This window comes from Talpa europaea (genome assembly GCF_964194135.1).
Source record: "Talpa europaea genome assembly, chromosome: 12".
NCBI lineage: Eukaryota > Metazoa > Chordata > Mammalia > Eulipotyphla > Talpidae > Talpa > Talpa europaea.
The window spans coordinates 58,922,374-59,210,731 of NC_140079.1; positions in this window are offsets into that span (position 1 = coordinate 58,922,374).

Sequence of the window (288,358 nt, forward strand, 5' to 3'; positions counted from 1 at the left end):
TCCCCATATCTGAGGAAGTCCCAATCTGGCTAGGGAGAGGGGAACCCATAAAGAGAAATAACTACCTCAAGGCATAGTGAAGGGTCAGAATGTAGGAATCAGTTGTGTGGTTTGGGGAAGGGAGAGGTCACTCTGGGGTGCCCCATCAAGCTCTGCAGAAGAGATGATACAGAGGCCTTTGCCAACCAGAGAAGAGAAAGGGGGCATCCCAGGTAGAAGGAACAGCATATGCAAAGGCTCAGACAGGACGTGTGGGAAGGGAACCGAGAAATGTGTTGTAGCTGGAACACAGGTCACTGAGTCATGCTGGTGGGTGGTGAGAACGCAGGGAGATGATACTGAAGAAGAAGATTAGAATTTGGCTCTTCTTCTCAGGATACCCGTAGGGAGAATTACCAACTTCTTGGCTGCTATTAGCATGAAATCTTAGGCTATGTTGTAAGAGAAAAGCCTCTTTCATCAAAGAACTAAAGACACAGTCTAACTGAATTTTATGCATCACTGAGATATTTTCTGTTTATCATATCTTTACTGTAAATTCTGCAAACTAGAGATGGTGATGGGGCCAAGGGGCTTAGGGTGGATCGGACCTCTGGATCCCTCGCCTCTCAGAGAATATTGGGGGACACTCTCTGTTCTCATTTTAAAAGCAGTCAGCCAGTTCTCCGTCACCCATGCTGTTTTCTCTACATCTTGCGGTAAAAAATGACACCACTCTGATTGCTTAATACAGAGGTTAAAGGCGAGATTGTTCAGTGAGAATGAGAGTCAGAGAATAAATGAGAGAAAAGCCCAGACACCAGAAACCTTGAATGCTTGTTCTGTTTCCTTTAACCATGGCTTGTTTAAGAAAATTGTCTGTATTGTTTCTCCAACTCCTTTTCTGGAGAGAGGATGTGGCTGGGAGGCTCGCAGGCCAGGGCTCCACTCTGGGCAAGCACTTCCTTATTGATCTGTGTGTCAGCAATTCAAATGGGGGTATTTATACTGTGGCTGAGCACCTAATAAAATCAAAATTATCATTAAAAAAAAAAAACGGAAGGGAGGAAAAAACTCGTCTAGGAACAACTTCCTAAGGAAAGTTAAAAAAATAACAAAAGCCCAGTGATGCACACACACACACACACACACACACACACACAATTTGAGGGCCTCAGGAAGTCAACCAGATTGTAAGTTTCACCGAGATGAATTTAGATGAGTCCAGGCCTTTGCATTTCTCCTTAGAAATGCATCTGCTCCCAGTACCTCCCAGTACCTCCAAGCTCTGCAGCTCTGACTTTAGACCCTGCCTCCATCACTCATTAACTGTGGGACTTGGCAATTGACAGACATTTCTCCCTGAATCTGCCTGTTGTATAAATGGGCAGAAACAACATCTCCATTGGTATGACATAGGCAAAGCTCCTGGAGATGAATCCAGCATGGAGTGGGTGCTCACAAATATTTCATTTCTAACTCCCTTTCCTATATTCAGGATCCTATATTCATATTTTTCTTTAAAAGCCATGCCTGTTGACCTATTAAAATCTGATTACAGCCTGGTATTGTCTTACTTGAAAGACTAAGCCATTAAATCACACCCATGTATGGATGACTGATAATGAATTAATAGTTTAGATGGTGGCACTTACAGAAAGCAGAAGGGAGAGTGGAAGGAAGCTCTAATAGTAGGACATCAGAACCCAGTTACAGGCCCTTGCAGGAATATTGTGGATGACAGGGCTTTTGTAGCATCCTTAAATCTTGCTTATTAGGTGACAGTGTCTAATCACCTGAAAGCACAGGTGATGAACAGGCCAGGAGAGCAGAGGGTGTCTCTTAAACTTCAATAACAGTATCAGAGAGCTCACCCCCACCCCACTATATCCTTGCCCTTGACAGTGCCCTTAACTGCACCTTCTCCAAAGTCCTGACCTCAAGTTTCCCATCTCTGGCTATTTCCTCTTTTTCTTTCTTTTTGGTTCTAATGTTCCAGTTCCTGCAATTACAGCATTGCATTGACATCTCCAAACCCTTGACCCTGCCTCTTTGCTATATCCATGGTCTTACTTTACTAGACTTAGATCCTATCTGATGAATTCTTGACTCATTAATCCCTTGCAAAAACCTCTCTGGACTTCTTGCCCTGCACTCATCTGGCAAAACACCAACCTGGTTAAACCCAACAATTGGCTGTGCTTACATCTCAACTGCTACAAGTTGTGGGAGATAAAGAAGTAGCTGTGCTGACTACTGTCACTTTACAATTACCATCATAGATCTCAAGGGCACACTGGGAACAGTTTGGCAATTCTACTCCACTTCCCTTTTAAGTTTACTTTTCCACTCTCTGAAATGGCAATTCTACATTTCCTTTCTCCAGCAACTGCCTACCCTGCCTTTTTAAAATCTTCCAGCTGATAGCTTTATTTGGTGGTTCATAGTTAGGCACTCCCTTGTCTTCCTGCCGTGCCCTCCACACCCTTTTCTGTCCCTGTGCCTATTGATCCTTCTTCATGGGTGCCATGCTCTGTGCTGGGATAGCCATCCTCCCTCCATGCCCTGGACCCCATGCTTCCTGAGGACTTGGTCCTGCAATCATCACACGCCTCTCTTGAACCTTCAATTTCCCCCTCACTGCTTGTTTTCCTGTAAACATGTAAATGTGCTCTGTTATCTCCTGCCTTGGAAAGATATAAAAAACTCCCCTGACTCTACTCTCCTGGTTTGCATTGCATTTCTGTTCTCACCTATAGCAAAACTTACTGAAAACGTCCCTATCCCCAATTGTCACTTCCACTCTCTCTTTAGATTTCCCACCAGATTCCATCCTCAGTGTTCCATGGAGACTGCGGTAGGCCTTTGTGTTGCCAAATCTCATGGCAATTTTTCTGTTGCTTTCATACTTGACTCGCAACATCAGTGGGAAGTAATTCCTTTCCTTAAGCCACTATCTTTCCTGACTTTGATAACATACACTTCTTAGGTTCTCCTTGTTGGTGTGTTTCAGTACTCAAACTCTAAAGGTTATAGATGCCAGGATTCAATTGTGGGTCTCTTTTTCTTGTCTTCTTTCACTTTCACCTCAGTGGTGCCCAACCTGTCCCTGCTTTTAGCTCTGACAGCTCTCTGGAACCCAACTAAGAGAAACCCAATATACCTGGTATATCTACATTGATACTTAATAAGTTCTTAATGTGTCCAAAGAGAATTCTTGATTCATTGATGTTCCAAACTTGTTCTTCTTTTAGCTTTCTCTTTTGGGTATAAGGTATTACATCAACCTAATTGCTCGAGTGAAAAAAAAAAGTAGATGTCATTAATTCCTCCATTCCCTCACTTACCACTCCATATTCAACCCATCAGTAACTTGATTCTACTTCTAAGCCACTTTTCAAATCCTTCCTCTACAACTAACACCTACAGGGCTCACTTGGATATTGCAAAAGCTCCAACTCTTATTCCCTATTCTGCTCTTTCCCTGGAACCAATCTATACCTAAAGTGACCTATTGAAAATTTAAATCAGATTATGTTCCTTCCTTTCTTGAAATCCTCCAACAATTTCCTTCAGTTAAATAACATTCAAATCTCTTAACCTGATCAGTGAACTTCTACTTGAGCTAAACCTACATAACAATTTGAGCTCCATCTCTCTCTCTCTGTCTACTATTCACTCTGTTCCACTCTTACTGGCTTATCAAAAATGCCAATCTCAGCAACTCAGGACTTTCATATTATCTGTTTCCTAGAATTTAGAGAAACTTTAGGAAGCAGTTAATTCAACTATCTCATTGTGGAGACAATGAGACTAGGAATTTATAGAAGGGAAATCCTACAGCCAATGCTGAAGCCAGATCCAGTTTTCTAGATCACTAGCAGGGAGTTCTTCCCACTAGAGCATATTGGATGGTTGCAGTACTCTGAATGTTTCCTTAGTGTCTCATCTCATCAGTTATAAAACACTTTGCCTTAGTAGAAACACAGATCTAGGATTTGGTTCATTCTTGATTATGATTGTAAGCAAGTTGGTTGACCTTAAGCCCCGTTTGGAAATTTTTGTCTTCAATAGTTACTTATGGAGAGCTATGTAAAGCTCTCATAGTTCTAAAATTTCTGGGCAATATATGACTCCTTGGAAAAAGAATCACCAATTTTTTTGACCCTACATGGGCTGTTTATTAGAAAACAAGGTCAAGTTTGTCAAGGTCACTAGAGTTCTTTTGTTATTTCTTAAGCAGATCACTTATTACAGCCTGACCCCTTTCTCTGGAGTTGTCCTTGGGCAGTCCAGCAGAGAAGCTCTTCACTTCAGTGAAGCATACATCTGTGGCCTCTTTGCGCCCCTGTTTTTGCTTGACTGTCACTCCTTACATGCCACATTGGAGCTCATTCAAGCTGATTTCCCCAGTTCCGCCTCCTCCCACCTCTTTGTTGATTTGCCTATAATCAAGGGTTATTTGTATATCAGATTTCCTTCACTGGAAAACAGCCATCACTTTGAAGGATTTCATATCACACCATCATGTAAATCATTTTAGAGAAAAAGAATGTTTTTTTTTTTAAATAGCCAGCCTCTGTTAGAATTTGTGATCACATTTTCCTTTCTGTTTTTCCTCTTCCATTCTGTATCATTGGCCTGACTTTGGATTTTGAAAGTCTTCCTCTCAAGTGCAGATCTTGCCTAAGCATTTGCTGACCTACTAGCAACAAAAATGGTGTTTGCTCAGACAGAGAGCACTTTCTGTTTTGTATATGTCCTTTCCCTGAGCACGGGTAGGGCGGATAGGATGGTCTTCCTTGTACAGATTGTATGAACCACACTAACCCTTATTTTACTGCATGTTCTTTAACAGATGTGGCAGTGTTATTTTGCTTTCATGTTGAAGTTCAGGTCCAAACTATAGAAAACCTCTCCAATCAAAATTTAACGAACAATACTAAATAGCAATAACCTGGACTTCATTCTACACTTTCAAAGATTCCACCCATTGTATTGCTACTGTTTATTTCTCATCTTCTGCAGCCCTGAAGTATGTAACATGGAGTGGATGCTCATATCATTCGTTTTTGTAAGGATCAGCTGGCTGGTATTGGTTTGGTCGCTAATTGCCTCAAAGAGCAATCTTTGAGATGTTGTTGAAGAATGGCGTTTTAGCCTATCCAACAGCACTAGTAACATTATATGTTCTTTGCTCATCACATTTACTATCATTTAAATAATCCATTTCCTGCTTCATTTACTTGCCTGTGCAATGAAAGAAGTACTGGAATTTCGGGGAATCTCCTAAACACTTTAAGCTTCTTGCCTTTTTTGCATTGTGTTATGTACTTAGTGTGGCAGATACTTTCTCCCATCACTCTACTTCCTTTTCCATCACACAGTTATAAACACATTCAAAAGCATGCAGGAAGAGAAACATGCTTCAGGAACTGTCCCTGGTTCTGAATGTCCAGAGCAATGAAGACTTCTGAACTCATGAAGCACATAACCCAGGGGAGGCTTACAAAAGACCCATAGCCAAGTTCTGTTTACTTTATCTCCTTACATCTGCCCCTTTCGCTCTATCTTTAACCTTCTGGCACTTTATTAAAACTATCTTCATCTTTCTCTCCCACAAGTCAAACCAACCCCTCTTTAACCTCCCCACAACCTATTTTGCCTTCTTCCATTCTCTATACATTAGGCAGTGATCCCATCAATATGTATATCTGATCATGTCACTTCCTACATAATCCCTTCCAGCACTTCCCATCAATGTGGGATGTTCACTTAGAAAACAAACAAAAAATCCTTAACAAAACTGTGCCTAGTACAGCCCCCAATTCTCTCTCTAGCCTTGCTCTTTCTCCCTCTCTGGGACCCAGACACAATGGATAACTTTCAGAGTTCCCAAGCTCCCTAGGCTCTGCTCTGCGCTATGCTCTTCCCTCTTTAGCTCCCCCTTTCCTTCACCCCACCCCTCCGCACTTTCCTTCCTCTGCCGAAGTCGTCTTCACCTGTGAATCTCAATTCAGATGCCCCTTCCTCCAGGAAGCCATCCTGGGCCCCAGACAGGGCAGGTGCCCTGGTTATATGTGCTCATGGAAACTTGCATGTTTCTCTTTATCAATTAAAAATGTTAGTTGTGGGCCTCCCCGGTGGCACAGCGGTTGAGCGCTGGGTTGCGAAGCTGCCCACAGCCTCTGCGGTGCCGGTTCGATCCCCGGCTGCTCCCTGGCCACCAGAGGAGGGTCCCACATGGTGCGCAGACCTCTCCTGCCGCCCGCTGCTCCCCTCAGCAGTGTACTTCGGTCCTTCTGCCTGCTCTGCTCCCCGCTCTGGCTCTGGTGAATTCTCTCACCCTCCCGTGCTTCTGACTGTACCCAGTGCATGTATAAACAAAATAAACAAACAAATAAAATAAATAAATAAAACATGCCTCTATAAAAATAAAAAAAAAATAAAAATGTTAGTGTAAAATGTCACATATCCACAGGAATGTATATAAAAACCTAAACATCAAATTTCATCAATAGTAATTATTCTGTTCCCTGTAACCACTCTTCAGGTCAAGGAATAGATCATTCCAGGACCCAAAAATCCCTGTACATCTCTTCCTTAGCTCATACTCCTCCATTCAGCAGAGGTGATTGCTTTAACTGCTTTCCTGGCCTTGTGGTCTTACTTTCCTTAATTTTAGTGGATCTAGAATTTATTAGCACATATAATACCTATTAAATTTTCTCAAGTTATATCAAAAAGTTAAAAATATCTAATTTCATATAAACATCAAATTTATATATGTATACATACAGTTGTCTGTTCAGAAATATATATGTAGTATGCACACACAGAAGGTTACTTAATTGATATCCAGCTTTCCAGTAGAAGGTTAGCTCCAAAGGATCAGGGGTGGTCTCTGTTTGTTTACCTTTGTCTTTGCAGGATCTTTCCCAGTCCTTGCTACACAGTAATTCTTCAGTGCATAGTTGGACACTAGGTGAGTGGGGATGACTCTGAACTCCAGATAAAGGCTGAACTATTATGAAGTTCCTTATGGAGACTGATTTTCCAAAAGAGGGAACCAGCAAACTGAGGTTCAGTGTATCCACACATTGAGGAATTTGTTCAACAATGTTTGTCACTATCCTGTGAGAAACTAAATAAATAGGAAAGGTGATTGGATAAGCTATAAAGGGAAATAATTATGTCCATCTGTCTATTTGTGCAACTATTTATTTATCTAACTATCCATTTATATCTATCTCTCCAGCCATGCGCTGAAATACAAATGCACACTGATAAAACTATCCCAGAAAAATAGAGTTCCGTACAAGAACAGGATGAGAAAAAAATGGCAATTGTCTCATCCACAGGCATAAGTATTGGCCTCCCTTCCTGACCTACAGGAATAAACCCTGTCCCTGTCAGCAATTCAGACCAGGAGATGGTGAGAAAATAAACTGTGTCTCGGGGATTTGATTCATGAGGGAGAAAAAAACCGTGGCAGGATCATGGAAACACATGAATTATTCACAATTCAAAGTGGGTAAGGTAAAAGAGGAGGAGGGAGTGACCAGGAAACACATATCAAGAAAATGAAGCTCTCCATGGCCAGGGCTAGGGAGAGCCCAGGAGGGGGGCAGCCTAACACCAGAGCCAAAACCAGGAGTGACAGGGCGAAGAAAATCAACTTGTCTTTTGGACAGGTGAGCCCAGAACACCTGGTGGGAATGAGGGCGGCCTTACGGTCCTGGCTAGGTAAACTGAAGGAGTGTCTTTACTTCTGAAAGCAGCCAGTTATGGCTGGAGTAGCAGTCTGGGACTCAAGATTAAGTTAAAAATGAATCCTGCTACCAGGTTCACTGCTGTCCTATGGGAAAGGCACGTCTGATTTTGTGGCAGCCTGGAATTCTGGAGCAGGGGGTGTGCTAGTGGGCTAAGAGTGGAGGTACAGAGGGTAAGGGGGAGGGGCGCTGCCCTCTGGGAAGCACTGCTCTGTTGTGTGTATTGTGAGTGTGTAACAAGGGTGGGGAGCTAGGGAAAAAAGACAAGGCTTGTTCCCCAGCATTAAAGAGAGAGTGAAGATACCAATTTGAGGGGAGTCCACTGTGAGGAAAAGATTAGAAGGGGAAGGTGAAGCTAGAAGGCAGGAGCTGAACAAATGCAGGAAGGGATGAAATCAGAGTCCAAGGAAACTTTGGTAACAGGACTACAGTTAAATTGCCTCAGGTGAGAGTCAAGTGATAGGTGGCCAGGTGGTGTGTGGGCAGATCTACCTGGTTTAAGGACCTGGATGGAAAAACCTAGCCAGTGCATGTTGTGTTATCAACTAAGAGCATGACTTGGTGTGTCCACAAGTATTAATTGAGCACTTACTCTGTGTCAGGCTGCATACGCAGACATAAGTCTGCTCTCAAAACACTTACATTCTAACTCCAAGAGAGAGATAATACACATGTAAACAAATACACAAATAAGATTATTTTAGATATTGAAAAGTTCTGTAAGAACAAGGATATGGGATGATATATAGGAAACTATTGGGCATGTTTGGAAATAGAGGGGGCTGCTTTCGTGCAGGTGGTCAGGAAAACCTTCCCTCCTCTCCTTCCCCCCCCCCACCCCACAAGGTGACATTTTAGTTAAGTCCTGAGACATGTGAACCATGAGCGTGTCTGGGCAAAGCAAGGCCTTCAGATCGTAGCTGAGCTGTGACGACAAGTGCATTGAGAAGAAGCTCAAAATCTGGGTCATGTACACTCCAAGTATTGGTTTCCTCCATCTGTAAAATGAGAGGGTTGGACTAGCTCAGTCCAGCTCGGGGTGGGTTACTATCTCAGGAAGGCTTCACAGAAAAGGCAAGACTTGACCTGGATCTTGAAGCAAGAACCTCAAAGCATAGTGAGGTCATGGAACCCAGCACCAAAGGCAGAGAATTTTCTAAAACCTTTAGTGAGAAGAGACTGGAAATACCTGCTTTCTCCTGCCTGGAGCCTGGTTCTCTTTCCCCCACAGGGCAGGAAACCTTTGTAGAGTCCATGCTCTAATCCACCGCCTCTGGGATCTTTGTTGCAAACAAAAATCTATTACTTTTACTTCCCATTGCAAAATAGCTCTATTTGATCGCTTGTCTCATTATACCTTTGGAAACAGTTAATAAAGCTACCAGCCTATATATACTTCTACTTCCTTTATTTATTTGCAACTGCATGTTAGTGTCTGTACCCTGAGCACAGGGCCAGAGTGAGGAAGGTGTCTTGGGGAGGGTGAAGGGCTGAATGAATTGTGGCTGGATGGGGATATTAGTCTGCCCTGACAAAATACATGGACTGAAGCTTAAACAACAGGAGTTTCTGTCTCATAGCTTTGGAGACTGCAAACCCCAGACTCTGTTCCTGGACTTTCTTCCTCGCTGGGAGAGAGCTACCTTTCTGCAGTGTTCTCACATAGCAGACACATACACACAGAGAGAAAGAGGGACTGTTCACTCTCTCTTTTCCTCTTCTTTTAAGAACATGGATCCTGCCCTTATGACCTCATTCAACCACCCTATCACATCCATAATCATAGGTGAGGTTGTGAGTGTGTGAAAAAGCTCTAGAAACAATCCATATCTCCCTCTTTGGGCTGAAGTGTGTTGCTCATTGGGTTAGTCTTGGGAAAATCTCAGGGAAGCCAGGCCCTTGCCTCCACAACAACTCTACCCTCTTGTCCAGGCTGGACTTCTTCAGCTCTATCTTTTTCCTGTGACCATGTGGAGTGAGAAGACTTCAGAGGAAAACACTTGGCTTCATGGGGCCTAGCCTGGGGAAAGTCAGGAACACCAGTTCTTGCCTGAGCACTGGTTTTGACAATGGGCGGATATTGGTTGAGCAGGAGGGAAGGGACAAGTGGGGATAATAAAGGAGAAATTGGGCCTCCCCGGTGGTGCAGCGGTTGAGCGCTTGGTTGCGAAGCTGCCTGTAGCCTCTGCAGCTCCGGTTTGATCCCCGGCCGCTAGGTGAGGGTCCCACATGGAGCGCAGACCTCTCCTGCCGCCCGCTGCTCCCCTCAGCAGTGTACTTTGTCAGTCTGCCTGTTCTGCTCCCCGCTCTGGCTCTGGTAAATTCTCTCACCCTCCCGTGCTGTACCCAGTGCTTGTATAAATAAATAAATAAATCTTTAAAAAAAAATAAAGGAGAAATTGATCTGTCTGCCAGTAGGGTCTTTGGGGATATTCATTCCCCTCTCAGCTTTGCTAATGAGGGCTGCTGGGAATTGCACATCTTTTCTGCAAGGCTGTAGTCGTGCGAGCTGGGCAGCCAGGGGCCAGATGAGAACAACAGTGAAATGAGTGAACACTTGAAGGCATACTTCATCCTAGGAATTTCTAAGCTTTCCACTTTTTAGCTTGTTGTCTCCTATTATCTGTGTCATAATGGTGGTAAAACTATGCCAAGTAAAGTAACCTGGCATAGTAACCTGGTAATTAAAAGCTGTGAATCTCACATTTTAACTTTGCAGATAAGACCCTAGCCATTGCACCACCCTGCCCCAGACTGAAATTCACCCATCTGCATGCTCACCAGATGGAGTGCCACAGCAGGGTCTCAGAACATATGCTAAGCAGTGGTAGCCTGGTCATTTTAGATCATGCCTTAACTCCCTGACACACCCCTGACTGTAGCCTGGGAGGAAGGCCACAGCCTAGACAGAGCTGCCACTTCTTTGAGGCATAGGGACATGGGGCAGGTGTACTGGTATCTTACCCCAATGCTCCCCTTTTGGGCTTTTACTCTCACAAGTTTCTGTTAGATGGGGGTCAAAGTGTAGAGAGCAAGGGGCTGGAAGACAATGGAGAGAAAGGCAAAAGGGAGAGAAAGGAGAAAGAAATGAGACCACAGAAAGGCTGGGTGGCCTCCAGTGAGAAACAACGGCAGTCTCTTGTGACCTCCTTATCTTTAACCAGGCAGGTTGTAGCTATCAAAAGGAGGGACAAGTTCATGTTGCTGAGAGCAAATTCAGAGAATCCCTAGGTCAGGAATATTCCTCTTACACAGCACCCTAAGGTAGTGATGAAACTAGAACTCTGGGCTCTGTTACAGGTATGATGGCTCCTTCCTGAAGAAGCACTGAATGTACTCCAAAGACCTGAATTCCAGACCTGCCTTGACCATGAATGAGCCATGCAATCTTGGACAAATCAGAATCTCCCTGGGCTTCCATTAAAATGAATGTGATGGATCCCTCAGGTCCTTCTAACTCTTACAAGGTTCTGGGTTTAACTGGCCCATCGGGGTGCTGGAGTCTCAGTTGATCAACTTATTCAGGATGCAATGAGAGTGTAATAGACACATCAAGGGGAGAAGTTGCCAAGTTGCTAAGTCATCTCAGCTCTCTGAACTGCCCAGTCTTGCAAAATGGCCCCAGATGACCAGCACCATGTGTTCTGCTGGCTCCACTCCTTGATTTTGGCCATAACCGTAGGTACCTTGTTCCCCATCCTGGCCTCCAATTCCTCCTCTTCCAGGGGGCAATGGCAGCCCTTGCTGCCTGCCTTGGTCTCGGGGGTTTTATGGGATGAATAGGATAATGTTTTCTAATTACTTAGTGCTCCTTGAAGCGCAAGTGCTGTGAGTCAGGATAAAAGACCCTTCTAATCTAGTTGCTTTCAGAGATTATTCATCCAGAAACATAAATGAGTATTTAAATGAGTGTGGAGGCTGAGGAACACAGGCCAGGGAAAGCCAGGGTAGAGGGGTGGCTGGGGAGGGGTGGGGGGATTCCTAGCTCTACCTGGTGTTTTGTTTCACCATGGTCTCAGACTCCTGCAGCTCCAGCTTTCTTTGCTCCAGAATTTCTCTAAACTCATCCCCTCCACCCCCACCCCCTTGCAAAATACAGCTTAGCAACTCATTAGATGACTGTCTCAGAAGGCACAATATGCTACCCACTGACCGTATGAGACTTTGGTACAGTAAGTCTCTTTTTTTTAAAGATTTATTTATTTATGTATACAAGAACTGGGGTACAGGCCAGAGATGCAGGGGTTGAGCAGATTCACCAGAGACAGAGTGAGGAGCAGAACATGTGGATCTACTGAAATACGCTGCTGAGGGGAGCAGCGGGAAAGGCAGGAGAGGTCTGCTGCGCCATGTGGGTGGCTCCCTGGCCATCCAGGGATTGAACTTGTGCTGCAGAAGCTGTGAATAGCTTCATAGTGCTGTGCTTAACTCCTTGTGCCACCAGGGAGGCCCTGGTACAGTAAGTCTTAACATTATCATAGGTTCTTGGAAACTGCAACTTTAAGCAAAGTGACAGTGATAAAGCCAATTTTCCCATAGGCCAATTGATAGGAATAAGAGTTAGCTTCCTACAACATACTTCTGGCAACAAAAACATCATCAAACCTCTAAAGAATGACCCCAAATAAATAATATGAAATGCCCATTTGCTTTTACTCAATCACTTATTTTTATTTTCTAACCAGCATCTCAAGGGGCTGGAACCACCCTGGTGGCAGCTCAGAGTCAAGGCAGGAGCCTTGGACAGGCAGCCCTCACATGCCAGCACCTCACACACAGCCCTGCAAATGAATTATCCCTGTGAGACAATTAAGATAGACCATGACTCTCATGTGCACATCTTAGAACATGGGAGAATATGGGAGTCACCCCAAGAAACTGCACACAGACATGGGAGAAGGTGCAGATTCCACACGATAGTGGCCTGGCTGGAAATTGATGTTTGTTTTCTCATCAGCATTATAACAGAGCAACGTTGAATGAAACAATTTTATTCCAGGACATACTGTACTTAAAAGGCAGAATCTTCTGCCAGGTATTACAGAGGGTTGCAGACCCTTAGCCCAAGGTCCAGGCTTGTCCTTGGAGGACTAGCTCTGAGAAAGCCCACTGAGGAAGCTGGTTTTCCTGATTATGCAGATCACCATGATGAGAGGACACAAAATTGATTTCCTCTGGGAGTGTGTGTGCGTGTGTGTGTGTGTGTGCGTGCGCATTCACCCACGAGACCAGTCTGCATGACAACAATGAAACCATAATGTCCATGCTCTTGCCTTTGACAACTGATCAAAGGGATGTGGTTTACATGTTGCATATCACAGCCAGGGGCTGAACCCTTGGCATGCTTGGCAAGAATGTAGGAGGTGCTGGGCCCATGACCTCAGGTGCCACACTGTAGTGGATTAATTTTCTAATTTGGAATTATTTTTTAGGAAAGGAAAAAGGTTTATGATAAAAATCCAAATATTTCTCTGTTCAATATGCACTTATTACATAGTTAATTGGTCCCAGTCACTATTAAGCAACATGAAGGGCAAAAAAGTCTAAGCTTACTACAATAATGATTAATGGCACTTCCATGAAATAGATAGGAATCACAATTCCAACGTGCAGATCAGGAAACTGAGATTTTAAATAATCTAGCCCAAGTTTTATTCATGAGGTATCAGACTTAGCTTTTCTGGCTGCAAGTCAGACATTCCCAGGAATGGTGTTGCTCATTCAAGGGGGTGACTATTTATTTATGTATGCATAAATAAATCTTTAAAACAAGAACTGGGGTTCAGGCCAGAGGTACAGGGGGTGAGAGGATTCACCAGAGACAGAGTGGGGAGCAGAACAGGCGGATCTACTGAAATACACTGCTGAGGGGAGCAGCGGGCGAGTCAGGAGAGGTCTGCTGTGCCATATTGGCCACCTCCCTGGCCAGGGATCAAACTCAAGCTACAGTGGCTGCAGATAGCCTTGGAGTGCTGAGTCTCAACCTCTTGCACCACCAGAGAGACCCCAAAAATAAATCATTAAAATAATAATAATTAACAATAAAAATAACAATAACAACAAAAACAACAACAATAATAATAATAATAATCAGTCAAGAATGTCCACCCAGAGATGTATGAGTGTAAAACTCAGAGAAGAAATAGGAATGGACAATCTTGAGAATTCACCTCTGTAGAAGTGGTGGTTGAGGCTGAGGGAGTATATGTGATTGAAGAAAGAGTGAGAGAGAACAGAGTGCTCAGTGGAAACACCCTCCTTTGGGAGGCAGAAGGACAAAGAGAAGCTTAGAAGCAATTCCTAAATGGAGAATTGTTCCATTTGCATTAGCCAGTGTCTGGGTGGGGTGGGGTGATGGGCAACAGAGTCATTTTTCATGGACCTGGCTGCCTACACCTAGGAAATTGATCAGCTGAGTCAATAGCTCCGTGCTCAGACTCACAGCCTGGCGGTGCAGAAGTGGGGCAGAGCTGGCCAGCAATCCCCCACCAGAAACAGCCTGCTCAGATTCATTTTGTCACCACCATTTGCCTCTAAGTCCCAGAAATCAACTATAGGGACACAAGGGTTATGAATTCACCCACCACAAAGAAGTCCTTTATTCTTTTTTTTTTTTTTTTAGAGGCATGCTTTATTTATTTGTTTGCTGGTTTGTTTGTTTGTTTTGTTTATACAAGCACTGGGTACAGTCAGAAGCGCGGGAGGGTGAGAGAATTCACCAGAGCCAGAGCGGGGAGCAGAGCAGGCAGAAGGACCGAAGTACACTGCTGAGGGGAGCAGCAGGTGGCAGAAGAGGTCTGCGCGCCATGTGGGACCCGCCTCCGGTGGCCGGGGAGCAGCCAGGGATCAAACCGGCGCCGCAGAGGCCGCGCGCAGTTTCGCAACCCAGCGCTCAACCGCTGCGCCACCGGGGAGGCCCAAGAAGTCCTTTATTCTGAGCCAAAGGTGAATTCACATTTTTCCTGGGGGAGACAATCTATTGGTCCTTGCTATTTTAAAAGGACCCCATGAGAACATCCCAGCATTGTCCTATGGGGCCACCTGAGTCCCCCAGAGGGACACTGAAGATTCCCTGAGACCTGTCCTTTGAGATACCCAAGATGGAAGAACCTTGGCAGCAATACTGAGGAAGGCAACTAGTAGGAACTTTAGGCAACAGGACCCCCAGATAGCCTGTTGTGTTGCGGGAGACGGAGGATAAAACTCAGTTTACCTGCCTTTGAAAAGAGCGGAGGTAGTGGAGGAAATGAGAGATGACATTATGAAGTAAGAAAGAACATTTTAGGGTCTATGGGACCCTCATAACCTGAAAAGAGTTGGGTAAAACTTTATGGGCATCTAAAGACAAGAGGGGCCCTGGGATGAGTGCTGAGAATACTTGTCTGACACTGGCCCAGCTTAGCAAACCCAAGTCTGTATTTTAAGGCAATTCCCTCATCTTTTAACGTGCGCATCTTGTTAAGAACAGAATCTGATTCAGCACATCTGTGCTGGGGCTTGAGCTTCTACATGACTAACAGTTCCCAGGGGATGCTGAAGCCACTGGTCCCCACACTATACCTTGGGTAGAATGAGTTGAGAGGCAGTTGCAAGGGAGAGTACTGAAGGGTTGACCTTGAGTCCAACCCTGACCTCATCACTGTGCTGGGACCCCTTCCCTTTGGGGACTGCTTGCCCCACTCCTAGGCAGGGTAGGGGGCCTAAGAAGGGGGTGTCAGGAAGGTGGCTCCTCCCAGGCTGAGTCACAGACCCAGGCTGATCGTCACCATCATGCGTGTTACCCAGTGTCTGGCTGTCTTAGCATATTGGCTCCCAAGGCTCCTGGCTCAGGCAGAGTAATTACAGATGAGGCCCTGATGAATTGGGGGCCAGTAATTAAAGTGCCTATTGATTTTCTACTTAGGAGTTCCCTGTAGCTGCAAACAAAAGTGGGGAGGGGAGAGAGATAAGGTATTTGGAAACAGGATTGTTCAGTGTGCATTAGCTGTGCCTGGCAGTCACTGACGAGGGGCTGTGGGGTAATCGTTTATCACTGGCCCATCTATCTAGAATTTGAGAATCGATCAGCTAGTCAATATGTTTCTGGGGCTAGTGCCAGCAGAGCAGGGGAAGGAGAACGATCTCCTGCAAAGGTTCATCCTTAGATCTCCAAACCATGAATCTGTCTTGTTTTCCTGTTTCATTTGGCTTATTTTAATTATGAATTGAAGCAATTGTCTCATTTATATCAGTTGCCTTCACCGGGCAACAATGGGCTTCGCATTGCTGGAAATTTGGCTTCTGGTGCTTCTGAGCCAGAGATGGGAAACATGGTCTTGGGAGAGAGGCATGAGGGGAAGGAGAAGGTCCCAGAAGGAGAAGGGCTAAGAGTAAAATTTGAGGGAGCTGGACTTAGAGTGTATTCCAAGAGGGTCTGAGATGTTGACCTGGGATGGAGGGTGGGAGGGATGTCAAAAGGAGGGCAAAGTCATCACAGAGAAGAAACTCTATAAGCACAGGGTGTGGCAGAATCTGGAGAATGGAAGCAGAAAATGGGACAAAAGAGGCAGAGAGAAAAGAAGACAAAGAAAGTAGCAGAGAGAGAGAGACAGAGACAGAGACATACAGAGGGACAGAGAGAGATTTGAAACAGCAAGAGAGTTGTTTTTGGTGGAAACACAAAGAGCATTTAAGACTTATTTAAAGATTGCTTAAGTTATTTTGGTGCATTTAACTCTTAATTCATCTTCCTTTCACTGAGCTAATGTGAAGTGTGAAAGAAAAACTAATGAGAAGAAGGCCTAACTGGCAATTTTATTTTAGTCAGCTCCAGAGCTCGCTCTTCCTCGCTCACGCGGGGTCACATGATCAGAGATGAGTCTTTTGTTTCACAGAGAAATGTCGCTCTTCTCCCCAGCCTTTCCCTTTGCCTGTTTTCACTGCTGCAGCTGGTTTGGCTGCTTAATGATGATGAAGTTAGATTAGGATCTGGGTTTTGAAAATGATTGAAGCTGGGCAAAGAGAATGTTTTAGCACAATGCGTGTTGAAACACAATGACCTATTATCCCAGTCACGGCAGACAATAGGGGTGGCGGGGAGTAGTGAGTTGTGGAGGAGTAAGTAGGCAGCCTCTTGTTATAAGTTGGATTTTTTAACAGTCTATAGAAACTCTGAATGGGTTTATTCAGCTTATTCAACCTAATTGCACAATGTGCTTGCATTGGAAGGAAATCTTCTGCAAGTTTGCCCAGTAAATGGCAAAAACTGGGGTGGGGTGAAAGTGTGGCTTATTATGTTAAGTAGTTTCTATGTGTAGATGGTTGTGCAGTGCACACAGGAAACCTAGGTCCTGCCCTTGCAAAGCTTAAAGTACTACAAAGCTTGGTTCTTACGTGTAACCACATTTATCTGACTCAAATCTTAATGGCTTCCTAGCCTGTAAAGCAAAGTTAAGCTCCTAAAACTTACAAAGAAGGCTTGTGTGGTTATTCCCATCAGAACCGAGTCATCCCCCGCTTCTTCATGTGTCCCACTTGCACCAGCTAGAGGTACCACCCTGCACCCAGTTGACCTGTCAAGGAGTCCATTGAACATCGTGGATATTTGCCCTATTCCCCCAGTTCTGTGAGTCCCCTTGTCATGCCTACCCTGTTGTTCTTAGGCCCCATACCCTCCACCCCATCACTGCAACCCAGCCTGAGCTCAGGCCCACCTCTCTTGTTACCTGGACTCTTGGGTTATGCACTGATGGCCTTATTGCTCTTACACCATCCTCTTCTAACTTCTTTGTTATCTTCTGAATGTTTTATCCAATATGAATATCTCACAGTGTTATTCTTAATTTTTTTTTACAGATTTATTTATTCATGCATACAAGAACTGGGGTACAGGCCAGATGTGTGGGGGGTGAGAGGACTTGCCAGAGACAGAGCAGGGAACAGAACAGGCAGACTGACTGAAATACACTGCTGAGGGGAGCAGCAGGTGAGACCGGAGATGTCTGCTGCACCATGTGGGTTTCTCCCTGGCTGGGGATCGAACTCGCGCTTCAGAGGCTGCGGACAGCTTCATAGCACAGCGCTCAACCGGCTGCACCACCGGGGAGACCCTTAATTTTTATAACATCTCACCACCTGCAGATCAAGTTCTTTGCTGTTGTGGGAATTTGGGAAGATATGCAAGTTCTCTATTCTCATCTCATTCCTCACCTGTAAGATGGACATGTTAATGGGGATCATTAACATGAGCAAGGATTTAGCACTATGCCTGGCACATCGAAATGCCCAAGAGTGGGCTGGAGAGATGATGAGGTTGGTAAGAGGAGAGGTTGGTTTTATTCTTATTAGAGATGAAAGTGGTTATGATCTGAACCCAAATTTGATTGTACAGCTCCCACCTTTCCCCTGAGCTCCATGTGTGTGCACATGAGAATGTAACTGGCCATACACTACATTTTTCACTTGGATGGCTAATGGACATCACAACTTTAACAAGCTCAAACTGAACTCCTGTTCTGCTCTCCAACATGCTCTACCCTCAGATTTTCCCTTCTCAGTACATGGCAATTCCTTCCTTGTAGTAGCTCAGAACACCTTGGTTACTCTCCTCCTCCATCGCCAACCCATCTGTAAATTCTGCTGTCTACACAGCAAGTCATTTCATTTAACATTAATAAGGTCATTTCATTCAACATTATTTTGTTCTGACCTTGATGGCAAGAAGTCCAGTCCTGGCCCATGTGAACAAGATGAGGCCACTGAGGATCTGCTCTCCATTATACATCGTCTTGTTTGGGGCCTCCCCAGTGGCGCAGCGGTTGAGCGCTGGGTTGCGAAGCTGCCTGCAGCCTCTGCGGCGCCGGTTCGATCCCCGGATGCTTCCCGGCCACTGGAGGAGGGTCCCACATGGCGCGCAGACCTCTCCTGCCGCCCGCTGCTCCCCTCAGCAGTGTGCTTCGGTCCTTCTGCCTGCTCTGCTCCCCGCTCTGGCTCTGGTGAATTCTCTCACCCTCCCGCGCTTCTGACTGTGCCCAGTGCTTGTATAAACAAAACAAACAAACAAATAAATAAATAAAAGCATGCCTCTATAAAAAAAAAGAGTCTTATACATCGTCTTGTTTAACATACGAGCTTCCATTAACTGAGGTCTTCCTGTATCATCAAGATCTACCCCAAATCCAGCCCTATGCACTGTCTTTACTGTTCAGACCCTGATTCAACCATCATTGATCTTCTTACCTGGACACTGTAATAACCTTCCCCACCCCCAGCCTCCCTGCATCCTTCCCCCTTCTGCTCCATGATACAGTCTCTTCACAGAAGCTAGAAGATTGCTTTAACAACAGAAGTCAAATCATTTCTCTGCCCCCAAGCCTTCCAAGGGACTTCTCGCTTTGACTTCCTACCTGGTGACTCTGACCTCCTCTTCTATTGCCCCAGTCCTTGCTTGCTCTGCTGCAGCCAACTGGCCTCCCTCTTCCTCTCATTTCTTGAATGTGTCAGGCCTTTGCACTGGCTGTTCCCTTTGCCTAAAATGCTCTTTTCCCAAATAGGTACACACCTCACATTCTCATCTTCTGCAAGTTTTGTTCAAGTGGCCTTTCTCCATGATACCTGTGTAAAACTTATTTGAAGCTGCAAATCCATCACTCCCAATCCTCCTTCCTTGCTTCTCTTATCCACACAGCACTTGTCACCTTCTAACATAGTTATGATCTATTTATCACATTTTCTATAGCCTTCCTACACAGTGGAAGTTCCAGAAAGCACTGATTTTTGTCAGATTTGTCCACTGTTTTTACAGCCTATAGAATAGTGCCCAGCATACAGTAGATGCTCAAGTTGTCTTATTGAATGAATCCTTTGCCATTCATAGTCCTCCCCAGGTATTCAGTTCCAAAGAGTCCTCTTTTGTGCACAGCAGTTCCTTTGTGTGTGTGTGTGTGTGTGTGTGTATTTCTCTATAAGACTGCAAATTCCATTTCCCCTCCAGAGATAGCTCCCAGTGCTGGATAGATATTTGTATAATATTGTTGATATATTGACTATAAGTAACTGTACAATTAGAGGTGACAATAATTTTCTTTCACACAATTCCTTCAGAATGGACGGAGGTTCTATTTATCTGAAATGGTTGGCTGGCAATTGAAATGCTTCCCTCTTAAGGGCTGAAGTATACGCCCCTTAAACTCCCCTCCAAGTCCATGGTTCATCGTCTGTTAGCATCCCTGCAATGGATCTTGAAGCCAGGCAGATTGAGGGACCTACTATAGTCAAACTATTATTTATAGGGCTGTGTAACTGACAGGTCTTAGGAAGGCTGTCTGGAGGGCTCTATACGAAAGTCTCTTCATTCATCACTCTGCATACTCTCTCTGGATGATCTCAGTTATTCCATGACTTCAGCCCTACTGCCATATCTCCCAGATTTGTAACACCAGTTTCTGACCCATGTCCATTTCCTATGTAGCTCCCCTGGGAGACCTCCCAGGGTCTCAGGATCAGAATGTAGAACTGAGATCACCATTCTATCCCATCTGCCCTTTGACTCAAGAAAGTCTTCACTGTCCAGCAATGCCTTCCTCCCCATCTTCACTCACTCACTAAGTCCTGCCAATCATTCTTTGTATTCCTATACAATTTATCTGCTTCTTTCTCCTTTCTGCCACTATTTCAAGCCTGACAACCATTCTCTCTTTCTAGGCAATTGCAGTAACCTCCCTCATATGTGATCTTCCAGGGGCTACTCTTACTATCCTCTGATTTATTCACTGTGGTGAAGTTATATTTGTTTACTTTTAATGTAACCTGGGTGATTTTTTAATAATGCAAACATAGTCATATAATTTTTTCTAACAAAATGCACTAATATTTTCACAATGTCCTTTGTATAATCCACTGAATCCTTGACATGGTTTCAAAATCTTCTCATTATAGTCTCAACCCACATCTGTCTCTTCTTCATTTTGTACAATATGAGTTGTGGGGATGTTGCTGTCACCTTATAGCCTTTGAGCTTTGAAAGTCTCAAGTCATGTCTGAACACCAAGAAAAATACCTGGTCTCCAGGGGTTTATTAGTTGGGGTCCTACAAAACCAATAAGACATATATCTCAGCCAGCTAGCTGTCTACCCATCCAATCATCTGTCTGTCTATCCATCCATCCAATCTTTCTTTTTTTTTTAAAGATTTATTTATTTATTCATACAAACACTGGGTACAGTCAGAAGCGCAGGAGGGTGAGAGAATTCACCAGAGCCAGAGTGGGGAGCAGAGCAGGCAGAAGGACCGAAGTACACTGCTGAGGGGAGCAGCGGGCAGCAGGAGAGGTCCGCGCACCATGCGGGACCCTCCTCTGGTGGCCGTGGAGCAGCCGGGGATCAAACCGGTGCCTAGGAGGCTGCGGGCAGCTTCGCAACCCAGTGCTCAACCGCTGCGCCACCAGGGAGGCCCCATCCAATCTTTCTATATGGTATTTACTTAGGGTATATGGTCAGATAAAACTTCAACCCTTGTTGGCAAAATTTCCTTCTTTCTACAAATGTGCTTACTTTCTTGCCTCTAGAAACTGTACTAATTACAGAAAACTAGTTAATAAATGAAGGATTTTAAGGTCGTTTGAAATTCCATCATCTATGTAGCACAGGTAGAGGATATACCCTGGATGGAATCAATTCCTGATTTCTCCTTGGAGGTAAGAGGGGGTGTTTATGTGCATGAATATGAGGAGTGGGGCGTTTGATTTTAACTGTGTTACAATGGAACTACATGACTTTGAAGCCCTTCACTCTATCCCCAGAAATGACTCATGCAAGGTTACAAATGTCCTTGCTTACGTCATTGAAAATGTTTGCTGCACCAATATCATGGGTTGCCATGTGGATTGCATATGAAAATATGCATGAAAGACCCCCAAATCTGGATGCCTGGTACATGGTAGCTGCTCACTTCCTGTTCCAGGGGTAGGAATCCAAAAATGTTTACACACATATGTGTATATGGGAGGGGGAGGGGACATAAAGGGATCAGACATGCACTTGCAGGTTGCAGATGTACAATGAAAGAAATCAGTTATTTTTCTTGTTCTTAAAAATCAGAAGATTTGCATTAAGAAACTAAGAGCACTACAAAAAATAGTCATTAAAGGCGTTAGTTAACCCAGATTTTACTTTTTATCATTTCTCTCCTCCTAATTATAACTGGGGAGTGTGGGAGTTTGGGGCAAAGAAGGAAGCTGTAGGTGGCTGATCATTAGCTTTTCCTTGTAGCCTGGGAAAGTACCAGGAAGATGTTGCCTGTCCTTCTGCTATCCTTTCAGCCTCAAGGCCAAAGCCGCTCTCACGGTGAGCCCAGGGCAGGGGCCTGTGGCTATAGCTCTACCTGAAATGGGCTTTGCATGCTGCTGACTCTCGGTAAATGGAAAATAATAAGTTATGCTGTGCTAACATTTTCCTAGCTGTATTCAACAAGATGGAAAATTATACCTAGTTTCCCACAGACAAACAAACAAACAAAAACCACGCAGGGTTCTTTGTACTTGTTCTTGGTCATTAAAAATGTGTTTCTGAAGTGCTGAATTTATAGTTAATTGCACAGTTAATTCATTATATAGCACAATTTTTTTCTTTGTAAAACACCAAACTATAGCGGACCCAACCAATTACTCTGAGTCGCAGAGATATCACAAAAGGAATGACTTAATTTAGTAAATAATTTTAACTTAAGTAATTATTTACTGAAAGAGTTTGCTGAGTGCCTCCAGAGACTGCTTGCTATTAGCCTCATAATAAACCTTCCATGTAATTCTTGATTAATTACTTACACAAGCAACATTTTGTTTACTTTGAACAAGTTGGGTTTTAAAAAGAGGTTATAAAATATCAATGAAAAGACCCTAGGAGCACTTCTTGGTGTTTTTCAGGCCTGTGAACAAAAGTGGGGGGTCTCTTTCTAAAGTCTGTCATCCAAACTCTCCTGTATCTCAGTGTTTATTTTTGTTCCTTACCAGGGAATGGACACACTCATTCCCTGCTTTGGGGATTTGTTCTTGTTTGCTACAGGCTTTGAGATGTCACACAGAATGCAGGTCCTCAAATAAATATCAGATAAGTAAAATTATATGGTAATACCTACAGCATTTTTTAAATTTACATATATATATACGCATATATATGTATACACACATATATACATACATGTATATATCTATATCATCTGAGGTCTGGATATATACATGCATATATCACATATAAACTAGGAATCAATAGCATACAATGGATGTTTCCTAAGGGAAGATAATTAAATTATTTAGAAATTAGAAGTAAAATGACTCAATGAGCCAATGATTTTCAGCTTGTTTGGAATTGCAACCTGGAATTTAATTATTTTTAATTGAAGTAACATTGGTTTCTTATACTCTGTAAGTTTCTGGTGTATAGAATTATAAATCAATACCTGTATGTATTACCTTATGTTCTCCACTAAAGTCTAGTTTCTATCCATGATCATACATTTGAAGCCCTTCAATTGTACCTACCTTGCTTTTATCTACCTACCTTGCCTTTCTTTGCTTCTGGTAGCAACTCTCTTGTTCTTATAATCTAAATGCTCATTTTTGTTTTGTTTTGTTAGCTCATTTGTTGTCTCTTTGTCTTCTCCATGAATGAAATGACATGGTGTTTGCCTTTCTCCATCTGAATTCTTTCACTTGGCTTGTCCATCCATGTTGTTGCAAATGGCTAGCCTTCATCTTTTTGATAGCTATGTAGCATTCTATTGCGCATATATTTCACATCTTCTTTTTCAATCATCTGTCAGTGAGCACTCAGGTTGTTTTAAGCTCTTATCTATTCTGAGTGGTGTTTCTATGAACACAGGGGTTCATATACTTCTTCAAATTGGTGTTTTCATCATCTTTGGATAAAGATCCACATCATATGGAGATGCTATTATTAAGATTTTGAGGAATCTCCACATTATTTTCTATAATGATTGTACCAATTTACATTCCTACCAACGATGTACAAGGGTCTTCTTCTCTCTACATTCTCTCCATCACTTGGTATTTCTTGTCTTTTGGATAAAAACGGTTTTCACAATGTACAGTAATATCTTGTGGCATGGTTTGCATGTCCCTAATAATAAGAGATGCTGAACATTTTCTCATGTGCCATGTGTAACAACCTGAAATTTTGATAATGTTCCTACAATTCTATATGGCATACATTTACTGTGAATGTATAAATATACTTTTATTTTAAAAGTAACTTAAGTTAAAAGAGTGTTCAAAAATTTTGGGTAGACCAGAAATACACTGATGTATCAAAAAGTTACATTTAGGCATAATTTCATTATATTAGTTTCCAATATTTAATATCTGATGGTGCCTCCCTGATGGTGCAGGAGGTTAAGCACCACACTATGAAACAATCTGCAGCCTCTGAAGCACAAGTTCGATCCCCTGCCAGCCAGGGAGCAACCCACATGGTGAGGCAGACCTCCTCTGGCTCATCCGCTGTTTCCCTCAGCAGTATATTTCAGTCAATCTGCCTGTTCTGCTCCCCACTCTGTCTCTGGTGAATCCTCTTACCCCCCACACCTCTGGCCTATACCCCAACTCTTGTATGCATAAATAAATAAATCTTTTTTTAAAAAACCAGTAAGGTTAAAACCAACACAAGCATCTTCCTCTTGATGCTTTCTTATGAAACATGCAAGAAGAAAAGGATGACAATGGAGGTTTCTTGTCTGGGATAGACAATTTCCTGATGTTGAAGGGAAGATAGCCAAGTAACAATCATCATAGTTAATCTTTCAAAACAGCTTAGTTTTACCTGGAAAGCTTTCTTGGAGAAGACTATTTTCTAGACTTATTTAAAAGGTTATTTATGTAGAAGAGGGATTAAAATGGACTCTGTGGCCCCACAAAACCTAAAGAACCTAAAGCAGTGAGTGGAAGACTCATAAAGAATGAGATATCCATTCTGGGTGAGGAAGAAATTTCTAATTAACTGGAAATGGTTTGTTCCTAGGCTAACATGTCCAGGTAAGAACCTTCATCCACACTGCAGCTATGCTGTGAAAGAGCTAAGCCAGATGTGGTTGGGGTGATGATGAGATTTTCAGGGGTTGGGATGGCTAGAGGAGACTTCTGGTCTTTATATACCCTTTAACGTGTCTCAGCACCATTTCCCCCTCTTCCTGGGTGCTCTCTGCTTGTTCATGTCCTTCTTTTTTTTTTTTTTTTAAAGATTTATTTATTTGTGCATACAAGAGCTGGGGTACAGGCCGGAGATGCAGAGGATGACAAGATTCACCAGAGACAGAACAGGGAGACAGAATAGGGGAGCAGAACAGGCAGGCTGACCAAAGTACACCGCTGAGGGGAGCAGTGGGCGAGACAGGAGAGGTCTGCTGAGCCATGTGGGTTGCTTCCTGGCCAGCTGGGGATCAAGCTCGTGCTGCAGAGGCTGTGGATTGCTTCATAGTGCGGTGCTTAACCCCTTGTGCCACCAGGGAGGCCCATGTTCATGTCTTTCTTAATGGAAGGTGCCCAGTACTGAACACGTTCCTGCAAGTACAGGGTGGGGTTTGGATTATGACAATGTAGTCCTCCGATTTGGACCCCATCTTATATTAATATAGCTTAGTCCATATCATGTCCTCTTTTATACTGACATGAACTCTGCCATTCTGACACTGCCATAGTGAATTTATGACATTGAATTTAAAGTCAACCTGATCTCTGTGATGTCTTTATTTGAACTGCAACCAACATCCCCTGTTATGCTGACCTGATAGGATAGATTTTCAAAAATCAGAATTTCATATTTCTAGATGTCATCACATTAGTTTCAACTATGATATTACTGACTTGGGAGGGGAAGTGAGTAACTTTGACTGCTAAGTCTGTCCTGTGAGGCAATAGAAATTCCTCTCCATGTCTTCTCTGGCCTTATAAGCACATCTCTTACATTTTCATCCATGTTAAGATAGGTCTTAACAATCCTTGGGAAATATTCCATGGGATCTTCCTCCCAGTAAAACAAGCAGACTGAAGTGGTGGAGAAGACCTTAGTGGATGTCCAATTCAATGTCTTTATTTTATGGATAAAGAAACCTGGATTTACAAAATAAATGACCTTGAGACAACATTGCTTGGTCATTCACAAATCAACCTACCTTTCTCCAATCAGCCATCTTTCTTCATTTTGTCTTTGAAACATTATTAAAAATCTTGCTGATTCTTCAGACACATACACACATGAATGCGCGCACACACACACACACACACACACACAGAGGCTTATTATTCTGACTTGCATGGATCAAGTTTTTCTTTCCAAAGGCTCCAAGTCATCTCTTTATCCTTCTACAATTTAGATCAGCCTTCAGTTTACAAAATACTTTCACATTCAATTTCATAAATTCTGGAAAACAATGTACTATCAAGATCAAAGAGGTTCTGTAATTACTTAGCAATATTTTTGGCAAAAAAAAAACAACTCTGAAATTCAATTCAAAATATGTTTAAAATGCTGTCCTACCATTTGTGCATCTACAATACTGGAATTCAAGGCTTTACTTTGTCTCCTTAAATTTCCCAAAGCCAATGTGTCCTTTTCTAGATAGGCTTTCTCTCTCCCAAAAAGTGGCCACCATATTAGGCTGTACTGAGCAATGGGTGGCAAAAACCTTGAAACATGGAAATTATGATGGAAGTAATGATGGGAAGTTGCTAAGTTTGTAGAGTAGTGTGGTCCTTATCTATTTCAAGCCTGAATGAACTCTGCCCTGAATGATCAGCTATTGAGACCCTCCTACCCTCATTCCAGCCAGAGGAGACACTGGACACTTCTCTATCCCCACCCCCATGACACTCTGTAATTTTGTCTTCACCTTGTTAAGGAAATAAAATGCCCTCCCATTCCCTCACCTTCCTCCCTAGCCCAGATACACTGCATGGGAACCTAAAGGAAATTATCCCCCCCAAAGAAGGGAGCCGTTGATAAGCCTCTGTGGGCGTCTGTGAAGGCACACATCATCTGAATGACAGGTTTGCATGTAAACAGCCGCAACTCATGAAAATAGTTTTTAATCTACTTGAAAGGCATATTCTCAGAAGGAAATCAAGTTCCCTCCAGGTGCGTGGAAGCTCTTTGAAAGAGGAGCTGCTGCAGCAAAAATGCAAGCTATTATGAGATTCTACTTTTTATGACCCTTTTCTTTTCTTCCTTCCACCTCCCTCCGCCTCCTTCTGCCCCTCCCCATTTGTGAACTTCTCTCTGGAGGGCTTTTGACTGGAGAAAGAGGGAGCAGAGAGTTGGGGAATTAGGTTCTCTCTTTCCTGGCAGATCAAGACCAAGTTCCATCAGCCAGGTACTGCTTGATTTGCCGCTGACTACCTTTCTTATTTTGTTTCGCAGCTTGTTTTCAAGATTTTTCCTTCTCTAGGCAGACCAGTCCCCTCACTGCCCCTCCTTTTTGAAGTGCCTGTGCTGCTCACCAACTCCCCCCTCCCATCTGCCCAAAGCCTGTATAAAGGCTCCACGCTGCACTCTGTGGCACAAAGTAATCTTTTTCTAGAGCCTTCCTGTTGTTTCATGTTGTTGTAAGAGGGCTTTTTAAATTAAATTAAAATTTTTATTGTGGTAAAATAGAGGTAATATAAAATGCACTATTTTAACCATTTTTAAGAGGGTAGCTCTGTGACATTATTGCATTCGCAGTGCTTGGCAGCATCACCATTATCTGTTCCCAGAATGTTTTTGTCATCCTAAACTGTACTAATTAAACAATAAGTCCTTCTTCCCTAAATTTTAATTATTTGAATAATGGAGGAATATATTATTAAAAATAAAAACAGTTGACCCTTGAACAACTTGTGGGTTGGAACATCAACCCACAGCCAATGGCAAATCCAAGTTTAACTTTTAATCCCCCCTCAAACCCTAACTATTGATAGTCTGCTCTTGACCAGAAGCCTTACCTCTACAATAAGCAGTAGATTAGCATGCATGTTGGATTTTTTTTTTGTATTACATACTATGTTCTTAAAATAAAGTGAGCTAGAGGAAAAGCTTTTAATAAGAAAATCGTAAGTGGGGTCCTCGCTGGGGGCTCAGTGGGTTGAGTGCACCGCTTTGAAGCTGTCCGCAGCCTCTGCAGCCAGGGTTCAATCCCGGCTGGCCAGGGAGATTCCCACATGGCGCGGCAGACCTCTCCTATCTCGCCCGCTGCTCCCCTCAGCAGAGTTTTCGGTCCGTCTGCCTGTTCTGCTCCCCGCTCTGTCTCTGGTGAATTCTCTCACCCTCCCGTGCCTCTGGCCTGTACCCCAGTTCTTGTAAAAATAAAATAATTCTTAAAAAAGGAAAATCATAAGTGGATCACATAATGGACTTTAGCCTCACAGTCTGAGGAAGAGGAAGTATGGAGGTTAAAAAACTGGTACATAAGGGGACCCTGGATGTCAAAACTGTGATGTTCAAGGGCCAACGTGGATGCAAATATGGTAAAGTCCTCTTTGACTACCACATCAAACTCCACTACCTCCCTTAGGGTAAGCTACTGCACTGATGCAATTTTCTGTGTAGCTCTGGCACAGATACTACCTACGTAACTATACCAGCTATCATATCGTAAGTGTCGTTTACAATGACATACTATCATGATGCTCATACCTGCAATTCTCACTCAGCCAAATAAGCGACTTGGAGATCATTCTATGTCAGTGCCTAGAAATCTCCCTCATTATTTTTAAGGGCTGCATAGTATTCTTACTTACACCACTTGAGCTGTTTCCTTATTGAACAGTTTCCAGGTACTTACATCTCAAGCTGCAGTGAACATGAGAATAAAACAAATACATGTTTCTCAAGGGCATATACTCAGAAACAGCCACAGGGTCATTAGGCACACATATTTTAATTTTATTAATTTTATTTCATTTTGACTGGGGTAACATTGGTTTACAGCACTGTGTATGACTCAGAGGTGGAAGATTGCACTTCTTCAGATGTATGATACTGTATCACTCATACCACCCAGGCACCCTTAAATTTAACACAAGTCACTGGATTATCTTTCAAGTGACTGTACTCATTCATACTCCCAGCAACAGTATATGCAAGTATCTGCTTCTCCACATTCTTGACACTTGCAACCAGTAATAGACACATTTATCAAGTGACTAGTTTTTTTTTTTTTGCCAGGGAGTGTTATGAGTGCTTATGGATTTGAAGTCAGTTAATGCTCACAACAACCCAGTGAGGTAGGTATTAATGTTATTACCCTTATGGGACCAAGGATTTGGATCCTGATAGCTTGACGTCAGAGCCCAGGCCTTTACCCAGTGTACCATGCTAGCTGATGGACCAGCCTTGGTTTTCTCCATGCTGTCATCTGCATTTCCTTGGTGGCTAGTTAAGGAGAGCATCTTCTCATGTGTTACTGGCCATCCGTATTTCCTTTTTCATGTGTGTATTGCCTGTTCCTATCTTTTTCTTTTTCTTTTTCTATTGGGTAGTTTATTGATTTGTAGTTTAAGAAATGATTCTGTTCTGACTGCTTTGGCAAAGGATTATTATTCATGCTTTAATTTAAACGATACATGCAGCCAGGTATTAACTGAGTCTAGACTGTATCCTAGAGGAGGTAGAATATATGAAATTTAAATATTCTTGTAGACACTCAAGAAATTTCCATACAAGTATGAACATTCTTTCCTTTCTGCATTCAATCATTGAATAATCTGTTTTAATTGAATGATACCTCTGAACCAAGCACCGTGTCAACGAACATCACCGATGGGAAGGGCTAGTAGAGATCTTATTTAAAACAAAGGGCTATTAACCTTAACAATAAATTGACCTATAATGAATGCATTTACTAATTGTTTTCACCTGCTTTTGCCAATAGCTCTCTATTAAAAATAGGGAGATTATCAATTAACCAACATAAGAATCTGCCAATGTAAATATTTTTTAAGTTTATCTATTATTAGCCTTTCGGTGAGGGAAATACTCTCAAAGAATATTTATTTTAATCCTTCTTCTCTCCCTTCTATCCTTCTCTTTATTTAAAAATTTTTCCTGGAACATTGAAATATGGTGCTCTGTACTGAGCAGATGCTGAGAATTATAGATGGATATTTTGGATTACTATATTTGAGCAGGAAACTGTCTGTGGTAGCAAACTGAAAACTTCAGGAATAATTGTGCTTTTTAAATGAAAGCAGATCCAAAGGGTTTTATGTGTTTCAAGCACATTTTTATCCTGAGCCGAAAGAAGAAATCTACATCCTCATTTGGTATTTATCCAGAACAACCCTGAAATGCAGAGCATTTAACAACTCCAGATGTTTTTCTCTGTGTCTTGGGCAGGTGCATCCAAATCAATCCCAAATCTCAGGGAACTATGGTGAAGACCCTTCCTTTCAGACAATACATGTTCTTTATCGAAGCTCTTCTTTTTTATTGGTAACCACTCTGCCAGTACACACACCTGCTCCCCTGGACGTAGGATTGTTGAGTGTGAATTTCCAGCCCTTTACTGAATTTTAGACATGCTCCCTCCTCCAGATGTGTTTCCTGTCCCCCATCTACCAAGAGGCTGAATCCATGTTGCCTGGTCTTTTGCCAAACATGCTTTCTTCCTGTTTGTGGGCCTGGAAGAAGAAGGTGCTCATGGATCCTAAAATCAATGTTTCTAGGGACTCTCATTCTTCAGATGACAAAGAATGCTGGCTGGGTGACAACCCAGAGGCAGCATGTCAGTCTAAGAATAGCTTGGGGTATTGTGCGGGTGACTCAGGGGTGGGGAGCTGGGGAGAGAGCCTGAGCAGCGACTGTATTTACTTGCTTGACCTCATCAAGTGCATGCTTGTGACCTGCCCCATGGGGTCCCAGTGTGTGGCCATTCAGCAGGAGAGGAAGATGCCACAGCCATCAAGTGTGGCTGGGAGCCGGCCTGCGCCTGTGAGTGTCTTCCTTTGAAAATCTTCCTGGAAAATGAGCAATGTAACTTGCCATTTAGAGAAGACAAAAATAATGAAGGGACAGGACTATGTAATCAGTCTGTCAGTAAATGAAATTGACTTAGCATCTATTGTGTTACAAAAGGATCCTTGTATTCTGCTATACATTGATGGCCAAGTATCTGTTCTGGAGCCTCTAATCTGGGTCTTGAAATCAGTTTCTTGGAGTTGGGAGGCATGGCTGGGTTCTCTGGATTGTTGAGTCTTATAATGTAATGGGTATGGGAATCATACCCAGGCAAAGGGGCAACTCATGACTGCTGTTCTGAGGAAGCACTCAGATCCAGCATTTATAGCAAATTCCCTGCCGACCCCTCTGCTGCTGCTCCTCTACTAGTGCTCTATTGTTGAGAGCTGTGATCTCACCCCTTGGACAGTTTTCTTAATCAGAAGCACTGTTGATATAAACATTCATGTGCTTCATAATGGAATTTTGGCCAATGATGGACGGGGTTCCTATAGCCTAGGTGGAGTAGGCTGTGCCATCTAGGGTGAGTATGCCCATGACATTCACACAACCATGCAATCTCCCAACGATGCGTTTCTCAGAATGTACGCTTACCATTAAATGAGGCATGACTGTAGTTGAACGAATATTAGATTGACTGTCCCTCTAGACCAGGTTCTAACTCTGCCGCTCATTAACCAGAAAACTTGAGGGAGTCAGCTTAGTCTCCTTGCTCCAAACTCTATTATTGCTCCAACTCTAACCTCATCTCTTATCTCAAAAACCCTCCTCTTGGGCGTGCATTGCCTGGTGTCTGCGGAGTTCAGCTGGGGGCGGGTAGCAGGACTTGTTGACTAAGGTTTTGCTCTAAATGGCCCCGCTGGTGGAGGGAGTGTTTTGTTTGTAGTTTTGTAGGGGAATACAGTTTTGAGAGTTACGCACTGGGATCTTATTGAAGGCCAAAGTGAAAGTGGTTGGGGTGGGGTAAGAGGATCTGGGGAAGAGAGGAAAGTGGAGATGAAAGCCATGAGAGCAGGCGAGGGACCGAGAGTGCTGTGGGAGGGAAGGAAAGAGGAGGCGAAAAACAAATGGCAAAACCAGAAGGCATAGGCTGTGCTCACTGAGGGCAGTAACTGGAGCATGAGCCAATGTTTGGCTGCAAATATGAAAGTACAGGGACAGACTTGAGAGAAATCTCACAAATGACATGTCAGGCCTTATCGAACGACATGGCGTGAAAGGAATTACTAAGAGAAGGAGAAATCAAAGATGTCTTTTATGGTGAAGATGTAAACTGCTGGCCTAAAGGTGGTGTTTACTTGGGTGGGAGGTCTGAGAAATCAGGTTGGGGGAGAGTGACACCTTTGAGGTAAAGTTTTGTGATGGCTGAATTGTCAGGGATCCGTGAGTAGGAAATAGGGGATAGAGAATTGGGAGTGATGTAAAGATTGCCAAATGGACAAGAGGAAATAACCCCTTTGTGTCGACAAAGAGCCTGGTGATATGGGCAGAGGAGTGATGAGTGAGGTAGGAGACAGTAGCTCTACCTCCACAGTCAGCTGACTGATGCATGGACTACTTTCCCTTAACACTCAGTTCTTACAAACTGGATGCTTGTGCCCATTTTAGCAGTGACAGCAGGGCACAAGCTTGGCAGGGAGAACACCCTACCCGAGGGCACAGAACACCCTCCTGACCCCACCCCCCGGTACCCCCACCTATGTGGGTAGGGCCACTGAGAACACAGCCAACCAAGCAGCCATGCTTTGCCCACCTGCTTCTCTCATGAAAGTCACAGCATCCCGATCTTGGCAAGGGTATAAATGATACAGGATAATGAGTTTAAAAGCAGCGCTTTTGCTCCTGAGCTTGGACCTGCAGCTGGAGTAGTGTGGTGCCCAGGACAATGCTTGTCGTAAAATCCCAACTGTAGGCAGCATGATTGCCCAGGGCCCCAGATGATGCATTCTGGAATTCACTGGGTATTAGCTTAGCCCCCACTTTTGGAAGGGGACAGCCAGTGATCCAGGGATGCTGAGGCAGATCCGCTCCTGGAGGACAGGGACTTTCACAGATGCTTTCAGTTAAAGGCCTCTCGACAATCTTGCCTGCTTTATTTTTTTTTTTTCTCTAGTGAGGTAGCTTTGGTTTACAACACTGTATATGATGTAGGGGACTAGGTTCCTACCTCCACAGGTGTATGTCACGACCCCATCTACACCTCAAAGCACCCAGAGTCCTTTACCTTAGACCACAGTTCCTACCCACACTTTACCTCCCCTACTAGTAGCCTCCATTAAATTTTCATTAGATGGCACAGCTATCTAGCTTTTGCCCCACCTACCCTGTCCCACCCCCATCTCTTTCCTTCACTGGGGATCAGCCTTGCTTGCTGGTTGGACAGTTCTCCCAGTGTACCCACTTTCTCCCACCCTCTCTCCCATAGACATCAGCCTTAATGAAATGCTTGTGTGTTTAATCCTGTGACTTCTGCTTCGCAGAAAGCCCAGAATAACACAAGCGGGGGACAAACAAGAGCAGAGCAAATGAGCCAGCTTTGCACAAGTTGATGATGTCAACGATAGAAAGAGAAAGGATTTGGGGGAAAACACGTTTAAAAGATGGAGGTGAGCATGGAAAGATGATTCAGGAGTCACCTATTTCCCATACCCATTCCCTTGAATCTCATGGTTGATGTTGACTTCTAATCCAGAATCTCTGTGTAAGCCTCTAGTTGCTCAGCACTGCCTCCTGGCTATTCAGCCCACTTCCTCTAGCACCCCACCCATCCAAAATGCACAACCCCTTGATCCTGCCTGCCGCCTTGCCACTGTCCCTCACTCGCTCTTCCCTTGATCCCCAGCTCATCCTCTCAGGCTGCACTAACCTTCATTATCATCCCTCCCAAGATGGAACTCAACTCCTTTGCCCATCTTACCTTCCACTGTAATGACCAGCACATCCTCAGTGTTGGTTAAATTCAATTCTCCACTTTATCCACACTTATGTAAATATAACGTAAAATGGCAAGGAATAAAGCCCCAGCAAAGTCCAGTCATGATGTTGAGTTAAATTGATGTCTGCAAACCTCAGGTTGTCTCGCAGCTCGGCCAAGAATTCTTACCCCATTTTACCAGTTCATTTACCATCCTCCTCCAACATGACTATTTCTTTTTTTTTTTTTAAGACTTATGAATTTATTTATACAAGAACCGGGGTACAGGTCAGATGCATGGGAGGTTGAGAGGATTCACCAGAGGCAGAGCGGGGAACAGAACAGGCAGATGACAAAAATAACACTGCTTGAGGGGAGCAGCGGGTGTGACAGGAGAAGTCTGCCGTGCCATATGGGACCCTCGCTGGATGGCCAGGATTGAACCGGTGCTGCAAATGCTGCAAACAGCTTCACAGCATGGCGCTCTACCACTTGCACCACCAGGGGAGGCCTCAACATGACTATTTCTATCTTCTTTCTACTCAAACCTCTTTACTAGATCTGATTCTCCTCCTTTCAAAGTCCTCTCTCTCTGCAACAATTCTATTCTTTCAGTTACATAGCCAAAACCTTGAAGTCATCCTTAATTTTGGTCTGTGTCACATCCTACATTCAAGACATTAGCAAACTGTTGGCTCTACCTTCTAGATATCTCCAAAATCTAACCGCTAGTCATCCACCTTCCCTCTCTAGTCAGCCTGGATGGCTGCAGCAGCTCCTGGTAGGTCTTCCTGCTTCTGAACTGTATCCCCACCCCCAGTTTATTCTTAAGATAGCACTAAAGTGAGCAAGTCAGATCACGTTGTTCTTCTGTTGACAACCCTGCAATAGCTTCCTAGCTCACGCGGAAAGAAGACCAACCACAGAAAGCCCTCAGGCTCTCCGCCTTGTGTCACTGACTTCATCTCTAGCTCCTGGCCAATTTGCTTGTGCCATGCTAGCCTCACCTGTCACTCTGCCTTGACTCTTCACCTCTGAGCACTCTGGCCTCCTTTCTGTTCCTCAGACACACAAGAACTTCAGCACCTTTGCAGTTCCTGTTCTTTCCACTTATACTCCTCATCCCCCAAACTAAATTCCTCATTCCTTTCAGCATGCTCTTAGGTATCACCTTCAATGAGTCTTCCCTAATATTCCAATATGGAAGGGCAAGCCCCTCTTCCCTCACTCTTCCCACTGTGTAGACCCAGCTTAAACGTCTTACCAACTGACAGATCTATGTGCTCATTTGCTCTGTTTTCCTTAACGAGCATGTAAGCTCCACCAGAGTAGTTTCACTGCTCTGCAAAGGAAGTGGTCAATAAATAGTTGCTAAATTAAAGAATTAATGGAAGTGAAAGAGGTAATGGAATCCAGTTGATGAGAGAAATTCAAGAGGAGTAGATTTAGACCACAAAGGAATATGCTCCAGGAATATTTTGATGAGGAAAGAAAAGGAACATGAAGGCCAAGAGTCAGAGAATGAGACAGAGCCTGTGTTGGAATGAGGGCTGGCATGTGGTGGGTATTCACAGGGGCCAGCAAGGCCAAGTCTCCCTGGTCTGCTGCAAAGTGGAATAGACACAGAATGTCAGCTACCACCTATTGCTTGTAAATCAGTGAAATTATGGATGGGTCCCCAAGGTGGAGAAGGGTGCAGGATTTGAAATCATTGTAGCAGAGAATGAGAAAAGGTGTGGGGTGGGGGCTGGGGAGTGGTAGTAAAGGGTAAAGGTGTGGGGGTGAAGGGAGGTGTCAGGCACACTGGGCCCAATGAGGTCTGGGCTGGGTTTGTCCTCAGTCTGCAGCCAGTAAAGAAACAACTTAAGGAGGAACAAGTGAGGATGCATTTCTGTATTCAGAACACTGACATTGCTCCAGAAAGAAATGAGAGGAGATTATGCAGGAGGGGAATTGAGTCTGTCAGGAGCTTCAAGAAAGAAAGAAAAAAAAAAGATGTAGAAAGGAGCTGTTTGTTGCTCTTTCTTTGTTCAGGTTTTTTATCTCAAGAGTCTGTTTATAAAAATGTTCTCTCACCATCCAGCTTCTTTCACTCCTGCCTGGCTGCTCTTCCCTCCTCCTCAACCCCTACCCCCTTCCACCCCCTCCTCTTGTTTGAGTTAAAGCTCTTTCCCTGATTAAATAATGAATAAAAGCTCTTCCCAAGTCTGGCTTTCTTGGTCCTAGGGAGAAATTACAGATATATGTACATACATATACATGCAAAATAGCCTGAGATAAAGAGGCTCAAGATAAACAGGTTTGTGGATTATTTTTCTTTTCAAGAAATGTCATTCATAAACTACACTTACAAATAATACAAATTCAAGCTCAGGTCATCTAGTCTAAGTGTGGCTGAATAGTTTGATTAATAAAGTCTTTGGGTTTAAAATCATGATATTGGTTTTAAAAAATGGGTTGAGGCTTTTCCGTGTGAGGTCATTGTATCTGCCCCACATTGTTGTCTATTCAAGGAGGGATTATCCAATTCATAGCCAAGGCAGCTCCTTGGCCTTTTCACTCAAAGCTCATCAATTTCAGCAGAAGTGTTTGTATTACACCCTCAGCACAGCTGCTATGTCTTTAGTCTAGAAGAACTGGCTTTGCATGCTCCTCCTCCACCCTGAACCTCTTTAATCTTTAATCATGTCCCATAGCTTTGAAGGGGAGGTATGACATTCACCCAGCGGCCCCCTTTTTGCCTGCAGGGGCCTCTCCTTTTGGCCTGTTCCAGATTTAGAAGAGAATCCCTTTCCTCCTCTCACTCATAAACAGTGACACATGATGAAAAATTGAAGAGAAAGCTTACAAAGACTCTAAAAGAAGGCAAATTGTATTTTAATGGCACAGAGTGATCCACAACGTATAGATTCTGAGCCTGAGTTGACTCCTGGAGCTGCTTGTGTTTGTAGGTTCACAGAGTGTCCTGTAACCAGGAGAGTTAACAGCAGAAGCATTCTAATATATAAGGCTTGTTCCTTTAGAGGCTAACATGGGAAACCTCTGTCTGTCCATCTGTCCTTCAAACTATTTGTTGACTAAATACATAAAACTGAGGACACAGAGGGGAACAAATAGCACTATCTCTGCTCTCACAGAGCTGGTGGTCCAGTGGGAAAGACAGATATTAGTTCAATAATCACTCTAATGAACAAATAATAATAAGTAAGGAAAGTGTTCTGGAGGAGGAGGGCCTCCCTGGTGGCACAAGGGGTTAAGCACAGCACTGTGAAGCTATCTGAATCCTCTGCAGCACAAGTTCGATCCCCGGTCAGGCAGGGAGCTACCCACATGGTGCAGCAGACCTTTCCTGTCTCGCCTGCTGCTCCCCTCAGCAGTGTATTTCAGTAGATCTGCCTATCTGCTCCCCACTTTGTCTCTGGTGAATCCTCTCAACCCCTGCATCTCTTACATGTACCCCAGTGTTCTTGTATGCATAAATAAATAAATATTTTTTTTAAAAAAGAAAAAGAAAGTATTGTGGAGGAAAGGAATGCTGTTTAATGAGAGCCTATTTCCAGACAAGGGTCAAGAAAGATTTCCCTGGGCCTCCCAAGTGGTGCAAGGGATTAAGAAGCAACCTATGAAGCTGTCTGCAGCCACTGCAGCATGAGTTCGATCCCCAGCCAGGGAGCTTCCCACATGGCGCAGCAGACCTCTCCTGGCTAACCCGCTGCTCCCCTCAGCAGTGTATTTCAGTCAGTTTGCCTATTTTGCTCCCCACTCTGCCTATGGTGAATCCTCTCACCCCCCACACCTCTGGCCTGTACCCCAGCTCTTGTATGCATAAATAAATAAATCTTTAAAAAAAATAAAGATTTCCCTGAGAAATGAGTGCTTGAAATGTAATCAAAAGAATGAGTGAGATTCAAATGAGGAAACATGTAGGGGTGCATTCCAGAGAGAGGAACTTGGGGAGCATAGAGATTTGGAGGGCTAGTTAGAAAGCCTCTGGGACTGGAGCTCAGAGAGTAGAGAATGAGAAGAGGCATGCCAATAAGAGTAGTTCAAACCAAGTTATTTAATACTACATACCAAAATACCTGAAAGCTTAGCATCTTAAAACACCATTCATTTTCTCACAATTTCTGTGAGTCAGAAATTCAGGAGCAGCTTAGCTGAGTGGTCTGGTTTAAAGTCTCTCATGAAGTCTCAGTCAAGACAGTGGTGAGAGCCACAGTCACCTGGAGGTCTCCGTGGGACCACAGAGTCTGCTGGCAAGACAGCTCACTTACATGGCTGTTGGCAGGAGGCCTGTCCTCACATATGACCTCTCCATAGGGCTTCCTGAGAGTCAACACCAGACAGCTGGCTTCCCCTCGAGCAGTAATCCAAGAGAAAGAGAGCAAGAAGAAACCATAACACCTTTTATGTCCTAATCTTGGAAACCAGACACTGTTGTTTCCAGCTCATTCTATTTGTTAGATGAAAGTCACTAAGTACTGTCTACAACTAGGTCTCATCCTTTGAAGGGAGAAGTGTCAACAAATTTGTGGACATTTATTTATTTATTTATTTATTTATTTATTTATTTATTTATTTATACAAGCACTAGATACAGTCAGAAGCGTGGGAGGGTGAGAGAATTCACCAGAGCCAGAGCAGGGAGCAGAACAGGTAGACTGATGAAGTACACTGCTGAGGGGAGCAGCGGGCGGCAGGAGAGGTCTGCGTGCCTTGTGGGACCCTTGCTGGTGGCCGGGGATTGAACCAGCGCTGCAGAGGCTGCGGGCAGCTTTGCAGCCCAGCGCTCAACTGCTGTGCCACTGGGGAGGCCCTCTGGGCATATTTTAAAACCACCCTCCAAGTCATGGAAATCTTAGTAGCTCATTCTATTTAGATGCGTTCATTTGCTCTGGTGGCCATAACAAAGACTGTAGACTGTGTGGTTTAAATAATAGAAATTTATCTTCTCATGGGAATAGAGGCTATAAGCCTAAGATCAAGGTGTTGAAAGGGTTGGTTTCTGCTGATATCTCTTTTGATTTTACAGGTGGCCTTCTCTGCATCTTCACCTGGTCTTCTCTCTGCCTGTCTATGTCACATTTCATCTTCTTATAAGGACACCAATCATGTTGGCTGAGGTCCCAATGACCTCATTTGAATGGAATTACCTCTTTCATGACCCACTCTCTAAATGCAGTCACCTTCTGAGGTACTAGATGTCAACATTTGAATCATGTTGGCTGAGGTCCCAATGACCTCATTTGAATGGAATTACCTCTTTCATGACCCACTCTCTAAATGCAGTCACCTTCTGAGGTACTAGATGTCAACATTTGAATTTAGAGGATGTAATTTAGCCTATAACATAAAATTTGGGTATCCATAGAGCAGCAGGAAACTATTGAACTAAATGTAAACTTGGGAGTTGGTGACTCTGATTTACATTTAGAAATTCCTGAGGTTGCCATTTAGTGGTCTGATTAGAGAGGGAGTCAAGAGTTGACTGGGAATTTAATGTGGCCCAAGTGAGAGACAGTGGGTGTTGGGATTCAGGTGGTAGTAGCAGAGACAAAAGGAAGTTGGTAGATTCAAGAGACATTTTGGAGAAACATTTGTTAGGACTGTGGAGAGACTGAACTTGAGGGCAGAACAAGGGATGGTCCGTGATGATGCTTGGACTTCTAGCTTATATCTTGGATAGTGGTGATGCTGTTGCAGAGATAAGGAGTGATGGAAGAGGTCCAAGCTTGGAGGTAGTGGTAAGTAAGTTATAAGTGTTCTGGTTGTGTGGTGTTGAGGAACCTTGCAGTGAGCCAAGTGGAAATATCCCTTTAGATTTTGTGGGTATTCAGTTCTAAGGGTCAGAGAAGTATAGACAGCAAGTGGAAGTCTGTGAGCCACTCGCAAAGGGTAGGTTTCGAAGGAAAGGACTTGGGGAGACTAGACAGAAATAAGATATGGGTGAGAAGAGAAAGGGGACTAGGACCTCAAAGAACTATGGAGCATGTAACAATGGATTTTTAAAAATTTATTGTGCATAGAAGAACTGGGGTGTAGGCCAGAGGTCTGGGGAGTGAGAGGATTCACCAGAAACAGAGTGGGGAGCAGAACAGGCAGATCCACTAAAATACACTGCTAAGGGGAGAAGCAGGCAAGACAGGAGAGGGTTGCTGCACCATATGTGGTTTTGCTCCCTGGCTGGGGATCAAACTCATGCCTTAGTAGTGATAGCAACTTGGGCAATCAGGGAGGCCCATAACAATGGATTTTTAAGGCTTATTCTATTTTCCATAAAAGTATGGTTTAGACATAAAAACATAGCTTGGAATTTGATAAAATTTTTAGGTTCTGGGGCCCAATTGCAATGTGAGGGGTAGTTTTTCCCCATGCCACCACCAACCAATGCTTGATGTCAATTCAATTCAATTCTGATACTGTCTTCCTGGAAGTCACATGCTATCACAGGCACCTAGTATCTCAGGGTAAGGGCTCAGTTCCACGCATTGCCTTCAAGCCCAAATTTCAGGTGCCCATTGTAAAATCACGTGATCACCTGTGATTCTGACCTACAGGGTGGAGAATCTCACAGGTCCTTCCTTGGACTTTGGGTGCCAGTCAAAAGCAAAGATTATTATCTGTACTTCCTATCAACTGGCTATGAATCAGTGGTTCCCATGTCCTCCTCCTTGACTTTAATTAATTTGCTAGAGTGACTCACAGAACTCAGAGAAATGTTTTACTTACTATATTACTGGTTTATTATAAAAGGATATAATTCAAGAACAGCCAGATGGAGGCAATGCATAAGATAAAAGAAGGGGGAGAGGCACAGGCACTTCCACACCCTCTCCAGGTACACCCCTTTCCAGGTACACCTCTCTCCAGGTATATCCCTCTCCAGGTACACCCCTCTCCAGGTACATCCCTCTGCAGGTACACCTCTCTCCAGGTATACCCCTCTCCAGGTACACCTCTCTCCAGGTACACCTCTCTCCAGGTACACCTCTCTCCAGGTACACCCCTCTCCATGTGCACCTCTCTCCAGGTACACCCCTCTCCAGGTACACCCCTCTTCCTGATTCTCCACATGTTCACCAATTCAGAAGTTCTCTGAGCTCAGTGCTTTTTGGGTTTTTATGAAGACTTCCTAGACCTCCATAGGCATGATAATCACATAGGCACAATTGATTAAATCATTGATTATTGGCTGTTGACTCCACCTTTAGCCCTTTCCTTCCAGGAAACTCAGGAGGTAGAACTGAAAGTTCCAACCCTTGAATTACTTAGTTGGCTCCATTGACAACCAGCCTCCATCCTTAGGTAATTCCAAAAGTCACCTCATTAACATAACAAAAGGCATCACTACTGGTTTTTTGTTTAAAAATTCCCAAAGTTTTCAGGAGCTCTGTGCCAGCAACACCTGCAGACCAAATATTTCTCACAATAACTCACACCATCACAGCAATACATAAGATAGTAAGTCCCAATGCACTTCCAGGGTCTTATTACACAAGAACATTTCTGCCCCTCTTCCCCAGTGCAGTGCCTGGGAGGGATGCTGGCTTCACCATTTCAGGCATAAAAGATGAAATCGAAAGATTACTGACCTTCTATATGACAGGTTTTAGTCACCTGTGGCACATAGGTAAGGATACAGTGTTTGACTTGTTCCCGCTTCTGTCTTGGGTCAGGCCTGACCTGAGAGCAGAAGTCTACAGATGATGGTAGAGTCAGGACTTCTGGGAGACCTAAAGGAGAGAGGAAGAGAAATCAATCATCATAATAGAATGAACGTTTCCTCTTTTCTCTTCTAATTAGAACAACTCTCCTTGAATAACCACATTTCCTGTGGGTCACAGGGGATGATGATCTGTGGAAAAGGGACTCTGGGATTAACATATCATCTCAGATGAGGATTTCTGACAGGGGATAGAAATCATGTTCTCAAACTGGGATAACGAATTCAATGTCACACATGTGATTGAGCAGTTTCTCTGTGTCCCCTGTGGGTGTAGTACAAGTGATGGGGACATGAGGCACAATACTCAATGGAAAAAGAGAGAAGTAAGAATGGGGCAACTCTTATCTGTGATTCCTGATGAGATAATAGAGACCAAACCCATTCTATACACGATAATGCAGTATTCACGAGGATAGTGTGTACCATAGGAAAGATCATCTATTTGAAGGACTTAACTCTCTTCACCTCTAGCATCTCACATATTTCACCGTTTATTGTGTTTGTAGCTTATTGTCTGAGTCCCCTCACTTTAACACGGGTCTGTGTCTGTTTTGCTCAGTGATGTATTGTCAGCACCTGGAATGGTCCCTGTGTATAAAAATAGATGTTCAATAAAGGTCAGTTGAATGACTACATGAGCATTTTTCAGAATTTCATGAAGCAGGACTGGAAGGTATCTCCTGCATGTGATGGTGGTGGTTCTACAGGACCTCCCCTGAGCACAAAGCCACGTGGAATAAGAACTCTCTCTTTATTCTATTTGTCTCTATACTTTGGAGGAAAGCATGGACTATCCTGGACCTTGTGATATTCACGACACCTCATCCCTTGTCCCACACTGACGTTTTTGTGAGTTCTTCCTGTCCTCACCCCTATGGATGACCCCATTCAGGGCACTATTTTCTCAGGTCAATTTCATGCTGCTTACACCTGCTAAGTCCTCAGTATGACTGACCTTCTCCCACTGTGCTCTCTCAACTGTGCTCTTGGAAATGAGCCCACTTATTTATAATTGTAAAATTAAAGTATTATTCTTCAAGTGTGCACATTTCATATTCTATGCTGATGGGAAGCTTGGTGAAGGGAAGTTGTAGCATGGAATGTGGAACACTCTTAAATCATAGGGATCACTGCTAGACTGCTAGGGCAGGGTCCATGTGCAGATGTATTTGGTCTATTTCAGATGGATGTGACAAGAGCCAGGTTGGAAGGGATGCCACAGTCGGGCTCACTTCCCAGATGGCCCTATTCCTCTTCCCTGCAGGATTGGCCAGGGCCATGTCTAGCTGCCCAAGATCATGTTCCAAGCATCACCTGTGGCAAAAAGCTGGGTCTTTTCCAAACCAAGATTGACCCCACCCAGCCCATGGTTGCACTGGCCCCTTCCTCTAGGCTCTCCCTGGTGCCCCTGGCTCTTGCATGATCCTGCCCCAAGGGTAATTGAAATCTGTGATCATTTTTTCTTTCCTTGCTCCTTTTGTGACACATAGGGATACATTCCCCTCCCTTCACTGTGATTTTCACCTCTAGTAATACCATTTTTGACTGTCAAGAATGTCACAGGGAACTGGACTACTGTACCAGTAGGACGTGCCCAATTGAGCCTAACTAGAAATGAAAATTAATTATATGTGAAACAATTTCTGAGGGACTGAAAATGGAAATGAATGTAGGGACCTGTCTCAGGAAGCCCCCTTAGAGGAGGGGAAAGTTACATGAGGTCTCAAGAATGGATCAGGAGCAGTTTGGGATGGCCAGGGAAGACCCAGGTATGTCATGACATCTTCAGCCGTTGGTGAGAGGCAGAGCTACAGGAAAAGGTGTCTTTGTTGGAGAACAGAGCAAAATAGGAAACCTGATTATTCCCTACAGCTGCAGCCTGCTTGTCTGTCAGCCAAGCTTGCAGGTTTCTCCTGATCTGAGCATTGAAGCCGACAAAAAGATTAATAAACCAAGTTCAGGGCTGAAAAGGGACAGGACCGCCAGGGAACTCAGTCAGGATTGTTTGAGGCTCAGAAGCTAAATTGCAGGGCCTGGAAAGAAGGAACTTGGCATTACTTATTCCATGAAGGCAAGGGTTAGAAAGACCAGCAATTATACTTTAACATAACTTCTCTGTACCTCAGTGGTCTCCTCTGTAAATGGGGACAACAACATTTCATTCTTTATGCTGTTTCTAATTCTTCTTCTCCTCCTTTTTCCTTCCCCTTCTCTTTCTACCAGATCCACCTTCCCCTCTTCCTGTTATTATCATTATTTTGAAATCTTTTTATTTCTTTGCCTGCTGGACATCATATTCTTTAGGCTATCTTTGGAGCCTTCTGACTCTCCTTCTCAATGTTTTTTTCATCTTCTCTCCCTCTGAATGTTAAATTGTGGCAGGGATAGTGCTGGACTCCTTCCTCTCTTTAGTCATATTCTCTATAGTAATATCCAACTACTTACTATATGGAGGTTTAATTAATAGCCAAAGCTTAAAATGGCCCAAACAAAACTCTTGACATCCAGCCCCAGATCCCCCAACCAATTTCTCAACCCCCCCCCCATTTCAAGAAGTGTCACTACAATTCACCAAGTTACTCAGTTCCAAACCCAGGAGACTATGGAATTTTTTCTCTCCCTTACACCAGTATCCAATCCATCAGTTGAATATACCCATTTATCCAGGTTATGTTCACTTCTCCCAGCTCACAGAGATGCCATCCCTCCCTGAGCTGTCATCACAGTAGCCTCCTAACTCCACTGCTTTCTCTTGTTCCCCTCGAACACCATTGTCTCTACACAAAGTCAGAGGGGACTTTAAATCATTATATTGGAAAAAATCTGGCAACCACGCTGTGAGGCAGTCTGCAGCCTCTGCAGCATGAATTCGATCCCCAGCTGGCCAGGAAGCTACCCACATGGCACAGCAGACCCCTCCTGGCTCGCCCCTGCTCCCCTCAGCAGTGTATTGCAGTAGATCCACCTGTTCTGTTCCCCACTCTGTCTCTGGTGAGTCTGCTCACCCCGGCATCTCTGGCTTGTACCCCAGCTCTTGTATGCATTAATAAATAAATCTTTAAAAAAAAGTCTGGCAACCTATTATCATGATCAAAATACAAAGGGCTTCCTCTGGCTCATAAGCCAAGAGGATCCAGCCTGCCTCTGCCTCCTTGTCTGCCCCCTCCCCTGCTCCCCCGTGGTCCTTCAGCTGCATGGTCTTCTTGTCTTTCCTTAAATCCACCCAGCTCACTTTCCCACGGACCCACTAGCTATGTTCCCTGACGGTCACGGGCAGGCTCCTTCTTGCTTTTCAAGTCTCTGTGAATATTATCTCCACGGGGACTGCCAGGAAAAGTAGCGACTTTCACATCAGCCTATTTTAACTCCCTATACACACTCATCACCAGGTATATTTTCTTCTGTTGTATTTGTATATTGTCTTAAGGTGTCCAGACACTGGATCACCTTAGGCTTACAGAGGATACAGAAGTCTTAGTCAATTCTGTATCCTCAGCCTATAACTGTACCTGGCCCTGTGTAGGTACTCAATCAATATTTATTATATTTTATTAAATGTGTAAAATCATACAAGTATGATTGAATAAATGCACTTAGTAGTTGGGTCCAGACATAAGCTAAAACCTTGGTTCTTATTTCTGTGTGATCTTGGTATGCTGCCTAGAACCCTAGTTACAGCTGTGTGACTTTGAGCTCCTTCTTAACTACTCTGATCTTTGATTCATTCACCTGGTAAATAGAAATACCAGTAATCTTGCTGACTTTTGAGATGCTCATGTGAGATAATAAGATCATGTAAAGCAGTGTGCCCTGACTACTATGAATCCCCAACAAAATTACCTGCTAATATTAACATTGAACCTCTGGGTAGCAATGAAATCTGAAGCCTCAGGTAACAGAAAGAAAAAGCCCTCTGCCCCCACATGGAGTAAAAGCAGAGTGAGGCATAGAAAACCCTGCCTGCAGCTTTCCTTCCCTCCCCCTGCCTGGCTACCCTGTTGTAATGCTGCTGTTGGCAGTGTCATTAAAATGTACATAAATATTGGTGCATTCTAATGGGACTGGATCGAGGCTGATAAAGGCAATGAGAGGCAAGGTTATTGATGTCTGTCTGAGGGCCTCCGCGGGACCCAAGCCAGGGCTGTAACAAGGATCCAGAAGTTGCATCAAGCCAATTGATTCTCTATCACCCCAGGAAGACACGCATTCAGGGGAGCTGGCAGCCTGGCAAGCCATAGCCAGCTTTAATGAAAGCATGCAAATGGCCCTGTTCCAGTGTAGCTTCCCTCCCTGGCAGCCTGCGGGCCTCCAATCTAAGAGGTATTTGGCACCTTGGATTTATATTGATGGAAACAATGGAGAAAAAACCCAGGTGGGCAAAGATATTTGGCCACACGTTCCACACGGTGGAAACAGGAGCTCTGTGTGATGTGTTTTCAACAGAGGCGAGGTAAGGGATCAGCACTGGAGCACTGTCCCTGGGCAGTCTGGGTGGCCAAGCAGCTTCATCACCTGGTAGAGATCAAGGGCCTTAGATGGGAGCCAAGAGAAGGTCCCTGGGGACCTTAGTAGTTGGGTCTCTGAGCCAACTACCTTAGTAGTTGGCCCCACTCAGGTCTCTGGTCCTGTTGGCTTCATACTCACTGTGCCAAGGAACTTGATGTGGCCATCAAGGCACAGAGGCCCACAGGGGACCAGAACTGGATTGACTTGTTTGCTGGCAGTGTCCCTACTCAACTGTGTTCCCTTCATTTCTGGATCTGCAGAACCCAGTACAGAGCCAGGCACACAGGGCTCATTTGTTGTTTATTGAGTGAATGTGTAGACTTTGACAGCACTATCTCTTGACCCATCACAGAAGATGCAGCCTTGGCCTGGTAGCTTGGACACAACTCTCTCTCTGAGAGGGACTGAAGGGGAGCAGGCTGAGGCCTCAGAGAGAACCGACATGTGGGTGGGGAGTTACTAGGGCAAACTAACAGGAACCTCAGGCCCTCTCCCCACTCTGACTTCACAAAACAGCAACTACACACCCTCCCTTGCTGTTCATATTCTGTTCAAGTCAGCTAGTTTTGGGTATCGCTTGTGGCAAAGGCAAGGCCTCCCAGCTCACCCTGTGGCCTTGCCATTTCCTCCCCTTTGATGGGTCCTGTCATCCTCTCCTTGGTGAAAAATAAAAACAAAAAAACTTTAGTCTGCAGAATACAAAGACACTTAGGGTCTCCACCAGATCCTCCCATGCTCCTACTCATTTGTTCACTCATTTGTCTACTCAGCCAGTGTTCATTTAGCATCTACCTTGCTCCCTGCCCAGAGAGTTCCCCAGGTAGGGACACAAATGTGGAAGAAGCTCCATGGTAGTGAGCTGCCAGGTTACTTCTCCCAAGCAGGGCCACAGAAGTGCTCCTTCTGGAAGGATGAGGCTCCCCTCCAGTGGGAAGCACCGGAGGTGCCAGTGTGCTTATTTGTTAGTCACCCCAGGATGGAGGGAGTCAGGGTGCTTCCCTGCATCAGCCCCGGAGGCCAGGACCTCAGCACACAGCAGAATGAAAGGCTCATCTGACAAAGCATCCAGTGGCCTAGTTACTGAAATATCAAGAGGCGTTCATGGGAAGCCAGTCTTCTCCCCCTGAGATGGCTGTTTGACCATCCTGATTACTGCAGTGTGTGGAGGGGGGTGTCTCAGCACTCTGGCCTCTCTAATTTAATTTATAACTTATGTCACAGCAGCAATTAGTATGTATTGTTTACATTCCTTCTTAACACTTTCCCCAAATCCCTAGTGTTTGAGATGGCTGGTGTATTCACGCCTGACTTGTTGGAAGATTGGAGCGTGTTCTGGGGGAGGGGAGGTGTGTGTGTGGGGGGGACTGACAGCAGAAGATGGGGGGGCCAGGGCGTCTTCAGCTCAAGCCATATGGGCCGCGTCTTGCTTGAAGCCTGGGCTCCTGACAGCAGCATCTGCCTTGCGTTCTCGGTAGCTCCGTTTTCTTGGTGCTGGGGAGCAGGGGACCTGCTCATGGATTCAGTCCCCACTATTGTCTTCTGGAAAGAAAAGAAGGGACACAAGAGATTTGCCAGCAAATGAGAAATCTTAGCCCATCACAACTCTTGTACATTTTTGGGGGGGATCTGCCAATTTAGAAAGATTCAGAAATGGGGAAAGAGTCAAGAGGGAGGTTGCCTGGGAAAAAGAAAGGAAAATAAAAGAAAAGGAAGGGAAGGAACAGGCTGCTTTATTTTTGAGAGCTATGTTCTTTCTATTCTAGCGGGCTCCTTTCTGTGGGTGTAAAGAATTGACAGGGCTAATGTAGACTGAGCTTTTGGAAAAATAATTGTTTGTAACAAGACAGTAATGAAAGATGGAAGGCAGGGTGGTGGAGGACAGAGTGGGCAGAGGGTTCTGAACCACTTGAGGCCCCTCCAAATGGGGCTGGAGGAGGCAGGAAAAAGCTACAGTGGAGAGAAGCGGGAGGGAGAGGGATGAGGCAGGCAGATCCGGGACTGCCCGTCTCTCCCACCCACTCTGGGGAAAGAATTAAGAGTCGTGCTTTGCAAACTAAGGTTGGTTAAGAACTCTTTGTGCCTGTGTGCAGTCCTTCAAATTAGTGACTGGTGAAAGTGTCGGTAGTCTTCTCTATGATCCTTCTTAATGACTCTGTAGGGAGAGTATTATTTGTCTTATATTTTAAATATTCCCAGGTGTGCACTGGGAAAGCTGGAGTTTCCGTGAACATAATTCCCCAAGTGATTCCATGAAAACGGAGATGGACAGAAAAATCAACTTCTGAGATTTTTCTTCCTATGGAAGAGCACTGTGTGTGTGTGTGTGTGTGTGCATGTGTGCACATACACATTTGTGGTATGGGGGCAGGGAGTAATTTTGTGCAGGCAAAATTTAGACTTAGCCACAATCTGTTGGCGGAAAGTTCATTGCGAAGGAACCAAGGCCTGATAACCCCACTGCTGAGCAGTGAATGTTTTAAAAGGCCGCTTGTCTCATTTCTACAGGTCCAAATGAAATCTCTGAGCAACACATGAATCACAGTGCTAGGGGGAATACAGAAATGACAGTTAATAGAAAAAACATTTGGTTTGTTTGAGTAAAAAGGAATAAAAGACACAAGATAGCTATTTCCTGATGAAATAATTATGGGATTCTGCAGCAGGGGGATGGCTTCAGAAATGACTAGGAGCCTGGGAGAAGTAGGATGGTTGATGTAGGAGGAGCTAGCATCACTTGGACATACTTATCATGAGGATGTCTCCAGTCCTAGGGAACTGAGTGCTATTTTCTTTTTTTTTTGGTTCAGAAGACACACATTGAACCAAGCCAGTCACACTTTCTTATCCTATCCCCTTCACACCTAAGAATATACATTCGGGGGATTATTAACCAAGGTTTGAGGACATGGATGAGATGAAATAAATGGACCCCAAAAAAGTCAAAACCATGAAGTTAAACTTGTTCCCACAATTCTTTAACCTATGGAATCAAGGAGGCAGAGATGACTGGGGAGGGGGCCCTGTCATATACCTGTACATCAGTGTCCAATGAGTATTTTATTGTTTAAATAGATGAGTTAACTGTTAGCTGGGGAGGCAAGTCATGGTGGAGAAACGCCACAGGTCAGTTATTGGATTTGTAATTAATGCATAAGGTGGTGATGCCAACACTTTCTTTGACTATCTAGGAAAAAGCAAGCTTGAAGTAAATTGGAGAACAATTTCAGTGTGGTAGGGATAGAAAGAAATGAGAAGTCCTCAAAAGCGAGTCAGGAGAAGCAAAGTGAAAACATTCAACAGAATGGAGAGCACTGCAATTCCAGGGAAAAGGGGGATCCAGAAATACAGAGAATATTGGGGAGCTGGAAGAAAATGAAGATTCTGATCTGGAGAAAAAGAAGCAAGACTCAGATGAAAAAAATTCAGCAGGGAATGCCAGCAAGAAAGGGTCAGATGTTTAAAATGTGTAGAACTCTAATCTAGGTTCCACAAAGTTCTGAGGAATACCAGCATGTGGAATTAAGAGGTGTTCCATAAATAAGAGGGTGTCCGTGGTCAGAGCAGCATGGTGGGCATGGGGTCAGACAATGGCAGTTCTTTCCTTCTGATCTCACAGTCTTTAGTCCAACCATATGGACTGTCCACCTCCATCAGGAAGATACAGTGCTGGCGAGTTCCAAACTTTGTTGACAATAGAATCCTTTTCTTCCTGGAGAATGGACATTCAGGGGACATACTTTAGGACTTGTTGAATATACTTCATTCATTCAGGTCTCTGGATGGTGGCAGGTGGTGTGCAGCACAGGTGTTTAAAGGGGAGTGGAAGTTCTAGTCCTGCCCTTGCCACATGGCCTGTGGACCTTATGCAGCTTCTGCAACCCTCTGGATTTCACATTCCTCAGCTGTCACATTATGTTGAGCTAGATGATAATGAAACTCATCCTGTTCTAGCTTTACCATTCTAATTGGTTTCCTTTGAATATTCAGAACCATGTGCAAATTGTGGATGGGTGGAATGCATTCAGTTCTTAATTAATTTTTGGTCTTCTTCACTACTCCTTACGTTTCCACTGTAAATTCTAGGAGAGCAGGGTCTGAACCTGTTTTATCTGCACCTTTGTAACTTAATGCCTGAAACAGAAGTTTGATACATTTCATTAAATGAATGAATGAATGAATGAATGAGTGGTTCCATATTTGATGAGATATCATGGCATTCCTGCCAGAAGGATCTAGATGCTAACATATGCCACCTTCAATCTCTCCCAGTGGCTGAGTTAATCTGACAAATACAGAAAGCCAGAGGAGCTGGCCAGGCACTGGGGTCCATAAGAATCCTGTACTACGGTCCCTGAGTCCCACAGAGACTGAGACAGGCTCTAGAAGGAGTTAACGGCTATCTCCTACCATGGGGAGCAGGGTGGCTCCTTCCCCACCGTGGGCTGATGCCCACAATCACTCTCCTATTTGTGCTTGAGTACAAAACTCACAAATTGCCCTCTCACAGGACCGAGCTGCCTGGACACATAGCTGACTGCTTCATTGTCAGCTTCTGCAGACTTGGTGGCTGGCAGTGAAAATCTATTTTCCCTCACTAAATTAATCACTGTTGGAAGCCGATCTCCTGGGGTTTACCCAAACCACTCCAGCCCACACTCTCACACCACTTTCCTCACTCTGTCCTTTAGTGCCCCCTCACACCTCCCACAATTTTCCTCCCAGCTCTCAGACCTTCCCTGTCATGGCAGGTATTTGGGCTGAGGTGGGAGACAGGTGCTGAATGAAAATCACCCAGGTGTCCATGTGAATATCCAGGAGATGAGACCCCACAGCCCACCTCATGTTGGAGAAGGAACTCAGAAATCTTACCTGCCAGTTTGCCCTTGGCCAGGTTAGGTTCTGTTTCAGAGTATTTTCTGGAAAAGGGTGGTGAAAGCAGAAATCACAGATTTCTTGAAGAAATCTGTTCTAGTAAAAGCAGCTCTGACTTGTGGGGTTGTGCACGTTTAAATTCCATCAGTATTAGTAACACATTGCCATTTAATAACTGTAAGGAGCTAGGTATTAACCTAATTTTTCTGGGACAAAATTTTATTATCTTTCTCTATTAGACCCTGGTGTGCTCCATACTCTCTTTAGGGAATTGTGTGTGTATGTGTGTTTGTGGTGTGTGTGTGTGTGTGTGTGTGTGTGAAAGAGAGAGAGAGCAAGAGAGAGCGAGAGAGAGCAGAGAGACAGAGAGATTATAAGGAGAGAACGGAATGGAAACTCCTGGAGAGGTGATTAGGTCATGATGGTGGAGCCCTCATGAATGGGATTAGTGCCCTTATGAAAGGGACTCCAGAGAGCTCCTTCCCCACCTCCACCATGTGAGGGCACAGTGAGACAATGGCCATCTGTGAATGAGGAGGTGAGTCCTTTCTAGACACCAAATCTGCCAGCACCTTGATATTGGACTTCTAGCCTCAGAGTCAGGAGAAACAAGTTTGTTGTTCAGAAGCCACCCAAGCTATGGTCTTCTGTTCCAGCAATCTGAGTGGACTAAAACACATATTTAAGGCTCCTTTGTGTACCATGTGGACACAGATAGAGAACTAGACAGACAAAGGCGAAGCAGGATCAGCTGTCACAGGCCACAGACCCCTGCCCATTTGGTGGCCAAACCTCACCTTCAAACCTACCCTCATTTCTGGGAACAGCAATTTGAGTCCTGTTGCAAACAGAGAAATGATGTTCCTCCTGTTTTGTGGTTTTCCAATGTCTCTAGCTGGACATGAAATGCTACCTGGAGTGGTGAGGCCTTAAGCTTTTGGACAGTTAGAAGAGAGAAGCGCCAGCCTAGCTTTTGGGTTCTTCCTGCCTCACCCCCAATCCATCCATTCCTCAGAAATCCCTGTCTCTTTCCATCACCCCCAGAAAGAGAGAGATTGTGTCTGTGTGTGTGTGGCAGGGGGGAGCAGTCTCCAGAAACAAGGGGCACCAGGCACCTGTGCCCCTGCCATTGGAGTTTGCAAGGTGACCCCTGGTGCATCCCTCTGCTGCTCCCCGTCAGAAGTCTAAGCCACCCATAAGGGTGGGCAGGAGGGAGGAGAGCCAACGGCATCTCTGGACAGGTGTCTTTGCGAAGAACCTTCCTCTCTGCCAGTGTTCTAGGATCACATCTGATTCCTAAGAACTGTCTTAACTGAGCTCACCACTCCATCTACCAGGTAGGGGGTGGTGGTGGTGAGGGGGGCAGTAGAAGACATCAGTTGGTGGGGGAAGGCTGCCACTCAGTGAAATCGAATTTCAATAGAATCTGAGATGAAAGGAAATCCACATTCCTTAAGGAAACCTGAGGTAGCTTTAGATGTGGAGAGAGTGGAGTTTGCACAGTCACTCTGGGTGTGCGTTTCTCACCTCTCTGAGCCTGTGTCTTTGTCTCGAACACAGGAATCCTAATCCCTGTTCTGTAGGGGTGTTGTGAGGATTTAGAAGCTTATGGGCATAAACACCTGGGCCCCTGGGAGGCTTGCAGTAAGTGATAGCTATGATTATAATATTCATAACCACAAATGAACACTGGCAGTAATTAATATGTTTTAACTTTTTCAACATGTCCTTATGTTTCTTGCTCCAGGCTCAATTCCAGCACTAAGAGTCTGGTTTAAGAAATGCAGTTTTAAGATACTGGGTTCCTGCATTTTTTTTAGAAGATGAAAACCATCCTTTTGCTGCTAGGGGGTTAGGGGTAGGGGTCCTGATCGCCTGCTTCAGGAATCATCCCTGGTGACAAATTTATTTGGAGAGGAGCATATACCAAGCATGCAAAGACTGGCCTCCAGGGTGGCTGGGTCAGGGAGGATGGAGGGAGAGAAATGTCCATCCTCAGCTTCCTGTCCTAGAGTTTGCAAGGTGGCCCCTGGAGCACCCTGCACCCCAACCCCATCACCCCAACGTAGTGAAAGACAGTCTCCAGCGTGCATGTGTTGGGGTGGGATGAGCAGGGACTGCAATAGAATAAGCTTCCAGTTTCTTTCCTCCTTTCTCCAGAAAAAGTTCAAGTCTGTGATTTGCTTCTATCCAATGACCTCTCTGCACCTGGCCTAGCAGGTGCACAGTTCCCATAGGTGTGCAGGTGGCTGCCTCAGGGACAGGAAGTCATTTCTAAAGTCTCACATCCCGTTAGGAAGGAAGCACCCTGCTGCCAGCTGTCAGTAGGCAGGAGCATGTGTGTGGGCGGTGGCATATTTAATCTAACTCCCCTTCCTGGGCTTTATGAAGGATCAACAGGTCTCCCACAGATGGCATTTAACGCTCACTCTGCACCCCGCCCCGCCAGCTCCCTCTGCTGCAAGGGCAGTTTGCAGGAGAGCCCATCTGCCCAAGATTCTCCGCCCTTGACTCCCAGCAACATGCTCCCCTTTATGGCCCAGGTCTCTCCTTGACTTGCTCTGTTGACCCAAATTTGCCGGGAGCCTCACTTTCCTCCACAGACCATTGCTCACAGTAGTGTGTCCACCCCCAAACAATAAATGTGTGAATAAAGGGTATGTCTGTCCTTCACCTTTGCTTCTCCCTGCACCATCCCACCCTTCTTGTCCCCTTTTGTCTGTCTGCACCTGCAATCCCCTGAAGGTCTTCCTTATTATCTTCTAGAAAACTCTTCAACCTTTGTGACAACCTGATGAGGTAGCATTAACATTATTTGAACCAAGGAGAAACTGAGATCAGATGGGTTCCCTAACTTGCTGAAGGTCACACTATGAGAAATTGGCAGCAACAGAATTCAAACCCAGACAGCCTTGCTCTGGAGGCCATGCTCCTACTGCTGCAAGAGTGTGTCTTCACACAAGACGACACTAGGAAGGCTCGGTTCTCTATTGTTTTTAGACACAGGTTGGGATTTCTCCTTACACTCAGACTTCAGGCCCTCACACTGTCCCTTTATCTCTCCCTGTTCTCCCTGTGCCAGGCCCCTCCTCTGTCCCTCGCTGCTCTCTGACTCCTGGCCCTCCCTGGCCCTCTCGCCTTGCCGCAGCCCCAGCACTTCTTCTCAAGCTGTCTGCCTTTGTATTTTTCTCCTATAATTCCCCTGTCTCTCTTTCCCGGCCTTGGCATGGATTTCCCATCTGTAATTCTGCCAGCATCTCTTCTCTATGCCTCTGTCAATATCTCTTTTCTCTGCCCCCTTCCCGTCTTGCGCCCTCCACCCTCTCGCCCCCTCTCTGCCATGCTTCTCTTTTGTCACCCTCTCTTGTTCATTTAGTGGCCCCATTTATTACATTGGGGTACAACCAAGAGCGTCTCTGTCTATGTCCCTGCTCCCCCGCCCTCTGCCTTCACTGAGACTCTCAGCTGTAGACGGAACCATGTTCAATCCAAACCCTGTTCCCTGCCAAAGAATAACAGTGAGCCCAAGAGCCACGTAGACACAAGACAGAACAGCTCTGTATTTCAGGAGACATCCTGGTCTCTTGGGACAAAATGGCCTCTCTTGGTTTATTTATAAAGTCTGGGGCTGGGGACTTCCTCAGTCAGTTGCAGATGGAGCAACTGACTGGTGACTGGGTTCAGCTGGGGGCCTACATGGTTCTCGGCCAGCATCTCCTCCCACTGTCAAGGCAAGAGGTGTTTAGATAGAGGTAGTGCAGTCACAGGGCAGCTCTGTCTTCTCTTGGGGTCCTTGGGCAGACATGGTTTTGGCAGATCTGTGGGTCTTGGAGGGCTGGGACCATAGACCTCTTGTCACTTACATGCACACAATCCATGCAGATGAACCCCGAAGCCAGAATCAAGAAATGACTGGTGTGGGAAGAAGAATCCAGGTCTTCTCTCTCCTCTGCAGGGTCCTCTGGGTCTCCAGGCTGCCTTCTGGCATGGGGCTGACAGCAGGGAGTCATATAACCTCCTGGTCCTCGCTGTGGCCTCCATATGGAGAGTTGCAATGGGATTCTTCACAGTTCCTCACTCCAGCCTAGCTTTTGATTCTTCCTGTTTCACCCCAATCCCTCCTTTCCTCAGAACCCCCTCAGGTAGACCTCTCTTTGATTAGTCTTGGTGACAATGGACAGTGATATCAGCTTCATAGCTGAGGACAGTATCTCATGAAAGTCCGGGCTTGTCACTGGGCATCTGCCAACCCCACTAAACTATAGCTATTCTGATGAAGGGGACCGTGTCTCCTGTTCAGGCTGCCCCTCCCCTTCTCTAGCAGTTAGTCTAGCACTGAGCACCCAGTGGGAGTCTAGCAGATAGGGCTGATGGTCTAGAGGGCCCACACCTGCTGGAAACGTGGAGACCTCTTTCTTACCAGCGCCCTAGCTCTCAGGCCTGGCAGCCTGTCCCAGGGTGTAGTGAGGATGCATGATGCCCAGCAAGCTTCAGGGAAGGGGCTGCAGCCTACTAAGGGCTGCAGCTTTGTTACCAGATATCAGCACTGTAGGCAGGGACCTGCCAGCCTGGATGGCAAAAAGCCCTCCCTTGTTTTACCCTGCTGCTAAGAGGAAATTTTGTCCATGACAAAACATACAGACTACCTACAAAGTTCTCTTTTCTGGATTCCCTGCAAGTCACAATATGTGTTGTGGGAACAGTTTTACTCAGTTCTGGCAGCAGAAATGTGCCTACCCCACCTCCATCCTGCAAAAAATTATCTGGGAGCAGACATGGTTGAGGGAGAAAGGAGACACCCTGTTATTTTCTGAAGATGGAGTGGGATGGGGTTGGGGGCAGCACAACAGCCACCCCCCATGACATTTGTGTGGATCGTCTTACCTGAATGAATCCAGAGGCCCCCTGGGGACTCACTCTCTAGTCCTTCAACCCTCACTACTATGGTCTCCTGTTGGTCTTCCTGGGTCTGCCAAGTCCTCTCATTTTAAGCCTGATTGTTTGATTTAGTTGGCTGTGCTGCTTTGGCCATTGGACACAGTCTTTGAGCACCGCCTTTGCCCAAGATCCAGCAGCTGCAAGTTGGATCCCCTCCTAGATGATACTCCAAATATGTGTCTGCATCAGGAGAGGAACACAGGCCATGAGGAAGCAGACGGGAAAGGGTGAGCCAATAGGAAGCAGGATGGTCCTAGCATGGTGTCCTCCACAGGGACCCCTCTTTGGGAGTGGAGGGACAGCAGAAAGATAGCAAGCCTGCAGAGTGCTCTCGTGGCTGGGGGAACAGACCACGGAGCTTTCAAGCCTAGCCATGCTTAAGAACACCAGGGGTGTGCTGGAAAAATACAGATGCCAGGGCCCTGCCATAGAGGTTTCAATTTAGTAGGCCCAGGGAGAGGCAAGAGAACCCATGTGATTAAAATGTTGCCCCCCCCTCTGCATTACCCCAACCTCAGACCTCAGACCTGGGCCTCAGTCTCGGTAGCACAGAATTATTCAACCCTAGCCCAGCTCACCTCCCTCGGGAGGTGTCTCTGCTTCTTCCTCATTTCTACCTCCTTCATCCTTATTACTGTCCTTTCTAGAATGGCTCAGAGTACGAAAAAGGAGATTTTGTGTACCAGGCTGGAGCTGGGAAAATAATTGAAAGAATCACTATGATATCTACCAATCACAGATGCCACAAGCAAACTCTTAAGTCTTATAATTGATGCCCATTAGGAATAGCTTTCTCTTTATGATCTTCTAGAAAAGAATGAACATTTGAAGGTGCCTAATGCATTTCTCTGTGGGAGAATATTCATTCCCCCTGGCACTTACTCCCAGCCCCCTGGCTTCTCCCTCCTCTTTCTCTGTCACTCTTGATCTTCCTTATTCTACTTAATAAAAAATACCTTTCATTTCTGTAGTCCTTTACAGCTTTCAAACCTCTTTCCCATGTATTATTTCTTCCCAACTAGAATCTAGTGAGGCGTGCAGAGATTTGTAATTCCAGTTAATAGATGAAGTTCAAAAGCGTTCAATGACTCCGCTAAGGTCACTTTAGCAGGAAGAAGCACATTCAGGCTTTGTTCTCCTAGCCAGAGGCTCTGCCCACTGCTGGGTCAGCCTTCGCTGGACCTCAAGCTCCTTTCCCGCCCTGCCTGCCTCCGCTTTTCCTTCAGGATAAAGTTGTCAGACAAGCAATTGTGAAGAGGTTTTCTGCTTCCAAAAAGGCCTGTGAAAGGGCTGAGCCCGGGAGGCTGAGTTGGAAGGGAGGAGAGGTAGGCTGTGACACGCCATCCTCTCAAGGGCATGCGTTTTTCCTTCTGCTGTTGTTGCTGCAAGAACTAAAGTCACAATAATAAAAACTCTTGGCCTGTCCAGTTAGGGAGGGACAGGGCTTCCCCAGAGCAGCAGCATGAGGGCCACTGGAGGGAACACAAACCAAGGCCCTAGCAGCCAAGGGGAGGCAGAAGAAGACCTTGGAGTAGGCTTGTTGAGTGTACCCGGCCATCTTTCCATCTCCCTCCCCGACTTGGCCTTCTGGGTCCATGTGCCCACAGGCAACTGACGCATTTCAGAACCATGACATTCCTGCCCATTGATGAACTCTTCACACCCCTCTTTGCCAATGTCTACAACATGGTGTGGGAAGTGGGGAGTCCTGCCCTGGAATCCACAGGCCTGACCTCAATCCTGTCTCTGCTGCTTGGGCTTGAGGGATCTCCCACATAACTGGCCACTTGCCTGCAGAGCCTCCTTTCCTGGAAAGCGGGGAGAGTGGTTGCTCCTCCCAGAGATCCCATGGGGTTAAGTGAAACCCAGTGTGGAGGAGCCTGTGCTCCTTTGAGATCTGGGGACCCAGGTCGTACCTGGGGCTCCATGTCTCCAGGCGCAGGAGAGGTCAAGGTTCTTTTTGACGTTAGAATTTAACAGCCCAAGAGAGCGCCTGGGAATGTAAATGCCCATACAAATATAAGGGATGAATAATACATGCTAGAAGACAAGGGAAGGAGAGAGGATCCTTTCAATTCTAAGCTGCTTTTCTGCCTTTTCAGCTTTTAGTTTGTTGTCGATGCCTTCTCTGGTCGTTCCAGCTGTGATTTACATCATCAGTCTCCTTTCTAGTCTTATCAGGAGACCTATTTTTTGTTTCAGTTGGAAAGGAAGTGGTCCTGCCAGTTGTCCAAACTCCTGCTCACAGCCAGGTCTGAGTGACCCCAGGTTGGAGTGGCCTGGCATTTACCACAGTACTTGTGAGAGCCCCCATAGCAGAGTTTAAGGGGGAAGGGGGAGAGGGGAGTTTTGCCCTATTGAAGGAACAGAAGTTCAAGAGGCTGGTTTTCCCTTTTCTGAGACAAAATCAACCTGCTGCCCACCCATCTCCCAGGTTTGTGCTGGGGATTAAGGCAGACAAATGGTAGCTGAGCCCGTGGTGAGATATCAAGTACCTGGGAACAGCTAAATCACAGCTTTCTTGTCCTAATCTTATCACCTGCCATTAAAGATCAGAATATGAAAGGCTCACATTTGTAAAGCTCAGCACAGTGCTGCCACTGAGCTGCAACAACAGGGAGAAACTCAAAATAGTTCTCCTTTGCCAGCAGTTACTATGGCACCATGCGTATCAGGGATTAATATTCCCCCCACACCACCCCCATTGAAAGTTAACCCTGACACTGAGCCTTCCCCTCTGCTACCACCACAGTCAGGTGCAATTTGACAGCTTCATGTTTCCAGGACACCTTTCAGGGTGGACACTGCTCACTTAAGGACCCAGCCCAGTGTCCTCCCACAGGCCCCCCTCTCCACTCCTGTGCGTGGGGGCACTGTTCAGAATGAAAGTGACATCTGTCTAGCAGCTACAGCCCCTGCTATGGGGGACGCAGGTGCTCAGCCCTCACAAATACAGTGGTGTGTTCCTGTTCAGTTAGCCGCAGGCCTGGCAGGCAGGAGACAGGTCTCTGGTGCAGACAGAACAGTCGCCCCTTTCATCTACCTGCAGGGGGCGCTCCGCCCCCCTGAGAGTCTGAGGCTGTACAGCTGCCTTTGCATAGCAGCTCCAGCTATTCCATCTGTGTCTTAGGTGCGTGTGCCCGCATCTTCACTGAGCAGCCCGTGGTGATAGCTGTGTACACATGGGGACATGTGGCTGCTGCAATGAGACATGGCATGGTTGTGTGGGAGTCACAGAGAATGTGATATTTGTGTTTCAATTGCTATCTGCATGACATTGAGGGTCCAGGAGGGAGAAGGGCCCCCCCAGCCCTGGTTGGCAGTGCCAAGCCGTGCTACTCTCTGTGAGGCAGGTTCAGTAAGGAGGCTTGTGACACTCAGCACTTATTGCCACAGCTTAGAGGCTCCACAAAGCCCCGTTTGCTCAACCCTGGCTAACAAGCAGGCAGTGACAACCCATGGGCACAAGGGGACTGAGAAAAGAGACTTCGAGAGAAGCCCTTGTCCGCCAGGCTGCTCTGTGTGCCAACCTTTGGCTTCTCCCTGGCAGACTGGATGCGACTGCCCTGGCCCTGAAGAAAAACAAGCTCACTAGTCTTTTCCTCCTCTAACCAGCCCCCCAACCCTAACCCCACTCCCCCCTTTAGCTTTCCCTTCTTTCTCTCTTCCTGAGCATCCACTGAATTAAATTAGTCACATTCTTAATTAACTGTGTTGGTAAGAGCTCTATTAGGTATTAAATGTTTGTCACAATCCAATTAAAAAATCCATCACAGCAGGACAGGTTCTCTGAGGTCCCAGCAGATTGATACCGGGGGGCCTGGTGATTTTCTCTCTGCTAAGGAATGGGTGAGGGGAGCAAGTCCCAGAGAGACCAGAGGCACAAGTGGTGCTTGGGGTGGGGCTGCTGGGGGGACCCTCTGGCCTGCCATTAGGATGTTACAATCCTTACTCCGAGGTCACTTACTAACCTAAATAGCCACTGTTGCCCAGGACAGTCCAAAGTGTGGTGGAAGATGATTGGTCACCTCATTTACATTGTCAAGACTTCTCCTTGCCCCATAGAGCAATGGGGTAAGGCCATTGTGCGTGTGTGAAAGAAAGAGAGAGAGAGAGGGCGAGAGAGAGAAGGAAAGGGAGAGATCAGGCAAGAGAGCATGTGGGCCCACATTTGGGGTTTGGGTGTGCTGGGATGGGGAAGGGCGAAATTGATGAACTCAGCCTGATGGAAGCTTTGGGGCTCAAGTATATAGGATGAAATTTGGTAGAGTTGGGTTTTGCTTTCCAGGGCTCCAGCTGTAGCCTAGTGCTGTCACTCAGAAAACATCTCTCTATTCCATTTTTTTGAAAGATTTATTTATTTTATTTATACAAGCACTGGGTACAGTCAGAAGTGCAGGGGGGTGAGAGAATTCACCAGAGCCAGAGTGGGGAGCAGAACAGGCAGAGTGATGAAGTACACTGCTGAGGGGAGCAGCGGGCGACAGGAAAGGTCTATGCGCCATGTGGGACCCTCGCTGGTGGCCGGGTATCGAACCCTCGCTGCAGAGGCTGCGGGCAGCTTCGCAGTCCAGCGCTCAACCACTGTGCCACCAGGGGAGGCCCTCTGTATTCCATTTTAAGGAGACTTACTCAGGAGAGGAGCTATCTCTGCTGAAAGGAGAAAAGAACATGAACATTCATCCCTGGATCCCAGGACTTTTCTCCTTTTACTTTAAACTTTTTTCCAGCCCCTCTTTCCAGGTAGGGTGGACACACAGGTGTTGGCTCCTCATGGGCTGCATGGACACTTGTCTTCCCTTCCTCTGCTCCTGCACACCCCATCACCTCCCTCCCATCACTTCTACGGTCTCATGTGAATTGCCTTGTCTGGGATAGTTTAGAAATCCCTGAAAGGCAGGACCCTTGTCTGTTTGCTCTGCATGAGGCATGGAGTCATGCTGATTCTCTGAACAAGTGAACATCCTTGGTCCCTTCATTCTCCATATGTTCCCCATGCCCATCAAGGGCGTTCTCCTGGGCCAGCTCAGGCTCATGGACAGGAACCTTCTCCTTTTTCCACAGATGCAGATATCTGTGCTTTAGAGACTCAGAGACAGGTGAGGGCCCCTGGTTCCAAGCATAGAGGACACTTCGGCTCTGTGGATGTGGGCTCTGTGGATGTGGATGTGGGGCAGTGCTATGCAGGCTGTTGATTCCAGGCTGAGGAAAGAGCATGAGATGGGCAGGCTTGGAATCAGAAGTAAGCGTGCTGATTGCAGCCAAAGAGGAGACCAGCCTAGTGGGAGGCAGCATTTATGAGCTGAAAGGGGAATATGAATGGAAGCTGATGACCATGAAAACTCAGACCCACACCCTGCAGGATGTACCTGCTTTCTCCTTCGAAAACCTTGAGCATTTGGGAGCCCAGAGACTTGGCCAGAGAGAGTTTAGAAGGCTCTCCAGGGCTGCCAGCCAAAGGAATTGCAGGGTTGGGGGAGGACTCCCTGGTTAGAATCCATCTTACTGAATTCTCAGTGTTTTGGCCCAGATACAAGTTGGCTTCCCAGAGAAGGCCTGCAGAAACTGCCTTTGGGAGTGGGGGTGCCGAGCTGTCAGTCAATGGATGTTAAATGACAATGATAATTATCCTTGATCAAGAAGAAGAGCAACATGTAGGACACAGACTGCTTCCTTCATTAGCCCCTGAGAGCTGTCACAGCTGAAGGGGGATAACAATGACACTGGTATCTAACCTTATTCACAGCACTAAAAAAGCAAAATCAAATGATAGAAGTCAGCATCTCTATCTATCACAGCACCAGGTCCTGAGTTGTCCCAACTCACAGACCAAAGTCAGGGTGGTTACTGAAAATGTCATACCCACGAGAATCTTCTTCTTGCCCAAGCTGGGTCCTAGCAGAGCTGGAGGCAAGGCCAGCAAGGAGCTTTTGTTGAGTGACTGCCCTTGACACTTTGCTGGAATTATTTCATGGGGTCTTCCAAATTAGTCTGCAAGAAGGTTTTTCTTATTTCCATTTGACTAGTGAGGATATGAAAGCGGTGAGATAAGTCACTTCCCCGACGTCATAATATGGATCCATAATATGGATCTGAAGCTATTCATCCATGTCTTTATTCAAATATTTATTGAGGGGTCTACCAGGAGTCATTTCTGTGCTAGACCACTGCGGAAGATCAATATCCCCTGTCACATGCACAGAGGTTCAGTTCTCAGGCTTCTGTGGACAAGAAGAGCACAGGACTGTGTCTGCAGATCTGCCCAGGGCTGCCCTGAGTACTTTCCTGCTGCTAACACAAGCGTAACATAAGTAAATTTCTGGGCCTTGTAGGATCAGGACCTGGGGTTTGGGCCTGCTTCACTCCCTTACAGGGGTGCCAGACTTAGCAAATGAAAATACTCATGCTTAAAAAAAAAAGTGTTGCTAATCTGCAACCTTATCCTCTTACCCATTACTACCACCCTGCAGAGTGAAGGGTGGCATCTCCATCCACTTGGGAGGACAGGCAAGGCCCTCCACAGCTTCTGCCAACCCAGAAGGAGTCAGGGAGGTTCCCATAGCTTCACTCTTAGGTCATCAATGCTTTTCGACATGGCCAGCTTTTCTGTAAGTCAGGAAGTGTGCCGGGCACCTACCTGGGGTTCTGCTCCTGTTTCTTTTCTTTTCTTTTTTTAAGATTTATTCATTTACACAAGAACCGGGGTACAGGCCAGATGTGCAGGAGGGTGAGAGGATTCACCAGAGACAAAGCGGGGAACAGAACAGGCAGACTGACAAAATACACTGCTGAGGGGAGTAGCGGGCATGACAGGAGAGGTCTGCCATGCCATGTGGGACCCTCACCGGCCGGCCGGGATTGAACTGGCGCTGCAGAGGCTGCGGACAGCTTCACAGCTTGGCGCTCTGCTGCCTGCGCCACCAGGGGAGGCCCTGCTCCTGTATCTTGTGGGTCTAGAGAGCTGGATATGCAGTGGGAAGTGGGGGCTCAATGGGCACCTCCACCTGTGGGGCCACAGACCCCTCTGCTGCAAAACTAACATATCTCAAACTGACCTACCATCTTTTCTTCAAACCTGTGCCTCTTGCCTTATTTCTTCTACTAGTGAAGGGTTTACCCAACCTAGAATCATAAGCCATTCTCTTTCTAGATATCTTCTCCCAACCTGCCCACAACAGCCAGAAAGCATGTGCTGTTTTCATCTTTTCCTCCTGTCCTCACCTCCAAGTCAGAACCTGCCTGCCAGCCACCATCATTGGTCATGGAATCATTTGCATAGCTTTAAGCTCATTCGCCTTCCAGTCCACCTCCCATGGAACGCTCTCTCAAGGCAATTTTTTCCGAAGTGTAAATCTGATTCTACACTTGCCCATATTCAGATAGTCATTGACTCCCTATTAAATAGCATTAAAATCACTAGCATACACTGCTTTAATGATTTGTGCCCCCTCTTGCCTCTAGATTCATTCCATCCCTTTCCCGTCTCTGTCCTTCTCTCTCCACCCGAAACTGTCTTACTTCCCCCAAACACCCCGCTCTTTCCTAACATTGTCCTTCAAAGTTCAGCTTCGTTGGCCTCTCTTCCCGGAAGCCTTTCCTGGCTCAGAAGTGATGTAGATGTTCCTCTGGGTTCCCCCAGCCCCCTGCCCCCTCAATCGCTTATCACGCTGTATTGATGTCAAGTTCCTCTGGGGAGCACTGTATCTATACTTTGTGGTTACTCAACACAGAACAGCTGAATAAGCAAGTGAATAAAGAATTACAAGACTGAAAACATTTTACTCACCAACTCCCTGAGTTCATAAAATGCCAACTCAGAATCATACCACTTTCTTTTCCTCTGGTGCTCAGTTACAGCCCCTCTCCCCTTAATTGTACCTCCTCCCTGTATAAGGCCTGTATAAGCAATGCCAGGAGCTCACCGGATTCCTCAAACCAGGATTCCTGGATGTGAGACTCTCAGAGCCTGGCTGGCTAGATCCTAATGTTACTGCCATCCCCTATGGCTTTGACAGCTCTCAGGGGTTAATGAAGTAAGCAGCCTGTGCCCTGGAGATAGGAAAAATCGCAAAGGACGCTGTCACATTACAAACGAAATGAAGTTCATGTCCTCAATCCCGTGCCTGTGCAGATTTTCCCATATTCCAGCAAAGTCAAGTGACCTCTCGCTGTTGTTTGTGCCCAAGAGAGAGGAGAGGAAAAAGGGGGAGGGAGTGGGGCTTGGGTCGTGTTGGAAGAGCCAGGAGGTATGGTGCAGGGTGAGCATTCGACAAATGCAGGAGAATCAAGGGCTAGATTATCCCCCTATGGAGCACTGGAAGCTAGATGCTGGTAGAGCCCCCGCCCTGGGTTGGACATGCTCAGACACAAGGAGGACAACAGGTGAAGGGGTCATTTATTGAAGCATAAACCAATTACTCCAATTAGAGTCATTAGGAAACCAGCCCTGCCTCTTTCCTTGCCTACCACCTAGGCACACTCCCCACAGTCAGCTCGAAGGCGTCAGGGCAAAGGGCTTGGAGGTCTTGTAGGGGCAGGAAGACCACAGTGCAGGTTTTCTATGATCTAGCAGACCGGGTAAAGGAGGAGTCAGAGTCCTCAGTGGCTTTTGCAGGCTTTTATTGGGGTTTTCCAGGTACACAGCAGGCAGGGGTACTGGGGGGCCTGGAGGCTGGCAGCCTCCCAGCACCCAGCAATCCTTCACTCGATCTGGGCTCTCCAGTGTTCTCTCTCTTGGCTTCTGCTGCTTCTTTCTCGGCTTCTCTTTCGGCTTCTGCTGGCATCCCCGTGACGCTGCCCTTAAAAGCCCAGTCTTAGCCCAGGTGAATCCCATCTACCTATGCCCACACCCTACTCCAGGTGCCCGCCATCAGGCATGCATTCAGGACCACAGGGTTCCGTCATCTATCCTAATGGTGGGAGGGCAGAAAAGCCTGATACCTTTTTCCTTACCCTATAGTCCACCCCCTCAGGGTTTTCTGCCATACAATCTACATATATACATTTCTTAGCAAACAAACAATGCAGCCATGGCCCACAAAAGCAAATACATCACAATATAACAACAAAATACAACAGAACACAAATAAGTCCAGGCAGGGCACCAACCTAGTGGCAAAAGAAAATTGGCACCAGCAGACCAGCCACCAAATCTGCTGCGAAAGCACTGCTCATACGAGGGAGGGGAAATCACTCAGGGCATCTACTGTAACACACCAGGAGCTGTCAGGCTTCCTGACCTTCTCTGGCTGTAGTCTCGGCTACAAGCCACACACCACATCCACCCCCAGGACGCACTCACTCTGTGACTGGTGATTCAATTCTGTTGGGGGTAATCGCCAACCCTCAGGGCTTCTGCAGTCGCTCCAACATTCGGCTTTCATAGCCACCAATGCAACTCGCAGACCCCTGCACTCAGGCCAACCCACTGCACAAGCACATGGGTCGGGGATCCTTGGATACAAACTCTACATTCAGCTTGGGCTCTACCCCAAGCCACGTTCCCCACCTGTCCCCCAAGGACAGGCTCCTCACTCGAGAACGAGCAGGGCATCACCCACAGGTGATTTTACGAGACTCACTGGCCTTCCTCAGCTTTACTGAGTGCTTAGCAGCCACTCAGGGCTTCCCAAACTTAGCATCAGCACCAGCTTTTACCTTCTTAGTTGGCTTTTCTCCTCCACCTGGCTGCTGGGCATATACAGGCTGCTTTTGGCCATCAAGGCCCACTGGCCACCCCAGATTCCCATGTCCCGGGGTGTACAATAGCATCCTCTCCCAGGGTCCCCAAAACTTAACTTGCCAAAGTTCCTCCGCCTTCTGGGGGATTGTCAGTCCAAGTCCATCAGTCCAAGTCCATTAGTCCAAGTACGTTAGCCTCTCCCTGCATCAGCACCGGCGAGCTCCGAATCGTGGTCCTCTTTTCCGACAATTCTTGCTGCCTTAGGGGTCATTGGCTGGTCCTCTCGGGCATCTCCTCCTCCAGCTGAGGTCTCGTCCGCAGCTCCCGGAACTTGTCCCTCTCCTGTGCCGCCGTGGAGCCTCCAGTGTCGTCACAGGCAAACAGTCTGTTACTCCTTAGTCCCTCCACGTCTTCGGAGGGCTCCATACCCGTCTGCATGGATCATCTTGCCGACTTACGCCAATTGTAGGGGCGGGAAGACCACAGTGCAGGTTTTCTATGATCCCGCAGACCAGGTAAAGGAGGATTCAGAGTCCTCAGTGGCTTTTGCAGGCTTTTATTGGGGTTTACCAGGCACACAGCAGGCAGGGGTACTGGGGGGCCGGGAGGCTGGCAGGCCTCCCAGCACCCAGCAAGCCTTCACTCTATCTGAGCTCTCTGGCGTTCTGCTTCTCTCTCAGCTGCTGCTGCTTCTTTCTCGGCTTCTCATTTGGCTTCTGCTGGCATCCCCATGACGCCGCCCTTAAAAGCCCAGTCTTAGCCCAGGTGAATCCCATCTACCTCTGCTCACACCCTACTCCAGGTGCCCGCCATCAGGCATGCATTCAGGACCTCAGGGTTCTGTCATCTATCCTGATGTCGGGAGGGCAGAAAAGCCTGATACCTTTTACCTTACCCTACAGGTCTCCTCACATCCCACCTACTATGCCCTTCTGGAAAACCTGGCTTAGCTGGTGGTTGTTATCTTTAATACTCTACTGGATTCTCACTTTTTGTTTTTGAAATTTAGTTTGAAGTTTACTAGGAAAAAAATCTACCTGGGTAATTACGTGCCCTATGACTGGGCACTTACATTTTTACAAAACAATGATTAACTGTTTTATTCCTGTAATGGCAGCAGTGTACTTTGTAGAGGGGTGGGAAAAGTGGGAGAAAGTCACCCCACATTGTTGACTGCCACTTTATGACCCTATTTTATGTGTGGTAATAGAGTATGCATTTGGAGGGCAACTAGGGGTGGGAGTAGACCAGTTATGGGGTTTTCATTCACTTGTACTTCATCCACCAACCAGAGTGCCAGGCACTGAGCTTGGCAATGGACCTTTCCAGGGAATTTTTCTGCTCTTGATTACAGGGAACACAGGAGTTCCAGCTGAAGCAGTAATTACAATGGTTACTGCATTTTATCATTCAAGTGCTTTACTGTCATTATCTCTTTAGCACTTATAGCCTCTGGTGAGATAATTAATTATCACTTACTGCTGCCTCTGGGAAAGTGTGGGGAAACTGAGGCTGAGGCGGATGTGCTGGTTTCTGACTGAGGCTGAGGGCCGTGAGAGGCGTTGGCAAGCCCCTGCAAGGGACTGGCTCCCTGTACGGGTCTCATGCAGCACTGGGAGCCACCTCCCTGGTAGAGACACAACATCTGGAGACTGGGTGAGGAGCTCTGTCATGCCAGGGAGACCAGGCACATTGGCTTGGAGGCTAGGGCGGTACAAAGACTGCAGGCTTTGGAGTCAGAGGGTCTGAGTTCCAGTTTCTGCCCGTCTCTTGCAACTTGTGCAAGCTTATATAAGCCACTTTCTTTCTGTCTCAGTTGCTCACTTTAGAAAGAGAGGCTATTCAGTTTTCTTTCTACAGCTGTTGTGATCATTACAGAGAATGTGTGTAATATTAACCTGGGGCCAGTCATGGTAGGTGTTCAATAAATCGATTACTATGCGTATTACAGCTGGGGCCACGTTCCCTGGCTCTTTTGGAGAAGCCAGGTGGCAGCATCTGTGGCTGCCTACTAGACTACTTCTACCCTTATTCCAGTTTCGGGTAGTCAAATCTCTGCTAGGATGGATTGGATACCAGTCCGCAGTGGGGGAGTCTCAAACCTGCTGCAGTCAGGTCCAACCACTTTTCCTGCAGGGGCACAGCAGTAACAGGAAACAGACTTGGGTACTGACAGACACACCAGACCGCTCTCCTCAAGCAACTAACGTGGAAGTCACTTGACCATTCAATCTGAGGTCTAGCAAACAGGGGGAGGCATCTCCTGCCTCCCGTGTGCCTCTCATCCTAACTTCTTTTCTTTGGTTAAATGCTCTATATGTTAATTTCGCGGGTGTAAACGTACTGGATAGACAGTCCACAAGACGAGATGCCCCCAGCTCATCCTTCCTTGGACCATAAGCTGTTTCTAGGAAGACTGATCAGAAAGTATGGATTGGATCAGAGTTTTTCAAATGTGAATAATATGCATGTGAATTATCTGGGGTTCTTGATAAAAATGCATCTTCTGGATTCCCTAATCCTGGGTGAGGCCTGAGAACCCGCATTTCTCACAAACTCCCTCTATTGCTGATCCATAGCCACACTTTGAGTAGCCAGGGATGGGTGCCTCCCCTTGCCCCCCCAATTCCTTTCTTCTTCTCCCTCCATCCCTTCCTTCTTATGAATTGCTGCATGGGTATTTACCTTTTTTTAGAAGTAGAAGTAACATTGGTTTTATAACATTATTTCAGGTAGGTTTCAGGCATACAGAGTCATAAATCAACATCTGCATATATTACATTATGCTTGTCACTAAAAATCTGGTTTCCATCCATCCCCATATGGTTGACCCTTTTCCCAGTTTATCCCCTTCCCCATTCTCTTCTGTGATAAAGATTATATTTTACTCTTTTTTTTTTTTTTGAGATTTATTTATTTATTTATACGAACACTGGGTATAGTCAGAAGCTCGGGAGGGTGAGAGAATTCACCAGAGCCAGAGCGGAGAGCAGAACGGGCAGAAGGACCGAGGTACACTGCTGAGGGGAGCAGCGGGCGGCAGGAGAGGTCTGTGCGCCATGTGGGACCCTCACCGGCGGCCAGATATTGAACCTGTGCCGCAGAGGCTGCGGGCAGCTTCGCAACCCAGTGCTCAACCGCTGCGCCACCGGGGAGGCCCAAGACTATTTTGCTCTTATAAAGTTTATTTTTGTTTTATTTTTTCGTTTTGTTTTCTTATCTTCCACATATGAATGATTTCATACAGTGTTTGTCTTTCTCTGACTTATTTCACTTAGCATAATGACCTTGGGTCCATTCATGTGGCAATTGGCAGGATTACGTCTTATAGCTTAGTAGCACTATATGTCTATTGTTCATGTAGACCACATCTTCTTTATTCAGCTGTATGTCAGCGCAGCCCCTATTTGACAGGCATCCCAGTGACCAGGCCAGCTTCTCTTGAGGCCTTTCTGGCCACCCCACACATGGGGGAAGTCCTGGTCTAGGCTTTTGCCCAAAGGAAGGCTGGCTGCATCTGCTTGGGGTGGGGGTGGGAATGAAAAAATATGACTCTTCAATAATAACTACTGAGGATTTGACGGACCTCTCAGGCTGCACAGCCAACTCCCTTCTAACACGGCCTCCCCCAGCAAGGTCCAGAATCTGCCATGCACCTCCAGCAGCGCCTGCTACTTTCCCCAAAGGCTCACCCTCAGGTAATGCTAAATACTGGTGAACTCACCTTATTTTGGACAGGAGTCCCTTCCATGTAGACACTCCTTCCGCAAATCATTTTATTTTCTGGGATCCCACAGAGAAGTGAAATTCCTCTCTTGGGACATTACTTAATATGCATCCCCTTTTACTACCAGTCTCCAGTTCTGAAGACTCTTAAATGTTTTTATTCTTTCAGCTGGTCACAGGCAGTCATAGCTCCCAATCCTCTGCCATCCTGGGCACCCTCTTCTGAGCATACCTACTGTCTGCCCTGTCATTTAAAGGGTGGGATCCAGGCTTGAGTAGTGTAGACCTGTTACCCCCCTTCTTCATGTCACTACATGATATCGTTTGATCTAGAACCCCTGTCGTTTGGTTGTTTTACTCTTTATGTGTATAAGACTTTTTGCCATCCCTTCACGTCACTGGTTCATAGTGAACTTAGAGTTGATGAAAACCCTGATGTTTTTTCTGTATGTGCTGCTGACAAGCCATTCCTCCCTCATCCTCTACTTAAACAGTTTGCTTTCTTATATTGCTAGAAATTTGGCAATCCAGGGCAGACTTTTGCTTCTCAATGCACTACAAGAGGCCCCTTCATCCTGCTCCTTAAGTTAGTTTTCTCTTCTTCTCCACACTTCCTTGGGACAAGTGCTTGCTCTGACCTGATCTCGTGGGTACCAGAGTCCCACTTGCAACTCTTTAAGAGGTAAGTGCCCTGAGTGAGGGCCCAGGTGGAGCACAGCCCATCTAGGTAGGAGCCCATGGAGTTTAGTATATATTTTTTTAAATTTTTTAAAGATGTATTTATTTATGCATAGAAGAACTGGGGTACAGGCCAGAGGTGGGGGGCAGTGAGAGGATTCACCAGAGACAGAGTGGGGAACAGAACAGGCAGATTGACCTAAGTACAGTGCTGAGGGGAGCAGTGGGCGAGTCAGGAGAGGTCTGCTGCGCCATGTGGATTGCTTCCTGGCTGCCCGGGGATCAAGCTCGTGCTGCAGTGGCTGCGGATAGTTTCATAGGTTGTGTCTTTACCCCTTGCACCACCAGGGAGGCCCAGTTTAGTATCTTCTTAACAAGAAGAGTCTAGTGACTTCAAAGAATATTCATAATTTTTTTGAGCATTTGCCAAGGGCCAGGCACAGTAGTCCCCTATTATTTGCAGACAAGGGTTGATTGAATATATGCTCTATGACCCCTACTGGATGTCTGAAACCACAGATAGTACTAAACTCTATATATACTATGTTTCCCTTAAGCATGCCTGCCGATATGTTTAATTTATAAATTAGTCAAGTAAGAGATCAATGACAATAAAATAGAATAATTATATTCTATAATAAAAGTTGTATGAATGTTCTCTCTCAACATATCTTATTGTTTGTAATATTTTCACAGTGAACAGTAACTGGGACTGTAACTGTAACTGGATAAATGGGACCTCAGAAAAGAAAATATTGGATAAGGGGGGAGACTACCCTACCATCTTAACGATTTAATATAAATGATCTCCTTTAATCCTTTTAACAAATCAGTAAGGTAGAAATTAATCCTACTTCACAGATGAGAAAAACGAGGCTTGAAGATAATGCTATATTCAAGACTCGATTTGAACATAATTTTGTCTGAATCCAAAGCTCAAATCTTAGTCATTCTGTCAGGAGCAATTAGTGTTCACTATTTAGATATCACTTCTATTCCAGACTGCCAAGCAGGTGAGTCCCTGAGTGCAAGCATGGAGGATGCCCACCACAAGCCCCCTTGGCTTCCTCTGGTCAGAGCAACTAGGGGGAGACACTACACCAGGGAAACAAGACACATTAAGAGTGCTTTGATATATATAAAGGATGATGTCATTAGCACAGGTGTGATTAGATATCAGGTTACATTCTCCTGGTTTTTCTTACCCAAATCAGGATCTCTAACAAGGACCATAATGTTCTCATGAGCCTGAATCCATCTTCCCTGCTTGCTCACCTATGGTTTTTGGTTCTAAGCCCCACGCTCCAATCCTGGCCTCTTCCTGCTAACGTGTAGGGAGGGCAAGTGTCATCTTGAGAGTCTTAGGCACTGGCTGGTCTCAGGCACTTGGGGGGTGGAAGCAGGAATGTCTCCCTGGGCGCTTGTCAAAAGAGCAGTTTTGTCTGGTCCGACACTTATAAATGGCCAGCGCGTCCCCTCAAGGCCAGAGAGCTGCCTTGGAGAGAAGGTCCCTGTTGCAGGTGAAATGTTGACATGGGAATAGGCTGAGAGGAGAGAGAGGGGGGAGGGTGCTAAGGGCTGGAGACTGGACAGAGGAAGACTTGGTAGATGTAGAGGGGGACGAAACAGAAAACTAAAGTCAGTGGGACAGAAAGGTCCAGCAGGGGGAGGGGACAGGAGATGTGTGCAGCACCATAGCTCCCTTAATCTCTTTAAATTTTTCCTCATTGATTAAGGATTTGCAGCAAAATCCCTCGCTATGGGAAGACATTTGCTTTATTCCGCTCAGCTGTCAGAGGCAGGCCTCTCCTGGAGTGGGGCTGGCTATGCAGTGCAGAGGATGAAGAAAGGTCTTGGAACCCTTCTTCTGCCTTAAAACCCAACGCAAATGCCCTAGTCAGAGAAATTTCCTTGATGTCCCTGATAAGGGGTCCTCCAGTGCCTCCACTTTTGCTCTGAGGTCCCATTTCTTTACCTGTTATACTAGAATGTAGCTTACTTAGCACAGGGACTCTTTGATCATGTCTCACACATCCCAGTGTCAGGAATTCAGGCAGTGATGGTGGGAAATGCTTGTCTCAGTTCCACAGGAGGTCAGCTGGGGCTGGAAGGCCCAAGATGCTTTTACATGAAGACGCTACTGGGTCACGTTTTGTGACCTCTTTTCTCCTGCCAACTGCTTCCCTGTTTCTCCATGGAGTCTGCTGGATAGCAGGGATCTCACAGGGCTCCATGAGCCACATGGCACTGTGTTGTCTGGCTTCTTGGTCACCCACTTCAAACTCCCTCCCTCATGTCTGTGATAAGACTGGGCATCTTTTGAGATTCCCACATACACTGAATGAACAGAAACTTAGCATCGGGGGAAGGTTTGTGACTTTTACTTTTTTTTTTTTTCTTTTTTAAAGAGGCATGTATTTTATTCATTCGTTTGTTTGTTTGTTTGTTTGTTTGTTTGTTTATACATGCACTGGGCACAGTCAGAAGTGCGGGAGGGTGAGAGAATTCACCAGAGCCAGAGCGGGGAGCAGAGCAGGCAGAAGGACCGAAGTACACTGCTGAGGGGAGCAGCGGGCGGCAGGAGAGGTCTGCGCGCCATGTGGGACCCTCCTCCGGTGGCCGGGGAGCAGCTGGGGATTGAACCGGCGCCGCAGAGGCCGCGGGCAGCTTCGCAACCCAGCGCTCAACCGCTGCGCCACCAGGGAGGCCCGGTTTGGGACTTTTAAAGGACATTTTTATGATCATCCCCCCTTATCCTTCTTGATCCAAGTCTGAGAGGCAGTCAGGGCATTGCATTGCATCAGTAGATGGAGAGACTGAGGCACACAGAAAAGGGATTTATTTGAGGTCACATGATACTAGAGAGATCAATCCTGGTAAAATTATCTTTAGGCTGTTGGGAAGGTGACCTTCCCACCAGGCCTGGATGATCGAAGTCTTCAGGGACTGTGCCCCTGGCTGTTCCAATTCATGATGCTGACTGGGCGCCCCCGGCACTGATTAGCCTCTCAAGCCCAAATAGCAGAGTTACTGATTTGTTTCAGGTGTCCCTGCCTTTGAGTACCAGCTGGATGTGAGGTCTTATTCGCATCTCATAGAGACCTTCCTCAGAGCTTCCGCTAGTTCAACCTCCTCTATTAAAGGTGGGGAAACTGAGTTCAGGGAGGGGGTGAGACTGGTTCCAAGTGACTGAGGGTGTTGGTGTCAGTGTTAGGAGAAAAAGCCAAGTCTCATGAGCAGACTGTGTCTCTGGACCAGGAGTCACCAACTTTCTAGCCTTCCTTCTTAGTAAGATGTGACTCCAGACCCACCTCCAAAATTTGTATTCAGGAAAAAAAAAAGGGTGAAAGAAAAATTAAGAGCAGCAATGACAGCAAAAAAACCAAAAAACCAAAAAAAAAAAACAAAAAAAAACCTGCTCTATGGATCCAGGTTATTTCTTTCTAGCACCCCTACCTCTGCCCTCATCCTTCCTGAAGTTATTACCCAGTCACCTGATGGTGTGTGGTGTGGTTTTTCTAGCTGTAGTCTGCGTGGCCTTTGGGTCTTTATGAGAAACAAAATCCCTTCCCCATGAGCATCCTTTAGATTTCATAGACAGTGACACATTTGACCCTCAACAAAATCGATGAGAGAGTCCGGGCAGGGGCCACTGTTTCCTTGAGATGTTTGGGGAGACTGAGGAGCAGGGATTGACAAAAACCAAGGCCTCCTGGGTCTCAACTGGACTTCTTGATTTCTCATAATGGGATTCTCCTGAGGGTGAAGAGGGAGTTGAGAGGGAGGCAAGAGTGAAGTGAGACCCAGAGACAGCCTGCCTGGTCCCCTGAGTGCTGCATCTAGACATGATCTCTTCCCGGTTCTCTCAGGGGCACCGAGGGGAGGCAGTTGGTTTGCACTTACTTCTATTTCTCCTGTCCCGTCATTAACCCGGGACTTTAATGGGGACCTCAAAACACCCATCTGGCAAGGAGCATTCAAGTCTGCTTCTGAGAAAGGGCAGGCCCTTTTCCTTCCTTCTCATCGCTCCACTTTCTCTTCTGTCTTCCCTGCTCCACCTTACCTCCTGCATTTTCCTCCTTCTCACCTGCTTCCTCAAAATATTCTCTCTCTGTCTCACTCTTGCTCTCATAGTGCACAGGGCATACTGTGGACACACAACTGCATACGTACACCCTCACGGACAAGCGCATTAATGCATGACCACCTCTGATTCTGCTACGTACAACCACATGCATGCACACACAAGCTGCTCAAGTGGCCTCGCTCACAAATGCCCCCAGCCCACAGTCCCCTTCTCTCTTCCTCTGCCAGCTCCAGAGCAAGGCTGACATTTGTGCTCTGATCAGCTGTCATGCTGTGGGGAAGACACTTCTCCAGTGACACCCACCCCCAGCCTCAGCTAATTGGGACAGGAGGGAGCACAGTCAACAGAGCAAGGCAGCTCCAAGCCAATCCAGGTTTCTATCTGAACAGAGCTCCTCAGAAACACAGCATCTCCAACTAATGGCTCTGATTTCAGGACTAAACTGTAACCAGTGGCTGGGCTCCTGGGCAGCTGAGTTAATGGAGTTGGGAAACTTTTCAGTGAGAGGTCACTGGTTCAGACCCAGCTCTGGCCAGCAGGAGCTGAGATATTTTTATCTGACAGCTCATGGCCACCATTAGCTAGAGGAGGGTCTCCTGCCCACCCCACCATGCAAAAGAGGTCATCGCTGGGCTGGCACAGAGCTTGGTGAACTAATGGAGATGTGGGACAAATTAGGAACACACACATACACACACACTTCCTCCCTTCTCTCTGCAAGGACATATTTTCCAAAGTACCCTGTCTGAGCAGATGGATTCATGGCTTGGTGCTTCAGTGTGATTCTAATTCTTTCTCTGGAGGTCACCATCTTGAACAGCACACACAGCTAAGTGAACAGAGCACTGGCAGGGTTCCAGCACTCTCGATCCCAGGGCCGGAGCACAGATTGCATAACCACACAAGGCAGCCCTGAACAGACAGCACACCCATCTCCCCATGGGCGCTGAGGAGTCTCCTCCAGGTGCTTTTTAATGACAGACTCCTCCTCGACCTCTTTGTCACTTCCCCTCCTAGGTGAGGGCACTGGTGTGATGCCTGAGTGTCCCTCCTCAGGGAATGACCAGAGCAATTCACTGCTATAAGATCACAGCTGGTTCCTTGCTAACAGCAGTGGGAGAAGCAGCAATAATAACACTCATTATAATCACTCAATTGCAAATAATCCTTCACAGTTTCCTGAGAGGAACTGTGATGAGGAGAACCCTGAGGCACTCCCTGGCATTCCTCTATTTTGAGGTGCAGCCCAGGGTGGGGATCAGAGAATGGAGCTGAGAACCAGGTTGATCTGGATTTGAACCCAGCTCTTGCCTAGTACTACATCAGTAACAGTTTTATAGACTCTCTAAGGCTCAGTTCATTTGCAAAATGGGGGTAATAGGACTTGTCTTATAGGCATATTGGGAAAATTAAATGATTATTTATCCTAGGATTAGATACAGGGTAAAAAATAAGAAAAGTGATGGAGCCCTAATAAAGGATTAACTTTTTGGAAGGAGCCAAGATATAGCAGGTGGGTTTAGAAGAGACTGAATTGTGCTTCTGGTTTACTTCATTTGCAGGGTGCACTGCAATGGGTAGATTGCCAATCAGGTATTCAGGGAGCATGGGCTGCGAGTGGGCAAGCCTCCATCTCTGCCCCACAGGGACTTGGAAAGGTCAGTTCCTATGCACCATGACCTAAGTCAGCCATCAGCTGCAAAAGGCATGGAACCAAAGGAAGAAGGACTTATTGAGATAAATCTTACAAGGGGTTGACAGATGGAGACCGGCAGGTGGAAAGAGGTAGCACTCCAAGAAGAGGGAAGAACTTCAAACAGACACCAAATGTGGAAGAGTGAACGTGTCCACTTTCACGAGACCTAGGAATATGAACAGCATGTTAGGGGTGGGTTTCGGTGCAGTGACTTGGAAGTTGTGAGTCCCCAGAGATCTTGAATGGGAGAAAGATGCTCAATCCTCAGGTCGGCATCAAAGGGCAACTTTCTAATCTCTTCTCTTCAAGATAGTGTGGGGCTCAGCTTTTTCTGCATTTCTACATTCTTTGTATTATCCATGGCAAATATCAATTTTAGATGCTTTTCCAAACTCCTTGAACATTCTGAAGCTAAAACCAGCACCATGCTCTTGAAAAGCCCCATTTAAAAAGACATGTACACACCACAGAGGAACTGGTTACCTCGGGACCATGACAAGCAATAAACAGGAAGCATTTGGAGAAATTTGCAGTAATGCTCTGGAACAAGGAAGGAACAAAAGGACTATCTGTATGTGTTGGGGGCATCAAACCATGTGCCTTAGGATAACACTCTCTTGGGGTGGGGATGAATTGTATCCTGTGTTTTACATACTGTAGTAAAGAGGAAACTATTCTCTTAGAGAGAAAAATATTCTCAAGAACTCAAATATTTAAATCACTTTATTATATTGAACTTCAATTTATGCAAACATAAAGCTAAGTATATATTCTTCATATATATGCTTGAAAACCTTATGCAATTATAAAGGTAAATTTATAAATTAAGTCCAAATTTAAAAAAAAACCCACATTGAAATTAATCACATCAATTTAATAAATGATGCTGTTGTTTTGCTCATAATGAACCTTTGCTTATTAAGTAAAGAGCAAGTCTGACTACTGAGTTATACAGTGCTACTTCCTTGACATCAAGATATCTGTATATGTTACATAATAACCCAGTGTTTCTACCACTTGTCTTTTTCCCATAAATAGAAAAATGAATTAATTACACCCCTTAAATCATGGCAAGCTGTCATAATTTGTCATTACAAGGCCCCTCTCTTGTATTATTCCATTTTATTCTTCTCCTTCATTGTTCCTGCCTTTCCAATTCACTCCCATCCCCATAAACGCCCACCTGAATGTGTCTAATTTGTGTCCTTGGACATTTGAGGATATTGTTTGTTCATTTGTAAAATATATATAGTGTTGTTTTGTGATTCGGTTATAATTGATGTGATATTGAGCAATATACTTCATTGTCTTTCTTATTCCCCCCCCCCCATTTGTTGCCATGTGAGCTACCCACGTTGTTGAGTGAACTTCTAAATATTGCTTCTAGCTGTGCCTAGTGTCATGCTGGGCACTCATATATTTTTATTGGCAGATTTCATAGGGATGAACACCTAGGTCTCCTCCAATTTCCAGCTGCCACAAATACAGCTCTGGCCAATCTGCTTGTGCATTTGTGTGAAGTCTTTTTCTAGCAACTGTCTCCAGGATTGAACCTGGTGGCTACTACATACTTCTGCATAGATAATTTCAGGAAGATTATTTTCCAAAGTCATTGTGCTGGGCTAGACTTCCAGTAGGAGTACATTAGGTATCTCTTCTTACTTCCCTGTCAACCCTGACAGTGTTTACCAACTTGATACACATAAAGGATTATCATTATTTTCATTGGTGTTTCTCCCCTAATTAATGGTGATTTGAACATTTTCATGTATTTGTTAGCCAGGTTGCTCCCCCCTGCTGTGAACTGTCTACACTTCACTTATGCCCGCTTTTCTTTTCTGTTCATTGTAGATTTTTACATCATAGATACTCATTTCTTCCAGGTTTTATACTTTGGAACATTACCTCCAAGTTGGTGGTTTATCTGTTAATTTTGTCTGCATGGCCACCATTGAATAGAATTATGTAACTGTGATGTAGATGAATTTATTATTTTTTTACTTTGTTGTTTGTGCTTCTCAATTCATTTAAAAAGTGCTTTTCCAACTCAAAGTGACAAATAAGTTGTCATTTTTAAAAAATCTATGAGTAAAAAAGTATGAAGTTTGCTCTGGCTTTTATCAGAGCAAAGTGTATTCCCTTTATCAGGTTGAGAAAGTTCTATTTAGTTTTTGAAGTTATTTTGAAATCATATATAGATTTATACTTCATTTAATGTTTTCTCCTGACTATATTAAAACAAGAATATAATTGCTACATGGCTATAATGATTGGGAATAAGTTTCGCATGTTGAACTACCATTTCTTTCCTAAGATAAATCTTAGTTGATTACAATCTTTAATTGTTCCAATTCACTGTTGTATTTAGTTAGGTAATATTTTATCTAGAATTTTTGTTTTTATGTACAACAGTGAAATGAAATTATAATTTTTGTCTTTGTACTTTTTTAAAACCAGTTTTAGGCTCACAATAGCATGAAATGAATTGGGCCTCTTTCTTATTCCATTTTCTGGAACAATTTGAACAAAGTTAAGATTATTGCTTGAGTATAAGACTATTGCTTATATGGAATATAGCTATATAAATGACCGGTGTCTGCACCTGTACAAATGCCTCTTTGGAAGGAGTTCCCCAATGACCTTTGCAATATCTGTAATAAACACTGTATTTTATGGTTTATCCATTTTACATAGTTTTGTCAACTCTATTGAAACATAGCTACTCACAAAATTTATATTATTTTTATTTTTTATTCTTTTATTTATTTACACAAGAATTGGGGTATAGTCAGGGGCGTGGGAGGGTGAGAGAATTCACCAGAAACAGAGCAGGGAGTAGAACAGGCAGACGGACCAAGGACACTGTTGAGGGGAGCATTGGATGAGACAGGAGAGGTCTGCTCAGCATGTGGGACTCTCCCTGGCTGGGGGAGAATCGAACCAGCATGCAGAGGCTGCCAACAGCTTCACCGCACAGCGCTCAACCCGATGTGCCATCAGGGAGGCCCTATATTATTTTTAAAAAATCTCTACTGTGCCTGCATTTCCCTACTTTAAATTATTTATTTCTTTGTTTATCCATTCATTCATTTGGCTTAGGACAAAAAGCCTCTATATTCTTTTTGGTGTTTGACCACCCCATTTGCCACCCATCATTTCCCTTGCTCCAAGGTCACCTCCCCTTCAGAGGACACACTGACCACTCTGCCTGGGCCGGGGTCTTTCCAACAGCAGTCTTTTGGTTCCAGTAGTATAGCGCTGGTGTTTGCAAGTGTGGTGCAAAAGGATTTAGTGCCAAGGTGGGGGAGGAGCTAGTTATGAGGGGAGGGAGGTTAGTAATGAGGTGGGGGAGGGGCGGGTTATGCTTCTATTAACTACTTTTAAATGATTGAAATTAAAATGAAAATACAACATTTAAAAATCCATTAAGATTCAGTTGATTGCAGTTTGAGAAACACTGTTTTGAAGGAATTCTACTTACCTGGATGCTTTGTTCCATTTATTTTAAATATTAATCTTTTATAATCTCAGCACAATTTAACATGAAGAAATCACAATATTCTACCAGTTTTTCTTTTTTTAAAAAAAGATCATCCAGGGCCTCCCCGGTGGCGCAGCGGTTGAGCGCTGGGTTGCGAAGCAGCCCGCAGCCTCTGCAGCGCTGGTTTGATCCCCGGCCTCTGGGTGAGGGTCCCACATGGCGCGCAGACCTCTCCTGCAGCCTGCTGCTCCCCTCAGCAGTGTACTTCGGTCCTTCTACTGTTCTGCTCCCCGCTCTGGCTCTGGTGAATTCTCTCACCCTCCTGCACTTCTGGCTGTACCCAGTGCTTGCATAAATAAATAAATCTTCACAAAATAAATAAATAAATAAATAACAAATAAATAAGGATCATCCAGGCAGAGCAAAGGATAGTTGCCAAGACATAAAGGTAGATGAAGGTAGGGGTGATATGAGGTACAAATAGGGCTAAAAACCCCCCACACAGGAAGGGGACGTAAGGGTGGAAAAGCAGAGCTGTAAATGAAGGAAGCCTCCTGGAGAGGCGGAGAACCATGAGCCTTCAAGCTCACCAGCTTGCCCTTTAGGAGGAGTTTCAGGAGAGTGTGGGGGCCAGAATTGAAGGTGGGGTGGTGGAGAGGTGACCTTGGGGTAAAAAGCTCACATCAAAACCAGGTAGGGAAGAACACAAGGGACTGTGGTGATGGTGCACAGGTGAACTGGTGATGAAAATTCTATGGGCACTACACCTAAGAAAAGAAAGCAAACATTATTAAAAAAAAAAAGAAAAAAGAAAAAATATGTAAAATATATATAAATGATATTTTTTTTTAATAAAGGTCACATCCAGGAGACATTCTTATAGGGTCCCTTTCACCTTGCTGGGCCTCATGCTAAGTGCTGGGTCTGCATCAAGGAAGATGATGTCCTCATATAGTTTATGGCTTGATATGGGGGATGAACTTGGCATAGTAAACAGCATAGTGACATCATATTTTCCAATCTTGGACAACAAGTACTGAGCCCTGAGCAGAAAATCACCAAGGATGTGGCGAAAAGGAACTAGGCAGAGGTCCTCTAAACAGCGGGTCAAGGAGGCTGCTTTGAGAATGTTTTAAGCCGGAACCTAAGATTTTATTTATTTATTTATTTATTTATTTTTTACCGTTAAAAATAATGAAATCATTTTATTTATTTATTTTTTGTTTCTATTTTATTTTATTTTATTTTTTATTTTATTTTATTTTTTTATAAATTTTATTGTTATATTCCCCATACAATTACAGCCCCCCCATTCTGACCCCAATCCCTCCCCTCCCGCCCCCGCCCCCCTAAAAGTGTCTCCTGTTCATAGTTTTTTGTTGATTTTGATTTTCACTTTCTTATAGTTATTCATTTTCCTGGTCCCTTATTTAAGTTTTCTAGATTCCTGCTATGAGTGAGACCATCCGGTATTTTTCTTTTTCTTTTTGGCTTATTTCGCTGAGCATGATCCCTTCCAGCGCCATCCATGTTGCTGCAAATTGCATGTGTTTATCTTTTTTGAATGCTGAGTAATATTCCATGGTATATATGGACCACATCTTCTTGATCCAGTCATCTATTTTTGGGCATTTGGGTTGTTTCCAAAGCTTAGCTATTGTAAACAGTGCTGCTATAAAAAGGGGTGCAGGTGCTCTTTGGAATTGATGTTTCTGTGTCCTTTGGGTAAATACCTAGGAGTGGAATTGCTGGATCATATGGAAGCTCTATGTTTAGTAGGTCCAGAAATCTCCACACAGCTCTCCATAGTGGTTGGACCAGTTTGCACTCCCACCAACAGTGCAGGAGAGTTCCTTTTTCTCCACAACCTCGCCAACATTTGTTGTTGCTAGTTTTTTTAATATGTGCCATTCTCACTGGTGTAAGATGGTATCTCATGGTAGTTTTGATTTGCATTTCCCTGATGACAAGTGATGTTGAACATTTTTTCATATGCCTGTTGGCCATTTGCATTTCCTCTTCAGAGAAGTTTCTTTTTAGCTCTTCTGCCCATTTTTTGACGGGATTATTTTCTTTGTTGTTGTTGAGTCTCATCAGCTCTTTGCAGATTTTTGTGATCAGTCCCTTATCATTAGTGTTGGGTGCAAAAATGTTCTCCCAGTTAGTGGGGTTTCTCTTTGTTTTTGTTATTGTCTCTTTTGCAGTGCAGAAGCTCTTTAATTTGATGTAGTCCCAGCTGTTTATCTTTGCCTTCACTATCACTGCTTTGGGTGATGTGTCTGTAAAGATGTCTTTGATGTCTTTACGGAACCTAAGATTTTAAGCTGGAGAGAAAAGGCAGAGATGGAGTGCTTGGAAAAGGGCTTTTTGAGACAGAAGGAGCAGGGGAATCGCTGAGATGGAGGGTTGATCGGTGCCCAGGGAAAACCAAGCAGAGAGGGAGGAGAAGGGGCAGGAGTCATCCTGGCGTAGTAGGGAGCCAGCGGAGACCTCAAGCAGGGAGCAGCACCCTAAGCATGCTCTGTGGTGTGCTGGCTGTGGAAAGGAATGGCGGCATGGGGTCAGAGTAACAGTAGGGGTCCAGACATGAGGTGGGGGCACAGAGTATGCACATCGGGAAGGTGTTCTGAAGGCATTGCTGACAAGGACAGACAGCCTTGGGACTTGGATGGAGTGTGAGGGGAGGGAAGGAGAAACTAAGGCTGTCTCCTGAGGTTTTTGGGGAGCCACAGGGTAGATGGTGTTGACTGAAATAAAAGTCGCAGTGATAGAGGTTATTAGATCATCAAAGCAAGAGTTTTGTTTTGCTTTGTTTTTTAAGATTTATTTATTTATACAAGAACTGGGGTATAGGCCAGATGCGTGGGAGGGTGAGAGGATTCTCCAGAGACAGAGCAGGGAGCAGAACAGGAAAGGGTGACTGAAATACACTGCTGAGGGGAGCAGCGGGCCAGACAGGAGAGGTCTGCTGCGCCATGTGGGATTCTCGCCAGCTGGCCGGGATCCAGCCCGCACTGCAGAGGCTGTGGACAGCTTCACAGTGCGCGCTCAACCACCTGTACCACCGGGGAGGCCTAGCAAGGGTTCGGTTTTACTCTATGAGAGCTGTTCCAACAACCACAAATTGGAGTTCAGTTTTTATACCTTCTTAGAGATTCAGAAGAGAAAGGATCAGTGAGTCATATATGTCAGGTTGTAATTATTCTTGATAGGGGCTTCTGAGTTTTGGCTATAGGATTAGATCTTTTGATTTCCTAAATTATCTTGACCTAAAGAGATGTGCAGAGGAGGGCAAATGCTAAGGTTTAATCACTTCTCTGATTTCTGAAGAATGCATTGTGGAGATGCAAAGGTGGTCCTCATTGTCAAAGTCTTCTTGGTCTGACTGCTTGGTCCCCTAGTGGGATTGAAAAGGTTGATTTGCCCACAGCCAGCAAGTCCTATCTGGTGGCTTCACAGAACAAGACAGAGCCTCTTCTGACCTGAAGTCTTTGCAGTTGGCTCTGCTCTCTTGCCTGCTAGCCCAGGAAGAGGGATCTCAGAACATTTATAATATGTTCACAATAGGGACACATTTCCTGCAGCACAGGCTAAGGTGGCACAGGCTGGGCCTCTGGTGAGCAGAAGTGCTCTGCTAAGTAGGAACGAAAGGAAGGTGACTTTAAGGAAGGGGGAACTTATTTTACTAGGGGAGAAGACTGAGTTATCTTGCAAATGAAAGAGAAAAGTCAAGTTGAATGTGGGGATGGATGACCCTACTTAGGAGTGATACTTCAGGAAGAGAGGGACTCTCCCTTCTCAGCAATGGAGAAAGAAAGGGAAAACATTTGCAATGGTGAAAACTAAAATTGTGCCAGCTTGGTCTTCTAAGGATGCCAAGTCATCTGCTGCCATGTTGGAGTGGAGAGAGGTATGAGGATGAGGTTGCCCCTTTAAGTTGTTTAAGACAGATTAACATGGGGCATGAACTTGGCCATATTCCCACTATTTACTTATATTTTATCTGGCTGGTCTCACACAGATCCTTTTCATTCCAGCAAAGCAGTTCGTTTTTTTTTTTTTTTTTTTTTACTTTTTTTTAAAAAAGATTTATTTATTGGGGTCTCCCCTGGTGGCGCAGCAGTTGAGCGCTTGGCTGCGAGGCTGCCCGCAGCCTCTGCAGCGCCGGTTGTTTCCCCGGCCGCCAGCGAGGGTCTCACACACACACACACACACACACACACACACAAAAGATTTATTTATTTATACAAGAACTGGGGTACAGGTCAGAGGGGCAGGAAGGTGAGAGGATTCACCAGAGACAGAGCAGGGAGCAGAACAGGCAGATGGACCAAAAACACTGCTGAGGGGAGCAGCGGGCGAGACAGGAGAGGTCTGCCGCGCCATGTGGGTTTCTCCCTGGCTGGCCAGGAATCGAACCCACACTGCAGAGGCTGCAGACAGATTCACGGTATGGTGCTCAACCTGCTGCGCCTCCAGGGAGGCCCAAAGCAGTTCATTTTTAAAAAGTGGAGCGCTCTATTCATTAAACATTTATCAAGTGCTTACTATAGACAAAACCCTGAAAGGTTTGAGGGTACAAACATAGTGAGGCATTGTTCCCAGTTTTCAGGCATTCACAATCTAGTGAGGGATGTGGACAGCTAAACTAGAACTATAATACCAGGCAGAACAAAGTGCTGGGAAGGAATTGCAGGCAACAGCTAGCAGGAGAGGAAATAAAATTTAGTTCTAGTGGATGGAGGGCACCTTGGGTCAGGGAGGGCTTCATGGAGAAGAACATTTAAAGGATGGCTGGCAAATTGCAGAAAAGTAGAGGAGAGCAGGTGAGGGTCAAGGTGAGCCGGAGCTGATTACTCATGCCCTCTGCCTGGCATACACCTGTGGAAGAAGATCTGCCAGGGACAGAAATGGAAAAAGTTACAAAGCCTTCTGCCTTCGAGAAAAAGCCACACCAATTAGCATTGCAACAGAGGGATAAAGGTGGCTCTTTCTTTTGGGTTCTACCTTGGGGACTCTCATTCCTGACACACGCCCCCGGAATGTACAGCTCATAAGTGAGGAAGGCCTCATGGCCCCAGAGGAGCTCATGACTTTTAGAACTTGAGGCTTTCCAAAGCACAGTGAGCACTGCTGTGAGGACTATTTTCATTATTGTTACCATCGTGATTGGCATTTTGCACACTGCCTGTTATCTCCTTCTGGTGTTTAGCAGCTTGGAAATGTTCTGCCTGCGTTTTTTTTTCATTTAGGCAGAACCATTTATTTCACTTCCCCTCCTCCCTTCACTTTGCTTCTTTCTCCTAAAAGGGAGCTAGAGCCACAAACTTTTTTAAAGGCATGAAATACTGATGAGAGTGTTTTCAAAGATTCTAAAGAGAAAAGCTGTATGTGATTGAAAGAAAAGCTCTTAAAGAATTAAATAAAACCTTACATTCCCAAATTTTAAATCTGTCCCTCCCTAGAATATGCACTTGAGCAGTTTTTTTTGTGTATTTGTAGAGTGAACAATTCTAATTGTTCATGGGTTAGGATGAGCTTTCAAGAAAACACAATGCTCCCTTTTTTGCATATGCCAAACATTTTCACCCAGGGCAAAATCAGCTGCTATTTTAAACAAATTGATTTTTCTGGAGGATGCTGTAAAATATTATTGCATACAGAGCCAGCCTGGGGTAAAACTGTGTGAGCCATGTGAAACATTTTTGACTCCTCTTCCTTGTTTGGGGGCTGGCCTCCTTTATACCTATTCACCCTTCTTCCTGAGGGCTTAGATCTTCCATGGAGAGAACTAGGAGACTCGGTCATCTCTGGCTCGTCACTAATCCGATGTCTCTTCCCTTCTGTGGGACATAACATGAGCACATTGGTTTATACAGGGTTAAAAACTCAAATTGTAGGATGCGGCAGGTCATGTAAATGGGTGAATAGGACTGGCAGATGATAGAGAGTGGTGGGGATTGTGGCAGAATGGAGGAAGCCTACAGTGACTGAGGAGGGGCTAGTCTGATCTAGCTGATTGTTACATGAGTAGTGTAGTCTGGTATTGCAAGAACTTCTAATTTTTTTTTATGATAGCCAAAAAATTTGAAATTGATGTGAAAATTTCATATTTCAACTCTCTAGCCCACCCAAACATGTGTAGGTAGTAAGCTTGTGATCTCTGCATTGGGTTATATCTATAACCCATCTGATTTTATCAGCAGGTGGTAGAAGATTAAAACTCTATGGTCTCTTATTTTAACAGCATCTGCATAAGATAGGAAGCCTGAACAGTGGGTTTCAGTGGTGGATCCAGACACTTTATGATAGACCATTGAAAAAGTTATTTGCAGCAAGAATCTACCTGGTCCTGAGCCTGGTCTCCCAGTGAATTATGCCACCACAGCACTTGGTTCTTTACCTATACACAAGACCAGCACTGTGAATGTGGCTTCTTTCCAGTAAAAAGTGACCCCGTCGGTAAAGTCAAATCCACATGAAGAATTGATCTATGTCCTGGGTAATGTTTCAACACTATGACTACCTGAGTCAGATAGGATACCTCCCCTTTGTGGTCATGGAATGGGAGGTTTGATGGGGACTGAATTATGAGGGAGGAGGGGAAAATTGAGGGGCAAGTCTTTGAAGACACTGTTCTACTCATTATGTTAGGGGGAAAAGGATGTCCTAAAGCTAATTCCATGCAGGCTTTGTGGACTCCACCCCCACACCAGACCAAAGCCAAAAGACATTGGGCAAGACAAACCCCATCACCACCAAAGGGAAGGTTGCTGGAACCTGAGGGTGGGGTTAAGCAGGTTATACCAGGTTTGGTATAAAACCAGACACGTGGGCTTTGGGGGATTCCCCTTTTTGGCTCCCCGCCAGCTCGCAGGCTGGGCCAACTCTGAGAGTGCCTTTGGGTTTCCAGGTCGGCGGATCGGGTAGGATGCATTAAAGATTTTATTTCCCTATTTTCTCCCTGAGTTGTACATATCCTCATTTCTCTTTCCTTTGTAAATAAACCTTTTATTAACCTTTTGTGTGTGCCTGTAGTGGAGTATTAAAAGTCCCTTTTAAGCGTGTGGGTGAGGACCCACAGCCAGGCAACCCGTTTTATATTGGGGCTGCTCCGTAACAGTTATCTTTATTTTATATCCATGGGCTAAACACATTCACCCTTTAATGTACAAATCAAAACCCACCTTCTTGCCTTGGCATCCAGGAATTAATTAAGAAACACATGGTCCTGCTGAGGCCCTTCTTGCGGCCCTAAGTCCAGGCAAATATAACCGTCAAGTTTCTTAACTTTCATGACAAAATATCAGCTTTGTCATGTCTGTAAGATCTACATCTAAAATATCAATCTAAAGCACATGACCCTCTCTTCTTTCAGCATTCTATTATTTACCACTATTCAGTACTAAAATTACTGCACTCTAGTTCTAGACAAAAACTTGGTTGAAATAACTGATACATTTTAAGTAGATGCCAATCATTTATTGCTGAAAGTTTATTAAATTCTTTCCCTGACTCTTGTTGTATTGTCCAGAAAGTTGAATTCCTGGACTATATTAATTTCACTCCCTGCAGAAATATTTTCACTGACTCATGTTGGTTACCATGCCCATGACTTTTATGGAAGGCCATTTTAAGAATCAGTCAAATGAAGAATATTTCCCCATTTTCTCTAAAAACTGTTGTGGAAGCTATTGTCCATTATGTTGTTCAATGTTCCTGATACAATGATCCACATTATAAATTTCACTCAGAATTTAATATCAGGAAAATTTATGCTTCTCTTGGCAAGGAGAATACTTCCTAGGTAGGGATTACAAAGACTCCCAATCTTTATTACCTTGGCTACTGGGATTCTGAAAGTCTGTCTTCATGCTGCTGACAGCAGCACCTATTACCAAATGAGGAGTACAATTATCTTTCTGTTTCATTTTCTTAGTGTTGGCCTGTTTTAATTTAAATTATCTTCTGTATTTCTGCATACATGTATTTTATCACATCTTAAAATAGCTTTGGAAGGAGTACATAAAATTTGTTATCATTTCTAAACATATGCCATTTTATTACTGTTAGCAAATTATTTCATCTATATTTCCTTAATCTCTTCACACAGGATTATAATCTTTAAAGATCTTTCCATTGTACTTAACACAGAGTTTACACTTAGTTAGCATTCAATAAATACTTGCTAATTTGTTCACTTCAACACTGAGTAATGGCTCATTCCCAAGACACTGGTAAAAGGAAAAGAGCTTCAAGCACGCAAAGAATGAAAGTTTATTCATAGATATAAAGTAAGAGAATAGATAGGTTTCACTCAGTTTCACCCTCTATCAATGAATATGATTTCTGAGACAAAAAGCAGAAGTATAATTTACTCTGTGATTCTTGGATCCAAGGACATTCTAAAACCAGATCAGGCCCTCAACTTTGTTTTAAGATTTCTTGCACTTAACAAACACACACTGAGTGTTAATGATGTGCCTGGTACCATGCCTGCGAGGGGGGTAGAGATGAAAGGGAATGATCTAGTCTGGGAGTGGCAAAAAAAGAAGACAGACCAAGAAGCACAATTCACAAAATTGCCCCAAGATACTGCATTAGAGTCATGTCTTCTTTGGAGTTGCCTGACTTTGTGGAACTGGGCCAGTGGGACGGAGACAGGATGACCATGAAGAATCAGCTACTGGTTGACTTTATAGTGTACGTCCTCACATAAATTAGTCTCTCTTCATCTTCCAATTCTTGGTCCAGTAAGGCCAATACCATTGTGTTGCTGACCCTTCTGCCAACAGCCATGATGTGGCTGAGCTGAGGTGTGATACAGCTCACACCAGGGATTAAAAAAAAAATGCTTACTGTCTTGCAGCTGGTCATTATAATGAGGTGATGCTGATTAGCTCTGCAATTTATGTGACCAGCTACCCCAAAACTAAACAGTCTTAGGAAGGGTGTATTGTTGAGCAATGTGTCTGTTGGTGCATGTTTACATAAACTGTTTACAGACCCTTTAGGGTAACGAGTTAGTAGCATGCGTACTAACTCACTTGACTATGCATATTGCTGTATTTTGACTGTTTTTTAGTAATAATATTCTTGGGAAAATAGCAAATGATGGTCACAATTTATTTCAAAGTGTGTTTAGTAATTTAGCATGCATCTGTGAAATGTTACTTAATCCTGGGTGGTCTGTGTGCATAATTATGTTTTAATTTGCACATGATTGCTGACTCTCCTATCACTTAAACAATCAGGATGCATCAAATGACTGGATGTTGTCTTATAACATTTTGTTTTCCCCTTTGGAACTATTGGAAAGAGACCATCACATCCCACAACCATCTGCAATACTGCATGTGTATTGCTGAATACTGAATAGATATTATGAGTATTGAATTTGGCAGCACTTCTGTGGTCATATTTCTATGTATTTTTCATTGCCTACTGAAAAGAAAATGAAAAGAAGGAGGGAAATGATTAAAAAGTTCTCTAGGCTCTGCAGAATTGCCCTTGCATTTCTAGATCCCTCTCTTTCCTTCCCTTGTTTTGTTTTCCTCTCCTGTAATAATAACAGTATCTTGCCTTGACAGAGCACACATATTTTCAAAGCATGGTCCAAAAGTACTGTGTCTGGCTGTTAGGTTGACTCTTGAGATGAGGGACAGACCAGTCAAATATCCACTGCACATGTGAGAAAACTGAGGCATAGAGCTGATGACTTGTGGTGACTAATATCCTGATTATTCAATGTTAGTTTAGTAGAGGCTAGGAACTCTTGATTCCTACTTCTAAGCATTGCTTCTCAATACACTGCCTTTTAACTGTAGACTGATGCAGTGGGAGAGAATCCCTATCACAACTCAGAGCACATCTTAAGGATGTTGAAAGTGGCTATGGAGTTGGGCATAAGAGGCCCACATCTATCTAAAAAGTGACCCTCTTATAGATGAAGAACCTAGAATATGCATGTGCTCTTTCTGGGTTCACTTAGTTCATCATCATCCATCGGTAACGGGAGATACATCTTGGTTTCCCTTCCCCCATCGCTCCCCCTGAAAGATTACCAAGTTCTAATAACGTTTCCTCTAAGGATTCTCGAAACTGTTCTTTCCCCCTTTTTCCAAATGTCTTTTTCCTATTTCAAGAATGCAAATGTGGTCATGTCTACTTTAGTGATTCCTTGTTGCTTACAGAAAAAGTTCAAGTTCCTTTTATTTAGCCTCTCAGTGCTTCTCCAGATACTACTCCTACAACTCCCTGACTCTTACCTCAAGTTTCAGTGATAAACCAATTTACTTGCTTCCTCGCTTCTGTGGGAGCTTTTCTCTAGGTTTACAGAATCATCCCACTCCAGCACTCATCCCACAAACACATCTGTGTCACATGTACACACGTGCACACAATGACCAGGTGGCTGGCTGTTGTGGATTGGGGGCAGGGTGATAGAATATTCTTCAAGATGCAATTCAGAGATTATCCCTCTGGGTGGCCATTTCTCACTCCTCTAAGCTAAGTTAGAGGCCCCTTCACGTTGCTGCCAGAGCAGTCTTAAGACTTGGCAATGCTCTGGGTAGAGATGATTGAATCTACCTCTCTGTTTTCTCTAATTATGACCTTGACTTGGTTGCAGGATAGCAGGACAAGTTTTTTTTTTTTTTTCTTTTCTTTATCATATTCACTTAACAGTACCTCGTACATATTAGGTTCTCAATAAATGTCTACTTAACTGAGCGGCAGTAAATTTGTCATGGAAGTTCCATTTTCTTCTGGTGGTGATAGAGCCCAACACCTAGGAGAGCTCATTTCTTTAAGTTGTGCTATGAGAGTTTTTGGCCCAATAATCTACTAACACATCATTCTCTGTTTAATACAAAGGATTCTCAACACAGTTTAAGAACCCAGTGCAAGCCCATGAAAAAGGGCCACAATAGTAAAGCTAGTTTTTTATTCCAGTGTCAGATGTGAGGAAGATTTTGTTTTTTAATTCTATCTGAAAGACAAAAATATATAAGAAGGATCACTAAACTGCTGAGCATCTTCCCTCTCCTATCCCTGGGGTAAATTCTCCTTAACCCTTATATGATTCTGCCCCTTTGTACCTTTTTCACAGTGAATGATGGAAGATGCTTTTGTCTCTATTAACTCTTTATTAGTGTGTTCTACCTACAAGGACACTTAGGTGAGTTTATTCAATATTGTTACCAGATACTTCTCCTGGATGATTCATTTAGTTTTAAGCTTATGGAGAATGCAAATCATAAATTGATTTTGTTTTTATCTTGAGCTCTATGAATTTTTGAAATCAAACTTCTGGTTATCCTGCTGTTACTATACACAACCTCAAAGATAAATTTTTTAGTGTTAAGCTCATTTCCAGATGTTTCTCTTTCCCTACATTATTTTATTTTGAGCCATTTTTCTAAATTTCATGAATTGTATTTACTCTATAGTATATGTCTTTATCAGCTACACTGAATTCTTTGGTTATCAAGTATATCAATAAATAGACATCACAATATGTGAATTACACATTAAAATAGGAGCACATAAAATATAGAAAACAGAATGATATGGAAGTTCTACATCAAACTAGGCTGCCATTACATGGATCTCAAACAAAGCACCTCTCCCTGGTAGGAAAAGGGATTACATGTTTAATTTTCTGAAGTCAAATTAGTTTATCCTTTGTTTTGCAACAGTTTATGGTATTAACCCACTACCCTACTTACAAATACAAATATTCATTGGTTATAACATACTGTTGATTTAGGTGAAATAGTTGAAGCAATATCTTTCCTTGGACCTTTAAAAGATGACTGAGAAGGTTGTCTTGCAAAGGTGTGTATATGCACACATAATTTGAGATCTCCTATGAGCCCAGGGGAAATCTAAGGGGATGACAGAAACCTGACTGTGGGTACTTCCACATAGTGAAGAACCACTAAACATGAGCACTTATTAAAATCTCTTGAGGGGGCCTCCCCGATGGCACAGCAGGTTGAGCGCAGCACTGTGAAGCTGTCTGCAGCTTCTGCAGTGGTGGTTTGATTCCCAGCCAGCCAGGGAGGTACCCAGATGGAGCAGCAGACCTCTCCTGTCTCACCTGCTACTCCCCTCAGCAGTGTTTTTGGTCCATCAGCCTGTTCTGTTCCCCACTCTGGTGAATCCTCTCACCCTCTTGTACCTCTGGCCTGTACCCCAGCTCTTGTATAAAGATAAATAATAAATCTTAAAAAAAAATCTCTTGAGGAAGGCAGAGCAAAGTCACCTTTGAGAATGAGAGTTTTCAATTTGATGGACAATCTTTGATCAAATATCTGATAAAAATCACACAAAGTAAAGGACAAGCACATCATAGTGACCTACAGGACTTTTTATGATCTTGTTCCAGTGATCAGTTCAAGTACTTAGACAGCTGCTTGGGAGGGAGAATTTTATGGGGACTTGGTTGAGAAGTCATTTGCTGGCACTATTACCCTCAACACAAATGTTAGTCAAGATTTTAGTGACATATGATTTGGGATTTAAAAGAGTTCATGCCGGCAGCCATACAGAGAATGGACTATAATGAGACTAGGGTCGAAACAGGGTTGTCAGTTTCCCTGAGATCTACTGAGGGCCAAGGCCAGAGTGGGGTGCAGTGGAGGTGGAAGAATGAGCAGGTGCTAGATATATTTTGAAGGTAAAGTTGGTAGAATTTATTAATGGATGAGATGTAGGTGTTGAGAGAGAGGAGACAGAAAGAAAATACTTCATTTAATAAAACTTTGTGTTTGAACAGAAAGAGTAGGTGTTAAATGATGAACAAAGCAGTGGAAATTGATACTCCTATTTGGAAAAGCAATATTATGGAAAGGATATTCTGGATGGGTCTAATGTAACTTGATTTGTTGGACGACGGACTTGGCCACTAGTTGTCTGATAGAGTCATCTAATCAATTAATCAAGAGAGGGATTAAGCTAAAACATGGGAGATTCTGTGATATTGTAATCTTACTTGGAAGACTTTGGTACACTTTCACTTTTCTCAATATTCCAGTGTATGGGCCTCTGTGATCTGCAACCAGTGAGTTCAATACCAGTTTTGCCTCCTTTTATGTTAAAGTAAGTTTCATCCCACTGTCTCTTCTCCAGTTGGGGAAGATCTCAGCCTCAGGGTCTTAGGGATATTACTAGAAGGTCTGCACCCCCTGGTCAATAAAGGACCAGGCTGCATGAGATGGGCCTCCCAGAGTGGGCAATGATGGTTATATACAGACTGATAAGTAATGGAGAAACTGTGGGGGTCTATGAGTCTCTGTCAAGCTTCATTGGGCCTGGGAGAAAGCAACATCTGGAGATGCTGCTCCCATCCCTCTCAGATTCAGTATCTCCTTCTTTGTAGAGCAGTGTCTGATGGTGACCATGAGGTCCTATGTATAGATAAGAAGGCCGAGCAAAGAGTTCTAATCTGAAGTCACAGCTGAGACACGCTTTAGACAATGAAAAGGATTCTAGACGACATTAGATTTGACATTTCCTCCTCAGTAGAAGATTTCTTCTTGGAGTCACATAGAAGTTCATCCAGCACTTAATTATCCAGGCACTGATTAGCTGATACCTGGCTTATTTTGGCCCCTAAAGATGGACCTATCATGAAAATATAAATGTATTACCTCTCACTCATTGTCACCCAGGCATGATTAATCAGGCTGTGGATTATCCAGGGCTTTTCTATTTTTTTTTTTCTTTTGCTACTCTCTGGCTTTTAATAATTTTACAAATCAGGCTTATCTCCCTCTGCCATAGAATGGGTATGAGTAGACAGAAGAGGTACAGCTCAAGATAGTCTATGTATTTGTACATTAAGAGAAAGGATTTGGTGTGGGAGAAACTAAATGGCTTAAAAATGATATTGGATTCTCTTTAGGTTTTAATTATCCATGTTATCTCTGCTTCATTATTATGAATCCCTGGACGTCTGTAGTAACCGCTGCAAGGTGACAGCCGCAGCATGTAATAACAACGTCTGCTCTGTAATCATATTCCAGCATGCCGTATATCAGGGACCATTAGAACTCAGGATGCTGAGGAGCAGCGGAAATAAACAGAAGACAAGCCCAGACTGCTGTTTGGAATGTCCCTGCCATCTTTCACTAACTAGCACTTACTTTTTTAAACATTGATTCATTTGGACTAAGTCCATACCTTCTGCTAAATTTTCAGAATCGAATCTGAAAGATCCATGGTACAACCACACTATCATTCTTTTTGTTATTGGCATAAATCAAGTTCACTTTAAACCACTCCAAATGCATGTTAGCTATGGGGTTCCCACAAGGAGCTCTCTGTTGAGCAATCTTGGCATCTCATGATATTTTTCCAGACTCTGACCTGAGGCATCCAGTTCACGCCCCGCATGAGACATATCCCAATCAAGTGTGGGTTTTTTGGGGGAATAGATGAGGTTTAGTGTCCAAACAGAGAGGCCACCTCAGCCAAGAGCCACACAGCATAGATCCCAGCAGATCAAAGGGCAGGGAATGGAATGCCAGCACACAGAGGGGTTTTGCAAATCAGGCAAAGACAATACAATCATTACCTGGGAATCTGGTTCATGGGTGACTGGTCCTGGTCCTCAAATTAGAGTTCAAAGCTCTAATCCTATAAGGTGTTCTGGAAATAGTAAAAGAAAGTGGTAATCAACAAAATATCAAAGGTGTAGCCAGTCTGGGACCTGGGGCCTGGGAAAGCAGGCAGGGAGCTCTCAGGGATGGTGCATGACTCAGCTGTTAGTGGAAGACCTTCAATGCTCTTGTAAGTGTAAAGTGCTTAGAACACTGCCTAGAGCAGAGCTAAGCATAACCTGTTATTATTAACCATTATTATGTCCGTGTGGCCATCCCAGAAATGCCATCTCCCTATTCTGCCGAGAGGAGGCAGTGGTTAATTGTGGGCACCAGGATCTCAGCCCAGAAAGGTGACAGTGCTTAGCCCAGCAGTTGTAGGTAAGACTAGATGCTGCCTCTCATCTCTCTAGCTGGATCTGGGGATTGGAGTAAGGATCCATCAGGTAGAGGGACAGAGTTCTGGTTTTGGGGACCTAGAGAGAGAGCACATGATATGTGGGTCTGCTAGCAGCCTGAGAATAGCCTATATAGTTGACTCCACGGCAGTAACATATAATAAATAGCTCTCAAAAACTGAGCTTGCCTGATTTTGGTGTGGGGAAACATAAATCCTCTTGGATTGAAATTGATTTTTTGTATTTCTAAAATAAACACTCAGGAATCCAAATGTGAATATTGCTAACCCTCTTCTCAGCAATCTACTGGTCTCTATGGACTATAATAGCCCGAGATGAATAAGATCCATTATTTGACTGACAGCTTTTTGTAGTCAAGGGTGAGCACAGCATTGTACACAAGCGTGGGCACTGGAATGGCTCCTGAGGACTCCTCTAATAATTCAGTCTCTATAGAGTTAATTCAGTCTGAAGCACACACTACCAATTCCATCTGAATCAGTGCAACTGGATTTGGGGGGAGTTTTTATTAAAAATTCTCAAATCAGTTCAATACAAGAGAATTACCTCCTTGCCACTCCATATCTCCTGCCAAGTACTTGATAAAATGTGTTCTACAAATGTAGATGTAGAGTCATGATAAGAAAATTCACTCTTTCTGAATATTGGAATCAGCTTTTGCAGGCAAATATTAAAACCAGGACAAATCCCATCTGGAGACTTTCCAAATTGCTAGAGCTCATCCATTACCCTGGAGCAAAGCTGGAAGGGGAAAATGTGAGACCAAGTTCATGTACAGGTCAAGGGACATATTCAAGATGGCACGGGGACAGTGTTCCAAGTCTAGAACTTTCAGATAGGACCAGGTCTAGCCATGCTTCTAAGTCAGCTCTGACCTCCGGGTCAGATCCATCACATGTGAGCATAAGCTTCCTGCAGGGTCATGTGCCTGTACGTGTTGAAGTTCAGGCCCCATGTAGATAAGCCGCAGACCTCTTGTTTTTCACAGATGCATCTTTACTGTCTAAGGAAGCAGGACTCCCATTCCTGGTACCCACACAGCCTCACCAACACCCAAGCAGGGGCAGAAGTGGGTGGGGGAGGGGTTGGCATAGGAGCACCTGCCATCAGACCAAGGAGCACTGGGGCAACCTACACTAGCCATGGCAATCTTGCTCTCTGCGGCTTTTTGTAGTAAATAATAACATATAAGATTATAACTTGTGAATAATGAAAATGAAAAAGCAGGGGCTTATCACAAAAAGAGCATTCACCAAGAAGGAATTCAGGATTGAATTCTGGTAGGAATCACATATGAGCAGACACATTTTCCATTTCTGTGCCTTGGTCTCCATATTTGTAACTGAGAATGGTGGAGGCAGGAAGGACCAGGGATGTGTGAAGACCCCGTATTTCAAATCCTTGAATCTTGTCTTTTGCTCCCAAATCCCGAGTCCCAATCAGCACTCACATTTTCACTTCACTAAAGACCTTACTTTCCCTCTGATAGATTCTGCTCTTCACACACACTTAGGCTATTGAGATAAAACACATGCGTGAGATGTGAGATGGGTGGGCTATCATTTAAGCCTAGAAAACAAAATGTAAAAGAAGATGAAAGCTCATCAGCAGAACAGATGGCACCACAGACAAGGCAGAGAGACCCACAGGTGAGAGAGAGGGCAGGGCTGATGGGAAGTAGGATAAGAGGTGGCTGGCTGGCTGGGGGAAGGAGGCCGGCGGTGACAAGCGGAGCAAGCGTATCATCAGCACTCGCATCATCTTACACAGTGAGACAATCATTCAAGGGAATTGAAACGCAGGAGTCAGGAGCTTAGAGCTCTGCCCTCCTCCCCAACTTCCTCCCTGGCCCCAATTTAAACAGCAAGTGGTTTTCAAAATCGAAGTAGAGAATTGACAATCACTGAGTGGACCATGGCCGTTCACCGTGTCGAGTGGTTTATGTATATTGACTTCTTTTATCGGCACGGTGACCTCATGAGTGGCTGTGTTTCCATTATTGTTACTCTAGGTATATGAAGGAGAAAAATAAAGTCAGAAATGTTCATTCAGCTAGTAACTGCCAGTGCTGGGTGCCCCTGGGTTTGCCTGACTCTTGAGAACATCCTTTTTCTCTGTCTAGCCCTGGGGCCGAACCCCTCTGGTTTATGGCACATTCTTTTGGGCATATTCTTTTAGTCCATTTCCCTAATTGTATTCTTCTCCTCTACCCCTTCCCCTCACTCCAAGACAAAGGCCCCAGCAGACTGAAGCATAAATAGGCATTTGCTTTACTCTTCCTCTCTCGGTCTACTCTCCTCCCTTTTCCGGCTGTGCATTCCATTTATAACAGGGCATGTGCTAAGAAGCCATCCATTCACCACTTCCTTAATTTTTATGGCATTTGTGATTAAATCAACTCAGAGGCTGTGGGAAGCTTTGGTAATTAAATAATTTGGGTAACAGAATATTTAATTAATTGTAATTACATATGCCATCCTGAAAGCCATTTCTATTTTAATTTTAGCACAGGCTGCATTGTACAAAACATGGTTTTTCTTTGCCACCAAAACCTCTTCTCTCTTTCTTTCCCTTTCTCTCATCAGTTCTCCATCTTTAGTTCCTTTTCCCTTGTATTCAGAGGCGCAAACTGTCAGAGGGTGCCAGTCACACCTAGTACTCTGTGATAGGGATAATAATAATAAAAAAAAAGAATAGAAGACAAAGCATTAGTCTACAGGGTCTACTTGAGGTGACAATCCATAAACACCTTAAAATATGAATAGTAAAAAAACTCCACAGGTGATTGTTATCTACCTAGTACACTGATGGGGATGGATGTGGGTTTGAACCAGGTGTGAAATATGTGTAACTTTTGTATGGATAAGGAGAAATACAAGCAAGCTCCTAGGAAGAGAAGATTGGGGTTGATAAAGGTTATTTTCATTTCTTTTCTCTAATCTGAGTCTTCATTCATTCATTCATCCACTCAATGAAGAATTTTGAGTACCTGGGAATGCCAGGCAGTGGCCACTAAAACATCTATTCAGGACCTAAGGAAACTCCCTGCTATATGCTGTGCTTTCCAGCTGAGCTCTGGGAGGACAGAGAGTCATTCCTTGTTCCCCAGGGGCACTGAATGGCCCCAGCACCTCAGAGTCAGCTACACCTTGGAAAGCTGAGTGTGTCCACTGCTGGCAGTGATAGTCCCGGCTGCATCCTCACTTGGCCCAGGCAGGACTCTGCCTATAGGAAGAGGGCTTCAATCACAGAAGTATGGGGGACACAAGAAGGAAAGCCCACATAATGGGTTCCCACTCAGCATCCCTGGAGCTCTGCCATTTCAGGTCAATGTGAAATTGTCTTTTCCTGAGATGTTCGTACACGATGTTTTATGTCGGCGGGCATGAGAGTTGTCTCAAAGCTGGACTCGGAATCCACCCTTGAGGCCTGATATTTTCTGACTTTTCTAGTTTTTATTCTTTAAATCCTCCCATAAGGAACAATTCTTATTTCACAAAGGAGACCTAGGAGTGATGGCTATTCATTAATTTCTGTTTGATTAATTCATTCATTTGTTCACAAAACGTGACATGAGCAGCCTCTGGGTGTCCGGCTCTGTGTTAGGTTCTATGGGACATAAATGAACACATATTCTGTTCTCAAAATCCTTGTAGACAAATGGGATTCACCAGATGAAAAAATTTTCAACTCAAGGTAAGCTAAGTTTTACAATAGAAGAAGATGGAAGATATGTTTAACTCAGCTTGTAGAGTTGAGCCAAGACTTGAGAGGATAATAGATCATTGTAAAGGAGGACAGTTTGTGCAAAGATGTGGAGAGGAGGTGCTTGGGGAACGATGCAGTTATAAGTAGTTATATGGTCAGGAACTATAACCAAGACTATAGACTCCTTTGAAAGGGTCATTATAACCTTGTAGATGAAAGCAGTGTGGTATGGTGGTATGAGAAGTTCTAGATTTGAGTTGTGGATACCAGATGCCCTGGGTATGAATTCCAGTTTTTCTAGATGGACAAGGCAGGTTGCAAATTTCCCATCTCTTTCTTGTGATTGCTGGAGTTGTCACAATAAAACCTTGGGACACTATTGTCAAATTAGAGGGGGTAAGGTACATGGGGCTGAATAGGCATTTTATGGAGGTTTATATTAATATTACTTTAATTTTTAACTCCCCAAATTTTGTGCCTTTTGTGCCATGTATAGATGCTTTGCAAGTATTAAGAATTGCATCATCTCAGCAGGATCTAGTGAAATGTCAACCCTCACAGTTGACGGTTCATTGTTACCAATATTTTTAGAGCTCAGAGAGCTTTATTGTTTGGTTTCCTCTAATCCTACAGACCCTATTTTCCAAGTGAAATTGAATCAGCTGAAATTAAAATATGAGTTCTTATTAAAGCAGAAATGTCAACAGAGATCATGTAGTAAGAGCCTGGAGGTCCCCTCTTTTGACTCCCGTAGAAGGATGTCTGATAGAGCCCTCAGCAAACTGGGGATCTGGGGGAATTTAGAAACCAGCTCTGTTCACACATCTATGATATCAGATTTGCTAACCACTTTTTCCAAAGTTGCTTTTGCTTTGTTTATGAAGTTTATTGAATGGAGTGACTCTACTGGTGATGGAGCTGCAGGAGTGAGCTCCCTGCACAGCCTGCTCTGCGGGGGTCTGTGTGAGCTGAGGAGTTTTCATGCAGCCCAGATTCCCTCACAGGGTCCTTAGGCACTTTGGGGCTACTGACCTCAACCCACTTATCTCCTCTAGAGAAAAATTGTGTTAGTGAGTGTTGCATGTAGCTATCGTTGGCTACGCTGGATGATAATGGCTTTCATGCCTCCTCATTTTTCTAACAGGTTTAAACAGGATTTTACATTTTAATTTTCAATCAAAGACATTCTATGCTTTTTATCATATGTTAGATAGTGTAAATATGCAAGTGTATAAAGGGCTAAAATCCTCGTGATCCCTCTAATTCCACTCAACTGGGATGATGGAGGGCCACAGTTTGGGGCATGCATCCTTCCAGAAATTTTTCTATGTGCGCACACACACATGTAATACACAGAGAGAACACCATACACACACACACTACATATACCATAGCATACACACACACACACACACACACACACGGACCTCAGACCACACCACACATACTTTCCTATTTGTTTGATTTAGCAAATGGTTTCATTCACAACACATTATCCTATAATTTGCCCCAATCCTCAAAACTTATATGGAACTCATAAACCTATATATACACATATCTATTCCATCATAAAGATTCATAGCAAGGGATTACTGATCAGGTTTGTACAGTTTTAATTTTATTAGAACATTCCGTGTCATATTTAACAAAGACTGCACATTCAACATTTGAGACTATCCATTGCCCCACATCCTTCCCAGTTCAGGATGATTTCAGTCCTTTTGATTCTTGCAAATCAGAAATTAATCTCCTTGTCCTGTTGCCCTCCCTCCAGAGTAGCCAGATGACCATAGTCTGAGTGCCAATAGTTCACACAGAGGGCTGGCGGGGCCTTGTCCTGACCCTCTTGGTGGATGAGAATTCAGCCCGTTACTTGCAAGCTGTTCAGCTTACCTTTGTTTTGCCAGCAGAGCTCAGCTGAGGCCTCAGGTAGAGTTAGGAGCACAAGTAAATTTAGTGTGAAATAGCCCTGACAGCTCTAAAAGGTTGTGTTTTATTCATTAAAAGGAGGCTAACAGTGAAGCTAAATACCATGGTAGGAAAGGGATTCCCTAAACACCTGAGGAGGTATATTTGAAACAGAGGCCAAAACCTTCTTAGCTGCCAAACCCTCCTGTTTGCTAAAGATGAAAGGGAAAGAGAGGAAGGCCGGGCACAGGAAGGAGAGAAAATCAGCCCAGAGCCTTGTCCTTGTGCTAGTTGGGTGTGCAGGACAAGCAGAGGTCATCACTGTGTTGAGCCCCACCCCTGCTACCTGGTAAACACTCAACAGATTGATGGCTGCCCTTATCAAATAATAAAAACAATATACTCTATATCAGTTTGTGACTGGCCTCGGATAGACACTTTCTCAATAACTATGATTTCAGGAAAGTTTCTGTGACAAGGCTTTATAGATGTGTAGTCTGCAGACAAAGGACAAGCATCCTTCTCCTCTGTGTGCCTGAGCCAAAGACTCTTTTCCATAAAGCAGAGCAGGGTCTTGCCCCTATTCAGACTCCTTGGACTCCAGGGATGGAGGAGGTAACTCCCAGATTTTCACTCCCTATTTTTCTTTTTTTGAGGCAACATTGCTTTTAATAGTATATGTGATTCAGAGGTAAAGGATCACCCCCCTTCAGATGCATGTCTCCACACCACCCCCAACCCCAAGGCATACACCACCCTCCACTGAGTCCACTCTGCACTTTGCTCTCCACTTTGCTCTCCACCCTCCCATTTTGGCAGCCTCAGTTCTACAGAAAGATTTTTAGGGTTTGTTATTGCTTTGCTTTGGACTGGCCCTTTGTTTTGTTTCTCTATATTCCATGTATAAGTGAAACCATGGGGTACCTGATTATTTTTTTTAGTCATGGCCTCTGTCCTCAGAGCCTTCCAACTGCTAGGCACTTGCTCCACTCAGAGCATGCAGCCTAGTAAGGCTGCATCCAGGTCTTGGAGGGCTTTGTATATGGAGGTTGCCATGGGGAATGACCTTTGGTAAAGGTGGTCTGCAAAGTCTTTTCTCTGGACTTAGTCTGTATCTGAAGTTCACCTAAGAGCTGGTTATCACTTGCTTATACAACGAGGAATGGTGTGCTCAGATATTGCCACTTTTATTTTCAATATACATATTCTGCATGTATTCTGGTTCCCTTACCCAACTGCTGATTGCATCTGCCCTACTTCAGCTCACTAAGGATCGTGCAAGAATAAAGGTGAGCTTCCAGCACCCCAAGGCTATTTTTTAACAGTCACCTGGCTCTCATCTCTAACTCTACTTCCAACCTATAAAATTGCTTGGCTTCCTAATTTGGCTGTTGGACCATAGTGTTGGCTTTGGGCTCTCAGGGCTGCCCCTCAGGTTCCTGCAGCCCCTTAGCTCCATCCCTCTGATACTCAGCAAGGGAGGAGGGGGAAGCCACCCACCTCGTGACTGCCAAGACCTTCTCGAGGCCAGTCCCACCTGTTCCCACCGTCTGTCACCTCCGTCTCTCTAAGGCAAAGAAAATTGTTCTCAGTAATAAAATGCATTGGCTGTTTCACTACATTTTCATCTCTGCAGTCCTTCCTCTACATTTCCGCATTTCTCTTGTGCTTAGGCTGCTTGCCAGGAGTCCTTTACAGCCACCAGCTCTGCTGACGTTCCCGCCTGCTCCTAGAGGCACAGGATTAGGGCTGTGAGCCTGGCATCCCTTCCAGTCAGTGGTTAGAAACTTTAAAACAACCCAGTTCCCCCTGGAAACCTGTAACAGAAACATCTGCGCCCTGATCTGTAGGATGTTTCCAGTGCCTCAGTCCAGCTGACCATATGTTAAAGCAAAGGGACGACAGGATCATTGCTGAGATGGAGAGGAGAGGAATTATCACCACTCTGGGTCCCTGAGCATGGCAGACAGCGGGCGGGATGTGCCTGCCACGTGGGAGCTAGCCAGCGCTATCGCAAATCCAATCTGATCCACTCCAACTGGGCTATTACACCCCAGCTCTGATAGGATCACATTCTCTGAGCACAGGGTAAAATTAAATTTGTGAGAAAATGGGATTTCTTTTGTTTTCCTCAGAGTCCCATAGATAAGTCTCTCTACGACTTGACCTTGATGACCACAGGAAACCCCAATGCAGGCGCACAGGGATCTGATAGATAAATTGATGAATTGCCTATTCTTTCGCTTTCTTGCTCAGCATTACCATTGGGGACCTCTTCCATCTCCCTTCAAGCAGTATTAGGCAAAATTGCAAAGCATTGTAGAGGAAGTTTGTCCCCAGCCCCTATCCATCCCTTCTGTGCCTGCAGCTCTCCCTCCCTCCTCTGTCCTGCTCTTTAGCTACCAAATGGCAGCAGACAAGCTTCAAGGGTAGTGTCCCTGGGTTTCAATGATTCTCAGCTAGAACCCACAAAACCAGCTCTTTTGAGCTAAAGGCTTAAAAGTGTCACAAAAACTGATTAACTCCTTACCTCTTCCACATAAGTCCTTATACGTGACCTTCAAGCCAAATAATATCTAAGCCACAGATTTCAGAGATTTTGACAAGGTTTAAGGAACCTGTTAGAAAGCTTCCACCACCCCAAATTCCAGCACTTGAGCCCACTCCCCTGGAGAGAAAGATAAACCCTGAAAACTTGCTTCCTTGCTGGTTGATGGCAACATTTTGGGCTAAGTGCATCAAAATCACCTGACATGCTGGGAAAGTACATGTATATTTTTAAAGATTTATTTATTTATGCATGCAAGAGCTGGGTGTAGGCCAGAGGTAGGGGGAGGTGAGAGGATTCACCAGAGACATAGTGGGGAGCAAAACAGACAGATTGAAATACAAGAGGGGCACAGTGGGCAAAACAGGAGAGGACTGCTTCGCCAAGTGGGTTAGCGCCCTAGCCGGGGTTCGAACTTGTGTTACAGTGACTGAAGATAGATTTATAATGCTGAGTCTTAACCAGGGAGGCCTGAAAGTACTTATTTTTAGGTCCCTGCCCAGAATGGCTAAAGCAGAATCTCTCCCATGGCATCCAAGAAAGTGGCTGGCCTTTTTAATCTGCCTTCCACGAGACCCCAAGGCATATTGTGAGAGCTGTTGGCTATGGATTTGGAGGTTTTTCTCCCAGTGGTCTTGGCTCCCTCCAACCATCCCCTGTCTGACAGGTGATCTCTGATGGGGTGACAGAGACAGCTGGCTCCTTTGGCCCTTACAGACCTGTCCCTCCCAGTGGGTATCATAGTAAGGGCCAGGCGCTTCTCAAAAATCTGGGCCCTCCTCTCGGTCAGTCACCTTAGCATCTCTCCAACAGGAAACACTGAGTCTTTCCAAGGAACATGCTGGACATGGAAAGATGTCAGGGCAGCTTCAGGTAAATTTGAATAAAGGAGCCATCTGTACTTATAGGTGGGCAGTGATGATGATAATCATAATTACAACTGCTATTTATTGAAGGCCTCTCAAGTTCTAGGCCAGGTATACAGACTATTCATTTAATCCTTAGAATGTTCTTACTTGGTGAATATTGCTTTTTACAGATGAGAGAATGGGGACTGAAAATGATTAGTAACTGATGCAGTTGTAGAACTTGAACCCAATTCTGAGTCTGGGGGCTCCTTCCATGAACCTGCAAATTACAGTCATGTCTTTCCCCACACACTATTCTCTTTTGAGTCTTACCAACCTTGTGAGACAGACAGAACAAGTTTCATAAATGAAGGATTAGAGGGAGGAGTCATCCCAGGCCAGTTGCAGTTTAAGCACAGGGCATTTGACTCTCCATCCGGGCTTTACCTTTCATGACAGCCTGCTACGTCCTCCTGCACACACTCCCCAGTAACATCCAAGAGACTGTGATGCTATTGCTTTCATGAGCAAGGGTGGAGTTTCCTAGGGCTGTTGTAACAAATCACCACAAACTCTGTGGCTTAAAGTAATAGAAGTTATTTTTTTACAGTTCTGGAAGCTGCAGGTCCAAAAGTAAAGTTAGCAGGACCTGGCTTCTTCCAAAAGCTCTAAGGGAGAATCCTTGTCTCTTCCAGTTCACAGAGCCTCTGGGCACTCCTTCTCCTTTGTGTGTGTCCCCTATAAGTATATTTGTCATTAGTTTAGGGTCCACCTGATAATCCAGGATGGTCTCATTTTGGGATTCTTAACTTAATGGCATCTACAAAATAGCATCTACCCTTTTTCTAAATAAGGTCGCATTTATAGATTCCAGGGCTTAGGCCATGGGCATATGGTTTAGAGGTCACCATCCAACCCACTATGAATTACTAGTATTTTAAGACATAAACCCTTCAGGAAACATAAATACACTAAGTTGATTAGAAAACACATAAGGGGCCTTCCTGGTGGTGCAGGGGTTAAAGACACAGTGCTATCAAGCTACTGCAGCACAAGTTCAATTTCTGGCCAAGGAGCTAACCCACATGTTGCAGCAGACCTCTCCTGTCTTGCCCACCGCTCCCTCAGCAGTGTATCTCAGTAGATCTGCCTGTTCTGCTCCCCACTCTGTCTCTGGTGAATCCTCTCACTCCTTCACCTCTGGCCAACACCCCACCTCTTGTATGCATAAATAAATAAATCTTTAAAAATAAAAGAAAACACATACAGATCTTAATTTCAATCGAACTTCCTATTGTTTTCCTCCCAAGTATAAAGTGAGGATTGCCATAGGGAATGATTTGGCATAAGATTAGGAACAGGAGGGGATTCTTTTAGACAAATTAATCTGAAGGGTAGAGGAAACTAGGTAGGTGGCTTTGAAAGTCATGGCACAACCAGAAGGCAGATGAGAGAAGATGGCATGTGAGCACTGAGGGGGCATAGGAAGGGAGCTGGAGGTGAATGGTAAAGTTCTGACAGCCACTAGTGTCATAGCCATGGCCTGCTGGGTGAGATTTGGGGGAGTCCTTGAAAGCCATTTCTAGTTTGGGAGAGTAGAATGGTACGAGGGAGAGTAGTATGAAGAGAAGACAAACCTCACCATCTTTACTCTCATTCTGGTTTCACTTGACCTCAGCCCATGGGGAGATGTGGAGGGTCTGGGGTGGGGGGTATTGACTAGAAGCCCAAAAGGTCCAGAAGCCAAGCTGACCAATAGAACCAGACTCTGCAGAAGCTGGAGTAGCCAGCTGCGAGCTGCTCTGTGACCCACTCTGGTGGAGGGGGGCTGGAAGGAGTGGGGAGACCTTTACTAGCAGCAGAAACATCCTCTAGGGGAAGAGAAGGATTGCGATGATTCCCTGGGGGAAGCTCCACTCAGAGTTGCTCCCACTTTCTACAGCAACTGCAGAACACATGGGCCTGCTGGCCTAGTGCAGCACTGAGGCCTTTGGGGATCCCCCGCCCCTGGGCTCTTTCAAGAAGGGGGGTAGCCAGCATGCCAGAAAACCTTTGTCCCCAGATGCTGCTGGCAGACCCAGTGTCAATAGTGCCAGACAATCTCCTGCACTCCACAGCAGAACTGTGATTCCGCCACCGCCGGTTCCCTTCTTCAGCACCTACACATTCCCACTGCTTTCCATTTGAAGACATCGAACCGCCATTTCTGATACAATCCTGCCCTCCATGATATTCTGTTTATCTGGCATTTGGAAAAGGATGTTTTACAGACAGAATGGCCACAAAAATCACTGTTGTTTTTCATAGGTGTGGATTATTTGACAAGCAATAACAACAACAAAAATTATTAAAAGGATTATCGAAGCTGTTGTGGGCTCATGGAAGTCACATTTGTGGCTACTGAAGGCTTTGGGGAGCTTCCCCTTGTAAACAGAGGTCTCTGCTCCCCACAGTTCTCAGGTTGCAAAGGATGGTTAACTCCTCGGTGTCAGAGCATCAATCCCCCTGGTCGCATTTAACATGAGACTCTAGAGGGTCCCCTGAGCTTCTCCCATCAAAGCAGTTTCCCAGAAAGCAGGGGTCAGCCAGGAGGCAGGAAGTATTCAGCTGAAGGCCGTTTTCCCTTAGGACTAAAGAAGGGGGCTCCAGATGGTAATTGTCAAGTAGAACACAGTGTCTTGGGAGCTCTATTTTTTTAATATACTTTTCCCCATGTACCTCTTGGTGGTTCCATTCCCCATCCCCACCCCAAGGGAGCCTGCTGTTCCTTTAGTCTTCAGTATAAGTGTCCCGTGACTGATGTCACAAAAACCCAGCCCCTGCTTACCCACTGGTCATACTGATGCTTACGTAATTCACCTCAGCTCAGATGAGCGCTGACAAATCACCTGCCCCAGTCATGCACTGCTACCAAGGAGTTTTTGTGGGAAGAGTCAAAAAGCACGTGAGAACTTGCAGACTTTGCTGCTTAAAGTGATCCTTCCAGATTCAAAGCCTCTGAGACACATCTATTCTCCAAATCTTTATTTAGTGTTCCAAGTATCATCTCAGGTATGTATGATGCAGAAAAGTACAATAGCAATAATACTAAACACTCACCCAACACATATTTATGTACAAAGTTCTGTGCTTAGTGTATTACATGGATTATCTCATTTAATGCTCTTAATAACCCCTTGGACTGAATAACATTATTATCTATTTCACAGAGAAGGAATCCAAGACATAAGAGGATAAATAACTTGCCCAAAGTGTTTCAGCCAAAAAGCTGTAGAGCTGGGATTCGAACCAGGGTAGACTCAACCCAGGGTCATCCCTTCAACCTCTGTGTAATATAAGATGTATCTCCAATATGCTTGTAATCTAGTAGGAAGGGTAACCCAACCATAACACAAAGCATTGTGAGTGTTTCTAAATGTACAGAGAAAGGATTAGGTGTATATAAGAATATTTTTGGGGGGCCTCCCTGGTAGCACAGGCAGTTGAGCACAGTGCTGCGAAGCTGTCTGCAGTCTCTGCAGCATGGGTTTGATCCCAGCCAGCCTGGGAGATACCCACATGGTGTGACAGACCTCTCCTGACTCACCCGCTGCTCCCCTCAGCAGTGTATTTCAGTCAGTCTGCCTGTTCTGTTCCCCACTCTGTCTCTGATGAATCCTCTCCTCCCCCACACATCTGGCCTGTACCCCAGTTCTTGTATGCATGAATAAATAAATCTTTAAAAAAAAGAATTTTTTTTTTAATAATAAATTTTATTTTTATATTCCCCATACAATTGCAGCCCCCCCATTCTGACCCCAATCCCTCCCCTCCCGCCCCTCACCCCCCAAAAAGTGTCTCTGGTTCATAGTTTTTTGTTGATTTTGATTTTCACTTTCTTATAGTTATTCATTTTCCTGGTCCCTTATTTAAGTTTTCTAGATTCCTGCTATGAGTGAGACCATCCGGTATTTTTCTTTTTCTTTTTGGCTTATTTCGCTGAGCATGATCCCTTCCAGCGCCATCCATGTTGCTGCAAATTGCATGTGTTTATCTTTTTAAAAAAAAGAATTTTTTTTTTTTTAGTAATGGTGATTTATAACATTATATAGGTTTCAGGTGTACAGCTTTCAAAATTAGCAGATGCTATATATACTACATTAAGTTTGCCACCAATTGCCAAATTTCTAAAATTTACCATACCAATTGCCCTTACTACCCAAATTACCCACTCCCTCCTCCCCTCTTTCCTTCTGGAAACCACTATTTTATTCGTACAGCCTACGATTTTTTTTGTTTTATTGTTCATCAGTTTTCTCTATCGTCCACATATGATATTTGTCTCTCTCTGCCTGACTTACTTCACTTTAACTTAATACTTTCTAAGTCCATCCATTCATGTTGTTGCAAATGGCAGGATTTATTTATTTTTGGTAGCAGAGCAGTTTTCCATTATGTATCTATACTACATCCTTCTTAGTCAATTATTTGTCATTGGGCACTTAGGTTATTTCCAACTCCTGACAATTGTAAGTAAAGCTGTGATGAATATGAGGGTACACACATCTCTCTGAATTAGGGGTTTTGTATTCTGGTAAATACCCAGAAGTGGGATAACTGGTTCATACAGTTTCCATTTTTAACGTTAGGAAGGAAAATTTTAAATAAGTTCAAACTTGAACTGGATGTTGAAGAGTAGGTAGTTAGACATATTAACAAGAGCTTATCAAATACTGTGTGTATCAAATATTTTGCCAGTGCAGCAACCCCATGAGGAAAGACTATTGTTGATTCATTGAACATATTTGGAAATTGAAGGCTTAGAAAACTTGCATAAACTCTAGATGGGTGGAAGTAAAGCTAATGTCCAGAAAAGGGGATAACATCCCCATTTGCAAAGAAGTGGCACCCTCTGGTTGAGTCCCACTTATAAAACAAGTTGCAGCTTAAGGAAAGATTTTGTTTTACTCATGGAAACTCATTTGAGATGCATTTCCATAGAAGGACATTTCACTCACCTGCCTGCGCCTCTGAGAGGTCCATGCCTTGTGTGTTGGACACCAGAAGCCAAACTAGGAACGGTGAGACAGCTGTGGCTAAATTTCACAGGCACCTCCATTTCATTAATCTTTGAACCAACTAGTCACCAAATCTGTTTCAAAGTCAGCTCTTCTGCTTCTTTCCTCCTGCTGCCCACCTTTGGGCTGTGTTTCTGTTTGTTAGCAGCTTAGCCCTGCCTCAGTGGGGCAGGAAGAGCTCCAGGACTCAGACTAGTTTCTTTGGCTCATCGTTACTGGCTCTGATGAAAGCCAGGTTGGAGAAGGGGGCTGGGGAAGAGTGAGGTTACTATGTCAAATTCTTTCCCATTGTGACACCAGCATGAGTATTATATGTCCTCTACTCAGTTCTCTCTGCCTACACCAATTCTATGAGGCTGCAGAGAGCCTCGTTCGCACTTAGTAGAGGCTGTCTAACTGCAGAGCATGATGAAGCCACACACGCTGCTCTGAGCTCCCTACCCTAGACGCTTTACACTACTTATCACTCTGATAAGGCAAAAGGGAAAGACTTTTATGCCAGAACTTGTGCCTCAAGTCACTTTTTGGTCATCCTTGGCTATAGAGCCAAAGTGAGAGCTGCTAGATACAAAACTGACTCAGTTTTAAGTGAAACTACCCATTCTAACATTTATACAGCACTTCATTTTCCACTTATTCCCACCCTCCTCTTCCCTTTAATTGATGGGTTTTATTATTCCCATTTTATAGGTGGGTAAGTTTCAGTAATGACGTATACAAGAAGCTAGTTTCCTAATGTAGGAATGAATTGGCGTGAACTTTTGTCATCCTAAAGCCGCTTTGTTTCCCTTCCAGCACACAATCTCTGTGTCTGAACTGTTTTAGTAGTGATTGGCTTTGTTCACTATCTTTTTTATCAAAAGGAAGATGTGTGTTTCATTACTACCAGCTTCCAAGCATTGCAAAATTGGGTCTTCCGTTCTAGGAAAGGCGAGACCTTGGCTCTCACAGGTGTGGGGCTGTTTCCTCACCTGTGAAATAATGGGTTTGGATTGAATAATTTCCCAATTTGCTTCAAGTTCTGAATTCTCTGCTTCCATGCTAGTCTTGGCTCACTCCTTTTTTAGGTCCAAAGTTAGCTGTGGGGGATACTTGTTTTCTTCCCAACCGGGCCTGTGCTTGATAGACTGATGAACCGTTTAGTTTTTCTCTATCCCATACTTCAGATGAGTTGTCTCTGTGACTTTTCTGTGCTCTTGAGGCTAACACAGTCCTGCAGTGAAATGACTCCATGATGTCCTTGGCAACCTGGGCAAGCCCTGGGAGGTCATTCCTGGCATGGGGCATCGAACAAGTGCTTCAGGCTGGTGGAGGTTTGACAAATACTAGATGCTTCCTTTGACCTTTGGGCAATGCTGGACAATGGGCTCAAGAGCACTGGCTGCCAGCGGGATACCCTGGCCGTTGAGTGTTGCGTCTGTCATCCGCTAGCAAGCTGGACAGCTTTAGATGGGCCAGGAGGGATTTAGCAGGTTGGACCTAGTGGAAGAGGATGGTTCCTCAGTCCCTGAGACCCTCCAGTGTCCCAGGCACCAGGTCTCTGCATGGAGGTCATTTCCTCTCCAGTTACAGGAGAAGTTGCCCTCCCAGCTGGACCCAGCGAGGCACAGCTGCGCACTAATAAATAGGCAGATGGCAACCAAATAGCCATGGCAGTGCCCAACTGTATCTCCCCAGTCCTTAAAAGGAATCATAACCCATGTGCCGGGCACTCTTGGGAAGAGGCAAGGGCAGTTTTGACAAGTAGCATTGCTCATAGTGGAGTTTCAAGTAATCCTTGCACCCAAGTCAGATGCACCCTTCACCAAACCTGGGAGTACATTCCTGGAGGTGATAAGCAGGCTTAGGCTCCTAGGCAGATTTCAAAGTAGGTGTATTCAGTATAACCTAGTTTGGAGGTCTTCCCAATGTAAGAATAATCCTGTGGCTTTCTGGAAGACTCCCCAAAGGCAGAGCAGCACCCTGCTGCTGCAGAGAATGGTGTCAGTGGGCAGAATGGGCAGAAGCTAACAAATGGTTTCCTCTTAGCCAGCTGGGACAGAGACTCCCCATGTGAAACAGAGCTGCAGTTTAATGGCACGGAACAAAAGCAGCTAAGCGGCTGCCAATAGGCATCCAGTTGAGTCCCAGAACCACAGTAAAAAACGAGGGGGAGAAGGGGAAATAACCAGCCCTGCCTGGTTGATTTGTGGTGTCTGCATTGACGCTGCATTTGTATTCGTGGTTGCTCTGAAGAGGAGGTGGGCTCTAATGATATCGCTTTCCATCTCAAGGCCAGAGATATAATCGCCTGCCATTACTCCTTAATTACATGGTAACTACTATGCCATTACTTTCTAACTCCAGTCTAATTGCAACTTGCTTCTGATTAGTGGGCAATAAACATTCACAAACAGGGTCCAGAAATCTATTTCCATAAAGCTTACTCACAGTCTAAGAGAAGGAATGCAAACATACAAATTGGGTGACAGCAGAGAGCCCACCCCAGTAATTACCATAAGGAACAATTGCTTGAGCTTGAATGACCCTCCTGGTTTTAAAGAAGTGACTTGGGGGGTGCGGAGATTGTAGGTTCCTGTATGCTCTGCAGGCATAATCCAGGGAGCTGAGCTGCTGTGCCCAGAATCCTGAACTAAGGTCTTAATTCTTTTATTTACTGGTTGTAATGTCCTTTGATAGTAAAAGAAATACAACTCTTTTACAACTTCTCAATACAACTGTTATTGAGAAGACTTTAGCCAGCTCAGACCTTCATGTGCACATGAATCCTTGGGGATCTTAGGATCTAGCTCAGTAGGTGTGGGTGGTGCTGAAACTGATGCTGATGCTGGTCCACAGACCACAGTGTGGGTGGCTTTGGGTCGTGCTGCATCACAGAGGCAGCTGTGGTTCAGGAGAAGGGTGGGCAGGATGATCATGTTGCCCCAGGTGGGAGCCACACCCAAGTCGACTCCTGTCCAGGGACAGTGGACAAACAATACAGAACAAAGTTACCCACATCTGACCCAGGGTCAGGACCCTGCATCTGAAAGGATAAATTTCCACAGAGAGAGGACACCAGGAAAGTTCTGAAGAAAAGATATTTTCTTTGACAATGGCAGAGATGTTCTAGTATCAGAAAGTATCAGCAGAGCAGATAGCATAGGGGCCCTGGATTCTGCTCTATCCTCAGAATCCAGCATGGACCACAGACAGGGCTCGGTAATTATTCAATAGAAGGAAGAGAACAAGGATGTGAGGAGGAAAAACAGTAGGGGGAGGGAAGGACAGAAGAGAAGAATGGATTTATTTTGGGGGAGGTGGGAAGAATAGACACCACTGGCTTCACATTGTTGTTAATGGCTGCACTGAAAAGCGCAGAATTATAGATGGCTGAAGCTGGAAGGCATATTTGAAGTCATCTTTTATAGCCTCTCATTTCACAGTCCAGGAAACTGAGACTAAGTTTCTTTTCTGCAGTTACACAGGGAGATTCTGGCAGGGCTCGGACTAGACCCCAGTTTTCCCAGCCTCCCACCCTGCCTTATTTCCCAGGCTCTCAAACCATGTAGGGGAAACTCTTTGGTCCTTACATGCCAAGAATTCAGAAGGAATAGAGGCAGGCTCTGGGGATACCAAGAACCATGCCTCTCCTTGACTCCGCTGAGCTCTTGGTACTTCAGCTATTTACACCAGCTACTTGATTCTCTAGGGAAGGCATGTGTTTCTTCTGTTCCCATCCTACAGCTGGGGGAAGCCAGCTGTCCCAGAGCCCCGAACCTCAAAGTTCTGATTCAGAGTGGTGGTTCCTTTCACAAGCCTAGACCACAGCCCACCTAGCCAGGAGGTGTGGGCACCTAGGGAGGGATAAGGGGCACTGCCACTAGCTCAGAGGGCATCCCTGAGACATGTCCTCGGGCATACCTGAAATGTTATAGGACAGTTCAAGGCAGTTGTGCCAGGTCGGTGGGGCCTCAAGGCAGGACTAGTAGAGAAATGCTGTGGCAGTGAAGATGAGGGACTGGTAAGAGTAAAGGCAGAGTGGCCTGACCTGACAGGCCACTCAGACAGGCTGCTCTGTCCACCTCTCAGACAGAGAAAGATCGCCTAACCCCACAGTCAAGAATTCAACATTTATTTCTTGCTTTCTTCAAAGTGCCATTAAACGTGATCATACATTCATAGGCATAAACTGGAAGGGGAAAGTGAGGGGCTGATGCTTCTCCTACCCCCAGCCCGACATCCCTGAAGACCTGTATTACCCACTTCTTGGAGGAAGGACAACATTTGTCCTTCCTCTTGGTTCTTCACAAGAGGGGTTGAAAAAAATAAGAGAGAGAAAAGAATAGCTTTTCATACTGAATATACTCTAGATCCAAAATCTTAATACAACACAATATAGACTGCATGACATTAAAAAACAAAACTGTACCTCTCAGAGAACCCTTCTGAGCAGAAACCTTGGAATCTGGAAATGTCTTTCTTGCTGGCATGGGAAAGGTGACTGAGCTGGAAGCCCCTTTGGCCCATTGTAACAAGGTGGTCCCAGGGAAAGGGGCGGTTCCAGGTTCCCTGGTCCACCCAAGGAAGCGTGGAGCTGAGCAGGGAGGAGGGAAAGCTGGATAGGAGACTGGAAGAAGGAAGGAGGATGGATGGAGGACAAGGAGACCTGGAGGAGGCACATGGAGTGGAGAGACATGTAAAGAAGCTGCACTTGCTTCTTCGTCTTGGACTGGTTGGAACAATGTGGGTGAGAGACCCTTGGGGAAGTTAACAATGGCAGCTTTTGTGTTGATTTTCATATTGTCCTTCAGTCCCAAATGTGCAGGGGCCTTCTGCCCCTTTCCTATGTGTCCCCACCAGGAGGTGCCTTAGACTTGTGGCAGTCTTTTGGGCCTCAGTGGCCCTGTTTTGGGCCAACCTGTTTGGCTGGGCATTTGCCCACATGGGGATGGGTAACTTTTGGTCCTTGATTTGGAAACTATTTAATTTATTCTTTCCCTTCTCTTCTCTTTATTGCATACTGATTGTATTGAAGTTCCTTTCCATTAAAGGTCTCATGCACTAGAGTATTGTGTTTTGATGCAACAGATGGCAGAACCTATTTAGATCAGGCAGACTTGGAAGTTCTGGGGTGCCCCTCACCCTTCCTGGTAATGCCATACCATGACTCCTGGTCAGTTCTCTTTCCCACAGAGGAAGAGTTAGCCACTTTCTGCTAGAGCTGAGCATATCACTAGCCAGGGGTCAAGTCAGCTTTATAAACACGCTGACTCTGCAGCCTATAATATGTACACCAGGTGAGCACATTGAATAGAAGCTCACACCATCATGTTGCAACTTTACTTAGGAAGCTCCTAGCAGTGAGCAAGGAAAGCCATTAAATATCCTTTTAGCAAAGACTTTAGTGAGACTCCTACCTACTAAGTAAAATAAAATCTAAATACACATGAATGTGGGATATTCTAGAAACCTAATTGAAGGATACATACTATGTTCATGACATAGAATGTAAAAACAAGTGTTTAAAGTTTCAGATATTTTCTTACCTCTATTTAGTTTTAAACCTGTCATTGCTGGGAGGATCTGCTCCTTATCTCCCTGCTCTGCTCTATACACCAACTTCATCAGCTCTTTAGGCAGGAAGATGGTGAAGTCCAAAGAGCTCAGAAGATCACTCACACCCCTTTGGGTTTACATCAGCACAGACCCGGACACAGGTGTGGACCACAGAACTCAACCCCTCCAGGCCTGGGATCCCAGCCTGGTGCCCGCTGTGACAGCCTTCAGACACAAACTGACCCTTCCCATCCCAAGTTCCAGGCTTCAAACCATATCATCTCAAAAAGGAACTCTCCTGCATTGTTGGTGGGAGTGCAAACTGGTCCAACCACTATGGAGAGCTGTGTGGAGATTTCTTGACCTAAAGACAGGAGCTTCCATATGATCCAGCAATTCCACTCCTAGGTATTTACCCAAAGGACACAGAAACATCAAATCCAAAGAGCACCTGCACCCCTATGTTTATAGCAGCACTATTTACAATAGCTAAGCTTTGGAAACAACCCAAATGCCCAAAAATAGATGACTGGATCAAGAAGATGTGGCACATATACACCATGGAATATTATTCAGCATTCAACAAAGATAAACACATGCAATTTGCAGCAACATGGATAGAGCTGGAAGGGATCATGCTCAGCAAAATAAGCCAGAAAAGAAAAAGAAAAATACTGGATGGTCTCACTCATAGCAGGAATCTAGAAAACTTAAATAAGGGACCAGGAAAAAGAATAACTATAAGAAAGAAAATATCAAAATCAACAAACAACTATGAACCAGAGACACTCTGTGGGGGGTGGGGGGTGGGGAAAGGAGGGCTTGGGGTCAAAATAAGGGGGTTGTAATTGTATGGGGAATATAAAAATAAAATTTAAATAAAAAAAAATATCATCTCAGTAAGGGGGACTTAGGGGAGAGGATGTTACTGTCTATACATCTGCCCTGTCCTGAAATCCAGAAGTCCACAGAGCAAACTTGAGGGAAGCAAGAAGTTCCCAGAGGCTCTTTCCTTCTTTGACTGGGAGACATACACCAGACGCCAATAGAATTTGATTGTAGTCTAGTTAGGTCTGGATTCTAAGATGAAACATTCACAATTGTGTTAGCTGTGCTCCCAGCCCTCATCGTACCCCTCCACTGTCCTCTCTGTGTATCCACTAATGTAATTAAGTTATTTCCTTTTCTTTGTCCCCTTCAACCTCAGGAAGGAGGCCTTTCTCACCAGCCCCTGGTTAGGTGGCAGGCTTCCCTGGTGAGCCCAGATGGTTTTCTAGAAGCTACCCTCCAGGTCATCCACTAAGGAAGGGAGCCCCGGGGCCCAATAATTTTGCTCATTGTTTCCTCTGTACCATACACATAACCCACAGCTCAGCAACAGAACTTGAGTGCTGAGGACCTCTGCATGCTCAAACATTGGCTGAGGGGAAGCTGGAGACCGGATTTAGCCTGAGGGGCCCTCATGAAAGATACCCTTTCTAAGAAGCAGAAAATACCAAGCAGGAGTATTCAGAGTGAGACTTAGTAGGGAAAGCCCTGGGGACAGAATGTTACCATAGAAGCTACTCCAGGTCCTTGCCTGTAGGGAGTTTCAACAGCATGTGCTAGAAATAGCAGGATTGGGGACTCTCAGGGAAGGAGACAATGGAAGGAGTGACTTTAAGTGTTCCAACTTTTAAAAACTAATCTGAGATGATGATGATAATGATGATAAGTTCCTGGAAAGGATGGTAGAAATAAAACACAAAATCATAGAGAAACAGATTCCCCGGAAGTAGTACAAAACCAAAGCTTCAACCAGGAAGATATGGCCAGGAGACCATGCCTGGGAGAGGAAGGGAGGAACCCCCATTTCTTCTTGGCCTGGGTGTCAGGTGTGCTCACAGTCTGCTTCTTAACATCAGCTAGTCTCACTGTCCTTCCAGACATGCTTCCTATCATATTTGGGCCTCATATTCTTTTCTCCACTCTCCTCCCCACCAACAGAGTATACAACTGTGCATTGTTAAACAACATTTTGGCCAACTCTGTATGGACCATGTATCCTCGGTGGTCCAAATAGGCCATGCCGTATATTCTAAGTAGCGGGCTAGACCAGCTAGTAGTCTGTGTAGTACACTCTGACATTTGCACAACAAAATCACCTAATGACGCATTTCTCAGAGTGTATCTCTGCTTGTCCTTAAGCTCTGTGTGACTACACTCGTTTCTTTAGCAATGAGCACTTAAGCAAGATGCAGCAGTGAGCGCCTGAGTGTCTGCGTGTACATCATCTCTGTGATAGAAGTTGTGCAAGGTAATCCTAGTATCTCCATTTACAAACAAGGAGACAGATTTGAAAAGGTTAAAAAACTTGCCCAAGACAACACAGCTAGATTTGATTTGCCCATGATTCTCCAGAGCACGTGCTTCTTCCATGTGATGTGGGAGATGTGGATTTAAATTGTCATTGCTCCTGGGGACATCACAGTCGTGTTCATCTTTATTGGAGGTATTTAATAAGGATTTGATAGAGATTGAATATGCAGGAGAACAGATTCTGATTCAGTCTCCCTTAGCTTTGTCAACAATGTTTCTTCCAAAAAAGGAGAGAGGAGGCGCTTGATTAGAGAGCATTGGCCTGGATGGAAATTATTAAGTGGAGGTAAGAAGACCACATGACCAGGAGGTAAATGTAGTAGTAATAACAAACAGCAACAAGACAAACAAATGGGCAGAGGAATAGACCTCTGGCATCAGAGGACAGAGAGGCAGACCCAGGATAGGTCCCATGGTGATAGTGACATCAGCTGCAAGCTGAGGTCTGCAGAAGAGCCCAGCAGGGTGAGCTGGTGGACCGGCACTGGGTCAGGGCTGGGAGCAGGACATATGTGTGCTGACTCCCAGGATTTGCCAGTATCCATGGTGTGAATTTTTCCACCATGCTCAATTCAAACTACTAAAATGTGTCAACTGGCTCACAAAATTCTTCAAAATTTGGCAATTGGCTTTTCCCACTGGAACCAGGAAGATACTAAAAGGTAGGGTTTAGATGCTAGGTAGCAAAATAGGACCTAAATACAGAGACTTAGAGGCCTGGAGAGGATCAGAGGGTGTTGAAAGGATCATGCCCTTGCATTGGAAAAACTTTGTAGAAAGATCGCTTAAGCTTAAGCACTGTCCAGGGGAGACTCCCTGCAAAGTCTCTCCTGACAGCCATTTCTCTGTTTTCCAACTCACATACACTTCAGCTCTAGATGTCTGAACTGAATAGCTCAAGTCACAAATTACTTATTAGCCCATTCATTTATCAAAAACTTTTTAAAGACTCCCAAAGTTCTAGACACTATTGGACCCATAAATTCTCTGCCCCTCCTGAACCTACACATCTTTATAAAGGGGTTTTGCTAATCCATGAGCACACAGCAGTATCAGTCATGTTTGTATATTTGCCGAGCAAATGACTGTAATCAAGCGGTACGGACAGAGGAGAGATTTTCCTAGTTCTCTAGATCTTTCTCAGGCTGGCTGAGTAATCAAAATAATGTCAGACAGATTAGTAGGAAAAAAATTTAAATGTGTATGAGAATTTACATGGCCATAAATTTGAGAGGAAGTGGGACAGACGAAGGTTTTTTCTCCTTAAGCTAATGAATGGGATACGGGTTTGGGGCATTAAGGAGGAGGAGGGGGTCTCACAAGATGAGGAGAAAGGGACTCATAAAAACCAGATGCTCTCTTAGGTATCCATTTGCCAAGTCAAAAAAGGGGTTTTTCTGGAAGAAGGCTTTCTACAGATGACCTTATTTATCTGGGTAATCTTTACTCTTCTAGTTAGTCACTATGTGGTGAAAAGTTTCCCTTGAAGCTCACAGGGCCTCACTTGGCCTTAGGGGCACATGCCAAGGTGATATGTCTTGTAAAAGCCCATTCTAGACATTTTGGGGAAACTTATCCTTCAAACTCATGAATGGGAAAAATATTTTAAAGTAAACAACACATTTTCAGGGACCTGGGAAGCGTTTCCATCCCCACATATTCTCTGACTTTCCTTTCTTTCTCTGTCTTTCTCTCATCTCATAAGAGGTTTGGGATTTTTAAGACATTACAGAAAGATTAAGGGTACATTTGTCAAAGTTAGAAGGTCCTTAATTCATTTGTAAAACAGTTGCATTATTTTATGTGTTCAGAGAGGTGAGCTTTTTTTTTCCTAATTGAAAAAATATCTAAAAGTGCCAGCACTTAGCGCTCAGGATGGAAAACCCTTGTTTAACACTGCCTGGGGAATCTAGCGTCTAGCATCTTTAAATAACAGCAGAGACGGGATCCTTTGACTGGTATCTGTCCCTGCAGGGCATTCCTGAAAGAGAAGGCTATTGCCCAGAATTCCAATTTCCTAAGCACTCAAGTGGAGTTCCTATAAAACTCACCAGATGCCTGAAAGAGAGACTCAGGACTCCTGACCAAAACTACAGTCATTGAGAACCCCGAGGAGTCCTCATTAGCTCAAGGCAGTACATAGAAAGTGAAGGTAGGATTGGGCTCAATGTGAGTTTCCCCCCATCTTTCTGAAACCTACTGGGGAAAGAGTAAAGGGAGGCACTCTTAGGGACTGTAAAGAGACAAGGGTGAATGGTGAGAAAATCCAGGTTAGAGGGCCTCCCTGGTAGCACAGGCAGTTGAGCGCTGCACTGTGAAGCTGTCCGCAGCCTCTGCAGCACCTGTTCGATCCCAGCTGACTGGCGAGGGTCCTGCATGGTGAGGCAGACCTCTCCTGTTTTACCCGTTGCTCCCCTCAGCAGTGTATTTTATCAATCTGCCTGCTCTGTTCCCCGCTGTCTCTGGTGGATCCTCTCACCCTTCCATGCATCTGGCCTCTACCTCAGTTCTTGTATAAATAAATAAACTCTTAAAGAAAAAAAGAAAATCCAGGTTAGAGCTCCCCCGATATGCCCACTCTACCTCAAAACCCAAATTGTGGGCTGCCTCTTCAAAATTAAAATTGGGTAGGTTTTCTAGTTCCTCCCTGGGACTCTGTAGTTGCTGCCAAATAGAAAGAACTATATTACTTAGTCTGTGACCTGTAAGGAAGAAATCATGGAAAAGGCCCCAAGGAAGCTTAGGTGTTAGATTTAAAACATGAAACACTTGCAATTGCTACTTGTCTGCTCTTTGTCATCCCTCCCTGCATTGATTTAAACTCAATATACAGCACTTTATTATTTTTTTCATGTCTCTATTACAGGTTTAATCGTGTTGTGCTATATCACTTTATGCGTCTGTCTCTTCTGTTTTTCTGGGAGCCTCTCAGAGGCAGGAACTGTGCGTCTGTGGGTTCCAATAGATGGAACAACCCTTGAGATATAAGTAGTGATCTCTATAGCTTGTGCAGTTAGTGAACCCATTAGCTCATGTGTTCATGGGTCAGGACCAGGAGAAAGACCAGGGTAGGATCCTAAATAGTAAAATACATTACACCTTAGAGAAGAGCAGGGGTGGACATCACTGCACAAGGACACAACAGAATGAAGAATAATTCCCAGATGATCACAAGGCTCTGGGCATCAAAAGCTACACTGCTTTCTTCCCAAATGAAGGACCAGGTTTAGTTACTCTGCAACTTTAGTTTAAAAAATGCATCCATAAAGAGCCAAGCAAAGGGAAAAGTGAGTTTTCAACAGAAACATCAAAGGATGACCTTTAAAGTAGGACTGGGCAAAAGCATCTGCATGGCCAGGTTTCCAGGCCAACCAGGAAGATCAGGTAGCTTCGGTAATGAGCTGATGTAGTAGCCCCACAAAAAGGAAAACTCCACGTAGGTGGTTGAGACCCAGGGGGTAGTCTGAATCTCCAGCTTTCTCCCTCGCTCCCTTCATTCCTGCTGTACTTAGAAGGTACTTGGTCTCAGTGGTGAGGTCTCTGAGGCACTCAGACGCAGCCGAGGATGGTCTACGAGGTGCATAAAGTTAAAAATATCCATTCTTGGGCTTCCCTCGTGGCGCAGGGGTTAAAGACAGTGGTATCAAGCTATCACCAGACACTGCAGCATGAGTTCAGTCCCCGACTGGCCAGGGAGATACCCACATGTCACAGTAGCCCTCTCCTGCCTCGCCCACTGCTCCCCTCAGCAGTGTATTTCAGTCAGTCTGCCTGTTCTGTTCCCCACTCTGTCTCTGGTAAATCCTCTCACCCCCCCATACCTCTGCCTTACACCCCAGTTCTTGTATTCATAAATAAATATATCTTAAAAAAATCCTTAATAAAGAAAGGCTTTATCAGGAAGGATTATTTCAAGGGTGGGGAAATGAGCAATTGTAATAGAAAGATGGCTGGCTCCACAGATCCACAGTCATCCCAAGAGTCAGGCAAAGGAGTTTTTTCTTTTATAGGCAGGAGTGAGAAAGGCCTGAAAGAACCAGGTGTGGCCCTGATGGAACAGGAGAGTGTCTCATTTTCTGGCAGGGCTTTTATGGACTTGTGAGTGCTGGCCATACTCAGGGAACTGGAGGAAGGAGACCAGTGGAACTAAAGTTTGGTTAGCAATTTTTTTAAAGATTTATTTATTTATGCATACAAGAACTGGGTACGGGCCAGAGGTGTGGGGGGTGAGAGGCTTCAACAGAGACAGAGTAGGGAGCAGAACAGGTGGATATACTGAAATATACTGCTGAGGGGAGCAGCAGGTGAGCAGGAGAGTTCTGATGCACCATGTGGGTAGCTCCCTGGCTGGGGATCAAACTCTTGCTGCAGTGGCTACAGGTAGCTTCATCGGTTGCATCTTAACCCCTTGCACCACCAGGGAGGCCCTGGTTAGCACTTTTGTTCCAATCAATTGGTGGGGACAAGCAGTTCAGCTAATCACTTCTGAGGCAAAAAAAAAAAACAAAAAAAAAACCGGTAATTAAAAAAAGCCCTATGTGGTTTTGTCTGAAGTAGACAACAGGGAAGGAGAGGCTAAGTCTTTCCCAGAAAGGATCCTGTTTTTCAGGATCACAAGGTTGTGGGTAAACATCTGCATTTCCAGGTGTGAGAAACCTTCTTTACATTTAATCCTTGGTCTGCAGAGATCAGGGCAGTTCTACCCTAAAAGATATATTTTCCTAAAGTGGTTGGTTTTGCTCTTTGCCTGGAATCAAACTTCTGCTTATGTTCAAAGGTGCTTAGGTCCCCATCATTATCTTTATTTATTGGTTGTATTTATTAGGTACTTATGTATCCAAATCCCAATGCATATATATTCTTGGCAGTATGTTTTTTTCTTTTTTAAAAAAAATATTTTATTTTATTTATTTATGCATACAAGTGCTAGGGTATAGGCCAGAGGTGGGTGGGGGGGGGTGGCAGTGGTGAGAGGACTCACCAGAGACAGAGCGGGGACAGAACAGGCAGACAGACTGAAGTACACTGTTGAAGGGAGCAGAAGGTGAGTCAGGAGAGGTCTGCTGCGCCATGTGGGCAGCTCCCCAGCTCGGGATCAAACTCATCCTGTAGAGGCTGTGGATAGCTTCATAGTACTGAGATTTAACCCCTTGCGCCACCAGGGAGGCCCATTCTTGGTAGTATGTTTCTGATAATAAGACCATCCCCTGTCATGGGAGCATCCATCTTCCTCTCTCAGTCTGTATAAGATCATTTAAATTCCTTTTACTTTATCTCTGTCTCCTCAAAGAAACCTTCTGATTATGATTTGACTTCTCTTGTAGTTTGACTACAGGGAGAAAATGTTCTAATCATGCAGCATTTCGTGTTCTCGTTGTACGGTAATTACTTCTCATTGTAACCATTGGCCTCTGACATCTATTTCTGTCTCATGCATCGCAGTTAACACAGGTTGGTCCCCAGAGCCTACTGTCCCTGACCAATGGCAGACACTATCTCCATGCCTTCAAAGTAAAAGTCAAGCCCAAGAGCGTGGGGCCATCTGCAAGGAACCCCCAAGGAAGACATCTCAGATGACTCCACTAATATACCATCTTCTAACTAGCCTCTTCAACCAAAGACCCTTCCCTCCCCTGCAAATCATTTCAACTTCAATAGCTACTGAAAAAGGAGAGAGAACACGGACCCCACTCCTAATGTTAATTTTCCCTTCTTTTTATTTATTTTTTATTTATTTATTTTTTTTTTAGAGGCATGTTTTATTTATTTATTTATTTGTTTGTTTGTTTTTTTGTTTATACATGCACTGGGTACAGTCAGAAGCGCGGGAGGGTGAGAGAATGCACCAGAGCCAGAGCAGGGAGCAGAGCAGGCAGAAGGACCGAAGTACACTGCTGAGGGGAGCAGCGGGAGAGACAGGAGAGGTCTGCGCGCCATGTGGGACCCTCCTCCGGTGGCCAGGGAGCAGCCGGGGATCGAACCAGCGCCGCAGAGGCCGCGGGCAGCTTCGCAACCCAGCGCTCAACCGCTGTGCCACTGGGGAGGCCCCCCTTCTTTTTATTGATCTGTTAGTGCCTTTTCTCCTCATTCCCCACCCCGTTCTCCCATCCCCATAAGCAATGATTCTAATGAGTTTGATGAAAGTATAAATTCTTACAAATTATAGGTATTATTGATTTGTGTTTTATATTTATGTAGGTCAAATTGGGTTGTAGATATTCAAATTTTTAGCTTATTTGCATTGTACTGTGCTTGAAAGCTGCAGCTGTGCTATTAAATGTTTACACAGTCTATAGTTCCCTCCTGCTTCAGAGTGCCCTAGGCACATGCACCTTAGACTTATTCATGCTCTCAGGAGGGAAACAAAGGGAACCAATGCTGTGCTGTGAGAAGGAGCTTAGCCATGCATCTCTGTGGACCAGTGTGTGTGAGGGGCAAGGGATGGAGGGGGGAGCTCTTCACTACATAAGGCCAGGAGTAGATTTGCTGGACCCCAGGTTGTGTATGTGCTCCTGTTGGCTGTGATCCACTGGGTTGCTCTCCACAATGGCTGCACCAAATTACACTCCACCTGCAGGTCATGAAGGTTTCTATAGCCCATATCATTGCCAACACTTGGCATCATCTACCTTTCTAATCTTTGCCAATCCTACAGTTTTAAATAAGGGTGTTTCATTGTTTCATTCTGCACACTTCTAATTACTGATATTCTGCACACTTCTAATTACTGAGTAGCTCTTCCTGTGCTTATTACATTTTGAGAATTGGTCTTCTTTTTACTTCCTATGCTTACCCTTTTCCCACTTTTCTGTTAGACTTTCTGCCTTTTTGGTGGTGATTTATAGGTACTCCTTATATATTCTATTTATCAGTCTTGTCAGTTTTAGACATTGCTTATATTTCCTCCCAATATCATCTGTCAACCTTATCCACATTGTCCCTATCCTTTTTAATTATTCAACCATTTTTGCCTTACGCTTTAGGCTTCTGGAGTTTGGTTTAGGTCTCCCCCTGCGCCAAGGTCACAAAGCAATTCTCTTATATTTCCTTCTATTTACCTTCTACTAATTGTTGCATTTAGTTCTTTCATCAGTTCATAATTCTTCCTTTGTGTGTGCTATTCATTTAAATGAATCTAGTTCTGTTTTTCTCCAGAATGATATCTGTAGCAAATGTGTAAAGCAAATAAGTTCACGAGGTCTGCTAGTGTCTCAGCATCATTTTCCAAGATGCCTTGTAGTGCCATCTCCCCTCTGGTCCGTGATGCCAACTTTACCATCTATTAAATTGCCATAGCAATGTGCATGATCACACAGTTTACTGACTGAATTCACTTACCAGAGCCCTGAGAAGATTTCTTGAAATAGACATGATAAAGACCTCTAACACCCTGTAGTACTTCCAGGGTGAGTTGCAGTTGAAGGAAAGATTTGTGCAGACAGCAAAGCTCCTTGACACTTGTTAGTGAGGCACAGCGGCTCTGACCTGAGAGCCTGCTGTCCTTTCTTTGCCCTTAATAGCAGCCACTATCAGTCCATTGGCTACAGTGTGCTTCATAATTCCATTGTGATGCCTTTGAATCTACCACCTGACCCTTTGAAAAACCTCATGAAGTAGGTAAGTATCATCTTAGTTTTACAGATGAAAAAATCTTGGATGCAATGAGTTTAAATGAACTTACACCACTCTGCCCAGCAGACAAGGTGCAGAGCCAGACTTGACCTGAGGTTCACTAACTCCATTACTGAGAACACTTCTACTCAATTATTCTGCTCTTCATATCCATTTTATTCTTTCAAACAAAGTTTACTGAGTTCTGACTACTGTAAGAGGTTGTGCTTGGTGCCAAAGATTTCATCATTCCAGGCTAGCATGGAAGATAAGATGTGCCCACAAATAGGTACAATATGAGCCGTTCTCAGAAGAAAGCTGAGATTTGTTGCCATTTAGAATTGGGGTCAATGTCTCCAGTCTTTACCTTTTTCCAAGAAGCACCCTTCCCATTAAACATCTATGTATATGTTGTAGGCACAAGTTTGGATGTTGTCACTGAGTTGCCAAAATACTTAGCAAGATTGCAACGCCAGAGTCCATGTAAGCTATAAGGAATTGAAATCTCTATCTTGTAGGTAACTTCTTTTTCACTTGGGCCATTTGCAAGTTTAACATTTGTCCTATAATCTCAAGGTCATTCACTCTCAATGATTCTCCATTACTGACCAAAAGAATAGCTAGAATATTGGTAATACAGAAAAGAAGGAACAGAAAGAAAATGGGTAAGTGGATGTTTTAGAAGAACAAGCTCTATTAACCTTTCATATTTGAAAGGTGTCGTAGGTTAGTTTTTCCTGAAGGAGATCCCCAAACAAGGATCTATCTGAAAGTTGCTCCGTGGACACTTGCAGGAGAGAGTGGAAAGCTGGAAAAGCAAGGGGAAAAAGCCAAGCAAAGGTGATATTTCAGGCAGTGTTCCAGTCTCAGAAAATAAATGAACACACTGACATTTTTTAAGGGCCAATATTGACCAAAGCACAACGCTAGATATTTTGACCTCCTTGAGTCACATAAATCTCTAAATGAGCTAGATATGATCATAGTCATTTTGTAGTCTTAGCCGGCTCCTCAGAGAGCTGTGAGTGTGCAGGCTATCTCAGAGTTTGTTTAGACTTACGTCTTTGGACTCCCACATGCACCAAGCACTGGCTGAGAGTCAGAGGGGGATGAGGTGTTGAAAGGTAAATTACGGGTAATTCTGGGCAGAGGGCTGACCTCAGAAGACAACTAGGCATAGAGAAGTAGGGGCTCACAGAGGCTGGAGCAAGTGTGGGGTCTGGGTAGATCATCAACAGGGACACTGTGAACAACACATCTGTAAGTCAAGTTCAGGAATTCTGCCACCTAATATCTTTTCCTGGGGATGCTAGGAGTGTCCCCTTTGTTTACACAAGAAAACTGAGACACAGAAAGAGTAAAGCATAAAGTCATGTACATCGATTTGCAAAAGAACTATAATTTGGGGGCTACTAAATTCACATTTGAGGTCTTTTTCCCTTATAGCTCACTACCTCACTTCCCTGAGGTGACCACAGTACTTCAAACTGTGCCAACACAGTAAACCATCTTTTTCATTTTATGTACATCATTCTCGGCCTGGAGTGTGGCTTCTTCTAGGCCCAGCATCCATCCTTGCGGACCCAGGCGGGCCCACGGAGCCCTGCTTGGCAGTCAGTAGAAAACAAACATTCCCTTGACAGAGGAGCCGACAGTCATCGAAGACTTATCTGGGTAGTTAAGGAAACCTTGGCGCCTGAAGAAGGCACTCAGAAGATGACAGGTCTGAATAGTCTGACAAATTTTTATTGCCCCAAAATATCCAGTCTTGTAAGTCGTGAAATAAATCTCAGCCCACATCAAATAAATTATTGTCTGTTTAAGAACGAAAGAGTGGATGAAGCAAAGAGCAGGCAATCTGCTTCTGCCTCTTCCTTCCTTCAGCTCAATATTGGGGATTTTTCCATCCAGACCTTGGTCTAACCCTTTCCAACACAAAATCTCTCCCTGTCAAGCCCTCCACCTGCCATGGGCCAAAGAGCAGAGAGCAATCAAGGGGTTAAGCCTCCTATTGAACAATGATGAGAACAACCTGGCAAGGAGGCAAGAAACTCTGAAAGATGAGAACGCTGTCATGCTTGCTGGTTGGGCAGATGAGTGACCAGAAATTCCTTAGAGCACTAAAGATTTATCAACAAAAGGAAAAAAATCAATTTGGCCACACCTAATCTTACAAGAGAAAAAATAATACGAGTGACCGAGGAGATGGGGATAGAAATATTAAGAATGAAAAAAGGTTGTCTTCTCTGGTCTCCCCCAGCACACTCTGTACCTCCTTCATCCTTGCAGTTAGCAGACTGAATTCTATTTGTCCATCTGCTTATCTGTTTCCCTGGCCACAATGCCATGTTCACGGTGACAAGGACTCTTGTCTGTTTCAGTCACCTTGATGTATGCCAGGCCTAGCGCAATGTCTAGTACGTAGCAGATGCTTGTTATATATTTGTTCAATGACTAAGAAAATACATGAACGCACTGACATTTTTTAAGGGCCAATATTGACCAAAGCACAACGCTAGACATTTTGACCTCCTTGAGTCACATAAATCTCTAAATGAGCTAGATATGATCATAGTCATTTTGTAGATAAGAAAATTGAAATTCAGACAGGTTAAATAACTTTCCTAGGGCCAGACAGCTAGTAAATGGAAGAGCTGGAATTCAAAGCAAGGTCCATCTAACGCCGAAGTCTATGATTTTTGTTGGATCAACCATTTATTTATAGACAATTCTTTATGATGTGAGGTCTGGCTGCCAGGTCTGAGAATGAGCTATGAGCCTCCATCCCTATGCTGCCCGCCATTTTGTCATTCCACCCTTAGCCCACACCTCTGTTCAGTACCTTGGAGAAGGAAAAAAGATGAAATCCAAGCAGACCCATTAACACACTTTGTCAGACTCTGCTCTCTGGGTGTTTTATTTGATTATGGTTTCTTCTCCTCTCTAGGCTGTAAACTCCTTGGGGTCAAATGCCACACTTTATGTGTCCTCCCCCAGGCACTTACAGATATGATGCAGGTCCCAAGCGGTCATGTCACCCTGGTTGACGCCACAGCAGAGGGCAACAGAATGAGGGCACCGAGCACTCTGGGGGTTGTGGTACATCAGTGGGGCATACACAGGAACTGACTCTGAAAGCCCCACCAAAACCAGAATAAATCCATCAGTTGTACACAAAATAAGCTGGTTTTCAAAGGACAAATGGGATTTAATCACAGGGAGAGGAGGGATGAGGCAGCATAAACACAGGTTCTCAAGAAGTTGGAGCACAGTGGAGTCTGCTGGTCTGTTTCTAGCTTCCCTCCCTTTCTCTCTGGGCAACCAGATAGCATCGGCTGGGAGAGTTTTTTCATTACTCCCCACCTTCCCACTGAGATCTGGGATGACCTTCCCAGCCTGAGTCTTCCCACCTGTAAAAAGAGGGGTGAGGCCAGTACACTTCTGCTGGAACCTTAGCTCAGACCTTTGTTGTAACTGTTACCTCTCAGGGCTAGTCATGTGCTGGATGGGGAAGGAGCTCTTGGAAGGCACAAGAAATGCTGAATTAAGCTTATTACTAAGCCCCACTAAACATTAGCTAGCTGTAGGGCCATCCATCTTGGCCAGGCTGAGGGGATGGAGGGAGATTAATGCAGCTGCCTAGGAGGCTGGCCCGCCTCTTCCCATCTCCTGCTCTGGGTACTGTTTGAAGAATTCATTAGGAGAGGGTGGCTGGGGGAGGGGAGGGTGACATTGTCCTAATCTCTCCATCTCTGACCCCTTCAGTTTGGCTCTTCAACCAAGATGGTCAAGGTTGTTCAGGGTTCAACAGATTACAGTGGGAACAAGGGATAATCAGTACAGGTATATGGCTCCCAACCCCCATAGCCGGATTAAAAGCATTCGAATCCTCCTTTATTTTTTTTAAAAGATTTATTTATTTATACATACAAGAACTGGGGTACAGGCCAGAGGTTTGGGGTGTGAGAGGATTCACCAGAGACAGAGTGGGGAATAGAACAGGGGGAATAGAACAGTGAAATACACTGCTGAGGGGAGCAGTGAGTAAGTCAGGAGAGGTTTGCTGCATGATGTGGGTAGCTCTCTGGCCAGGGATCAAACTTGTGCTGCAGTGGCTGCAGATAGCTTCATAGGCTGCGTCTTAACCCATTGCACCACCACCCCGTGGGAGGCCCTCAAATCCTCCTTTAAAGTACTCACTTGAAAATAAAATAACAAAAATAAAAGGGGGCTTTTTTCTCTGAGCTGACCCTTCTGGAACATTATCTGACTGTCCCTTGAGGTCGTCTCCAGTCCAGCCACATGGACATGGGAACAGATGACTTCAATACAGTGTGTTAGGTACATGGCACAGGGCATGGTGGGAGACCAGATGAAGGGCTCACCCACTTGGCCTCCCTGAAGATGTGCAGGGTCAGAGGGTTTCCACACTTTACCATTCACAGATGTTAAGTCCCAAATGATCCAAACAGACCACCCCTGCTTGAGCCCCTGAGGAGTGGGTTACATGAGCAATGGCTGTTACTTAACCATTAGAATCACTTTTCGTCACTACTATGAGCCTGAATTCATTGAAGTGTCATTTTTAGCATTCTGTACAAATCTAACACTTCTTGCACCTGCTGGTGTCAATTTAATAATTACCACAGTGACTGTCGAGAAGTGGGAGGAATTATCAACCCTCTCCCAACTCGAAAAAATTCTTTATTAATGATTCAGACGGTCTCCTCAAGTTTTGATAAATTCTTGCTGACCTCTTCCTATTTCCTATGGGAGTGAGAGAATGACGGGACTTGAGGCAAACTCATTTTATTGATTTCTCAGGTTGGATAACTTGACACCAAACACCAAGGCAGGAGCCCAGTTATCTCAATGCTTTATGTACAGGAAGCAGGAAAGACTAGAAAAAAGTCTCTGTTGCTGGAGCAAGAAGATTTATACCTTAGTGCCAGGTCTACAGCATATAGCTGGTGGATCTTGGGTAAATCACTTTTGTTACCTACCACACTAAAGCAGACAAACAACACGCATTTACTGACACCAACTTCTATTACAGCCCTATTTCTTGTCCCCACAGAACTGGTGCACATAATTTTCACCATTTCTTTATTTCATTATTTATGTATTTATTTATTCTCTCCTCTGTCTAGGAAGGATTTGAGAAAGCTTAACAGGGAAAACGAGATAGGAAAAAAATATATGACAGGGAAAATTAGTCCCCTAAAATATGTGCCAGAAGGTTCTGCCTGTTTATTAGAAATAGGCTTTCTGTTGGTCTCAGAGCTTTCTAGTGGAAAATGAAGTCATGTAACCTGAAAAGGGAAAGTACCCCAGTCATTCTGGAAAAACTGTTTTTCTGCTTCTGAGAACTAATTTCTTTGCTGCATCCTAATAAGAAGACATTGGGAGATACAACTGCTGACATTCTCAACTTCTTTACGAGTGAAAATGCCAGTAATTTCTTCAGGCTGTTGTTTGCATTATTCCTCAACACAAGAGGACATAGGGTCATCTAGGATTTGAGTCAAAGATAGCCTGTAATTTGAAAATCAAAACAATGTGCCCTAAGTATGCACCTCTGTTTTAGACTTGATCTGTGATATTATTCAGACCAGTTGTTCTCCCAAGTATAGGCCTCAAATGACAACATCAGCATCACATGGGAACTTTCTAAAAATGCAAATTTCCCAGCTCTGCCCATATTTACTAAATCAAAAGCTCTGGGGGCTGGACCAGGGTATCTATGTTTCAGAAAACCCTGACACAATCTGAGAGCCAGTGACACAAAAGAGGACGAGCAGAAAGTACAGCCTCCTGGCAATTACCACAAAACTATTTCTTGCCTTGATCCTTTGAGTTGGGGAACAGGTAGCTTTAGGATTTTGACTGACTGATTAATTGATTGGTAGATTGGCAAAAGAGCAAATATTTGTATTATTACAGGACAAGGAGAAGGGACACCCCAAAACCCCTAAGCCTGCCTGCTCTAAACAGTTTCTGCCATCCTCTGCATCAAGACAAAACATATAAGACCTTTAATGGGAAGAAACTTTAATACAATTTAATACAATACAGAAAAGACAAAGAATATAGTTTCTAAATCAAGCACCCAAAATTATCCATCCTCTCATGGGTAAAAGTCCAGCCAAACAGGATTGACCCAAAGCAAGGCCCAAAAGCCTGACGTAAGTCTAAAGCACCTTCTGGCGGGGACCCACAGAAGAGGGTCAGAAAAAGTCAGACATGTCTGGGAGGAAAGAGCAAAATCTAAACCAAGATAAAAACTGCCTTTGTTAACCTCCCCACGGGTCTCTCACCCACATCTGTTTCAAACAGTCCACGACCAGGAAGCAAGCACAGTTTCTTCACATGTCTCTCTGCTCCATGTGCCTCCTCCGGGTCTCCTTCTGGCTCTCCATCCGCTTCCTTCCCACTCCCGTCTCCTATCTAGCTTCTTCTTCTCCCAACTCAGCTCCAACCTCCCTTGGGTGGGGCAGGGTACCTTGAACCCTCCTTTTCCTGGGGACCACCCAGTTACCGTATTATCAATTAACAGCAGATCTATACATTTTCAAAACTATTCAGAGGGAGGTCTGATAGGTATACCCCCTCCTCTACATGCCAAATATCCGCAGTGGTCCTCGACTCTGTGCAGAGGCTGCCGAGAGATCTGGCAGGTGGGCATAGGGTTTCCTCCCAATAGACCTTCACTTCGTTGTGTGAGTTTCTTCCTGCCTTTTCTTGAACTATTCTCATGTGCTTTGCATGTATATTTGTTCTTTCTTCTCCACTGTCCCTGCCAGCTCTAAAATTCTTTGATTATTGCATTAGATAAGAATAGAATTAAAAAAATAGCCCTAAAGCTGAAAAGGACTATAGAGATAATGTAATACAACCTCCTCATTTCACAGATCATAAGCAAATTGAGAATAATTTCCCTGTGTGTGTTGCTTAGCTCAATACCTGGCACATAGCAGGTTCTTGATGACCCTTAGTTGAATCTGTTTGTTGATTGTTTGTAGAGTTCCATTATTTGCATGTGCTTTGTAGCATTTTATCCCCACTAACACTCAGGGAGATCAATTATCCTGAGTATCAGACCAGAAGCTGGGTAGCTGGATGTTTACCAAAGTTTCACAGCTTTTATGGAGTGCAGGACCATTAACTTTTGCCCCTTTTACCTCCTGCCATAAGATTATGTCCCACAAGTGCCTAGAAAGAGCTCTTGCTAGTCACAGAGAGATACAAGCATATCTTGAAATGAATGGCTCAGTCTCTAAATAGTGGCTGCGATCAGCTCCAGTTAGCTCTTGAAGACAAAGGCAGCAACCTTGGTTTTTCCAGTTTTTCCAGCTAACAACCACCTCCCCAGACCTGTGCCTGTGAGTAAGTATGGGCAGCGTGATCTTACTAAAACTCCACTCTGCAGAGCAAATTCCTGACATGGTGGTTCTTTCCAGATTTTTCTGAGAGGGGAAGCTACTAGACTTTCCAAATCAGCTAAACACAGACTGATTCTAAAGGGGGATAAAGGCATTTCTGCATCTTTACGTTTCCTCATTTGCAGACATACTTGTGCGCACATAAAAATATGGGTAAGGATGTGGTGACTGCATGGCATTTCCAATGTAGGCAAGATGATTTGATCACATCAACATTAATCCAATGCTCCATAAGATAACAGAAAGAGGATGAGAGACATCAGATTGAGAAAATACAAGAAATTCAGATGACAAAAACAAACTCAGAGGATTCCTTGCTGGATGTTTTTCATCCAGTATCTGCATCTTAATGAAATGTCTTTCCCTCCTCCCCTTTTTGTTTTCTGGTCTAGGTTTGTATTTCTTGTGACCTTTCCAAATAGGTCACAAGGTTGCTGAAAGTCCAAAGGTTATCTTTGTGAAAATTAAGGAAAGGTATTTCTTCCAGTCTGACTGAGCCCATCAAGGAAACAGTTTAGAGAGTAGAACAGAGATTAAATTCAACTTGTACTCAGCTGTGGGCCAGCCGCTCTGGTACAGGACGCAGCCAACTCAACCTTAAATGGCAACCCTGTCTTTATGCCCAAGCCCTGTGAATGCTATTGTTATGGGACCATTCAACTCAATGAGGTCAGCATCAGAGGATGCAGCTTACCTATAGCAAAATAAAGCCTTGCTTTCTGCTAAGCCAAATCACCTTTACAGCAAATAGATATTGGGAGCCAAGAATGACATATAAACCGATGTTTACAGAGCTATCCCACATATCGTAGAAGGTCGTTTTTCCTAACTCTCTTATTTGATAAGACATCTCATTATGCAAATCCAGACTGATATTAATGATACTAGTATATAGTAACAACTAGCATGTATTTAATGCTTAATATATGCCAAGCAAATATCATGTGTATTCACTCATGCAATCCTTATAACAACTTCCCAGTTCTTGTATACATAAATAAATAAAAAAATAAATCTTTAAGAAAAAAAAAGCAAGATCTTTTAAAAAAAAGGGGTGAGGTGGGGAGGTAGTTTCTATTATTAACTCCATTATACAGATGCAGGACTTTTCTGAAACACAGAAAAGTTAAGTAGCCTCTCAAGGTCACAGATAATAAATGAGAAAGCTGGGATTGCAAGCCAAGTCTAGTTCAGAGTCTGATGTTAAGCATTCCCATGGCTCTGTAAAATGCTACTACATAAAGGATTACAGGATAGGCAGAAATGGAGATAAATGAGCGGAGAGGAGGTGGGACTAGAACAAAACCTCCAACTCCACCCCAGGGCACTTTCCTTGATGGGAGGGAATCCTGAAGGGCTGGCTGCAGGAAATATTCCAGGAAATATGTGGCAGCCTGTGGGATGAGCGGGGAGTGAGGGAATTTTTTAGAACTTGGCCATCTCTAGGCCCACCAGCGTCATTGCTCCTCCCAAGAGATTCTATTATATTCTCTGACCCAGCCTTCTACTGTCCTACAGAACCAGTCCCAGTGCCCCAGCCTGTGTCAATCTGTCCTGGCTAAGGGGTGCCTTCTTCATGGGTTGCCAAGAATCCAAATTCCCTTTGCTATCTCTAGTTTCAAGTAGGATAGCAAAGGGTGGTGTGACCGGCAGGAGGTGGAGGCAGGGAACTGCCAACCAGGACTGAAAAGGAAGCCTGATCTGTTTGCAGACACACACACCACTCCTCTTCTCCAGGCCCCTAGGAGGAGCCACAGGTCCCCCAGTTAAGCAAGCGTCACCTGCACTTGCTCCTGTCTTACACAGGCAGGCAGGGGAGAGGGGGGCGTTATCGTTAATGCGCGACATTGGCACCGCCCTGCGCAGGTGAGACCCCATTAATCCCCTGCAGCTGCTCAGCTGCACATGTGAATTATAGACCCCCAAGTCCTCACATTTCCCGATAATGCTCTAATGGCCTGCTTCCGTTGCCATGGCAACACCAACACTGCTTGCAGAGCCCTCTAAGTACCTGAGGTGAAAGCAAAAGGGGCCTGTTGGCCTCGGAGGGTCATGATGTTGTTTCCCTATTGGCCGTGTTGTGTGTTGGCTGTTGTGACTTCGGGGTCCAGAAAGGAAGGAGAAATGACTCTGGTGGGATTGGAGATGGCCAAGTTCTGAAAAATTCCCTCGCTCCCCTCTCATCCCCAAGCTGCCACCTATTTCCTGGGGCTGCAGCCAGCCCTTCAGGATTCCCTCCCAACAAGGAAAGTGCCCTGGGGTGGAGTTGGAGGTGCTGTTCCAGTCCCACCTCCTCTCCGCTCAGTGGCTGGGTCACCTCCCCAAGCCCAGTTGTTCCTCTAGAGCTGAAGATGGGAGCCTAACAGTGCTTTAGGCCTAAGGACATTCCCTCTCTGCTCAACAATACTCCCTGGACCTGTGTGTCTGCCTTTCTAGAGCAGAGCATTCCAGAGAATATAAAGATTTGGGGGTCTTGAGATTTGTTGCAGAATGACAGGTTGATTCGCATATGCCACCAAGAGTTTGGTTGCTTGTATCAATGGGGTCTTAGTCCTTGGTTGTTTGAGAGAATGACACACGCATATTTTACTAAAATCTCTGGACCAGCGTCACAGAGCACCTATATTTTGTCCTTGCATAGCTGACCTAGAAACTAAAAACAGAGTCCATGCTTCTTAAAAATAATGTATCTTTATTCATTCTCGCCTATAGTTTTAGACCCTCACGATCTTTTTAAATTCCACTTCTAATTGTCCCCATACCTCACCTCTATCTCCCATTTATATAATCTCAGTGTTTTTTGTTTTCAATCGTTTTATTGAAATACCATTGGTTTACATCACTGCTAGTATTTGGAAGTATGAGATCTCTGATAAGCGTGTTGTTTATGCTCATATCCAGGGCCCAGAAGACATAGAAATTGTGCTTACTAAAAACCATAACTGTATTTCATTAGCATGAATTCACACTGTGCTTAATATAACCTTTATTTGTTCCTATGAAAAATAGCAATATTAATTCTGGGGAGTTGATTTGTTCTTATTTTTTCAATGGCATAAATAATGATGTGATCTTGACTAAGTCACTTATCCTGCTTGGCTTTCAGTTTTGATAGATTCTCTATAAATAATAGTTATATTGAACTGAAAGAAGGAATTGAATTAAATGAGCTCTATAGTCAAATCATCAACAAGAAAACACCTTGCATTTGCCTGATGATTGTTACTTCCTGAGAGATATTCACATGCTTAGTCTCTGGAGAGTTTACTTTTGTTCTTAAGTACATGACCTGTTCATTCAGAATAAGAATGGTGTATGGTTGTATGCAGTTGACCATTGAAGAACATGGGTTTGAACTGAGAGTCCAATTATATGCTGATTATCTTTCTATCAGCGGGTTTTGAATCCTGAGATTCAATCAACCCTATGGACAGAGAACTGGCAATAAGTTATACATGGATTTTCAACTGTGTGTGGGTGGGCACCCCTGACCCCCCACATTAGTCAAGGGTCAACTGTACTATCTAGTATTTTTCTCCACATTCTCAGTGGACAACATTGTATTCCTGTGTTGTAGACCTGTGACAGACCCAAAAATGTTCACATAGACTTTTCCCAAGATGTCCAGAGCATCCTTTTCCCAATATTTGTCACCTTGGTGTGTTAAAGCCTTATGGGATTCAAGAGAAACTGTTATTCTTGCCTTAAAGAATGACAATTACAGGGCCTCCCCTGGTGGCGAAGTGGTTGAGCACTGGGTTGCGAGGCTGCCCACAGCCTCTGCAGCACCAGTTCGATCCCCGGCCACTGGTGAGGGTCCCACAAAAAAAAAAAAAAAAAAAAAAGAATGACAATTACACAGAATTAGTCTAATCTCCAGAAATAACCTTTTTAAGGCAGAGCAAACATCTGGAGCATCTGGTTTTGTCATATGAAGTCATACCCACTTAGTTCTGTGAAGACCCCCTCCTTCCTAGTCCCAAGTCCCTATTTTACTCAGGATATAAACCTGTTACAGGATAACCCCCAATGTGAAATGGGTTGGCCTGACTGTGGGTCCTCACCCGCACACTTCAAAGGGACTTCAAATGAAATTCAACTGCTGACACACACAGGAGATAAATTGGTGAATGCATCCTACCAGTTCCTCTGAGCTGGATCCCCAGTAGCACTATGAAAGCCAACCACCCTCAAGGCCCACATATCTGGTTATATACCAAGCCTGACTGCTTAACTCCACCCTCAGTTCCCAGCAGTCCTCCCTTCGGTGGTGATGACATTATGGGATTTGTAGTCCTTGGTGTCTTAGATCGCCGGTCTGGGGTGGGAGTAGGGCCCATAAAACCTATTTGTGAAGTTCATTCAGGACATCCTTTCCCCCCAACAAACCCTTAGTTTGTCCCATTTACTCTAAAATGTACAGCCATCTAAATTCTCCATGCATATGTAATTAAATTTGTTCTTTTTCTCCTACTAATCTGTTTTCTGTTAATTTGTTTGCCTGACCACGTTGAGAAGAACCCAAAAGGGTGGAGAAGTGTTTTCCCATTAAGAATTACTTTTTGATGGTAAAGATGAGGGTCAAAAATGATGACCAAAGATGATTTGGTTACTTGAAAACTCCTTGAGGAGTGGTCTGCTTAGTTTTTACCAACCCTTCTATCTGTCTCCAGTGAGGGCATTTAGAGTGGAAATGGTGAATGCTGAGCCCAAAATCATTCAAAAAGGCTGAGCTTTATAGATTCAAATTTAGTTGGTCTTTAGTCCCCACTGAGATAAATGGAGCAGTGTTAAATCTGAAAGGGGAAAATTGGTTTGGCAAGGTTCTAATGTTAGTACAAAGGAGTCAGTAGTTTCCATTTTTACTAAAATTCATTCTTCATACTCCTTCCCCACACCCTCACTGCCATCCACTTTCCTTCTGGGCCAGTCAGTTGCCCTGGAGATCAATATCAATGCTAATTTATGATTAACCCAGGCAATGACTTCCTCCCCTTTCCACATACGCACATTGCCAATACGGTGCGCGTATCCCAAACAAGTCTCTTCCCCCAATCTAAAGTCATCACCAGGTATAACTATTCCACTAGCACATTTAAACATGGGTCCCCAGCATCTCCAAAGTAAAGGAAAACCTCTCCAAATTCAGCTCTTGGGTACAATCTGAACACGAGCCTAACCAAGTGCAGCTGGATGTCTTGAGACTAAAGTGGCATTCATGCATTGCGCAGTATTCCCTGAATGCCTCCTCTGTCCAAACATCTTCCAGATGGGAGAACTCAAACATGGCCCCCCTTTGGATAAACCTCCGGAGGCTGTGCCAGGACACATGGGGAACAAAGTCACTCCTGACAGCCCCTATGAGGTACTGTTCCTCATGGGAGACGCCATCCTGCATTCTGTAGACCAGAACTCCATTTCCAGCCCAGTGGGGACAAACCCCAGGATTATAGGTTGCTCTTCTCACCCTAGCACCCCCAGGGAACATTGTACCTCAGGGATAATCTCTCTTGTCTTTACCTCTCGCACAGGGAGGTTGAGAGGATTTAATGAGATAATGTTTGTGAAGCTTTTTGAGCTCCTCAGAAGAATGAATGGTGCTATATAAATGCAAAGCATCTTTATTACAGTGATCACAGAAGCATTCATTCTAGTTAAAGGCAAGGGGGAGGAACCCCATTCCATTATAATCTCCTATTTCTGAGAGAGATAACACCCTGAAATATGCGTCCCTTTTTCCAACTAAAATTCTCTCCCTTTTGATTCTCTCAGAGGTGAAATGTTTGGGGAAAATTTTAGAAATGTCTCTTTAGTCTCTTGAGAAGGAAGAAACAAACGTTAAATAAGCACACTTTGCCTGCTTACAAAAGAGCTGTTTTGACCAAAATCATTCAAAAAGGCTGAGCTTTATGACTTCAAATTTAGTTGGTCTTTAGTCCCCACCGAGATAAATGGAGCAGTGTTAAATCTGAAAGGGGAAAATTGGCTTGGCAAGGTTCTAATGTTTGAAACTTCCATTCAAGAGTTGCCGAACAGAGGCAGATTTTTCCACGTAACGAAATTGTTTCTTTCTAGAGAAATTATTCCAGTGATTTTTCCCACACTGGAAAATGAGGTTGTTATTTTGACAGTACTTCATCCTTCCAATTTAGAAAGATCATTGATTCTCAAAAGACTCTCAAAGTCCTTTTTCTGTTGTAGAATCAATCCACGGTATTGAAGACCACTGTAGAACAGGTAGGTATCTCAAACTAAAGTGATTCTGAGGACCAGGCAATAGAAGAAGGGAGCCAGATCAGACAACATGAGTACTGGCCATAGCCTCTGAAGGGGAGTGATAGAGCCAAAGAGTAGAAAATTTAGGATGGAGGCATCACAAGACCAGAAACTGGAGGGTGGGGGTAGAAATTATTAACATAGTTCTAAAACCAGTTAAGAATGAAAAATTGTAGGTGTCAAAGTCTATAGTAAGTATCAGTGCTATGGGAAGTATCTGGAGGAGCACACCAGAGGTAGGGTACGGAAATGAAGGGCCACTGTAGAGAATCAGTGTCCCTTACAAATCAACCTAGTCACACCCTGGAAGTAATTAATTTAACAGTAGATAAACAATTACACAAAGGAAATCACCCCTCTCAAAAGCAACACTTTACAGTATAGTTCCTGCCCTGGCAAAAGGCACCTTTCCTGCCTGCCTGTTTCCCTTTTTTTTTTTTTTGAGATTTATTTATTTATGCATACAAGAACTGGGGTACAGGCCAGAGGTGTGAGGGGTGAGAGGATTCTCCAGAGACAGAGTAGTGAACAGTGCAGGTAAACTGACTGAAATACACTGCTGACGGGAGCAGCGGGCCAGTCAGGAGAGGTCTGCTGCACCATGTGGGTACCTCCCTGGTTGGGGATTGAACTCATGATGCAGTGGCTGTGGACAGCTTCATACATAGGTTGTGTATTACCCTTTGTGCCACCAGGGAGGCCCCTGCCTGCCTGTTTCAATGCAGGCATCTCTTTTAACAAACCTGTCCCTTTCACAGGCAGCTCTTTCTGCCCTCTTGAGTCTGTGCAAGTGTCCTTTCCTTCCCTTTCCTTCTTTTAATATAGTAAACCTGCCCTTTTGGATACAACTAAACATCGCTGCCTCATGGGGGAAACTCACCATGTGTCACTGAAAGGGGAACTCCGGTGAAACTTTTCTCTGAACACACCTCGCCAAAAGAAATCAGAAGTAAAACTTTTTATTTATTTATTTATTTTTTTGGCCTTCCTAGATTCTAGGCTGGGATCCTGCAAATTAGACAAGCACATTAACATCACTTTGGTCAGATGTGTGGGAAGACTCAGTGATGTGTGACTCAAAGGAGTGGTTAGAATTTGGGACTTGGATAGCATCATCAGGAAGAACAATGGTATTGCAGAAGAGTGACTCAGCAAAGGGAGGAGAGTTAGGCTTTTAGGGACAACAAACTGGGATGGCGATCATGGAGAAAGGAATAGAAGATAAGGGATAGTTAGCAAGTAAGCAGTGTTTTTGTAGACTGTTCCTCAATGTTGACTAGTCTCTGGTCATAAGGTGTTCTATGCTGGTATGGAATGTGGTCGGGGGTAGGGATGTGTGGACACATCATAAGGGCCATTCAGGCAGCTGGGGAAGGGCAGAGACATCCCCACTCCCCCTGTGTCTGCTGTTTCAGTTACTTTCAGCTCAAAATCTTCCTTTTGTCAGAGTGGCATTTGGGGGTGTGGCTCCATATTGGGGAATGGTAGGAAGTGGAGGGGGTTGTGGGGAGTGAAGAAGCTGCCAGAATAAACTACCACAACTCCCCTCCAGTTACCTCTTGCTGCACAGAAAGTCTCAGGATTTCTTCTGGTTGTTTAAGGGAAACTCTGAAAGGGAAGCCCAGAATAATTCTGTATAAAATCTCCCAATTTTAAATATTAACCACAATTTTATTTTTAACACAGTGTAGCCAAACCAAATATTTGACCCTTGGGATATTGTTTTCAACCTTAGATTTAAACTAATGTGGAATTTTCAATGAAATGATTGTGAAAGAAAAATGAATTTTTCCCTATAAACCCATCAAGTCTAAAATAACAGAAGAATCATAGACTCCTGACAGCTTCTCTTTCTTACACCTTGGTATTTCCCCCTCACATACACACACACACACAGAAATTACTTAATTTATCTCTCTGCTCCTCAGTCTCCTCTTTTATAAAATCAGTATAATAAGAACACTTACTTCACAGGGATGCTGTGAGTAATAAATGAGAGAATACGTATAAGATGATAATATGCCGACCTGTGATAAGCTCTCAAGAACCCTATTCATTACTATTGCTGGTTCATTTTTTAAAACTAGTCCATGACCTGGGAATCAACTCCACTGTCCTTCTCTTCTGTAACAAATACTGTCTCTATTGCTTAATTTACTTGCACTCAATTTAACCTAATAATTTATAGGGCCACTCTCAGTCTTAAGACAAAGAAAATGGAATAGACTTTAAAAAGACAGCTCTCCCAAGAGTTGGACAATGGGGAATAATTACAAACCAACTAAGTTAATGCAAAAGTACTGTTTACAGGACATGGAGAAGGACACCCCAGGCCCTGCAAACCTGCCTGCTCTAAATAGATTCTGCCATCTTCTGCATCAACACAAAACAAATGAGACTTTAATGAGAAAGAACTTTTTTTTTTGTTGTTTTTTTTATAATAAATTTTATTTTTATATTCCCCATACAATTGCAACCCCCCCATTCTGACCCCAATCCCTCCCCTCCCGCCCCCCACCCCCCAAAAAGTGTCTCTGGTTCATAGTTTTTTGTTGATTTTGATTTTCACTTTCTTATAGTTATTCATTTTCCTGGTCCCTTATTTAAGTTTTCTAGATTCCTGCTATGAGTGAGACCATCCGGTATTTTTCTTTTTCTTTCTGGCTTATTTTGCTGAGCATGATCCCTTCCAGCGCCATCCATGTTGCTGCAAATTGCATGTGTTTATCTTTTTTGAATGCTGAGTAATATTCCATGGTGTATATGTACCACATCTTCTTGATCCAGTCATCTATTTTTGGGCATTTGGGCTGTTTCCAAAGCTTAGCTATTGTAAACAGTGCTGCTATAAACATAGGGGTGCCATTGTTCTTTGGAATTGATGTTTCTGTGTCCTTTGGGTAAATACCTAGGAGTGGAATTGCTGATCATATGGAAGCTCTATGTTTAGTAGGTCCAGAAATCTCCACACAGCTCTCCATAGTGGTTGGACCAGTTTGCACTCCCACCAACAGTGCAGAGGAGTTCCTTTTTCTCCACACCCTCGCCAACATTTGTTGTTGCTAGTTTTTTTAATATGTGCCATTCTCACTGGTGTAAGATGGTATCTCATGGTAGTTTTGATTTGCATTTCCCTGATGACAAGTGATGTTGAACATTTTTTCATATGCCTGTTGGCCATTTGCATTTCCTCTTCAGAGAAGTTTCTTTTTAGCTCTTCTGCCCATTTTTTGACTGGGTTATTTTTCTTTGTTGTTGTTGAGTCTCATCAGCTCTTTGCAGATTTTTGTGATCAGTCCTTTATCATTAGTGTTGGGTGCAAAAATGTTCTCCCAGTCGGTGGGGTTTCTCTTTGTTTTTGTTATTGTCTCTTTTGCTGTGCAGAAACTCTTTAATTTGATGTAGTCCCAGCTGTTTATCTTTGCCTTCACTATCACTGCTTTGGGTGATGTATCTGTAAAGATGTCTTTGATGTGCAAATCACGTAGTGTTTCGCCTATATTTCCTTCTATATATTTTATGGTTTCAGGTCTTATGTCTAGTTCTTTAATCCATTTTGAGTTCATTTTCGTGTATGGTGTGAGGTAGTGGTCAAGCTTCATTCTTTTGCATGTAGCGACCCAGTTTTCCCAGCACCATTTATTGAACAAACTTTCTTTGCTCCAATGCATAGTCTTTGCTCCTTTGTCAAAGATTAGTTGACCATAAATCTGTGGGTTTATTTCTGGATTTTCTATTCGATTCCATTGGTCTGTATGTCTGTTCTTGTTCCCATACCATGCAGTTTTGATGATTATGGCTTTGTAGTATAGTTTGAAGTCTGGGAGTGTGATGCCTCCATTCCCTTCTTTCTTTTTCAGGAGAGCTTTGGCAATTCGGGGTTTTTTGTGATTCCATATGAATTTCATCAATAATTGTTCTATTTCTTTGAAGAATGACATTGAAATTTTCATTGGAATAGCATTGAATCTGTATATTGCTTTTGGTAGGATGGCCATTTTAGTAATGTTTATTCCTCCAATCCATGAGCAGGGGATGTCTTTCCATTTCTTTGTGTCTTCTTCTATTTCTTTTAACAGTGTTTTATAGTTTTCTTTGTATAGGTCCTTTACCTCTTTTGTTAGATTTATTCCCAAATATTTGATTTTTTTTGTTTCAATAAAAAAAGGGATGGTTTTTTTGATTTCTTCTTCTTCAGATTTATTGTTTGTGTATAGGAAGGCTACTGACTTTTGTGTGTTGATTTTGTATCCTGCCACTTTACTGAACTGATTGATGAGTTGAATTAGTTTTTCTGTGGAGTTTTTGGGGTTCTCTATGTATATTAACATATCATCTGCAAATAGTGATAGTTTGACTTCTTCTTTTCCTATTTGGATTCCTTGGATGTCTTTCTCTTGTCTTATTGCTCTGGCTAGGACTTCCAGTATTATATTGAAAAGCAGTGGTGAGAGTGGGCATCCTTGTCTTGTTCCAGATCTTAATGGAATTGCTTTCAGCTTTTCACCATTGAGAATGATACTGGCTGCTGGCTTCTCATAGATGGCCTTTATGATGTTGAGGTATGTTCCTTGTATCCCAAGAATTTCAAGGGCTTTTATCATGAATGGGTGTTGCATCTTGTTGAAAGCTTTCTCAGCATCTATTGATATTATCATATGGTTTTTATATTTCTTTTTGTTGATGTGTTGGATAATGTTGATTGATTTTCGGATGTTAAACCATCCTTGTGTCCCTGGAATGAATCCTACTTGGTCGTGGTGAATTATCTTATGGATACATTGTTGGATTCTGATAGCTAAAATTTTGTTGAGGATTTTTGCATCAGTGTTCATTAGGGAGATTGGCCTGAGTTTTCCTTTTTTTGAGTTGTCCTTATTCTGTTTTGGTATTAGTGTAATGTTGGCTTCATAGAATGTGTTTGGTATTGTCTCTTCCTTCTCAATTTTTTGGAAGAGTTTGTGAAGGATAGGCACCAATTCATCTCTGAATGTTTGGTAGAATTCATTTGTAAATCCATCAGGTCCTGGGCTTTTGTTTTTGGGGAGGTTTTTGATTACCATTTCAATTTCGCTAATTGTAATTGGTCTGTTTAGGTGTTCTATTTCTTCTTTATCTAGCTTTGGGTGATTGTAGAGTTGTAGGAATTTGTCCATCTCCTCTAGATTGTTGAACTTGTTTCCATACAACTCTTCATAGTAGTTACTGATTATTCTTTTTATTTCTGCTGTGTCTGTTGTGATTTCTCCTCTTTCATTTCTGATCCTGTTTATTTGTGCTTTCTCCCTTTTTTTCTTTGTGAGCCTGGCTAGGGGTTTGTCTATTTTATTGATTTTTTCGAAGAACCAGCTCTTGGTTTCATTAATCTTTTGGATTGTTTTTTTAGTTTCAATTTCATTTATTTCTGCTTTGGTTTTTATTATTTCTTTTTTTCTACTGGTTTTGGGGTTTTTTTGTTGTTCTTTTTCTAGATCTTTGAGCTTCGAGATTAGGTTGTTTCTTTGAGTTCTTTCTTGTTTCTTGATGTGAGCTTCTATTGCTATATATTTTCCTCTTATTACTGCTTTTGCTGCGTCCCATACATTTAGGATATTGGTGTCCTCCTTGTCATTCAATTCAAAGAATTTTTTAATTTCCTCTTTGATCTCCTCATTAGTCCAGTGGTCTTCCAGTAGTGTGGATTTTAGTTTCCATGAGGTAGGAAAGTTCCTTGCCTTCTTTTTATGGTTTATTTCTAGCTTGATGCCTTCATGGTCAGAAAAGATGGTTGGTATGATTTCAATCTTGGTGTATCTGCTGATGTTTGTCTTGTGCCCCAGTATGTGATCGATCCTGGAGAATGATCCACGTGCGCTTGAGAAAAATGTGTACTCCCTTTTTTTTTGGGTTTAGTGTTCTATAGATGTCTGTTAAGCCCAAATGCTCTAGGTCCTTATTTAGAGATTTAGTTTCTTTACTTATTTTTTGTCTTGTTGATCTATCCATTGTTGATAGTGGTGTGTTGAAGTCTCCCACTACATATGTGTTTTCTCTGATGTCTGTTTTCAGAGATGACAACAGTTGTCTGATATATTTTGGTGCTCCTTCGTTTGGTGAGTATATGTTAATTAGTGTTATTTCTTCTTGAAGTATTGTCCCTTTGATCATAATGTAGTGACCGTTGGGATCCCTTTTTATTTTTTTGAGTTTGAAATCTGTTTTATCTGATATAAGTATAGCTGTTCCTGCTTTCTTTTTTGGTCCATTTGCTTGTAGGATTGTTTTCCATCCTTTAACTTTGAGTCTATTTTTATCTTTTGTAGCTAAATGTGTTTCCTGGAGACAGCAAAAGGTTGGGTTTTGTTTCTTAATCCAGGCTGCAACTCTGTGTCTTTTTATTGAAGAGTTTAGTCCATTTACATTTAGGGTTAATATTGATATGTTAGCATTTGTATTTGCCATTGTGTTTGTCTTTCCTTTGAATTTATTTATTCTTTTAATATCTTTTTTTTTCCTTGCCTTCTTTCGTTGTTATTCGTCCCTCTGAGGTTCTGGCTTTAGAATTCTTTGTAGTATTTTTTGGAGTGGGGGTTTATTGGTAATGAAGTTCCATAGTTTCTGTTTGTCTGGGAAGGTCTTTATTCTTTCTTCATAGAGGAAGGAAAGCTTTGTGGGATAGAGTATTCTTGGTTGACATCTGTTTTCTTGGAGTCTGTTGACTATGTCCTTCCACTCTCTCCTTGCCCGTAGTGTTTCTTCAGAGAAGTCTGATGTCAGCCTGATTGGTTTTCCTTTGAATGTTATTTGTTTCTTCCCTCTTGTCAGCTTCATTATTTTTTCCTTGTCCTGGATTCTTGGGAGCTTCACTATTATGTGTCTTGCTGTATTTTTCCTTTCGTCATGGAAGTTTGGTGTTCTTCTTGCTTCTTGTATATCAATTTTCAGCTCCTTCTTCACATTTGGGATGTTCTCTTCAGTTATCTCCTGGAATATTTTCTCTGTTCCTACATCTCTCTCCTCTCCTTCTGGTATTCCTATAACTCTTATATTTCCTTTCCTCATGGTGTCCGATAGTTCCCGAAGTCTTTTTTCTTTCTTTTTCCTTCGTACTTTTCTTTCCTTTCCTGTTTTGGTTCTTTTTATTTCTGTGTCTTCAAGAGAACTTATTCATTCTTCCATTTCATCTATTCTGCTTTCATTGCTTTTCCCAGAATTCTTTAGTTCTTCCATTAATTCTTTGACCTCCTGCATTTCTTTTACTTCCCTCTTTAGGGACTCAATTTCATTCTTCTGATCATTGATTATTTTTCCCTTATCATTGTTTTCCTTTATGTGTTCTGTCATTTTTTTAATCAAGGCAATTTTAAATTCTCTTTCTGGAAGGCTCAGAAGTTCTTCCAAGTTACTGTCGTTGCAATCTGGGGGCTGGTTTTCTTTTTGTGGTGTGCTTCTTCCCTGAGGAGTTGCTATGTTGCATGTGGTTCTTCTACTCCCTACTGTCTGTTTTCTAATTTGCTGTATGTGTTGGGACACTGTGTTGCTGGGACTGGCCGGCATCTTGGGTGAGCTTCTCTGCTCCCCTCTGGCTCTTCCGGGAGCCATCTGTCAGTTTCAAGCAGTCTTTACTGAAGAAAGGTCCCTGTTCTAAAATGCCGATGTGGGGACACACTCCCCTGTGCTCCTGGTCTGCCCCGGTGGTGGGTTCCCTCTCCCCCTCTGGGCTTGGACTGCAGGCCAGAGGTGTTCTGGTGTGGGCGAACTTCCCCGGCTCACCTCTGGCTCCTGAGGGAGCCTTTTGCAGGCAGTCTTTACTGAAGAAATGTCCCTGTTCTAAAATGGCGATGCGGGACACACTCCCTGCGTGTCCAGTCTCAGGCACACTCTTCTGCGTGCCTGGTCTGCCCCGGCTTTGGATACTCGCTCCCCCTGTGAGCTCAGACTACTGGTCAGCAGGGACCCGGCGTGGGCTAACTTCCCAGCTGGCCACTGGCTCCTCCAGGAGCCTCTGCTGGTTTCAAGTCGCTAGGTGGCACCAGAGATCTCTCCTAGAGCCCTTGGGGAGCTTTTTTTTTTTATTTTTTCACCCTGTGGGACAGGAAACAGAGCGGGAATGGTAGGGTAAACCTCAACGGCTTTGGGGTGCTGTGTCTGCCTTGTGCCCCACCGTCATGGAGAACCCATGCCCCGAATTTTGTGCTCCGGATCTCAGTTCCAAAGCCCTCAGGTCTAGGACGCGGGCTGTAGCCCAGTTCAGTGTCCACAGAATGGCGTCTTTTGCACCCCACTCTCGTGCCTGGGTGCCTGGTTCCTGGATACTCAGTGAGGGACTTTCACCCCAGTGAGGGTCTTCGCGTGCGTCTCCCTGCAAGCCTAGGTCGCAGGCGCGGGGACCTGGGCAGCCGCAATCCCAATCCACGTTTGCTTTTCAACCGCGCTGCTTTTCCGCGCTATCCCTATCCCGATCCGTGTTTGCTTTTCCAGCGCGCTGCTTTTCTGCGCAAGCTTACCGGGCAGCCCGGGGCTGTGTGCTGGTCCTGGCCTCCTCCTCGGGGGCAGGGTCTCTGTTTAATGGCGCCCGAAGCTCACCTCTGCGGCGAATCCTGCAGGGTTCTCCGCAGCTCCCGTTCACGGGGTGTGGTGGCTGCAATTAGTTCCTTTCCACTCACAGTCCCGCTTGCTGCGTAGTTTGTTCTTGTTGGTCGTTTTAGTGTGTTGTTTTCCTCCTCTCTGCTGGTCGGAGAGTGCCGACTCTGAGAGTGCCGACTCTGTGGGTGGGGGAGGAGAGCAGGGTTCTGCGCTTTCCTCCCTTCTAGTCCTCTTTTATGGCAACTTTCTTCTTCGGGTAGTTTGCTGGAGTCACCCGTTTATCTTCCATGTCCCAGTTCTCACTGGGACCTGCCGCTTTTCCTCCCTATTAACTTTCTTTAATGGGAGATCTTACTCTCAGCGTCTCCTCGCCGCCATGTTGCTCCGCCCTCTTCAGAAAGAACTTTTTTTTAAAGATTTATTTATTTATGCATACAAAAGCTGGGGTATAGGTCAGAGATATGGGGTGGGGAGAGGATTCACCAGAGACAGGTCGGGGAACAGAACAGGCAGACTGACTGAAATACACTGCTGAAGGGAGCAGCGGGTGTGACAGGAGAAGTCTGCTGTGCCATGTGGGTTGCTCCCCGGCCAGCCAAAGATTGAACTCATGCTGCAGAGGCTACGGATTGCTTCATAGTGCAGTACTCAACCCCTTGCACCACCAGGGAGGCCCCAGTGAGAAAGAACTTTAATACAATTAGTAAACAATACAGGAAAGACAAAGAATATAGTTTCTAAATCAAGCACCCAATGTTACCCATCCCCTCGTGGGTAAAAGTCCACCCAAACAGGATTGGTCCAGAGCAAGGCCCAAAAGCCTATGACAGTCTAAAGAACTTTTCAGTGGGGACCCACAGAAAAGGATCAGAAGCAACCAGACAAGTCTGGGAGGAAAAGAGCAAAATCAAAATCAAGATTAAAACTGCCGTTATTATCCTCCCCACGGGTCTCTCACCCACATCTGTGTCACCCAGTCCATGACCAAATAGCAAGTGCAGTTTCTTCACATGTCTCTCTGTTCGATATGCCTCCTTCTGGCTCTCCATCCTGCTTCCTTCCTCCCTCAGTCTCTTCTGCAGCTTCCTCTCTTCTCCTTAGCTCCACCCTCCCTTGGGTGGGACAGGACAGGGAACCTGGAACCTCCCCTTTTCCTGGGGACCATCCTGTTACAGTACCCCAAAGTTTACCATCTCAGTCATCTTCTGAGGAACTGCGAAATTTAGCTTCTTCAGCTTCAGAATGTAATCTTTGATGATAAATACCAGCCAGGTCTGATAATTTATAGATTCAAGTAGTAGGACAAAGTAGACTACCTATGTTAATTGATGTTCTTACAAAGAAAAATACGTATGTGCTTGAAACATCTTCCTTGCTATAGTAGAGAGTAAAATAAGGACCATTTGCTGCTTTTCTGGTTATAACGAAGAAAAAGAGTAACAACAAAAGAATTTCAATGAAATTGGAGGCATAGGATAGAGCAGAAAGCTCAGAAAAGGGCTCAGTTTGGGGTTTGACTTGGGCATGCAAAAAGCTCTTTTAGCATTTGCTTTTGCATCCTATTTATAAAATGATGGAATTGACCTAGACAACCTCTAAGACCTGTGTAATTCTATTTTTTTTAACATCTAGTAAAACTCAATTTCTGCCCTTTGTAGTTGACATTTTTGTTTTAATTCTGAGTCTGCATCTTCTCTTTGCATTTTATTCCATGTGGCACATTCTCTACCAATGCCAGGGAATCCAAATACCTATTGTCACTAATAATTCCTAGTTTAACAGAGTTTGTATATTGCTTGTGAGAATACTATTATATAATTGAAACATATATTAATAGAAGCTAATGCATGATTAAGTACAACAGTAACTACATAGTACCTTAGAAAGTGATGCATAACTTAGACTAATAGTTATGAAGGAAAAATCGAATAAATGAGTGGATCCCTAATGGTCACGAATAGGAGAGGAAAGGGGAAGGCATTCTCGGTGAAAGTAACAGCAAGAGAAAAAGCTAAGAGATGGGGAAAGTATTCTTAAATGTTCAAGAAGCCTTTGCTTTTTCTCTATAAAAATTCAGAGGAGCAAAAAAATTAAACAGGCCTAATCTGTACAATTCCCACACCATTCTCAATTCCCATTAGATATACTCTGGAAAGTGACCTTAATTTCACTGGTAGACTCAGTGTTTCTCTGTTTCTTTAGAAAGTGTTCATGGACTCAAAGAACTCTGGGAAGATACAAAAATTCAAACCAGAAAACAAGAGCCTCTTAGGAGAGATGCTAAAGCAATACGGGTGGGAGAGATGTGAGAAAACAGAGACCACTCTATGTTGGAGCCTCCAAGATGGACCATGTGGCTTTATTGGTGAATAGTTACTATGGAAATAAAGCCTAGTTAAAGAAATTCAGCACTGCTGCCAGTCGCTGATGCTGAAATATCCTGTGTACTTCATTGATTTGGGAGGGTGCTTGGTGCCATAGAGGGGACCCAGGGTATGCTACAGAGAAAACAAATGATCCCGGGTCCTACTCACCATCTAGAAGGTGCCCACACACATCTATTCTGCAGAGACAGAAGAAAGGAAGTGAAGGCTGGTGAGGACACTGGGCTTGCCACAGACAGGATCTCTTTTCAAGAGGGACCAGCTCTTTTCAAATGTAATTTAGTGATTTTCTTTCAATCAGTAAATGAAACTAAAACTGATAGAGATTTGAGAGGTCAAACAATGCTAGTTGATGAAACTTACAACTCCTAGAGTTTGGGCTGCTAGGGGTCTTCCCTCCTGGGGATTATTTGCCCTTAAACTCACTTGGTAAAAGAGTGGGGCCTGACATATGGAAGGTGGGTCTCTATTTTCTTCCTCCTTTTGGAGGTACAAACTGTTGACTTGGGTTGGGCCTGACTGGCATTTCCACATTCTGTTTGACTCGCCTATTTCTCCATCACCTGGTTCAACAAGAGCTTGATATGCAAGGACAGTGTAAACAGTGTGTGAAGGGCTAGACTGGGGGCAGAGGACTGGAGATCTCCCATAACCTCTGTCAGCATCTTCCACCACCCATCACAAGTGAACACACTAATGGATGCTTCTGCTATAAAGACTTCCAATATTGAGATGAACCTCCTAAACCTGCTGCCATCGTATGACATTGCTTTCCTTAATTCCCTCCTTTAGAGAAATTCTGTCACTCTTGATAGTCTTTTTTTTTTTAAGATTTATTTATTTATTTATACAAGCACTGGGTACAGTCAGAAGCATGGGAAGATGAGAGAATTCACCAGAGCCAGAGTGGGGAACAGAACAGGCACACTGATGAAATACACTGCTGAGGGGAGCAGTGGGCGCAGCAGGAGAGGTCTGTTGTGCCATGTGGGACCTTTGCCAGCGGCCAGGGATTGAACTGGCATTGCAGAGGCTGCGGGCACCTTTGCAGCCCAGCACTCAACCGCTGCACCACCAGGGGAGGCCCTCTTAATAGTCTTTGGAGGAGATTCAGTAGGTGGTGTCAAAGGGGAATCCCTGGTTGGAGAGGTACAATGGATAAATGCTCTTATCCACCAAGAACAACATGATCTATCTGCTAGGTACCCCCTAAACAGCAGCCAGAAGCTCTCAGAAGAAACATAACCCCTGAAGAAATGATTTATTTGGGCTTTAATGAGGAGCAGGCAGGAGGGGAGGAGCAGGTGGACTTTTAAAAGCAAACCCTTTCCAATATTTTAAAGTAAATAAAATCACATTCAACCTGAAACTAACGGGAATATACATACATATATATATATATATATATATATATATATATATATAGAGAGAGAGAGAGAGAGAGAGAGAGAGAGAGAGAGAGAGAGAGATCTGACCATTCTCAAGCTCCAGCCCTGAGCCGTGACCTTGAGGGAGTCACTTAGCCTCTGTGAACTTCAACTGCCTTGTCTGTAGCACACATAAAGCTCTCTACTGTATGATGGTTAATAGCAAAGGGAAATAGTGATGTAAAGGGCAAAAGTGATTGACCCTCAGGAAAGTACTGCCCAGATGAGCGATGGGGAGAGAGAGAAAAGACTGGAGTGGAAAGACTGCCCACACAGCCCTGGCAGGACCAGCACAGAGCCGCCGGCTTCCCCCCACCAGGCTTCCTCAGTCAGGTTCCCATGGGGTGCAGCTATCTGCATGGAGAGTTAGCGCGTGCCATTAATCATCACACTGACAACAGGCACACACTGGCACTGCCAGACAGCCGGAGACATGGGAGTTGCGTGGTTATCTGTCACTGTGAACAGGAGAGGGAAGTACTGGCTGCCTTGAGTCACTGAGGCGCCCTGACCCTGGGGGAGAACTCCCTTGGAGGGACACTGGGAACAGGTCACGAGCATCCCTGCAGGCCGGGGCCTTGTCTGGTGTGTAGAGGTGCCTAGCCACACCCAGGGAAGGCCCCTCTACAGGGTGCACCCTACTTCAACCTTGTTCACTGACTCATCATCACATCCCAGCAGAAGTTAGAGAAACCCCCAATGGGCACAGCCTTGCCCACTTTGTTGCTCTTCTGCTCTTTTCCCAGGTGATGGAGAAAACTCAAACCTCTGAGTTTTCTCTCTTAACTGAGTCTCAGGGCTTGTGATAGATGCTTTACTGTCCTACATATCAAGGGACACAAAGGGAAGTACAAATAAAAATCCTCTGCCTTCGGGTTTCAAACACCATAATTGGGAATGGAGGGTGAAGTTAAGGAACACGGGATATATAACTTGGGAATCTGAAATAATCATACATATGGAAATTCATATACTACAGCAAATGTCACATGCTTTGGGGCCGTCAGATTTCAGAGGAGGGAGCCTTAGAGAAAGAGAGACTCCCATAGAACCTTCCATGTCGGTGAGGTCTGGGGAGGGGAAGACAGGTGGAGAGGACAGCACCAGGCAAAGACCAGGAGGCCACCTCAGCTCCGGGCCTACATGTCCTGAGAGAAGGAAATTTAAGTGCATTTCTCTCTTTCTCTATTTAGCATCTGCCTTATTTACGCAAACACATTTCCCCTTTATAGACTTTAATGAGTTGAGAAAAAAAGAATAAACAAAAGAAAAATATTTCCCCACACAGCTCTCCCCTTTTGTTATACTGCTTTATTTTCTATTTTTGTTTTTGCTAAAGGAAAAGGGGGAGGGAGTTTTCTTTCATAGTCGCCTCTTAGTGCATTACAAGAACTCTTGATTTTGAAGAACATTAAGGGATTTTACACCAAGCTGGCGGGGAAGCTGAGATAACAGGTGTCTTCCTTTAGGTCTTCCCTGAGTGGAAGTGCTGGACTGGCCAGGGGAGGGTCAGCATCCTCATTACTGAGTCCAATTTGCCTCTAAGGGGTAATGTGGTTCTGGACTTGAGTTTCTGAATCTGAAAAAGACAAGGGCTTAGACTGAGGTAAGTTTTAATAACATTCCCAGCATTCAGGGTCAATGACTGTGATGCCATTCATTCATCCATTCATTCAATATCCAACAGGTATTTTCTGAGCACTTACTGCATGGCAAGCTTTGAAGCTACAAGGTTGAACAAGTTACAGTTTTTTCACATATGCTGCGACCGATATCAGGCAAAAGACAATTGCAAGTGCAGAAAGGCGTGTATTCTGGGAAACAAAGCAAAGATGGGGCAGCCTAAGCTTGTTAAGGGATCAGCAGCCAGGGTCAGTGCCCAGCCATGGAGAGACCAGAGTGGGACAAGGACTCTGTGTTCAGGTGGTCATTATAGCTGGAAGGTGGCAGGACCCCAGCAGGTTTCAGGGGTCAGAGTCCCCAGCTATGCATGTGGGTGAATTCGATGTGAGCATTAGCTACTAAAAAATGTTACTAAGGCAGGCCTCAGACACTGGAAATGCCATGAGAATCCAGTTACCATTTTTGGGGTACAGCACAGGGGAGGGCCAGGGCTCCAGGCAGAGGCCTAGTGATTAGAACTTAATCACTAGCACAGAGGGCAGATCATCTTGGGAGCGACAACTTTGTACCACCTCTGGGTGGCTGGATCAGAGTAACTTCAAAGGACTGAACAGCTCCAGGACTTCTGCCTCTTTTGGACCTGGTCTTACAATCTGAGATTAGGGCTCAGTCGACGCATGCTTCTGTGTGGGATGGAGAAGAGCCACAGAAATCGGGGACAGCAAATGATTTGAGAAGAGAAGTGTAAGGGCCAACGTGATAATAGTACAACAAATAATAACCACCTAAGCTCACGATGATTGAGCACTCGTAATGGGTTGAATATTAAGTAATCATTTTTCTTAATTTATCTCTTATCTTGTAATAGCTCTAGACAATAAATATGATTATCTCCAGTCTGCAAATAAGGAAACTGAGCCTTTGAGAGCTAGAGTGACCAAACTTTGAGTAGATCAGGATCACCTATATTATACTGTAGCAACAAAAATCTCCCAAATTACAAGGAAGAGAATACGGTGAATTTCGCATAACTCTCAAAGCCCCCACTTTCACATCATTTCCTCTCACACTTATGGTCATATGGTCACACCTGACTCCTAAGGGGAGAGGGGCAGAAAGTACAATTCTAACTTGTGCCAGTGACACAGTAGGGGTATATATCAACAGCCCTATTATTGGCTACCCAGTAGATGGGGAAACCATTTAACACCCTATTGGCTGACTCCAGAGCCTGTGTTTCTCCTTACACTGTCCTAGAAGCGAAGTCCAGCCCTCTCGGACTGTCTTTTGCCTCCTTCATTTCCTATCCTGCTTTTCCCCTTGCAGAGTCTCTTCTTTTCTCTTTCCTGGCCGTGGGCTAAGAAACAGGCATCCAGTGATTGATGGCTCCTAGCGATCATCCGGGAGAGATTATCTAACAGCATGTACTGAAGGAGCCATGGCTGGGAGCCTGCTCATAATAGCAGTTGAAGCGCTGGTTTCTGCGGGGATTGGAATGCCAGGGTCTCAAGGGTTTATTAATCCCTCAGCAGTCCTGGGAGGGGCTCGTTGCGGCCGTTATTTATACCTTTTGCTGTGCTCATCCAGCAAGGAGAGTCAGCTGGGATTTTTTCCAGGGACACAGAGCCCTGGCTGTCTTCCAGGGTAGGGCTTGCTGTGGGCTCCTCCCTCTCAGCCGGCTCTAGGCAGCATTCACAAAGAGGCTGTTCAGTCCTGGAGATGCAGATATGCATTGGAGAGGAGGTGGTCCAGTCTATGTAAACTCTTGGAATTTTGCTAGCACCCTTGGTACAAAATTTCAAGTTCTCTGTAATCTGCCTTCCCCAGTCCAGCACTACTGACTGTGCCTTCCTTGGAACCACTGTCCCTTTAGTCTGTCCCCGACCCCCTTGTTAGTTACCTAGTTTTATTGTTTCTTCTTCTATATGACATATTCTGCCTGCTGTAATTTAAGTGAGTTCCTTAAAACACAGATTATGACTAATGCTTTATGGGGACACTCATAGCACAGAGCACTTGCAAGGGGTTCAATCAGTGTTAGCAGCCGCTGGCTCCTGCCTACCTGTAGGAGCTCACCTTCTGTCATCCCCTCCTACGCCTTCACTTTGCACTCCTGCCAGTTGGAATGAATAGCGCATCTTGCCATCACACCCCTCCTTGCCTGAGTGCATGCTTTCCTTCATTCTGAAACACTCTTCTCCTCCTTATTGCCAAATACCCATCTCAACAAAGTGGATCCCCCCCTCCTTTGTGTCAATACTCACCCTTGCACACATTTCTATTACAGAAATAATTAAACTTCAATTAGTTGCTTACATGTCTGTCTTTTCCTTTAATCTGAGAACTCCTTGAGAATAGAGTCTTATTTATTTTTTTTATATCCTTCTGCCTTTATCAGTGTCTGGACACGACCAGAACTACTGGGATATAAGTAAAATATTTTTCCTGGCAGTGGGGTTGGGGAGATTGGAAAAAAACCTTAGGGGGGGGGGGGCGTGTCAAAAAATTAGCAATCAAAATAAATAGGATATAATGCAATAGTTTCAAAGCTCAGAATGAATGCAAAGGAATTCATGATGAACAAAACATCAAAATTTTAAATAAAGATGGAATCAATGAGTCTCACGCCGAGTCTTGCCATGTGAGCCCTAGTGGAGCCTGAGGCAAGAGGGAAAATCAGAAATATTGATTGTGTCTTTATGTAGAATTTTGATAATTTGTTCATCTCAGATACTTTTGCATTCACTTTGTTTCTAATAATATTGCCTAGAGTGTGATAGGTGCTTTACCAAAATCTGTTGAATAAGTGAATCAGTGAATAAGTATATGAGTGAATTGCAGGAAACATTTGCAGATTAAACCTCCAATTGTCTAGTTTCAGCATTTTCTTTTGGGATTGTCCACATGTCCTTACAACTCCTTTTTTCATTCTATTCCCTGTCTTTTGGCACAGGTTCTCTATACCCAAGTTTGGAGACAAGGACGAAAAACAATGTCCAAATTCAAGTCCATTAAATTGCTTTGCTTAATTTTAGTTGGAACATTTTGCCATGGAGCCAAGATTGGAGATCCCATCTGTGTGAGCCAGTTGCTTGATTTGGATTAAAGACAAAATACCACCTTTCCCCTCCCTAAGTCTATGCAAATAGAACATCACTATGCAAATAGAAATTCTTGGTCAGGAGACATTGATTAAGAAATTAGCTGTTAGAGCAAATCTAGCAACACAGAATGGGCACCCTTAGGGAAAAGATTCATACTTCTTTATCAACGTGAGTTCTTGGGTCTTTTATGCATCATTGCTGTCATTAATAAATGTCCATGAACTGAACATACAGTTCTTGGGTTGTGTCTGGAGACATTCTGGTGGACTGTTAAAGGCTATTGTGGATTAGTGAGGCCCTGGGCTCAGGAGTGAAGGGCCTGGGTCACTAGCTCTATGACCCTGACCAAGTTACTTAGCTGCGCTGAGCTCCAGTGTATTCATGTGTAAAAAGAGAGGGCTGGTCTATGAAATTATGGTTTCCATACATAATACTATGGAACCTGAGGGCCATGAGCATGTCTTTTAGGGACCACTGATAGAATCATCACAGAGATAGAAATAGGCACCTTAGTTCCTCCAGAGCAACCCACTCTTATCATTTATTAGATTCCTATGTGGCAATTTTTTAAGCAGGGGTTTGATTGCACTGCTTAAAATAAATGACAAGAAACACTGGTCTAGATGATTTTAATAACCCCACTAGCTATGCTATGTAATGAATCTATGAGCTTTTGGCTACAGCTTTCAGGAGCACCAAGCTGTGTCTGAAGGATATGTACACTTAGGCCTGTGGACTAGGAGGATCCAAGGTCTAGAGGGAATGACAGTTTGAATTTTTTTCAATCCTTTCACTGTGCAAATGTCTTTGTCCCAAGAAATCACTAAAAATTAATTACACAGCTATCCCCACAAAGTGCTGAGAAAGAACTAAGAACTAATCCAACTGCTGGTTCTATGAAGAATTCCCCTCTTCACCATTCTTATCAAATGGTGATAAAATCTCTTCCTGAATTCCCCCAGTAAACTCACCACCTTGGGTCATACCTGAACCCCTGGTATATAGAGCTTGATTTCTTCAGACCATACAAGACCATCCCAAATCCTCCTCTCAGAATTACCCTTCAAGTAATCAAAGAGATGACCATTGGCTCCTCCTCATCTTCAGTTGAGCAAGTTAATCTCTTCTACCCTTGAGCGTTTCTTTCTTATAGCACAGGCTTAACTCCCTCCACCATGCCAGGGGTCCTCCTGAAGACCACCTGTTGGAAATGTAACAGGATGCACAGGACGATCAGAGCAGAGTAGAGCGGAGACATTTTCTTTGTCTAGTCCAGTGATTTTAGCTCTTCTATGCATTAGAATCACCTGGACAACTTTTAAAAATATTGTTTTCCAGGATCCATCCCTGAGCAATTAAATCAGAAATTCTGAGGGTGGTGTTTAACTATGACATTAAAAAAATTCCAAGTAATTCTTCATTGTAGTCAGAACTAAAAATACTGATTATTTTTTTTTTTTTTAGATTCACTGATCTTGATGCTAGTACAGAAATCCTTGAGTTTAGCTCTGGCTGGCCAGTGACTTGGTCTATATTGCACAACTTGGTTGGAAAGTGACTGAGGGAAAGAAGGAAGAGAACTATTGTTGGACTATCTTTGATAGACAAGTACTGAGTTAGACACTTAGGTACATTATTATAATAAATTTTATTTTTTATATTCCCCATACAGTTGCAACCCCCTTATTATTGTACTTAACTTCATCCATAACTCAGGTAACTCAGGTCATTCAGCTAGAGAAGCAGCAAAACTGGGTGATTTCAGGATAGATCTATCTGAGTCCAAAGCCCACCTTCCTTTCATCATGTCCCTTTGCTTCCCTTAATTCAATTAATATAACAATTATTTATTAAGAATCAGGACCTACCATAAACATGTTCTAGGTCAGCAGCCATTGTGAGCTGGAGTTTTTGCAGTAATCTACCAAGCTGAGCTAGGACAGAGATCATTTCCTTTTTTTCATTCAATGTTTTGTTTATGGGTATGTTTTCTTGAAGGAAAAATCATGTCAACGTAATGCAAGCTTTGTAGAGAAATAAGTCTTTGGTATTTGGTTGTAAAATAAATGTCAGAATAAAATGTTTGAGAAAATAAAGAGCTATATATGAAATCACTTCCCACAGAGCCATAGAATACTGATGGACTATGGCTGGTGCTTCACTATTTAAGGCAAATTTGGGATGTGAGGAAGGAGAAGCTATTGGTTCTTAGAGCTGTGTTTCTCCTTGCCAAGCATGACTGCAGTGCATCTTCATAGCACTTTAGCCACAAGATTTGTTCAAGCCTTTAAAGACCATCCCAATCCCATGATTAGCAACACCTGCCTTCTCACCAGAATTTTTGGAAAATAACCTATAAATATGGTCATGACTTTTTTCACCCTAATTAAGTAGCATCATTCATGGGGTCTACTTATAGGCTGAAAGTACCAGTCAGGTAGGAATAGCAAGGGAAGTGGAAGAAAGGTGATGCAGGTTAAGAGGAAGAGATCAAAGAAACAGAAATGAAGTAGAGAACAAAAGTAAATGAGAGATAGAAACAAAAGTAAAATTCTATAATGTAATTTTTAAAAAAAAATTTATTTGTTTATTTATTTATTTATTTGTTTATACAAGCACTGGAGGGTGAGAGAATCCACCAGAGCCAGAGTGGGGAGCAGAGCAGGCAGAAGGACCTAAGTACGCTGCTGAGGGGAGCAGCGGGCGGCAGGAGAGGTCTGCGCGCCATGTGGGACCCTCCTCTGGTGGCCGGGGAGCAGCCGGGGATCGAACCGGTGCTGCAGAGGCTGCGGGCAGCTTCGCAACCCAGAGCTCAACCGCTGCGCCACCGGGGAGGCCCTCTATAATGTAATTTTTATTTTTATTTATTTTTTTAGATTTATTTATTTTTATACAAGAGTTGGGGTACAGGCCAGATGCACGGGAGGGTGAGAGAATTCACCAGAGACAGGGCAGGGAGCAGAACAGGCAGAAGGACCAAAGTACACTGCTGAGGGGAGCAGCCCTCGAGACAGGAGACCATTTGCACGCCATATGGGAATCTCCCTGGTGGGCCAAGAATTGAACTCGCGCTGCAGAGGCTACGAACAGCTTCACAGCACTGCTCTCAACCTGCTGCACCACCAGGGAGGCCCAGAAAGTTGTATTTTGAATCCCAGCTCTGAGACATAATCAGCAGGATCTCACTCAGCTCTTACTTCTCTACATCTCAGTGTCCTCATCCATAAAGTGGAAATATTAATAGAGTTTTTAGGCTATTATGAAAATTAATGATATAATGCATTTGTGGTACTCTTTGGCACATGGTAGACCAAATGTTACTCAACATTTTCCTACGATTTTCAAAATTTTGTTGCAGAACCACTGAATGCCCACCTTGTCAGCAGATGACAGTTAACATGGCTTAATGCTTACATGTGAATAGTTGAATTCAAGTCCAAGTTCTTTATTTACTAGTTATATGACCTCAGGCAAGCTACTTATCCTTCTGTCAGTTTCTAGATCCTTGGTTTTTATCTGTAAAATGTGGATAACTACACTTAATTTACCAGTGTTTGATGAGATTAAATGAGTTGTCAGGAGTAGTTGTGTACAGAACAAGCCTACACATCATAAATACTCGTGTTTGTGTTGGTTCATATCAACATTACCCAGTAGGAGGCTGCTCAAGGTAACCAGAGAACAAATATCACAGGCAGGGTGTGGCAATTGTGCATTGTGGAAGAAATAGGAAGACATTCAACACTTTAATATGCACTGACAGGTGGGAAATGTAGGAAAGTTCATTTGCAGTTAGCATATATTCAGCTATACTAATTAGTATAAACCCCAAAGCCTAAAATAAATTAAGTTGATCTTAAACAAAAATGTCTTACATAGTAAGAATGTTGAGCACTTCTTACTGTTCTAATTGTTAATGAGAGTGAAAATATAATTATAAACTAAGATTGTCTGTAAAGCAGAGGATTCTGGGTCCCTGTGTCCAAGGTCAGAAAGGATTTGGGCATAAGCTAGCAAGCACTGACCAGTTTAGAATCTCCCAGACACTTCCCAATCATATACTGAAACATTGCAAACCAGTCTCTTCATCTGCTGAAACCAAATACCAAAATTCTGGGTGATTCTAAGCAACAGGAATTTATTGTTTCACACTTCTGAAAGGCAGAAGTTCAAAGTCAGGATGTCAGCATGTCCATGTTTTCCTGGGGAAAATCCTTCTTTGCCTCTTCTAGTGACTGGTATTTGGCGGCAATCCTTGACCTTAGAAGCAATCCTCTTGTGCCATGGCCATCTTCTCAATATGTCTCTTATTATCTTCTGTGTGTGTGTGTGTGTGTGTGTGTGTGTGTCTGTCTGTCTCTGTACACGTTTTCCCTTTTTATAAGACTGCTCCATTGGCTTAGGACTTACCCTAAAGAACTTAACCTCTCTAAAGACATTTCTAAATGAAGTTTCTTTCCATGGGGCTCAGCACTTACATATAATGTAAGTGCTAAGAGGAAATTCCCCCTCACCCCTCTGGATTATTCTGGAGCTATTCTTCTGGAGCAATCAAATTAACATCAGTCATGAGTAAGAAAGAAGAACAAATATAATTACATATGTTATAGGGAATCTATAAGGAAGTAGTTTCTAAAGTAAATGGGGAGAGGGGGCGGAGCAACATGGCGGCGAGGAGACGCTGCGAGTAAGATCTCCCATTAAAAAAAGTTAATAGGGAGGAAAAGCGGCAGGTCCCAGTGAGAACTGGGACACGGAAGATAAATGGACGACTCCAGCAAACTGCCCAAAGAAGAAAGTTGCCATAAAAGAGGACCAGAAGGGAGGGAAGCGCAGAACCCTGCTCCCCTCCCCCGCCCACGAAATGCAAATGGCCAACAGGCATATGAAAAAATGTTCAACATCACTTGTCATCAGGGAAATGCAAATCAAAACTACCATGAGATACCATCTTACACCAGTGAGAATGGCACATATTAAAAAAACTAGCAACAACAAATGTTGGCGAGGTTGTGGAGAAAAAGGAACTCTTCTGCACTGTTGGTGGGAGTGCAAACTGGTCCAACCACTGTGGAAAGCTGTGTGGAGATTTCTGGACCTACTAAACATAGAGCTTCCATATGATCCAGCAATTCCACTCCTAGGTATTTACCCAAAGGACACAGAAACATCAATTCCAAACAACACCTGCACCCCTATGTTTATAGCAGCACTGTTTACAATAGCTAAGCTTTGGAAACAACCCAAATGCCCAAAAATAGATGACTGGATCAAGAAGATGTGGTACATATATACCATGGAATATTACTCAGCATTCAAAAAAGATAAACACATGCAATTTGCAGCAACATGGATGGCGCTGGAAGGGATCATGCTCAGCGAAATAAGCCAAAAAGAAAAAGAAAAATACCGGATGGTCTCACTCATAGCAGGAATCTAGAAAACTTAAATAAGGGACCAGGAAAATGAATAACTATAAGAAAGTGAAAATCAAAATCAACAAAAAACTATGAACCAGAGACACTTTTAGGGGGGCAGGGGCGGGAGGGGAGGGATTGGGGTCAGAATGGGGGGGGCTGCAATTGTATGGGGAATATAACAATAAAATTTATAAAAAAAATATTATAAAGAGATATTTAAGTTTTCCAAAAAAAAAAAATAAAGTAAATGGGGCAAAACAAGGGTCTTTATTCATAGCTAGGAAATAGGATAGTGGACTGGGGCTTAAAGGAGAAAACATGGGACTCAACATAAGGAAGAGAGACGGACTTTGATGAAGAAAACCAGATGCTCTATAATTATATGTTTGCCCTGCCATATAGATATGTTTCTTTAATACAAAGGTTATTAATGGCAAATGTCATAATATTGGGTAAGACCTCCAGTTTTCATTCCTTTAGGTAGTTAAGGAGGTGGTGATTTTTTTTTAAAGATTGATTTATTTATGTATACAAGAGCTGGTGTAGAGGCCAGAGGTTTGGGGGGTGAGAGGATTCACCAGAGACAGAGTGGGGAACAGAACAGGCAGACTGTCTGAAATATACCACTGAGGGGAGCAGCGGCAAGTCAGGAGAGGTCTGCTGTGTCATGTGGGTAGCTCCCTGGCTAACCAGGGATTGAACTCTTGCTGCAGAGGCTGCGGATTGCTTCATAATGCTATGCTTAACCCCTTGTGCCACCAGGGAGACCCAAAGGGGTGGTGATTTTCTTGAGAACCTGCAGGGCATTGGTTGACCTCAGATCAAAGACATGCTAATGTGACATGTGTTGGGGAAGCTGGTTCTAAATATCTCAGGGAGACCTCTCCTTCACTCCCCACATCCCAATCATGTACTTTTAATTCCATAATCAACACCACATGTGCATGTAGATGCATTAGCACAAGATACTCCACAACCAGAACATGATGGAATGTAGCACGCTGTCTCCGAGTTACCACTCTTCTTCCTATTCTAGCCTCCCACCGACACTATAAAATTGATCTTCTTGTCCACACTCTGTCATCTTACATATGTAGAAATGAACCCTAGAAAGGGAGGAATAGGAAAGGGAAGAACACTTGCCCTAAATATTCCAAAACTTCATTGGAATGACATGAGGGCAGGGAGTCCTGGGTACAGATGTCCTCCACGGAGGTCAGAATTCCTGCATTTCCTCTTCACCACGCCATACTGCTTCGAGAATTCCTTTTTTTTTTTTTCTTTCCAACTTACAGATTGCTTTTCAACTAAATATCCAGTTGGAGGTAGAGATGAACAAGTACAAATGCTTGGCCCCAAGAAGCCATGCTCCATCTGCTTGTGGCTGCCAAAGGCAGAATCCATGGTGGACTGGACCCTGGTTTCTCTGCCAAGAGACTTCACCCTGCTTGCCAAAGAAGGATCAGTTCTCCACTCAGATGAAGCCCTATCTGGGGGCATGGAGATTACAAAGGAGGCTGCTCTCTTGGTACACCCATGGCACCCCATCAGATAGCCCCTGTCCTGGGGGATGTGGCACTGGAAAGTCACAGATGGTGAGGATGAGGGCCCCATCTCAGTTCCAGGCCAGATGGCAGTAGCAGAAAGGTTTGCAAAGCCTGGGTCACCCACAGCACCATGCAGACATTTCTGTGGATTTTTAAAAAGCAGCTGTCAGCTCAAACCTGCTCCACTGAGCTCTCAGTAAGACTGGCAGGGTTCTGACTTGGAAACCTGGAAGGAAAACTTACTTACAGTCAATCATAACTGTGCACCTTCCTGCTCAGTTCTTTCTTTCAAAGTAGAGACCTCCTGAGAACTTGAAATACTCTTCATTCTTTATGAAGATACCCTGGAAAGAGAGTAGTGAGAATTAAACAACAGTTAGGGCAAATTGATCCACATGTGTTAAAATGGTGGTAAGGGGTTGGGGGACAGATAGTGCAAACTCTCCTACTTTTGAGACCTAAACACACACACACACACACACACACACAATCCCCATAAGTCCATTCCTTCTTTTATGCAAATGAGATCATGTGAAAATAAACATCATAGACAATCTTGAGGTAAAAATAATAAGTCACCAAAGGTTTTCTTTGAAAGGTGGTCAAGAGCCCTACAAGCTTTTCTTTGCTGAAACTTGCAGAAGGAGGGAGGCTTTAGACCATGTGCACAAGATGATTATAATGTAATAAGACTGCTATTCTTGTGTGGCTCATTAGCTAGCCTTAAAGATAATTCTAAGGAAAGTTCAAAGGATAGCTTGAGCTGTGGGAGGATCAATGGAAGGCATTACTTTGAATGACAGCCCTTTCTAGGATCTCTGTAAAAAGTTAATCAAATATCATATGCAAATAGATACCCCCCAGGTATAGTGCTGGGCTTCATTCATTTATTCACAAGGTGTTTCTGAGTTCTTAGCCATGTACAGCATCATGCCAGGTACACAGAAGGTAGACCTGGTTTTATTGTCTCTATTCTCTTTTGGGGAGAAGTTCAGTTGTGCAAAACAAAACATTTTACTGACATAAGACAGAATTGTGCAAATATTTAGCCACACCTCCCATGATAGTGGTCAACTATCTCATATCAGATGCCAAGGGCTACCTCCCATTCCTGTACATTTTCCTCCCCTGCAGCTGCAACCTGAATTCATGCCTAGATGCCAGCTGTGTGGGTTTCTTGGGTCAAGCATGCAGGTGAAGACCCTGATGGTTGGGGTCCTCATCTCTAGCTTTCCTTTCTGTTCTTTAAGTTGTTAGGACTTCAGCATCCTTTTTTTTTTTAAAGATTTATTTATGCATACAAGAACTGGGGTACAGGCCAGAAGTGTGGGGGGGTGAGAGGACTCACCAGAGACAGAGTGGGGAACAGAACAGGCAGATTGACTGAAATACACTGCTGAGGGAGCAGCAGGCGAGACAGGAGAGGTCTGCTGCCCCATGTGGTTTGCTCCCTGGCAGGGGATTGAACTCATGTTGCAGTGGCTGTAGACAGCTTCATAGGTTGCATCATAACCCCTGTGCTACCAGGGAGGCCCAGGACTTCAGCATCTTTTTTTTTTTTTTTAATATTTATTTATTTATTTATACAAGCACTGGGTACAGTCAGAAATGCGGAAAGGTGAGAGAATTCACCAGAGCCAGAGCAGGGAGCAGAACAGACAGACTGAGGAAGTACACTGCTGAGGGGAGCAGCGGGTGCAGCAGGAGAGGTCTGCGCGCCATGTGGAACCCTCGCCTGCAGCCGGAGATCAAACCGGCACTACAGAGCCTGAGGGCAGCTTCACAGCCCAGTGCTCAACTGCTGCGCCACCGGGGAGGCCCGACTTCATCATCTTTTAAGGGATCTCTGATGAACCTGAGTTGCCATGGTGATGATGCTGTCCCACAAAATGAGAAACAAATAGGGAGGGAAAGGAATGGGCCATAAAAGTTGGGACTTGTGGGGGTGGAGGAGAGGGACTCCCAAGGAGAAAATATCTAGAGGAATTGTTAGCAAGAATGATGCATGAGTGGTGTTCCCCCTTACCTTCATCTCTCTATTTCCGGGGACCTGGACCCCCCAAGTGGCCTCTCTGTCCCCCATCCCATGTGTCATTTTATTCTTCATCACCCAAACCTCTGACTTTGTTCCTACTCCTCTAGTCCCCCATCAGTTATCACAGACGGTGGCTAAAGACCAAATCTCTGACCTCAACACCTCATTAATCCAAACCACTTTCCCTCTGCTCTTCCCCTTGAATCTTTTGTGTCCGTCGCATTGGTCTCTGTGCCATTGTCCAAGTGCATCCTGTGCCTTCTGACTCAGGCCATTCCCACCACCAGGAGTATCTTTCTCATCCATCTTCCAATATTGAACCTGCCCCTCCTTGCATCCCCCCTCAAAGCTGTCCGGTCAAAGCCAGCCTTCCTGCTTGCCTTGGAATCCCCTACATTATTCTGGTCTGTAGCACCCCACAGCCCTTTTATAATGCTTTGTGCTACATAATGATTGTTATGTGTTAAGAAAGTCTCAAATGCAGAGAGGCAGGCAGGAAGAAAAAAAGGAGGGAGGGAGAGAAGTTTCCCTTGTTCTCTAACTTTAAATAAACAGGGCTTACAAGGGCTCTGAGCAGTTACTTTTGCTTAATTGAGAGAGTTATATGGATAAAGCGCCTGGGGTATGGCTTCTTAATACTGAGTGGTACCACTGTGGTAAAGAGTCCCTCATTTTGGGGTGCACAGGGGCAGGGCCTCAGATGACAGCAGGCCTTCCTGGCAGGTAGGATGGGGGTGGGGGGGGGCTTCTGTACAGATAGACACAAGCTCTCCTGGGAGGGTTGCTGCCCTGCACCTGGCTGGAGCATGGTACCCTCAGAAGTCCTTCCTCCCCCGAGCCAGCCACAGGACAACATGCTAATTGCCAGGCTGGCTTTCATTTAAATTCTTCTCAATGGCAAGTGCAGAAGAGGTGACAAAATCCCGATAGAATTTCCATTTGTTTTAACTCTAGTTCAGCTCCAGGGATCTCCTCATTAAGCTGCACCATGGAAGTCCACAGGGCCAGAGCACAGAGCCGGAGGCAGCAACCAGAGGCGACTAGGCCAGGCTCTGCTCCGAGCCCCTCCCGACACCTTCCTCCCCGCCCCTCCTTCACCAGCTGCCCCCACAGCGAGATATTCATCTCAGGCCTGCAGTGTTCCGCAGGGGCTACCTAGGTAATGCTTCCCGTCTATCTGCCCGTGTCATTTTCATATTCTATCCATTGGGCTATTTACTCTGTTTATATTTTCTGTCTATTCTGCTTTATGGCCTCTTTCCATCCACAGCATCCATCCTGTTGATATTCTGGCCTATTTATATTCTCCTGCTGTGCTGAGAGTCTCCTCCTTTTTAATCTCTTTTATCAATCTTGTTTACCTTTTGCATCACCCCTTCATCTTGCTATTATCTAGTTATCTATCTCATTAAATGACCTTGGCCCCTCCCTCTCTGTCTCCAGCTTTCACCCCAGGTTCCCCAGGTTGGCCTGGCTGCTCCGCTCCCACCCACTTCCTGCTCTTGACAGGTGATCCCTAGGGAGCAAGGCACCACCACTGCATCCCCTCAGTTCTCTCCACCTACACTAATAACGGAGCTGACACATACGGAGAGTCCAGCACAAGTCAGGTCTTTATTTACTGCTTCCTACAACCTTTCGAGGCAATTTCCCCTTATATTAAAGGAGGAAGCCAAGGTTCAGGGAGGTGAAGTAACTGGCTCAAGGTCACACTGTTAATATGTGGAATATTGTCACCCCACTCCTAGGTATCTGCATGAGCAAAGGCATGGATAATCTCCCCCTGCATGAGACCTCGTTTCTAATAGGCTCTGGAATATTGCATTTCCTTCCTGACGCAGCTCCGCTGTGGCTGCTAGTCAGAATACAGCACAGGAAAGGCCAATAACAGGAATGGTGCTAAGCCACAGATTCTCCATAGAAATGATGAAGTCCACAGATAGCTCTACTTGTTGTGATGGTGACAGGCAGCCTGGGGCTCCAGCCTCCCTCTCCAGCCCCCAGCCCAGCCCTCTAAGTCCCATTTCTGTTCCCAGAGCACCCACACTGACCCAGGGGTGTGTGGAAGTGGTTTCAAATGTCTGGTGGAAACCAAAGGAAAGACACCTAGTTTTCCAGCACAGCCTTGAAAATGATGGAGAGAGTAACTGAGTGTCCCCTCTGACTCAAGCAACCAGGAGACCCCAGAAGTGGGACTGCCAGGGCATAAAATGAAAACTCTTGAATCACTCTAAGACCTGGTGACCTCCTAGAAACAGGAAACCTAAGGGCAGAGAAAAGCCACAATGAAGCAGAAGCCCCAGAGAGTCTGCAGGGGAATCTGTTGAACTCCTTGAAGACAGATCCCCCAGATTCTCCCCTTAGTCTCTTTTGCCTCCAGAGTTAAATCCAAACTCCAACACATTGCTTAATGACAGGGATACATTCTGAGACACACATGGTTAGGCCATATGTCACTCTGTGTGCGCCTCACAGAGGCACTTACACAATCCCAGACTACATAGCTCGCGATACTGCAGCTCTGTGGTACAGTCTATGGGCACCACTGTCATTTTACATGGTCTGTTATTGACCCAAACATCGTGATGTGACAGGTGACAGCAGTCAAGGCCTTCTATAGTTTGCCGCTTGTCCACTATCAATCAACCTTTTCCCTTCCACATGAACTCACCTTCCCAGCACCTTAAAGTAGTACAAGGTCCCTGATCATCTCATGTTAGGTTAGGTGTGGGAACAGGAATTGAGACCCCAGCAGTCGTGTCTGAGAAATGTCTTTAATTATCAGGGATTTTATACTGATCCTCACAAACTAAAGAGACAATGAGCACTAAATTAAATGCAATTGATCTGAATTGAGAAGACAGAAGAAGGGGGAGATGTATCCAGTTAGAAAGAGTTGAGGAAGGCTTCATGGAAGAGGAGGCATTTAAGCTGGATCCTGAAACAGGATGTATGCAGACATTCTAAAGGGAGGTAGTATAAATAAAGGGCAGGACAGTTCATGGAGTATTTATTTACAAGCTTGAGGTAATGATGTGGGGTGGGGGGGTGATGGAGGTGAAGAGAAATGATACTTTTCTGTAAGTGTCTGACTTCACCTGCTATATATTCCCGGAGGACAGGATGATGTCTTTGCAGCTTCTGTGTCTAGCATGGCCACGGCTGGTGGCCACGGCTTAAGGAATGTTTCTAATCACTGGGGGTATGATGGCAATTGCGACGGTGTATGTAATGGTGATGCTGACTCTGCTTAACTCAAGCCACCCTCAAGGTAGAGGTGAGGATCAAGGAGTAGCTCAGGAAAACTGAGTGAATTCCTCCTTGCGTTTCCTTCCCTGCTCTCCATTTCATTCTCTATGCAGTTTCATCTGACTTTGCATGTCTTTCAGGAAAAACAGGTGGGGTGTTCCAAGCTGATGGGGACCCCCTGCCCAGGGCAATAGACCCTGTCACAGAAAAGTAATTTCTTTTTAAACTTCTATCCAGTGAAATCTCTCTGCTGTGCACAGTGGGCCAGGCCGTGCCAGCGCCGCCACCCTGCCACCGCAGTGCTGGAGAATAAAGGAAAATGCTTAGCATTAAATTTCATGTAAATCAGCCTTTATTTGCTCTGGTGACAGCTTATTACCTTCTGCAGGGAATGAGGGGGAAAACGGCTGCTGGCTGGAGACACAGCTTCCCAAATGAGGATGTCTCCAACAGCAGCCTCAGCAGCGTGGGTCATGGTCACTGCCTCACCCCATTGCTTCCTTCATCCCACAGCTCCCGGGAGCTTCCCCACAGCTGGTGACAACTTTTCCGCCAGAGCCTGTAGTCTCCCAATTGGTTCAGCTAAGCAGCACTGTAAGCCTTCTCCCTGTGCTGGGCATTTATATACCTACTGCCTCCTGGGCATGTTCTACATCCCTCCTGCTAAACTAAGTAGAGCACACGCTCTCGCCCACCCGAAACTCTGGCTGAGCTTAATCTAGGCCTCAAGGTTCAACTCAAGTCTAAAAGTTCCATGAAGGGCCTCCCCGGTGGCGCAGCGGTTGAGTGCTGGGTTGCTAAGCTGCCCGCAGCCTCTGCAGCATCGGTTCGATCCCTGGCCGCCGGCGATGGTCCCACATGGCGTGCAGACCTCTCCTGCTGCCCGCTGCTCCCCTCAGCAGTGCATTTCGTCAGTCTGTCTGTTCTGCTCTCCCCTCTGGCTCTGGTGAATTCTCTCACCCTCCTGCGCTTCTGACTGTACCCAGTGCTTGTATAAATAAATAAATAAATCTTTAAAACAAAACAAACAAACAAAATAAATAAAAGTTCCATGAAGTCTCCCCTCACCACCATGGCACTTGCTCTCTTTTGAGATCTTTTCTTCTTAACCACGGTCCCTAACCTAGTCTATCCTGACTAATACTATTACCAGCAACCAGCACATTTACTGAGAATCTGCTATGTGCTTGAGGTGATGGTTGACTTGTACTCTGAAATCTACCTTGTATAAGACACACTGGATACAAATATGCAGGGGTCACCATCTACCCTCAGTCTGTTGACATCCTGGTTGGGGAGCTAAGCCAAGCATGTGAAAAAGAGGTAGATCAAGCATCACTTAAAGAAGATAGTAGCTTCTCAATAAATGTGTTGGTTTTTGAGAAGAGTCTATCAGCAGGATAAGCTAAGATATGCTAAAACAATGAATGGCCTGCATATCTCAGTGGCTACAATGACAAAAGTTTAATTAACTCTTGATCATGCTGCATGTCCATTAGGGTCAACCAGCAGACTTGACTCTTCATAGTAACTCAGGTTTCCAGATTGATCTTGGCCACTGACTTGAGCATCTATGAGCTCTCACTATGGCAGTGAAATCAAGTTCCCTCCTGGAGGTGCTCCAGGCCACTTCCACTCACACCAAACCTAAGGGACCAGAAAATACATCTCCAAAAAAGACAGAGAACTATAAAGACTTGGCGAATGTCACTAGTGGCTTCTCTAAAGTGCTTAGTTATTAAATTCCACGACGATGAGCTATGTCTATTTTATCCACCACTGAATTCCTAATGGCCACAGAGTGCTTGATACATAATAAAGACTCAAGTGATACTTAGTTTGATGGCCAGCATTGGCTCAGACTGTTCATTTTGATGCAGAACTGAGTTCATGCACTTTTTTGCCCGTGACTCTGCTTTCTATGTCACTTCAGACCTCAAGTTTTTGGAAGGGGACTGCCATGCCTTCACTATTTTGAGCCCTTACATGCAAAAGTCACTGCTATTTAGGGGCAAACCCTCTGCTCCATAGCAGAGGCAGCAAGGAGGGACATCATTACTGGTTGAATCTATTCTTTACTATTTGATAACTAAGCATTTTTCTTAAAGATTTATTTATGCATTCAAGAACTGGGGTACAGCCCAGAGATGCTGGGCATGAGAGGATTCACCAGAGACAGACTGGGGAACAGAACAGGCAGACTGACTGAAATACACTCCTAAGGGGAGCAGTGGGCAAGACAGGAGAGGTCTGCTGTGCCATGTGGATAGCTCCCTGGCCGGGGATAGAACTTGTGCTGCAGAGGCTGTGGATTGCTTCATAGTGCTGTGCTTAACCCCGTGAGCCACCAGGGAGGCCCTGATAACCAAACACTTTTTAAAAGAATATATATCAAGGTGCATGTGTGCTTGTGCAAGAGGTAGCACCGGAAGGGAGGAAGGCAGATGCCAGCTCCATATGTGACAACTGCACATCTCCACTTGTTGTTAATCAGCAGGGTGTTTTCACCACAGCACTTGGTGGAGGGCTTGGACAGGGGGAGTCCTGGAAAGAGGGGGGTGTGCTCCTTCTTTGGGCAGTTTTGTCTGTTTTCTACCATGAGAGGCTCATATTACCATATTCTCTTCTGTTTGATTCTCTTTTCCCTCCCCTCCTTTCTCCCTCTTTTTTTCTCTACTTTAATTACCTTGTCCCTTTCTCCAAAATGACAACGGCAGATAGGAAAAGAGGTTGGGGAGATGTAGCCCTTGTCAAGGTGTTGAGAAGAGAACTGGGGATTTGAGGCTGTCATGGCCTGAGTGAACTTGTCATACTCACAGTTTTAGATATAATTGACTAGGTTTGGGGGCCCGGGCAGAGGAAGCTGGAGAAAGAAATCATTCCAGGCCCTCTCCCCACCCTCTTTACCCCTCCGCTCTTTCTCTTTAGAGCCAGAGATGTAAACCAAGTGGGATCTTATCCCAGGACTCACACGCAGGGACATAGCAAGGGAAGGGGAAGAAGGTTAGGTGCTTCTACCAATCGTGGAGTTGCCCATTAGGGCTTTTCTGGCACCTCCGATGCAGGATACAGTTTAGAGGAGGCAGAGATGGCCCAGCTGCATTGCTGCCTCCACTGTGTCCTGGACATCAGCCAGGCTCACCATCTGTACCCTGTAGCCAGTAGTGTGCATTGCCAGCATCTGCATCAACCCCACCCCCACCACACGCCCTAGTCTGTGCGGGGAGCCTGCCAGGACCCCAGACTGCATCATACAATTGGATAAGCTTTGCCAGGTTTATGGCTGGTAATTTATGGCCTTCTTTAGCAACATCTATCACGTTGTACAGTCGTTAATCCCAGAGTCTTTGCCCACTTTGCAGAAAATAGCTTGCAATTTCTTACAATGTAGCATTTGCTAACTCGCCTGTCAGGCTGTCAGACCCAGTGGGTGTGACAAGCCACTAGCCAGTTACTTCTTTCCATCTTACTTTGCTTAGGTGGGCCAGGCCTTCTCCCTCCAGAAAACAGCAGCAATGATCTTTATTACCCAGCCACAATCCTTGTTATTGTTGCAGCGACAGCTCCATCCTCAACCTCCTTGATTCCTGGAAAGGCAGTGGGGAGCTGATGGAGGATGGGTTCACAATCCCAGCAGTGGCAGATCCTGTTACTGTTGCCTAAGAAAGTGCAGGTCCCAAGCAACACTCTGAATACTGACTCCCTTATGGGGATGTCTGTATGGAGTGTGGCCAGAAGGCATGCATACACTTGTACACAAATACAGGGTGTGTGAAATACTGTGGTCAGCCCTGGCTTGTCAAAGCATCGTGCTCATCAAAGGATCAATTTGGACCCTTGGAATCTTCCAACAAAGGCAAATAAAACGATGCATTAAATGCATTTGGCTCCAGGATGAATCATGTGTTATTTTACGGCCAACCCTTTTAACTTAAGCTATTCCAGCATTAAAATGAAGCCTCTTCTTAAGCTCTGTCTCCCTGAATGAAAGAGGAGATAGCTTGAGAAATTCTAAGTCATGGTGAGGAAGAACAGGTGGGGTAAAAAGATTTGGACTATGTTTATATGGAGTAAAGTATAGAGAGAGAGTATATATGGATGAATTTAATTATTTTTTTATTGTTTTAGAGAAAGATGGAGACATAATGGAAAGCAGCATATCAAAATGATGAAAAGGCTAAATTCAGGTGTTGGGACATCTATATGGATGTGTGTATATCCATATACACAAGTTACATAGCAGATATAATGTGATTATGTTCTTTGTAACATGGGATTATACATAACAAGTGCTTATACTTATCAATTCATTATTTTTGCATGTTTTCTAAATTTCCTCCATTAGGTATGCCTTTTTATGCTTGAAACAAACAGACATCACAGATGAATGATACTGTTCTGATTGATATAGATGAATGGGACTAGCACCAGGTGTCTGTCCCTCTCCTGTACTCTCCTAGGACAGGAGATTACCAAGAGGCACATTATTCATTCACTTCTTTTCCTTGGGCCCATTTGCCACTAAAGTACTGGAGCCTGTCTGGTCTCATATTCAATTTTTTTTTAAGATTTATTTATTTATGCATATAAGAACTGGGATACAGGCCAGAGGTGTGTGTATGTGTGAGGGGGGTGGTAGTGAGAGGATTCACCAGAGACAGAGCGGGGGAATAGAACAGGCAGATTCTCTGAGGAGGGCAGCAGGCGAGTCAGGAGAGGTCTGCTGCCCCATGTGGCAGGGATTGAACTTGTGCTGCAGAGGCTACGGACAGCTTCATAGGTTGCTTCTTAACCCCTTGTACCACCAGGGAGGCCCTCATATTCAATTTTCAAATAGTAAATAGAGGATAGAAGACTCCATTATTAAAGAACTTAAATACTTCCCAGTGTGTCATATTCTTCATGGTATCCTCAGTGCTTAGCTCAGGGTACTCAAGAAATCTTTGTTGAGCGGAGGAATGAATGAATGAGCTCATGATGTGACAACGGCCGCTTTTCATTTCCAACAAGCCAACTGAGGCAATAGGTTCAGGCTGAGGTTGTTTTGCTTCCCCATTGTGAGCTCATCCACACTAGCGCTGTGGGCCTCAGAGGCCCAGGGACTCATTCCCATCCACTCAGGGTGTGGACAGCTTCTACACTGCACAAGCTGCTGAACGGAAGGCACTCTCTCGATTTTTCAGGGAAGAATGTTTCCCCACGGAATTCACAGCTTACCTCAGGGTGTTGCTGCATGTCTTCATCGGCTTTCTTCAGCGTGCGAGCCAGGCAGGAATTACAAGCAGGCACGCTGCCCTAGCTTGGGCCCATTACTGTGCCGCGCTTGTCTATGATGGGCATCTTCTGCTTGATTCTCTCTTTGCAACTTGGCTGCTGAAGACTCTCAAATAAAGTGATCTTGACGTCTGACACCTTGGTTTCACTTGGTGGGGAGTAGGGTCTTTAACTCTGAGTCTTCATAGCCCAGTGTCTCAGGGCAACATAAAGTCACAAAATGACTTCATTTTCACAGGTCTACACACACACACACACACACACACACACACACACACACACACACCCTTCCTAATGGCAATGAAAGCAGCTCCTGCTTTTAGCCACATACACAGCCCACACCCACCCCTTCTCCTCCCCACCTCAGCTGCCCTCAATCATCAGTTTATTCAGTGTCGGGAGGGAGAAGAGGATGGGGAAAGTAGAGCAAAGAACTCTGACCCTCCGTCTGAAATTGAGGTGAGTTTGGAAAGTTCATCCTGGGTCTCTGGAGATTTTCACAAAGATCAAACATCACCACTTGGTCTTCTCCTCACAAAAGGGTCAGAGATGATGGAAGTCAGGTTTAAGGGCCAGGAGAGAGTATGTACAGATCTATATGAAACTTAGAAAGGGAATTTCTAGAACCCTTATTTTAAGGACTTGCAGGATAACCTTTTTATCCATCACTGAGTGGGAGGCAAGGGCTGGGTTGGACTCAGAAGGTCAGAACTGGCACCCATGCCAGGGACTAAGTGAATAGACTCAAAGTCATAGCCGCTGCATAGGGTTAAGTTTCCAGGGTGGACTGGCACAGCAAACATGAATGAGAAAGGAAGCTGTAGTCTTAGATCCTGGATTTAATAACCCAGTGACCTTGAGAAAACCACTCAAAGGCCTCATTGTCCATCTCCTATAAACCTGCCTGTCTAATGAAACCCAATGAGTCAGTATTTGTGCAAGTGTTTTGCAAACTGTAAAGTTTTTTTTTTACAAATGCAAAATGTGATTAGAGTAAGTACATAATAAGTACTTGTTGAATGAGTGAATAAATAGAGCTCAGTCACAGTGTGCTATTAATTTTGATGACATATTGCTATCACAGGCTAGCATTTTATTGATCGGTGACAATTCTATGAGTACCGGTCAAAACAAAACTGCAAAAACCACAAATTTCAGTGCTGAGTGAAATATAGCTTTATAACTAGTTCTCTTTGTTTCATTTGTCTCTGTCTTGTCCCTGCAATTATATTGTAAGCTGCACAAAGTAGAGATATGGTCACACACAGCTTGCCTAGCACTAGCCGGGCACAAGAGTTGACCTTGGGGAACATTTGTGAATTTGTAACAGGGTGGTCCCCAGGAAAGGGGGAGTTTCCCTGCCCCACCCAAGGAAGGGTGGAGCTGAGCAGGAAGAGGAGAAGCTGCAGAAGAGACTGAGGAAGGAAGAAGCAGGATGGAGCCAGGAGACCTGGAGGAGGCGCATGGAGCCTAGAGACACGTGAAGAAACTGCGCTTGTCTTTTGGTTGTGGACTGGGTGACACAGATGTGGGTGAGACCCATGGGGAGGTGACAATGGCAGCTTTTATCTTGATGTTGATTTTGCTCCTTTCCTTCCGGGCTTGTCTGGTTGTTTCTGGCCCTTTTCTGTGGGTCCCCACTGGAAGATGCTTTAGACTTGTGGCAGGCTTTGGGGCCTTGCTCTGGGCCAGTCCCATTTGGATGGACTTTTACCCACGAGGGGACGGGTAACTTTGGGTGCTTCATTTAGAAACTAGACTCTGCCTTACCTGTATTGTTTCCTAGTTTTATTAAAGTTCCTTCCCCTTAAAGTCTCCTATGTTTTCTGTTGATGCGGCGGATGGCAGAACCCATTTAGAATAGGCAGGTTTGCGGGGTTTGGGCTGCCCCTCTCTCTGTCCTATAACAAATTGAATCTTGGATCATTCTTGGACAGAAGTTGGGGTGCTGTGAGTGTGCACATGGCCATGACAGTCATCTGCCAGTTGGACTTAGGAGTAGGGAGAGGCAGGGCTGGTTAGAAGCTACTCTTGCAGTTCTTCCTCTCTCATGTTCAGCACAGGCTACCTTGAGTTAAATAAGAGAACAATGCAAATTTTCTCTGAGTCTCCTAAGTGGTTGGTTGTAATTTCTCTTGTCCCTCCTTAAGTGCCTTCTTTCTAGCCAAATAGAGCCCTTCCTTGACAGCTCCTGGCCAAGGAGTAGAATAAAAATACTGAGTCTGGGGGGAAAAGGCTTTCACTTAAAAAAAAGTGGATAACCTCTTCACAAGGTGGAGAGGGAAAATTTAAAAGGAAGTTTTACTTGTACCAGCATCCAAATGAAGGTAAGCTCTTTCTTTTCCATGGGGTTGGCACTCGGGAAAATTAAATTGCTTTCCTTCATTTCATCTGCTCACTGAGGGTCTCAGTCTCAAGTCCCCAAGAAGAGTATTGCTGTGAACTCCAGCCCCTGCACATTGCTCTCCTCTGCATTGTTCCTCTAAGTACAAACTTTGAATGAGAATGAGATCACTAATGGAGCCTCCAGCAATTGATCCCAGACGGACTGGGCAGGAGGCAGAGGACTGGCTCCACAAGATAACTGACTCCACACACTCAGATAGTGAAATTGAAGCCGAAGGGCCAATGGGAAAGAAGAGCATGTTAAGTACCACAAACAGGCAGAGATAAAGGGTACAAACAAGGCTGATGGATGGGAAGAGACAGAGACCATTTCAAACCTGAGCGCCTTTTGTAATACGAAGGAATCTCATCTCTTCAGGGAAGGGACAGAGCTATTAAAAGGATGAATTGATTGCTGAGTATTGCCCACCAAGCTTGTTCCATGGACCCAAAGCTCTTTAAACAATTACATGAAACAGGTAGAAACTAGCTGTTAACAAGGAAAGGGAAGCCCAGAGGTTGAGCTTGTTTGTTTAAAGAGAGAAAAGCAGTGATTCATCATCACACTTCAAGGGCTAAATAAATATTTACTAAACAAGGACAATATTCTGTACAAAGGAACCTTGATTAGGTGACATCTTTGAGAAGGTGCCTGCCTGCAGCTGGACTTTGGAGCAACTTTGCTCTGGGAACACAGGGGCTCCATCCTAAAAGACATGGAGGGGGCAGGTTTGTGGGTCACCTTCAGAAAAGTTCACATAAAAAGCTTGAAAGCTTTTTGGCAGGCTTATGCGATTGCAAATATCCTGCTATTTTGTTATCATCCATGGTTTAGGGGCGTAAAAGCAACAGAAAAATTGAAAAAAGGAAATAAACAATACTTAAATCATATCCTCCCATCATTTATCCTCAATAAATTTTTAATTAAGCTATAAGAATTATGAAACTGGAGAAAAACTCAGCAAGAACATCTGTCTCATTTTATTTAAATGAAAGTATCAATGAGTCCTAGAAGGAGCATCTGGGAAGGGCCTTAGAACCCGCCTAGTTCTATGGCATCTAGAGCAAAAGCAAATGAGTCCCTGAGTGGGGAGGGCCCCAGGCCCAAGCTTCCCACCACCATGCTCTCATTGTTGACTGTCTCCCCAACCCTTAAATGGAAGAGTCCTTGATGTGGTTTGAATATCACACAATGATTTTTTCACATGGCTCCATTAGACTCCTGAATGCTCCGATCATTGTTTCCCTTGCTGTGCCTCTGAGGTCCTTTGTAAAGAGCACAGGACCTATAGGCTCAGAGAGATGGCACAGGCTCCCTGTAAGTGAGCTATAGGAAGAGCTCCTAGGAGGGAGAGGGTGCAGTCCTCTGTGACTGTGTTCTCACATCAGTGGGACCTTGATCATGTTCACAACAACACATCAACCAGAAGTGCAGTTGTGACATGGTTGCTCACTTGGTGGATTGTCCAGGAGAAAAGTTTCACCTTGACCCCTTTCCTTTCCAGTCTACATGTCCTAGGGAATTTCAACAAAAGTGTCATTATCAATATGATTAGATAAAATCACGCACACAAGCAATCTCTGAGAGGTCTGAAGTTCTAGATTGTTCATGCTATAGCTTGAAGAGCAAGCGTAACAAGAAGTTAAGGATCCTGGGTATTGTAAAGATCTGGAAAAATCTTAAAAGGATTCAACTTTAGCTGAGTGAAACAGGGCAGCAAATAAAAGGTCACATAATGGTTTTGTGGAAACGAAAATGAGACCGTTGGCAGACAAGATGGACCATACTTCAGAACGAGGGGCAGGAGCCACAAACGTGATTTTGAGATGGGATTGTGATGTTTACTGTTGTATTTTGATTCCCTAAAGAATTCTAAAAAATTACCAGTTAGACTCCACAGTTATCAGAGTTGGGTTTTTTTTTTTTCCTTATGGACAAAAAAGCCCCTGTAGATTTATGATATTAAGAGGGTAAAGGATTATGGAAGGTTGGAATAAGCAGTAGATGTAATGTTCTGGGGAGTTATAATACAGTAGATGTATTATTCTGGGGAGTTTCAGAACATGCATATGCGCCATTCAACTGCTGTCTGGCCTTACATCAGACATTGATGTGGAGTCTAACTCTCTCTCAAAGACCCCACAGGGACAGTAGGAGTCACATTTCTGAAGAGAAGCAGAGGTCAGTAGAGAAAGATTCTCTCCTGTCTGAATTTTCTTACTTATTGGAAATAAGTGTAGTAGAGTCTAAAGTTTGGGGACTTATTGCTCCAAGGTCTCAGAGCAGATACTCTCATTCTGGATCTATTCAGTGCCTATCACTGAAGACCTACTATGTGCCATATCCAGTTCTGGCCCTGGGTCTTCTATCTGAAACGCTCAAACGTTGCGTTGTTAGTGTTCCTTCCTGTCACCACCAATGGCCCTAGTCCATAGTTGTTAACAAGTAACAAAATTGATTCATTTGGATTTTAATCTCCTTTTTATTTCCCCTACTCACCCCATTTTGGGGTTGCTAATAAACTACATCATAGGGTAAAAGGCTGGCAGCCCGGGGGAAAGAATAAAAATGCAAGCACCGAGCTAATGAATTAATTGGATTTTGATGTACTAAGAGTCCATAATGAACTTTTGATTATTCAGGGATATGTTCGCAACCTAATGTAGTCTTCTTTATTTTCCTCTTGCTCTGCTTGAGGCTGAGTAATTTGGAACTTGTATAAAACAAGGATTCTTGAGGAAACAAAACAAAATAACCAACCATGGTCTAATTTTCTTTTTTTTTTTTCAAAGCCTTTTCAAGATTCTGTTTGTCATCCATCCCCTATTAAAATGCAAGCATTTCATTGAAGAAACAAAATGAAAACAAACTCTTAGACCCTGACAACAGAATGGTGGTTCCAAAGAAAACAGGTAGAGGGGGCTGGTGGGTTAGTAGTGGGCAGTGGCTGAACATCTGGCAGAGGGCAGGGCATGATATATACGGGTGCTGAGGTAGAAACTGTACACCCGAAACCTACAGAGTGTTGTAAACAAACATTACCTCAACAGAAAGGGAAAATAAATGCAAGCTTTTTTTTTTTAAAGATTTATTTATTTATGCATACAAGAACTGGGGTACAGGTCAGAGGTGGGGAGGGTGACAGGATTCACCAGAGACAGTGGGGAACAGAACAGGCAGTACACTGCTGAGGGGAGCAACAGGAGAGACAGAAGAGGTCTGCTGCGCCATGCGGGTAGCTCCCTGGCTGGGGATCGAACTCGTGCTGCAGAGGCTGCAGATTGCTTCATAGGTTGTGTCTTAACCTCTTGCTCCACCAGGGAGGCCCTGCTTTTTTTTTTTTTTTTTTTTTTTTTAGGGCTAGAGTTTAATTTATATTCACATCCATTCTGTCTCATCTCAACCCCAATCAACAATATCTTAGGAACATTTTTTTTCATGGCAACAAATAATTCACTTTCAGTGGTTGCATAGTATCCCCTTGTATGAGATCCCATAATTTTTTAACCAGACTCTTCATTTTGGATATTTAGATAATTATTTTTCATATCTCTATCAGTGCTTTGATGAGCATCCTAATAAATAAATGTGGTACAATTCTTTAGTTCCTTTTTGAGGATATAGTTCAACAAAAAAACCTGGGTGAAAGTGGATGTGTATTTCTAAATGACATGTTGCCAAATCACATGCCAGAAGCATTGTGCCAATGGTATCTGAGAGTTCTTTATTCCCTGCACCCTCACTCAGTGGTTCTCAAGAGGAAATATTCTGGCATCAGTGTGAGAAACAGTTTCCTTACATAGAGTTATCCCACTGGGTGGCATTATTATTCAATGCCTTTACCAGTGCCTGAGACTGGTGTCCAAGTTCAAGCTCTGATTTCAAATCCAATACTGTATATTTATAAAGGTCATTGTTTTCATCCTCCACTGGTTCGGCCTCATTTGTAAACTCACCATTTCTATCTACAACTGGAGTGGAGGGGTGGGAGGGTTAGACTAGTGAAACAAGAGACCCCCAAAAGAAGTGTTGGGTCTTCACTTGCTCTTAAACTGCAGAATGTTAGCTCTGCATTTCCTGTTTATGAAAAGGAAAAGAAATGAAAACTTTTGCGATTCTCTTAAGATCCAGAATTCTTTATGGCCAGATCACCTAAAACAATTGCTCCCCAAATTGAAAAGTGATGTTGACTTTTAGCCTGGGATATTACATCATAATTCTGGTTTTATGGCAGCCCTCTGGACATTCCTGCCTTCCAACTAGTCATTGCTAGAATGATATCCAGAGAATACAGATTTCAGGAGAAAGTCAGTGGTGAAAGAAAGGGCAAAGGTGGAGGTATAGTATAGAGAGAAAGGGATATGTGGCTTAAGAGAGGGAAGAAGCAGGGCAGAAGAAGTGGGGCAGAGTAGGGAGTTTGAACTCGGAGCTTTAGCAAAGTCATCTGGTTTTGCAAGGTATATTCAGAGCAGTGAGGAAGCAGAAGGCCCAGAATGTAGGAGTTTGAGAGTAACCCCAATCTTCATCCTATATCTCCTCCCAAAAAGCTATCCAGTTCTGTTCCTTAAGCCTCTTCTTTAAACTAAATTATACCCTGAAGCCCCTCCTGTGTGAAAATTCCAGTGCTATCACTGGAAATATATAGAATCACTATCAAAATATGCAACCAATCCAAAATTCTTTTAAATATTCTAGGCCTCTAGGTATTATTTAATGCATCAATTAGGTAATTTACTGATTAAGTGGATTAATAAAGAACCACTCCCCAGAAGATTGCTAAAGCTCTTGATGTGATATTTCTCTCTTGTCCTGTAATCTCAAAAGGACGCAAAAAAGAAGAACAGTTGGATGTTAATGAGAGAGCCCTTGGTTCTGTGTCTTGTCCAAGGGCACACATCCCAGCCACCCACCCTGTCTGCAGTGGGAAGGTGAGCTTTGGACAGGGAGAAATGGAAGTAGGAAGATCAAGGGCCTTTAATGGGGAAGACACAGGCACATCGCCAGTGTCATGAGCTGTTGAGTGCCTTGGAGAAATCAGAACTGCAGAGAGCAGTTGGGATTGCTATTATTTATCTTGTTGCTATTTGCAGGTCTCCATGAAAGCCCTTTTAATGGTAGTAATTGCTAATCTTTTTCTAAATAAAAAACTGGTCATCCAATTAGAAAGGCTTATCGTAACTCTAGTCTAAAGAATGAGGATTCAGTGTATACCAGCCTTGAAGTGACAGAGAAGCAAGCAAGTCCATTTCTTTCAGAGGGTTTTGTGAACTTCTGGTGAGAGTGACTCACATCTTAGAGAAAGCGCTTTGCTAAGATACATGAATATAAGAGAAAGCTCTTTATATTGAAAGTGCCCACTGTCATGGTTTTCTGACCAGGCAAGGGCTCTTGTGGGACATACTAGCTTTCACGGCTCGTCTTCTCATGCATATACCATGACAGTGCATTTTCCCAGTAGAAACTTCCATATTGTTGGTGCCCAAACCAATCAATGAATTTGGAACTTGGGCCAGAAGAGCTTAAAATATATGTCAGTACCATATAGAACTTTGTCAAGATGTCCTTGTTTAGCTGATATACAGTACTCTTTCTTCTTTACGGACCGCAGGCTCTCAAAGTGGGCTTTAAAATTGTCTCATGTCACCTCTTTTTTTTCTCAAGGCTAATCATTGGTGGATCTTTACCATAGGAAAGATTACAACTAAGAAGGTGGAATTCAATAGCAACAGAATAAAAGTCCTGCATTTAGGCTGAAAAAATCAGCTATGCAGGTGTAGACTGGGATGAATTGGTTTAAAAGTAATTCATATGAAAAATACTTCAGAATGCTATTGTCTATCATTTTTGACCAGAATATAGATATGTAAATAAAACCCTTTGAATAGCTACTAAGGATCCTTAAATAGACAAACCATTAGGCAAGGAGTGAAGTCCTTATGCACGGGACTGTTACTTTGCTAAAGGTTGACAGACTTGGGTCAGAAATCATACAAATGATTTTTATGTCCAAGAAATTTTTTGGCCAATTTGAAAGATTTTTTAATCTCAGTTTATGGTCATCCATGCCTCTTTACTGGCTTTTCCAATCCCATCTTTCCTGGTGCCATCTGTCTAATAGCAAGCAAATCCCTGCCCTTTCGTGAAATCTGTGAAAATGTACCTTAAAGGGAGAGCCATGTTAGATACATTTGAGGTCCATGCCGATGCTTAGGATCTTTGTAAGGAAAATTTGCAGACACCTAGGAGAGTCTCGTGTGCTCTAATGCACTGCCTTTTTGGCTAACACTCCATGGGGTAATAGAATTGATCACACTCCCCTATTTGGCTTGTCCATTTGGCCAAACAACTGATTCCATCGATGGCTTCATGGAACTTGGCCAGACATTTGACTGAATTAACCAAACTGAGTAACTATTTTTTCTCCGGTAGATACAACCAACGCCTCAGGTTATCATTAGACATTTTACTTCTGTTGTATGGGAGCTGGCAGAGAAAAAGCAATATTGACTCTTCATGACAACAGCTAGAAACTGGCAGCTCTACATCGCCAGCCAAATCCCCCTGCCCCTCGTCAGCTGGTCTGCACCAGGAGGGAGACTTCCCAGCAGCTGCTGCATCCTCTAAGTCCAAGCAGCTCCCCTTTGGCTGAGCTCTTTTGCAGTCTCTTATCTCCTCTTCTTTGCAGGGTCCACCAGGGACTTGTATTTCTGCAAGAATTCCTTGGGTGTGTTGTGTGTTCTCCCCTGCTTAGTCATTCAGCCATAACCTTTCCATTTAGAATCCTGCCCCGCTGATGGTTCAGCTCCCTAGTTCAATATTCTACATTTATCTCTATTGAATTCCAGTTGCCTTCTGTTACAAGAGGCACTTAAATTATCCAAGCCTCGCTCCACAGGCTCAGGCTCCAAGTCCAGGACAAATCTGTTTAGCACTGAGGGATCATTGGCTGTATGAAGGACTTGGCATATAAATGTGTCTGAATCAGGCATTTCTTAATGATGGTAAAGGCATCAGACTTTGGTGGGAATGTCGGAACCACTGAATTCATAAAATCTCAATCCGATTTCCACAGTACTGGGAGAAAATGGACCAGAAAAATTATTAGGAGAGTGAAAAAATAAATATAACAGTGTAGCCCTGTAAGCAAAGGAGCAGTTAGAATATTGTGAGTTACCTACTGATATACACAGCAAAGAGGCACATTGTGGGTCCCGGTGAGCTGACCTTTCATGGGCAACTGTGACCTATTTGCTCTCTGCAAATCACAACAGAGCATCCCTGCTTGAGTACCTGCAGAGAATAGCCCATAGCATGAGACAGGCCCAGAGAGGCCTCGGGAGCTGTTGACCTGATTACGTGACTATGGTGGTCTCAGGATAACTCTGCCTGTGATCACATCGGTGCATGCACAATGTCTCTTGACGTACAGTCACAATGTCTCCTTGTTGTTCATCATGAAACTTTGCCCCCTTTGCTCCCTGGACTTTATTCCTCATACCATTGTCATATGATCAGCGTGCTTTCAATAAATGGCACAAGAACTTCTGCTCAAGCAGCAGAGTCTTGCCTTGCAAACCTGCTCCACGACTGTTGTGTCCCTCATCGAATTCCCACCGCAGAGTGACAACAAATTTCCTGTCACAACGGCACATCTGAAACATATTCAGCCTTTTCATCATTAAGGAGATTTACCATACATCATTATCATTCTTAGATCTCATGTTGTGCTCCATGAATGGCAGGAAGTCCTATAATCCTTTTCATATTTCAGGGTTGGACATGTGGTTCAGGAAGGAGAAAGAACTTGTGATATACTGGGAGTAGTTCCCTGCTTCATTGATTTATTTTAATTTTCTTGCCAACGGGTCATGGCCCCTGTAAAATGGAAAGCAGATACTCAGACGAAGGTCTCCAGAGTGAGGGGATGCCATTCTACTTGCTGACCTATTGCAGAAAAACCCCAGCTCTGGGATGGGAGGAAACAAATACCACACAGTTCCAACCAGTAACTTTCCCTAGATGCAGTCCCAGTAATTTGGAGTTCAGATGTTATAGACTCCCCAAGTTCTGAACGCAACAGTTTGATGATGTGTATGGTCCCTGCTCTGGAAGCCAAGGAGCACCTGCCCCTATAGTTCTATAAAACCTACAAATCAAAAGGATGGAAAGCTCAAGGAGGCTGGAATTTGCTTGTATCCATAAATTCATGATTTCTTTCTGATTCTCTGACATCTTTTGTCTCCATGAGAATGAAAGGAGAGAAGAAAGCAAGCATAACATGTATGCTAGTGTCAGAAGAGATGTCTGTAAGCTGAGATGTCTGTAACTGCGGCCTATGCTGCAGTTTGTCTGTGGACACCTATTCTTCCTCTTTAGAAGCAGACAAAAAATGCCAGTGTTTTTGAGGTGAAATGACAATGACATTGTTTCTGAGGTGAAAGGAGAAAAGAGGTGATATCTTGAAGTAATAGTGAGGCTTTCCAGAAAGTTCTTTGATTAATTCATATACTAAAAGATCAAGTACAAAAAATGGAATCAGAAACATATAATAAAGGACAAATATAACAGAATACCACCATCCTGTAAGAATAGTGCCAGGAAAATGAAAACTCAGAAAGAAGAGAGGCTTCAAGAAAGTGCCAGAGACAACACACAAAGGCTTTTAGTAGCTATGTTCAGAATTAAAAGGGATAGGATCACTGTTAGGGGAACTTGTTGCAAGGTTTAAGATGAGAAGAGAAAGTAGAACCACTCAAGTATTTTGTTTCTTTGCCAGAAGGCAAGATCTTTCAACAAGAAAGAGGAGAATCAATATTGTTAAAATAATCTTGAAACACAAGTTGGATACAAACAAAATGTGAGTGGTCACTGGAGGCTTTAAAAGTTTCCAAACTTGATATCCTTCATGGCAGAATTTTGAAGCAACTTTTATAAATGCTCACAAAAAACAGTTTAGAAATGATTGAGGAAAGATACTAGAGATGAGAAAAATCTGGAATTCTGTCAAAAGAAAGTGGATTGCAGATTGTCCAGCCTGGCGACTTTTATGCTGATCATCTCAGGAATCTAAGAATTACTATTCAAACTATCTCTGGGATCTTAGAAAGAAAGCAGCAATAACTAGGAGTCAGCGTAGGTTCACTGAGAAAAAAGGCATATGGAATGGAATCTCCATTTCCATTTTTGACCAGAATATAGATATGTAAATAGTGGAAGATTTGACATATGGCTAAGTCCCAGGAAATTTTGCCTTGATATCCTTGTAGATTGAACGGGAAGTTCAGAGCTGCATCATACCATTAGCTACCATCACGGTTTGTTGGCCAGCCATGTCCAGGCACTGAATTACATCAGCATTGTTGGAATATTTTATTGAATACTGAAGGGTTTCATATTGACCCTATTATCTCCGTCTTATCAAAGATTTAGATGAAGATACAAAAAGCATGTCAAACTTATGGATAATTCAAAATGTCTCTATAGACCATAGGAAAGATTACAACTAACAAGATAACAACTAACAAGGTGGAATTCAATAGCAACAGAAATATAAAAATATTTAAGAATGCTCTTGTCTGAAATATCAATAGGAGAGTATATTATCTAAGGCATCAGAAACATTCCCTACCATTTCAGATAGCTGGTTGAGGATTTCTATTCCGGACAAAGAAGTAATCTTATTGTCCTAGAGAAAAGTCTCTGAAAAACCAGAGCAGCTTCAAGGAAGGCAAACACAATGGTCAGGCCCGTGGAATTCTTATTGTGAGTGCATCTTGGCAATGACCAATGGAACTGAAGAGATCCCTAGATATTTAACATAGAAAAGTTCTGGTAACTACATAAAAAGACACGCACACACACAGACACACGTACTTTTTTGTTTGTATATGAATGTTCCTCAAAGCATTGATTGTGATGTCTAAGAAACTAAATGTCCATCAACAAGAGGATGACTAAAGAAAATGTGGTCTATTCATAAATCTCACAAACACAACTAAAATGGAAAAAGGAAGTTGAATAACAATGCCTATAGTATGAGAGCAGTTATTTACATTTTAGAATTTGCACAATAATACTGCTTATTATTCAGTGATACATGTGTATGAAGTCATAAAGAAATGCATGAACACAGGGACTACCAAATCTGGGTCTGTGCCTACTTCTCCATGCAAAGCAGTATGTAATGAAGGAACAAAAGCCTTATTTCTTTTCACAATTTTACACTTTTTAAGCTGGGTATTGGGTAAGATATACAATGTTTTTTTTTAATTTTGAAAGATTTATTGACATGAAATTCAGGTGCTATAAAACTAATCCTTTTAAAGTGAACAGTCTAGAGGTCTTTAGTTTACTTAAAATGTTAAATTCACAAAGGTTGTGCTACAACTGCCTTTATCCAGTTCAAAAACCCTTCATCACTCTATTTAAAACTCTGGACCCATTGAGCAGATTTTCCCCAATCCCCTATTGAAGAATTTTTTTAATAGGGAGAATTTTTTTCAAAAATATACTTTGTTTTGTTATTTAGAATGATACTAGGAACTGAATTGAAAGGAAGCTACAGAGATCTCCCACAACCTCTGTCCCTCACATACAAAATTGCTTCCACATCTTTAACACCCCACACCAGGGAGGTATATGTGCAACAATTGCTAATCTACCTTGACACATCCTTATCACCCAGAGTCCATAGTGTATATAAGGGTTCACTCAGTGTTGTATAATGTAAAATGACATGTATCCACCATTGTACTTTTGTACAGTCAATTCACTTTCCTAAACTTCTTCTGTGCACCTCCTGTTCATCACTCCCCACAATGCATTTTTAAGGAGTAAGCTTTTAAATTTTTTTAAAAAGAAGAAAAGAAAGATTCATGCTAGCTATCATTAAACACTGAAATTTTTTCCTATGGAGGAGAAATTCAATTTTTAGATTATGAAGGATCAGTGAATAGATAAAAGAAGGCAGAGTTTGGTTTAACATAAAGATGAACTTTCTACCAAGATATAAGTGATGTCATGTTCAGAGTGTGAACTTTAAGTTCGAATAGGGTTCCACTCTATCTGGGAAAGTTGCTTGACTTTCCTACGCTTTCATTTAGGACAGTGATGTTTTTGTAGACGAGTCAGCGAGTTCTTGCAGGTGTGGACCTGTCTCAGAAGCTTTATCTTGAAACTGGAAATTGTGTTTTGGAAGGAGCTTTTGAGTTGTCCCTGAGTTCCAAACTTGACTGCAAAACTCTAACTGACTTAAATATCTGATACATTGGTTGGGGGAGCAGGCAGCAGGAGCAAAGGAAAAGGAAGCAAATGCCCACAGCATACCCTGTCTGTCTAGACACTGTGAGGATCCCCCTATGGGTTATCTCATTTGACATCTTAGTGATCCCTTCTTTAAGTTTTTAGCCTCTGATTTGATGTTTAATCCATATTAGGGATGCAATAATAGGTGCTCAATTAAAAAGTGAATTCAATATAAGGAAGAGGATGGAGCCCTGGCTTGAGAGTAAGGAGGTCTGTGTTCTAGGCCTGGCTGCACTCAGTTGCTAGATGTGCTTGGGTTGACCATCACTCTAAAGCTCAGATTCTTTATCTATAAACCAACAAGGTTGAATAAAATGATCCCTACATTCCAACCCACTCTTACTCCCCATGGTTTTATAGTTTGATGGGAATGGAAATGGGAGAAATCTGGATTTCACAATGAAAGGAAATACCCAATACAAAGAGAAGCATCATATTTACTGGCTCAACCTCCGCATGTGGGAAGAGCTCAGAGTGTGAGGCTGGAGGCGTCCTGGAGCCACAGGCATCTTCAGCAGAGCCAGCAGCACCATGAACCACACCCACAGCCTTAACCATTAAATAATGCACCACTCCCACTCTTGGCAAACACAAGTCTGCATGAAGAGGCACAAAGTAACCAATTACAGCAGAAATAATTTCCAAATTGCCTGAAATAATTACAATTTCCAAACAAATAAAACCCTGTTATCTGTCAATTCCTTGAAAGACACACACATACATACAAGAGATCTTTGCCTAATATCTAATGAGCATCAGTCTCAAAATATGCCATGATTTTAAAAGCTCATAAATATGACAGGTTATCTTTTTTATTTTTTGAGACAGAACATGGTTTTACAAACCCTTTAGGAGGACAGAGAAGCATGGAGCGTGAGTGCATGCACACATCCGGGGTTCAGAGACAGGAGCACCCTCTCCCAGGTGGAAATGACAGCACTGCTAACTCTCTTGACTCAGCCACAGCATTAGATTGTATCTACAATGTTGAGCTATGACTCGCCTCCCCACTAAGCAGAGCAAACACTTACACAGGGGAATATATACATGGAGCCTTGGAAAAGTCTTGAAAATGCCAAATCCCTGGGTGTTTGGCCAGTGAGGAAATGTGCCCATCTCCAGCCAACCAGAGAGAGAAGAGAGGTGGCCTTTCCCTGAGCACCCTTCAGCAGCTCTCTGCTCATTGTGATCATGCATTTTGTGCAATGCCTGGAGTTGAAGCTGATGCAGTTGTACTACCCACAGAACAACAGTGTTTCCATTAGTGCTTTTTGAATCCTGTTTCTTTCAGAAATGGATGACTGTTCTTGTGTGTGTGTCTGCGTACTTGTCCATGAGCATGCTGGTGTGTATGTGTGCCTGGGTATGTATGTGTGCACATGTGCACATGTGTGTAAAACGAGGTTGAAATTACTTAAAATAGTCAAGTCAGCTTTCAAATTCATTCCTAGACACACTCCATGTTATTGTTGTCTTTTTCTTTATCTCTGAATAGAAAATGCTGCAGAACTCAGGAGCTGCTCTTGTCTTAATTACCACAGAAATATTGCTAATTAGAAACAAGGGAAGAAGTGTTAGGGATTTGCCTCACAATCAAAGACAGCATTATTTTCCAATGGATATTAAAAGACTTGCAAAAGAGTCTAAGATGATGTGATAGATAGAGTTGTGAAGTACGTTTAGGGCCTCTGTGGTAAACCTGCTGGAAGGGGAAATTAAATATCTGGGAGGAAAATGTTCTCAGATGTTGGAATTATGCCTGCAGCCATAACACTGGATGCTGTGATCCTATCCACCTCAAACATGAAATGGGATCAAGAGATCTCCAAGGAACCTGAGGATGGAAAAATTATTGGTGGCTTAAACGGGGGCCTTTCTAACCACCTACCTCCCAGCAGACATGAGAGTGGACATGAATGCGAGTATTTTGAATGTAGCACCTTCCTTTTACCCCTGACATTTCTCCCATCTCATATTTTTCATCATTTCTTGAACCTCATACTGAGTGTGTTTTTGAGGAAAGAATTAAAAGACCACAAGAAGCCCATCTCTGGGGTCTATTCCATGTGGCAAGACCCCTGTGTCTGTGGAAGACTGAAGTAGATGAGCAGAGAGTTGAGATCCATGGCTGGATTGGGTGCCTCATACATTTGCTCAAGTGGTCTCTGAGTCTAATTCAGATCCCAAGGTGGGACAGTATATGGGGTCAGTTTTAACCACAAAGAGGGCACCACTGTCATGATTTTGCTGATCACTCTCAGTGTTCAAATGTTCCAACTCCTGAAGCTGAGAGTTCAGTCTGGAGACATGAAAAGGGGGGCATGGAAGACACCCATGCAGTCACATGGATCTCAGAGAGAAACTCAGAAATGAACAGGGAAAAGGTAGGAGTTATCATGGACATTGAAGGACTCAATGTCCCAGAATTTGAAGTCTCCAAATGGATAATATACCAGACATAGGTAAATGATTTATTTCAAAATTATGCCACATTTCCCCTTGATTTAGATAGACCACTTTAGTAGGTCCGTAGAGCAATAATTGGCTTGTATCAATTGGCTTTGTGATCATGGATAAATGTCCTAACCTCTCTGAATTCTAGCTATTTATTGCCCTACATCATATGGTTGCTACAATAATCAGACAAGGTTATGTGTGTGTAGGGGTTTTGTAAATTGAACAGCACTGTATGTTTAATGGGCTTAATTGTAGCTGTATGCTAGCACCAGACACATGACCCAGGCACCTAAAATTCAAGATTAGTTCAGAAGAGCAGGAGTCTATGCTCACATAGAAAAATTTGGCTTTCAAGCAAGGTTAAAGTTATTAGAAACAATCCTTATTTACCTCCAACTCCAACCATGGGATAAAAAGGTAGCATTCTTATGGTTTTCAAGGAACTATGAAAATGAAAGACGGTGTTCTATGGCCTCCCGATTGCTGGCACAGTTTAAAAAGTATAATCCTATAAGGTTCATCATGGAAAAAAGCAGTTTCCTGGCTCATCCCTCTCAATACTGAGGGTTGTTATTTAGAGACACTCACTGTCAGCAATTTATTTTTTAGTATGTATGTAAAAATAGATTTAGATAATGTATTTAGGCTACTTGTGGTTATTTTTTTTCTTTCAAATTTTAGAAATCATATTTTGATAGACTTTTGTGAAAGTAAGGATTTATCACTCTTACAACTTTAGCCTCATTCCACCACCACTATACACACAAAAACTCCAGAACACACATACACACACACACACACACACATACTTCCCTGATCCATTCTATATAGCCCATCTAATTTATCACAATATTTATTTAAATAAATAGTTTGTATTTACATTATTTTGCCTTTGCAAATAGGAAAAAAAAAAAGCTGTGTAGGATGCAGTGAACGCAATCTTGTATAACTTAGCTGTCCCTAGAGTTCAAATTTTTATTTGCTTGTTGCTCTTTGTGATGGATTACAATTCTTAGCAAGTGCTTTGACAGACCCATACGACATAAAAACAGCCAGGCACAGCAAGCCAAGTGTCACTTTTCTGTTTTCCTAGGGGATACTCCTCTCAAAGACGTCAGTCTTCTTGTTCTGCCAGACTCTTTAGGTCTGCAATGCCAGAGCTCATGATGCTTCCTCATGTGCTTTCTAAGAATTCTTTTTGTTTCTCTCTTCTGAATCACCCTTGTTTCCTAGATCCAATGTCTTCCTCCTTTTTTATTTACTCCCTTGCTTTGGGATATATATATATTCTCTACTTGCTTCCTGAGATATGATGCATCAGAGGTAAGATTTTTGAAACTGAAACTTCAATATCTGCAAGTGCAATTATTCCTCCTTCACACTCAGTTGGTAGTTTGACTGGGTATAAAACTTTAGGTTGAAAATCATTTAATTCTGAAGAAAGGCTCTATTGTCTTTTAGAAGCCAGTTGTTACTCTTATAAAACTATCATCTGATTTTTTTTTTCCTCTTAAGAGAAAATTTTAGACTCTATCCTGGGAATAAAATTTCACACTTTGATGTGGAGCTTATTTTTACTTATTGTGCTCTTTTCTCAGTAAAACTTTAATTCTGAAAAGTCATGTCTTTCAATAGAACAAAATTATCTGGTATATTTCTTTAATATTTTTTTCACTATATTTTCTGTCTTCTCTCTTTCTCTGACTCCTATTAATTGGAAGTTGGGCCTCCACGGATGAATCACCTAATTTTTTTTTTATCTTTTCTGCCTTATTCTCTATCTTTGTGAACTATTTTCTTGTTGATTGCTTCAGTTTTATCTTCTACACCTTTTGTTATTTTTAACTTTTTCTGTTATCTTAATCTTTAATAGCCAATGACTTTTTCTTGTTTTCTGAATGTCCCATTGTAAATAGGATCTTATTCTGTTGTTTCATGGATAAAATACAGCTTTCTCAATTTTTTTTTTCTATTCCCTGCATTTTCTGGCCCACCTGACTCTCACTTCCTTCTTCTTGTTTTGACATTCACTAGAGTCTTTACTTAAATATCTATTAATTCTTTTTATTCCATTCATATCTCAACAATGAACCAGTAGAAAGCTAATTAGATGCTATTAGTATATACATTCACACATGCTCATATACTGTGGGAGTAGGTACATTTGTGACTTAGAGTAATTAGTAGAGTTGCCTCATAATTAGGAAACATTTAATTTCTCCAGAGACATTTTTCAGTCTTCTTCCCAGGAAATGAGAGTAATACGTACCTGAGACAAGGAAAGGACTGGAAGGAGCCAAACAGAGACTTATGGTTTAGTATATGGTTTTACTTAATATCCCTGCTTTCATCAGCTGTCAACTGTAACTGGCACTCTCACATCCACAGCCTACCTGGTTCATTGTCTCACCTGCTATTGAGATAAGGATAGAAAAATTGCTTGACTGTGTTGGGGAAGAGAAGGCATCTAGGCTATATAGTATCTCCAATGCAGATGTTCATCAAATATTTCTGTCTATAGTGCCACCCTAGTCTTCAGAGGCATCTGTAATCCAAGTTCCCAAGTCATTCCTGAGTTTCAATTCAGCTGACTCTATTTTGACTCCCCCCTTCTGCAGGTATTTTCTCTGATCTTCTAGTTGGTGACCTATGTCCACCTGCTTCCCATCTTTCAAAATTCCATTTCTCTGTTTATCAGCCTCTTTAATGTGTTGAGATCTTTATTCCTTTTAGAACATGTGTTAGTTTTCTATTTCTGAGTAACAAATCCCTACAAATGTAGCAGCTTAAAAAACACATTGTTTATCTCAGTTTTTATGGGTCAAGAATTCAGCATATTTTAGCTGGGTCCTTGACTCAAGATCCCATTGAGTTGAAGTTGTGATCTTGGCCAGCAGCAACACACATCCTCATCTGGAAGCTTAATTAGGGAAAGACCCAGTTCCAGTAACTTCAGGCTGTTGGCAGAATTCATTTCCTTGCAATTGTAGGATGGAAATCCCATTGTCTTGCTGGTGGTTGATCAGTCTTGGATTCTTGCCATGGTGCCCCCTCAATCTCAGCAACAGTGACCCATTTTTGCATTGAATACCTCTTCTTCTTCAAATATCTGACTTCCCTTTCAACCATTAAAAAAATCCTCTCTGCTTTTAAAAGGCTAATGTGATTAGAGCAGGCTAACTTGGGTAATTTCCCTATCCTAATGTCAGCTGTGCGTATATCCCACCTAATTACAGGAGTAAAATCTCATATGAACAGACCCAGAGATTGTGCAGTGTGTTTATAACAGGGAGTTGGAAATCTTGGGGACTGTCTTAGAATTCTGCCTACAACTGTGAGATTTTCATAAGAGAGAGAAATAACAATGTGTATTTAATCTGACATGTTTCATTAGAAGTCTCTCATGCTTTTATTATTAAGACATTCTTACTGTTATGGGGCACTTTACTTAATATTGGTGCTTTAGACATAACAGCAAATTTGACTCCCAACTTTTCACAAGTGGTACTCCCCTTTGTTGTGGCTCACAGCCTTCCTCCCCTCTCATTTAAAAGAGTAAGCCTATGTGCCTAAGAACCCAAAGTAGACTCTGAATGGACGCCCACATTTCCTTCCAGAGCACAAGCCTATTTATTAGGACTCTGGCACCAGTCTGGAGAACTGTGGTTCTGATCTATTCTCAGTAGTCCAGACAGACAAAATCAGGTGAGGTCATGGCCCTGGCACATGCATGGAGGTTGTATATCAGTCCTACAAGCTGCATGAAGATACTACCAAAGAGAGACAGCACCTTGGCACAGAACATGGTGATTTTTCCTGGGTTAGCAGATCCCAATGGTAGTTGCTGTATTCAGTGATGAATCACTAATTTCTAGAAACCTTGACTGTAACCTGAAAGCAGTAGATAAATGTGAGTGGGGTTTTGCTCTAAACATTCCAGCAGATAAATGGCCAGTCAGGATTAAAAGATGGTTTTACATTTTCTCAGTGTAATCAAGTGCGTTGTAACCAATATACCGTAGTTCATTAGCCTCATGTATCCTAACCTGTATTGTCAGAAGCTCTCTCATGGAGAGGACCCTAGTCCATCTCACTATTTTTAAATTTTACTGGAGTTACGCTGGTGGGAGAGACACTGGCAGGTAACTGGCAGAAGGAGAAGCCCTAAAGGGAGGAGGAGGTTATGCACAATTTAGCCTTAGACTAAAAGTGAAGGAAGAGAAAAAAACATGGAAGCAGGAATAGGGAGGAAGATTGACTAGGGGAAAAATAGACTGATTTCAATTATCTTTCTGATTCAGGTACATTTCTCATTATGGCCAACTGGACATCAGCAAAGCAATAAATTGTGTGCAATATCTGGAGGAAACTCACAGAGGAGTTACTCGATGGCATGGCAGATGGATGCCCCTTACTATCTATACTGGTCAGCCTTCATTCCTAGTGAGGGTCTCTGGGCCTTTCTTTTTAGAAATTCTGTTTTATGTATTTTCTTATGAAAAGGAGGGGTAGAGAGATCAGGTTTTTGAGACTATAACCTAGGGACAAGATGAGTGCCCCCCGGCAGAAACTGAGAGTCCTTGTGCAAGAATCTGCATTGGTCACTCCTGGTTTATTGTCCTCCTGGTCCACCAGAAAGAGAGCCTGGTTGTGACTTTGTCTGGGTGGGATTTCAACAGCTTCCAACCAGGTCTCTCTGAGTTCAGTTTTAATCCACCCAAATTTATTTTTCATGCAACCACCTCTAGACATCTAAAACCCAAATCTCATCATGCCATATTCCCTGTGAAAAAATTCCTTGGTGGACCTTGGTTGTCTGCAGAGCTAAGCCCAAGGTGAAATTTCTTAGTAGAACACCCAATGACCTTTACCACATGGCTTCAGCAGATCATTTGTAGCCACCATGCCCCATGTATCGGTTCATGCTTTAACCCCACTGAGCTGCACGTTCCCCTGATTCACTGTCCTGAAACACAATGGTGCTTTTGCACAAGCTGTTTTTCTTCTACCTGGAGCCCTACTTTTCCTTTCTTTGTCTACATCAGAAAGCTTGCTACTCATCCCTACAAGTACCTATCCCTATTCCACATTCTCTAGAGTTCTTTCCTTTTCTACTTCAAGGGATCAGCAGAGTGGACTAGTTAAGGAAAACTCAAAACCATACAGGCTCAAGCTTGTGGGCTAGGGATTGGGGCTGCTGTGGATTCTCCCAAAAAGAGTGGGTGCAGGTCTCTGGTGGGAAGAGTCAGTGATGTGGAGGCACTGGGGTAGGAGATGCTGGTGTCTGAGATGCTCAGTGAGCTATGTCTGGGGCCCTGGGGACACTTCACTGAGCAGGTTTGTAGAAGCCCAGCCTACCTGGGAGACAGGAGTTCTCTGACATGCATGAGACCCTTAATGTTTCTGGTATGTTCTGTGTGAATGGTGGTTACTCTTGAATAGTCAGGGGATCAGTTAGGAAACAAAACGCAAAGGAAGGGAGGAAGGGACAGGCCTTTGCAGAGCCGTGCCTGTTGTCCATTTTACTCCATCTTAGACACAAGCCTTATCTGGAACCAGAATAGACTTAGACTCTGGTCAACTCTGCCGAGCTGGCCAACTGCCATCTTGGGAAGTTCACGTGCTTCTTCTAGTTGTGCATATACTTATATACCATGGATGGAAAACTGAATATTCTCCAGAGTCCAGAGGAATTCTCTCAAGTTCAGGGCATCCTCCATACACTGAGGTGACACAGGGAGACCCGATAACTCACAGCATGTCCTACAGACTCAATAGTGATGAAAGGCCATTCACACTTTGAAATGCTTCTGAAAGGCACACTGGATACCTAGATATGTGTGATCACTTCGGTTTTCTCCAACTTTGAATTCTGAAAAATATCTCTGCCCTCATGGCCTTTTTGCCTTCAGAAGGGAGTTCCACCTCCCCTTAGCTCTATCCTGATCTTCACAAAAAGACAGTGAATAGAGGGGGCATCTTAAAGATGTGAAATTGCAGGCAATTCTGCTTGTCACTTGATGAAATCATGCCAGCAGAGTCTGTCCCTCTGTGGCCTGCTTTTCCTAGCCTGTGCACACACCATACTTAACCTCACCCAAGTCAGCTTCTTCTTTCTCCCTTCCATTATCCTGGGGAGCTACTCTGAGAAGGGGCTTAGCACATGGTGAGTAAAATGAGTGAACATACAAGCCAGCTTGTCTTCCTCTGCTTTTCAAGTATTCACTTCTCTTTTTTTTAATCTAGTTGTTTTTCCCCTCTCCCTCAACTCTGCTATATGTTTTTTTTTAATCTCCCAGTCCCAGCAGACTGGCAGAGACTGAGTGGAGACTCTAAGTAATTCAGCCCAGTACCCCACACAGAAGACTCATTGCTCATACTTCTCAATTCTATTCTCCAAAAAACCAGGACATTTTCCTCCTTGGGCACCCCCATTAGACTTCTCTGCTACTTTCCTCATTCATGATGCATGTGAGCCTCTCTGGCACATCATCTCCCCAGGCAGTGCTCACAGTTCAACTTTTTTCCATGACAGGCAATATGGCACAGGGGTTAAAAACCTGCTTCCTAGAGCTGAATGGCCTTGGTTTGAATCCTGGTTCTGTCACAGATTAGCTGTGTGAACACCAATGAGTTAATCAGCTCTCTGTGCCTCAGTTTACTCATCTAAATAGTGGGAATAATATCAATACCTACCTTATCAAGTTGCTTTGAAGATCAAAGTAATACATACAAGGCAATCAAAGCTGGTCAGTCACGTGGTGAGCACTAAGTTTCTGTTATAATATTTTAAATTATGAGTGTATCACAGATGCAAGTGTTTTCGGGTAGATCATCTCAACCCTTACATCTTCAATGTCTTCATTTCCACCAAATCCTCAAATCTGCGAACACTTTCAAATTCTCTTCTACCCCAATTCAAACTTTCCTCCTACTCTGTCTCCACCTTAAACTGTTTCTCTCTCTCTTTCCTTTGTGTCAGTCAATACCATTAACTGAGTAATCTACAGTTATAATCTCCACCTCCTCACCTCCCATTTGTGCTGCTCTCCACTGCAATCTGGCTTCAGCTTCCACCATGCCACTTAAACTGCTCTCACTCGAAGCACCAATAACCCTCCTATTGCTCCATCTAAAAACTGTTCTATTGTTTTTGATCCAAAAGACCAAATGCTTTTTCTTAAAATGGTTCCTTCATTTCTGAGACTCTAATCTTTTCTGTTTGTACAGACAGTTTTTGCTATGCTAGGGTAAAGCGATAATCCTAGTGGTTTATAAATGAAAAAGCTTTTCCTTGGTTCTCAGAGCTGAGGGTTGGTATCTCTGCTCTTTACATGGTCTTCATTTGGGGGTCCACACTGAAGGAACAGAGGAGCTCATGGCAGAACCACACAGTGGCTCCTGAAACTTCTGCTTGTATATAGTGTACATCACCTCTGCTCACGTTCTAATGGCCAAATCAAGTCGCTGGCCTAACCCTGATGTCAAGAGATAAAAAGGTATGCCCCTCCCACCTTGGAAAGAGCAGGGCTGGATAGTGATCTTCCAGGGAAAGATTGCAAATAATAGAGACCAACAAGACAACATTTCCAATAGCTTTTTTGTAGCCTCCTTCACTGGATCATGTTATGCTACCCTCTTCCTGAATACCAGAGCGCTCCAGAGCTTCTCTCTCTACAGATTCTCTATAGTTAATCCTATTTGTGCCCTTAACTTCACTAAGTACCTATATTCTTATGACTTCCAAATTCCTAGATCAGACTATCACTGGACATATTTAGCAGTTCCTTGAACTTACACTGTCCAAAATTCAATTTTTTCTTATATTTTTTCTCCATCATGGTTAATGACAGTGATGTCTATTCAAATGTTTAAATCACAAACCCGGAAAAACTTCCTTTCCCCTCATCCCATCCAAAAAGTCAACTATAACCCATTCTACTTTAAGATAATTCTCTAATCTCATCCACATTCTATTTATTCTTCTGTTATGTGAGTTTGGGTCCTTACTCTCCCTTGCTTACATTTTAGAGATTAATTCTTTCTAACTGACCTGCTTGCTTCTGTCACTGGATTCTGACTCTGCATTGCAACAAAGGCTATTTCCCCACACTCCCCCATCCACCCCAAATCTGATCTTCTTGGTTTAAGATACTTCAACTTTTCCATTAGCAAGAATTAAAATTCAGGCTCCATAAGATGGCACCCGTGGCTCTTCACAATCAAGAAGAGCTGGTGTTTCTCTCCCCCTGCTCTGCCGCCACCATCTTGCACCCTCTGCTTTGACTTTATTGGACTTCTTGTTGGGTCAAAGGTGCAGCAGTGTTTCTCATGCTGGTGTATTTACTCAGGCTATTTCCTCTGTCCAAAGTCTCTTCTCATTACCTTTGTTTGCTGAATTCCTGTTGACCTTCAAGATGTAGACTTGACACCTGTCATAAAATCTTTCCCAGCCTTGCTGTTCCCCTTGTCCCTGCTCCACAATAGGTAACAGCCACTTTTGTTATAACTTTAATCACATCACATTATCATTCCCATGTCATTCTCTTCTTATACAGATGAGGAGTTCCCCAGAGCAGGGACTGAATTATAGTCATCTTTGAAATTGCTCAGAACTAACACAGTGCACGCATATTAGATACTTGGTAAATGTTTGTTGAGGGAATGAATAAACGGAAGGACAGCATAATCCAGCATGTGTGACATTAGCATAACGGTCAGATTTTTCCAGACACTGGCTTTGCTCTCCAGCTGCTTGCTGACTAAGGAGACACGGTCTCCTTCCTATGTTGGAAGACTCACTTCTTGCCTTTGTGTTAACAGTGGTGTCTGCAGTCCAATGACCTGAACCTGACATTTCCAGCCACATAGAGGGTCCAGCTTGGACACTTTTAGTCCCTACAACTGATTTCACTTTCTCTCGTAGCGCCTCCAGTTTTTCTCACTTTTCCTTTCCTTTCTCTCTCTCTGCCAGGACTGGCTATGTGCTTTGCAGGGCCCCATTCGAAATGAAAATGTGGGGCCCTGTCCAAACTTACTAAGAATTTCAACATGGCAAGAAAAAAGCAACCAGCAATCAGCCTGGGTCCCTTCTGAGCACGGGGTCCTGTGTGAGCATAGGGCACTCGTGTTTAGGAAGCCGGCCATCAGCTCTGCCTCCCAGTCCCAGGCAGAGGATACATGCAGAGCTACTCAAACCAGGAATATATTGATTCTTCAGAAAAGTAGGTTAGCAAGGGTGAAAAGAAGGTACATTTTTTTTTTTTGCTTGTGTGAGGACAAAGATATTGGAGGATATTTGGTGGAATAAGTAAATTCTGAGTAAGTGCTCCAATTAATACAGTTGGAAAAGGAGTTAAAAATTTATGAATGTATGTGTGTATTATATATATATATATATGATTAATATATATAAGTATTTGATAAGTAAAGACTTTGGACCAATGCCATGTAGAAGTTATTTTAAAGTAAGAATAAACTATCTCATCAGCAGCCTTTTGTAATTATGAAGAAATTGCTTGTCAATGTTTGCAAGAAATCTGGAGATAGAAAATTAATTCTATGGCTTGAGGGTTTGGGCATGGGGTGACTTTATCTTCTATTAGGACTCCGTCTGATGGTGAAAGGACAAACAGGCCAAGCAGGATTTGACAGCTCATTCATTCATTCATTCACTGACTCAAGTAAACATTTATTGACGACTCATCTCATGCTAGTGACTCAGACTGGGAGATTTCCTCATAGCAAGGGCAATGAAAGATGGGATTTGGGGGTTGGCCCCAGGGGGACAGGAAGTCAGATATGGATTAAGTGCATCTAATATTACACAGTTCTTGCTTCTGAACCCACTGTTCATTTATAGTGAAATTAAGCTTAATCTTACAAATAAAATGCCAGCTGTAGTAAGGCATAGTGTCCTTGTAGAGAAAGAGAGGACATGAGGTGGGGGTTGGAGGGATTCTCTTACCTCCTTTGGTCTTTCTCATTGCCTGAAACCTAATATTAATTAATACAAATGAAGGAGGTTCATGGTTCCTGGAATTTGTCCTGAGCTGAGCACCTCACTGCTGTCAATAGTCAGTCTTGGGCCTCCCTGGTGGTGTAGGTGGTTGAGCGCTGCACTCTGAAGCTGTCTGCAGCCTCTGCAGCGTGGGTTCGATCCCGGCCGGCTGGGGAGAAACCCACATGGCGTGGCAGACCTCGCCTGTCTCGCCCGCTGTTCTCCTCAGCAGTGTATTTCGTCTGTCTGCCTGTTCTGTTCCCCACTCTATCTCTGGTGAATCTTCTCACCCTCCTGCACATCTGGTCTTTACCCCAGTTCTTGTATAAATAAATTAAAAAATCTTTAAAAAAAAAAGCAAAATTAAAAAAAAATATATAGTCAGTCTTGCTCTAGCGCTGGGAGATACACCCTGTGAGCCTTGCATTTGTAGAGTATCTTCTTGTTTACCACAATTATCTCATTTAGATCCCCAGAATCACTTTGTTGGTAAATATTAGATTGAACCACATGAAATTGCCATTTCTGTCAGTCAAACAGAGTCAAATGTCGGCAATTTCATATGGCTCATTCTAATACTGGAGGTTTTATTATCTCCATATTCTCAATGACAAATCCGGAAGTTTAGAGAGATCTGATCAATTTTATAGTGCCAGGCATGGAGCTTGGACCCCAAACCAAACTCCAGCTCAGATTCATGCTCTTGCTAATATCTGGTGTCTTTTGATGTAAATGGAACATCAGCCTCACACAGAGACATATACACAGGTTAGGAGCCTCGTGTTAATGTGCTGTAACTGTCTCTCTCTCTCTCTCTTTTTTTTTTTTTTCAGCCCAGGATTCAGTAATGGTTCTCTGTACAAACTCATTCATTTTTAATCAGTTGACAGTAATGATTTGTTACAAATGATCTTTAATTCTCAGCTGCGGTTAATCAGTACTGAAAGGCACTTTTCCTGTTATTTTATTTGGATAGGACTCTTAGTGAAATACTTGCCTGCCATTACTTAATCACTTGTTTGTTTTCCCTAGGCACTCAGTTTCTAGCTGCATACGGCTGTGTAATGTGGGCTTTTTCCCTTTACTGACTGAATTGAGTTCCTCAAGCTATAAGAACAGAGAGTTGGCCTGGGAAGCTTGAAAAGTCTGGTTTGGTGCAAATTGACTCCCTTTTGAGGGTTAAGCTCAACCCTGGGTGCTGAGGACATGCAGATTTATCTATGGGCAATTGCAACACAACGTGGAAAAGTAATTGTAAGAGCACACGGTGTAGGGCAGAGGCACCTGAGGCAATCCTGGAGAGTCACGATGTCTTCCGAGTGGAAGACAATCCTGGGGAATAAATACTAACCAGGAAGAAGTCCCTGGGTAGAAGGAATAACAGAGACAGAGGTCCAGAGAGCAAAGAGCAGCAGCACAGGACTTGGGAACAGGCAGGTAGTCAGGAGGCCGGCTGGTGGGAGGACAGAGAAGGGACGAGAGGTGGCAGGGAGAGCAGCAGTCAAGGAAGTAAGTGGACTTGGGCTGTGAATGGCCTTGGGCATACCTGAAACCTTGAGAGGCTAAGAAGGGAAATAACCTGAGTGGATTTACTTTAGAAAAATCCTGCTGGGAGCAGCGTGGAGAATGGATTGGAAGGGGGCTGAGAGAGTGGAGACAGAAAGCCTAATGAGGGGGAGGTGGAGGCAGAGAAGCCAGGGCCCTGAGCAGAGTAAGTAGCCATGGGGATGAGGAGAGGGGAGACGTGGGAGGATTTGATGTGAATGCTGCAAATGCCTGGACAACGGGTAGCGGAAAGGTGGAAGGTGCAGAAGGTGAATGCCTAGCTTACTCTTTCAGAGCCATGCTGGGACCCTTACTTGCTGTCCAGAGACCAAGCATTCCAGGTCCTGGGCCAAATGCAGGCAAGGAGGGGCCAGCCCCAGAAGACAGGGCGAAGAGCCCAGTTCCTTTCTGAACCCTCAGTCTTGAGGCAACTGAGTGCTTAGGGATATGTTTTATATGATCTTACAATGATCCTGACCAATGAAATTGAAATTCTTTCCCTTCCCCTCACCAACCCTAAGTTCAGTATTTTTGGCCCTCCTGGGGTGTCCAGCATTCAAGATTGAAAGATTTGACTCAAAATCTGGAGCCAAATGATTCTCAAAGTTTATTGTTTAGACTTATTTTGTCTGAGGATATGATCCTCAGGCAGGCAGTCCCCATGCTCAGCTGCAAAGAGAGGAGGAGCAGCCTGAGATTTCTCCACAGTCTGTCTGTGAAGGATCCCCCAGTCTCTGAATGCAGGGAGGTCATGTGGAGCCAGTTTTCAGGGTGGCACTTGTCAGTGTGATTCAAAGAAGAACCAAATGATGAGGGCATTGCCATGGCAATGATGTGGTCTGACTACCAAAGCAAAAAATCAAAACCCAAGCATAGTCCCAACTCCCTTTCTACTCTACATTCAAGACCATTTTGCCAGCTGCTGCCTCCTTTGCTGTCAGCCCTTTTCATCAAACCATAGGCAGTGTCAGGTAGATTTCATGTGTTTTCTTTTACTCTGTTTTCGATGGCCTTGCCATCCTTCCTTTGCCCTTTGGATGTCCTCTTTGGCAATCCTTCAGTCCCCCTTCTCTCTTGGTGCCACAGACCAATGACCTGGTGAGACTAATTCATGCTATAGTGTGAGTGACTTATGTTTTGGTTTAAAATGTAAATATCAGGGCCTCCCTGGTGGCTTAAGGGGTTAAGCATCACACTATGAAGCAATCTGCAGCCTCTGTAGTATGAGTTCGATCCCCGGCTGGCAAGGGAGAAACCCATATGGCGAAGCAGACCTCTCCTGTCTTGCCTGCTGCTCCCCTCAGCAGTGTATTTCAGTCAGTCTGCCTGTTCTGTTCCCCACTCTGTCTCTGGTGAATCCTCTCACTCCCCTGCATCTCTGGCCGGTACCCCAGTTCTTGTATGCATAAATAAATGAACTTTAAAAAAATGTAAATATCTCTGGGGAGGGTAAATACTACCCCAAAGGTATGAATCTAATGGTAATAATAGAATTTTCAGAAACAGGGACTTGGAGGGGTATGTGAAGACCTTTTAATCACATAAGTATAATCTTTTAGGGCTGTGCTGGAACTATTATTTGCTACTCAACAAAGAAAAAATGAGCCTCTTGGTTCAGATACATCCCATGAAATTTCTTCAGAACTTCAATAATGCAAGCTGGAGAGGGCCTCTGTTTCTCTTCCACCTCAATTGGAGGAAATGGATCTCAAGTAGAGATTTAGGTGCCCCAAGGCTCTCTCCTCTTGAACCCCACTCTCACATTTCTGAAACTTGCAGCTTCCATCTTCATCTGATTCCTCTCCATATGCATCGAGACTCACACTCAACTTTCAGGATGCTTTGTTCATACCTCCATTAAGCTCTTGACACAGAAGCACATGGAAATCTCTTGCCACACACATGATGTTGCCTTCCTTGAGGACCGTGAGCTTCTTTCCTATTTCAGAACTTTTTTTTCATTCATCTCTTTACCTCTAGTGATTTTCAGTTCTGGCTGATCATAGGATGATCAGTACAATTTCTTTTCTCTTACTGTAGCGGGATACAAACAGATGACTGCAATATAGAAAGTTGAGTGAGATTTTGTTGGGAATCATCCCTCCAGCCTTCCTCATGGCTATGCTGTCATATTCATTAGTCCCTCCTGGGAGATTAGGATGAAAAAGTCACCATTTGTACTTTCAAGGATCTCACAATGTCAGTTAAACATATAATGGGTGGGAGAGATGTTGAGGGCATGATTTTCTCTTGTGGTCACGTCTAGGAGTGGCCAGCTCTGATGAGGTTGAAATCTGAGGTTTGAGCTCCCAGGCCCTTGCCTCACACTGTCAAGTATAAACCTAACATCTGGAAGATCAGCAGCCTCCATGTAGACTGACAGAGAAGCTGTGTTAACCAGAGATAGTCCAGAGAAAAGTTCTTCTCCTTCCTCCCCTTGGGGTATTTGGCTATTTTATATGAGATTGAAATTCTTGGTGGAGGGCATGCTAATATAGGGGGGAGGGAAACCAGGAAGGCAATCATCCTCAAGACCCTGGATAATCATCTCCAAAGAAGAATCTACTCATCCCAAATGGTAATAGTGCTTTCTACAAGACACAAGACAAGAGGATGACCTTGGATCATACCAGGATCCCAAGAATTCAAGTTTTCTGATGAATTTTTAAGATTTATTTATTTATACAAGAATGGGGGTACAGGCCAGAGGCGTGGGAGGGTGAGAGGATTCACCAGAGACAGAGTAGGGAGCAGAACAGGCAGATGGACCAAAAGCACTGCGGAGGGGAGCAGCGGGTGAGGCAGGAGAGGTCTGCCGCAACATGTGGGTATCTCCCTGGCCACCAAGGAAGCAAACCCACGCTGCAAAAGCTACAGACAGCTTCACAGTGCTGTGCTCAACCCACTGCACCACCGGGGAGGCTCTTTGATGAAATTTTAATTTTTGAAACCTCAGCTGCCAATGGAAGAAAATAGATCTCCATTTTCCAGAGTCTAGCTCATGTTGACCCACAATCAATATTTCTCTACATTAGATTAAACTCCTCTACCTCCACAGGTTGTGCTCAGACTGAGATTCTACTCAAGCCACTATAGCCAAGGGACAGTGGTCTGATGGTCACCCTGCAGGTGACCACTCTCTCTGATCCAATCCTATACCTCCTTTCCCATTTCTCATAAGGCGGGCATCTCAGCAGAACAAGTCTGGGCATTCCAGACCTGGTGGTGGCCCCTTGCTTCCATTTGTATTGTCCTGACCTTCTGCCCAGTTTCCTGGGCTGCTAATCCATGTACGAAGCTGTTGCCCTCTGGCTGCCTTCCACCTTTTGCTCTCCTCACAGTTCGTAAATATTCTACTTTTCCAGATTTTGACCTTGGGTAGTCTCACCCAAAAAATGAATGATCCCACTAAAAATGACAATAGTGTCTCCACTGGATTTGCACCAAACCCTTGGTAAAATCCCATTTGACAGGGGGATGCCCCACCTACTCCCTCCAGTTCATGAGCCCAAGAAGTAGGTATTGATCCACTTTCCCTTAAGGAGGTGGATGGACTCGATGCTGTCTGTGTTTTCTGCCCACGCCATGTCCTGTGTCCATGGTGCTTACTTTGACTGTTGTCAAAGCAGCAGAGGTTTAGCTCACAGCCCAACCAAATCCAGAGCAGAGTCTTTCATCAAATGGCTGGGAGGTTGATCTTTTATCATTCTAGCAACCGATGCCCCCTTCACTGCAGAATTTAGGAAAATGATATCAAGCAAATTAAAATTGAACTTGTTCTGAGAAGATATGGAATCCTGGGTCATAGTAAGTTTGTGTCCTCAAGGTCAGGCCTTTGAGAGGAAACTGACTATCTTTGAGGAGGGTCTAAGAGCTGTCATCAGAAAAGATAGATTCATCCCTGGCCCTGAGGGTCACATCTGGGACAGTCAACTATCTGCCCTACAAGAGCTATTTAAAAGAGAGAAGAAATAATCTTAGTCCAATCTGAGCCAGACTGGGCTCTATAGCAGGTGAAGAAAGGACTAGCGCATTCCTTGTATCAAAGCTTTCTCTTTCCCTTTTGGCCTGTTTTTTTGGTTTCTTTCACCGAGGAGAGCACATATCTTAAGACAGGGAATTACCTTGGTGATTGATGTCTAGCAAATGCAATTAGGCCCCTGTTAAGTGCTCTCCAAGGGGCGCCCTTGCAGTGTGGCGTTCTGAATTTGGTGATCACTTAACGACCACGCACCCGAGGACTCCTGGTAATGAAGCATTTGTCTCTGTCAGGTTTCGGTCACTAGAACTTCTCATTTCCTTTAGATGCAGGCAGGCAGTGGGCAAAGAGGGAAGAGTGGCAGGTATAGCAGGGAAGGGTCAGAGAGGATGCTGGGGAAGGGGACCCTCCAGAATAAAGATGATCAGGTTGGCCAAGGACACACCATGAATTGCAAGGTGAGGTCAGAACATGAATTTTGGGGTGTGGGGGTGTTTTCAATAGAATTTCAATGTAGAAATTCTATATTTGCTAATCCACCCCATGCTTAGAAACAAATTCCTTAATTCTACCTCAACAGCTTTAGAAGGATAAAGTGAAGTGTGCCATTGAGGTAGTTGCACCCTAATTTGGAAGGTCAAACAAACCTCATAAATTTCCAGGCAACAGTGGACAGTTCACCCACACATGAACATATGAAAGAGTACATCCAATACTGATCATTCCAAGGAGATCATCTGCTGGCCTAGTTCCTACCCTACTCAGAAGCAAATGACCTTGAGCAAGTTATTTAACCTCTTTATGTCTCAGTTTCCTGACTGTAAAATGGGGGTGATAGCAGCTTGTTCCTCATAAGCACTCAGGGAGGGTTCAGCAGAGCAATACTCAGAATGCCCCCGGCCTAGACCATGGCAAGGGCAGCACGTCTGTCCCGTTTCTCCCCTCCCAAGTCAGGGCTTCGGAACCATTCTCAGGTCACAGATCCCTTTGGAGCAAATGAACTCCTCAGAATAATGGTATAAAAGTATAAGATAAAATATAGAGGATCACAGGGAAAACTGCATTTTTATTGAAATGCAATTATCAAAATACCCCCCAAAATAAATTTGGGTATTATAGTATATGTGCTTCTTTATTAACACAGTAAATAACCAGATCTGTTGGCAAGTCGAATAACTATTGTAATTTTGAAGTAGTAATAAGCTTAAACAATATTTCAATATATCTGCAACAATTGTAATGAGATATTAAAATATCTGTGATTTCTACTGGTGGCAAAATTACAGCGGCTGCTACTATGACATGTTGCCTGCATTCAAAATTACAGGTATCACTAAATTCTTTTAAGAGGATGATGAAAATAAAGTTGTCATTTGTTCCCTCATATTCATTCATGGACTCTGGGGACCCCAGGCTAGAACCATTACTATAAGCCTTGATAAAATAAGTTATATCCACATTTTCTAAATTTTTTAAATAAAATTTCTTTTCTTTTTTTTTTAAATATTTATTTATTTACTTATACAAGCACTGGGTACAGACAGAGCATGGGAGGCTGAGAGAATTCACCAGAGCCAGAGCGGGGAACAGAACAGGCAGAAGGACCGAAGTACACTGCTGAGGGGAGCAGCGGGCGTAGCAGGAGAGGTCTGCTCGCCATGTGGGACCCTTGCCAGCAGCCGGAGATGGAACCGGTGCTGCAGAGGCTGCAGGCAGCTTCGCAGCCCAGCGCTCAACCGCTGTGCCACCAGGGAGGCCCTAAGATGTATTTTCTTGTTACTAAAGGAAGATATAAGCACAGTCAAAAAGTTAAGGAATACAGATGAAGCAGAAAAAGTCAAAGGAAATTTAAAACATATACTGCAAATGCTTGAAGTAGCTGTTTGACTTTTAAGACCTGAAGATTGTTGGGAATTTGTTTGTCATGCACTGAATCTACTCCACTTAAGATTCTTGGATTGCATTTTCACTCAGAATAACGTCAGCTATAAGGAATGCTCACTAAACAACCAATTCAAAGCCTCCATGCACCTAGATGGGAAACCACACAAAGCCTGGTCGTGGAAAGGACTGGTCTTTACAACACAGCCATCCAAGGGTAGGGAAAGGTGTCAAGAAACAGAGTTAGGGCCTCCCTGATGGCGCAGGAGGTTGAGCGCCACACTGTGAAGCTGTCCGCTGCCTCTGCAGTTTGGGTTTGATCCCGGCCAGCCAGTGAGAATCCCACGTGGCAGAGCAGACCTCTCCTGTCTCCGCCGCTGCTCCACCCAGCGTCTGCCTGTTCCGTTCCCTGCTCTAACTCTGGTGAATCCTCTCACCCTCCCAGGCATCTGGCCTGTACCCCGCTTCCTGAACAAAAATAAATAAATCTTAAAAAAAAAAAAAGAAACAGAGTTAGGGGCACCCACACCCGATAAACTGGAATCTTCCATCCCCAATACGAGGAGGGTTGATCTAAGGAGCTCTCAAATCTCTTGTTAGATCTCATGAATCATTTGAAGTTGGAATGGGGAATTATAAACAGTGGAGATTACCTACTTAAACAGTGGAGATTACCTACTTGATGAAGGATACCACTTGACTCAAAACTGCCAGGTGTTCAGATCAGATCCCTGACACATATGGGTAGAGTTGGGGGCTCAACAAATTGTCCATTTAGAAAGAATGATCATGAGGTAGCACTGAATCTCAGAGGTATTGTATGGTCTACACAGACACTTAGGCATGTGTGGACAGAGAAAGATTACCCCCCATGTATCCACATTGGGCAGCTCTCACTGGGAGAAATTGTGGTTTGATGTGTGTTTAACTGTCTCAAGTTAACGCTGAAAGATTAACAGCTTGCAATGGCTTGGTAGTTCCTACAAATAATACCTGTGGATATTCTACCATGTGTGAGCTCAGAATGCAAAGGAGGCTAAGTCCCAGATTGTTCTCCCCCAGACCTCCCAGAGAACTCAACCCCATGCATCTTCCAAGCACAAGTCAGTTTCTGGGTTCCCCCACTTGCCTTTCCTCCTTTATGAATATGAATTGTGAAGCCCCATTATCAAATTAGGGTTCTCCAACTGCACCTCCCCATTGGAGCTTCCTGGAGACCTAGTCCAACATCACTATAGCAAGAGTGGAAACTCATCTCTCTTCCCTTCTCCAGCTCAGCCCTATGAGGTTTGACCTCCAAGCCAAACCTTCCCTGGGCAGAGGGTGTTAATAAAAAATGGTAACAGAGTAGTCAAAATGTGATGGTGTGCATTTCTGCAGGGATCCTGCCACTGGAGGTATACACCCTGCTTCCTGTAAACCTCGGTAGATTACAGCCCAGACAAGAGGCCAGCAAAGCTCCTGAGTGCAAGCCACCACCACATTTCAAAACGTTTTTAATAAAAGAATGTGGAAAGGGCAGTCTGTTCATTTTGATTCTCCACTGGGCCATTCAATTAAACCTGAGATTCTAGGAAAACTTGTACCACCCTGTCCATATTTTCCATTAGTAATAATGACAAAAGATAATTATTGAGCCTGTCTGTCAGATATTCCAGACACCCACACCTCCACTTAATTAATTGCTAATTAAGATATGAAAGAACTGCAGTATCTCTCACACATCCTGACTTTATTAAGTCTCAGCAAATCTTCCTCAGGGAAAAGGAAGCCTAAATTGCCAAGGCTGAGCTTCTCCTTTGGACTGGAAACTGTGGGTAGAAGGTGAGAGGCAGGAAGAGAGATTTTTTGCATTTAAGAGGCCAAACATGGATTGCCCAAATAGCCCATTTTCTCCTCAAGATGACTAAGTCCAATTTGTTGGCCACTCACAATTTGATATGTTGTTAAGCAATTGACTGCTGTGAGTGTTGAGGAAAAAAATAGGCATCAACAATACATTGGTGTATTGGATAGCTTTGTGCAGGGCTGATCAGCATCCTTGGCTCTTCCTGGGACATTTTCAACAATTTGCTTTAAATAGGCCCAAGTCATCCAAGTGATGAAATTCATTACTTTGAATGTCAAAAGGCACCGTTGCCATGAGGTAGGTCATCCCTGCTGGTTTGGGGTGCTGTGTCTCACCTGGTCTGGGGATGTGTGTCTTCTGTGCATGACTCACCTAAGCAAAGGGGGATAAAAACAGGGCATCGGAGAAGATCTGTGATTGGAGTTGACAGGGCCTCCTAAGTGGCACTCTCCAAGCTACCACAACTCTGATCCTGCCCTGGCAGTTAGGCATGGAGGCCAAGTCCACGTCCAGCCCCTCAGGTTCCGGAACTCACTTTTAGTACAAGATGCTCAGCATTTGATGAGGAAAGGAAATAGAATTCACATTTTCTGGACATATTTCATAGGAAAACTTTTATTCCAATGATGAGCTTCTCTAAGTTGACCCCAGAAGATGGAGACAAAAGAAATGTTGAGCACTGCGAGGGTCAGGACAGGTGAATGAGTGGGTTGCAAGAGCAGACAGAGGGGACACACCAGCTTGCAGGGGAGACAGGTCGCCATGTGTTGCAGTTCTGTGTGCGTTTCTGTGGCTCCACAGCCCCCCCTCGGTTCTTTCTGGAAGTGTGAAGGCTCAAAGGGTTTGGGAGCACAGCCCTACACGTGTTATCTATCTCTGCTAATGCTTTTGCCTCTGGATCTTCTTACCACAGGAATACTTGCTCACATTGTAACACAGCAGTGTCAATTTCTGCTATAATAAGCCTTTGCTTTGTCACCGCTTATGTGAAAATGTGCTCCAAGATAAAGTCTTTGTGTGATCTCTTCAGGGCTGTATGGCTTGTTAATTAAATTAAATGGATCTATTAGTGAGGTAATGCATATTATATCACAGGTCCAGTGGATCAGCTTCATTATGAGCTTCGTTCTAACGGAGCAAGCGTGGTCGTGGCTTGCTCAATTTCATTGTGGCTATTGCTCAGCCCAGTTTGAAACTGTTAGCAGGCAGAATGAGGGGTATGCCTGGCCCTCCAAACCTGCATGTTATAAATGTGTTCTGTCATCCGCCACATAAAGACAAAACACACTCTTAGTGAGTAAAACCTTCAGTAGAAAAGAATTGTAATACAATTAATGGGTAACACCTAAAGTTACCCATGCCCTCACAGGTAAATGCCCAGCCAAATAGGGTTGGCCCAAAGCACGGCAACTGAGGCCCGAAAGCTTGCCACAGGTCTGAGGTACCTTCTGGTGGGAACCATAAGAAAGGGGCAGAAAGCATGAGGCAACTCTGGAAGGAAAGGAGCAAAATCAAAATACAAATCAAAAGAAAGGCTGCCATTGAGAGTCTCCTCACGTATTTCTCACCCACATCTCTGTCTCTATCAAGTGTCTCCCATGTCCCCCAATGCCTTGGTACAAGTCCAAGCCTGAAGAGCAAGTGCAGCTATTTCAGAGATCTCTCTGTTCCATGTGCCTCCTCCAGGTCTTCTTGCTTCTTCTCCCTCTCCCAGTCTTTTTGCTTCCCTTAGTTGCTCAGCAATATCCTTCCTTGGGTGGAACAAGGAACCGGAACCTCCCCTTTCTACATGGGTTACACTGTTACAAATCTTGTTGATTTTTTTAAAGGTAGTTAAATGGAAAAGAACACAAGAGATACCCACATGGCGCTGCAGACCTCTCCTGTCTCCTGTCTCGCCCGCTGCTCCCCTCAGCAGTGTTTTTGGTCCGTCTGCCTGTCCATCTGCCTGTTCTGCTCCCTGCTCTGTCTCTGGTGAATTCTCTCACCCTCTGGTGCCTCTGGCCTGTACCCCAGTTCTTGTAGAAATAAATAAATCTTTTAAAATAATAACAGTAAAAAACACAACAAAGCAAAGACAGATAATTATAAACCAGAGACATCCTGCAGGGGAGGAGGAGGGAGAGGGATCAGAGGGAGGGAGGGAGGAGCACAGGGGACTGTGGTGATGGTGCATGGGTGCATTGGGGAAAGAAATTCTATGGGGACTCAATCTGAGGGGGTGGGGGAAGCAAATACTGTCTAAAAAATGTAAAAAATTATAAATGTTAAAGTAAAAAAATAAAAATAAATAAATAAATATTAAAAAAAAAATAGAACAAAGGAGGCTGTGTCCTGATCTTAACCCCCTGAATAATCCCTTGTGTGTTTGGTGCATGTTTCCATAGGTGACTTCCCTTCCACCCACCAGTTCCCACCTACTCTTCTTCCTGAGCAGAAGCACCTAGAGGGCAGAGGCTGTGTCCTCTTCTTGTTATTTTTTGGTGTGTTTTTTGTTTATTTTTAAAAGATTTATTTTATTTGTGCATACAAGAACTGGGGTGCAGGCTAGAGTTGTGGGGGGGGGGTGAGAGGATTCACCAGAGACAGAGAGGGGAACAGAACAGGCAGATCGACTGAAATACACTGCTGAGGGGAGAGGTGGGCGACATAGGAGAGGTTTGCTGCGCCATGTGGGTTAGCTCCCTGGCTCAGGATCAAACTCATGCTGCAGTGGCTGCAGATTGCTTCATAGTGCTGACACTCAACCCCTTGCACCACCAGGGAGGCACCTGTGTCCTCTTCTGTATCTCCAGTGCCTGAGCTCTCAGAGATTCTTAATAAATCACTACTGCCCATAACAGAAAAAAATAAATGAGTACATCTAATCACATTCACAGCTATGTGTATGCCTGTGGTGGAGGAAGAAGAGGAGCAGAGAAAGGCAAGCAATAGAGGTCTCCCCAGTGGTGCAGCAGGTTGAGCGTGTGCTGTGAGGTTGTCCACAGCCTCCACAGCATGGGTTCGATTCCTGACCAGCCAGGGAGAAACCCACATGGTGCGGCAGACCTTTCCTGCCTCACCCGCTGCTCCCCTCAGGAGCGTGCGTCTTTGGTCCTTCTGCCTGTTCTGCTCCCCACTCTGTCTCTGGTGAATTCTCTCACCCTCCTGCACCTCTGACTGTACCCCAGGTCTTGTATAAATAAATAAATCTTTTTTAAAAAAGCAAGCAATAGAGAAAATAACAAGGAAACTGTGCTCCAAAAGCCTAGCTTGATAATATGCTCTTCTGTTTGTAAAAATATGTGTGTGTGCATAAATAAATTAGGGGGAAATGATAATGCTCATATGTTAAGGCAAAACAAGTTGCAGAGTATTTCAGTTAAAAACTATAAACAAAGCATCTCATATATCTGTGTATATAATATAATTAGGTTTAAATGAGCACAAGGAGGGTGTATATTGCGGGTAATGTGAGGCACCACCCCATGAAGGCTCCCCAGCCCAGCTGCTCTCAACTCACAGCTGGGTTTCCCCAGGGAATTGTGCTCAAAGGCAGCTGCTTTGTGCCTCCCCTGGGGGCAGCACACTTCCAAGACTGTGGAGTCCTAACTCCTGGGTCCTTTCTCCATGTTGGATGCTGCAGAACTCCCTCTGACCAGTTCTGCTTCCTCTATGCCCCATGAGTCTTCCTTAATAAACTTTCAGTGTGCAATTTCTTCCCTGGGAACTTGACTTAGGACAGTATGGAAAGATATGCACCATTATATAAAAGTGTTCACCTCCAGAAGATGTAAATGATTGAGAGAAAGGAATGATTAGCATTTCCTGTGTACATCTTTATAGTGATTCATTTATTACATTGAGTATGTATCACTTTTATAATTTCAAGAATAGAAAATAAAGAAATTTAAAATGTAATGTATTTATATATGCTTAGTTGAATGAATGCATGACTGTGTCTAATCCAATAAGATAAATAGATAATAAATTGAATCCTTGAAGTTACCAATGCTGAATGAATTAAACTGGAGGGAATTTTGCCAACATTTTTGATGACTTTTATCTTAATTGGTTCAAAGAAGAACAGTCACTTCCTTGTAGACAGGATAAGACATAAAAGGGCCAATGGGTGGAAGCAAGAAGGAGAAGTAGTTTTAGTTCCATGGAAGGAGAAATTCTCTAATATTAGACTTTCTGCCCACAAAATAGTCTATACATTTTGGGCAGTTGTCCAAATTACACTGTCCAAAGGATCTGTAGTTCTTCCATTTTGTGAACAGTCAGATTAGAACTGGAGGAGGAAATACCTAGCATTCATATACCTCCAACACTTCTCTGCCACGGGTACTGGCACACCTATGAATGAATGACCACTTTCCTCCTCAGTAACGCAGCCGGAGAATCCTTCCCAGCCCATTCCCAGGCATCCACCACTGAAATACCAGAGTATTCATTAGCAATGAAATCTATTCACCCTTCCAGAACTAAAGGAGCTGTCTTCTTGCTGCAATTCCAAGATTCCACGAGGTATTCCAGGGAAGGTTAATTTATTCAGGAACAACTTAGTTGTGCAAGCCTATATCTAGTCAAAGCTTTGTTCTTCCCTCTTTCCAGAGATACTTAGTTTTTGCAAGTCATCCCTTTCAGACACCTACGAATGAACTCCCAAAGGCTCAGGGTCCCCTTTGGAGAAGATTCAAAAGTGTTTGAGGGAAGCAAGCCCTGGGAGGCATGACCATCTCATGCAGCTTTGGATTGTGCTTGTTAGCCCTGGTAATGGTGCAGGGAGAGGCCTGGCCCAGGTTCTGTATAGGAACTCTGCTTAAAGAGGCTGACAAATTGCTCACTTGAATAGATGCCCTTGCTTCTGTAGGTAGTAGGCTAACCTGAGAAGATTTCTCTTCATTGTGCATTCATTTGCTCGCTGAGTGTTCATTGTTCTGTGCTGGCATTGCTCCTGGACAAGAGCTAAAACATGAGCAGAGCAGTGAATCTGTCCTTGAGGAGTTTAGAATCCATAGTGAAAAGGGCAAAATGCAGAGGCTGACAATGAGTAGTGATCCTCGTGACACTGAGATGCACCAGGCCCCACAGATATTTAGGACACAAGAGGGGCTCAGGTATGGGGGGATGGGGACTTCTGGGAGGAAGAGTCAATTTTTCATAATCAGGTCATCTAAGCAAGCTGCTGCAGCCACTTTCAAAGAGTTTAGGATAGATTTTCCAAAACATATTTCTGGATTTATAATCCTTTTGTAGAATTTTTACCTTAAATATTTACCACCTTGTTGCAAAGCTATGAGAATGAATGGAAGAAAATTAATGATATAAATAAAACTCTCTGGAATAACAGTTTGCTTTGCTTTAGAAACCCATGTGGCTTATCTCCAAGTGTTTTTCAAAAGGAGATACGGCAGTTGGGATGGAAAGGGAAACTGAGGTTCCTTAATTTGAAACCATGAACGTGTTTCTTTCCTTCCCTACTCCTATTACAGGTGGCCAGAGCCTCATAACTGCACAGAGACCAGGTCTCTCTTGGAGTTAGGATTAAAGAACATTCAAGAAAGAGCACATCTCGAAGACACCATCACTAAAGGTACTGTTTTCGGTGAACCTTTTACCATCCATCTTTGCAATGGCCAGTTTGAGCCTTTCACTGGTGACTGCATGTTCCCAGGGATTTCTGACAATTTGTCACAGCAGCAACAGCCTGGGGAGCAGTCTCCCTGAAACGAGGTGGTCAAGAGCCTTAGCTCCCCTGGGCTTCTTGCCATCTGAGAAAAAGCTGGAGAAACCAGGCACCGAGGTTTCGGCTTCTCATAAAATATTTCCGAAATGCGTTTCATGATGTGGTGGGTAATAAAAGTGTGTTACTGCTCTCGGTCCTTGCAAGAGGCTAGATTTGATTCCCACCCCGATCGCGCTTGCACAGGGCCACATGAATCAGTGCTAAATTATTCACCAGCCTGACTCTAAAATTTCTGGAGTTCCAAAACCTCTAATAAAGTATTATGAAAAAATATCCATCTCTTTATCTCTATCCATAACTATTTATATGGCTAGAGGAAAACCTGTCGTTTTATTTCTTTTAATTTAAAAGCTTTCCTAATTCCTTTTTCATACCACATATATATGCCTAAAGAATTTTCCAGTTGAAATAATAGCCTCTGAAAAATGGTCCATGGGAGAAGGCTCTCAGGATTCAGGGAGTTGACAGGCACAGTGAATATCTCGCTCCCTTAATAACATTGCCTGGCACTCAAATTTGATATGTTCAATTGGGAACTTATCAAACAGGTGTGGCCCATTTTTATTGTACAAAACAATGATAATATACCCATCAGCCTTCTCTCTCTGCTTATACAATTGCTAAAGTGTGTTTGAGAAAAACTGACTTCCTTCAAACTCATTGTGCACTTCTATCTGATAAGACCAGTCTTTTCTAAAGTCCCCCATTTGAATCAATCCAGAGTGTTCCCATGTCACTTGGGGACACATCATTACTTCAAAGTACTGCAGCCCATTTGAAATACCTTTGAACAAACTCACAAGAGGTATCATTGCTTAAGTTGGCTACCAGTCATTCACCCTTAAGAATGAATTGGTTCATAATTGTCTGTTTTTGCTTTGTGTATTTTGTACTATTGTTTTTTTTTTTTACACTGATGTCTTATTTGGTTCCCCTATATTCCTGCGATAAGTGAAACCATCTGATATTTTTCTTTTTCCTTCTGACTTATTTCACTGAGCATAATTCCTTCTAGCTCCATCCATGTTGCTGTGAATGGCACGAGTTTATCTTTTTTGATTGCTGAATAATATTCCATTGTGTATATGTGCCACATCTTCTTGATCCAGTCATCTATTTTTGGGTATATGGGTTGTTTTCCAGGTTTTACCTATTGTAAATAGTGCTGCAGTAAACATAGGGGTACAGGTGTTCTTTTGAATCAATGTTTTTGTGTCCTTTGGCTAGATCCCTAGGAGTGGAATTGCTGGGTCATACAGTAGCTCCATATTGCAAGGGAGGGGAGGGAGGGAGGAGCACAGGGGACTGAGGTGATGGCGCACGGGTGCATTGGTGAAGGAAATTCTATAGGGACTACACCTGAGGGGGTGGGGGGAAGCAAGTATTGTTTAAAAATGAACAATGATATAAAAATAATAATAATAATAATAAAGGAAAAAAAGAATGAATAGGTTCAGCTAGTGGCTCTAGGTTAACAGTTGGTTGAGACCAAGTTCTCTGCAACCAAACAGAACTGGAGCAGTGTGGACAATCTGGGTAACAACTAATGGTAATTCTCATGAGAGCGTCAACTGGAAATGTACTAAGATGGAAATATTTTTACTTACAAACTGTCTGCTGAGAGAAAGTGCTTATAGATGTAAAAGAATATTTGACAAATCACTTGCAGAGAAGGATCAAACTCCCCAGTTTTCATAGTCCCTCCAAGAAACTGCTCATCTCTAAATTGACTCTGAATAGATGATTTCAAAGGAGGTATGAGATTTGCTGTGCCATCTCCCCCTTTACACTAATGTTGGATAAATATTTAACAAATATTGGTTTAAATGTGAGAAAGTATTCACTTGCCAGAACACCAAAATATTTCATCTTGCTCAATCTGAGGATTTTTACTGTGGGTGGAGAAGGGGTGATTGGAAGGGCAAAAGAAGGAGCCAAGGACCCTGGCAACCTGAATAAGAGTCCTGGGGAGTTCCAGAAGTCAGCCTGCAGATGACAGGCAGTGGGAGAGGGTTTACTAATGAAGACAAACATGACATCATACCTGGAGCTAGCTTTACTCAGCAACCAGGACCCTTGCCCTGTCTGACCTATGCAATCAGTCTGCAGGCTGAATCACAGAATGCCTATGGAAAGCAAGGACGAAACTGATGTTTATATATATATATATATATATATATCTCATTATATATGTGTATATATATAAAAACATAATTATTCATTTTTATACAGTGCATGCTTGCATGCTTGCATGCTTTCTACTTTCAGGTGTATTCCCCATGAAATTCCCACCACCAATTCATCTTCAAACCATCACCATAGTCCCTTGTGCTTTTCTTTCCCCTGTTTTGATCCTTCTACCTCCCCTACCCCTGAAGAATGTCTCTGGTTTATTGTTGCCTGCTAATTTTGCTTTTATTTATTTATTATTACTGTTATTATTTTCCTGATCCCTTATGTTTAGAGCAGAGCCTGGGGGTGATTCCTGTCATATTATTATTATCATTATCACCATTTATATATATATATATATATATATATATATATATATATATATTATAATGGTCTTCATCCCCTTTTCTGGCCCAGAATTCCTAAAACCATTGGAATCTCCTAAAGAGATAAGAGAGATAAAAGTATTTGAGTATAAACTCACCTGAGTTTATACTAATAAAGAAGCTTTGGGGAAGCACCTAAGGATGGGGGTGCTGGTTTACCAGGTGAGTAAATTGGTTGGAATCTTCAGCCACTCCACCTCTACTCCCACCCTACAGGGAAAGGAGAGGGGTAGAGACTGGGTTCAGTCACCACTGGCCCTGGCCGGTCGATGGAAACCTACATAAAAACCCATCAACACAGAGTTCAGAGAACTTCCAGTTTGGGAAACTCAAACATATCCATGTGTTCCCGTGTCAGGCCCCCACATGTCATGGGGACAGATGCCCTTCTGTTAGCATCTTACCCTATGCATCTCTTCATCTGATTGTTGATGTAGGTCCTTTAATCTCCTTTGTAGTTGGCCAGCAATCTAATGAGTACACTGGCTTTTTGGGTTTTGTGAGCTGCTCTAGAAGGTTAATTGAACCCAAGCAGAGGATCATTGGAACCTATGATATATATAGCCAGTTTGTCAGAAGCACAGGTAATAATGTGGACTTATGAATGGCATCTGAAGTAGGGGCAGAGGGGAGGGCAGTCCCCTGGGACTGAGCATGCTTTATGTGCAGAGCCTGATGCTGTCTCCAGGTAGACAGTCTGAGAATTGAGTCAAATGGTAGGACACCTAGGTTGTGTCCAAGAATTGCTTGATGCCAGGGCGATTGTGGGGGAACCCACATATTAGAATAGGTGTTAGAATCAGACTCATTATCCCAAACTACATCAGAGCCATAAACATACCAGTACTAAACTCCACTTCAGTCTAGGACAGACAGAGTTCCTGGGCAAAGGGAGAGTCAGACCAAAGCTGGATGTGAAGGTCCCTCTTTGAAGTCAGCTAACAACTGCTGGGTCCAGGTAGGGAAAGGGTACCGTGCTGGCCCTCCACAGGATAGAACTATTATGGGGCAGGGAGAGGGGCACCCCAAAGCCCCCAAACTTCCTGCTCTAAATAGGTTCTGCCATCTGCTGCATCAAGATAAAACATATAAGACCTTTAATGGAAAAGAACTTTAATACAATTAGTGAACAATACAGAAAAGACAAAGAATATAGTTTCTAAATCAGGTACCCAAGATACCCATCCCCTTGTTGGTAAATGTCCACCCAAATGGGATTGGCCCAGAGCAAGGCCCAAAAGCCTACCACAAGTTTAAAGCACCCTCTGGCAGGGAACCATAGAAAAGGGTCAGAAACAGCCATAAAAGTCTAGGAGGAAAAGAGCAAAATCAAAATCAAGAGAAAAGCTGCCATTGTTAACCTCCCCATGGGTCTCTCACCCATGTCTGTTTCAACCAGTCCAGGACCAAGAAGCAAGCACACTTTCTTCACTAGTCTCTCTGCTCCATGTGCCTCCTCCAGGTCTCCTTCTTGCTCTCCATCCTGCTTCCCTCCTTCTTCAGTCTCTCCAGCTTTTTCTCCTCCCTGCTCAGCTCCACCCTCCTTTGGGTGGGGTAGAGAACCTGGAACCTCCCATTTTTCTGTGGGCCACCCCTGTTACAGAACTTCTCTGAAATATGCAAGTTGCAATCTCAGAGGAAATCTTCAGATATGCCAGCTGCCCTGTTAATGATGTGTCAAAGCCACATCCAGGGCCAGAGGTGAAATTCTCTTTCCCTGCCAACCTTGTCACAAGTGACCGATTTGACCTCCAAGGAGAGCTGAACTGTGTACATTCGTCCTTTCCCCACGAGCTTATAAATAGCTGCTCCCCAGCATGGTTTGGTGTTGGAACTGCAGAAGTCACCACCTTGGAAGTCTACATGTCTACCTCATTGCTCCTTCACAATTCAGAGGTGCATCACCAGGCTGGTCTGAGCTGCCTCATTCAGCTTGCTTCCAACCAGCCTTCATTCCCCATGCATTTGAAAGCAGCTTATTTTAAAAGCTGATTAGATGAGCCCTTAATAACATTAGAATTTAAATGGCCCCAGATAGGCTTTCAGCTTCTTGCCAAATTGAGATAAATGTGATATTTGGGGAGCTGAGCTCCCAGCTTCATGGCTGCTCTAGCCCGTGGACAGGTTTTGAAACACTACCTTCTTCTGTTTTTTTTTTTTTGCAGCCTGAAACTAGGTTTGTGTGTGTATAAGGTCTAGAGGTCTAAGAGTTCTGTGTTGGTGTGTTTCCATTATTGTACATTTTCAAGGAGTGGTAAGTTGGGGCCAAAGTGTGCAGGACAGAGATATCACGTATGCATGATAATCTGTGGGAAAACCCTCTGTCCCTCACTCTCTCAAGTAACTTTCCGCTCCAGGCAGAACACCTTTATCGAGCAATTACTACTTAGTCCTTTAATGCAATATTAATGTATTTAGCACCTGAATGTTGCTGAGAATAACATAAATGGCCAGTAGTATGAATGTTTCATCTAGACTGACATACTCAGCTCCCCCTATAATTCAGATGGGGTCAGTGTTGGGAAGGGGAAGCATACTATCAATCTAAATAAAGAAATAAATGGAGGCAAGCTCAAATTATAAAGATCTGAGTTTATTCAGGAAAGCAGAGGAAGTGTAATTTGGGAAATGCCTGCTGTAGCCAGCATAGACGAGTCTGTGGAGGATATCGATCTGTATTTGGAGGGTAAACATTGATCTGTATTTATGGGCAAAAAACACAAAAAGGGGGATGTCCCATCCAGTCTGAGCACAATATCATTGGCTTGAGAATAGGGAGAGATTTCTGAGCTGGATGTTCATTGGTCAGACAATAACTCTCATTTTTCCGTATTTAGGCATCTCTTACGTTTTGTTCTTTGAGGGTATATATGTGAGATTCTCCATTTCATATCCTCTGGTTCCATTTTATATGGAAATCATCTCACAACAATTATCAAGAAATAGAGGCATGACTGCCCTCCAATATAATACTCTTCTGTAATTTTTAGAAAAATTTGAAAACAGAGGTGGGGGGTGGAGTTGGATCACAGCCAAGGTGAAGATCAATGGATGGTTCAACATTGAGGTGAATGTATTCTTACAAACCCAAACCTGAGTTTCTTCTCCGTCTTTCTCCAAGTAAGCCAGACTCCTGGGTGTCCTTAGAATTAAAACTGTCCGCAGCCCCTGCAGCCAGGGTTCTATCCCAGCCGGCCGGCAAGGGTCCCACATGGTGCAGCAGACCTCTCCTGTCTCACCCGCTGCTCCCCTCAGCAGTGTATTTCGTTAGTCTGCCTGTTCTGTTCCCTGCTCTGTCTCTGGTGAATCCTCTCACCCTCCCGTGAATCTGTCCTGTACCCTGGTTCTTGTACAAATAAAATAAATAAATCTTCAAGAAAAAAGAATTAAAAAAAAAAAGAATTAAAACTTGAGACTCCTAAAAGCATGACTTGCCCTTTGGATGGGACTGGCCATAAAAGAAGTGCTCCTGCATTTAAGTTTCCCTTTGGAAAGCTCACCAAATATAGCTATTTTGGCTTTCAGAAGCCAAATCTTGAGCTTAAACTTACATGAATGTGTGTTCCATCAGGAAAAGACCAGTCATCTCCCCTGTTTTCTTGAAGTAAAGCTAAGAATTCCGAGGAGGTTATTATGCTAAGTGAAATTAGTCACAGAGAGAGAAAATATCTTATGATTTTACTCATCTGTGGAAGATAAAACAAATAAAACTCTTAAATTATGAGGTCACCAAAGCAGAAGGGGGCATAGGGGTGATTACTGGGTAAAGGGGGGTCAACTGTATGGTGGAGAATGGGAACTAGATTCTGGTGATGATCATGATGAAGTGTATGCAGATGTCAAATATAATTCTGTACATCTAACACCTACATAATATAAACCAATGTACTTCTTTGTTTTTTTTTTTTTTTTTAATTCCAAGGGGCCAGCTAAGAGAGAAAGGGGGAGAACTGAGGCTGGGCATGGCTGTGGCTTAACCTACCTCTCATGCTCTGGACCTGGGTACAAAAGTCACCCACTTTTAGAGACGACCCTTGAGGGAGTTTCAGGAAGAAAATACTGCTAATTTATTTAAAGTCTGGCTTGAATAGATTCAAACTGAACTACTGTTTGAATGTGAATTACTGCTTAGGAAACTTCATAAAAACAAGGTTAAGGCAAATCAGAAAAGCAGGGCTCCAGAGTCCCAGTGTTTGACCCCACCCCCAACATCCTGTCCCAACAGGCCAGGCTCTAATATTGTTCCACATGGAGCAGAGAGAAGGGTCTTCAAAGAGCCTCCAAGCTCAGCTGCAGCCTTAACAAATTAAGTACCCCATTCAATTGTGGTAAACATTTCTAAAGAGACTCTTGCTGATGAAAGTACTTTCTGAGTATTTGTGTTTTCTTTCAACATATTGCATTTTACATGGGAAAAACAGAAAAACATATTTGCTTAACTAAGGTATACATTCTGACAAATGCATCACTACGAGAGATTGCTTTTGTGTGAATGTCACAGAGTGTGACTACACAGACCTGAATGTGTGGCCTCCTACACAGCCAGAACATAGGGCACCGCCTTGGGGTGGCTGCCATTGGATATGTGGTCCAGTCTGAAACGTGGTTAAGTGACGCAAGACTGTACAGGTATGGGTGTGCCTGCTGGCAGTGTATACCTCTTCTTTGTTAAGCCTGGTGCCATGCAGAATTTGCTTAGTTGTGCCACTTCCCTTCGCAGAATGACTCTGCGTGGTCATACTCCCTAACTTACCTTGTCCTGTCTTTCTGGGAAAAAATGCCTCTCCTCCTGGCCAAGACTAGCTCTTCCACTCAGGTCTCCATACCTTTCCTACTTACCTTCTCCTCTAGAGACTTGATCTTTCCACAGATTTCCTCATTCATACTTCCTTTCACTTTCTATAAATTCTTTCCCTCCTACTTATAAACATGCCGTAGTCTCCATTCAAACAAACAGATTTCTCTTTAATTTGTGACTCTTTCTTTTATCTCAAATTCCATCAAAGAATATTCTACATTCACTTCTCACCATGGATTCACCCCCTAATCCCATGGAAAATTGTGCATCTTACCATCCATACAAAATACTCAATTTAATTCATCAAACATGCATGAAGCTCATACTATGATCTGTGCCTACACTGAATCTTAACCACAAGGAGGACACACCCTTGTAAGGCAAGAAAGCATGGTTACCCCACCTCAAATTACAAAGTGTGTGATAGGTGAGATGATGAGGTTGTGCATTTCAGAGACGAGGGATGGGAATCATCCTTCCTGTCTTGTCCAAGGAGTTCTCCAGACAAATGGGAACCCAGGAAAGGAAAGGAAAGGAGAGAAGAAGAGAAGGGAGCCAGTCCAGGTAGAAGGGACAGCATGGGCCAGTGGAGTCACTGGAGTAGCAATGACTTGTAGATGGCACTATGTACATTGTGGCAAGGCAAGGGGTGTGAGGTGATGGAGGACAGTCTTCAAGCAAGAGATTCCAGGAAACTTAGCTCTTTCTTGCAGACAATGGAGTGTCAACCCAAGGAATGATGTAATAAGATTGCTTTGTAGAAAGATATTTGCAAAAGCAGCAATTCGAGGGGCTGAGGGATCAGAGAGCACCCTACCCTAGTAGCCCAGAGAAGAACCCACAGAGATGTGACCCAAAGAAATGGCTCTGGGATTGAAGAAGAGGGAATGTTAGTGCAATCTCCTCCCTCTTCCATGAATTCCATCTTGGATTCATCCAAACAGATGTTTTTCTCTTCCTGTCAGAACATCTATGGCATTTTCTAGTACTTGCTCAAGTTGGTTACAGTCATTTGTATATTTCTCTGATTTTCTTTATCAGATTGATTCTTTGTCTCTCCTTCTTCAAATTACATACCTTGTTCATAATAAGAGCTGAAGAAAAGATTATTTAGTTGCATTGAATTTTCAAGAGCTTCAAACCATGAATAATTGAGGAATCAGCCATGTATAAGTACACATCATTTACATAATTGTATAAACAAGTTGATAAAAATTGTATTTTTCCCTATTATTTTTATTATCCCAGAATATCCTGCTATCTTCTTAGTTCCCCAGCTCTTAGGGAAAGAGTAAACAAGCATTCTCTAGCACACACCAGTGGCAGAGATGCTGCTTGGCTCTCACCTCCCCAGGCAAGGGAAGCGGTTGATAGGCGGGAACAGATGATTGCACTGATTGAATATGAAAGCCATGTACAAATATTGAGAAATAAACTGTCTGAAGAGAAAGAGAATCGCAGAGCACACTGCATGATGGGACCCACGCACAGAGTTCCGAGGTCAATGTGCTGATAGAAATTGATTAAGCTAAGTACTTACTGAAATTGCTTTCCACATACTGATGAGAATTGATCCTAAGTAGGACCCATAGTTAGAGAGAAAATGCTCCATCAAGGTACCCTTTGGTATGCCATCAAAGCAATCATAGCACCCCCTGCCATGGCAATTTCTACGGTATAGTCAACAAATAGGTTGTAAGGAGTTAACCAGCACTTACAACTCATGACTGAGTTTCTTTATGTATGGACCTGATTGACCCCATGACAAAGTTTTAATGGTGGCATCGTTTTACAGCCCTAAAGTTAGCCTCTCTTCCTTACTCTCTCATGCCAAACCTAAGGATTCTGATTGGCTGTGAGTCAGTCCATTTTAATGTAAGGGCCAAGTTGTCACCTTAAGCACAGTACCCAGCTCCCAGGAGACCCAAAATCAAAAATCTCCTAAACTCAGACTGTATCCAAAATGCATAATGGTGGAGAGAGCTCTCCCAGCCTGGGACACTAAGGCAGCAGGGAAGGAAAGAGGACATGAAATGGGAAGGATCAAAGGCGAGGCTGGGCAGATAAGACAGAAGTAATAGAAAGGAGCAGAAATCCTAGTCAGCAAGACTTTCTAGAGTAATTTTTGAATGGTAAATACAGGTGAGGCATCATGGGCCACACAGAAGGAGTATATATTATTGTCCCTGTCTAAGAGGGCTTACAAGTTAGTCAAGGGTAATTCTAAACCCAGAAAACAAACCCCCAGCACAGGAGAACAAAGTGAAGTGTGAAGTGCTGTGTTGCATTGTGTTGCTGAGTGAGTGGTGCTGTAGGTACAGGAGAGAGGCGCTCACAGACATAGGATGGAGCTGAGCCTTGAAAATAGGGATGGTGTAAAGCCAGAGAAGCAAAGTGAATATGGCATCTCATGAAAAAGTAAGACTGAAAGAGAGAAAGAAACAGTACAGGAAGAGGACAATGCTGGTGATGGCATGTGGCTGCCTCCACTGTCTCTTGACACTAGCACTGGTGCCCACCCTGGGCTGCCTGGGCTGATGACTACCAATTTGGAGACTGAAAATTTCCCTGTGTTCACAGCAGGCTCTGTGGAACTGGACCAGTGCCAGCCCATTTTTGTGTTCTCAAAACTACAAAGGGAAGCATCTTTCTCCTGGTGTTTGCTGGAGAGGAATGTTCTTAGACTGAAAGCCTCACACACTTCACACTGATCTTTGACAATTGAATTCTCATACACATTACCAACAATTGCATGTAAAGAACCCATGGCAACTTCACAACAGATGAGATGGCTTCATTAGCTGAAGGTTTCAGGGGTCTCTGAGAAACAGAGAGATTGGGAAATGAGGGATAATTTGTAAGCATCTCAAGTGGGTTTTACAGAGAGAGCAGGACATTGCCCATGAAGTGTATTTTGATTGGCACTGTGAAATCTCCCTACCCCCAAAATTACTTCCCACCGCTCTCACACCCTCTCTCTAATTTTTTTTTAAAGATTTATTTATACAAGCCACTGGGTACAGTCAGAAGTATGGGAGGGTGAGAGAATTCACCAGTGTCAGAGTGGAGAGCAGAACAGGCAGACTGATAAAATACACTGCTGAGGGGAGCAGCGGGTGGCAGGAGAGGTCTGTGCACCATGTGGGACCCTCGCCGATGGCAGGGGATCAAACCAGCGCTGCAGAGGCTGCGGGCAGCTTCGCAGCCCAGCACTCAACCGCTGCGCCACCAGGGGAGGCCCTCTAATTTTTTTTTTAAGATTTATTTTATTTATACATGAACCATGGTACAGGCTGGATGCGCGGGACGTTGAGAGGACTCACCAGAGACAGAGTGGGGGACAGAACAGGCAGACTGATGAAATACACTATTGAGGGGAGCAGCAGGCGAGTCAGGAGAGGTCTGCCACACCATGTGGGATCCCCAGCTGGTGGGGATCAAACCTGCGCTGCAGAGACTGCAGAGAACTTCACAGTGCGGCGCTCAACCGCCTGCGCCACCGGGGAGGTTCCCCTCTCTCTAATTTTAAGGCAAACAAAGTACCTGGTATGCCACATTTTCTTAGATTCTGCCATTTGTGACACTCTGGTGAAGGCATTGTTTCTACCCTTGTCCCGCCTGAGAGGCTGGTGTCCCCAGAGAAGAGCATTTATTCACACTAGAATGCTAATTATCTTATTAGATCATGTTCTATCTAACAGTCCCTGGAAGAGGAAATGCAGAGGTGATATGGTGGCAGGAAAACAGGGAAAATCACTTTAGAACATGGGGTCCTGCTTGATTGAAGGGGGTCTCCAGTGCTGCTGGTAGATTGTATGGATAGCTGTGAGCAGAAAGGTAAAAAGGAGAGAGAGAGAGAGAGAGAGAGAGAGAGTCACATGAAACAGTTAGAATCACACTTTGTCTCCTTTGTAGAATGATCTAGAGTCATCCTGAGAATTGTTAGCTCTGGTATTAAAATTGGGTCTACCGAAGTGCCACCTGAGATGCCTCAGTGTTGCCTAAGACAAAAGGAAGAAGAAGAATGAGGACAAGCAGACAGGGCTATTTGTGAGGCCAGATCAGGGTGCAGGCTAATGTATGTGAGTGCCACTAAGTCCAGTCACAACAGTATCACAAGGCTGTCATTAGACATAGAGAAGATGACCGGAGACCACCCCAATGCAGAACAATTGTGGCCACAGGCCAAGGGAGCACTGCACTTCCCGCTGAGTCAGCAGAATACAATGAAGCTGGGAAATGATTTAAGAACTATGATGATGAAATAAGAACTCTGATAATCTGACAACAGAAACACAGACCACCAAATGTGCAGTCTAGGAATTTAAAGATCATTCTAGTCCAATCCGCATCTTCTGCCTTGGAGAAAATGGAGCTTTGTGAAGAGTTGGGATTTGATGACTACATTTTCACTGCTCAAATCTGTTTTATCACTTTATTAACTCATTCTCTCTTCCCAACAACCAATAATAGGCATAATAATAGGCATTGGTATTATCTCCATTATACAGATAAGAAATTAAGAAACAGAATAGGCTAAATAGTTTGTCCCAAATCAAGCAACTTAGTAAGTGGCAGAGGGAGTTTTGAACCCAGGCAGTCTGTAAGTACCTGTAAGTACCTGAAGGATTTGTCTGAGATCACAGTCAGACACCAGGAAGAAAAAGCTGCCTTTTGTCATATGAACCTTGGCACGATCAGGTTGGACTGTAAATATCCTTCATGCAATGATGCTTGCCTGTGAAAGGAACGGCTACAACAGATTTGGTAACAAAAACACCCCCAACTCCCTTGTGGGGGCTGAGGGCTGTTCTGGAAGGGAGCAGGGCACCATGGAGGACAGCCTATCTTTTCTTAATCAAGGAGAGGTAATGGCATTATAATGGAGCCACTGCCATTGAAGCGTGATAATTATCAAAATAATGGCTCAAAAAGGGAAGAATAATGTTTCTCTCCTTGCAGTGGAGGAGTTTGAAGTAATGAAATCATAAAGAGTGTATTGATGAGGTTTTGATAGTGATCAATGCAACAGCAATAGACAGTGAGTGTAAAGATAAAGAGAGAATGGAGGTGCAATTAGTCCTTCCTTCAACCACACTTTCTGAACGCTAACTTTGTCCAGCTGGTAAGTGCTCTGCAACGGAAATGTGTCTAGTCCACCATGAGCTTACCATCAAATGGAGAAAATAGGATGATGGTTAAAATGTTGCCTCTTCAAAGCACACACATGCTAAATGATCAAAAATGCAAGTAAGCCAGTTATACTAACATGGTCTTGAACTCTTCTAACAAAGTATAGTTAGAATTCTGGGAGTCAGAGATGCAACTATGACAGAAGACATGTAGATGAGATGCTGGCATCATTAAGATGAGGATTATTGCTGTTTGACTGTTACAGAAAGAGAAATAATGATGGAGCAGTGAGCTGTAAATAAGAGTGACAATGGCAATAGCGAAATCACCGTGGAAAGTGGCAGATCTTTTGTAGTTAGCATTGTCATTGGTGACTTGATGAAGGGAAAGAAGGGGCTTCTGACATTAATGATGATGTTGGAGTACATGTCTAGTGTGTAATAGGGTTGCCTGTAACTTCGTCAAAGGTGGCCGGGGTCTTGCATTTCAGAAGAGTGGATAAAGACATTGAAATTGTTATGGGAGCAATTATGATTGTAACCAAGGTAATAATAAAGATAATGGACCTGTAATTGAAAAGCTGGTGTCTGTAAAGGAGAAGGTGAGGGCAACTGAAATGCAGAGGGGGTGATAAGGGAGGTAATGGTGATGATGTGGAAGGTAATGGAGTTATAATGTAGATGATGCTAAGGGTAATGGAGTTATAATGAGGTGATGACTACAGAGTGGGGGAAAAAGATGATCACCTTAATGGAAACAAGAGAGACTGTGTGATATAGTGAGGATCGTATGCAGAACATTCATCATGACAGCTGGAGCTGTGGGTGACCAGGAAAGTAATGAGCAGCTACACCCATCGTTCTCATTACAGCAGGAGTTCTAATGGACCCTGGAATAAGATAATGATGTTAATGGAAGAGATGATGACCACCATGAAAATCAGGAGCCTTGTGATGGAATTTATAACTATCTAGGGGAGAGAAGAGAAGAGGAATGTGGGTGGGATTGAGGGTAGACAGACCCATGTAGGCATTTTTGTATGTCCCAGGTGTGAGGTCCCTGAGCACTGTTTACTAGACATGTCCCTCTGTGTTGTTTGGCTTTAGTGCAGCTACACCAGCCTTTACAAGGCATTTCTTGTACATGAAGCAAGTGGGGGATGAACAGACGTGGCTACAGCAACAGTTCAAGCTTACAATCTAAATTTTGTTCTTAAATTAGCCATGACAGCACACTAGCTCAGATATAGGGCTTCTGTGAGCAGATGTGTAAACAAAATATCTGGGAAATGCATGAGTTTGCAGCAGGAGTGACTCTACACAGAAGGCTGTTACTTCTTTAATAACATTTTTTTCAATGATGAATACCTTTAAATGGAGAAGTTGGAGTTTTGAGCTGGGGGCTATTGTTCAACCTCTTACTTGGGGAGAGTCTGTGGTGGTCTGCTAAGAAATCTCGATGTGGGCTCTGGAGTGGAACCCAGGGAATAGGCAGATGCAAGGGTTCCCAGTGCTGCTGGTATTTCTGCATCAAGCAACATGGAGATCTTTCTAGAGGGTAGAATAAGTGGATAATCCCAGACTTACATCAGGCATCCAGCACATGTGGGCAAGATATGGAGCTGCTAGGGGAGCAGAAGCAACCAAATAGACCTTGTGCAAAAAGGGTGACATGAAATCCAGGCATTCCCTGCTTCTCTGGTACCTAAATACCACCTCTCAGATCGCTATATCAAACTTCTGGGAGAGCTTTGATAAAAATAGATTCCCCAGATCCCACCATAGAGAAAGGCCGATTCTATTGGTTAGGGACAGGGCTGGTGAATCTGTACTTTGAAAACTCTCTGGAAATGTTTTCACATGACCTTGTGTGGGAACCGCTGTGAATGTGTCAGCCTTGGGCCTTTACAAGGAGAAGGTTAGGCTATAGGCGGGAAAAGCACATTTCATGGGAATGGCCACACAAAGCTTTTGAGTAGATTTGAGTATCTTCACAATGAATTAGCACAGCACTCAGGTAACTCTTCCTCTCAACAAAACATGATCCTCCACTTGCTTATCATGCACATGAGACTTGCTTTTCCCTCAGTGAAGCATCTCACAACTGACTTAAACAGTCCCTCAGCAAGAGACTCCTAGAACACCACTATTGTGGGTATACTGGACATTGGACTCTAGTTCTAGAATAGAAGGAATGAAGAAGTCCAGGAACTGAGAAATATGTGAGAGGGATGGAGGACAAAATGGAAGATCAAAGAAGAAGAAAACATGCAGGAAAGATATATTAAGTAAGTCCATTTATGGAAATGGATATGAGATGAACACAACCATGCCGCCTTTTGCAGGTCTCTCCCACCCAGTGCTCAGTCAGACCATTTTGTTCTTCAGGATTCTCAGATAATTGAAAGCATCAAGATCATAGAAATATTCAATTTATGTTGAATTATTTCTATCCTTATATCACACATAACACATAAGTTGTGTTGTGTGTGTGTTCATTGTTCATGCCTAAGTCAACAAACTTAGAAAATGGGTATAATTATTAAACAATGCATTACAAAGAAAATATTGTTTCTGTTGCTGAGCCAAATGATCAACTATTTCTCAATAGTATAGATCCTAATTTTTCCCATTCTGTTCAACTCAAACTGACAAAGAGGACAGACATTTATTGGAAGATTCTAGTACAAGCCACAGTCACTTCAGAAGAAAAATTCAGGTCCTGTTAGCACCAGCTTCCCTGGGTCTGTCTCAGAGAGATGGAGCCCAGAGTGTTTTCCTAAGGAGCAGTGAAGCTCAACCCCTTCTCGATCTACTTGGGAATAACTCAAACAATCCTACTGAGGCTGGGTTGGGAGCTCAGTGTGGTCCATCTCCTCAGCATGTCACTTCCTCCTCTCTTTCTGGTCACCACCCTTATCAGAAAGTGGACCACACAATGCTCTTGAAAGGATGCCTCACTTTCCCAGGGATGCTGACCCCCCACTTGAGAAACGCCACCTTCCTCCCCAGCCATGTTGTCATTTGTTAGCTGCTAATCATTCATTAACCTCCCAGGCACCTCAAGGAAGCCAGGACCTTGCTTTCATTTGCAAGGTGGTTGACTAGGTCCCCCTTTAATAAAATTACAACTTCAGGAAACAAATCATTTATATCACATACAACCCCATGGTTTCCTCTTATGTTAATCATTTCAGGCAGGTGCTATTAGGTAATTCAATCATTGGGCTACAGAAAACCACCACTGAATTAATGAGGAATGAACTCAAATTCTGAATAAGAGATTTTCTGAATAAATGGCTCTGAATGAAAAACCAGGAGCCAAGCCTATAATCACAGCAGATGACAACAATGCAAAATTGCATATTAAACACAGCCCCAGCTTCTGTCTATTCCCAGTCCACAAACTCTTTTGGAGCCAAGAGAACATATTGCGACCACCAACAACAGCCTTCCATATTTGCTGCCTGTCTAATATTTCCTTAACGCTTTCTCAGGTGAACTGAATAAATTCGGAAGCTCTCATCCCAATTTAGAATTAGACTGAGATTATCCCCAAGACTAGTGTGTCATGAGAAAGAGCATATTTCTCCATAACCCCCGTCAAACTCCATAAACTTCTCCTGTCCCCCACATCAGGCCTGCCTCCCCTCATAGCCTCCAGGATGATCTTTGCAAAACTTAACCATGCTCCATTCATGCTGAACACCCTCCATTCATCCCCACTGTGCTCTTCTTTGCATGTCTTATGAAATGGCTGGTCTTATGAAATGTCTTATGAAATGCCTGGCCCCTGTGTGTCCTCCCATCTCATGTCTAACTGTTCCCCAGTAGGAATGCATCCTGAATGCCAGCCATACCCCAGTTCTCTTCATTTCTCAATGTTCTGTGTTTTTTTCATAGCCTCACTCTGCTTCTCCCACTAGAGTGCCCACACACACCTGTCTAATTCTCATAGTTCAAAATCTATCTTGATATTGCCTCCTTGTCAAGCCCTCTCTGATTCCCCTCTCATGCCGTCCCCAGCCTGAGCTAGTGGCCCCTCATCCACGCTTCCTTAGCACCTGAGGGCAGAACTCAATATCGTAACAGCCAGATCGCTAGTCTGGCTCTTCAACTACACTGCCATCATCTTGAGAGTAAGATTACATCATGTCTCACCTTGTATTTTCAATGCTGAGTGTCTGCAGATGCATAATAAATATTTGATGAATGTGCTACCAGTGACAGAATAAGTAAAACCGTGCTGGATTGAATAAATGAATGAACGCACTGCCATGATTTATGTCCATTCTTGCAGCCACATTTTCATTCCCCAACTCTGGGAAGAAGCCTTTGAAAAGTTGATTTTCATAATCTGAAATTCAGTCAATGAAGACTTGACCCAGAACAAAGGAATCTGCCTATGACGAGTGATACTATCACATCTTCATCCTCCTACTCTTTGTGAATATCAGAAACAGGATCAGGAATTGATAGAAGTATCGGGAAAATGTCTGAAAATGTGAATTTCGCTGCAGGGTCACGGCACTCCCCTGGGGCAGGAAACAAACCATCGTCAATCTGAATCGGGGGGTGACCCATGTCTCCTCCTGGGCCAGGCTTCCAGCTCCACGGGAACTCTCCCTCACTCAGCACACTGCATTTGCTTTTCACAGAGATGTGGCCGCCTGGCATTTATCATGCTGTGCTTCATCAGAGATTTAATCAGGTTTGAGTTTTTAACAACGTGCTCGTCATGCTCACTTAACTTAAAATCAAGCTTGTTCGGGCATTAGTCAGTCTTATTCACTCGGGCTGGTAGTTTTGGCATTTAAAACTTTAGAATTTTCCATCCAGGAACATTGTACATTTTTATACAACATCCCTTTACACATCAACCTCTCAGGATCGTTCCTTGGTTAAAATACCCCAACCTTCAGGATAATCTGCTCCGAAGGAAATATTCATGCATTCATTTCCTCGTGATGTCATAACAAATGACCATAAACCCAGTGACTTAAAACAACACACATTTATTATGTTAAAGTCATGTAGGTCCCAATGACGGGACTCATTGGGCTAAGATCAGGAGTCGGCAGGCACTGGTTCCTTCTGGGGGCTACAGGGGTGAATTCTCTTCCTTGTCCTTTCCCCCCACATTCCTTGGTTCATGTCCCCCTTCCACCACTTCAAAGTGGAGTTCTTCTCATGCAAATCACTTTGACCTCTTCTGACTGCTTCTTCCAGTTGTGATGATACTGGGTCCAATATATAATCCAGGATCATCTTCCTATTTTAAAGTCAGCTAATTGGCAATTTTCATTCCATCTGAAATTTTAATTTCCCTTTGCCATGCAAGATCACATATTTAGAGTTTCTAGGGATTAAGAAGTGGACGTACTTGGAGGGCATTGTACTGCCTCTCTTGCATATATGACTCTGGATGTCTAGAAGGGGTCCTTATAGAAACTGGGAGTCCAGTGTGAACCTCCCACCAAAAGCATTGAAATTACCAGAAAGTTTGATTGGAATGCAGGCTCTCAGCCACCACCCCAGACTGTTGGAATCTAAATCCATGTTTTGACAAAGTCCCAGGGGATCCACAGTGAGTGTGAGCAGCACTGCTCCAGAAGTTTCCTGAGGGTCTGAGGATAGAGCTTGGACTTTCACATTGAACAGACAGTAGTCTTATAAGGGAATGTGTGTATTTTACTGGCAGGATCTTGTGAAGCCCCAAAACATATCCCTTCTTTTCTTCCAGAGCTCTGAACAATGTATGACAAAGACGTGAACAAGGTAGGGAGCAGGATATCACAGGGTAAGCTGGTAGCTGGCCATTTAGCTCGACCTGCAGGTATAACATTGACCCGCACAATGAGAATTTCTTCCCACCCAAGGCCAGCTGCACTAGACTAGGGTGGGTCAACCCATTGCAGTCTCCTGTTAGCAGTGGCAGAGCCCATGGAGGAGAATTTCCAGGAAAGACTGTATCTGAGGATGCATATTTTTTGCAGGCGGCCCAGCTCCTGATAGGAAGGGAGAGGAAGAAGCTGGGGCTATACATGCCTTGTTTCTCCTTCCAAACTCAGCAACCAGAGAGATCATTGGCAACGAAAGAAAAGAAGTAAGATAGACATGTTACAGCTAATAAAGCTGTCTCCACATGGAGGAAATGTCAGGAGAGGGAATCAGTCTTTCCCCTTAAAAAATAACATCCATCATAGGGTCCTTGGGGGGAAAGTGACACAGAAACCGTGGAAGCACTTGGTCATGGTAGTTCATTATCAGGATGATTATGCTTTCCAGCAGTCCTAACACCTGGCAAACTATAAGCATATCATAATGACCTATGACAAAATGTGGACTCTGAGCTCACACCCTAGGGGATTTGAATTCTGCAGGTCTAAGGTGAGGCTTGGGAATCAACAGACCTGAACTCCCCATGGCTCATAGTGAAAAACAGTTGTGGCCTCGGCCTTTCAGTCACTTAGGTAGGACTTTACCTGAACCAGAGAAAATGAGTTTTAGACAAGACCCTTTGAGTTGCCAGTTACAGAAACCAATTTGAGCTGCTTATCAAAAATAGAGGATGTACAGTCACACATCACTCAATGATATGTCGACCAACAAGGGAAAGTGTATGCAATGACAGGGTCAGTAGATTCGACCATATGGGTATGGTAGGCTGTGTAATTAAGTCGTGTAATTATACTCCATGACGTTTATGTGATGACATCGCCTAATGACAGATTTCTCATGACTGTGGGTGACAGATGACCCATGGATGTCTTATAGAACACAAGGCAAAGGACATGTGTTGGGAAGGAATGCCCCCAGGAACTAGAAATTTTTCAGGAAACCGGCAGTGTTCTCTCTGCATCTCTCATTTGTGCTTTCTCTCTATGATCAATGCCAGCTTCTCTCTGTGACTGCATATATGTGGTGAGCAGAAAACGGAATCTATTCAACTCCTAGTGGTGCTTTGTCCCTGGGAACTACAAATAGATTATCTCTCTGCTACTCCCCATTCTAAATCCCTAAGATAGAGATCCTGGTTGCCCCGAGTCAGGTCACTTGACACACTGGGTTTAGGGATTTCAGGTTGTAAGACCCATCCCGCCATCCTTGTGGGGATACATGGAAAGAGGGGAAGGTAAGATGTCATTGCAAGTATCATGGGCACCAAGAGAACCTCTTAGAGGCTGCCATCTTCTGCTTTTTTTTTTCTGGAAATGAGATGATTTTTCATTCATATTTGATTAATTGTTTGGCTACATGTAAATTATAGGTTTGAAGCTATTTCCCCTTGAAATTTTGAAAGCATTCCTTCTTGGTCTTCTAGCATACAAATTTGCTGATGATTTCTTTTTTGACTCATAGTTTATTTAATCTTGAAATGATGCATAAGCTATCCTCACCACCTCTAGCTTTTCTCACTCGAAGGCTGTAGCAACAAAAATATTTGGTAATTATATTCCTGCTATTTGGAGTCCATTTTTATCCATTCTTCTGTGCCTATAAATCTATTATATATATATAAATCTTTGATATATATATTTAATATATATAAAATCTTTGATATATATAAATATATATATTTAAAGATTTATTTATTCATGCATACAAGAACTGGGGTATAGGCCAGATGCATGGGAGGGTGAGAGGATTCACCAGAGACAGAGTGGGGAACAGAACAGGCTGATTGACTGAAATACACTGCTGAGGGGAGCAGCGGGCGAGACAGGAGAGGTCTGCCGCACCATGTACGCCATGTGGGACTCTTTCTGGCCAGCCAGGATTGAACCTGTGCTGCAGAGGCTGCAGACAGCATCACAGCACTGCACTCAATTGCCTGTACCACCAGGGGAGGACTGCCTATATATTTTTAAATTGCTTCTTCAATAACCAAAAATTTAAAAAAGGAAATCTTGTGATTTGGAGTATCTGATGACAATTTCTCAAATATTTCTAACATCTACTTAGAATCAATCTCACTGAAATATCAGTTCTTGTGAAATCCTCAAGATGATGCCTGTTTACATGAAATGGTCAGAGATCTTAACTCCTTTGGAGAGGCTGCTTGTCCTTCTAAGTGGGTTCACTTCCCCCAGATGGCTCAGGGTCCTCCTACAAGCTTCTTTTTGGTGTGAAGAGGGTTCTTTTCCAAGAAGACATTTTCTATGAATAACAACCAAATCTACTTATGTTGCAATTATTTTTTATGAATGTGTCCATCTACCACACCACTGGTTCTTCCAGAGTTGAAATTCTGCCTTGTTCATCCTGTATTTGTAGGACCTATTTTAGTGCCTGGCTCAGAGTGGCAACTCAATGCATATTTATTGACTGTAAGAATGAGAGTCATTGGGGCCTCCCCGGTGGCGCAGCGCTTGAGCACTGGGTTGCGAAGCTGCCCGCAGCCTCTGCAGCGCCAGTTCCAATCCCGGCCTCCGGGTGAGGGTCCCACATGGCACGCAGACCTCTCCTGCAGCCCATTGCTCCCCTCAGCAGTGTACTTTGTCACTCTGCCTGTTCTACACTCCGCTCTGGCTCTGGTGAATTCTCTCACCCTCTCATGCTTCTGACTGTACCCAGTGCTTGTATAAATAAATAAATAAATAAATCTTAAAAAAAAAAAAAAGAATGAGAGTCATTGACCCTCAAAAAGTGATGTAATAATATCAAGCTTAGTGTGACATCAGAGTGGACCAGAAACAATGCTAGGAGTGAATCCCCAAATTCAGGTTTGTTGTGTCCTTTCGGGAGGAGAGTATGATCACTTATTTGGGGGAAAGATGGGAGATTGCCCAGTGTTTGGGATGTGTGCAGAGCAATTGCAGGAGTTAGGGCTGGTGACCCTGCAGCTCACAAATCAAATTCCCCTCTAGGCCTCCCTCTTTCCCTTAATTTTCTCAACTATCTCATCATCAGTTTGTTCAAATCCTGAAGCCTCATTTCAGGATGCGAGACAATCCTGGGAACCAAGACATGACAACTGGCAATTGTCATAGTTCATCACAGGGGAGAGGATATAGAGACCCTTTATGAACATTTATTTTAATTGCAGTAAAAAAAAACCTCTTCAACTTCCAATCCATCTTTCTTGTATAAAATCAATATTATAGTTTCAATTATCTATATCACAACAGATTTTCATTATGAAAATGTATTTCCTTACAAGTTCCAACTTCTAAAATAACAAAACATAGCTGTGGCATAAGAGTCAACAGACATAAATGAAATTGCTATTTAATGAGATGGCATTTTACAATTTTAAACTGAAGCAAATATTTGACATGCTTGATTTAAATTAATTTGCTGCGCATGCTCTGCCTCTTCAGTAGCAGGTGATCTTTGCCATATTGTGTTTACTGCACTGGGCTCTCAGACTTGTTAAAGGATCCAAAGAGACCTGGCACTGAGGATCCCACAGGCCCACACTCTGGTTCCACTAGCAGTAAAATTGGTTGGATTTGGGGAGGAAGTTGTTTCACAAAACTACTACATCCTCTCTTGCAAGGCAAGAAGGAGATATTCACTTCCACGATAGCAGCATTTTTGCCATATAAACATCAAGTTGTTTTTAGAAATCCTAAACCCGTCCTCATGTGAATTCTATATAAATTCTAAAATAAGCAAAATTTTTTGCACATGCAATGCAGATCCCACTCATTTTTAAACTTTCTAGAAAAACAATTTGCTAGTTCTAGGATGATACTACTACCACTTCACGGGGAAACTGAGGCCCAGATACATTCATTAAGCTATTATCTAGTTCAAATCTGTGCCAATTCCTGCACTTAAGGAAAAAATTTGGTTTGGAATGATGCGAAAAACTGGTTTGATATGGAATCCCAGATATGAGCCTAATTTCTTCTTACAGTTTCTTGATCAGTTTTGTAAGCTATAGAGTTTATAGTCACAGAAACTATTTACTTTCCGTGACCACTAACCTGACCCACTGACCTCCCTCTTGGATGTGGGGGGTCTGAAACAATAGTGATGGTTCAGGTGATCGCAATGGAGCGGTCATGGCCATCACGGGACAGATGTTGTGGTTGTGGGTCATGATCAAATATTTTTAACTTCCACATGAGTAGCTAGCACTTGTGGTGTCTTTTGATTTTGGACAAAGGTCTTCACAGGTCTTAGGGTCAAGCACACTTTGAAGATGGAGATATATTTTATAGACAAAATAAAGAAGCTGAACTGGTGGGAGGGGAACCTAAATACATTTTAAAAAGGATTTCTTTCTCTCTCTCTCTCTCTCTCTCTCTCTCTCTCATACACACACACACACCATAGCATTGATTTTGTCTCTGCCATTGGGAAAACTTTTTTCCATTCACAGGAAAAAGAAGAAAAATCTAAAGATCTCTGAATTTAACAAAGAATCTGCTCTTCATGGGTTGGAAAGAGTTTTGACACAGCCCTTTCAACCCAGCATCAGAGAGGATGAATTCTTAACTCTATAGGTTTACTGCTGGGCCAGGTCATTGAGTCAACTGGAAAAGAATCCTTTCTAAAAGTCTGAAGTCCAATGTTTTCTCAACCCCAGTGTCAGTCATCAGAGTGAAGCAGACTGGAGTTTCCACAAACAAACTCTTGAAAATGGGAGCAGAGCGGGTAGAAATGCTTCAGATGCCCAGGCAACTGTGAAATAACAAAAAGGAGATAAGAGCCAACAAAATCAAGACGCAGAAAAAAAAAAAAAACTGGAAGCAATAGAATACAGTGGATTACATTTTTCTCAAAGATAACTTGGGAATAGGCTTTATTATCCAAAGACCATTCCCATGTAGGAATTCAAAAGGAAGAGAGAAAAGATCAGTTCTATAGCAGAGTTCAGCTTAAGTAACCTTACCAGGTAATTGAGAAAGATTTCAGATGTTTGGTTAAGAATTTTTTTAGTGTTATCGAATAAAAACTCTACTGGGAAAAGGAGAAACTGTAGTTTCCATGCAGGCCCAGAGAAAACTAGACATTGGAAATAGACACAATCACACTAGAACGTAATAGCTCCTGGTTTTCCAGCCGTAAACAAGAAAACTCTTTTAAGTTAATTCAATAAAAGCACTGTGAAAATGTCTATTTACTTTATAAGCTACAGTCAAAGCATCTGTAATGGATTTTGGGGGATAGACTTGACTGACATCATTGGAAAACAGTGTCATATGGTTTCTCTTCACAGGCTCATCCTTTGCTGTAGGAAAGGAAGGGGGAGCTACGAGGGAGTAGTTTGGATACGTAAACATATTATCTGTTACTGATAACAGATTTCTTCAAATGTAGTGATGTCAAATTATCACTTACTATCTCACTGTTTCTGAGGATCTGAAATCAGGAAGCAGCTTTGTTGTAGCTGGGGCTGCAGTCATCGTGAGGCATAACATGAGAAGGATGTTCTTCCAGACTTTCTTGCAGTCATTGGAAGGTCCTTGGGGCACTTGACAATATGGCAGCAAGGATTTTGCTGGAGCTAGCAAACTGAGACAGAGAGAGAGAGAAAGAGACAGAGAGAGAGAGAGAGAGAGAAGGAGAGAATATGAATCTCCAAGATGGAAGCCACAGTCTTCTTAAAGTCAATTTTGGAAGTGACACCTCTCACATCTGCCATGTTCTATTCATTGAAAGTGAGTCAATAAATCCAACCTATACTCCAGGGGAGAGAGTTATATAAGGATGTGGGTAGCAGGATGTGGGGTGATGGGGAACCCTCATAAAGGCTTTCCACTACAGTAACCAACCAAAGGTGTATTGTAGAGAGAGGTCAGTGCTGGCCATCATTTTTGTAAATAATGCATTTTCCCATAGCCACCTCCATTTGTTGACCTATTTCTATGCCATTCAGACTTGGTTCCATTAATATTGGTACCACCTGTGGGTCACATGTCCCTGTCACAGCTCACACCTCTACTGTACTGTCTTGTTTTTTCTTTCTCCATTTCATAGAAGTCCACCCAACTTTAAGGTCTCTAAAGTCAAAGAATGTATCTACTTCACCATTTCATCCTTAGCACCTGAATCCTGAGCCCAGAGTGGGCACCTAGAACTTCTATGTCCAATGAGGGAATGAATGACAAAAGGACATTATTTTCCACCTCATTGTTTGTAGCGAGGATCATATTAGTCTGCTTGGGCTGCATATCACCACATACTGAGAGATACTTATTTTCTCACAGTTCTGGAGGCCGGAAGTCCAAGATCCAAGGTTCCCTTTGAAGCCTCTTACCTTGGCCTGTAGATAGATGGCTGCCTTCTTGCTGCCTCACCACATGTTTTTTACCTGTCCACGTACACGCTGGTGTCTCTGTGTGTAATCAGATCTTCTTGTAGGACACCAATCAGATGGGGTTATGGTCTACCTCAATGGTCTATTTTAGCTTAATTATTTCTCTCAAGGCTTTATTTCCAAGTGATCTGGATTTACCTCACAAAACTAAAAAGGGAAACCCAGCAATCTCACCATTGGGCATCTACCCAAAGAATATTAAACTATCAACACAAAGTAACATATGCTCTATAATGTGTGTTGCACCTCTAATTACAGTAACTAGAACATGGAAGCAGCCTAAATGGCCATCAGTAGATGACTGGATCAAAAAGATGTGGTATAGCCACACTATGGAGTACTACTCAGACATAAGGAAAGATGAAATGCAGCCATTTTCAGCAAAATGGAAGGAATTCAAAGGGATTATGTGCAGTAAAGCAAGTTGGAATGACAGAACAAATTCTGGCCATTTACATAGTAGACAATTTGACAATGTGAAATACTTATAAAAACTAGTGGACATTAATAAATACCATTAAAGGGCCTCACCTGGTGGTGCAGCGGTTGAGCGCTGGGCTATGAAGTTGCCTGCAGCCTCTGCAGCACCGGTTTGATCCCCAGCTGCCGGGGAGGGTCCCACATGGCGCGACAGACCTCTCCTGCCGCCCGCTGCTCCCCTCAGCAGTGTACTTCGGTCCTTCTGCCTGCTCTGCTCCCTGCTCTGGCTCTGGTGAATTCTCTCACCCTCCCACATTTCCGACTGTACCCAGTGCTTGTATAAATAAATAAACAAATCTTTAAAAATAAATAAATAAATACCATTAGAGCTCTGAGGTTAAGAGGGAATAGATGGGAAAAGTTTTGAAGGGTCTTTAAGGGATGGTGGTGAGGGGGAAAATGTTTACCTGCAAATATAACCACATTCTGAAATAAATACGGGGTGTTCCAAATGTTGGATGTGGGGATAACTAACACAATTCAGTCCATGACAACGATTAAATGATTGAATGTAAGTGAAGTGTTTAGGATGTTTAGGATGTTGCTTAGGAGGAAACATTGCAAACACCGTTTTTCTATGATCCAATATTATGGAGGGCACTCTAGACTCAACTCCTTTTCAAAAAGATTTTTGAGTTTGTGGCTTATTCACAGAGTCAGAAGTAGCATTCCGTAACTTAGTACTTCCAGGTAGGATCATCCTTCCAGGGTAGCATGGCCCGCTAGATGGCTGTCCTACCACTGACCCCCTCCCATCTCACCCAGTAAATAATTAATGTACCCATCATTTACAGAATATGGTTCATGGACCGTTTCTTATATATTCCTCACAATGATCCTACTAAGCAGTAAATGTAATTTTACCGATGAGAATAACTGGGTCCAGAGTGGTGAAATAATTTGCCTAAGCTCACACAGTGGGTTAACAGCAGACCCAGAGTCAGGCTCAGGCTGATGGGGTACTGGCCCAGCCTTGAGTACCAACTTCACTGGATCTAAACTTAAGCTTCAGCCCTGAAATAGTTCTGACATCTGACACTTTAAGGCAGAGGCCCTGGCTTGGAAGTGGTTCAGGTACAGACCACGTGCAAGAGAAGAGGGAGGGAACACTATTAGGTGGGCCTTGTCCTGCCTGCTTTGACAGCCCAGGTGTTAGGTATCTCTCAGCTGCCTCAGCCAGTCAGTCACTGGTCCCCTGGGGAAGCTGTAGATAAACACAGCAGGCAAGAGTCCTGGAAGGGGGAGATAGTCTGTTACAGTGTGGAGCAAGGACCCCTGCTGTCAGCCGAGAGTCTAGAAGAATGGCAAGCAGCAGCAACAGCAGAAGGAATGGGAACCAGGAGGAATAGTATACGGGCAGCTACAGGCATGGAGGAGCTGGGGTCACATTGGATGGAGTTGATAGTATTCAGGGGGCCTGCAGGAACAAAATGTTGCAGGTTGTGAGATTTAAACAACAGATTTCTTTTCTCACCATTCTGGAGGTTTGGAGTTCAAGAACAAAGTGTCAGGAGGGTTAGTTCCTCCTGAGGGCCATCAGGGAAGGCTGTGTTCCCTTTTTGGCTTGTAGATAGATGGTGTCTTCTTCCTTCATCCTCCCATGTTCTTCCCTCTGTATGCTTCTGTGTCCTGACTTCCTCTTCTTATAAAGGCACCAAATTAGATTAAGGCCTACCCCAATGGGCTCGTTTTAAATCGGTCACTTCTTTCAAGACTTTTTCTTCAAATACAGTCACAATCTGGGATGCTAGGGGGTTAGGGCTAGGGAGGCTCATTTCAGCCCATGCAAATCTAAGGCAGCTTCTTTGAAGCGTGGGAAACTTTCCAGACAAAGCCTTCTCCTTTCTGAGGGGTGGGGGCCCATGGCTGAGGCAGGAGAAGCACAGCTTCCTGGCAGGATGGGGAGAGGGGATGGACACGGCTGGGCCCCAAGCATCAGCTGTCAGGGCAGGAGGCACACTCCAGATTTGGAGCAAACTGGCCAACAGGGGACACACTTCCTGACCAACAGCTGAGGTCTAGAGCTAAATGAGTACTGAGTCTCAGCAGAGGCTGTTGGCACTTAGGAACTGGGATCAGGGGTCACTGGGGACTAGGATCACTGCCCTGGGGCAGCTGGTGGGACGTGGGTTCCACTGAGCTGTGTTCACTGCTGCGCTGCCTCCTCTGCTTGGGTGGGTGAGTAATCACCCTCTTGAAGCCTCAGTGTCTACCTCTATAAAGCCCACATTAAGGGATAAAGGAATGATGCATGTAAAGTGCCTAGCCCGGGCTATGAATGGCAGTCACACACTCAACACTGGCTGCATGGAAAGTGACAGCTGTAATCACAATAATATGAGATATTAATGACTCCAGTGGAAACACCCAAATGAAGGGAGATTTTTCACTCTAACTAATGAAACTCCTTTCAAAGACAAGTTTCCTCTAGACCAGTCTCATCACAGGCTAAGCAAGTATAAACGTCTAAAGAATTCTTGGGGTCCGCTCTCTCCATCCTCCTACTGCCCCCCACTCTGCACTGATCTAGCTCATTACAGCATCTAGCCCTCAGGCCTCACCTCAGGAAAAAAGTTTTTGAGACTAGAAACCTCTTGTGAACATGTGCGTGTGACACCCCCTGCAGAAGGGCATTCCTCCCGGGCAGTTCTGTCGCTTCCGAAAGCCAGCGCACTTTGCATCATGCAACAGACTACGACAAAGCAGCCATCGCTAAGGCGCGCCTGCCTGCCTCCTCATTTTCCTCCTCGTCTCCTCCCACCTCCCAGGATCCGTTACAGGAATTTTATTCCCCTTAATTTACTCTCTGCAAATTGCTCAGCTCGAATACTGTTATTCCACGGTTTGGTGAATGGAGCTTCGTGAGGTTTCAGCCCACTCACTTGCACGCAGAGCTCGTTCTGCAGGGAGAGATGCTCCTGCAGATGGAAGCTGGGACCTGCCTGTCCTCAGCCTAAGGTACCTGGTGAAACACCTAATCATGCTGCTTCTCATTCATACAGGGACTTACAGTTTCCAGGGCAGAGCCAGCCTATCAGCTCATTTACATAAATACCATAGATGGAAATATAATACCTTTTGTTTGTACAGCTCTTTTTCTGTTCACCAAGAACCCTCATATATATTACCTAATTTATAGATAATGTATGATAGAATGTTCTGAAAATATATTGATCCCTTCCATATGAATAGTCCTATTTGAATCTATTACAGAAAAAGAACACAGAACAGCCTGTTCTTTATACACTTAGTGCCGAGGCAAAAGCTAGTCCTTTCCATCCTCACAGCTGGAGGAATTTTCATCCTCATTGCTGGAATGCAATCTTCTAGATGCTTCTTGAGCTGGCCTTTCTCATCTGACAGAGCCATCCAGTCCTTTAGACATGAGTCTGACAAATCTGACCAGAACACTGGTCCAGATATTCTGAACGAGGCCACTGGGCAAGTTCATAAGGACCCAGTGACCATCCATGCACTTAAACCCTGTGGGGATGATTATGGAACTCCTTCAATAAACTTACAAGATATCCTTTATTCATGCGGTAGTTCCAACCCATCCCTCGGTCTTGGTGATCTTTATCAAGGATACATATTGGATCATCTCCCCCATACCCATCTTTTACTCTTTGCCACCCTCAGATTTTCCACATCTTCACCAGCACTTATTATCTCTAGTCTTCTTGATAATTGCCATTGTAACAGGTGCGATGTGATATCTCATTGATTTGTATTATTCTGATGATTCGTGATGATTCGTGATGTTGAGTACCCCTTATCCGTTGCTTTAGACTAGTTTTCCTGGAAACATACTCTAAATCAGAGAGTTGCATACAGGTTATTGGGAAACTCTTGGCAGAGAGGTCAGCAATGAAGGCAAGATGTAGCAGAGCAGTGGGGGGATTCAAGGGGGGAGGTGACTTACACTGTTATTTTAACTGAGGCTTCAGCCAGCCCAACAGGGGGCCCTGGAGCTGGAATGACTCATCTAATTTGTCCCAAATTAAGAGGAGCCAGGTCTTTGTATTCCTGCAGAGGTATAGAAAGGACAGCCTTCAGTGGGGAAGTCCTCTCTGGCCCAAGGCAATGTTCAGTGAGGGTCTCAATTGTCAGTAATAAATTCAGTAATAGATTCAGCAGTATTCCCAGCACAAGCTTCCCACCCCATGTGTCTTTTCAAAACCCTGATGCTTGTACTCCATACCATTTGGATTAGACTCTCACCTCCAGCCATTCTGGCTGTATTAGTCTGAGATGCAACACGGGTGTTGGGAATTTTACAGTCTCCCCAGATGGTTCTACTGTGTAGTTTAGGAATCAATGGAGAAATTGCTTCCAATGGGGAGTGTTCCCTGACTACGCAAAACCATGTCCAGCTCCCCTTCCCCAGGTACCCTGGGTCACTACTTACAGAGCACTTACCACACTGAACTGTAATTACCCGTTGACTGTTTTCAAAGCAGACTGATTTCTTGAAGACAGAGAGTGTTCTGGTCACGGCTGGAAACTGTGCCCTTGCCTAGTCCTTCACAGTGGTTGAATATATAAATGAAAATATGAATACATGAATAAATAAGTCAATAAATGAAAGAATAGAAGGAGGGAGGGAGGAAGGAAGGAAGAAAGAAAGGAAAGGAAAAAAAAGGAAAAAGGGATGAAGCGCATTAAGTGGAAAAAAAGGAAAGGAAGCGACCAGGGACACCCACCAACTTGCAGTCCTTAACTGGTTGTATTAATTTTCTATTGCTGCATAACAGATTACCGCAAACCTAGCAGCTTGGAACAACACTCATTTATCATCTCACAATATCTGTAGTTCAGAAGTCTTGGCTAAGCGTAAGCAGGCCCCCTATTCAAGGTCTCATGAATCTATAAATAGTGGTTGACTGCGTTGAATTCTCATCTGGAGCTCAGGGTGTTCTTCCATGCATTTTTGGGCCAATAGGCAGAATTAGTTCCTTCTGGCTAAAGAATTGAAGTTTCCATTTTCTTGCTGAGAGTGATCTTGGCTCCTGGAGTCCACCTCTGCATCCCAGCTCTACATCCATAGGTCATTCACAACATGGCCATCTACTGTCTACAAACCAAGCTAGTGTTTTACCTACGTTACAGGCTCACCTGATTAGGTCAGACCCACCTAGGAAGAGCCACCTTTTGATTAATTAAAAAGTCAATTGATTAGGGACCTTAAATACATCTGCAAAGCCCCTTCTGACATAGAACGCAATGTAATTAGGGAAGTGATGTCCCCTTATTTACTGGTTTCCCCACCTCACTAAGGGAAGAGGATTGTGCAAGGTGTGTGCGCCAGGCAACAGGGGCACCAGAGGCCATCGTTTGTCTAGTACACTGGAATGCAAGTCCCTAGATATTCTGCCCAGCCATGCCTTTCTTCCTTACTCTTCAGAACTGGACAGCAATTTTTTTGCCAAGACCTTATTTAGCCAGAAGAACTGCAAAAAGGGGAAAGTCAGGCAAAGGGCTAGATGGCTGCTACTCTGTCCCTCTCTGTCCAGCCCCTTTGAGCAGGGTGACTCCCCTTCTGTGCCATGGTCTCAACCAGACTTTTCTAGAGCATGCTGCATTCCTTGCCCTGCTGCTTCCCTGCATGGAGCCCTCTTTTCCTAATTTATTTTAAGCCCTGAAGCTGATCTCAGAGGCAGCATCTGGTTCTGCTTTTAAAACAAAGCTCTGACTGAGCTGGGCAGAGAAGCACAGAAGTCAAATACATGCTTGTCCCCAAGGTCACCTAGCAACAGCCAGCCTTGGTTCTTCCCACCCGCACCCCCTTCCCCGGAATCCTTTGTTGTCAACACAAAACTTCTATTCACCTGGGCTGATTCCAGGAACCTGGGGTTCCTGGGCGTGCAGCTAGGTCAGAACCACTGGGCTTCAGAGGCCCTCCCAGGCCCCAAGCCACTCAGAAATTCGACATCTATCTGTGGAAAATAGAAAGTGCAGAGAATGTGACTTGTGAGACCAGAGTTTAACTTTGTAGCTTTCTCTTTTAGACAGTAGAGAGACAGCCTGCAACTCTGTGGCTTGACAGTCAATAACCAGAAATTGAGAGATTGCTGTGCCACAGTAGAAGCTAAACTATCCCAAAAGCCCCAGAGGAAACAGGACCCCCCCTGACCCCAGATTATGAGGAGGCAGCCTTTAGGTCCACCAAGGTTGTTGCTCTGACTTTGCTCCTGTTCAAGTCTTGGTTCAAGTCTCAGTCAAAATGAGGCTGTCATGGAATGAGCATCATCACCAAGTGGGTGGCAGAAGAGACATGTGCCAACTCATATGTGAATCGAAACTCTCCTCAGAGGGTGGGAAAAGCCAAGTTACATGCAGTGACCACAACTGGCAAGATAATGTTTTCTGCGACATTTTCACTTTTGAATATTCTGTTGCATTTCACCATTCTTTTTGTTTGGCAAACCAGTTCCATCTTAGTTCTAAAAGTGTGGCCTTGGTAGCTATGCAGTGATTGCCTGGGGGTTGGGTGGGGCATGGGAGAGGAAAGTGGGCAAAGCAGGCAAGCTTCCTGCTGAGAGAAACCACCCAAAAAGTACCTGCTTCTCCACCTTCATGTCTGTATTACCCCATATTAATCAGGACGTGGAAGGCAGCTTTTAGCTGAAGGGTGAACTCTTTGATTCATCAATTATAGTGTGGCTAGCTCATTTCTCCCCAGAAGAGGCTAACCTGGAGGAAGATCCATGGAGCACAGGAGCCAGGATGTGAAAGAAGTGAGCCACACCTCTTGGGACTTGGGCTAAGAGTCTAAGGACTCCCGCAAGGAAGGATGTGACGGGAGAGGAATAGGAGCAGCAGATGCAAAGCTTACCCAGGTCTGACCTTTCAGCCGAGTGTTGCAGGAGGTGCCAGGAGAAGATGGGCCAGCATCACCCCTCAGTCCCCACCATCCCTGCAGCGAGAGCCAGGCTCTACCCTCCTGCATGTGCAAATGTAGCTCTTAGAGCTACATCAAGTCCATATTAAATTCTCAAACTGTCTGTTATTGTTTCTCTAATTGTTATTATTGCTCATGAGACAAGCTTCCCTTTTTGTTTTTAATTGGAGGGGAGGAGAGTGCTGCTCCCAATTTCTACCCCAAAGAAATTTTTTCTGCCTCTTCCAAATACATTTGGAAGAGAAAAACAGAAACAGAACAGAACATGTAATCAGAGAGATCCTGCACAGTTTCAACCTGGAAGGAACCGGCGTCCCAGGCATGTGCCTGGTGGAGTGTCAGCTTTCATAGGTTTTGCTTCTGGTTTATGTTGCCTCTGTTGTTGTTGTTTTTCCTTTTAATTATGAGCTAATGATGTTGTTCCATAAAATGTGGCACAGATATGAGCAACAGAACATTGAGCAAACAGAGTTTAATGCTATCATGAAATGCAACCTACCCCCACTTTACTATGGTGCATATTATTGATAGATGGCGATACTAATAGTTATATGGGCTGCCTGGTAATTGGCCACACCAGATAGGCAGTTCACTTAAGTTACTGCTCAGAATATGAATTTTATATCGTCAGGTCTTATATCCCCTCCTCCCTGCACTCTGCTAGCTCTCCAGCATCTACACTCTCTGTGGTGACTTCTCTAATTCCATTTCCCTTCTCTGCTTAGATTCAAAGGAGGGCATGGAGCTTCCCTGCTTTAATAAGGGAGAAAAGCACAAGGACAGAGGATTGAAGAGGCTGCATAAAAAGTCAGGGGGATGCGAGACACCCCACAATAGACGCCTAGTTCACACTCTCAGAGCTATCCCGTGTGGGTGTCCCTCTTCAGCCAATGGTTTTCTTCCTCCTGGAAACTGAGAGTCTGAGACTCCTCCATTGGGTGGCTCTACTATCCCGCAGCCCCCAGAGTTCTCCACACCTGCATGGCAGATGGAAGGGAGAAGGGGAAAGACAGACATATATGACCTCTTTGCCTGGAAATGATACTTATCACGCACTCTTAACCCAGCATCAAGAACTGTCATGGATGCGAGGGGGACCCATGTAACTTGCAACTCACAGTGTAATGTAACCTGCCCAGGGAGGCCACTGTTCCTTGCAACAATCACACACAAGCAAAGCAGTTGCACAAGTTTTCAGGGGATTTTTAGCCACTTTTGCTACAAAGTATTTTATAGCAGCCAAATAGGACCTGTTTGGTTTAGGCATTAGTGATTACTACCTCATACCAGCGCTGAAGATTCTGAGGGCCCAGCACATGGGATTGATGAGGGCCTAAATCAGATTACATGTGAAACCCAAGGAGCCCAGAGACATGCATTCTTGCATAAAGTAGATGCCTGTGACTTCTACAAGACCCCCAACAGCACCCACCCCAGGCAGCAGGATCACGCCTGGAACCTCTGTGAAACACAAGTACCTATTTGAACACCTTTTACAGCAAAACCTTGTTAAGCAGATATTGCTTTAGCCACGAAAATGCACAATTGGAAGCAATTGTTTTTCCCCAGCTAACTGGATACCCTGTCATGCTCCAGTAAAAATATCAGATTATCTGAACTAGTTAATTCAAAATCCATTCTTCCTGGTCCCTTGCCCTTCAAATTAATGACATTTGCTGAAATTGATGGTGAGAGAGAGGGTGACGGGGCGGAGGATCACGTGGTTCCTGGGACTTAGTAGCTTCCGCTCCCACAGGCATGAAACGGAGGGAAAGGGAGGGGGGTGGACTGTAAAGTGTACTTACTGGGAAATTAGATTTTAAGTACTATTTTTTCTTCTGAAGGATTCTTGAAAGGAATCTAGGAGGAAAAGAAGTATGCCTAGACAGCTGTGTAATTAGTGTCACAATTACGAAGTTTTGAGAAGAGAGGTCTTTCTGGTGGGCTTTGACTGAAGGAGCCTCTCCTCCAAGTCTCTTGGTCTGGGCAAGTTACTTAACCCCTCTGTGCCTCAGTTTCCTTATTTGTTCATGCCAGACAGTTCCTCTCTTGTAGGGTCTTTATAAGGATTAAAATAAATTAGCATGTGTACAGTGTTTACGGTGGCATCTCAAACACAGTAAGTCCTATATAGATGTGCACAAATGTTCTAAAGCTGTATCAAAACCCCAGTCCCCACTTTTAAGATGTAGGAGGTACCCTGAGCCAGTTCATGGAAAGTCAGTCTTAGTTTTTTATTCATAAAATGAGGATCATTTGCTGGCCTCCCAGAATAATCTCATAGGTGGTGAGATTAGCTGAGACTGATGTGGACGTGTCTGGCCCAGTGCCTGGCACAGAACTGACAGCTAATAAATGCTAAGTGCTTTCTCAAGCTGAATGTTTAAAGTATTCCCAGATCCCAGCAAGACAGAAAATGAAAGACGTCAGTAAACAGTGCCAGGGAAGCTCCTGCGTATGGCAGCCCCTAGTCACCAAGAAGAGCGAGTGCCAGCCAGCACTTTAATTTTTACTTATTTCACAGAATAAGGAGCCATGTGTGTGCTGGGCTCCCATCTAGGTTATTAGTGAGACATATGTAGCACATCCACACAGATTGGCAAGGTGGGAAGCAAGGAGAAGTCAGGGAATACCTGGTGAAAGGTATTTAAATAAGTAAGATGAATTTGATGGTGCAGACTCCAGTTGCAGATATACTGGAGAATTAAAATAGCACAGAGACCCGAGAACCCGTGCAATTCAGGCACTCAAAAAATAAGAACGAGGAGCCTTTCTATTTTAATAACAGGAAAATGCACAAGAACATGAACTTCTCTCTATTGAAAACAATGCAAGAATTTCTAAAATCATTTGGAAAATGCCTTGAGGAGGGTAAGATGTTTAACACTAGCCAGCATGCTCTGCTGAAGTATAATCCAGTGTCAGTCGATAGCACAGTGATAGAATCTGGGGAAGTGACACGATGGGATATTCAGGGACTGAAGTTATACTTCTTAATTCTGCTCCTCTTACTGAATAAGTTTGTAAAACGACAACAGTTGGATGGATGTGTGAGGATTACCGTGACTACCTCATGCTGGTGCCAGATCACAGGAGGCACAAAGGGCACCTGTGATGTCATGATTTATGTGACAATCACACATGGTCATGATATGGGAACTCCATCATCAGCTGACAGGTATCAGTCATAGAATGTGCCATCAGGTGGCATACTGGAGTATCCCCAGTTCCTGGTTCTGACTCTAATGTTGGAGAACACCCTCATTAGTGATATCAACAGTATTTTGTTTTATTACTTTATTTTTTAAAAAATTTATTAATTTATGCATACAAGAACTAGGGTACCGGCCAGAGGTGGGGGTGGGTGGGTGAGAGGATTCAACAGAGACAGAATGAGGAACAGAACAGGCAGATGTACTGAAATACACTGCTGAGGGGAGCATCAGGTGAGTCAGGAGAGGTCTACTGCACCATGTAGGTAGCTCCCTGGCCGGGGATCGAAATCATGCTGCAGTGGCTACAGACAGCTTCACAGGTTGCGTCTTAACCCCTTGCACCCAGGCAGGCCAGTATTGGAGGCAGTTCCTCCAATAAGGACACATCTTTTTGTTCCAAGTACACCTTCATTCATTCAATAAATATCCACTTGGGACTTACTGTGAGTTGAGAACCATGCAGACACCAGAGTTAAAAAATTGGGTAAGACAGGGCCTCCCCTGGTTGTGCAGTGGTTGAGCACTGGGCTGCGAAGCTGCCTGCAGCCTCTGCAGCACCAGTTCGATCCCTGGCCACTGGAGAGGGTCCCACAAGGTGCACAGACCTCTCCTGCCATGCCCGTTGCTGCCCTCAGCAATGTATTTCATTAGTCTGCCTGTTCTGTTCCTTGCTCTGGCTCTGGTGAATTCTCTCACCCTCCTGCGCTTCTGACTGCACCCAGTGCTTGTATAAATAAATAAATAAATCTTTAAAAAAAAATGGGTAAGACAGGATCCTTGCCTTGAGGAGCTAAAAATCCAGCCAGAGAGGCAGGCAAATGTTTAATAACATGCGGTATGGATGCTGGGATGTTCCCTCATGGAATAATGGGAAGAAAGTATGCTTAGGCAGTTGTGCAATTAGTGTCACAAGACCTTTCCAAAAGGGGGCTCCTTCTGGTGGGCTTTATTTGACTGAGGGAGCCTCTCCTCCAGCTCCCTTGGCCTGGGCACGTTACCTAACCCCTCTTTCCTCGGTTTTCTTATCTTTTCATGTCAGACAGTCCCTCCCTTAAAAGATCTTTATAAGAAAATCTTTAAGAAGAGGGTACCTCATCTGAATAAGGAATGATGAACATATGTTTTGAGGTCTGATTGCTTTACTTAAAATAAAATATGTGTAACAGAGAGAAAGCGAGAAACTTAATAAGTTAGGAAATTTGGGGTCATCCTTGTCTCTGTTTAGCAACCTAGGTTTTTCCTCAACTCTATGAGACAGATAATGACCTAGGTCCTCAGAGGATGTTCAGGTCTCCCCCAAATTCATATATTGATGCTCCAAATGCCAGTGTGATGATATTTGAAATAGGAACCTTGGGAACTAATAAGGGTTAAATGAGGTGATGTGGGGCCTTCATAATAAGATTAATGCCTTTTTAAGAAGAGACACTGGTGAGCTCACTCTGTTTCTTTGTGCTCAAAGAAGCAGTTGTGGGAACATGCTGGCACCTCCATCTAAATTCAGCCCCCAGAACTGTGTGAAAGTAACTGTAGTTCATAGCATCAGGTCTATGGAATTTGAATGGCAGCCCAAGTTGACTAATACCAAGGATGAGAGCAATGCTTGGATGCATAAAGAAAACGAAAAGTAGGCCATGAAGAGCTGGGAAAACACCTCCTTGTGTGACCAGTACTGTCTAGAGCAATGCATCAGAGTGGGCTTCCCAGGGATGAATGTGGAGTATTGGGAAATAGCTCAATCAAGAGCCTCTCAGAGATGAAGTAAGGACTAAGCTGAAAGTCTAGAGGAACTACAGTTATTTGAAGGAAGATAAGTTATCCCTGGGCTCCCCATTTTCTGAAGGATAGGGTCTAAACATGTGGGCTCTTTATAATCTCACTCATGTCTCCAACTTGACAAGCACCCCTCTTACATATAATCAAGAGGCCCCTGCCACAGTGATTCACCTGATCCTTGAACACCCATTTAGTCAGGAGGCAGCACAGTAAGATCTTTGAAAATCCGTCTGGGGTCAAATCAAAATTCTGCTTATCACTGTGCCTCAGTTTCCCTCTCTATAAATGGGTATAACAACCATAAGGATGTTACTATTCATGTCAATAAGGACATTGCCTGGAAAGCATTCAGAAGGGTGCTTTGTACTCAGTATGCGCTAAGTAAGTATTTGATTTTATTATTTCTCTCCACTTAGGAAATTGTATTTATACACAAATAGTGCTTCAAACATCATTTGTTTTGTGCAGTGTCATCACTCTCTGACCTGGTTCCCACAGTTCCTTTGACCTGACTTATTAGCACAGGACACCAGGTATCTGTCTCCCTATGCGCTGGATTGAGAATCCCTGAGGGCAGACTGGCTCAGTGGCTGTCACTGAGCAGGCACATGTGGTCGTTGAATGAATGAATGGGTGTGTGCAGGCTAAGGAAGGAAGGAAGGAAAGTAGGTCTGCAAGAAATGCTGAAGACAGAGTGTGACCTTATCATGGTCAAATCTCAAAGAGATGGCAACATGCCTGACCTTTTTCAACTCCTCTGAAGTAGAGGGTTTTAGAGTCCCTTGAAGGAAGAACTTGCTGATGCTGAAATGTTTCAGACACTGAGAACAGCGTGTCCCTTCCTCCAGCCGCCTATCCTTTAGAAAGAAGCTAGATTTTCCTCTGTCGCCTATCACTGAGGCTTTGTCTTGACTCCATTAGGGTTCCTAGCTTTCAATTGCAAAGATGAGACAGATACCTACTATTCAATCCTTAACAGCATAGAGCAAATGGATCACCAGCAGGTGTTTAAGGAGCCACAGGACTTTTTAGCATTCAGCACATAGCCAGAGGATAAACACAAAGGAGACAAATGTGCTCCCAGGGCCAGCACCAGACCGACCGCTGCCTGTTCTCCAGGTATGCCCAGCCGCCATGGCCATCCGCGCTCAGGGACAGCGACACCCTACAAAACTGGCCTCCTTAGCAAATAGGCCATCTCGTGGGCCAGAACTCCACCTTGTCTCCCCCCCAAACGCAAATGCAAAATCAATGCTTTTCCACTCAAACCCATCTTTCCTAAGCACTCACTCTGCCGCCACAGCTATTCCGGTGCTGCTGGCTCCGCCGGGAACGAGAAATCAGCTCCCACCCCAGATTAACATTCAGGCAGGAGCCCTGGTGATGAATATTTTAATATTATGTTTACTGTTTACCCACATGAATGGAAAGAACTTACATCTGCCAGTGCCACCTGTGCCCATAGAACTACAGCCCAAACAGCCAAGTCCCCCGGAGAGCCCAGCTGTGTGGAGGAGCCAGGCATAGGAGGGAGGGTCCAGGGAACAGGGGCCAAGGGGGAAGAACCCTGGGAGATTAAGGAGGATAGACCTGGGAACAGGCAGGACAGTGTGAGAAGGGGAGAGAAAGGAAGAGGTGGGGAGTGTGGCTGATAACCAAAGAGGTTAAAAGGACAATTGTTCCAGAAGTAGGTTTCTGGGCCCCGGGGCTGGGAGCAAGCTTACCGGGGCTCCTTGTGGATGCAGGGAACAGGGTGTCTGACTCATGTGGAAGAGCGGATTTCAGAGCAGCGGGCATCAAGCTCAGGTTGGTGCAGCTATTTGTGGACAAGCAGGTAGAAGATCCCAAGAACAGCAAAGGCTGTCACCTCCTGCCCAGGCTCTGGCTTGTCTTTGCTCAACCACCCACACCAAGGCCTTAGCTCCCGTCACAGCATCTCCAAGAGGAAGGGGGAGAGGCTGGTCCCAGAACCCAGGGGGTGATCTGGAAGTAGAAAGACTCATTCAAGAGCTTGGTTCGTTGTATTTGTGGCTTGGGAAGGTTCTGGAGGAGGGCCTGCAGAGGTAGAGGCCATCCTGGCTGGAGAGGCCGGCTTCACTCCTGCCATCTAGACTGTAAAAAAACAGCGATGGCCTGTCTTTGCCCAGTGAGAATGGACATAGCCAGATGTTCCCCTCTGGGCATCAGCCAGAGAGGGGACGGGGCAAGAGTCACACAGGCTCAGATCTTCTGGGCACCTGTCTGATCTATAAGCAGATCAGTGGCCCCAGGTTAGCCTCGCCCCCAAAGATAAACACTCCTGAAGCTGCCTGGGTTTTGTGTTTACCTTGTCACTTTCTGCTCCCTTGCACCTTTCTCCCTTTCCGGGCTGCACCGTAGATTAGGGTTGGACCTCTGACAGGTGTGGCCTTGGTACATGTTGGGTAGCACCAGCCCCATTTCTCATATTTGAAAGTTTCTTTCTTGGATTGTCAAGTGTTCAGGAAAGGAGGGAGGGGGCAGCTGTGATGCATGAGAGAAAAGCCTGCTTTCCTGTGGGTACAGTGCACAGTAATGTCTCACAGAGGGGAGTACATGAGATCTCTCCTCTCCCCTCTTCCGTTCTCCTCTCCCTCCTCCCCTCCTCCTCTGCTTCCCCCCCTTCTCTCTCACTTTCTCTCTCTCTCTCTCTCTCTCTCTCTCTCTCTCTCTCTCTCTCTCTCCCACCCTTTACATCCCCCCTCTTTCCCTCTCCTCCCTCTCCTTACTCAGGTGAGTGACCACCTGTCTATCTCTAGCTCCTCCTACACCCAACAGCCATCTACTACCTGGGATGAATAAAAAGTCTGATAAAATTAATTGTACTTCTGGGGACCCATATGTTGAACAGATTTTGTTTTTAACTTTTTATTATACAAAATTTTTTAAAAATAAACTTGTTAATAAACCCCATGGACCAATCCCTCCACTATAAATCCATCAACCCCTTTCTTCTCTTGTTCCACCCATAACCCTCACTCCCCACACACTCTTCCACCCACATGGGATTTTTTTTTTAAGAGATCCCCCTGCCCGTGTGTTTCCATCCATAAACATTCACTGGAGCCGTTTGACTAGTGCTCGCCTTCCACCAGTATCACGCCCCAGAAGCCAGCTCAGGACTTGGCACATACCTGCCATGAGGACTCTGTGACCCCTCGTTATTCCAGAACATGTGTTCATCGTCTTACCAAACCATGCTTAGAAAACAGTGAGCTCCCAGCTCATGGACAGCTTCTTCTAAGGCCTCAGGCAATATCTTGTCTTTCTTCCCTGAAGAAATCATTTTGTAAGCAAGGCATCCTATCTGAAAACACACCTGCCTGCCAGATGTGCACAGCTGTAGGCAAGCAACTGCTGATCCATCTGCAGAACTATCTAAACAAGGGAAGCATGCAATCTGATCATCAGACGATTCTTGTAAATGTAGTAGCACATGCAATCAAAATCACAGACAAACTGAGACTTTCTCCACAGAGAAAAAAAGAAAAAATAAATAAATGCTCTTCCTCCCTCTCCCCACAATTTAATGAAATCTGTCTATTCATTGAACAGGAAAACAAGGTTTTTCTAGAAATGGTTATCGGGACATCTCATCTAAGTACCACTAGTGGCCCTTGGCCCCCAAATAAGTGACTTTCCTTTATGCAGCTTTTAAATAAATCACAGAACCAGCTACCCAAATTTTATAGTTAAGAAGTCTGAATGTGGACATTTCGACATAATTCCTTTGGTGCTTGTGCTAATCATAGAAAGTGCAAGATTTAAACTCGGGAGTCGGGAGGTGTCCACTACTTGTGTAGCCCTGAAACAATTACTTTGTGGCTCTGGGTTCTGTTTTCTCCTCTGTTAAAAGGATCAAATCACCGTAGCTCATTCTCCCAAAGTAAGTAGATAAAGTCAGGAGGTGAAATGCTAGAAGGATATTGCAAAAAAGAATAGGAAATAAATTATTATTTGAATTTATCAAGTTTTTAAGTAACATACAGATTGTGGATGGAAAATGTGTAGTATGGGGCCTCTCTGGTGGCCTAGGGGTTAAGTCTTAGTGCTAAAGGATTAAGTTAACCCCAGAGCATGAGTTCAATTCCCACCCAGGGAGGTACCCACATGGCACAGCAGACCTCTCCTGTCTTACCCACTACTCCCCTCAGCAGTGTATTTCAGTAGATTTGCCTATTCTGCTCCCCACTCTGCCTCTAGTGAATCCTCTCACCCCCCCATACCTCTGGCATCCACCCCCATTCTTCTACTCCTGAAAAGAAAAGAAAATGTATAGTGCGTTTGCAGGGCAGGGAATGAGTTCCTGAGGTATCCCCAGGAAGGCACCAGCTGCCCTCTATCCTCACTCCTTCTGAGTAAAGCTGATCCCCAGCACAGCTGGCTCAGCAGCCTTGACTGGTTTGAACATATTCCTTGCACAAACCCCGGAAGGACTTTAGAAATCCCTGGCTTTGCCCCAGCAAGGACAGTGATTACAACTCCATCTAGCCTCCATCTGTGGAGGTGCAAAAGACACCCTTTGTATGGGAAGGCAGAGTGAATTTCTGAGGACATTGAACTGGGATTCACAAGGTTGTGGGCTCTGTTCCAGGCTTTTCCTGGGTGACCTTGGCCAGGACATCTTTTGGGGATGGCTCTGTTTACCCATACCTTCAGAGGGGATAATCGTACCATTTCTTTTCACCCTCAGTGTTGACAAGGCTCTAAAATGTGTGTGAAGGCGCCAACAGATAAATTAAGAAGGCCCTCAAGAAATTGAAGTTCTAGGGCTGTGACATATTCATTCCTTGTTGGGTGACTTTTATCTCACCTCCCCTGAGGTACCTTTTCAATTCACTCGCAGGTTCAAGTCCCATTAACTCTGAGCATCCCTGTGTTGTCACGATGCTTATCCTTTTAAGCCAAGATGTTCAATTCTGTTTGGCCTTTCCTCAAAATGCAGGAAACCTCCCCACACCCCTTAACCCATCCACCCTTCTGGAGTCCAGCAAAATATTTCTTTGTCATTCCACATTCTTCACGTAATCTGTCAGCATTTCATAGTGGAGGGGGGATTCTGGGCATGTCATCTTCTTGTATTTCCTTGAGTGGCATGTGCATTGACCCAGGTTGGAACTTTGGTGGTGACTGGGGATCAATAATCGGTGTCCTAACCCAAGTGACTTTCTTGGAGCAAGATGCCTGGGAAGTAGGTGAGGCTGGACCAGTAATAAATCAGCCCATCTTTCCACCAAAGGCCTTGCTGAGCCTTAAAGGATCTCCTGCCCAGCTCTACCTAAATCAATTTCCCGGCCCAGCAGAAAAACTGGGCAGGGTTGTATTGAATCTATTCCCCTCCATTGCCCCTCACTGCATTCCCAAATCACATCTGACTTCTAGCACTTTCGTCCAACCAGCGTTTAATCCTCAGTGGTGAGACTTTTAAGAAATTTAATTTCATTCTCTACCCTTCTCTCCCCACCCAACTTTGACCATAAAAAACAGTTCTGGGAATTTTCAAATTCTGACATCATATAAAAATTTCTTTGTTCTGCAAAGTACTCGTTCTCAATGCCTAATCCATCTCCCAGCGCCATTTGCAGCGATGCACTGCATGTTCCCAGGGTTTATAGATCTCGCATTTTCTGGCTGCTTCTTAAAACAGCCTGGAAGTTTAGCCTTTTAAAAATCAATCTGGTTCTCTGCTTTCCTGCACCCCACCTCACAGTTTGCACAGAATGGCCGTCTGTGCACTGAAGTCGCCGGGAGATATTATTAACTCTTATTTTTGGAACCACCCCCAGACCTGTGGGAAAACACCAGCTCGATGCCCTCACCCAAGGCCCATATGGGCAAACTCACAGCCATCCACACACTCAACTCCGCAATTTTCATGGATAGCATTTTTAGGCACTTGGGAGGTAAAGTCAAAATTCCTGGTCCCAGCAAAGAGCCCTAGGTTGAATCCTGAGATTTTATAAATAATTAGGAGAAATCATATTAATAATAATAATTAAAGTAACAGTTAAAAGTAATGTTGAAAATAAGGAGCGATCTTGTTTTGGAAACTCCTCTTGTACCAGGCACAGCCACTAAGTTCTTTACCAGAAAATCTTCAGCATTAGATACTGTTATTACCCCCATTTTTCAGATCAAATTGAGGCAGTGAGCAAACTGTTTAAGACCGTACAACCAGGAATTAGTAATGTGGATTAAGCTTAAGCTGTCTGGCTCCAAAGCCTGCACACATACCCATGGATCCTAAAACTTACCTGAAGTAGCTAAAAAAAAGGGGGTGTCTGTGACAAGCAAGATGGGGTGGCTGTGGGAGCCAAAAGCAGGATTGGGGCTTAAAAGTAATTGGGCAGGGACTTACAGTCCTCAGGAGGTTTTGGGGTGTGTAATTCATTCCTTACTCTCCCGGCAGGGTCAAATGCCATCAGTCCTCAAGTACCATTGGTCAGAATGCCGACCTGATCTTGCTATCCATTCCGGGCATCAAAGATGCCTTAGGGAGGGAATGATTGGCAGGCGGCAAGTCACAGAAAGCTCTGGCAGCCCTGCCAGTTGTCACATGGGTCAGGCGGAGGGACCTAGGAGGAGGGGTTCCCAGAAAGAAGGCCGTCAATTCCCCCATGAAACAAATGTAGAAGGATCACAGAAGTAGTCTGTGTTCTAGTGACCTTGGGTGGGTTAAATCGTCTGGAAAAATAAACCTGAGGGTCTTATCAGAAGGATGGGGTGATAACATGTTTCTCACAGAACTATTGTGAGGACACAATAAGGAATTATATGCAAAATACTTGGCAGGGTGCCTGGCACACGGTAAATACCCAATAAATGTTAGCTATTACTATTATTAAGTCTGAGCCATTGCAGGCTCACAGTGCCTGGCTCAATTTTGTTCCTTGTAAATAAACATCATTATGCTAGAATCCCTCGGCACACAAGATTCTCATAGCTAGTTATTTTTCCATTTTGGAGAAATGGGGAAAGAGCTCAGGGGAGAGGCATGATGTCCCCAGAAGAATTTGTGTAGGAGCATAATGGGTCCAATAGGTATGATAGGAAGAGCCAGGAGTGTCTTTAGATAGGTCTTTTCTGAGTCCACACCTTCCGCGTATTCTATGGAAGACCAGAAACTTGAGGGCTTAGAACTTGGCTGTGAGTTCTGCCTTTCTGACTGTTCCCTTGCTCCTTGTCAATGCCCTGGTCTCCTTGGGTTATTGCTTGGCCTCCCCGAGGCTGCTGGATTGGACAAGACCCAGGGTCTGGGAGTCTGTGGCTATTGAGGAAAGAAAATGGATCCCTGGCCACTTACACCTTGGTACTCAAAGTCTTTTATGGTTTGGGAAACTTTGAGTGTTGTCAAGACCTCTCATGCCTGCTCCCCACCCCCTTCTTGACTCAGTAGTCCACACTAGAGAATATTTTTTGGATGGCAGTTTGGGCCTATAGGAGGGAATAGATACTAGGAGCCCTAAATGCCAAGTACATCCGTCTAATTTATTCAGACAAGTTTTCATCTGGGTGTTTTCTATACTATCAAACTCTGTATCCTTCAGTGAAGACATTTGTCTTAGTGGAATAAAATCTCTTAATGGTTTAATAAAAAGCACTTAACTCAGTTTTCCTAGTTTTATGAGTGCCTTGAGGTCCGTTAGGAGAGCAAACATCTTTGCTGGGATCATTGAGGGAAACATAATTATTTTTCTGCCTTCTGATATATTATTTTCTGGAAGGAACAGTTCCAGATGCGCATCATATGCTTGCAAATTCTCTGAAGCTCCAGCAAAGGACAGAGTATTCTCAATGATGAACTAAGAGGTATCCCTCCCTCTTTCCACAGCTGACCTGTCGGTCCCGTCAAAGACATCCTCTACTTTTTTATTCCTTTGCTGAAATAGCATCTGTGCCATTATCATCACCAATTTGTCCTGTTCAGAATAAATGGAGAAAAGAGTCTGGAGGTCAGTTAGTACCAAGTGCCAGGAGCAAAAGCCAGGCAGGAAATTAGGTTAGTAGAAATTTTATGAGGACAAAAACAATTGGGGAAGGGAAGGAAGTCTAAATGAAAAGAAATAGGGAAGAGGCAGAGATAAAGAGAAAAAAAAAAACTGGAGAAGCAAGATACAGGCAGGGAGTAGGGGAGGGTACCCTGCAGAGGGAGAGCGTGGAGAAAAGGAGGCCGGCCGTTATTGAACAGAAAATCCAAGAGCTGGACCACGAATAATCATAGCACATGAGCACGTGTGAGCATAACACATGATGCCAGAAAGAATCATAAAAAGGGCAAGAAGAAGGAGTAGAAGCATAGGGAGGGGAGAAGGAAGCTCAAAAGCATGTGGGAGAGAAAGGATTCAGGGATTGTAGAGGGTTGGAATGCAGTTTCATATTAGAAAGGGACAGAGAAACAGCTTTCAGTGTTCTGATTAGTTAAAAAGTAAGAAAGGCTTGGACAGGTTCAGTGAACTTCCTCCATCTGTCCATCATTCATTCACTCATTCAGCCATGGCACGAGTATTTGTTTATTGAGCAACTTCTAGGTGTCATTTCTGAGTCTGGCACCGTGTCCAACAAGACAAGCAAGGAAGGTTTTTGCCCTCAGGAGCTCACAGTTCAGTGGGGGCTTATCAACAAGTAGACTGGCAATATAGCACCAGGAGATGCTGGTTCCATGGTGGAGGATAAACTTGCTGTGGAGGCTACAGAGGAGGTCTGCAAGAAGTGTATCAGGCAGGATACCTGCAGGCCCAGAGCAAGCCACCAAGCACCCTGCAGCTTCAAAGAGTTCAGTGACTGAGTCTCACCCTGAACCCCATCTCCTGGTTTCCAGCTGCCTGACCCAGCAGCCTTTGCTGTTTGGTTTCTATCCCCTTCCAAGTCCAGCATCCTGAGAAATCTTTATCCCGAGTGCAGAGGATGAAGTCCAAACTCTCAGCCTCCATGTCCTCCTACAGCTGGCCTTGTTCACCCTCTACCTTCTTGACCATTGTCCTCTCCTTCTAGGCTTCTGCTACTTTAGAGCCCTTGAAGGTGCCTGAATGGACGCCCATTCTTTTATAGGTGAGGCTCCCCTTGCTATGCATATTCCCAGGGCCTGCCCACTCCATGCTTGTCATGCCCAGTGCCCCCTGCAAACACATTGGACTCATCTCAAGACAACCCAGGTTCCCGTCCTTGTCTGTTTAAAGAACTCTAGCCCCCCTTGGACACCATGAGGTGTCCCCTCTCTGCGTCCCCTTGCCATCTGTCTGATCACAGGACCGCACCTCATGTCTTCATCTCTTGACTTGTCTGCTTCCCCCAGTAGCCTTTGACGCCTTTGATGGCAGGATGGAAACCTGTTCATTCATCTGTCTACCACCAGTGCCTGGCATAGCTCCTTGCTTACAAGTTTAATAAATGCTTGTGGAGCTGACTTGAAATGGGTCCTTAAGAGTTTAGTTGTAGACAACTCCAAATTTGGTTTGGATGAGTCAACCTCTCCTCCCACTTGAAAGTTTTGATTTGCAGAACAGAACTGCAGGCTTTCCTATGAGAGACCACTGATATCGCTCCTGGAGGAGGTCTTGGTATCTCTCCTGGCTGTCTGGATATGACCCAGGGAGAGCGATAGGTTTGAATTCGGGCTCCTTTGGTGCCAGCTCCACACTTTACAGAAGCATAGAGAAATTTCAGTGAGGTTGGCTCTTATAATCAATCATGAAAGGAACAGGGAGAGCTTAACTTCTTCATTTATTGCACTGTCTATAGCTAGTTAATTCATTCATACGTTCAACTAATAATTATAAAGTACTCAGCTAGATGTTCAGCTTCTCGGTATATCCTCTCGGTGTACATTTGTTTTGATAAGCTCGGGGTACAGAGTGTTACTGCTCTGTGCTGAGTAAACTTTAATCAGTATTTTCCTCATTAGCCTATACTTGCATATAAGCTTATGGTTCATGCAATTCATTTTATCTTTTTAAATTTAATAAGACACAAGTTGGATGGTCATTAAGGGTCTCCTGTTGTGCGTGCAGAACCAAAAATAAACATGGATAAAATTAACTCTGGTCCATTATGTTCAGCAAGAAAAGTTCCATCTCTTCCAGCCATCATAGCAAGGGACACAGAGGCAAAGTCTGGGAAGAGCAGTTTCTAATTCCTGTGCTTTCCCGCATATGACAAAAATAACTCAACGGTTAAATAGTGTCTGGTTAATCTGGTCATGCTGAAAGAGAATCTGGATCACCACAGTGCAGCCCACTAGACATCATTCATTCAATCTTCTAGGGCCTAAAAAGGACAAAAAAAACCGGTCTTTGCCTTGAATAACTCAAATCAACATACCCAGAAAATGCAATGGATTGACTATTCAGTGTTGGTATATAAGTGACCATGTTGGGGATGGGGATGTGTTAGGGGAGGCAGAGTGTTATCAAGGAGTCCTCACAGAGTAGGAAATCCCCAGACAGTCTTCAGATGGCTCTGGTACAGAGGCACGCCAACCAAAACGGCATTACCCCCACTCTTGAGAGGACATGTGGGAACACTGCTTTCTGGACATGAGTATGCCTATCCCTGGAGAAAAGTTCTGGATCCACTTAGATTCCCAGACTCCTGCCTGGCTCACCAGATTATAGGTGTGAACTGGCAGGTTATCTGGAATACTGTCTTCTGGTAGTAGTCCAATCAGAAAGAGACCAACTTAGAAAAAGCAGAGACCAGTACTGAGCCAATGGTCCTTCCCCACCGTCACCATCCTCTTCCCCAATGCCACCCACAAATGCAGTCTCATAAGGGAGGTTTTTGCTATGATAACTATACAGTGTCTGCATCTCAGATGGATGCCCTAATACCATGGTCATCCTAGAGCTAGGGGAGGGTCCAGCCTTCTCTCCAAGCAGCAAGATTATTTCCTTAAACAATCCCTTGTCTGTACCTGAAAACTCCTCACTCAGATGAAAAGGCTAGTGAGGGAAAGAAGCATGTGGAGATTTATTTCAGAACGTTACTCCCACAATCAACCTTTGGGACAACAGAATTTTCTGTGTCCTAGGCTATCCCATCAACAATTAGTATTGGTGGCAGATGTTGGAAAATGTTAACAGTGGCCTCTACTGTCCAGACCTAGTATTACTACATGTTTAAATCTTGTTAGGTACTTTTCCATTCACTCGTTGGTTCACTCATTCATTCATCCAATCATTTTACAGCAAGCAAGCATTTATTAAGCATTTACTATATGTAAGTACAGTAAAAAGTTAGAAAGATAATATAATTCAAAGGATGAATGCCCTGCTCCCCTTTCCTTAACCTAAAATCTTCCCTCTTACTGATCCAGACACAATGCTTGAGATGTACAGACTTTTCTTCTTGATTTTAAGATGTATCAATCCACTGTGACAATGCAGAGAAGTTTCAGGTTTAGATAACACACTGTTCCTCTAGTAGTCACTAACACTTTAGCAAAAGTTAGTTTATTCTATCAGAAAGAAGCATCCTAAGGTGAATAAATATAAAACTATATAGGTGTAGATTAATAAAAGGATAAAGTGCTCCAGCATATATATGTAGAAAGAGTCATGTGATGAGACTCAAAGGTTTAGAAAAAGAATTAAGGACATTAGTCACCTAGAGAAAAGAGGCAGTTTAGAGAAATATCAGTACAACTAGTGGCTTTGGAGGATGAATTCTGAGTTCAAATCCAGTCTCCTATGTTTACTAGTACTTGATTTTGGCTGAGCTTCTTAGCCTCTCTACATCTTTCTCCAAATTCCTCATATAGTATGGAAATTAAATTATAGAAGGCCATGTAAAGTATACTTAACAATACCAAGCATATTAAGTATTCAGTAAATATTGGTCATTAAGACTAGAGGAGAGGGGGGCCTTCCTGGTGGAGCAGGCGGTTGAGTGCAGAGCTGTAAAGCTGTCTGTCACCTCTGCAGTGCAGGTTCAATCCTGGCTGGCCGGAGAGATACCTACATGGCTCAGTAGACTTCTCCTGTCTCGCCCGCTGCTCTCCTCAGCCGTGTATTTCAGTCAGTCTGCCTGTTCTGTTCCCCGCTCTGTCTCTGGTGAATCCTCTCACCCTCTTGCACATCTGGCCTGTACCCCAATTCTTGTATAAATAAATAAATCTTAAAAAAAATAAGACTAGAGGGGAGGGAAGAGGAGGCAATAGGGACAAACTACTGCTCACAGCTTTGACTAGGTCCAGTCCTTCCCAATATTCATCACCTTCCCTGGCTGTTTGCTGGTGTCATTTTCTCAGTTGATGCAGATCTCCTTCATTGAGCACAACTTGGATCTAGAGAATGGAGCCAAGGATGAGTCCTGAGACCTGTAGGAGGAATCTTGGGGTCACTGTCAGTCCTGGGGCTACTAGGAAGAGACTAAGGGGAAAGACATCATGAGGATTCTATCAGAACTTAGCATACTTAAGCAGATAATTCCCCACAGCCAAGCCTGGCCTCTCTTTCCTCAGCTCCTCCTCAAATAGTGTCATCACCTGACTTTGTTCCTTCTGAGGAGCATGAAGGCAGGACTTTCTTCCTGGAGGTCTTGAATTCTTTAGCATTTATCTAGAATTTCACCAGAATCCTAAAGTGGGTTTGTCACTGGCTATTCATCTTCCAAAATAAGCATGCCTCATTAACTTGGCTCAGAAGTAACTGGAAAATGCAGCTACCTACAGCAGCCAGGACAGTTTTCAAAGGAACTGGCCAGCCACGAAGCATATCAGAGGGATACCATGAGATCCTCAGCAAGCACATCTCCGGGCTCAGACTCTGCAAGCCAGTAACCAAGGAGTAGCCAAGTTGTTATTTTAACTTCACACTGAGAGTGATCTGTGGAGCTAATATGAACAGCAACCTCAGAAACTCTGGCTATCAAGACCCATGTGCATTGGAGCTGATAGGCCATTAGAGAAATTAGGAGGCTGAGTGTGATGTACCAGGTCACCAGGGTCAAAGTCCTTGGGGAGAAGAGGAAGACACAGACTTCTTTGCCCACATAGAGTCCCCCTATGAGCAGCCTAATCACCTTCACCAAGAAAAAACTGAAGCAACTTGGGCTCTACCTTGGAATCCTGACTTGCTTGTAGGGGTCTTCTTCATGGAGAATCCCCCCACAAGGGCTTTCTGCATGTATTCCAGTTCAGTGCTAGAGAATCACTGCCACAATTCCTTCAAGAAAACCGAAGAATTATGCCATCAGTGCACAGAGTATCCTTCCTATGGCCAGTAGGACAGTTGTGAGGCTATTTGGGGAACTGGAGAGTCAATCTGGGGCAAAATCCTGCTGGTGGCTGAGAGGAAACACTAAATACTTTCAAACTTTAGGGTTTGAATCTTCTACTTTGTGTGTAATCCTGAGCAAGTTTTTAACTCTTCTGATGTTTCACTTTCTTACCTGTCAAACAGGGATAATAGTTTCAAGCTACTAACATAACAATGAAATGAGATAATATATTTTAGGGGGTTGCACAAAACAAGTGTTCAAATACACAGGTTAATAGAACCCAGTCAATGCCACATTTGAATTTACTGGCCTGTAAGCATAGTATAAAGGTCTTACCTCCTTTAAATATCTGCACTTGTACAGTACAAACCCCAATTTGGCCTAATTGCCAATGGTCCCACGTAGGATTAATAAGATGATGCTGAAAGCTTAAGAACAATTTCTGGAAAAACAAGAACAGACCTCACCACAGGAAGGCAGCCACATAACCCTGTACCAATAAGGCCCCTTGACGTCCTAGTACACATTGGAGGGGAACTTTGAGCAGGATATTAATCTTTTTTCCTTTCTTGCATCATCCACTCTGGTGACTTTTTGAAGGAAAGCGCAGAGTAGATATTTGTTTTTCAGTGGAGAGGGGAAAAGTGTCCCCTAAGGACATTGCACTGGATAGAAGCTGAATCCTAGGGTTGGATAAAGTTTACCTTTTGACCCACCCCAGAAAGGAAATCCAGTGTTAACAACGAGCATCATCAGAGAAATTGAAGCATAAAGGCAGTAAGTGACCTGCAAGGAAGGACCATGAGTCCATATTAGTACTGAAGCCCATTTCCGTTCTCAGTTGCACTGTCTTCTTTCTAAGTCCAAGGGCTGAGTCTTACCCCCTGTACTCCCCCTTCTTTCTCTTCTTCGTATCCACTCATATGAATAATGCTCTTTGTGGACAATATGTGCACACATATTGAAAGTTGGTGCAAGTTTTCTCACCCGAAACTGTGTAGGACTGTGTATTCAAATTAAGCTGGGACTTTCCAGTGATCCACTCTAAAGCGAATTGCCAATGAAGTGAAAAATCCAAAAGAGCAATTACACATAACCCCAAATGGTTTATTTTTAGCATGAGAATGTAATACGTGCCCCTCTATTTGCAGCACATTTAATTTCTCTATTATGCCTGGCTATCACTCATGCTTAAGTGAATCTGCATTCACCGAGTGCCCCACAAGTGAGTGTAGGCAGTGCACCTCCCAGAAGCATGCTGGGTGGCAGAGGAACCCAGCTGGAGATTCAACACTTGCTCTGCAAAGACCTGCATTTAAATGGCCTGTCCCCACCGCCGTGGGTGATCAAGGCTGGGGTCATTGCAGGAGGAAGGAGAAAAACACATGGGGACATGAGGGGCACAGATCACTTCTGGGGGTCCCTTCCAGCCCCATATGTATGTGAGCACAAACTATGTGTGTGCATGTGTGTGCTCAGTTAGAACAGCCTTTGCCTAATCTTCCTCCAAATGCATCCTTCTCTTTCTATAGGTCCTTCTAAGCCCTTTACTAGCCTCCCCCAGGTCCCACGCTCAGCAGCATCTTTCTGGGTTTTGTATTTCTACAATTTCCAGTGTGCTGGGCTTGTCGGTTTTGATTACATGGCGCTCTCTACAGGTCAGGGAGCCGGGCCTCTGTGCATCAGCAAAGTACCATGTCTGTCCAGCACTATATAAATAATACAAACAGACAAAAAAAAAAAATGGCTAATGCCTGAAACAAGCAGTTGACACAGAAATCCACATGTGGATGGCATCGCAGTGAGAGGTAAAAGCACAATCTTCCATGTGCATTACAGGAAGCGAGCGCTTCAAGAAGATAAATGTTACAAGCCAGAAAATTTCATCAGCCAAACTATTCCAAGTAGGTTGCTCTGAGGATGTGTGGCACATATGAAAATGGCATTGCTCCCTTTATACTGGAGCTGGGAAAGAAAATGTTATTAGAGGGAATGACATATGTGAGCTTCACTGTGAATAAATATACAATGTCTATATATATATACATATATTATATGTATAATGATAATACCTTAAACCTATATGATGCTTTTCTTCCCAGAAACTAAAAATGATACATAGTTATTATTATCTCATTTATCCTTACAGATTTTTTCACTGATATTTTCCTAGAGTATTACCAAAAGATAGAAACATTTAAGAGCCATTCTTTTGACACTCCTTTCCTAAGCATTTTACTTCCATTTTACTCTCCTTTAAATGTAGTTAAAAGGAGGAGTTATAATCCAACATTTTATTCATAGGCTGCATTAGCAGATGCCTCTATGGTGCTGCTATAGGCCTCTGAAGACAAATTGTGGGGAGTATAGTCCCCCAAGCCCCATCCCCAGCTTCCACAGCATTCAGATGATTCCCCAAAGGATCACCATTTGGGGTTTGAGTGGAATGTCAGGCAATATGTCTCTATTACTTTAAGTAGGTGGGGTTGCTGACAAAGCTGCACTACCTGCTAATGCTTTTGCAGAAATCATTTAACAGATAAATTAATCTGCTTTGCAGCAAGGCAGGAAGAGATTGTTTAGACTTGTGGGGTTTTGAGTGGAAGGTGTGACTTTAGGAGGCTGGGAGGAAAAGTAGAATGTGAATTGTTTGAGACCCCTCCAAAAAGGGGAAGCCTGGAGGCAAAATTCAGAAGAAAAAGCCTTGGGAGGGAGGATGCTAAGTATCATGAAGGCACCAGGGACTGTGGATCAGGCATTGGACCGAGTGAGATATCAAGGTAGAGAAAGGAACACCAAAACCACACACAAAACAGTTCTGTCCCAAAGTAAGTTCTAATCTACACAGAATTCTAAGTTAGAAGAGCATTTTGCCACTCATTGTCTACTTAGTCCTTTGGACAATCTTAAAAATCAAACCACTTTATAGATGTGTAGGCTGATACTTAGAAAGATTGCACTTTTTCTGAGATCTCCCTGTTCCCCATTGTGACACATACTTGCCAGCTTCTAGACTCTGGGTGACAATTATATGGTCATCAAGGACTCTCACCTTTTGTCCCAGATGTCCAAAGATGATATGCAGTGAGACAAGACAACAGGTTACTAAGCAGAGATGTGTTATGAGGGTGTGGTCCTTGGACTGAGAGCTGGGGTGCCTTTCCTGATTGTCTCACCTGGGCTGCAATTGTCTTCACGTCCAGCTCCTCACTCCCTTGACCTTGAAGTTTCTCTTTGAACACAGAGCCAGCCTGCAGTCATTTTATTTTAGGATAGTTGAAGTTTAGAAGGACAGTCAGATACTCTGAAAGAAATGCCAATTTTAGTCCCTAGACAATTTCAAATTCTGCATTATTTCATGAATACTCCTTACATTTATGAATTGATAATAAGTTGGTCAGTTAGAACAAGTTTTCTTTTCTTATCCATAATGAGAACAGGATGATTCAGGGCTTCTGAATTCTACTTGGATAGTAATCAGGAAGACTTTCCTGCATGAGGCCATGATTTTTTTTAACCTGCCATGATTTTTTTTTAAGTTTTACTTCGGCAGAATGGCAGAAGGGAAATCAGTCATCCTCCTAGCCAACACAGCCATTCTCTTTATGCCAACATTGTCTGAGCCCATAAAAAATACTAACTTCTTGAAGCCTCACAACAGCCAGTGAGGTTGATACTGTTACTCCCACTTCACAGATGAAAAAAATTAGATCATGGGGCGGTCGTGAATCTGGTGTGTGGTAGGGCTGGCATTCCAGTGTTTGTGCTTCTGACAACAATGTGATGCATGGGCCTCCCCGGTGGCGCGGCAGTTGAGCGCTGGGTTGCGAAACTGCCCGCAGCCTCTGCAGCACCGGTTCGATCCCCGGCTGCTCCCTGGCCACCAGAGGAGGGTCCCACATGGCGCGCAGACCTCTCCTGCCGCCCGCTGCTCCCCTCAGCAGTGTACCTCGGTCCTTCTGCCTGCTCTGCTCCCTGCTCTGGCTCTGGTGAATTCTCTCACCCTCCCGCGCTTCTGACTGTACCCAGGGCTTGTATAAATAAATAAATAAATCTTAAAAAAAAACCCAAAAAAACAAAAAACAAAAAACGTGATGCAATCTCTTGGTACATTCAGTGACATTCAACCAAAATTAACTGAGTAAACTGTCTACCTATCTATGAAAACTCTTCACTCACTGTTATAAGCAAGGTTTCCTCAAACAGCGTGCTCTAAGTACATTCTTTCTCACCTGTAGCAGCATTCGGGCATCTGAAGACAGAGATCACCTCCAGTGTCAGCTCCTCATTTTTTATTTTCTGAAAGTTTCCTGATTTTCTCATTGACCTCACTCCAAGGCACACAGGACTATGGGCAATCCTCTCTTCCCTCGGTTCTCTCTCTCTTCCAAATAATGGTGTTCAGATCCTGTTCCTCTCATCTCAAACCCTGGGTGTTGTATTAGTCAGAGAAAGCTGCCATAAAATAACCCCTAGATGAAGTGGTTTAAACAATGAAGATCTGTTATCTCACAGTTCCAGAGGCTGGAAGTCCAAGATTAAGGTGCCAGAGCTAGGTGTCCTCAGAAGCCTCTTTCTTGGGCTTGTCGGTGGCCACTGCCCTCTTGTTACCTCTTCTTGTGGTCTTTCCTGGGTGCTCAGGAATGCCTGGTATCTCCGTGTGTCCTAATCACCTCTTCTTATAAGAACACCTGTCAGACTAGAGTAAGACTCACCATAACATCCTCACTTAAACTCACCTCTTGAAGACATTATCTCCAAAACGGGCACATTCTGGGGCAGTGGGGGTTACACTTCAACATCTGAATGTTGGGGAGACATAGTTCAGTCCATAATAGATTCTCCTTCCCATCTCCACCTGCCTGATTCATATAGCAACTTTCTCCAGAAGACACATCTTTGGAGAGATATCAGACCGTGGAAATTAAGTGAACTAAGTTGGGATATATTCATTAGCAACGTGGAAATTTCCAGAAATGGGAAATCTTTATGGGTGTGATTCCTGAGATGACATCCCTCTGCCTCCCTCCCACAGAGCAGCTTGTGCTCTGACAGTTCAAGGGGAGGCGATAGTGGTGAAAGCACACGGGCTAGCCATGAATCTTCTCATTTTAATGCACTTCATTAAAACCAGCATTTTTATTGCAAAGACCTGCCAAAGTGAATATTAGACAGAAATGCATGTTAAGCTGCCATTGATCTTTCTGGGTAGATTGTACATTAAAGAGTGTACTTTTTCACTCTTTTAGCCGCTCACATATAAAGGGAAGCAGGAATCAAAAGCAGTACCTCAGCCTTGCTCCTCCAGCATCACTATGGCTACGAGGTGGAGTTGAGAGGGCAGAAACAGGCAAGGGGAGGAGCCTTGGCCGTCCTTGGTGCCCACCTACTGACCTTCACCCATGACAGGATGGTCACGGCCACTTGACTGGGTTGCTCTTTCCAACTGCAACTTCTTTCCCCAGAGAGGGTCTGAGTTGTTCCAGTTCTTGAAGACGACTTCAGCTGGAAGCACGTAATGGGCCATGTTTCTCTCATGGTATTTCTTCATCAAGGGACAGAACTGATTGAAGATGAGGGCTGGAGGCATCTCTCAGGCTCCGCTGGTGATTGGCGTGCAGGCATGCGTGTCCATGTTACTACACTGACAAGAGCAGACAACAGACACTTAATGAAAAGAGAAGGAAAATGCACTTGGCAGCTGGGAGAGAAGCCATAAGAAGAAGTGTGTCTGGGGTTTGTTAGAGCCTGAATGGAGTCAGGGCTTTTCTGCAGATAGGCCATTGGATGATACTTGTTAGGACTCCTGTCTGCTGAAATGTAACAGCTCAAGCGGGGTGAGGGGAGCTTCAGAGCTGAGGTCTAATTCTGCCATAATAGTACTTTCTTTCAGGGCCATTATTTGAAGGCAGTCACCCCTCCCATCACTAGTATATTCCCCACCTATGTTCCAGATCCTTCTAGCCTTATGCTCCATCTTAACTTATGCCACTACTCCTTAGGCACAGAGATGAACTGTGAGTTGGGCCCTAGCACTGACCCCCAGTTAGGCAGCAGACGAGACCTGACTTACAGCCAGTGAAGCCTCTGATGGTAAATGTGAGAAAATGGAAACTCAACCACCCCGAAGAGACTCAGCCACATACATACCTTCTTCTTCCAAGATATTCTCCCTTCCCAACTTAACCGCTCCCCCAATCTTGGCAAAACAAAGTACACATGATTAATCTTGCAACAAATACAGACCAACATAATCGCTGGTTCAGGCAAGGTCCCCAATAAAGATATTTACAGCTGTGATGTAATAGAGACGGAGATGGGAAGGGAAGGATTTAAGTGAGTTCATTACTCAGACCGATGTGTTAACTTCATTCTTGTCATGACTCATGAGACGATTCTTCTGTTTTACTAATTGCAGTGTGTTTATTGCTCTTCTCTTTTTGCTGTCTAATTCAGATGTGTCAAACCGGAGCAGTGAACTTCTTACACTTGACAATGCAAACTGGCTTCTTCCTTCCATCACTCATGGACCAACCATGCCACCCTCATCACAGAATCTGCTAATGCTTTTAGTGCATCCAGTTATGTCTATTTCTTCATTTTACCCATTTGTGCCATGTGTGGTGGCATTGACCTCTCATTCAGTTACTTGGCAGAAGTTCATTGAGTCCCCACCTTGTGCTCAGTCAGTTTTCAGCCAACAGTGATGCAGGCAGGACAGAGGCACTGAGTTTCAGGCATCCAGAGGTTAATGGAGAACAGGTGAATAAACAATGACAAAATGCAGAGATATACCTGTGGTGGAGGGATGCCTGGTCCTGAGGGAGTCAAGAGGAGGCTCTGTTCTTCTCCCTGACTTCTATAGCATTCCTTTATGCTGATTCTCTGTTGACTCCCTCTTCGGTCCTACTCTGCTCTTTCATCCGCTGCCAGCCTTTTGCATGTGATACCCCACCCCTCTTCATCTGCCTCCTTTTCCTTTCACTCCACATGTATTTTTCAATGATCTAACCTGTTCCCAGGGATGCAGCTACAATTAGCTTTTGAACAACTCTAGTCTGCACTGCAAGGGACTACTTTTACATGAATTAGCATTTTTCTTTTTTTTTCTTTTCTTTTCTTTTTTTTCAGTAAATACACTTGGTCCTCCATATCCATGGACTCCAAATTCAAGGATTCAACCAACTTCAGATTGTCAGTTGGTTGATCTGTGAATGCAGAACCTGGGAAAATGGAGAGTCAACTATAAGGGACTTGAGCATCCCCAGATTTGGATATCTAGTCAGAAGAGCCTTGCCAACTTCCCAGTGCCCACACTCCAGCTCCCCTGTGTCTTTATGTATCTTCCTCACCAGTTGGGCCCCAGCCCACATGCCAGCCTCAGTCATCTGAACACTTCCTCCTTTAGGGACCAGTTCACTCCATTCAGAAGGTTCTCTGACCCAAACACACATCCTCAGTGGCTCCTTGAGTTGTGTTCTAGTGGACATGAGGCCTCAATCATACTTCTCCATGTGGGTAACTCCTCCTGGCAGGATGAGTACTCCTCCAGGGCAGAGGCTGCACCTTATTGGTTGCTGGAGTCCCAGAACATCTGGCAAAGAGCCAGATGCATGTTTCCAGTCATGGCCTCCTTGGCCTTCCACTCTCTGGTTATCTCCAGCCAGTAACTGTGTCTGAAGCCAAGCTCCATGACTTCCTTGCCAAATGTCCCTCTTCCTGGGTTTTCTGTCTCATTTGGTGGCAAGATCCAGGCTGGAGGTCATTTTGAGCCTCTCTCAGGACTTTTTTCCCCTGCCATTTCACTTCCTAATGATATCTGTCATCTTGGAACTCTTGTCCATCCCCACACCAACTCTATTTCTGGCCTTTGTCAATGTCTTTGGGATGGGCTAATGCAGCTCCACTCCCAGGCCAGCCTGTGCTAGCCAGATCCACACTCACATGATCAGTAAGAACCTTTCAGTCACTCCCTTTCACAACCCACCATATATATATATATATATATATATATATATATATAAAAATATAAAATTTAAAAAACCACCTTGCTCAGCAAAAACCCTGCTGACAGCCTGGATGACCTCCACCCTGTTGCTTCCCATTCTGCCTCAGCCTCTGGCCACCTCAAGGACCACATGGGTCCTCAGCATCCTCTTCACTTCAGCCCATCCCTCCCTTGGCTGTTACTGCTCAGACTTAAGACTAAACATAGGTGGTATCTCCTCTTCCTGGCAATATTCTCAGATTTCTCTTCACTTCCTCAAATTGGATTAATTCCTCCTCCCTCTGTGTTTCCATAATCTCCTCATGCTGCTGCTATTACACTTACCACAAAATCCTACATGCTGTGGAGTCAGGGGCCATGTTGTACATGACAGGAATTCAGCAGAGGTGGACTAAATAAATCTTTTTTGTTAAAGAATATCTGAAGGTAAATGGAATAAACTTATAGCCTGTGCCCAATGCTTTATATGTAGTATCTCAATTAACTCTTACACAAACCCTAGAGAACAAGTATGCTTTCTCTGTCCATATACATTTGGGGAAATTAAGGCTCAGAGAGGGTAAGTAACTAGCTTAGAGATGACCAGGAGGGATTCACACCCATATCTACCCCTGCAGACCCAAGCTCTTCCCTTCACATTGTCCCATCTCCTGACAGTAGCCAGCTCTCACTCCCTTCAGGAGATTTCCAGCAAGGAAGGCAGCCCCACTCCTCTGGGGTCTAGAATCTCTGTCCCACTCTGACACTCCTGTTCCTCCACACACCTCCTTCTTCAGCTTGCGTGTCTGTAGCAGTGGAGTTGAGCACAGCTTTCCCTGCTGCCATATCGCATTGCAAACTTCTATCTAATTTGCCGTTCCCTCTTTCCCTGAGGACACATTTATGTTAGTACTTTAAAGGCAAGACTTCTCTCTATGAAGTGGGCACGAATCCATTTTTCACCGGCATTCACATTATGGGAAATGCAGTGCTTTATATATTAACGAGTAATTTTCTTTGCCCAATGCAGTTCAGAATTCAATAAATGTCATTTAAGCCCAATTTTCCCACTTGTAGGTCAGAGAGCAGCCCCGTGGGGGTGGGAAAAAGTCCCACATATTTCTTTGTCATCTCCCCTGCCCCCATATCCATCATGCCTGCACATCAGCATGCTCGTCGTGCTCAGGACAAGGCACCTTTCCTCTCAATCCCCCCAGCTCGAAGATTCACCATATCATTTCATCTCTCACCTCCCAAACTCACGGCCATGTGTCCATGTCACTCCGAAATCCTACCCGTGAAAGGTCACTGCTTGGATCAAGCACTACCAATTCTCTGTCCTCCCTCAGAATGGAAATTTTCTGTGAAGTCATTTACCTTCACTTCATCAAGCTCATTGTTTTCTTTTTGTGAACCAGGTCAACTTGCAGTTTGAACTTGGGTTTGAAGGGGTTAAGGAAAATGAGGAGGCAGAAGAAAAACTGTTCTGTCTTTGCCATTCTTCCAAGATTGACCTTTGATGGCAGGTATGGGGAGGGCAGAGTAAGAGGCTGGGAGTGGGCAGACATCACCCTTGAAGAGACCATATTCACCCAGCTCTGAGTGTGAGACTCTGGGGACACTTAGCAATATGGGGCCAGGTCTGCTCTCTGCTTCGAATAAGAATTCAGTAAAATCTCAATTAAAACCAAGTCATAAATCACATTTAATGTTGCCCTGACGGGTCGAATCCAATATGCCAAGTCTATTAATCATCCACCAGGCCCTGGAACCCCAGCCTCCCTCTTCTGAGTATTTAGGGGTTAGGACCTAATCTCTTCCACCTCTGCCACCATTTAATCAGACTCCAGAGAGCAGAAGCCAGGAGTGGTCTGGGACCGCGTTATGTCCCAAATGTGGGGCTTAGCGGCTTATGCCTGACTGGGGAGCACAGCAAGGAAGAAGGCCCCAGATTCCTAAACAGGCCAGTTTCGGGGTATGGGCCAACCCGGCTGGGGGTGAGGACATGTATGTGTAGATGCGGGAGCCAGATATATAATCAGTCAGGTTGAACGAGCTCTGCACAGGCCAATGATGCCAGGTGGTCATTCGGACAAAAAGTAGGAGTCAGAGACCTGGGGGAAGAAAAAGGATTTTCTGACATGAGCATGTCAGTGATGGGGAACCCTGAAATGAGGAGCTTGCAAACACACCTGGAAAGCCCAGGAAAACATGACATGATGGCAGGGCCCAGAAAATGAGCAGAGATTCAGGGTAGGACGTGAGTCCTAGAAAGGCATGGGTTCAAGCCTGCAAAGATGGACTCAATAACATAGAAATCTCCTGGGAGATGGAGGGACTGTACTAGAGACAGCAGCCAAGGGACCAGCTGGGGACACTGGCTTCCACAGATGGAAAATCTGGGAAAGCGGGAGTATTTCCCTGAGGCTTTGGATATTGCTGAGAGCTAGGTGGTGTCCATTAGAAAAACCCATACTGAAGAATGAGTACAACGTGAGATTTGAAGCTGCAATCTAGCATTTGATTTTTCGCTTTGTGGTCTTGAGTCATACATGTTACCTCTCTGAGCCTTCATTTCTCCATCTATAAAACAGAGTTTGCAAAATTTAAATCCAAGGATTGTTTTGAAGACTAAAGGAAAGGTACACAACAACATCCAGTGCGATGCCTCCAGTAATTAAACTCTATTGTCAGTGCCATGGCAGAAAGGCCCCTTCATACAGTAAATTCAAGAATCAGAGGCAGGACTGAGGCCTAGGATGCAGAGTCAGCAGCCAAGTTGGTAAAACAGGGTTGGATGTGAACAAGTGAGTTATATGGGAGCACCCACAGCACCTTGGGGTCCCACCAATAGTGACAGCACCCAGTAGGTCTGCTTATTGATGGGGGATCTTAGGGAGCCAAGGGCTGCGTAGGTGTGAGCAGATTTCTCCCTGAGTGCCCAATTCAGCAGGGCAGAGCTGGCGCCGGGGTCCAGCCTAGGCCATGGGCAAAGTTGCACTGGAGTGAGGACATGTGGAAGATCTCAGACACTTCCTCACTCCCTCCTTCCTTTACTTCCCTTGCTTGCTTCCTCCTTATTCTTACTTTTCTTCCTACTTTCCTTCAACATGCATTCCAGGGTGCCTACTATATGCTAGTGACTGAAGGTTTGACCCTAGGAGCTTAACCTGAGCCTGCAGGGACACAGAGCCTGGGTAGCAGGCTGTACCAACTCCAAGGGAGAAGGAAGTCCCATCTTACTTCTAAAAGAGCCTATTAAAAAATATCACAAAGGAGCACTTAACTTTTTTATGATAGCTATGCCTTGAAATCTACTTAAGCTTTTGTCATGAAGCCTCATTTTATGCTACTGACTGGTACAACATAATAGTTGGCATTTACGGAGCACCAGAGATCTGGCAGACACATAGCTAAAAAGCTTACGTGGATTATTTACTGTACCCCTCCCAACCTAGGAGCTTCCTTGACAGACCAGGAGACTAAGCCTAAAAGAAAAAAATTGCCCGGGCCCCCCCCAGTGGCACAGCGGTTGAGCGCTGGACTGCAAAGCTGCCAGCAGCCTCTGTAGTGCTGGTTTGATCCCTGGCTGCCAGTGAGGGTCCCACATGGTGTGCAGACCTCTCCTTCCGCCCGCTGCTCCCCTCAGCAGTGTACTTCGGTCCTTCTGCCTGCTCTGCTCCCCGCTCTGGCTCTGGTGAATTCTCTCACCCACCCGTGCTTCTGACTGTACCCAGTGCTTGTATAAATAAATAAATAAATCTTTTTTTAAAAAAAAGAAAAAAATTTCCCACTGTTTTAATAAGTACATAGCAGAGCTGGGATTTCAAGGCCAACCGGGTTCTGAACAGTGAGTCCCGGGCCTCCATGCAAGGCCACAGCCCACTTCTCCAGGCCGCCACCAGAGCACATGGTTGTTGCGCCTACCTTTGTGCAGCTAGTCAGGAACAAATGCCCTAATCTGTAGAGTGACCTTCTAGGCCCACCCAGAATCAGTGACCACTGTGGGTGGAACAGAACAGGACAGAGTTCTGCCAGTACCTACAGGCCTCTCCCTTCCCAGAAAGGCAAAACCCCAAAGGAAGCAAAGCACACTCCCCAGCAGCAGCCTGGTAGCTGAATTTCTCAAGTCCTGCATTCAACTAATTGCCTTCATTTCCAGTGTCTCTTCCATGGTTTTAAAACAGGGGGAAAAAACTAAATAAAGTCAATTGATAGGGTAGAAGACAATGAAAAACAAAAGCTGTCTATTATAATGGGCATTTTCTGGTCACTGTTAATGCAGTATGAAACAGATTGTCCCCCCAAAGCTGTTTTTCTGCTCTAGAAAATGACTCAGCTCACATAAACTGCTTTTATTGTGTCCTTTCTCTTTGTAGTGTTTGCTCAGCCCATTGCTAAGGATTGGTTTGGTGGATGGGGTACTTTCAAATCTGAGGTGTGTGGATTTCCTAGAAACCCCCAAATTTCTCATTGCTAACCCCTAGTTCTCCACTTCCAGTCTCTGGCTAGGTTTGCATCTTTCATGGGGCTGCCAGTGCTTTCCAGCATGGTGCCATCCATGGGCTTTATGAATGGGCTTCTTGCTTTTCTTCATGAGCATTCACATTTTACTCAATGCTTCAATGTGGATTTCTTAAGCTCTGGGGGCTCTTAGGACAAAGGTTAGCTCTTATCTATTTAACCTGGTGGACAAAATGGACATGACTCTCATGCAGAAGTGCTGGGTTCAATCAGAGCATCTGTTGTATTACCAAATAATTCCTTCCCTTAATTATCCCCCTTTGAGTTCAAAGCTTGTTATATGGTATTGGGGAAAAGAGGGAAGTATAATGATTGAAGACCCACCATTCAGAACAAAGGAGCCAATGTGATAATAACATATTCTTTGTGATAATACATGTGTTTTAGAGACAAGAACTGTGGTTAGGTCAGACCAGAGAACAAAATACAGTCCTCCACTCCATATACTCCAAATGATCTAACCAACTCCACTCAAAAGCAGTCTTCCGTCAGTATCAACCCAGCATCCTTCTCCCATTTCTGGCAGTTCTTGATCTAGTTAAGGCAATGATGGCAACTATTCTACCTTGCCATTCATTGTCATGAAAATGGGCACATGCACAGTTCTGGCCAATGAGCTGCAAGGCAGCTTTAAGGAACCTTCTTACCTGAAAAAGAGGATACAAGGGAAATCCCTGTTACCTCTTTCCCAAACTTTGGACGTTGCTGGGTGAAGATGTGATCATTGGTGCTATGGCAACGATTGTGGAATCTAGAAGACTCTAGCTTGAGAACAAAAGCCAAAATGATGAGAATGTCAGTGGAAAAAAGACAGGATAACCTAATTTCTGGAGGATGCCTTGATATGCCAAGTAAATTAAGTTTGACTAAGTTTGTAGACAAGTGGACACATGGAAAAGATGGTAAAAGAAGAAAGACTGAGAGTACTGGCAAGAGCATACTTGATGTAAATAAAACCAGAAAAGGACTAACATATCCCCAAAACACAGAGCAATTGGGAGATCCCATTGAAACCTTCAAGGAGGTGGTATAAGTGAATCCAAGGAGCTCCTACTCTAAGGACACTCAAGGCCTCCAAGTTTGTTTTGAACTCTAGGCCCCATAGAGGTAAAAATAGACATAGAATCCATTCACCAGAACCTCTCCAAGATGATTCAAAGAAAAGTTTGATCCCAACATCTAGAAAGTTACTTTTGACCTGTTTCCTCCTATAATAAAAAGATAATACACCTCTGCATTCTGCAGAAACTATCTCTAAAACATTGTCTATTGTTTTGTCAAGAGAATAAGAATTATCTTGTTGGCAAAGCGGATTATTAACTGAAAACTCCCTACCTTCCAGGGGTGCAAGTGTTACCCCTTCCCACCACCCTTTCAACCATGGCTCAAGTTCTCCCGCCAGCTGTCCTTGTCTTGTTGCTGTTGTCACAGGGGTGGAGAGGTGTGCTATCATTGAAAAGGGTATTATTTGCAAATTACCAAGCTTACCCTGTCAGCATGAATTAACTTTTAAAGTATTACTGTTGTTCCCCCACTTAATCATCATTACAATCCCAGAACTGGTTCCCAATAACACAAATATTGAGACTGCTTGTTTTACTGCAGAATCCAAATACACAAAATTAGCAAGATCAGCTCTTGGAGTGCTAGCCGCTGCCAAATAACTTGGGAGAATGTCTGTGTATATTATTAAATTGTGCATAATGATGGTGTGTGTCTAGAAACTGACTTCCCGGACGAGTACATCTTTATCTCAGACACCATGACAGCTTGTTTGAACCAAGGAGCACATTTTGATTTCTTTTCTTCTTCATTTATCAAAATGTTTTCAGTACACATGGAGTATGATGGGGACTGATCTTTTGATGTATTTCAGCTTCATAATTCCCTTTGGTGTTTAAGTTGCGTCTGTGTTTTCTTTGAGTTGGCATTAAATCAAACCCACCCAGATTGGGATCTTTCACATATACCAAATTAAGGACATTTTTGCCTTTATGAACCCATGCAACCACCTGGTAAGTGAATGAGTCAGGAAAGGACTGGAAGTGGATGTTGTTTGAAGCCCTAAGGAAAGGCAGTGAGGGCAACTGGACATCCCTGGGGTGCTTATTCTGTGTCAGGTCCCGGGATAGGTGCTTCCGCTGGGGATCGCATTTCATTCTCAAAATAACTCTGTGTTTTAGGTATTATTACCCCTGTTTCAAATCTGCACCCAAAACTCTGAGAGCAGTGAAAGCAACATTTTAAGGTCATCCTGCTATTAAAGTAGCAGAGTCAAGTGTAACCTGTGGCCACCCCAACCCCTAAGCCCACCCTCTGCCCAGAACACCTCCCTGCAAAGGGCATAGAAGGAGCAGCCAAAGCAAAGACCAGGAAAGGCCCAGGATATAAGTAAAGGAAGAGCCAAGGAATTTGCAGAAATAAGGGACTATTGGAAGGGGAAAGTATGAAGAATTCATGGGGGTATGAAAAAAAGATCTCATTGAAAAGAAAACTGAAAATTGACAGGAAAAAATAGCATGAGCAGAAGCAGTAAACACATGAAAATGAGAAGTAAGATTTCCCAAGAGATGTTGCAGAAAGAAATCAAAGTAAAATATGGGAATAAAGATGGATGTGGGGAGGAAAATATTAGATGTAGAGAATTTGTTTTCTGTTATTTCATGGAAAGTTCCTTGTAGGTTATTTGAGTGGAGCACCGAAAAAAAGAACTTTTGAGAAAAACACCATTCAGCTCTGACATTAATGTTATCTAATCTTTGGGGAAGTGAATCTTATATTTAAAATTTTAGACACTCTCTCACCTTTCAGAGTGATTCCTTAAATCTAAAGGTGAGCGAGGGGAGGAAAAACATTTTCCTGGAGCCAAAGTTGTCCCTCCTGTGAGGTAAATTACATCTTCCCAGACACTAAGTGCTATAAATCTTACTCCCAGCAAATTGTAGCCACTGACTGCCATGAACCCCAAGTAGAGGTCAGTGACTAAAAGAGGCTGTGGATCATGATGCTCCAGAATCACAGACCCCTGTAGGGTGGAAATCATTTCTTCGGGCTCTGGGGTTGCTCCACCCATCTATCTGGGTCCAGGAGGAGTGATTGAGGCTTTGAGTGATTTTTCACTGACATGAACGAAAATAAACTGAACAGCAGAAATCCTGCTTGACTGGGAATGTTCCCTGTGGCTTCAACAACGCACACGTTCACACTCACATGCATACACATGCATGTGTGAGTGCATGAGTATGTACATGCATGTGTGGGTGTGCATGTGGGTGTGTACATGTTTGTGCATCCTCGAGTACAGGCTTGTGGCACGCTGTGTGTGCATTCATGTGTGTGCATACCTGCATGGGGGTACCCCACATGTGTGACTCTCTTGTACAGCAATAAATTCTCTTCACAAGTGTCTCTAGAGAGACAAACTTGAGTAGTAAAAGCACTGAGCTTAGAGTCAGAAAACCTAACTTGGAGCACATGTTGAGTACATTTTTCCTCAGTCACTGCCTCCATAAACAAGTTACAAAACCAATCCTAACCTGAGTTTCCTCATCTATAAAATGGGTGACAATTCCTATCAGATTGTTATGAGCATCACCTGAAATAGCATGCATGAGGATACTTTGTAAGTTAAAACATATAAAAAGATATATGTTCTCCCTTGTTTAGGGGCAAAACAGAAGGCAGTACATGATGATCAAATTACTCATTTCTCTGTTTGGATATAGTGTTGCTTTGAAAACCAAAGTCTAGCAGAATTGGGCAAGCGTGTGTGTGTGTGTATGTGTGTGTGTGTGTGTGTCTACCTACTCTTTGCAGCCTACAGAAATAAGAAGAGCAAGGCTCTCAAAGTAAACGTGTCCCTGCCCTCCTGTGTCCTGGTCTCTTGGTAACACGTCATATTGCTTGGGCCCGTTCCTAGGATCCCAGGGCAAGACTAATTTTCCGCTGTCTCCTACCTCTCCTTCCACATCTCACTGAAGACGAGGCTCCCTGCCCCGGCTCCAGGGGCGAGCCAGATTAACCTTTCGACACAGCAGCAAATGTTAACAGTCTGCCTTGCCTTTCATAATGCCAATCCAGACACCAGTCATTCACTGTCTGTTAGAAATGTAGAGAATATATGTCAAAACTCACCCATACATGCTGAATCGGAAAAGAGCAGTTATTACTGCAAACTCTATATACATTATTTATCAAATGAACTCTCTGCAGCAGGAATACAATTCATTTCTTCTCTCTCTCTCTCTCTCTCTCTCTCTCTCTCTCTCTCTCTCTCTCTCTCTTTCCTTCATTTCAATAGGAGATGAAAGAAACCATTAATAGAATCTTCTTGAGCATTGCTCATGCAGCAGTATCCCTGGCTAGGGTTTGAAATGAGAGCTGTCTATTGCCTGAGGAGAGTGGCTGCTTCAGGTGGGAGAGAAACAGGCCCTGTCTGCCTGGTTTTCTCAGGTTCCCCTCTCCATGGCCACCACCTCCCCAACTCCTGGAACTGTGAATGCGTGGATCTGTCCTCAGCTCTCACCCAGACTTCAACAGGGGAAAGCCTTGGCTCAGACTAAGGCGAGTCACTTCTAACATCAGTTTAAACAAATTTTCACAAGGCAGCAAAGATGTTCCCAATAAGTCTGTTTGGGGTCAAGACCAACTCCCCATTGTTCTTGCATCACTCTGTCATTTGCCAGTTGCGAGGCTTTTATTAAGTCAAGTGTTTTCTTTAGATTTTTATTTTGTAATCTGAAAACTGGGGGCACTAACACTTACTTGTGCAGGGAAGAAATGAATGAGGAGAATCTCTCTCAGCAGATAGACGGTGATAGGTAGGTAGGTCGGTAGAGAGACATACACCTGTGCTAAATGCTAAGCAAGAATTCCAGAATAGTTGCTCTTTCCTCCTCCCTCCTCCTCTTCCTCAACTCTTCCTCATCCTCTCCCCTCCATTTTTCTACTTCAGTTCTCACAGCTTTCAAATGACCAAATCGGCTCAGCTATGTACCTGGTTGAGGAGCCCATATTCTCACACCACAGGTTCCATCTCAAAAATGAGCCATTTTCCTGGGACTCACGGGGAGTGACAGGGCATTTCCAGGAGCGTTGGCACCACCATGACCAACAGATAAAAAGCCACGTGAGTGGTCAAGCACCTGTCTGTGACATCAACGTCTGGCTTAGCAATCCACCTACATGTGGGCTTCCACCGCAGGCCGGGACCCACCAAAATCCTTTCTGAGCATGGACACAGAGCTCCTCCCCCACATGTGAGGGGTGGGGAGCCACTTCTGCAGGGAGGCCGCTGTCCAGGCCTCCCTAACCTGCTGGCAGCACAAGTTTGGTGGCTCTGGGGGCACATTTCTCTTCTGTTGCTCTACCCAAGTGTTAAAAATTAATTTAACTCTGATCACGCTGACAGGGGAAAAGTTAATAGAAGTTTTATTTTTAATATATGAGGAAACTTAACAGGATTTAAACTTAATGCCTTAGAAATGGGAAGGACTGCTGACAATTTATCTACCAGAATCTGCAGATTTTAGTGGGGAGCTAAAGAAATGGAAGATGTATTATACCAGCAGCTAGAGGCAGAATTGAAATACCCCCTGCAGCAATTGGGAGAAACCCCAATAGTCTGCCAACCCAGAAATTGACTCATAACTCGTGCAAATCCTCAGTTTCCCCTGATTACCCTGACCTCCAATTTTCTTTACTATCCAAAAAAAGTATCAGTTCAGATTTTAAAGATATAATAGAACTTTTCACTTAGAATCATAGAATTTTAGAGCTGATTTCTTCCAGCTATAATAATTTATGACACTGGGAGATGTGAAGAGAAAGTTTGTAACAGAATATTGTGCTAAACATGGGCCATACATTTTGTTTTAGACACGGCTCTTGGCTATTTTCAAAAGCTACTAACTTAAAAGATCTCTCATGCAAAACATTTTCCAGTATCTTTAAAGCAAACTGCCTGAACTCTTTTGTTGTTAGACTATATTTCACTAAGGAGACCAGCCAACTGCTTTGCTGAGGGAGTTGTCCGATATGAATTTACTGGGGTTTACTAAGTGTCATGCACTGCTGTAGACATTTAGAGGTGCAGCAGCAAGGAAACAGTCAAAACTCCTCCCCTTTCTGGAACTTACATTCTACTAAGGGGAGACAAAAATATTAAGAACATAAATAGGAACATACATAGTAAGCAGCTGATCCTTGAACAATGTGAATTTGAACTGGGCAGGTTCACTTAAATGCAGATTCTGTGTATCTGTGGGTTCTGCATTCATGGATTCAGCCAACCTTGGGGGTCAGTGATTGAATAGGTGGGTCTGAAAGCTGAAGATACAGAGGGTAAACAAAAGGGATTTTTGTATCCATGGGGGATTCTGAAATCAACCCTCCCTTCATAAAAGGAATAACTGTGATTAAGTCAAAAATTATACTTGGATTCTCCTACTAGGAGCAGCAGGCGGTCAATGCCCCTAATCCCCACAATGTTTAAGACTCAACTATATTAGAAAGTGATGAGTGCCGTGAAGAAACCAAGGAAGATGAGAACGTTTTTGCAGAAGTCCATTTCAAACAGGGTAGGTAGAAAGGAACTTCAGAAATGACATTTGAGTGAAGATGGAAGGGAGTGAGGGAATGAGGCCTGTGACCATGCAGGGAAGAGCATCCTGGCATCATCAGCAAAGCTAGTGCACTGGCTTGGGGTGACAAGAGGGGCAAGGGTAAGTAGGAGATGTGGCTAGGGGTCCGAGGTGTGGTTCGCTACATCCCAACCATCTAGAACAATCTTGAATTATGCCCGTTGTCCTAGTATAGTTATTATTTGTTGCCCTGTTAATTCTCAAAGTGCCCCAGTTTGCATGATAAATTGTGGTCATTCTACTTGCAGCTACCATTAGGTCTTTAGCTTTTACTCTGAGAAAAATAGCCACCTGGAGAAGTCTGCCATGTAGAAGCAAGCCCTCACTGACCACAACCTGATCTCAAACTTTTAGCCTCCAGAACTGTGAGAATAAATTTCTCTTGTTCACAAGCTGCATTTTGTTGCAGCAGCCTGAACTGACTAAGATACGCATACAGTCTACATGTTTTGTATGATTTTTTTTTTATTTTCCATTAAAGTACATAGCAATCCCAGAGGATATAGTATCTGCCCTGTTCCAGTTCTGTAAGTCACCAACTACCCCAAAACCTAGTGTTATAAAATAACAGTCATTTCATTCTACTCATGGATTCTGAGGGCTAGGAATTTGCACAAAGCACAGTGGGCACAGCTGCTCTCTGGTCGTAGTCCAATGCTGGAGCCAGGGCTAGAACTGGGCAAAGAGGAGTTTGGAGGGTCTATTTCCACAGTTCTTTCACTTTTGTGTCTGCCTGGTGCAGGGATGCAGCAGGCTGGGCTCTCTGGGACTGTAGACTGCAGGAGCCTCTCCTGACAGAGGCTTATGTGTGGCTCAGTGTTGCAGAGAACAAGGAGGAAGCTTCACGACCATCCTGATCTGGCATCAGCAGCCACAGAGTAGCACTGCCACCCTTCTCCCCAGGAGGTAACAGAGCTTCCCCCATGTCAATGAGAGGAGTGGAAAGGAATTTGCAATGTGCTAAAACTGACAGTTCCCACTTTGCATGGCTCAGGGAGAGTAGGTTATTTGTCAATTGTCGCATAGAGAAGTTTGATGGAGCTGGTACTCAGCATTATGCAAAGCACACGTCCTGTCCACAATACTGGACTCCATTGTGGGGAAGAGACAGTGTCTGAGCTCTATCACCTGGTGCTTAGCATAGTTTGGCATTTATGAGTGAATAAACAAAAGTATGAACGAACTCACTAATTCAGCATGACCAGCCACTTTTGAGCACTCTGATCTCAGCTCACAATTCAAAGGAATGATTCTGATGTTGAGAATTCAGTCCTTCTGGCAAAAGGTATGGGAGATATTTGCGCACAAGGGGAAACATTTCTGGGAGGGCTCTATCTGTGAAAGCCCTTTAACTGAAAGAAATGTTCTTAGTAGTCCCATTACCCATCTTAACAGATTAAATTTCTAGTCCTTTAAAAAGATGGAGAAACTGAGCAACTTTCCAGTGGCTTCCATAGTATCAGGCCTAAGTTCATTTTCCTTCCCTATGAGCATGATAGAAGCTGGAGAACACAGACAAAGAGCCCATCCCAGAAACTGACCCTGCCACACCTCCCTCATCAATTGCCTGACTTTTTATAAAGGTGAAATGTGGCTAAGGTGAAAGCAGTTTCACCCTTGATTGAAAACTGCAAATCAAAGGCTTGAGTTCATATCCCAGCCCCACCACGAATTTGCTGTGCATCCCAGAAGAGCTCACCTCACCTCTCTGAGCCCCAGCAATGTTAGTTGGACTTAATAGTCTATGATTTGATTGCTGTCCTTCACATGAAATGTACTGTAGCTTCAGGGGGAATGGGCCAGAAATTTCTTTTTCCCTCAGCCCTATTCCTGGTCCATCATCTGGAACAACTTTATTTCAAAATATTTCACTAATTACCTGGGTAAAGAGTTACAGGGCATTTTTGTCCTATTCCTGCAACTTTTCCCTAAATTCAAAACTGTTTCCAACCTTCCATTTCTCTTGTCCTTCCCCTTGTCCAAGGGCTCAATTATCATCACCTGGGCTCAATTATCTCACCTGCTGTTTGGTTTTTGTTTGTTTTTCTGTTTCCAGACTTGATCTCCTATTATCAATTCTTCACACAGAAGTCAAAGTCATCTTCATTTTTTTTATTTTTCTTAATTTTCATGAAATCTATATTATGCAAAATCTACATCATTTAAAATTTGCCATTTTAAAGTCTACAATTCAGTAACATTTGGTACATTCACATTATTGTATATGATCATCATTTATTCCAGAATTTTTTAATCATTCCAGGCTGAAATGCTATCCCCATTAAATATTATTGCCCCTTCCCCGCAGCCCCTGGCACCCCCATCTACTTTCTGTCTTGGAAAGGTGAGCTCTCTGGGAAACCTGCTGCCTCTTTCCAGTTAGCTCATATAAGTAAAATCACACACTGATGGTCCTTTAGTTCCCGGCTCATTTCTCTCAGCGGTGTCTTCGAGTTTCATCCAAGTTGCAGCCTAAGTCAGAATTTATTTCATTTTGGGCCTCTCTGGTGGCCTAGGGCTTAAATCTCAGCACTATCACCACTGTGGTCTGAGTTTGATCTCCGGCCAGGGAGCTAACCCACATTTGGGGCAGCAGACCTCTCCTATCTCACCCACTGCTTCCCTTAGCAGTGTTTTCCAGTAAATCCCACTCTGTCACTGGTGAATCCTCTCATCCCTCGCACCTCTGGCCTACACCCCACTTCCTCTACACACACACACACACACACACACACACACACAAAATATCCCTTCCTTTTAATCCTGAATAATATCCAATTGTATGTATATGTCACATTCTGCTTCTCCATTCATTCATGGATGTTTGGGATGTTTCTGTCTCTTGGCTATTGAGAATAACGCTACTGTGATCATTGATATTCAGGATCATCTTTTCAAAAATACAAATCAGTTGCTGTCACTCTCCACTCCCTTTAAACTCTCCAATGTCTCATGCTAAGGCCAAAATCAAAATTTCTTTCCTTTGTCCACTCGGGCCTACATGTTCCCTCTCTCTATTTTCCCTCTTCCCCTAAGCTTACCATGCTCTGGCCACGAAAGTCTTCTGTCTATTCTACTTTCTCATGAGGAGGGCCTCTGCACTTGCTCTTCCCTCTGTCTGGGATGTATTTCCCTAGACCAGCGCATGGCCAGCTCCATCTCTCCATTCAAGTCCCTGCACAGATAGCTCATCCTTAGAAAGGACTTTTGGTCCACTTGAGTTGTATTAGCCCATCCAGCCACCAGATTAATTTGCCCTGTGTCAGTTGTACTGACGTTATGTTACATTACTGCTATCTTCAACTCCCCCTAACCTGTAGGAAACTGTGTTCACCACCAAACCTGAGCCCAGACAGTGCGAGGTGCACAGGAGGCACTCTGTGTTTGCAGAACAAATACGCCTGAATATCTCCTTTGACAGTGTCGAGTGGGAGTATAACAGGACTGAGGAACCCCAGGACCCCAAAAGGAGTTGATAGAGACCCAGGGCAAGCAATGTTGGCTCCCGTTGCAGTCTCACCTTTGTTGCAAACTCTTCTATCGTGGCTTTGCCCTCTCCAAATGGAGCCCAGGATGGATGGATGAACTTCACAGCCCATAGTGTAGGTATGGTGATACCGGGGCACATGTCCACTGTGGCTCTGTGTTCCCAGAGAGCTCTGATGTGATGGGGGGACCTGGCTGGGACCGACCAGAACAATTCTTTATAGACAGGCCCTTAAGTCACTGTACCACACAATATACACACAGAGAGAACCCATTAGTCTGTGTCTTCCCAACGTTCAAAATGCTAAGTCATTTTTCAGGTTTGGCTTGATTTCTCTTCCATCAATAAGAGCTATGGTCCTGCCAGGCCAGGAACAGATAGCTCTCCCTGCTGCTGAGATAGGCAGCTCTAGAAAAGGTAAAGGGGGGCCAGTCCTTCCTTGGGGGGGAGGGGGTTCCACACATCTGCTCTTAGGGGCTGTCAGATGCTCTCATCCTTGGGGGCAGGAAGAATGGGGTATCTGTCCTGGGTGCCTCCGGGTGCCCAAGATGGGGAGGCAGAGCCAAGACTTCCCTAGTGGGAGCAATTCAGCCTGGTGGGCAGAGGAACAGATAGGAGGCCTGGAGACCTGGCTGCCAGCAGGCAGCACCCCTTACTAACTAGGTAGCATTAAGAAGTCTTTTTATGTAGTTGGAACTCCATTCCTTACGTGCAAAGGCAAGGCATGGGATCAGATAATCTTTAAGACCCTTTTGAGCCTATAAATTCTAGCCCTTGATGCAGCAACAGGGTCAATGGAAGGTGGAGGGAGTCCAAGGTCCAATGAGAGATTCAAAGAGAGGATTATAAAGCTCTACAGTGGGTCCAACTTCGACTGTGATCACGGATCTTTAATAGCACCAATGACAAGGTCGCAGGTAGGGGCCCCCATGATTCCAATTGAAGCAGAGGGGCTTATTGCTGGAGTGTTGAGGCTATTCCAGGAGATATACCAGATACACAATAGTGGGGGACTTGGCACTCCTGACAAGAGAATGGCAGGTCCACGTACTAAGCCAGATGGGGAGAGAGGATGCAGGGAAAATAGAAAGTGGAGGGACCGGTGAACCAGCATTGTTGGAACAGTAAATTCTACAAAAGGAAATTACAAGCATGTTGTAGGTAACCGATCTGTGTGAGGCAGAGAAATGGAGATTCCATTTTTACACGGAGAAGGAAGTCCTCAGGAGAGAGGCTCTGCATCCCAAATCTGAAAGGAAAAGTGACAAAGTTCTCCTGCTCTCTGAGCTCCTGAGACTACTCCTCTCTCCTATGAGAACAAGTGAGAAAGGAGGCCCCCAAAACTTCAGCCCAGGTGAGGGAAGACTAAGTCAGATGGATTCCCCATTCTTCTGACACAGCAGTAAAGCCTCGGCATTTCCTTATCCTCCATCAACTTTGTCCCTCTTCACCTTAATCTTCACAGATGCCTCCCGGGCACAGATGGCAGCCCCAAGTCTCTGGTCTTCAGGGCTATTCATTTAACAAATGATCCAGTACAAAATGCAAATGTCGTCTAATGGGTCTACACAATCATTCAATGTTGTCAAGAATCTAGCATTTGCAGACAAGCTAAGAAGGAATGGCGACCCTTAAGAAGCCCTGCAGGGTCAGTCTGCCCCAAGATATTCAGTATGAACTGGGCACTTAGAATAGTGCTGTGCTGTGTGTGTGCATGGCATGTACACATGTTACATGGGTCCCTGTGTATGTGTGTCCACATGCCTATCCACGGGCTTGTGCATGTACTCCTCCACCTGAGTCCATATGCATGTGTAGGGGCCTCCCTGGTGACGCAGGGATTAAAGACAGCGCTGTCAAGCTATCTATCACCAGCCACTACAGCACAACTTTGATCCCCGGCAAGGGAGTTAATCCATATGGTGCAGCAGACCTCTCCTGCCTCACCTGCTGCTCCCTTCAGCAGTGTATTTCAGTATATTCACCTGTTCTGCTCCCCACTCTGTCTCTGGTGAATCCTCTCACCCGCCCGCACACACACACCTCTGGCCCATACCCCAGTTCTTGTATGCATAAACAAATACATCTTTAAAAACATAAAAACATATACATGTGTGTGCATATGTGCATATGTGTTTGCTGTGTGCCTGTGGGTGACAGCAAAGGAGAGATGAAGGGAACTCCCTGAGAAAATGGAGCTCTTGTCACCAATTCTGAGGAGGTTTGTGGATGTCAT